Source organism: Scatophagus argus, chromosome 12, assembly GCF_020382885.2.
Source record: "Scatophagus argus isolate fScaArg1 chromosome 12, fScaArg1.pri, whole genome shotgun sequence".
In the NCBI taxonomy this organism is placed as follows: domain Eukaryota; kingdom Metazoa; phylum Chordata; class Actinopteri; family Scatophagidae; genus Scatophagus; species Scatophagus argus.
Genome location: NC_058504.1, coordinates 14,503,989 through 14,785,046, shown reverse-complemented (window position 1 = coordinate 14,785,046; position 281,058 = coordinate 14,503,989). Strand labels below are relative to the sequence as shown.

At 41.0% G+C, this 281,058-nt stretch overlaps 23 protein-coding genes across 42 annotated transcripts; 9 read left to right on the top strand and 14 right to left on the bottom strand.

Moving 5' to 3' along the window:
- The first annotated feature begins 14,084 nt into the window (after nt 1–14,084).
- Nucleotides 14,085–20,916, top strand: fgf16 (fibroblast growth factor 16). The gene is made up of 3 exons (XM_046405988.1): nt 14,085–15,545; nt 17,139–17,242; nt 19,331–20,916. Exons 1-3 carry the CDS (start codon nt 15,242–15,244, stop codon nt 19,574–19,576), a joined length of 654 nt encoding a protein of 217 aa, XP_046261944.1. The 5' UTR covers nt 14,085–15,241; the 3' UTR covers nt 19,577–20,916.
- A 2,331-nt stretch (nt 20,917–23,247) lies between these two features.
- atrx (ATRX chromatin remodeler) lies at nt 23,248–52,210 on the bottom strand. Its single transcript, XM_046405986.1, has 34 exons — nt 51,968–52,210; nt 50,283–50,344; nt 50,086–50,135; nt 49,878–49,996; nt 49,696–49,776; nt 49,398–49,507; nt 49,208–49,275; nt 46,806–48,787; nt 46,429–46,501; nt 45,939–46,075; nt 45,677–45,841; nt 45,414–45,528; nt 45,199–45,298; nt 44,771–44,944; nt 44,090–44,231; nt 43,856–43,965; nt 43,605–43,751; nt 42,370–42,547; nt 41,582–41,719; nt 41,307–41,482; nt 41,103–41,220; nt 39,850–39,980; nt 39,487–39,581; nt 39,216–39,355; nt 38,246–38,396; nt 38,019–38,119; nt 36,884–36,992; nt 36,585–36,762; nt 36,223–36,414; nt 29,320–29,469; nt 26,909–27,025; nt 26,011–26,106; nt 25,773–25,901; nt 23,248–24,898 (listed from the first exon to the last, which is right to left on the bottom strand). Exons 2-34 carry the CDS (start codon nt 50,337–50,339, stop codon nt 24,671–24,673), a joined length of 6,057 nt encoding a protein of 2,018 aa, XP_046261942.1. The 5' UTR covers nt 50,340–50,344; nt 51,968–52,210; the 3' UTR covers nt 23,248–24,670.
- Nucleotides 52,211–55,866: 3,656 nt separating this feature from the next.
- On the bottom strand, nt 55,867–67,329 carry kif3a (kinesin family member 3A). Of its 2 annotated transcripts, XM_046405984.1 has the most exons (18): nt 67,160–67,329; nt 66,392–66,674; nt 66,132–66,276; nt 64,932–65,016; nt 64,633–64,738; nt 64,154–64,293; nt 63,851–64,048; nt 63,460–63,634; nt 63,262–63,360; nt 60,935–60,943; nt 59,834–59,990; nt 59,491–59,671; nt 58,728–58,838; nt 58,367–58,492; nt 58,103–58,156; nt 57,939–58,007; nt 57,677–57,807; nt 55,867–56,974 (listed from the first exon to the last, which is right to left on the bottom strand). In XM_046405984.1, the coding sequence occupies exons 1-18, from the start codon at nt 67,163–67,165 to the stop codon at nt 56,926–56,928; spliced, it is 2,124 nt and encodes a 707-aa protein (XP_046261940.1). In that variant the 5' UTR covers nt 67,166–67,329; the 3' UTR covers nt 55,867–56,925. The 2 variants fall into 2 exon arrangements, with proteins under 2 accessions (XP_046261940.1, XP_046261941.1); XM_046405985.1 differs by lacking the exon at nt 60,935–60,943 and having other exon boundaries at nt 67,160–67,328.
- Nucleotides 67,330–68,308: 979 nt separating this feature from the next.
- On the bottom strand, nt 68,309–83,297 carry sh3rf2 (SH3 domain containing ring finger 2). Of its 3 annotated transcripts, none has more exons than XM_046405979.1 (11): nt 83,204–83,297; nt 82,234–82,681; nt 79,080–79,376; nt 78,241–78,336; nt 76,751–77,152; nt 70,656–70,777; nt 70,325–70,495; nt 69,812–70,086; nt 69,425–69,714; nt 68,987–69,291; nt 68,309–68,851 (listed from the first exon to the last, which is right to left on the bottom strand). In XM_046405979.1, exons 2-11 carry the CDS (start codon nt 82,678–82,680, stop codon nt 68,671–68,673), a joined length of 2,586 nt encoding a protein of 861 aa, XP_046261935.1. In that variant the 5' UTR covers nt 82,681; nt 83,204–83,297; the 3' UTR covers nt 68,309–68,670. The 3 variants fall into 3 exon arrangements, with proteins under 3 accessions (XP_046261935.1, XP_046261934.1, XP_046261937.1); XM_046405978.1 differs by lacking the exon at nt 83,204–83,297 and adding an exon at nt 83,015–83,192; XM_046405981.1 differs by lacking the exon at nt 83,204–83,297 and adding an exon at nt 82,917–82,935.
- A 14,240-nt stretch (nt 83,298–97,537) lies between these two features.
- Nucleotides 97,538–108,672, bottom strand: LOC124068070 (BTB/POZ domain-containing protein KCTD16-like). Its single transcript, XM_046405983.1, has 2 exons — nt 107,157–108,672; nt 97,538–98,833 (listed from the first exon to the last, which is right to left on the bottom strand). Exons 1-2 carry the CDS (start codon nt 107,977–107,979, stop codon nt 98,382–98,384), a joined length of 1,275 nt encoding a protein of 424 aa, XP_046261939.1. The 5' UTR covers nt 107,980–108,672; the 3' UTR covers nt 97,538–98,381.
- Nucleotides 108,673–111,991: 3,319 nt separating this feature from the next.
- nr3c1 (nuclear receptor subfamily 3, group C, member 1 (glucocorticoid receptor)) lies at nt 111,992–133,870 on the top strand. Its single transcript, XM_046405982.1, has 9 exons — nt 111,992–112,375; nt 113,017–114,218; nt 125,584–125,744; nt 125,990–126,106; nt 126,198–126,479; nt 127,215–127,359; nt 128,254–128,384; nt 129,082–129,239; nt 129,963–133,870. The coding sequence occupies exons 2-9, from the start codon at nt 113,017–113,019 to the stop codon at nt 130,113–130,115; spliced, it is 2,349 nt and encodes a 782-aa protein (XP_046261938.1). The 5' UTR covers nt 111,992–112,375; the 3' UTR covers nt 130,116–133,870.
- A 1,099-nt stretch (nt 133,871–134,969) lies between these two features.
- On the top strand, nt 134,970–137,717 carry fgf1a (fibroblast growth factor 1a). Its single transcript, XM_046405977.1, has 3 exons — nt 134,970–135,363; nt 136,778–136,881; nt 137,094–137,717. Exons 1-3 carry the CDS (start codon nt 135,198–135,200, stop codon nt 137,292–137,294), a joined length of 471 nt encoding a protein of 156 aa, XP_046261933.1. The 5' UTR covers nt 134,970–135,197; the 3' UTR covers nt 137,295–137,717.
- Nucleotides 137,718–138,249: 532 nt separating this feature from the next.
- On the bottom strand, nt 138,250–146,646 carry LOC124068065 (NEDD4 family-interacting protein 1-like). 2 transcript variants are annotated; one of them, XM_046405976.1, is made up of 8 exons: nt 146,458–146,646; nt 145,234–145,327; nt 143,748–143,887; nt 143,013–143,100; nt 141,821–141,945; nt 141,617–141,683; nt 141,401–141,514; nt 138,250–139,957 (listed from the first exon to the last, which is right to left on the bottom strand). In XM_046405976.1, the coding sequence occupies exons 1-7, from the start codon at nt 146,485–146,487 to the stop codon at nt 141,408–141,410; spliced, it is 651 nt and encodes a 216-aa protein (XP_046261932.1). In that variant the 5' UTR covers nt 146,488–146,646; the 3' UTR covers nt 138,250–139,957; nt 141,401–141,407. The 2 variants fall into 2 exon arrangements, with proteins under 2 accessions (XP_046261932.1, XP_046261931.1); XM_046405975.1 differs by having other exon boundaries at nt 141,406–141,514; nt 146,458–146,644.
- A 1,572-nt stretch (nt 146,647–148,218) lies between these two features.
- gnpda1 (glucosamine-6-phosphate deaminase 1) lies at nt 148,219–150,783 on the bottom strand. 4 transcript variants are annotated; one of them, XM_046405970.1, is made up of 7 exons: nt 150,625–150,783; nt 150,200–150,327; nt 149,603–149,704; nt 149,317–149,499; nt 148,994–149,178; nt 148,597–148,771; nt 148,219–148,513 (listed from the first exon to the last, which is right to left on the bottom strand). In XM_046405970.1, exons 2-7 carry the CDS (start codon nt 150,321–150,323, stop codon nt 148,455–148,457), a joined length of 828 nt encoding a protein of 275 aa, XP_046261926.1. In that variant the 5' UTR covers nt 150,324–150,327; nt 150,625–150,783; the 3' UTR covers nt 148,219–148,454. The 4 variants fall into 4 exon arrangements, with proteins under 4 accessions (XP_046261926.1, XP_046261928.1, XP_046261927.1 ...); XM_046405972.1 differs by having other exon boundaries at nt 150,629–150,780; XM_046405971.1 differs by lacking the exon at nt 150,625–150,783 and adding an exon at nt 150,412–150,597.
- Nucleotides 150,784–151,481: 698 nt separating this feature from the next.
- hspa4b (heat shock protein 4b) lies at nt 151,482–159,100 on the bottom strand. The gene is made up of 19 exons (XM_046405969.1): nt 158,778–159,100; nt 158,093–158,150; nt 157,726–157,866; nt 156,527–156,649; nt 156,203–156,302; nt 155,954–156,087; nt 155,620–155,864; nt 155,429–155,505; nt 155,159–155,310; nt 154,703–154,809; nt 154,459–154,592; nt 153,961–154,145; nt 153,748–153,843; nt 153,299–153,454; nt 153,081–153,206; nt 152,873–152,980; nt 152,660–152,779; nt 152,348–152,509; nt 151,482–152,032 (listed from the first exon to the last, which is right to left on the bottom strand). Exons 1-19 carry the CDS (start codon nt 158,882–158,884, stop codon nt 151,826–151,828), a joined length of 2,538 nt encoding a protein of 845 aa, XP_046261925.1. The 5' UTR covers nt 158,885–159,100; the 3' UTR covers nt 151,482–151,825.
- Nucleotides 159,101–159,722: 622 nt separating this feature from the next.
- LOC124068064 (cytochrome b-c1 complex subunit 8) lies at nt 159,723–162,183 on the bottom strand. The gene is made up of 3 exons (XM_046405974.1): nt 162,033–162,183; nt 160,906–161,077; nt 159,723–159,925 (listed from the first exon to the last, which is right to left on the bottom strand). Exons 2-3 carry the CDS (start codon nt 161,057–161,059, stop codon nt 159,831–159,833), a joined length of 249 nt encoding a protein of 82 aa, XP_046261930.1. The 5' UTR covers nt 161,060–161,077; nt 162,033–162,183; the 3' UTR covers nt 159,723–159,830.
- A 689-nt stretch (nt 162,184–162,872) lies between these two features.
- gdf9 (growth differentiation factor 9) lies at nt 162,873–166,411 on the bottom strand. The gene is made up of 2 exons (XM_046405963.1): nt 165,838–166,411; nt 162,873–164,692 (listed from the first exon to the last, which is right to left on the bottom strand). The coding sequence occupies exons 1-2, from the start codon at nt 166,211–166,213 to the stop codon at nt 163,752–163,754; spliced, it is 1,317 nt and encodes a 438-aa protein (XP_046261919.1). The 5' UTR covers nt 166,214–166,411; the 3' UTR covers nt 162,873–163,751.
- Nucleotides 166,412–168,895: 2,484 nt separating this feature from the next.
- sowahab (sosondowah ankyrin repeat domain family member Ab) lies at nt 168,896–170,830 on the bottom strand. Its single transcript, XM_046405952.1, has one exon. It carries the CDS (start codon nt 170,673–170,675, stop codon nt 169,302–169,304), a length of 1,374 nt encoding a protein of 457 aa, XP_046261908.1. The 5' UTR covers nt 170,676–170,830; the 3' UTR covers nt 168,896–169,301.
- Nucleotides 170,831–172,051: 1,221 nt separating this feature from the next.
- On the top strand, nt 172,052–181,707 carry LOC124068057 (septin-8-A-like). 8 transcript variants are annotated; one of them, XM_046405959.1, is made up of 11 exons: nt 172,064–172,255; nt 173,648–173,772; nt 174,088–174,202; nt 174,311–174,506; nt 175,069–175,255; nt 175,352–175,513; nt 175,992–176,088; nt 176,298–176,466; nt 177,797–177,929; nt 178,024–178,211; nt 180,954–181,706. In XM_046405959.1, the coding sequence occupies exons 4-11, from the start codon at nt 174,340–174,342 to the stop codon at nt 181,006–181,008; spliced, it is 1,158 nt and encodes a 385-aa protein (XP_046261915.1). In that variant the 5' UTR covers nt 172,064–172,255; nt 173,648–173,772; nt 174,088–174,202; nt 174,311–174,339; the 3' UTR covers nt 181,009–181,706. The 8 variants fall into 8 exon arrangements, with proteins under 8 accessions (XP_046261917.1, XP_046261911.1, XP_046261910.1 ...); XM_046405960.1 differs by lacking the exon at nt 172,064–172,255 and adding an exon at nt 172,510–172,617; XM_046405955.1 differs by lacking the exons at nt 173,648–173,772; nt 180,954–181,706 and adding an exon at nt 179,356–179,847 and having other exon boundaries at nt 172,057–172,255.
- Nucleotides 181,708–182,354: 647 nt separating this feature from the next.
- ccng1 (cyclin G1) lies at nt 182,355–186,720 on the top strand. The gene is made up of 6 exons (XM_046405966.1): nt 182,355–182,574; nt 183,924–184,187; nt 184,289–184,542; nt 184,915–184,993; nt 185,298–185,408; nt 185,613–186,720. Exons 2-6 carry the CDS (start codon nt 183,924–183,926, stop codon nt 185,802–185,804), a joined length of 900 nt encoding a protein of 299 aa, XP_046261922.1. The 5' UTR covers nt 182,355–182,574; the 3' UTR covers nt 185,805–186,720.
- Nucleotides 186,536–189,131, bottom strand: nudcd2 (NudC domain containing 2). The gene is made up of 4 exons (XM_046405968.1): nt 188,943–189,131; nt 187,583–187,631; nt 187,346–187,497; nt 186,536–187,134 (listed from the first exon to the last, which is right to left on the bottom strand). Exons 1-4 carry the CDS (start codon nt 189,129–189,131, stop codon nt 187,051–187,053), a joined length of 474 nt encoding a protein of 157 aa, XP_046261924.1. The 3' UTR covers nt 186,536–187,050.
- gabra6a (gamma-aminobutyric acid type A receptor subunit alpha6a) lies at nt 189,016–196,730 on the top strand. Of its 2 annotated transcripts, none has more exons than XM_046405965.1 (11): nt 189,016–189,148; nt 189,903–190,009; nt 190,137–190,204; nt 190,640–190,860; nt 190,958–191,040; nt 191,135–191,278; nt 192,143–192,295; nt 192,405–192,655; nt 194,147–194,391; nt 195,759–195,828; nt 195,946–196,730. In XM_046405965.1, exons 3-10 carry the CDS (start codon nt 190,202–190,204, stop codon nt 195,778–195,780), a joined length of 1,122 nt encoding a protein of 373 aa, XP_046261921.1. In that variant the 5' UTR covers nt 189,016–189,148; nt 189,903–190,009; nt 190,137–190,201; the 3' UTR covers nt 195,781–195,828; nt 195,946–196,730. The 2 variants fall into 2 exon arrangements, with proteins under 2 accessions (XP_046261921.1, XP_046261920.1); XM_046405964.1 differs by having other exon boundaries at nt 190,118–190,204.
- Nucleotides 196,731–196,784: 54 nt separating this feature from the next.
- On the top strand, nt 196,785–227,107 carry gabrb2a (gamma-aminobutyric acid type A receptor subunit beta2a). 2 transcript variants are annotated; one of them, XM_046405950.1, is made up of 10 exons: nt 196,786–197,048; nt 197,172–197,272; nt 197,698–197,765; nt 208,910–209,130; nt 216,831–216,913; nt 220,374–220,511; nt 220,768–220,920; nt 222,945–223,189; nt 223,652–223,792; nt 225,005–227,106. In XM_046405950.1, exons 1-10 carry the CDS (start codon nt 196,975–196,977, stop codon nt 225,359–225,361), a joined length of 1,581 nt encoding a protein of 526 aa, XP_046261906.1. In that variant the 5' UTR covers nt 196,786–196,974; the 3' UTR covers nt 225,362–227,106. The 2 variants fall into 2 exon arrangements, with proteins under 2 accessions (XP_046261907.1, XP_046261906.1); XM_046405951.1 differs by lacking the exon at nt 223,652–223,792 and having other exon boundaries at nt 196,785–197,048; nt 225,005–227,107.
- Nucleotides 227,108–229,870: 2,763 nt separating this feature from the next.
- atp10b (ATPase phospholipid transporting 10B) lies at nt 229,871–245,197 on the top strand. Its single transcript, XM_046405945.1, has 21 exons — nt 229,871–230,403; nt 233,125–233,329; nt 233,667–233,752; nt 234,053–234,159; nt 234,962–235,093; nt 235,343–235,470; nt 235,759–236,011; nt 236,763–236,962; nt 238,367–238,540; nt 239,233–239,767; nt 239,907–240,007; nt 240,096–240,222; nt 240,344–240,528; nt 242,030–242,297; nt 242,390–242,466; nt 242,552–242,677; nt 242,759–242,959; nt 243,084–243,164; nt 243,296–243,400; nt 243,646–243,833; nt 244,685–245,197. The coding sequence occupies exons 1-21, from the start codon at nt 230,003–230,005 to the stop codon at nt 245,004–245,006; spliced, it is 4,002 nt and encodes a 1,333-aa protein (XP_046261901.1). The 5' UTR covers nt 229,871–230,002; the 3' UTR covers nt 245,007–245,197.
- A 1,378-nt stretch (nt 245,198–246,575) lies between these two features.
- Nucleotides 246,576–251,427, bottom strand: fbxl3l (F-box and leucine-rich repeat protein 3, like). Of its 2 annotated transcripts, none has more exons than XM_046405946.1 (5): nt 250,969–251,427; nt 249,297–249,657; nt 248,893–249,015; nt 248,492–248,663; nt 246,576–247,730 (listed from the first exon to the last, which is right to left on the bottom strand). In XM_046405946.1, the coding sequence occupies exons 2-5, from the start codon at nt 249,654–249,656 to the stop codon at nt 247,087–247,089; spliced, it is 1,299 nt and encodes a 432-aa protein (XP_046261902.1). In that variant the 5' UTR covers nt 249,657; nt 250,969–251,427; the 3' UTR covers nt 246,576–247,086. The 2 variants fall into 2 exon arrangements, with proteins under 2 accessions (XP_046261902.1, XP_046261903.1); XM_046405947.1 differs by lacking the exon at nt 250,969–251,427 and adding an exon at nt 250,354–250,717.
- A 1,797-nt stretch (nt 251,428–253,224) lies between these two features.
- On the top strand, nt 253,225–267,522 carry atp7a (ATPase copper transporting alpha). Its single transcript, XM_046405944.1, has 23 exons — nt 253,225–253,523; nt 254,568–254,698; nt 255,997–256,501; nt 257,065–257,832; nt 257,937–258,149; nt 258,253–258,416; nt 258,578–258,739; nt 258,913–258,989; nt 259,722–259,944; nt 260,104–260,337; nt 260,479–260,570; nt 260,901–261,028; nt 261,652–261,806; nt 261,896–262,030; nt 262,248–262,442; nt 262,668–262,850; nt 262,983–263,196; nt 263,363–263,509; nt 263,643–263,785; nt 264,428–264,631; nt 265,110–265,227; nt 265,334–265,436; nt 265,574–267,522. Exons 2-23 carry the CDS (start codon nt 254,579–254,581, stop codon nt 265,845–265,847), a joined length of 4,557 nt encoding a protein of 1,518 aa, XP_046261900.1. The 5' UTR covers nt 253,225–253,523; nt 254,568–254,578; the 3' UTR covers nt 265,848–267,522.
- A 78-nt stretch (nt 267,523–267,600) lies between these two features.
- sfxn1 (sideroflexin 1) lies at nt 267,601–275,795 on the bottom strand. The gene is made up of 11 exons (XM_046405949.1): nt 275,661–275,795; nt 273,684–273,853; nt 273,410–273,580; nt 272,840–272,938; nt 272,626–272,701; nt 272,159–272,244; nt 271,883–272,010; nt 271,647–271,696; nt 271,312–271,361; nt 270,475–270,522; nt 267,601–270,292 (listed from the first exon to the last, which is right to left on the bottom strand). Exons 2-11 carry the CDS (start codon nt 273,845–273,847, stop codon nt 270,196–270,198), a joined length of 969 nt encoding a protein of 322 aa, XP_046261905.1. The 5' UTR covers nt 273,848–273,853; nt 275,661–275,795; the 3' UTR covers nt 267,601–270,195.
- A 463-nt stretch (nt 275,796–276,258) lies between these two features.
- LOC124068049 (serine/threonine-protein phosphatase 2A catalytic subunit alpha isoform-like) lies at nt 276,259–280,467 on the bottom strand. Of its 3 annotated transcripts, XM_046405942.1 has the most exons (8): nt 280,131–280,467; nt 279,459–279,668; nt 279,137–279,310; nt 278,969–279,058; nt 278,274–278,435; nt 278,042–278,160; nt 277,824–277,905; nt 276,259–276,439 (listed from the first exon to the last, which is right to left on the bottom strand). In XM_046405942.1, exons 1-7 carry the CDS (start codon nt 280,230–280,232, stop codon nt 277,833–277,835), a joined length of 930 nt encoding a protein of 309 aa, XP_046261898.1. In that variant the 5' UTR covers nt 280,233–280,467; the 3' UTR covers nt 276,259–276,439; nt 277,824–277,832. The 3 variants fall into 3 exon arrangements, with proteins under 3 accessions (XP_046261898.1, XP_046261897.1, XP_046261899.1); XM_046405941.1 differs by lacking the exon at nt 276,259–276,439 and having other exon boundaries at nt 276,441–277,905; nt 280,131–280,466; XM_046405943.1 differs by lacking the exons at nt 276,259–276,439; nt 280,131–280,467 and adding an exon at nt 279,841–280,108 and having other exon boundaries at nt 276,441–277,905.
- Between the last annotated feature and the right edge of the window lie 591 nt (nt 280,468–281,058).

Sequence of the window (281,058 nt, the reverse complement as noted above, 5' to 3'; positions counted from 1 at the left end):
TTATGTCTGGACCTCTGGAATGTGTTTATAGATGGCTGTCCACCTGAGAAAACCATCGCTAGATATATGAACTACTGTCACCATTCACTTCAAAGGTTATGCTGATATCTTCCTAAGAAGCTGCCGCTGTGTGTGTTCTGTCTCCATCATCCTAATGATGAATTCAACAGAAGGAAATGTACTTATTAACACAGACCACCAGGTCTCTTTCCTCCCTCTCCCACAACATCTTAAAGTCACCCACTATCAGTACTTTTATTTGTTGCAAGCTGACTGCTCATTAAATCCTACTATGAGCTGCAACTGTCCAACCCTATAGGTTGGCCTCTGTGCACGCATGGCAACCCTGTCTGGTGCGCACAACACCTTCATAAAAGTGATATCTAAAGTGATTTCCTTTTTGTTAGCCTTACCAAAACTAAATGTGTGAGTTGTGTTGAACAGTATGTTTATCTGCTCTATGTAGACTTTCATTAACATTCATAACATGTTCAGTTAACCAACTTAATAACTACAGTAGAACCAATCAGTAACTAATTAGGCAACATTAATTTTGGGGTTATAGGTTATGTAGGTTATTTTTACAAAAATACTACCTGTAATGAGGGAATAGAATATCCTACTCTTTACTGGACTTGGGAAAGATAGACTTTACCTGAGATGCTTGTTAAATTTGTCAGACCCACTGGTTGGTCTTTTGAAAATACAAACAAGTATGCAAGGTAACACTTATGTTATAGTTAGTTAAATAGTCACTATATAACATATTTACTAGCTAGCATTTTGCTGCCTCACAAAAATGTTGTTTCTTTATTCAAATGTCCTCCACACGGCTCATCAGGTAAAGACTCCAACTTTGATTAAATCTTTTTAGCTTGATATCAAGACTTTAAATAGCTATTTGTAATTTCATCAACAAAAATCTTCATTTAGCACCTATAAATGTCTGCTTTGTTTACCCCTGTTTGAAAAAGGATCCATTGTTTTGAAAATTACACTAAATCCTTGGTGGTAAACCTGCTACCGTTATCAGTTTAAACTGCATAATGACAAAGTAAGACAAGTAAAAGTTAATGAATAAGGTGCTCATTGTTTTCCCCTTTTCTTTCATTCATTTCAGCTCTCTGATGACATGACAGTTTGTGAGAAACACATCACTTTCAGACACAAAGGTCTATTTCTGTCTCTCTCTTTATATACAAAGCTGCCTGTGAGTACTCTATGAAATGCAGCTGTTGCTTTTACTAGAGCTGAGAGACTGTGATAATTAATAACCTCACTTGTGCCTCACGTGCAAAAGCCAATAAGAACATGTTTAAAGTCAAAATACACACCATGCCATGACAAATAGTTTCATATTTAATGCATGAAGTTGCTGTTTTGGTACACGATGGTCAGCAGAGCCTCTTATCCAATGTGGTGTGGCTGGCAGTGAATTGACGTTGTGTACTCTGCGTTATTGATTTGTTCTAACTTTTTTGGAAACATCAAATGAAGTTGATGATATCAGAAGTTGATTTAAGAGGGATGTTGTCAGACTTTCATAACATGAAAAGGGTGGAGAGATCGAACCACTTGTGGACTCGGATGTCCGTTTCAAGTTTGGAAAAGCAAATAAAAAACTGAAAACATACGCATGCACTTCATCTCTAAGCCTTAAACTGGAGTGTGACTAGCAAAGGAAATGGCGGCTGCCTTTTCCCACTGAACACTGAACCCCTGAACTCACAAAGGGCAGTCAGAGTGATGGTTTTCCAACTAGCGATTATAAAATAGACTAAAGATATGAACAAGAGTCCACAGAGAAGGGCCAAGAGGACAGTGCTGTTTATTTATTTATAATCCACCTGCCAGTGCCTCTGAATTTCAGTAAGTAACATGCTCACTAATCAATAGTAATTAACACTTATCTGTATCAATCACTCGATCAATAATAAAACAAAATTTTAAAGGGACATGTCCAGCCCATAAGCTAACCTCTTATAAATGCACACATAGAGTTAAACTTATCATCTCTTGGCTGTAGCTTCATATTTAACTGTTAGATACCAAATTTATATCAAACTTCCAGCTCCAGTCTTTGACCTTTGATGCCATCTAACTTTTAGCAAGAAAACTAACCAAACTAAATTTAACGCAAAGCAAGTTCTGCCGGTATCTTCGTCAGACAAAAAAACATAAAATATGCTGTCACACTGAACAATATATTTATAATCATGATCTCACATTGTATTGTATTTACTCAATAACCTTTTGAATTTGCTCAGACTGTAAGTATTTTAATTGTAATTGATTTATTTCTTTTGGGTGAGATTTTGAGCCAATTGGTTTTTTTGCTTTCTTGTATGTTCAGTTATTTTTAATTTTTAATTAACACATGCAAAAACAACAACAAAAACAAAAAAAAAACAAAAAAAACAAAAAACCCTGGTCTCTAACCATACTCCAACTCCAAACAAATAGCATTTCATAAAGACACTGATGTAATCAAAATGGAAAATCAGAACAATGGACAGGTAAACCAAAGACCTTTTGTTCCAGCAGTTTGTCTGATAACTGCTTTTATCTTTGGCCACATTTTTCCCCCACTAATCCCCTGCATGTCAACTCAAACAAGGAAATGAAAACTTCTTTTTGATTCCATAAATCCATTTGGCAAGTAAACAAGGCCTCCTCTCAGTGTGTGATCCCAAAAGAGAGGCAGCGCCTCATCAAATTACCACCGCTATTCATATCTGCCTCCTTTCTACTGGAAAGATTTAGCTAGAAACCAATCCCATTTTTCCCCAACAATCTTCAGTTTCTCTTAATTGTCCAGTGTTAAGTTGCTGGATTAAATAGCCCCAGACACACAGCAAGCAGTAGTGAGATTAGGTTTTCTTATTGTTCACTAAATCTCACAAAAATAACTTAAAATGCAAAATGTTTTATCTTTGACAGAAATGGGGGTGGATATGTGGGGGTAGATTTAGACAAAGTTTACTTATGAATTACAAATGCCTGTTTATTGCGATAAATGCATTGGCGTAGAAGTAGAAGAAGTTTGCTCTTAATAAAAAGCTTAATAGCAATTTTTCAAAAAGACAATTAAAAATTATAGATCTGCTAAGCTCATCACAACTTTTACAAATGTTCCAAACTGATCATCAGTGTGTCCTTCCTGGTGAACGCAACACCTCAGGAACACCTGATTTCATTTCATCTGGCGCACGCATTGACTTAACATTGATCACCCATAATGTTATCATCACTGACAGATGAAGTGAATAACACTGATTACCTTGTTACAATGGCACCTGGCAGTGGATGGGATATATTAGACAGCAAGTGAACATTTTGTCGTTGAAGTTGATGGAAGTAGAAAAAATTGGCTGGCATAAGGATTTGAGCGACTTTGAGAAGGGACAAATTGTGATCACACTGGGTCAGAGCATCTCCAAAACTGCGGCTCATGTGGGAAGCTCTGGGTCTGAAGTGGTCAGGAACTATCAGAGAAGCTCCACGGAAGGAAAAACAGTGTCATGGCCAGCCAAGGCTCATTGATGCAGGTGGGGGGAAAAGCACTTTGTTGCATATGGGGCTGCATAGCTGTATACCCATCAGGGTGCTCATGCTGACCCGTGCCCACAGCCAAAAGCACCTACAGTGAACACATGAGCATCAGAACTGGACCACAGAGCAATGGAGGAAGGTAGCCTGGTCTGATCAGTCTTGTTTTCTTTTCCATCGTGTGGATGGTGAGGTGCATGTGTGTCGCTTATCTGGGGAAGATGTGGCACCAGGACGCACTATGGGAAGAAGCAAATTCTCCGGACCTCAAACCAATTGAGCATCTGTGGGATGTGCCCAGAAAAACAAGTCAGATCCATGGAGGCTCCACCTCACAATTTACAGAACATGAGGGCTCTGCTACTGATGGCTTGGTGCCAGATACCACAGCATACCTTCAGAGGTCTAGTGGAGTCCATGCTTCAATGGGTCAGGGCTGTCTTGGTGGGAAAAGAGGGACCTACTCAATATTAGGTGGGTGGTAATAATGTTATGGCTGATGAGTGTAAAGATTAACTGCTTATAATAAAAATTTGGTGGTCAAAGGTCAAGGTCACTGTGACTCACAAAATACTTTTTTGACTAAAACACGAAGTCTTCACTACATATGTGAGTCTGCACAAACATGGATATTAGCTGCAAACTGAGTGGTCATGTATTCAATGCTGTTTGCTTCTTAAGCCAAACACTATCAAACTTGGGTTTCATTTGGTTGACCTGAATAAGAATTTCATTGCTGGCCTACATTAGCTGATGACGCTTTCTTGCTGCTCCCCAGAGTAGAAACACAATCAACCAGTGCTGTCCAAAGATAATCAATGAAATTCCAGTATGTCATTTCTCATAAAGTAAGAGGGGCAAATAACCATGAACCAGCACCATATTGTCTTTGCAATAGCAGCAAGCAAACATCATCTCAGCTTGGCTTTGCTTGCTGACATGAATCATCCAGTGTGTTACAAGAAAAAATACTTTTCTGACAAATATCGGGGTCAAATGGGGCCTTTTCAGCATAAATCAAAATGTCTGCAAAGGGTGCATTTTTTTCAAGTGGTTATCATTCTTAATTTGGACACATCCTCAGGTTGTTCCATGTGGACCACAGGGACACAGCAACCTGAAGGTTTTGGAAGAATCATTTTCCACGGGAGTTGCGCAAAGTTCCTGAACATCCTGGTGTCCTGCAGCGCTGAAGTTTCTTCTTGCCCAGAAAATTTATCACCTTAGTGCAAGCAACCTAGAGCTTAGCACTGCATTACTGTCCTATTCATGCTGCAGACTTAGACTGAATGGAAAATCGTATCAGGTTAGCTTCATAATATTGTGAGGGCTGAGAACTGTGTGTAATCAGTGGTCTGGCATTGTTATCCAATCAGCACAACTGGCCAAGTCCAAACCTACAAACGAACATTTTCTTTTTTTAATCAGGTGAAACTTATCAAACTGAATACAAGATGGCATTTGTGTTTGTTTGGCTGCAAACACCTAGACTGATTAAACCTTTGTACTAGAGTCGAACAACAGGTGTCTTTGTGCATATGAGGCTGCAGTGAGCAGAGAGCGGCTGGCGCTTAGGGTTTCACTCTTTGAAACCGATATGTGTGAGCTGCTTTTCTCAGGCCTAACCCCAAATCTGCCGTTGATGGACAGACCACCCAACTCTCAGCTCTTAGAGGCACACAGTGGGGCCGCTTGCAGAAAAGGCAGTCCCCTGTCATTCCCTTTTAGGAACGAAATGGATCAGCCGACTGTTTGTCAAGCACACTGTCAAGAGTCTCCTCCACAATCAATGGCCATATTTCCTAAACAAGAGCATTACACTAATGGATACCACTGGAATACATGCAGTGCTTTTCAAACCCAAACCTTTACATGGCTTCAAATGTGACATCAGCAGCACCAACATAAAAAAGGATAAATTCTTTGTTCTTTGTTGGAGTACAGAAAGGTATCTTGTAGGGAAAAAAGGACAGTGTGAACAGTGAAAATAGAGTCCCCAAAGGATAAATGACATTTTTATGGTGATCTGCCCCTTTGCCTCTCCAGCAAAGTCCATGGATTCTCTGTTTCTCTTCATTGTTGCACTTTATAGGAGGTTTCTGGCCTGTATTCTGATCAGTATAAACATTCCCCCTGGACGATGCAGTGCCAGAGCTGAGGATGCCAGAGCCATTGGTCAGAGGCGAAGGGGCTGGGGTTAACCTCACTGGGCTGTTCAACTGTGAGCGCTTTGTCACCGAAAGTGGACTCACGCCGAGACAAAAGATTCACACCCATCCTCTTCTCTCCAGAAGAATCTCGTGCACATAGTCTTGATCAGTCACGGAGCGAATACTTGGTGTCGGTCCAAGTTCCGTTTGCTCCAAAATGATCTCTTGCATTTTTATATTTGCAGCAAATGTTGCACATATACTAGTGAATTTAGTTCTGGTACCCCCCTCTTCTGTCCCTCAATGGGCAAAGTGAGCTGCTCTTCTTGTTCTGGCACATCACACCCACTATCTACTTGGACACAAACCCTGTATCTATCTTTTTCCCAGATCCTTTTTTCTGACAGAAGACATACATGCTTTCACTGTGCACCCAGTTTATAGGATACAAGTTGTGTTTGGCTGGTGAAGGGGGCAAGCATGTATAACTCCAAATTCTTAACATATGTTTCCCCCTTGCTGGATGAGATTTGAGATACTGATCATTACTTTCATGGTTTTTCTGGGGTGAGCTCTTATGAGGGAACCCCTCCCCAATTAAACTAGGGCCCCATGTGTCTCTCCAATCAATAAAATGGGAACCGGATCGAGGCTCAGCCAACAAACAACACTATATAAGCCACACAAAATTAAAACCTACCCTCAAGAGGAATGAACAGAATAGCTGGCCTCTATTTAATGCAGTTCATGTTAATATGAGTATATAATCCATATGCTTATGAAAGCATGAAATATTGCAAATATTTCATTATCTTGAGTTGCGCTTTGAGCTGGTGACTGTCTTTTGGTAATCCAACATTTCTGCTCTAATATAAATCAATCGGTTGCCACATAAGTCATACAGCATATTAAAACATGGGGTTGTGAAGAAATTAAGCCCATGATTAATTTTTCTGTGGACATTTTTGTCAAAGCGCTTACTTCATCCTAGGCTTTGTTCATTACTCAGACACATCTGGCTGACAGGTGCCCCATCTGTTAAATGTTGAGTAATTTCATTCCAGCAAAGAGGAGCAAATGGAGAGGAATGGAGAATAAGGTACTCTATCTTCTATCTGTGATGACATCAGGGCTCTGAGAGCTTGTTAGAGATGGAGAGTTAGAGCGGCGTTGCTCAGTTTCTACAGACAGTAATCCAGCCCACCGCTGTCAGTGCCCTTTCAAGCACTGATTACTCCATTTCCAAGGGCCTAATCTCTGTAAACAATCTCTGTTTTCATTATCTTTTAAACTGATTAGCCCCATGAATATAACTTTCCAGCACTGGACTCAGACAGAAAAAAAAAAAAATCGCCATATTGATGCCAGCTGTAGCTGCATGACCTTACAAGAGAAATAAAGCTGTGATACAAACACAGATAGAGCAGCGGACTGCGCAGGAACATATGTGACTAAGACGAGTTTCAAAAGTATGACAGACGTTGGATAAAACAAAGATTTCCTGAAGGAAAATCCTTAACCTGCTTGTGGTTTTGCACAATTTGCAGCTGGATATTATAGTCAAGACCTGGGAATAAACAAAGTCTCGACCTTTTTTTCTCAGACAGACAGATTGACAGTTAAAACACAAGTACATTAAGAGATTTTTGCAGTTACTCTTACTGCTCTATATTATCTCAAACTGCAGTACTCGGACATTCAAATATTAAAACTAAATCTTGATTTATTTCTCGCTTATCTTTCTGTTGCTTTCCATCTCAATGTCCTTCGTGCCATTGGAAATTAAATGCTGCTCTCTCCACTCCATCCTTTTTCTTTCCCCTCTTTCTGGACAAAGTGAGGTAACGTTTGCCAGCACATGTCTCCATCTGTTAACAAATGCTTCCAACATGCTGAGAACAACATCTTGGCCTCAGTCTCCTCCATCAGGATGTGATGAACTGGTGCACCTGTCTCAGCCTCCAGCCTTGTTTCTGGCAGTGGATAGACTGTCTCAACCCAACAACTATTCACCCCCATAACATCAAAGACAGAGAAGTTGAAGACCTCAGATGAAAACAGTGGGTTTCATTTCCATTTCAGCCTCCTAATACAAATCATCAACAATGAACCCACTGCCCCCCATTAATTAGTTTCACATTTCCACATTTGCCAAAAGTCACTTTTAAGTCAATTAAAACATCTCTCGTAGAGAAACTCTTTTATGTCATTAAGCACGCGAAAGACATGCCTTCTGTTAATTTTGCTCTATTTGTTAATCAAACTTTAAGCATTCACATGCACCTCAAATTCACCCCAAATTGTAGCTCAGTCTAAACACTAAATTACCTTCACTAATATACCAGGTCTGGGTCTTCACTTAAGTCAACAACAGAGAGGAGAGTAACAGTAAAACTACGTCAGAAGCTGAAGCGCCCTTGATTACAGAAACTGAGAAAGAACTCATCCAATCACGCCAGGAGAGTCAGTGAGCTGGACTCAACTCTGCCTTTGCATCATGACACGGAAGAATGTTAAAGAATGAAAGCAAGAAAAGGACGACCTGCGTCACCCCACTCTGCACTCCCCACTTTAATTAACTAATGTTTCTCCATTTGTCATTGCGTGACATTACATGATTCTGAAGCAATCTGAAATGTTGGCTGCGCTTTGAGGGGGGGGAAACATCAGCACCCTCTACTGACAGGCCATCTTCAGGGCCTTAGCGGATTTGCCTTCATTTCCTTTCATTTCCATGAAGGTTGCTTGTCAAATTATCGTCTTGTGATAATTGTGCCACTGAGTTGTCTGCTAATGAGGACCAGATCCATCCTCTGAGCTAGAAAACTGTGTGCTGTTTTGCATCATTTAAATCACTGTGGCCTTGATTAAGCCGTAAGGATTATGAAAATGACAATACTGCACTTAAATGTCAGAATCACACGTGGTTTATACATTTCGGAGTTGTTCCTAAATAGGTTGATAAATGTATTTATGAATATGGTTTGTAGCACCCATAGTTTGGCTCATGTTCTTAGGGACTGTACAAAAATTACTAGGGGGAAAAAGGGGGTCAGGGTTGTTTGTTTGTTTCTTGTCATAATTTTGGCAATTACTGGCTATGTGCAACTTACTATTCCACTATCATATTAAGGTGAATTTTGATTGTCCTAATTTACTAACCCATTTTTAGTTACTTGTGAAAACAACAGACCATTTTTGAAGCCTACTGTTGTGTGAAACCTGTAATGCAAGACTTTTACATAACTCCCGTCAGATGAATTCATGCAATGCTGATTAAAACACATAATTCTCTTGGTGGTTCACAGTATACAGAGTTTTTAAAACTGGGGCCTGTTGTTACTTTTGCATGCTGGCACACTGATAACGTTTTCCGTTAACTAGCAAAGATGGTTGACGTCATAAGCACGGCAACAGCGTTTGTCCAATTAAACTCAATGCCAGAAGGGGGAGACAGAAATTCCACACTGCAGGTTTAAGGAAAGTTTGTAGGGGACGTTCAAAAGAAAAATGCAGTGATGCTGGGGAGGGCCTTTCTTTTTTATGTAGAGAAACATAAGGTTCAGCCACTCTACCTACTCCCTACCTCAGTAATTTTTGTACAGTCCCTTAAATAATCTGAACTTGATAGATGTGTTACATAAAATTAAATAAATGATTTTAACAAATGACTTCATTCTAGGTATGCACATATCAAAGGCCACGCTGGTTAAAATAGAGGGGCAAAGTATTTTATATCACCTCACAAGATTAGTGAGAAAGCAAATATAAACTCTGATTCCAGGAACAGTTATCATTATAAGTCCCACCCTCCCACATCTGCTTATACTCGAGGGGACAATAAGTCAGAGCAGCAGGTAGAAATTTTTGAGATATATTTGGCTTTTCTGTGAATACGAATGACTAAATATAAAGTGTGGGGTAAAAGGTTTGCGTCAGCACCAAGATATTCTGAGATACGGGACGCCTGGCCTTTTTCATCTCTGTGTAACTGAACCTGCATCAGTATGTCACTGTCTTCTCAGCTAAGCAAATTAGTACATTTGATTGATCAAAGTTTATATGAGAGTGGGTATTTGATTTCAAACATTGAAGGGAGAAAAGGAGGGAAGAGGAGAAAGAGGGGGAATGTAAATGTATAGACTCAGACAGAGTAAGGGGGTAAAAGCAAGGGAGGGGTGAAAGAAAGAAAGAGAAGAAGAAAACGAGAGAGGCTGAGCAGCTGGATTGCCATGTAAATAGCTGTGCAGATAGGTAGGGTTGGGCTCTGTGCCAGAGGCTCTACAAAGGGCTTCTAACATCTGTTTGAGGGTAGATTCCTGCTCTGTGTTGTTGTAAGAATAATAGTCTCGCTCTGAGGGCCTGTTCCCTCATCAGACAGGATCATGATCACGCATATACACTTTCTAACGTCAGACCGCAGCCCTGCAGAGCTGACAAACACAAGTCAAGCCGTTATTGATGTTATTGCATTGTACCTTGGCCATCAGCGTGGATGGACAGGTAAAACCTCGCACAGGTAGTGAGGGCTCCTTTCATCCAGTCAGTTATGAAGCAGGAGAGCAGATGAATGTGAGACTGATTAATTAGACTCATTAGCCAGCATCACTGCTTGTGCAAATGTAACAGTGTCCATTCATTGATGATTTAGTGGCTGGGACAAAAAAATGTTTACACCATGAAATATAGCATTTAGCACACATGCACACACACACACACACACATATTTCTATATGTATGTATATATATATATATATACATAGTGGGACATCTCTGTTGGTGTGTCATGACAAGGATCTTTTTCCTTCTCCCAAGAACATATGCAAGCAATTTGTACAACAAATGTTGGTTTTAGACTGTGTTCCTTGCATACTAGTGGCTTTTCAAAACCTGGAGGGCTCCATTCGTTAGTGCTTGAAAGCAATGCAAACAAATTAATTAACACTATCTTTACATGGGGTGGCCAAGGAAAGCAGGGGCTGAAATGTTACACCATTACCTAAATTCGCATGCATCTGTCCACCCCACCCCGCCCCCCCAGCACACACAGCGCCCTTGAACAAGGCCGAAGGACCACCTGTGTGAAAGAGGAGACCCACTCTGTTATGTCTCTGCTCGGGAATGAAATAACACGGAATCCAGCTCTGCAAATAACTCACAGTGAAGATCATTTTCCACATGCTGCTTGACAAAAGGTAAAATAAGAACAGATGATGTCCTTTCTCTCTTTACTCTCTCAATGGGAATTTGTAACTCTGCTCTACAGCTACACACAACAGTCCTTACACTTTATTGTGCTGCTTTTCTAGTAGGGAGACACAGAGGTCTGACCACTTTCGTGGCCTTGTTTACAAGTTGGTATGAGATACGAGGTCTCATTCCTAATAGCCACTGACATTGAGTCAGCCGTTTTTTCATGCCCTCACTTGGCTGAGGTTAAGAGGGATTCGAGGAACCTGATCCCAGATCTGATGATTACGTGTGAGCCATCAGGAGCAGCAGGAGGCCTTCGTCTAAACTGGGCATCCATGACAGGAGAGGAAGGCTGCAGCTGGCTCCACTATAACCAGCATAGGGGTGGGTGGGGGAATACATGCTTAGAAGGAATTGTTGGACATTTTGGCAAATGTGCTTGCCAAGTTTTAGATGAGAAGATCAATACCACAGTCATGTATGTCGTCAAATATGAAGCTATAGCCAGCAGCTGCTTAACTTAGCTCAGGATCAAGGCAAAAAATTACCTAAAAATATAAATAAACTAAAATAAGGAACCGGGGGAAACAGCTGGCTTAAATACAAAATATATTTTGTTTCTTTAATCTGTACAAAAAATGTAAAACAATTTGCTGTTTTACAGGTGGGTTATATGTCAGACCACTTCTAATACTTTCATGGTCTGGCCTTTGAATGGCCTGGCAATTAGCCTCGTCCACAGCAGTTATTTTTTTGTACATGTTAAACAAATTAGAGATGATGTTCTAATTAGTGAGCTTTAAAGGTGCTGGTATGAGGATTTTGTTAGCTTCTGACAGAGCCAGGCCAGCTGTTTCTGCCTGTTTCCAGTCTTTTTGGGAAGCTAAGCTAACCACCTGCCGACTGCTGCTTCAAAATTACCGTACAGACATGAGATTTGTATCGATCTGCTCATCGAACTCAGCAAGAAAATTTCCCAAAATGTTGAGGTTCGTCTTTAGCTTCAACAACAACATGCAGAAAAGCACGTCCAGCGTGCCCTGTAATCAAATCAGAATCAGAATCAGAATCAGAATCAGCTTTATTTGCCAAGTATGTGTGACCATACAAGGAATTTGACTCCGGATTTTTCTCTGTCCTGTGCACCATACAAATACAAAAAAGCAATAATAATAATAAAAAGAAGAATAAAATATTTACAAGAAAAAAAAAAAAAAATATATATATATATATATATACATGTGCATAGCATGTGCAAATGAAACACGTGTCAGTCTGTACAACACACTGGCTTTATTTGTCTTTATTTGACCGACCTTTTCTCACCCCTCTGAGGACACATGTGAAGTTTGTCTTATCTAAATAAACAGGTGAGGCACTTATTAGCCCCCAATCCCTGACACAAGTGTAACTTCATTTTCAATTTCTACTCTCCTGCTGTGACTCATGGGAGAGTGACTTCAAAGCTGCTGCAGCTATGCACTTGAGGTCATTATCTTCATTTCTATATCCTCTGCAGGTTCTCAGCATATGGGAACATTTTAACTCTGGATTTGTGTGTGTGTGTGTGTGTGTGTCTGTAGCCATAAATCTGCCATGTCAACTATAAAATATAGTTGACCAGCAACAGATGTAGCTCTAATAGCTACCAAAAAAATAAAACCAAATTTTACCACCTCTAGATTTTTATTCTAACACTTAATAGCCCTTAAGATTGATTTCAGTTTTGTGCACAGGAGATGGACAGAGAGTAAGACTCAAGAACATGCTCATGAGCAGTGAAGAAAAGGATTTGGGTGTTTCCTTTTAATTTTCTATTACTCTGTTTCACTTGCTCAATCTCTTTTCTTTCTTTCTCCCCTTCTGTCCTTTCTTTAATCCCTCTTCTTCCACCCTTTTAGCTGAGACGAATCCTCCTTTCATCCTCTTCTGCAGCGAGGGCCCTGGTGTCTGTTCGCACAAAGCCTGACCATCCCTGACTCCTGGTCAACCCCTTGCCCAATTTATCAAGCAGAGGCCCATGGGCATTCATCACCCCCACCACCTTTCATATCCTGCACCAGCTGAAAGCCACTGTCCCTCCTCTGGCTTCAATGCAGCCATGACACACCCATAAGATTTATAGTGGCATAATTAGTAGCAGTGAAAAAGGCCTGCATGCTTTGGAGGGTCAATCATACTGTATCCCACTCAGAGAAGCTCTGAAAGCCACTCACATCTGCTTCAAAATGGATTGCGCCGCCACCACAGAAGTTGATGAATTAGCCAAAAACAAGAAGCCAAGAAATTCATCAAAGCCAGACAGTGACATCAAAACAATCATACATACTTTGGGTAATTTTAACATACTATTTGTCACCATTCATGGAAGTTAGACCCCGTCATAAATCCTATTTCTCTACAGGGAGGCTGCTGCTGCTGCTCGAGATGAGTAGCTCTGAGTTGAGAACTCCCCCTCAGGACGGGGGTTTCCGAAAACAGCTCGGAGGAGGTCTAAAATAACATGCCTAATAGTTAAACAGTGTTATTGATGTAATCATGCCCTCCCCTCTCGTCCGTCCCACTGTCACTGATATCTCAAGAACAGTGGACTAATTAAAACACTCCTGAAGTTTGTTTTCATTTCGAGCCTCACACAAAAATAAAGTCTTCACTAAACAGCTGGATTCTTTTTCCTTTTTTACCTGCAAAGCCACAAGTTGGGACCCGTTGCCCCAATGTGCACAGGAGAGATGCAAAATCCCCATTCAATCATAAATTACACCTATTATTCATTATGGCTGTTGTGGCTTTCTCTGTGCTCTCTTTCATGTGCATGAAGGCACAGCTCACAGAGAACCTGCCACATCGAACACGTTGGACATCAGTGGACGTACTTTGGCTTCAGCTGACAGAAGGAGGAGGAGGAGGAGATGTGAAGGTGCTAAGCAGTAGCACATTTACTCAACCGGTGTACTTAAGTGCAGTTTTTGAGGTATTTGTACTTTATACTTTTACTTCACTGCAATTCAAAGGGAAATGTTTTGCTTTTTACTCCACTAGGATATATTTATTTCACATAGTTATGATTTTTCATGCAAACCATGTGATCATCTTCTTAAAAAAATGTTCTAAAAGTTAAAATTATAGCAGTAAAAAACAAAAGTAAATACGCACCTGTATATCTTTATTTTCACAGTGTGTGGTGCTTACTCTCCTTTTAATGTAGTTACATAATTACTAAGCAGCAGTGGTTTGTGGAGAGGCGGCAGCTTATTTGGATCAGCACTGGGAAAACAACATTTTGGAGGATTAATGTTGGAGAGGTTTACAAAAGAAAACATCTAAAACACTTTTATAAAACCACCTCTGATGACCCCAAAAGTTCATACAGTTTCTGTACCAGACGCATTTGATACCACACGTCATCGGCATTAGGATTTTTCTTTCTTTCTTTCTTTTTTTTTTTCCTTCCTTGCCAGTAGTACAAGTGGTTAAGCTGATGGTTTGCTGAAGCACATTGCAAACGTTATGCAGAGGGGCGAGGAAGCACCTGCTTCCAACAAGGAGGTGGAGAAAATGCTCTCATGAAAACGTCCAACTGCAGCGGTTGGCACTGACACTTGTGCAAGAGGTTGGATTGCTCTGAGATTTTGCACAGGTTATTTTTATAATCTTGAAGGGGAAACATTCGCTTGATGCTTTGTGGTTTTCCTTTTTTTTTTTTCCCCAGGAGTGTGTTGTGACCAAAAAACAGTCAGAGCAAATTATGGATTGCCTGTATAATGGAGTGTTTGTTACAGTTTATGATAGATTTTCGCATTTGTGTCAGCTTCCATTAATGTTTGAACAATGATGATCTTTCCTTTTGCATCTGTGTCGCATTTTAATGCACCACAAACTGTTGCCAGAGTTTCCTGTCCCTGGATAGGCGATGTGGTTTTATCAGACAGCCTCGGACCGCAATCAGGAGCGCAGCAGCTCTGAGAAGATCCTTCTAGACCTGGATTTGCTCTGTCGGAAGACAGATACAACTTTCTGAGAGAGAAACGCGTAGACACCGGCATCATCAGTGGTAAAAGTTGGACTGAAAGTACAAATTCAGTAAGGAAACTGATGTGCGTAACAAGGAATGCCAGCCAGGCGTGGCTTGTGTTTGAATATCCAATGTGCGTGGGGAGTATGTATATAATAGAGTCTTTCCATCTGATAAACAGAGATATCAAACTGATGATTATAGCAAAGGACGATCAATAAACTGAAAGGACGTCTCTGATTTGGAGCACGGCGCGCTGGGTACGATTTGTGCGTGCATGGACCGGGCTTAAAACTTTTTTTTTTTCACGCCTTGAATCACTGTAGATTTTTAAATGCAGTCGCTTAATTTGACAGCTGTGCACACAATGGCAGAGGTCGGGAGTTTTCTCGGGACAACTGACTTGGATTTACAAAGCTTTCCTGCACTCGGGAATATGCCCCTACCGGAGTCTCCAGTGGGCTTGAATGAGCGGCTGGGGCAGATTGAAGGGAGGCTGCAGCGGGGATCGCCCACGGATTTCGGGCACCTCAAAGGGATCCTGAGGCGGCGGCAGCTCTACTGCAGGACCGGCTTTCAGCTGGAGATATTCCCTAACGGAACTGTGCATGGGACAAGACAGGACCACAGCAGATTTGGTGAGGGCCTTTCTTTGGAATGTACTTTATTTTGAGACATTGAAGACTTTGTCATATAATTTGCGTCTATTTGTAGACAAAAAAATGGGCATATAGTTTGTTTTACCATCCACAGTTAAACTGACAGGGGAAGTCTAAATGAATAGAGATGTACTGTGGCCTCCGATACGAGAGGTGACTTATTATCAGCATTACAAATTATGCAGTTTTTAGTTATTCATATCAGTCACTGCTGTGTAATATGTACATGTATTGTACTATCAATTTAGATCATTTTCACTGCTGTCAGCTGGGTGAAGTGAGTTTAATTAAGAGGTTTTTTCCTGCCACACATCCCCAGTGAATACCCAGTCGTGCGTCACTGTCACCTGGCGCGCAGGGAAGCAGAGCCACACACCTCTTTCTGGCAATCCCCGCTGCGCGTGGGGGGTGGAGGGGGTTGCAGGTGTTTCTCCTCAGCCGCAAACAAGCAGCGCGTGCACGTCCCGCGGTCACACTAACAACGTGCCCGTACACGTGCGCACGCGCGCCGGCAATTCTGCAGATTTGGTCCCCTTGATGCAAATGGAGCGAGGTGCGGCTCGCGCCAGAACGATAAACAAATGAGGTCAGAGGGCAGATACGCGCGTGTCTCGCGCCTCATACCCACGCAGTAATCTCACAGGTGCTGCAGAAAAGAGCGCCAATAATCCGAAGTTAAAGCATGACCAGTGCGGAATTCAGGGAAGGTTCAGTGTTCAGAATTCAGCCAAAACAAGCCGGTTTACAGGGATGGGTGGTCCGCGTGTTTGTTTCTGGCTTCACTTAGCTTCAAAATGCAAGGTCTTTGTCAGAGCTGCGAGGAAGACATGGCTTTGATTAGAGGGATATGAAACACACTCTTCACCCCGCAAAAATTAGAGGGATGTTCTCTGTCATCCTCTGGCATCAGATGAGGTCAGGGTGATGGGGACCAGGTGCCTGTAAGCTGCCCACTGCCAGTCAGCACAGCCAGCTGGATCCTCTCTGACTAACCTCCGCATCACAACAGCCAATAGCTTTTAATTTTACCGGCTGTTTCCCTGCCTTTGAAGTACATGTTCACTTTACTGTCACTTCCTGTGAGTCAGCAGCCCACTAAACAACTTTACCCACATCTCAGCTTCATAAAAGTGACTTCTCGGACTATTAGAAGCCGGTTGGGAAGTTCCAACGGGAGGAGGAATACATTTATAGATACCACAACCTACTAAGATTAAATGAGTGATGTACTATCTTTAGATCTAAAAAAAAAAAAGAGCGCTAGAAAATCAAAGAAATTCTCATCTGGTGTTCCTCTCATCCAGCCCATATATTCATATATTTGTCTTTTCTGCTATGATGAATGAATAAGTGAGAGTTGTGTAGTGAACTTGGACAATTTGCAGAGCGAATTCAGCAGCAAAAATAAAGCTTGTCGCTCACAAAACTTGTTGACTTGTGCACATTTTGACCGGCTTGCTGTCACAACACAACATTTGCTTCTGTGCGTGTTTGTAGGCTTTCCTGACTGGTTTCTGTGCATTGTGTGTGTGTGTGTGTGTGTGTGTGTGTGTGTACTGTGTTTGACCTCAGGTATCCTGGAGTTCATCAGTCTGGCAGTGGGTCTGGTCAGCATCAGAGGGGTGGATGCTGGACTCTACCTCGGCATGAATGAAAAAGGAGAGCTCTATGGGTCGGTGAGTCAAAAAAAAAAATAATAATATCTTCCTTTCATTCACAAGCTCACTCTCATTCACAATAAGTCTGGCACTTGATACACGTCACTTAGTGAACAGAAGATGCTATTTAGCAGCCACGCTCAGAAATTATGCTCTGTTGTTGTTGTTGTTTTCTTTGTTTTGTCTCTGCAAGAGGACCGAGCTCTCAAAATAAAAGTTTTTTGTTATCAAGGTTCCCGTACGTAGTAGATGGGAAAGTCACAGTGAGACATAACAAGCATGTGTTTCTTCTCTCCTCCTACCTTTCCTTCACTGTGCTAACAGACAGTAGATCCGATAAATGCTGATGAACAGAAAAACAACGCTGGCAGCAGCAAAGAAAATGTGAAGGGATTCAAGTAAAAGCAGATTTTGCAGCTTTACAGAGTGAGGCAACCTCTTCATTTAGTTTTGAGATATGCAGAAATATTTACATTTTTTTCCCAAAGTGGACACAAGAACGTTTGCAGTCGCCCTGGATGCGTGGTGTGGACCTCACTGTGGACAACTGGACTCAAGTTTGGACTGCAGTGTTAAATATAGAAAGAAGAAATATCCGATGTTTTTTCCACAGTTAATGTAATATGTAGAGAATATCTTTTTCATCTTGGCTGACATTGGCACAAGTGTGGTTGCTATGTCGACAGAGAGAGAGAGAGAGAGAGGAAACAGAAGAGATAAAGACAATGAAGAGGAAGTATGTGAGGGTTACCTGTATCAGGTGTCCCAGGGCATTACCTGAGGGCCTCTCGGGGATCAGCCCCCCCCCAACTGAGCATTTTGAACAGAGGCTACTTTTAAGCACAGCCATTATGTTGAAAGTGCAGATATTGTTACTGCGTGCTATCAGAGTCTGGCATCCTGGAGCTTTGACCCTGGGGGGGCTGGGGTGGGTGATGGTGGGAGGCAGTGATTTGTGGGGGTGGGGGTAATTGCACACCTTACTGAGTCACCTGATTGACAGAGAGAGCGATGTAGAAAGGGAGCGATGTAGACACGTCTGTCTGAGGCTGAGAGGCCATGAGGTGGAGGGGGGGAGGGTAACAGGTAGAACTGTGCTTCCGTCCCACAACCGCCAGACCTTGACAAGCTTTTGATCCAGTGAGGTTTGTGTGTGTGTGTGTGTGTGTGTATTAGGATGGAGCTGGCCCAGTCATGTGCCCTCGGGGCTGTGTTTACAGACAACAGCTTCACCACACAGCCACAGCCAAGCAGAGCTTGACAGCCAATCAACAAAATTGCTGCTGGAATAAAAAGCGAGACTCTTGCACAAACACTCGCTAGAACTACATCGTGTGTTATTTAAGACAGAGACTGACTGATCACTGTGTAGAGAAGCCACGTCCTCTGAGCCAAACAAAAAAAAAAAAAAAAACACACTGCAAATGAAAGAGTGTCTGGGAAGGAGAGAGGAAGGGAGAATGGTGGATAACAACTGTTTGGGACACCCCAAAGAGGGTGCATGTTTGCACCCTGGTCCTCGGTGATACCCCCTAACTCGACTGAGGTTCAACACTCTTGCAAAGCTGCTGCATGACTGACAGGCTTTTGGCAGGAAAGCAGCTCTGACTCTGATTCTCCTCTCTCTCTCTCACACACACACACACACACACTCAGCCAGCACACTCTCACCTGCTGAACCCGCAGCCATCGCTCATGCTGCGCTGTCAGTGAAGGCAGAGGCTTGCAGAGCTGCACTGTGTGTGTGTGAAGGGAAGATTGCTTGCCCACTTGCTGTTCTTCTTGCATCACAGGGAGGGAAATGACTCTCCATGCACGACGAGAGGTTAACAGGTCTGAGGAATGAGTGTGGGCTGTGAAGTGAAAAGCTGCTCGTAATGACTTCCCCTCTTATGTCATAATGAGCACCTCCCTAAATGACTTTTCTACTGGTTCGTTTCAGATTCCAAGTGCACTTAATGAAATACACAAACTAGTAGAAGACCAGGAAGAGTGGGATTATCCATCTCAGTCTCAGCTACATTAGTCACTGTTGCAAATTTTCATCTTTTTCTCATTCAGTGCTGTGTGAGCAGCGTATGACTGATGCTGTTTTCTCTCCTGCAGAAGAAGCTGACAGCAGAATGTGTGTTCAGGGAGCAGTTTGAGGAGAACTGGTACAACACCTACGCTTCGACTCTGTACAAGCACACAGACACAGGACGCTTCTACTACGTGGCCTTGAACAAGGACGGCTCGCCCAGGGAGGGTGGCAGGACTAAAAAACACCAGAAGCTCACCCATTTCTTACCCAGGCCGGTGGAGATTGAAAAGATCCCTCAGGCGTACAGGGACTTATTCCAGTACAGGTGACCAGAGCTCACACTTGGAGAACAGGTTACAATCGGAGGAACAGAAATTAAAAAAGAGGAGAAAGAGGGTGTTTCAAACCCGGTACAGAACTGTTTACCCTCAACTCCCTCTGAGGTTGCTGTTTTCGTGCCTAAGCCCACTGCCACGCATGTCACAGCACTGACGTGAACATTGTACACGTTCATGGACCTTGCTCCTTTGCGTCTTGAACTTGTGGACTTGTGCCCTCAGAGAGGAGGGAAAATGTTCTTGTAAAAGCCACTGCAGACGTGGACGGGGGAGGCCCGCATGACCGCCCAGCTGTGGGGCGATCAGGACGATCCAATCAGGTGCCGCGTTTTCCCCAATAACCACTTTTTAGAGGTAAATGCTTAGATACTGAAGCGTCATGGAACAACAAGTGGAGTCGTGGCTCGGAAAAAATGAACGGTTGACTATGAGGACACCAAGAAGAGGCTTTCAGGAGCTTCGAATGACAGGAAGCACTGCAGATGCCATGACTGCGTTTACACAGTCATGGCAAATGTAAGAAAGGGCACATTCCACATATGCAGAGATAGTCAGGAGGAGGAGAAGAAAAGTCTGAAATACACAAACTATGTGCTGCATGCATGTTAAGTGACAGGTTGGGATGGTTGGGTCAGGTACTGATGAGTCAGAAGGGAGAACGTCAGAACTGGAGTTTCATCAAGTTGCATTCGGAATGAAAGATGAAAGAAAAGAGGGGAATAAAATCTCTAAACTGAATGTGTGATTAGATGAAAGAGCGCTTACTGCACATCCCCAGTCCCAGCTGAAGGCTCGCTTGTTCTCCCATATCGCCGGAGTCACAGTAATTATCTCTTCATCGCATTTAAATGAAATATCAAGCAGCATCTTGCAGGCATTGTATGCAAAACAAGTGACTAAGATTGGGACAAAAGCACTTCTCTGACTGTCTTTGCTAAGAATAAGTGATGTTTATTTTTAAAGGTTGGTGACTTGTAATGTTCAGACTTACAGGAACATTATTAAAAATGCAAGCAGCCTAGGTGTACATATGGGTGATCCTATTTATGAGATGTACAATATATTTATTTTCTACATATAAAGTATAAATATAAATCTATATATTTATTTATTTCAAAGACTTTATTTTGTAATGAACTTGAAGTTATCTGGACTGTAGACTCTACTGAAATTACACCAAAAAAATGAAAACAAAACACACACACAAAAAAGAAAAAAATCTGCAATGAACACGACAATAAAATTGTCCTGCTATCAAGAACTCATTGTGAGAGATTATTTTTGCTTGGATAAAATTGTGATGTACCAATTAAAACCAAATATAGAATCTATGTGAATGTTGCATTTCTTTTCTGTTACTTTCAGCCACGCGAGCAGTATTCAGTCGGTCGACCACTTTGGTCCGGTCTAAAATATTTCAGCGACTGTTGGATGGATTGCCATAAAGTTTTGTACAGGCATTCATACTCCTCTGAGGACAGATTATATTGGCATTGTTCATCCCAGTTTTTCCTCTAGCTCCCCCATGAGGCTGATGTCTGTGGTTTTCACCTGACAATGAACACACCCATCATAGCGTTGTTAAAAAGTAGCCTTTTTTTTTGTCTGGACTAAAGTGATTTAGGCTTTGCCGATCAAAGATAACAAAAACGCAAGACCATCAGTATGCAGGACGTGCATTATTATTAAGGTATCTTCACTGTAACAGCTTAGAAGCAATGACCAGAGACACTGTGTCCTACTGTCCATAAAGACAGAGAGAAAATAAGGTAAAACATACAGCAGATTTTTTTTCCCAGAGGAGAAAACCAATACAATACCATGCCAATTTGCCCTCATAAACCCTTTACCAAGTAATATGCACAGGCCCTCTCTGTCTCCACAAGGTCTTAGTCAGCCTACATCCACCGTACAAAATCAGATTCCTTATGCAACTGGATCCAGTCTCCTAATTGGCTTTACACATCAGTGTGGATTTAGAGCAGTGATTGGTTGTTCATTGCAGGGGCCTCACAGACTCCACTGTAGTGCTGTCTGCAGTAGGCCTTTTCAATGGACAGAAACAGCTGCCTGCTGCACAGAGAACCAGCAGGGATGTGCTGCAAACCTGGAGCGATGGTAATCTGGGGCTGAGAGCGGATGGGATCAACATTTCAACATCTGCAATAGTTGTAATGTTTCTCCACTGGCAGATATCTGTAAGCTGTGAGAGCAAGCTCCCCTGGGGGGAGGGAATGGAAAAGTCAAAGACATGCAGGGGAAAACCCTGGCAGACTGAGAAATGAAAACAATACCACGAGAGGGAAAAATAGATGAAAGATTGAAAGAAGAACAGAATGGGACAAAAGGCCCTCAGTACTGTGGGTGTCAAATGCAGGGACAGTGTGTAGAGATGTATTAGCTATATGCTTTCTATTTCTCAACACAATAGTTCTAAGCTTTTGGTAAATATGCTTTACTTACACACCAAGAAGTAGATGCAAAGATTGATAGCATTCTCTCTGGTAGATATGAGGCTGGAGCCAGACACCAGTTAGCTTAGCTTAGCATAAAGAATGAAAAATGGGGGAAAACCGCTTTTCTCCCTGCGTCTGGAGATAAAATAAACCTCAAAAGCTCACAACTAAACACGTTTTCACTTGTTTTAATCTTGTACAAAAACTGAAGTGTTAAAAAAAAAAAAAGTCAAGTCATGGTTTTACAGGGGGTGATGTAGTTCTTGGCTGAGCACAGTGGTCTTTGTGAAATCTTCATTGGTTGTCTGGCAAAGAAGTATGATTTTGTTACAACCCCGATTTCAAATAGAGATGGGATGCTGCGTAAATGGAAATAAAAACAGAATGCAATAAAACATATTACTTTATTTGTTCAATATAATGTCTGTTTTCAATTGAGTGCACATCAGAAAGGATTAGTAAATTACATTGCATTCTGTTTTATTCGTCCCACATACCACACAATTTTTTTTAATTCAGGGTTGGACTTTGGACGGAGTCAGGCTTACTGGTTCCCCATTTCTAGTTTTTATGCTAAATGCTAAGCTCGGCTAACCAGCTGCTGGCTGTAGCTTTATGTTGGCCAGACAGACATTAGAGTGGCGTGAATCTAATCTCATTTAACTCTTGGCAAGAAAGCAAAAAGGTGCATTACGAAAAAACTCTTCATTCAATTTTACACAAAATCACAATTTCCTGTTTTACCCATTGTATGACTCAACAGGGAGCCTGAATAAATTTGTCGGTATTACCTTTACAGCCTCACAGGTGTCAAATATCAGAATTGGTGTGCATGCTGGCCAATAAGTAAATGGAATCCAGAAACACCAAATATAAGTTTGAGCTCACTTAGAAATAATGTTTTATGGACAGTCCTTCAGAGGACTTCAGTCCTTCAGAGGACTGAAACCTGAAATTTTACTGTTCAAATCTGACACAATTCTTTTATATTCAAGTGTCTTAAAAAGGCATAGAATACCCCCTAAATACAGGCAATATTTTGTTAACAGATTTTTTTTACCCAAATATCTATATTGGTATAATAAGTATTATCATATGTTACGTATCTCTTACCAACATCCCCGTTTATAAACTCAGTCAGTGCAAAGGAATGCACTACAAATCATTTCAGTCCCAAAAAACAAATGACTCAAATACAAGAACTGCTCACCCTTTTGGTCACTTTATTAAGTGTTATATTAAATACTTAATCAAGATAATAGCAGATCAGATCCATGGCAAATCATGTCGGTGTATTTGATAACATAAGAACATTCTTAAAAGGAGGGCCAAAAAGTTTTTCTACATTTATGAAATACACCTTGTGCAAACACAGGAGCCAACTAGAGACAACAGGCATCTCTTCAGGAGAAATGTACATATTCCTCATGAACAACAGCTACACCAGTTTAAGCATTTAGAAGCAAAAATGTGCCAAAGTAGATTACAGGTAGTCTGGGGGGCCTGCCTGGTGAGACTACAGTGTCCAGAAGGCATTTCTCACAAAGCAGAAGACACAGATGAGCCAGGCAGTTCTTTCTTTACTCTACCAAATCCAGCATGAAACGCACATTTCAAACTTTGACAGGCAAGTGAATGGAAAAGGTTTGGGCCCTGTGACACCCGGCTGAACTGGCTGTGCTTTGTGAGACCCAGTCGCTCGCCCAACGCTTGGGATCAACACAAGTGGAACATAAACAATGAACAGGACGCACAGTGCTATGCTAGACAACACGTGACAATGAGAATGATGTTACAAAAAGGTCATAGGAAGCGGCAGGCAGTTTTGAACAACACAAGCATTCCTTTATCATGTTCAGCGACAACTAATGTAAACACTTAAAAGCGTAATAGAAAAGAATTTCAACAAATCTCAACTCTGAGAACTTTACAGTGCTCTTTTTTTTTAGGAAATGAATGTAAGGCCATTTTTTTTTCTGTTTTTGTTGACTTATCAATTTCTTCCATCTCCTAAAAAGAGTAGGACTTTGCAGAGCCATCAAGGGTCTGCTTTGCTAAATATTGGTGAAGGAATCTACCGGGGATATTAATCATGTAGAGCTTTACATTATAGAGTCCTGTCACCAATGACACTGGTCCCACTCAGGTTTAGTTAGGCATTTAAAACAGTATAAAAAACTGAGTTTAAATAATGAGGACACCCTCTTTTAAGGGGAGAACAATACAATGCTTAAAAGCATTGGGGTAGAACTTTTTTGTCTTTAAATACAAGTAAAATGAAGATATAGAACTTGAATAACATTAAGGCAGTATATACATTTTTTTTTTTCTGTTGAAATTCCTACTGCACTCCTTTCACACAGTTATTTATACATTATATTCCACCTTCTCTCAGTGAACTACAGAATAAAGAACTGAGAGTCTATCCCACTTGAGGCCCCAGCAGACAGCAGCCTAGACTCAAAACCATTCCACCATCTGATTGGTGTACCAGTTTGCTTCAAGGGGTCTCACAGTGCATTTGTTACAGAGAACTAGGCCTCACTCGCATTGGGCCACTGGGAGCCGGCTAGCTGAGTGGGCGCGGGGATGGGGGGTGTGGGTGGGGGTGGGGGAGAGTCCGTCTGACCTACAGACCCTTGGAGGGCCCACCAGGATTCTTGCCCATGCCTTGATGGGAGCCCAGGCCATGAAGCTGTTGGTAAAGCCCAAGCAACTCCATCTGGCTGAGCCCACTGCCTCCCAGCAAGCCGTTCTGCAGGGCCAGCTGATTCAGGTAGGAAGCCTGGTTAGCCATGGCCAGCTGCTGCTCCTGCATCTTCCTGTTGGTGACCAGCTTCTGCACGAGCATCATCAGCTGGGTGGAAACAAACATAAAGAGACAGTTCAAATAACTACAAGATTACTACTGTAGTCGAGTAAAGACTTGCAGAACAACAAGACTTCACATGTCCAAAGCACATGCAAAGATAACAGACAAGAAAAAAACAAAGTATATACAATGAAAACTGGCCAAACATGAAAAAAACCTTCACTAAGGTGTAATGTCATGACTTATTGAATTACTGAACTCAGTGCAAGACAACAAATGCTATGCGCACAAAAAAAGCAGGTCATTGTAAGAAATCGGGTTAAGGCGGGACATTAAAGAAGAGTTTACACACTCTGCAGTAACCCGATTCTTATCTCATATTTACATGCAGCTGGTAATAAAGTTCTCCCCAGTCCTCTGCCAATATTTTGTGTAAATGTAGTACAGCACATCAGCACTACAGCTTGATGTTAGAGGTCAATTATGGTGCTGCTAAGTGATGTAAGTCAAGGTTTTAAAAAAAAAAAAAAAGGTGCTTTTAAGGGGTCACACTGAGCTTCCTGCTTTAAGTAGTTAAATAGTTAAAGACAGAAAAGAAAAAAAATGATTGTATCAGTGTCACAATCTAATTTTCAATTTCTGTGGGTACATTTACTCAGCCAGGACTGGGCAAGACAACCCTGTGACATGCAACTAGACATTTTAGATGAACAAATACTTCTGCCTGCTTGGTCAGGATGTTCACATTAAATTTTCTAGTGTGTGCATTTCTCCTTTAAGCACTGTTAATAAAATTTTTTCCCCATATGGCCCAGTTGTATCTTTTTTCAAAACAGCCTTGTCTGCTGCTATAATGCTCACAGCAGATACTGTCATTCAGCTAGCATCTATGGTGGCTTGTAGGCTGCAGACTTCTTACCGTCTGCTGCCTGGAGAGGACATCCCTGTAGACGGCTTCCCTGCGCTTGAGCTCCAGCTCCACGCTCGCCTGTCGACCCAGAGCCACAGACTGGACCTGATTCTCTGTGAGTGACGGGTTCTCCTTCCACTGTGGGGAGACAGGACAGCTCACACACACTGACCTCAGCCACCATCACAGCTAGAGGGGTGACTTTGTCAAAAGAACTTCTTTTGACAAATCAAGCTGTGTCACTTACCACTCTGCCGATAGTATCCTCCAGTGACTCCCGTGGCAAAGACTTCAATGCGTTAGTCGCTTCAATGACTTTCTGTCGCCCCTGGTTTATCAGGTCCTGAACGCAAACGAAAGAGACGAAAAGCATGAAACGCAGCGCTAATCTGCCAGTGTTGGGAAAATATTTACAGTACCACAATAGAGTAATGCTTAGCTCCCATCGTTTTTTACGTAAGCCTTTACTTCATAATTGAAAAGGCCAAATTGTGTAATATGATACATACATGATTGTGAAATGTCACTTGCACTGCACTGGGTTGCATTCATATACACAATTAAAGTTAAAAGTTACAGGAGTACAGCTGTTTAACAACCATTTTTTCATGATTAATTCTTCGCTGTATGATATGTGTTTTATACAAATAAAAGCTAATCATGCCCTGTGTACACTGGACATATCGATTAACGCTGTGTGTTCATTAATGCATCTTAAGATTTTAAGATTAAAAACTGTTGACATGGTCCATTTTAATGGAGGATGCAACACTCACTAAGTTATTGAATCAGACTCTGAGTCTGCTCTCAAAGATACAGATCATTTTTCACATAAGAAAGAAGTGAAGGCAGCACATCATTATCACACCAATTTCACTTCTTTATTGATAAACACAAGCTGCCTCTTGGAAATTCTGTCCTCTACCTCAGTCATATGTGGCACCGTGTATAAATAGCTGCTCCCCCAGACATGGAGTATTATGAACTGTTGGGTGGAGGAGTGGGGCAGAGCCGGGCACGTCGGCTACTAGACTTTGTCACAATTAGCAGTGGGGTCTGAGGAATGTGGGGCGCCATGCTGTGGGGGGAAAGAGAGAGGGGGGAGTGAGGGGCAGGAGCGGGGGCATGTGGAGCTCATTACTTACCTCCAGCTGCTGGTTGGACATGGAGGCCAAAGCTGCCACGTTGTAGGAGAAGTAGCCAGAGGAGCCTATGTCCATCTGGGCATAAGGTGACGGGTAGTTGGTCCTCATGGACACACCCTGAATGATAAAAGACAGAGACAGAGGGAGCAGAGTGAGAAACAGGATTAGCACACATCATTTGGGCAGGTGTTAACAGCTACCAAGACCAAGATGGGAGAGATCATCACGCTGAGTTAGTAATCAACTCTTCACACATATAACTTGTCTGACTCTCCAAGAGTCATAAGATGCCTGGTATCAGCCTGCTCCTCTTGCTTTCAATGCGTGTGAGAGAAGTGACCTGAAGTAAACAGTCTTGTCCCAGTAAAGGCAAGCAGGATGCCGATGTTTGTGTGTAATTGAGCCTCTGCTGCAGATGGTTTTCCTGTGCCCTGTAATCTGGCCATCCGGTATGTTGGGGTGTGTGTACATGCGTGCGTGTGTGTGTGTGTGTGTTGGGGCCAGTGCGGGCCTTTGGACCTGGTCAGAGACAGGTGTTCAGGCTTAAACAGTACAAAACCACAAAACAACCACAACACACATGAACGCATGCACGCATGCACGCACACACACACACACACACACACACACACACAAAACACTCTTCACATTTACTGTTAACAAGCAGCCATCCTTTGACTTCAGCTGCATCCTCACATATTCTTCAGTCTTCATACATCAGACAGACAGAGAATCTAGACTCAACTTCACTTCCAAAAGTCAGTGTCTGAAATCTAAATTTATGACATGAGCCTCTCTAAGTTCTGTACCGAGCTGAAGTCATCCCAGAGAGGCTGAAGGCTACTGGGTTCAGTTTGGTTTTGGGCGCCTGATCATGTTCTCACAGTTTTTCCCATTTCCTGAGTTGCAAATCTGATATTCATACACATAGACTTTCCTGGCCACCACCGGTGAACCCTTAAGTTGTGAAGACATTAGCAGAGGCAGTTTTTTACGTTCCAGTTGTTTCTCCTATAAAGCTCAGAGTACACAACGTGGTACTGAACAGCCTCTCGTGGATGAAAGAGGCTACCTGTGCATCTAGCGTGTGGCAGACTGCAACGATGCGAACACAATTGAAATCCTCACATTCGACCTCAGCACTACTGTTTTGCCTGCGAATCGGAACCCTCTGTTCTCTTGAAAAGCAGAGGGGCTCTGAGGGAAAAGCCGCTTAAGGCACACAGAGGGCAGAGGAGGGAGACTGTGCTGGAAAAATAATCATTAGAGAGAATTAGAATCTAGGATTACACAGGGGGGGAAGAAGAGACCTGCTCCCGCTTTCTTACAACAGCAACCCCCCCGCCCCCCTAATACGATTCTCAAAAATCACTAATTCACTAATTGCTCATTGATTTGTCCTCCAAGAAAGAAGAGAAGGAAGAAGAGCAAGAGGAGGGAAAAATGAGAGAAGTGCAGGAAACAGAAAGAGCAAAGTGAAGAGTGTAACACAGACACAGGTAGGGACAGGTATCTTTAAGATATGGCACTACATCTCTTAGTGATCCTGCTCATCAATCCAGGGCTTATGGGTACTCGTATCATTTCTTTTTGTATATTTTAAGAGAAAAACAAAACAAGACATGAATTAATAGTAATTAACATATATTATAATAATGTAATAACCTTCCATCAGTCCAGAGTGAGTGTCCAAAGACTCATCCGAGTTCTCTTTACACTTTGGATGACGCTCCGACCATTTCAGACTCAGTCTATGAACACACCCATATTTATAGCTAAACAATCAGCTGAATAATGGTTACCTTTCATCCCTAACCCATGTTTGTGTAATTCAGCCGACTATGCGCAACCACTAGGCTACTAGCATACATAACATATTTGAGGAGGATGGGACAACAAGAAACAAACTACGAGCTCGGCAGTCAAAAAGTGCACTTCTTTGCCTGCCGGTGTCGTACTTTTGTTCGATGTCGTCAAAGATTCCTCATGTTTCAGTCACTGTGGTCTTAAATAATTAAGTCATGTGGTCCATTTAACACCTGGCTGCAGCACCTATGTACCAATGTGAACACAGTAAGTAGCTTGGACAACCTCTCAGTGATTTGTATAGCAGCTCACTAGCCTGATGATGGGCCAAAATGCCAATCACAGACATGGGGAGGGGGCTGTCATCCGCTTACACTAAGTGATGAAAGGATTGTACAGATCCAGATCCATCACCAACTCACACATCTTGACAAAAAAGCGCAGGGGCCTCTCTTAGCTCACCTTGCACTTTGATGTCAACGATTAGGAAAACGATAAATATAAGGTCTAAGAGTTCTATATGTGTGTGTGCCTTTGATTTTGAAACTAGTAGATATGCCAAGATGTAGGATGCATGTTTGTGTTTTGTATTTCTCTTTGCCTACCTTTTTCTCTGCTTCATACTCGGCCCAGGCAGCCTTACGTTCCTCCTCGCTCAGTTCTTCCTCCTCCTTGTGGTCCAGCAAGGAGTCGTGTTCGTGATAACACACGATTTGGTCCTTACTGTTCTGCAGCATCTCAGCCAAGAAGGGATCCTACAGCAGGTAAGATGACAAAGATACCAAGGTTCACAATGGTTTTAAAAGCCATGATTAGAGGGGAGAATTGACTGATAATGAATTGTATGTTGTGTCACTTTAAATTTTAAACCAAAATAATGAAATAAAACAGTGACCGCAGACCTGTATTGAATACACAGAAAAAATAAACACAAGGCTAGACGGAATGAAACTGGATCCCCAAAAGGAGGAGAGAAGTGAGCAGCAAAAAACTACGCAAAAACCTGTTTTTGAAAGTGACAAATAAAATAGAAGAAACAGGTAAGTGCATACAGACCCACCAACCTCCAACACTTGGGTCCTGGACCTGATTGTGCTCTCCATCAACATGCTTACCAACCATCACAAAATCAGGCCACCCCTGAACAACCAGGCATTTTGAAGTAGCGGCACAGCTTGCAGTTCCACTAGTGCTTTACTCTCTAATTAGGACATAAAAGCACAGAAGAGCCTACTGGCCTGACTCAGATACAAGGCATCCATTGTGGTCTACTATGCCAAAATAGGGGAGAACATGGTCAAATAAAGGTCACAGAAGATACCAGCACAGACACTTATGTTGGCACTGGTATAGACACAACATGGTTAATGACTACACCTTATGCCAAAGCCCAAACTTGATTCAGTGGTGACGTGAAGGGCGGCATCGTAGAGGATCATCTGGGCAAGCTGTTACAGTTCTGTTTTGCTCTCCAGTCTGAAGGAGGAGAAGAGGGGCAGGTACTTCTAACTATAACACAAAAACAAAAGCAACCCCCAGCATCATGGAATTATGAATTCTTACTGTCTGAAAATGACAAATATCGAATTCCTGAAATATTCTGCTATTTGATTCTTAAATAAAAAAAGTTTAGCTGAGTTATTTTTAAGTCACTCACAACGACAGCCAACAGCCATAGACCACAACAAAACTTGCCCAATAGAAACTGTCATACAGTGGGGAAAAAAAGCTTGGCTAAAGGAAAAAAAATGAATTCAGGAATGTTTTTATTTTGCTGTTAATACTGTTTATTATAGTTAACTATACAAGTTTATATGGAGAAAAACACTGCAACAGTAGAAAGTCAGTGCAGGTTTTATTCAAATGCATGAAAGAGGAGCACTTTTGACTATCATCCAGGTAACGAGTCAGTGGAGCTGCAGGTCAAATGACAGTACATGATGCTCCCAGTGGAACCCAGTACATTCTGGGATATCTAAGTAATCCTCACCAGCAATGGCTCCAGGGTGGTCCGGTCCACTGCCAATCCTGGAGCACTCTGTGTGTGCGAGTGTATGTGTCCCAGGCCAGCACTAATGATTGCAGGTAAACTGACCTTGGCTGTTGTGAACCTTAAGGAGTGCATGGTAGAGCCTATCGCTTTACTGCAGGGGAGGAGAGAAAACCAGATACACTGGGTGGGCAGATGCTCAGAGAGGAAGATGTAAATTACCCCACTCAACTATTTTTCTCCCCTCTGACAAAAAAATGTGGGGATCAGGGTGAGCATTTCTAGAGGATGATATTGGGGAAGGAATTTGGACATTTGGCATCACACTGTGTGTTTGTGTGTTCAGATGTAGTAATGGAGGAGGCTGTTCACATCTGAGGATAAGACTGTAAACCAAAGAATCTCAACGGATTCAGCCTCAACGAGGGCCTAATAAGCTGCTGTCGTGATTCTAAACAGCACTTTCGTGCCTTTTATTCAACATAAGGGTCTGCAAAATGTGCCATTCATGTAAGCAAGCTCTAAGCTGGAAGTCTTGGTTTCAGCTCTCTGCTAAACAAAGCAAAGGGTCGGCCGGAGGTGGGGGGGGGGGGGGGTGTAAGAATTGGTATACTAATCGCACAAAGCATCCAACATGCATAACATTTACTACTGTATGAAACTCTTTTCATTATTTCCATTGCTCTGAGAAAACAATTTATGCCTCCTGAAGCCAAGTTCTTGTACATGTATATCTTGTGAAAATGGCTAACCTGCCAGCAGTTCATAAATGATGTAAAGCAGTTTTTAAACTCGGCAGCTCTCACATCAGAAAGATGAAAACTTGGGAGTCGATATAAAGTAGGCCTCATGTAGACTTTACAACTTGGCACAGGCACCAACACGTACCAATAGACTTGAGGTGGCGCTTAACTGTAAAAGGTCTGATGCAATTAAACACCCGCTTGCATTAATAGCTCTGGGTTCTATGCAGGCAGGAGTTTTGGCCACATTATCAGATATTTTCTCAAGCTGAGAACATTTTCAACCATGTTAACCCAATTTCCTGCACCTAAACGGCCACTTAGTGTGTCAAGAATTCTTTGAAATGCTTCCACAGTCATTGTTTTACTTTATTTCTGTCATTGCAGTAACAGTAAACCTCTACTTAACTGTGAAAAACACCACAGAGGAGGACTTGAAAGAAAATGAGGAAAGAAAAAGGAAAAGACATAAATTAAGAGGAAAATAACCCCTTAAAAGTGGCAAAGTTCTGCAGTCCAACTATAGCAAGTAGTTTCTTGAGCTGTCATGTAGTTTTTGAATGTATTAAATGTGGTTGTGTCTGCCATAAACTGCAACGCGCAGGTGCATTAACCACAGCAACAGAGGGAGCCAGGACAGGATCCCAGCAGCAGCAATGAAAGCGGTTGAGAGATTTGTAATACCTAAACAGAGCCAGTCAAAGCTCTCCTCTTTCCTCCAGATGCACGCAAGTGATACACATAACCTTACCGGCCTGCTCTAAACAGCTTCTCTGCAGAAACACACTTAACTACGGGCACTGTGCCTGACATCAGGAGCCCACCCCTGCCCTCAGGACCATGTTGTCCTTACAACCTACAGGGTCTACTCAAGTCAAAGAGTTTTTCTAACCGTCAGTCAATTAACCAAGAAATAAAATCGCATATGTCACAAAGGGCTAAACAAGGACAATAAACATACCACATTCCTATAAAAACAAACCCCAGCCAGAAGCAGTTGGGGGTGTATTTCCACAAGAGCTTGCTACAAGGGCCAGCCAGCTGGACTTGGAGGAGCAGACCAAGATGGATTCACCAGAAGTCAATTAGAGAATGATGGTCGAACTCTACCTGGCAGCAAACAAAACAAAAAATGACAAAATGGTATCTGTATGAATCTATGAGAAGCAGGCTGTGCACCAGTTGTAGCAGCTGACCACAGAGTGTCAGAGTTGCTCATTTTAAATCTGATGTAAAGGGCTGTTCTCCACTGGATTGGCTTTCATTTGCCAGGCTTGGTCGTTTCTCAAGAAATGTCACACATGTGGTTTTGTAAGATGTATTGTCCAACCATGTTGGACATCAAAAGGGTTTAGAGAAAGTGTAAAGAAAGAAAAGAGAAAGCTTGAGAGTGAAGTTCAAATTCTGGCCAATCTCAGCATGAATTGGGAGTTTCAGACTGTCAGTGTCAGACCCCACTTGGACACTGGAAATGTGTGGAGTTTTGAAAAAGTTTGATCTTCTGATCAACAGTTAGACTGGCACCTTGATACCTTCTAGCCAAATTTAGGCTATCTGTGTATGGTCTCAGCTGGCTGAGGCATCAGCAGTATTTTGTGCATATCTCAGTTTTGATTATCATGTCCTGCATTTCCTGCACACTGACAATGAAGCCTAACCAATGAGTAACACAAACAGTAAAAAAATTTACCAGCCATCTTATCGTTGAACTTCAGAAACTCATCACACAAGGCATCAACATCTCCAAACTTTAGTATCAACCAACCAGAGAGCAGCAAATTAAGACTCTTACTTAAGGCTCTTGCTTCTTCTCACCTGCAACAGCTCTGTCTCGTGCTGTTGCTATCATTAGTGTTCTCTCCACCTGCAAGGCAACAAGCATGGGCATGTTTTCTGAAAGCTGGCAAAAAGCATTCTGGAAGTATGAAAAACCACTTAACCGAGTTGATACAGAGGGGGCAAGCTGAGGGCGGGTACATCAAGATTTTTTTTATATATACATGGAAATAATTTACAAAAATTTTATCACCAAGTAATCCCACTGAACATCACTGACTGATATACACTATATACACAATATACACTATACACTTTCAGGGGTTGGGTTAGGCACCTTACTTCCATTGAGGAGAAATCTTAACACTAACAGTTTGGGGAAGGCCCTTTTCTGTTCCTGCATGACTGTGCCCCAGTGCACAAAGCAAAGTCCATAAAGACATGGTTGGATGAGTTTGGAGTGGAAGAGATTGATTGGCCCGCATAGAGTCCTAACCTTAACAACATCAAACACCTTTGGGATAAACTGGAATGAAGACTGCTAGCCAGACCCTTTTGTCCAACATTAGTGCCTCATTTCACAAATGAAGGGCAAAAATTCCCACAGAAACACCACAAAATCTTGTAGAAAGCCTTCCAAGAAGAGTGGAAGCAGTTATAGCTGCAAAGCTGAGTATTTAGAATGCAAAGTCACTGAAGTCTCTGTAGGTGTAATTGGTCAGGTGCCCCAATTCTTTTGTTTATATAGTGTATATTTCTTACAGTGTTCATGGAGGGTTTTCCCCTCAAGGTCAACTTGACATCCTACCCCTAATGAGACAAGCATGGTGTTGCTTATTGCTCCAGTTTGCTCCTGTCTGTACTGATGCTCGAGTGCAACCTCCCCCATGGCCTTTCAGTGTACCTGACAGAGCCTAATGACCACTGCAGCCATCACCTGCTGAGGGCACATACAGTGAGGTACGCCCACAGCCTGCCAGCTTGCCAGACGGTGTACAATGCAGCAGAACTTGCAAAGAATGCTGGAGAGTTGTATAAAAAAAAGACCATGTTCAGTTCCCATTGTACTTGCGGTCACATGCAAGACAGAAAAGATGAGTGTGATGAACAGGAAATAGGTGAGGGTGTCTCATGATGGGTGGGTGGGGAGCCAAAACCTCATGTCTGGGCTGTAAGGATCTTCTTTGTCATTAGGGGGAAGCGCCCCTACTTCCTTTGTCTCCAATTAGTTTCTCTGAAGAGCGCAGACACATCTTTAAGAGAGGGGTTTAAGTAATGACCATTCATCATGTAAGGTAAGCCAGAGGGAGAAGAAGAAAAACAACTTTACTGAGCTTGCTTTGAACATTCGGAGGCAGAGTGGCAAGTCAGGGCAACAGATGGTTGCTATGATGGTGAGGAAAAGACAGGGTGTGGTAATGGTGGACGGGGAAGAGAGTGAGGACATCAATAAGAACAAAGGAGAGGAAAGTGGAAATGAAGGTGGAGGTAGGTGGGAGCGATAGCAGAGACATGACAACTCTGTGATGAACCTTTCCCTACAACAGAGCTTTACACAACTAAAAGATGATGCAAAATTAATACAAACTCAGCTCCTTCAGAATAAATATCAACTACTGCCTCTGTGGTCTGTGTGACCCAAGTGTCTAAGTCTTATGCCCTCTCTGGCTGAGAAAATAACTTTTCCTAGTGTGAACAGTTTAGGAGAATAAGTACAAAACTCCCTCTGCAGTGGCTCAAATCGCTCTCTCTTTCTGTGAAGAGCGTTGTTGGCTGAAAGTGATGGAGGGCGTCTGACTCATCTTCACATCATTCCAGATGGCAAATTCCTTCCGTAATACTGCAAGTCCTGCTGCCACATCACAGTTAGCCCCCTAGCCAAAACAGGTCGGCTTGTTAAAGAGTTTGTCAGCCTCTCCGTCTTTAATACTGTGTCACATAAATGTCACTGGGCTCATTAAAGATCGTACACATCTGAAAGGCCGCAGCTCAATGAACATATATTTCCTTTTCAAATCTCCAACTACGCTCCGCTGCACTGTCAAAGGACTACTCCTAGTTTAGAGAAATATAGAAGGTGAGAGGAATATCATTTGCCGGATGAGTAGATTTCATGCAGTGCTTCCACCTGTTCGTACCCATGAAGGGAACAGCGATAAAGATCTTTCAAATTTTCCATTAATGTGCTCTGAAAGGCCTCTCAACTGTCCAGTGAAAGAGCAAGCAACTTGAATATGCAATGTTTCTTTTATCCATTCTGTTTACAGATTTCTGTGCAGTAACCCAGGTCAAATCAAAACAAAGAGGTAAAACCACTCAAGATGATCTGAATAAACCCAGAGACTGCAAAAGGGAAGGATGGGGGAAAGGATGGGAGCAATTCAAAGATCAACAGAGCAGGAATTAATGAAAAAAGAAAAAAGAGGATTTCAGGTTTATAGCTGGGCAGCAGCAGTGTTGCAATGAGAAGACTATTTAGTAAATAGCAGTAAACAGACAAATTTGTGCAGCTGTGCAGGGTTGGATGGCTCATGTAGGGGCTGTGTTCTTATTAAAACCCCAGGGGGCCCAAATAGTGACACAGCACCTGCATTAAGGAAAGAAGAGGCCAGCACCGGATTATGAAAGGACATGAGAAGAAAAGGATCCCGGAAAGGCCAAGCAGGATAAAAGCTGGAATTGAGTTTAAATATCAGTTTATCACAGAAGTGCTAAACTTCAAAAGGAAAAACATTCAAGTTGTGCAAGTAAGGAAAAACAACCTTGGCATTAAAAATCGTATTCTGTGCCATGTTGAAGAAAAAAAAAACAATTTTACGACTGTTAATTGGTTTCAGCCTGCTTTTCCTTATTTCCTTTGGGGATCCATCCAAAGAAAACCATGAAATCTCAGTCAATGGTTCGCCCAATAACAAGATGATTAATACTGAATTGAAAGAACAAAAGTATATTTGAAAAATCTAAGTACATACATGGCATATATATATATGAATGTTTACCTTAGGGAGCAAGGGCGTGGCTTTCTTGCTCTTCTTCCCTGAAGGATCATCCAGCAAGTCCGGCTCAAAGGTGTAGAGCTCGGCCAGTTCATTTGTCGTAAAGTGCCTTTCAATCTGCTGCTGGTCCACCACACGGAATGACAAAGACTGTTTGGTTACCTGCCGGTCATAAATCTTCTCTTCCATTGTCCCCTGAAAGAAGAGAATTAAGTTGATACTTGATATGGATGTATTAAAAAAAAAAAAAAAAACAACCTCCAACACAAGCAGTCAAAACCTTTTAATACCAAACTGTAGAGGCACCATAATCAAATCACACAGGGCATCCACAGAAATGCCCAAAGCAATTTTCATGAGCTCACCTGGGCCAGGAACCTGTACACATAAACAGTCTTAAGCTGGCCATATCGGTAGACCCTGAAGATGCTCTGAATGTCGTAGGACGGGTTCCAGGAAGCATCAAAGATGATGACCCTGTTGGCAGCCACCAAGTTGATTCCAAGAGAGCCAGCTCGTGTTGAAATGAGGAACAATCGACCTCTGGTAAAGTGTAAGAGAGCCAGAGAGAGGTGAGACGGCGTTGAAAAATGCATTATGGAAGCATTTACATTTTAGGTATCAACAGTGAAAAATGTGTTGCTTGAAAATATGAGTATTGTACCTTGTGTTACTGGTGTCGTTAAACTCTTCAGCCCACTTCTTCCTGGTGGTGGCATTGGTGGAGCCATCCAGGCGATAGTAGTCAATGTTCCTGAACCACTTGCCTTCACCTTCAATGTTACAGTTAAGACATCTGCTATGACTATTCAACATCCACATAACATTCAAAAGGACACACATCACCATCAGCTAAGCCTACACCTCATCAGAAAGACATACTTTGGGTATTAGCAGACAGCAGATAGATGGTTGTGCTGGTCAGAGGCCAGCCGAGTTTAGCCTTCAAGATGGCAACCCCTCCTACCAGTCTTCATGACCAACAATTCAGTATGTTTCCAATTACTGCACTGTGATCTTTTCATTACAAATTACAAACCCTTGAGCAAACATTTTTTTGTAGAATAAAAAGTCAAGGCCTAATCATTTTCAAAACGAAAGTAAAAACAGCTGCTGAAGTTTAATTAGGAACATGACCTTACACCAGCAGCAGTGTGCATGTGTGTCTGTGTGTGTTTAAGGGTAATAAGCACACCAGTGTGTACAAGAATACATGTTGCATGTGTGCTGTCTTATGAGTGTGAACCCTACATCTCCATATGAAAACACATCAACCTTCTCTAATGCTAATGTTAGCATTTTTTATATCTCACACACAAAGTCAGTTCAAACACTACAGCGTAAAACCACAAAAATGAGCCTCGAGACTGCTGGGGCTAGTGAGCTCCTTAAGTTAGTAGCTGGCTTATTCAGATTCAGATTCAGAAAACTTTATGTATCCCATAACGGACAAATTCAGTGTGACAGTTAAAAGTCGTAAGACATTAAAACCAAATACATTAAGCTCATACATAACCATGTAACAGCAGCAATTCACATTCCAACCTGTTAATGAGAGCAGCTCAACATATGGTCCCCAAACCTGTTTACAATATTTACGACATTAAACATTGCTTGCTGAATTTAGCACATCATGAAACCAAGAGCAGCCTTTCAAATCTTAACGCTTGGAGGGAAAGCTCATCATAGACAACTGTGGGATCATTTGGTGAAGTAAGCTTAACACACTGACAAGCATGCTGACTGTGGACAGTAAGAACTTCTTGAATAAATGTCAGTCAGACAGCACTAAAATGTACCTTTGTATGGAGAGAGTTTGTCTTCATCTTTAGCTCTGGAGGACAGCTCCAAGAAATCCTCAATCAGGTCAAGAGAGATGAGAGACTGACTGAAAACCAATCTGAGGACACAAGATACACCAGAGTCACTTTACCACATGTAAAGTGTCACATGTGACTATAAAAAAAGGGGTGGGGGCACTAAGGTTTTATTTGCACATCAAGTCATCAAGTACAGACACACTTACACTTTATCATCTACTTCCTCTGCCATGCGTAGGATCTCAAAGAGCAGCAACATCTTCCCAGAGTGCTCCAGGACCTCAGCATCAGCCTCAGTGACAAACTCCTTGTGCCAGTCAGCAGTGGGACTGCCTGGAGCAGAGCCTGTGGGCTGAGCTATTTGATACCCAGACAACAACAGATTAGTCTTCATGCAGTCTACACAGCCTCACAAGAACAAGCTGTAACTAAAAAAGTTTCGCTATTACGTGTTTCTCTGCGCAGACAGTTGCCAAAGCAAAGATGTCATTACATATTTCCTTACTATTCTGTAATAAACTGAATTAAATATTTCACTTAAGTTCCAAATACTTTTTGTTTCTTTTTTAAATGTACTTTTGTACTAGCTAATTCATGCATTTTAATTAAGATATTTTACTTCTAACACCAGCTTAATGATTGACCCTAACAATAAAATGTAATAATACAATGACATCCATACTATAGGTACCTATAGGTATAGGTAAGCACTGCAATGCCAGCTCAAAGTTGTTGTTTTGTCTTAGCTTTGTTTTTCTTTAAAGCACACTCTTCTGCTTTTTTTCTTTTTTTTGTCTTTAACAGACAGAGACCAAAATGACCTTACAGCTGAGTGGATCACCTTTAACCAGCAAGAAGTACAAAAACTGAGCAGTGGAGTGCATGAAACATCACTGCTTATTGTTGTTATATAAAACTGGTCCACTGAGACTACAAACTTTGTCCAACTTCTAAATGAAAGGCTCAATCAATTCAAATCAAGTAGATATTTTTCAAATCATCTAAGAACAGAGATTTTGTAATAATTAGGCTGGCTACAAAGATACCATCTAGTCTGTGCAGGGCTTTCCACAAGGATATGGAGTAGCTCATCACCCATGTACCACCCAGCACAGCACCTCTAATACCCAGTCAACTCAACTGCCCATCATGCTACCATGCATACAGCAAACTTACATTCCTCTACAGGAGTTTGTCTGTTTCGACCCTCTCCGTTTCTGCCACGAGAGCTGGTGTTCCACTCCTTGATGACCTCTACGTCATCACTGTCCGAGTCATCCGATTCCTTCTTTTTTCCCTTCCCTTGCTTCTTTTTCCTATTAGGAAGGAGGAATGGTGAAAGGGACAGGGTCAGTGAGAGAAACATGTACATGAGAGAACTGCAATTAAACGAGGTTATCTCTTGTAGAAATGTACAATAGAAAATGGAAGTGACATCTTAATTTACTTTTTCGCCTTCTCGTCCTCGGAGGTCAGGCTCATGGAGGATTCTTCAGTTTCTGAAGCGATAAACTCGTCCATACTGTCCTCGTCAAAGAAACCCTGCAAGAGAGTGAACTGGTGTGACTCAACTGTGTGATAATATAGGTCTGTCTGCTCAACATCAAGAACTAGACCGTGGGTAGCAGAAGTGATGCATAAGGGAAAATTTTTGCCGCAGTTGCGATATGTGTGTTGTTCTCCCCTGGTGCATGACCTGTCAGCACTACATTTCTATTGTTTTTCCACAGTGTGTGTGATTTGTGCTCATGCATTCCCAGTTTTTCAGTTGGTGTTTAGTGTGGTTTCATCTCGTCTTCCCCAGCCCTACCCTGTTTTCTTTACTGATGTAGTCCAGCTGAAGGCACCAGGGATGGGTCCAGATTCTGCTGAGCATCTGGAAATCCTGGAAGAGTTTGGTCCCAGCACGGCCCCGGCTCCCCTCCAAAGCATTCCCCACACCTGCACACAAGGGAAGGGGTTTGGAGAGGACGACGGATGTGTGTTTGCACTATGTATTTGACAATGTGCCCTCATCTCTTCATACACACAGGCTAGTGTGGAAAGAATAGTGAAGCCAGAAACACTGATGTACACCTCTAACCACCTGACTATAGACAAGCTGTTTTGTATAAATGATTAAGACTCAACTACACATCATACTTGTCTGGTCTGATCTGTTCAATCAGTGGACTGATGTGAGCAGCAGCTGTTGAATATTAATGTTGTAACTGCTCTTCGTGTTGGCCTGCGTTGACCCAGGGAGGTCAGAAGTTATGGCAGGTTTTACATATGCAACATGCTCAGCCATTCCCCCCTCTTACCGACAGACTTGCGGTCTTGGGTCCAATGACACCACTGTGGAGGTCTAGAGCCACAGTCACAACATCAGCACTGTGCCCTGTCGACAACCCGGCTTAATGAGCCACAGCACATACCACCAAACCCCCCATCACTCCTCTTCTTACATACCGGCTCTCCTGTTCTTTGTTTTCGCTGTTGGTGTAAAACCTCTGGCCCCTCCTTGCTCTAAATTTCTTTCCCTTTCCTTTATGCCCCCACATTCCCTCCTTTTACCCCCACCCCCACCCCCCTCTGTTCCCTCTCTCCCAGAGCTCTTCATTAGGGAGACGTGGGAAACTGGGCTTAAACTCTGCCTGCGGCACTCTGCCAGCTGCCACTCTTACACACACACACACACATCCTGGGCCACATTCTGAGAGGAAAGTCCACTAAACGACTTAACGATGAAGCACGAAAAAGTGAGAGATCAGAAAGGCCTTCCATTTATCTAAAAACCCAGTCTGAGTAAATGACGTCTAGACAGGACAGCACTTTTAAGAGAAACAAGTAGGATTTAGCCTAGTCCAAGACTACACACATTTCTCAATGGAATTCTCAGATGAATTTTGTTTTGGCGTCTGTCTAGACAATCTGACCTGACACTGTAAAAACCAGATTAGCAGGTCCTAGAGGCTCTGCTGCTCCAAACACCAGAAAAGATGAGAATGGTTTAAACCAGAATTGAACACTACATGCTCGTGTGCAACAAAATCTCATGGTTTTCAAGGGCATGGTTCTCACCTGTGAAGTGCTCCAGGTAGTACCTGTAGAGTTTACACTGGATCTGAGTCATTCTCACCGACAACACATACTCATGTTTGGGAGGAAGGAACTTGGTGAGCGCAGAGTAATCTTTCCTCTGTGGGAAGCAAAAGTCAATCATTTTTTTAAGGAGGCAAAGAGAAGGAAGTCAAAGAGAACCTGTTCCAATAGTTTTTTTTTTACCTGGACACAGCCGGCCAGCATCTCATAGAGGATGTGAGCCCTCTTCTTCATGATACGGACATCATGTAATGTGGAGTCGGCACACTGACCATTCTGGATGGGGTTAATGAAGCGGTTCCTGAACTCCTTAATTGACCCCAGCAGGTTCTCCTTGATGAAGTTCACCATGCAGTGGTCTGGGGTAAGGAGACAAAGATAGCAAATTTTAGATACATTCGACCACAAACACACAAAATCTTGGTCTAACGTCATTAGATGTAATGAGGCAGTCTCACATTCAACAAGGTTATTTTGCAGAGGCGTTCCAGTCAGCACAACCCTCCTCTTCGTCCTGATAGAATTCATCGCTTTGGAAACTGCAGATGCCTCATTCTTCAGGATGTGACCTTCATCACAGATCACCAAGTCTGGTCCTGGGTGAAATTAGAGGAAAAAGGCTCATCAGAGGCACATGTACAACTGGAGACATATTTGGAACACAAGAACTGCAGCTAATTAGACAGTTAAGAGCTGGTAACTGGTGTAACAGCAGAGTTAATTACTTTGTCTTACGGACTTCTTTCTTACTTTTTGAAACTTAGATTACTTTGATTACTGCAAAGATTTTAGGTTAATCCTAATGTTTCCTAATTTTGACAACAGTCTGAACACCTCTCACTCCTTACCTACTGGTATGTATGCTCAAAGAGCAATATCAAAACCATTACAACTGGCAAAACGTATCAAATGGAGATCATGAATGTATGGTGGATGCCAGCTGTGAATTTGCATTAACATTAAAATAAAAATGATTTTGAACATTGACTGGTCACTCTTTAATAAATTATCACTTAAGAAATTTTAACTTTTATAAGCACCACCAACACATTGTATGCTGGAACAGAAATCTGTAATCAGCATAATCTCGAAGTGATTAAAAGTTACATCAATTAAAAGATTTGACTGGTCGGACTGAGGCCATATTTGTCATTTTTGAGGAAACGTAAGTGAAAGTTATAAATACTCTCCTGTTCTCTCATACATAAGGGAACCATTTTTAATTGTTAAAAACACAGCACTGTACCTGGATCTACCAGTGTCTTCTGAAAGGTCTCTTTGAGCTTCTTGCTCTTGATGTTCCTGCCCTGCGTCAAGTTTCGGTACATCTCGTAACCGATGATCATAACACCTCCTGTCTCTTGCCATTGCTGGAGGGCATATGCTCGCTCCTGTGGTCTCTTTACGGTGGCCAACTCAGTCACCTGGCAAACACAAGACAGACAGAAGCAAAAGTCATAAATCACAAGTGTGATAAATGCACGTACAAGGCTTAATGATCAGAACTGAGTATCACTTTACAATACCAGTACTAATACAAAAACATTTCAACATTCTTGCAATCTACAACATCAATAGCTTCCAATTATGTGTTTTCATATACAAGATCTATTCAAGGGAAGGAAACATTGCTGTTCAATTTCAGAATTGCTATTAAACTATCTTGATGGTTGATTCTTACTTTACTTGTCAATCCTCAGATCTACATCCACCTAACTTTCTCAGGAGTCAGTTTTCAATAAGATTTAGGGGCACTAAATCATGGAATACCCATTTAGCAAAAAACTGTTCCTCCAAAAAATGTTCTCTTCATTTCTGTTTTGTAATCTTTTTCTTCTATATTTTTTTATGTATGTCTTTCTTTTAAATTTATTTATTTTATTTACAATTAACAATATACTATTATAATCTCCTTATATATTATGTGCTTTGTTTTGATTGTTCTTGTTGTTTCAACTATGCAAACAGATAAATGTGAGGATGAACTGATGAAAAACCTTGTGGGGCTATATTTTCAACTTGGGAGGTAAATTACATGATATTATTAACATTAAAGCGGTTTAACTCTGAATTAAAAAAAAAACCCTGAAATTGATACCAATACCAATATATTATTTCATTTGATACTGGGTAAAAAAACAAAGGATCAAATGCAAATAGACTTGACTGAAAAAGTTTAAAAACCGCTTCTTACTGTGTTATTTCCATCTGTACCTAAAAGGTAATTATTTATGCTACTATTTTTGTCAATACTAAACCCAAGGCTGATGCCCAACAAAAAAGCACTGAATAGAAATGAAGTGAGTGAAGTGGATGTTACATTTACTGACCCAAAGTACATTCAAGTTTCACCCTCACCGCCTGCTACTACCAATGCACATCGGTGACTGGATCACCAAAAACAGAAATCAAACACCCAATGCAAAACAACACCACCATCAAACTGGAACAACCTGAAAAGTTACAAAAGCAACTCCTCACCTCTAAACACTCATCATCCTTCATACCAAGCTGCCACTTTTCAAATTCGTTTACCCAATTAAGGACAGTGTTCAAAGGACAAACCACCAGCGCTGTGGTGAAGTGCAGCTTCTCACAAAGCAGCAAAGTGTGAAGGAATGTCACCACCTACAGGGCAAAAACAGAACAACATTTAAACACACACAGGTCTGATGCATGTACACACATACAGTATAAAATTCAGGTTTTTCATGCTCTTCTCTCCTCCGTACCTGCAGAGTTTTTCCCAGCCCCATACAGTGGGCAAGGATGCAACCAGAGCCAGAAGACTTCTCGATCTTCCTCACAGATTCACAGCAGCAGTCCCACATGAACTGCACCCCTTATGTTGCAAAAAAATAAGGATAAAAAAAAAAAAAAAACACAGAAACTGACATTAGTACAGGGAACCTGCTTGTTGTTTTCACATGCAAAGTATTGCTGTTGCGTTTCTGATTTTTCCTTACCATCAACCTGGTGAGGTTTGAGTTTTGTGACAAGATGCCTGTGCACATGCACCAGTGGCTCCTTGGTCTCTTCATCCTCATCCAGTACCAGTTTAGTGGTGATGGGACAGGCCACTTGGGAAGACTCCTCCACAACAATCACCTGAAGGAGGATCAGAGAAATGTAGGGAGGAGAGGTGAGGGTGAGGGTGAGGGGTAGGGGTAGGGGTAGGGGTGGTGGTGGTGGCGGCGGCGGCAGCAGGTTTCAATCTAATAATACCCGAAAGAAAAATATACTTGACATCCTTAAAATGTGGTGTCTGCTTCGAGTATAGATATACAAAATGCTAGCATTCAATTGTAATTCTGTTAAGTGTGTTACAATGGCCAGCTCTGCATTATCTGTTTATACAAGCGCATGATTATACTGTAAGATTTAATCTCTGTTAATAAACACACAAGAGCATATTTCCTTGTAAACTGGATTTTGATTCAAAAAACAAATGAAAGAGCTGAATGCAGATATGTTACATGACAGTAATCACCCCAAGCAAGCTAGCAGTATAATCTTATATTTAAAAAAAAAAGCAAACATGATAATGAATTTTGAATGAACTTCAAATGCAGGGTTTAGGATGCACATTTAGTGGGATCATTGTTTAGACTGTATGACAGTAGGACTAACTGCCAGCTAATATTTACCTCTCTAAGTTTGTTCCTGAGAGCCTCTCTCTCAGCAATACGTTTCCTCCTCTCCTCCTCCTCTTTTAGAGCGTCTCTCGTCTCTGTCCGCAGCTTGTCGTCCTTAAGGATTTTGCGGAGCTTTTTGCGTCCTTTGCGTTCCTCTCCATCTTGGCCCTCATCTTCCCCTCCGCTCTGTGAAAATGAACATTAGGTTCAGCCCTCTGATCTTCAACCCTTAGGGAGAAAAAAATCACTTTCTATGATTAATTTGTGGCCTCAATAATCCTCACAACATGCTCCAGGGGTAAGTTCAAATAACATTTTTGTGTCATGCATGACTTGACTAGTAAACGCTAACGTGGATCCATCTCCTCCACCTGGCAAATCCTGCCTGGTATAGCGGTGCAGTTCAAGACTACTACCAAGTGCTCTGCATTTTAAAACACCTTCTCATTGCTGGAAGAGGACTCCTGGACTTTGATCCTGCGTCGCTTCTTCTTCTGCTTGTAACTTCTCTGTTTTTCGTCATCTTTTTTCTTTGCAGATCTACAGATCAGACAAATCAGGATTCACACGTAAGCAAGAGCAGCAGGAGATCAACCCAGATACAGCAGCAGTAATGCATTAATGCTACTGATTAGTGGGAGTCTTCTCTTCTCACCTGGTCTTTCGACACTTCCTGTCATTGTCAGATTCACTAAGCTCCTCGCTTATCCCTGACTCTGCGCTGGAATTTGACTTCTGAAAGTCTGAGCCTTCAGAGGCGTCGCTGCCCACTGACAAACAGACAAAGAAAAGACAAAAAAAAAAAAATAAGACAAAACTCACTTGACAATCTCTCTGAGTTAAAAATATTTGTGCCGATGTTATTCAATGCTGTTGTGAGATAAGACATACAGTAAATAAAAACAAATTTGAATCAACCTTTCTGCTTTGACTTCTTCTTGCCCCCTTTGTCCTTCTCTTTACTGGTAGCTTTCTCCTCTCCTGATTCGCCCTCACTCAGCGAGAGCTTATGACGAAGCAATTTATGGCGTCTACCGCGCTTCTTCACTTCAACATCAGAACTTGAATCTTCTGAACCCTCGTCTTCAAAGAGAAAAGCAAATAGTTTGAGACAATACACTATTTAAAAAAAGAGCTTTATTTTACTAAATTTGGGCATGCTGTTTTGGGTATACGCAACCTTGTTGTCCCTCTTCATCCTCTTTTTTAACTTTTTCAGACGATGTGTCTTTATCGGCTCCTTCATTATCAGAGGAGCTCTCTGCTCCAGAAGAGTAGTTAGATTTTATTTGGGCGAGCAGCATTTTCTTTGCAATCCTTGACATGAAAAGGGGGTAAAAAAAGACAAAGTGATGTACACTCACATTTTAAATAATAAGACCTCATTTTTTTTATCCTGCAATTTACAACTAAAACATCAGAGGAATATCAGTTTGTCCTTTGAGCTTATGAATGGAAAAATGAAGGAAACAAGAGCAGCCTTGATAAATATACTGTGACACTGCAAAAACACATACTGGGATAAACCAGTGAGAGAAACAGTGCCCTAAGGACACATTCTCAAGTGTTTAAAATGAAAACACAACTTTCTGCAGCAAGACTCAGACTGTGAGCAGCAGCACTTGCCAAACCTCAGCTATTATCTAAATATATTTTTGATATCTAAATACCTGTTTTCAGGATCATCATCATCATCATCTTCGTCACCAACATGAGGAACTTTCTCTTCATCCACTTCATCTCCTAAACAACAAAATAGCACAGATGAGTTAATGGAAGAGAATGTCAAACCATTTAAGGGAAACCATTTGGGAAACATGCTTATTTACAGGCCAAATCTTTTTACACTTTAGTTTTTGTACACCTTAACCAAATGAGTTACTTTTTGTTGTATTTACCGCACAGCCATGAGATTGGTATCAAGCTTCTCATCTAAATCTCAGCAGGATACAAGTGAGCATAGCTCCCACTGTTTGCCTATGACTCATGGATGTAAAAGTCAGGATGTATAACTTGTGTGACAGACCAATGCTGAGCTGAGCATTACCTGATGATTGATGGAAAGGTCCACCACCTCCCACCATGTTATCTTCAACAATGGGTTTAATCTTTTGCGCGTCGCTGTCCTCTCCAGAGTCACTTTCAGCCTGTGGCTCGTCCTCATCCTCACTGGAGGACGACTGCAGCTTGGACGCCAATTTGGAACTCCTTCCCTTGCGCTTCTTTTCGTAAGATCTTTTCCGCTCGGTTGGCTTCGTCTCAGGTGAGTTTTTGTCTTCCTCTTTTTCTCCGTCTTGTTTCTTCACACGGCTAGATCGCCTCTTTGCTGTGCCCACTTTACTCTTCCCCTTTCTCTCCTGGTCAGAGTCTGAGTTGGAGTCTGACCCCTGTTTGTTCTTCTTGCACACCTTTTTACTTTTGTTTTCGAAGTCTGAATCAGAGCTTTCACACTTCCATTTGCGTTTGGACACTTTATCTGTATTCTGTGTGGATGTGTTGTTTAGTTTAAATAAACACTTTTTAGTACTCATGCTTCCCTGTTCCTCATCTGTGCTCTGGCCCGCTGCAGCTTTTTCAAGCAGTACGCTAGGAACTTCATCCGAGTCAGAATCCACTGTCTTCTCCTGTGAAGCCCTGGTCTGCTTCTCATCCTCTTTTTTAGCATTACCGGATTTCTTGGAGGATTTGTCCATGTTCTTACCATCCTCCTCCGACTCTGACTCAGAGGACTCTTCCTCACCTTTATTCTCTGCTTGCTTCCTCAAAGGAGTGGTCTTCACTCTACTAGAGCGACGGCTGGGTGGTGGACTGTTTGTCCCATCTACTATATCAGCAGCCGCAGCACTCTCATCCTGCTCACATTCTTCTTCTTTAGACTTTTTTTGCACCTCCTCATTTTTTTCTCTGGGTTTGGACCTCAAGGACCTTGATCCACAAGTTGTCACAACTGGCACTGGAGTCAGCTTGACTATGAGGTTCTTCACCTTAGGCTGGGGACATTGAGAGTCCTCACAGTTTACATTTGACTTTGAATTCTTAGTATCTTTTTCAGTGTCTGTGACCAAATCTGCGTCTGTCTGTGAAAGCATGGTGGAGTCTGCAAGACTCTCCACCATCTGAAAGAGCTCTTCAGGAACAGAAGGAGGCACAGACATTATGTCATGATCTAGAGACATTTCACCACCTGACAAAAGCCCATCATCACAGACTTCAGTTTGAACTGTCTTTTTGGTTACATCAGTTTTTGTTTGGTTGTCTTTCAGTTCATCAGACACTTGATCACTTTTGACACCGTGCTCCTCAAGCTGCTCCTCGTCCAGCTTCTCTTCTGTGTCCGTCTTCTGTGCCTCATCAATTGCATCCACCACATTATCCATATGGTCATTTTCTTCAGGGTCCATAACATCAGTGCTCCTTCTCACAATATGTTGCCCTTCGTTACCGTTCTGCACCTCCATGTTTCTGAACTCGGGCACCAAAGCTGCTTCCAAAGCACCGTGGGCTTTTCTCAGATCGGCAAGCACGGCCTTGAAGGCTTTCAAATGCCGATACCTGATAGACTTATCTCCCTGCTCCTCTGCAGCATGCTGGATGAACTTGATGAATGTATTGTTCAGACCAGTTGTTGTTTCAACAAGCTTTTTTGCTTTCTTTATAAGTTCTTTGGGTATCTGCAGTTTTTTGTAGGAGAATGTCATGGTCCCTGAGCCTTCAATGTGTTCCTTTCCATTGACAACTGCTTTGTGCTCTTTGACTGTTTTGTTTTTGTACCTCTTGCTCTCACGTTCCTCTGTTTTATCCATTTTTCGTTGCTTGAGTTGCTCAAGTTCTTGTTTTTTCATGATGTTGTGGCATTTGGAAACCAGATCCTGTAATGGCTCTGACCTGCAGACATAGCAGTGCCACTTTGAGTTCTCATCAGTAATGACAGATAGCTCCTTTCTGCCCAGGTTGCGCAGGATGCACTTCTTGCAGAAGGCGTTGTTGCAGTAGTCACAGCAGATGAGCTTGCCACCTTCAGCACACCACCTGGGGAGGAAAAATTCAACAGGGTTTTAGGGGATGATGCAAATGAGATCTTTATGACCCAAGATCACTTATACTAAGGTTTACAAAATTACTGGCATATAGACTGAGCCTAAATATGTCCAAAAACTAAAAATGTATAAATGATCGTTTTTAAAGAAATGAACAATTAAAAAAAAGGTCAAACATACTTATTTATTGAAAAGTTGCTCTTTCACAGGCGTTAAAAGCGCTAACTGACTACACACACAGTCACAAGTAAAACAACAACAACATAGAAAACAAACAAACACCATCATGGTCGAATCAAAGTAACGTCATGTTCTTGTGGTGCCTAGCCAAGCCCATAATGTTAGAATTTATATCCTCTTACTTCTATCATACATCTTTGTGTAACTCCAGTTTAACAAATGAATATTGTACCTGCACTGCTCATCCATCCCATCAGAGTCTCTGTTGATGTCATCACTTGTGTAATACTTGAAGCATGACTAAAAGAATATTAAGCAATGTGATCAATAATGAACCAAGGATGGAAAACAATAATGTCACAAAGCTCATCACAAAGGAACAGCAATGAAAATATGTGAAATTTATATTTATATTTTCCTACCTTGCAAATAAGTACTTTGAGCACAGGATGCTCATACACAGAGTTGCGCTGAAACTGGTTTACTTGCTTTCCACAGGCAGTGCAGCTTATCTTCTTCTGCAGGGTATCATCTGATCCAGAAAATTGAATCAAAAATTGTCACTTTCTCCCTTTCATTTCTTTCCCCTCTCACTCACTAAATCATTTATTACTTTCAGCTTATCCAGTTTAACTACATTAAGAAATTAAATGCACCCTAACTTGTGAATACCAACATACCAAACACATCTATAGTTTCCACTTAGTTAAATGAAATCACCTGTATGTTTCTGTTTGAAATCCACTCTGAGCTTCATGGCACCTTTATTTTCATTCCCAGCTGGCCTCATCACTAAAGTGCCTAATCAAAGGAAACGGGGAAAAAAGAAAAAAAAAATCAGCATCTCATCCAGCATGAACAATATATTGCTCAAGACCAGCAACTACCTCCATACTTCATACCTTTAGACATGTTACTTGTGTTATTGTCTGAAGGATTGTCAGAAGTGGCACCTTCATTTTCACTCTCATCGGAGTCGGATTCATTCAGTCCAGTGTGCTTAGCTACAGTAGCGCATTTCCTGAAATGGGTTAGCAAACAGTCTGACTAAGTTGCACCATAGCATCACATTAATAAACAATAGCCATATCTCAGACAACTGCTTCTCACCTCTTGTTGCGAGAGGAGGACGGCTTCATAGCTTCTGATGAGCTACCAGGCTGGTGAGAACACAACATTTAATTTAACAGCTTGACAATTAGCACGAGAAACAGTAAAATACATCTATTTTGGATTGGTTTCTTTTTTCAGGATGGCAACATACAGAGGTTAAAAGACACTGACTGCCAATAAGGCTGCATACTTACCTCCTCTGCTTTTCCTGCCATTTGGTCCGGGCTTAATTCAGAAAGGGGTAGACTCATTTTACCTGTAGAGAAATTTGAGGATTAGCTTCCAGATAAAAATACTGGTAATTTAGGATGCTGAGTCTGTAAAAATGGCACATCTCTTATGGTTTTTACTGTTATCATACAAGTAACATCCTGATGGGATTACAATGTTAGTGTTTCTGCACTTCCAAAGTTTGTGTTTACACTTTCACTGTTTGTGCATTTCACTCATATTTAAGCAGCTAGGCTTTACAAATACATTTCTGAGATTCTTTCTTTTCCAGGCTGGCTTGCACAAGGCTGAAGTCTTCCACTAAATAACAAGCAAAAATTACGCACATACGGCACAGGACAGCAAAGCATGCATACAAATGCAGGAGTCCCAGAAAATAAATGAGGAAATAAACTGATGATAGTAGTAGTAGATGTAGTGGATAGTAGATGAAATGACCAAGATCCACAACTTTGCCACTTTTCTTAAAAGGAATATTTTATAATTTTGCAAATTCACATCCCTATTTTTTTAAGTTTTACTATACAAGCCAACTGCAATAACAAAGCAAAGCACAGCTATGTGAGCATTTGTTGTATTCATGTTAAACTGGTAAGTAACTACAATGACACCAAAAAACATTCTTCAGAGTGTGAGAACAAGTGTATTCTCCATACAATTAATGGAAATGTTAAAGGTTAGCGACAATGTTTGGGTTAGCCTATAGGGGAAAAAAGGAAAACAAACTTCAGTGAATGCCGTAGTTAAACAGCACAATTAAAGCGTGTGTGTGGATATGTTACATCGCATTAAATCTGTGCGTTACCTATATGCTTTCACATGGATGTATTGGGAGCACATCACTCCTGAGACAGACTCCTCTGTTTATTTAGCTGGCCCTTTTGCGTCATCATAATGTGCTGATTAGATCGCTATGAGCTGTGGTGAGCTATCACTCAGTCCTGTCAGGGACAACCAAGCCTAAAATGAGTCCAAAATCTTGTGTCACTTAAAGAAAACGAGTCAGTTCGCCGTAAAAGCAGCACACGCTTCTCCATTTTTATCTCTGAGCTTTTTCTTTCTCCTCTACCTTTGTATGTGTTGTCAAGACAGGAACTCCTGACTGTCTGTAATGACAACTTTGGGCTTGCTAACGTTAGCAGGTTTAGCGGTGATGTTAATGCACAACTAAGTTGACCCACGTTGCCCTAGCAACATTGCAATCTCGGCAATGCATGCTAGGTGCAATGCATGAGCATGCAACGAAAAATACACCCACGGGCCTCCCCTATGTCTGACAATATCATGACACGAACCAGAGAGCGATAACCGCAGCCTGGCACTATCTAGTAGCATCCAAAGTAGCAATGCAACGTTTGACTAGCTACTATACAAACCAAGGCATTGCATTGCATTTTTTAAAAACGAGCCCATTTGTTATTTTACATAGGTTGACAAAAAAATCTTCGAATGCGCATACGTACAGCTGAATCTGCGTGTGTGTGGGTTTCAATGTTGCCGGCCGCTCAGCTAATAGCTACAACTCAGCTAGCCTAGCTTGTTAACTAGCAATAGGTACCCATGGCCCCGGCTCGTCGCTAGCCAAGGTAGCACAGCAATCAATGCAAAATTGACTTGTCTAAACAAACAGGCTAAATAGTGCTCCTACCGGCTTTTCACCGTCGTCATTTCTTGACTGTCAGAGGCACGTAATATTTGTGATGCAGGTGACCCAATATGATCCAATTTGCAGATTTTCGATTGTGCGGAAGCAAGAATGGCCACAGAATACCGAAACAACTCCGGTCAGGGTAGACAAAGCAAGGGGACCATCTTGCCGGATGGCTGTAGACGCAGTAAAATGGCGCATCTAGCCTAAATCCTGTGAGCTTCCCTATTGGCTGACTGCTCTCCCGCTCTGAGTGGTCCAGGCTCATCGCCTCCTCGTCGGACTTTATTGGTTCGTTTAGCCGAGGAGAAAGTAGTTTTCTGCGGGAAGTAAAATGCTGCTGGGTGTACTTCCATTACGTTCATTTGCTGATCCAGTGAAAGCGCTGTCATGCTTCTCATACCAAGCTCTGTGTGAGAACATTTAGATAGATAGATATATAATTATTTATTGAAGTAAAAGTTCCAACGAAACAAGCCGCAAATATCCATCACATTCTGGTTTGGAGCAGCCACAGAACATGACAGGAACAGACTGCAATGAACAGTAAGGACAGCAGAAATGACTGGTGGCTCCCCTGTCCTCCCTTCCAGACTTGTACTCCACAAGAGCCAGGAACACCCTGGACACACCGTTTTCCAACTCCTCCCCTCTGGCAGGCGCTATAAGACCCCATAAACCCAAACCACCACACACAAGAACAGCATCTTTCCTCTGGCCATGAACAGTTGCAGTATCATCTTCTGGTCCATACACCTGTTGTTCTCCGTTTCATCTCTGTAATGCACAGGCCGCACAGATACTCACACATTGTTGTTGCACTACTCTCACTGTGCTTGTAATCGTCTCTATCCTGCATGGTTTGTTGCATATTTGTCCTGTCTGTGAATAATGTGCACATTGACTGTATACTGTATATTATATGTGAACAAAGTCTGTACATTGTGTTGTCTGTGCAACAGCCCAAAATAAATTGTGTATGCAAACTGACTTGGCCAACAAAACCCAATTTTATTAAAAAGTCCTGTATGTGACGGAAATATTTTAGATGACATTCTTAAATTGTTCAGATATTTTAATGGATTTTTACACTGATGGTTAGTGTGGTCCAGTGAATCCCAACTTGGCCCCAGGCCAGAAAAAAATACAAAATTCTGCTATCACCTACAAATTTGTATTCATATTTTGGAGTTTGAACAAATTTTTCACTTTCTGTGAAATGTTGCATCGTTTTACCTCTGAGCCTTTCAGGCTGAAATCATGTGAGATGTTTAAAGGGGAAATGTGTCTTCTAGTGGAAGTGATAACAAATCTGCAACTTTACAACAAAACAAAACAAGCCTTTTGTGGGTTTTTTTTTTGTTTTCTTTTTTTTTTTTTTTTTTTTGTGGTCTATTTCAAGGATTCAAGGAGCTTTATTGTCATTTCACACATGTAGGAACATGAGGTGGAATGAAATTAGTTTCCCTGGTCCCGGTATAAGCCCAACAACCTACAAAATACGTAACTGCTATAAATATAAAACAACACTATATAAATATAAAAATAACCAGAATAAAAAATATAAACAGTGTCAGGGATGACAACAGTATTTACAGCTGTATTGTGCAAATGACAGAGTTGTGCAAATGAAAGAGTAGTGTATTTTTTGTAAGCTGTAAAGGTTGGGAACCACTGGTTTAATCTTTGACAGTGGGTTGTATTTCACAACATTATATGCTTTTTCTAAAAGCATATAATTTTTCATTAAATTAAAGAACATTATTAAACCTGTATGACACATCTCTGGCTCTCCTGTGGCTTGGGTGTCTCTTTAGGTAAAATGCACTGGTGTGAATATTGGGACTAAGATGAAAATACTTCCTGAAGATGGGGCTCTTCAAGGGTTACCAGTTAGTGGTGCAATAGTGGAAAATAGTGTGTATGAGATATGAGCTAAAACTTTCATCAGATATAAGTCATCCTTCATCTCTTCTTGTCATCAGTTAGCATTAAATCTGCCCCCTGTTTCCAAGTCATGTACTTCCCCAGTAAACGGTTCCATCAGTCAATTCAATATTAAATATTTATAATTTCATTATTTATTATTTTGCTTAATAGTTAGCTTTTGACCTTCAAATGTTATTTTTTTCTGTCTTTTTGTCTTATGTGAGATAAAGATTAAAAACTTGATTCAAAATATTTCCTGTGTGCCAACTCAGAATAGTCAATTTGCCAGTTCATATCTAGAAAGCCCAGATGTTAACAACGGCAACACGCTGGGTCACTGTGACACACTTTCCTCTTTTGGCTGCTGCGAAAAGATCAAAAGTGGCTTGAAAAAGGTATGCATCTCAGTTTGAAAGTGAAGTCACTGTTTGGTCGTCAGATGCCATGTTATTCTCTGTTGTCTTTTCCAATCTTAAAAATTAGAACAACCTTTGCATGTTAAAACAAGGCAATGGACAGGAATTTTTGACGAAAACTTTGCTGACATGGGTTAATTCCCTAGTAATAGATAACCTAACTAGAAGTCACCACCTAATGGAAAATTTGATAGTAAATAGATACACATCATCCTGTAGCCCTTATTTGGTATCCTCCGCTGACGTATGTGCACTCAGTGTTAACCACAATGACAATATATAAAGTACTTCAGTAGTAAGCGTGGAAGACATTCAACTGTCGTGCTCAACCTGACGGTGCTGGCTAAAGGTCTCCGTAAAAGACATGAAGAACTTTAATATTCAAAATCTTGCACTCATGATGATGTTTGTGGTGGTCTACACAGCAACGATCCATCCATATCACAAGAAAGAACCGAAACTGGTCTTTATTGCTGAAGAAGCGCAAAAAATGTTAGACAGCAATAAGGTAAGAAATCTACGAGACAGAGAGCTGGTTTGTTTGCTTGCCTTATGATATACTGACATTCTTATCTTGTCTTTAAAGACATACAACGAAACTGTTCCAAAGCCATCAAGAAACAAGACAACGTGTGTGGTATGTTGCAAAGATTTTCTTATTATAATGATTATTGTGTACAGTAGTGTTTCATATTTGTCAGACATAACTGACGCAGTGTCCATACTTCGTATCAAAGATAAAGTTTTGCTAGATTTTCTGGACTAATTCAGTCCAAACCGCAGCTTGTTGGATACCATTCATTGTTCCTTTATCTTCACAGAAACAGTTCTTCTGTTTGGCTGAGAAGTCTCTGAAGACAACAAGAGACTTAGCCGATTCAAATCTCACCCGTTACTTGCATCAGTACAATAAGGTAAAGGGGAACTGAACATGCTTTTTATTAATAAACCAGACCTTAGTTCATTAAAAAATATATCAGAATTGCTTACAGTGACTCTATAAGGTAATGGCCCTCATGATGATATGCTCTTCAATGTCACGCATTCTGTATGCAGTTGGATCTTTGTACACTTTATTAAAACTGTCAAAATGATTGTTTCAGATTGACAATGGCACTGTGTGTCACCTGGGGACGAGCTCCACATATACCGTAGAAAGGCTTCTGAAAGACATCAAGGATTGTGCCAATCGCCGAACATTGTGACTTCACTCACTATGAGTGGATATATGTATTATTTAAGTAACGTGTAACATCCATAAGTTATTTTTATTTATTACAAAATGTAATTTATTTTCTTACAGATCTTATTTTTGTATTTGTACATTAATAAATTATAATGGGACAGCAGTTCTTCGACACTTATTTTTCTCAGCACATTTGTTTCTGTATCAGGTATCTGTTCAGTCAAGACTTGTGAACACAAGACTACTTTTTAAAGTTAATTACTTACTGAGTTTATAGATTCTTCCACCGAAGGAATTGTGATTAAAAACAAGCTTTTTATGGCAGCTGCGTGCAGTTATAGTTATTTTTTCAAAGCACGAACAAATCATTAGGAATGTCACCAGTTTATTAATGAAATAAAGAGAATGCAGCAACAATGTGAGATAAAACATGTAAAATAATTTCATAAATAACATATCCAGGGGTCTCGTGGTTGTAAACATTTGACATATGGTACAAAATAAAAGTTCCCCACTACAGAACATCATAAAATAATCTCCACAAAAACGTCATATTAGTGCATTATAAGGCATACAACATGTAAGGGATATTTTCAACGCAACAAAGTGTTCTGACAAAATAAATAAAAAAAAAGGCGATGTGCTTAGACTAGCAACTGGCACTAACATAAGAAGTGGCTTGGATATATGTCCCTATGCTTCAGACCTAAAGGACTAAGTACAAAGCACAATTCTCAATTACATACTTAGTCTTACTTACTCTCCTCTCCTTGTTCCCTCCACACTAGTGTTTAGTTTTGTGCATTTCCATGCTTATGATTTCCTTATTCACTGGGAGGAAACAGAGGCTACAGGTTGCGCAGAGTAAAATAATTTGTTTCAATTAGAATTCTAGTGTATTCTAGTGTAGTGTAGACAAGCTTGGGCCATTTAATATGAATTATTTTATCACATAGCAGGAAATCAGTAATACACAAGCTACAATTTAATCTGTGTGGTGCTCATCGCAAAACACTTTGTGTGTTATATACACTTCACAAATTTAAGTCAATCACAAGTCTATTTTCAACATCCTGTCAATTCCATATCTTCTTTTGGACTACTGGTCATATTCATAACTAATAATGTTGCAAAAGAATTATGTTTATGTTATATTCTTCGTCAAACAAAGGCTGCCACCGCCAAAATATGCTCCAAAGCAATCACCTTGAAATTTGTCTTGGACTATAATACAAATAACAGGCCCTCTTGGCCAAGAGGTCTTAAACCTGTCATAGGTGCAGTTTCTTCACATTTAAAACCAAACCAGCTATACAGTGTATTCAGATAATCGTTTAAATAATGTTCAGCAATACAATTATTCAGACTGCACTAATGACTTCTCTTCCTAAAGTGACAGTGAAACCAAGCGCTCATCTACAACGTGTTCACTGAAGAAGGGATTCGATCACAGCGTCCGGCTTTGTAGATCTCTTCCTGTGTGGAGATATGTACATGATAAGTGTTATCGACAAATTCAGGGAGCTTTCAAGCCTTTTCATTTCTCAGAATAACAGTCTACCATGATAACGGCAAATACCATAATGCTAACACTTCATATCAACATACTATTAATAGATTTCATTATATATCTGATGCTGTCTAACCAAAATGCAGATAAAACATGTGGTATCTCATTGTGGGTGATTGAGATACATTCAGTCCAGATGTCGAAAAAAGGTGTGTATGCTTTTGGTGCATTGGAAGGTCTGTGAAAGCGGACATTTACAAGCGATTTTCCCCTTTGATAATGGCCTCTGAAGCAATACTGAAATTATGCTGCAATCAGCCTTTTCTCTCTATCACATGAAGGCTCTATCACAAAAAGGCTCACACTTTCAACATGCATGGTCAAATAAAAACTGTTAAAACTGCTGTTGTGGCATTTATTCAATCCCTAGTCAGCACAAGCACTGAATGGGCATAGATGAGGGACTGGCATCAAATAGAGGCTGACAGTAAATCCATGTAAGTCATCAGTGTGTTTGTGTTAGTTGATGGATAGTTATTAGCTTGCCCGTAAAACTGTTGCAACTTAACTTCTACGCTGGAAAGCTATGAAGATATGAAGACTGATGAAAGAGACGAGCCATGAAAAACTACAAAGGCTGTTTGTAGCCTCTGCACAAAGCAGATTACCTTCGCCCAGTCTTGGGACGGCCACTCTTGCCACTTTTAGAGGTTCTGGGTCTCTCTAGTTTCATCATTGATTGCCGCATGCTCTCCTCTGTGTAGGCCAGATACACATGGGAGAGATCCACCTCAAATGGCTAAAGGGGGCAGGCCAGCAGATAAGCGAGGTCAGTAATACATTGTCAAGGAGGGAAAAGAGAAAAAGATCAGCCACATCAGCTGTAACACAAAATCTCAGGCAGGAACAAAAAACATACAAAGAACTCACATCTTTTTCTTTTTTGTCTGGAGCAGGGGTCTGTTTTCTCATATTGTTGCCAGTGTATGCCACACATTTCTGGAAGACATGAGATAAACATAAAGACGCACTGAACCCAGACTTCACACTTCTGAATACATGCCAGTGTTTGCAGTTATGTAAAGTGCGCTCACCAGCTGCCATTCTCCAATGTCTTCATTCCAGTGCACGTAATTCTCTATCATCTCCTGCACAAGAAAACATGAGAAAACATAAAACACAGAAAAAAAGTGACAGCTGCTGCAATTTACAAAGCTTCATGTCCAAATAAATTTTTTTACATTTTTTTCTGGTAAGCCTCTTCTTTGTGTACAGATTTGAGGAAACAATTCAAGTCAAAGGCACTGAGCAAAGACAAAATACTGACAATCACACAAAGCTGCAAATGTGAGTGTCACCTGGTATTCCTGAGGAATAAAGTTGTCAATGATAAGCATCTGGAGCCGCAGTTCGCGGCTCAGCTGGCGGATGTTTTCCAGGAGGCCCTCAATCTCTCTGTGATGCTCTTGCTGCAAATCTGCCATCTAAGAGAAAGACCACAGCAGATTTGTTTTGGACCCACCCGATCAATCAAAACCAACTACAACCATGGACTGAGGTTAAGCTGTGTTTGAAAAGTGTTTTATTAATAGGAATTCAGTCTCTCTAAGGGATCTCAGAAGAAAAAAGGACTCACACTGTGTGATTGTCTCTGCACAATACACCACCCTTCTGCCCTGACGTGGGCTGTTAACTGTGATACTTTCATATTATGCTTACTTCAGATTTGGCAGCCATCAGCATGGTCCATACTTTCTTCAGCTTCTTAGTCTTTCCTTGAGCCTCCTCCTGTAGGCTAGTGTACTTCTCTTCTATGTCCAGACGTTCTTGCTGTTTGAAGAGGGAGAGGGTGATTAATTGACAGCAAACTTCTTCTGCAAGAAAGCAAGCCATAGTTTGTGGTCATGACAGTGAAGAAGCTATATAAATAAAAGACAGAGGTTGTTTTCACAAAATGGTGTTGTGAAACGGTTTTTAACCTCACTTCTGCATCTCTTCACACGGAAAGGATGTGGGTCACTTTGATTTTTCTCTCAACAATGCTCATTTACATGAATGCAAAGAAAGTGACAGAGAGTCTAACCATATTTCCCCACAACAGTGATGGAGCAATTTCCATGCAGACAAAGCTAATATTGAGACTGCCACGTCATGCAGACCATGTGGCATCTGATGTCATGTTTTCACACCCACTGTAATGCTTGAACCTGATGATAAAACTTATTTAAAAAGACATCTCAGTAAATAAACAAACACAGCATTATGCATTTAGCACCAGAATGATTGGGAGACATAGCATTATTTATACTTGCTAGTTACGTTAACTTGACTGCAATAGGACAAAACAAATTCGTAATTCACATAATCATTTCCTTTCATACTGACAGCAGGATGAATGACTAAGCACTTGTCTGAGCTGATCCACTTACTGAACTATTTCATTGGATGAGCATGACACTGACTAAATTTCATCTATCCGTACCTCTTTTTCCTCCAGCTCCTTGCGCAGCTGTTCTGCTCTCTTGCGACGTTCTTCCAGTTCATTGTTGGATTCCTGCAAAAGCTTCTCCTGTTCCTCAGCCTTGGCCAGAAGGTCCACCCCACCCACGATCACCTTCTTCTCTAGGGCTGACAATTTCTCCAGAAGAAGTTCATGCTCCTGCCTAAGAGATCAAAGGCAGACGGAGTATTAAAGGAGTAGCTACCACATCACCACATACCCTTACTATTAAAGAAGAGATTACATATTATTGCATTTGTTTCATCATGAATACCACATTTAAAAACTTCAAAAGTACAAATGTCTTTTCCTTTCATCAACTCACTGGGCTTTAAGAAGGTCCTTCTCTCTCTTCTCCAGCTCTGCTCTTGCCTTATTCCTCTCCTCCTCCTCCATGTCCAGCTTGGCCTCCAAGGCCTTTCGTTCCTCCTCAATCTTTGCCTGCATCTCCACCATCTTGTCTGGAGAAACCTTCTTCCTGCCTGAAGGGAGACACAGAGGAAAACATAGTGTTTTTAACTGACAAGTTATTTTAGATGCATCTTCCCATGTATTTGTAATTGTATAAGTTAGAATGGTTTAAATGAAGATTAATTCATTTTATGCTGTGTTTTTTTTAGTCAGCATTAGTATTATATAACATGTGCAGTCTTAGTTCACACATTCATTCTAAAGAAGTTAAATTCATAGGGTTTTCTTTTTTGAACTAACTCATTCCTAACAGTGAGTGCCAGTGATATCCAGCTTCACAAACTTCACAAGGCACAGTGTTAATGAAGAATTCGAGCATTTTTAAACCTAGGCCCTATATTTACATATTTTAATGTCAAAGCGGTTCAAACTTAACAAAAGAAACTTGCTGGTAAACAAAAAGGATTTTATACTTAAAAAAAAACAAAACCTCTCTTTGTAGAGATCCTTTTCATAATGTTGTCAAACAATCAGAGCCACAATGTCAGCATGAGTGGCTAAAATACCCTCTCAGTGGATGTAACCTTGACAGCCAGAGTTGCCCCACAGGATTATGCTGTAGCCACTCCACGTTGCAGCTGCCAGCTGAGGCGATCTACTGAACCAATTCCAAAATTTTTGTAAAGTATAAAGCATTGACACACCAAAACATATACATATAGGGCCCATTTTTAAAAATACTAAATTCCCCTTTAAAAAATGTTTAAGTAAACAAAAATTGAAAGTAAGCGGGACAATGTAAGGTGCAAGATTCTCTTAATGACATGATATCTATGAAGATGAAGAACACAAGACCTATAGGTGGCAGTCGAATATGGACACAAAATGTTAACAGCAATTATACAATATGCCATCTTATCAGTCATAGTTAGTGAGCCATCTGGATAATTCATGTGAGTAGAGACAGCATTGCTAGAGTACGGTACTGTAGGACTACAAAGACTCTTACACCAACCTCTTTCCTCTTGAATTAAGAGGTGTATAGCAAGTCAGACAGGCGGCATTTGCACCAGGAGGAGAGAGAGAGACAAAGAGCCCCACATTACACAGTGATCTCGAAAGTCTCATGATCATGATTCGATAGACTGGAACAATACAAGACATAAAAAAAGACTAAAAAGAGTGGGAGATCAAATGAGAAAGAAGTTTCAGTTATAATAACTAAATACCATGGAAGAAGTTACAGTGAAGAGACATGAGACAAAAAGGAAAAACAAAAAAAAAATATCACTTCACATAATGAAATGGATGAATGACATCTTTGAAACTGTCATGCATAAATAATCAATTATAATAAAAATGTCATTTACATCACGCGTGGAAACCCCCCCCCCTCCCCAAAAAAAGGAAAAAAAAACTGAAAAAGAGTTGAATTTGAGACAGCGTCAATTGTTCTCGAAAAGTTCAATCTGAATTCAAGAATCTGCCCTGACACATTTCTGTCAACCCTACATGCCGGGAACCTCTGCAATCATTTTCACATAAATCTTACAATTTGGGACACAAAACGTGTGTGGTCAGCAGTGATGGGGGGATCCAGAGTGTGAGTCTACAGGATTGGTAGAGACACAGGGAGAGTACAAAGCCCTTCTCACACATTCAGTACATTTTATAAGTGCCCAATCAGGACCTTAATCAGCCTAAGTATCAATTAAATTAACAACACTAACAGATAACTTTTCTGTGAGTTCCTGAATTAAAAATGCAAAGCAAACTAGAAGGAGATCACAAGCTTCCTTCTTCCTTCTACATGGGTTGCGTAAAGCTCTGGTCTAGTGGTTTAAGTGTTGGCCATAAACCACAAAATCCTCAGTTTTTATCTGATTGGGGAATTTTGCAAGTTATACTCCATTTCCTGTCATCTTTCTACTATTGTCTAGCTGATAAAGCCATAAAATATCTTACCAAATAAAACCATTTTTAAAATGAAAATGGTTTATAAAACAATTCCAGATTCTACACTTGGATTTGAGTGCAACTGAAAACCAATCAATGAACCTGACCACTTCAGATAGGACATACCACAAATAACTTAAGTTGTAGATGAAATGTCAAGTCATCAGGAAATCCCCCTACAGAAACCACCTACGTACACACCGCGAAAAACACAAATTCATTTTAAATACCACACTCATTCATCAGTTGAGTCATTCTAAAGTTTCAATTGGAAAAATCGACAATCAAACCGTTTATGTTTTATAAACAATAAAACATAAACAGAAGAACTATTACGCTACAAACAGCAAGCAAATCGAGAATTGAAGAGAGAACAAGAACCAACTTGGAAATCCATTTTTTAACACAAGCAGTCATGTTGGTGTTGGGGATGCTTAACTGAGGGCAAGCTTCCCAAAGTAGTGCTTGTTGTCAACAATCGATTAACAAAAATAAATAGATGATAAGCTGCAAAATATGCTGTCTCATCATCACGACACTGTTCATCCTTAGAGTTATTTTTTACAACTTGATCCAGCAGTGATTTCACCATGGTAGGAAAAATCTGAATTGGTCAGGAGCAACGTGGATTTTTTTTTCTTATACCAGACTTCAGTATAAATATAAATGAATCTGCCTTCTGTTTTTACCGAAGACCAGCCATTTCACTGGTTCTGTGTGTGAAAAGGGCTTAAGTTATTGGGCAGGTGGGTTGGTAGAGCAGAGTGCTGCTCCAACTCACTATTCCGAGGTTTGTCCTCAGTGAACGGAGGTACTGAGGTACTATTGCTGCTGCTGCCACTGTCTGGAAAAGAAGCAGAGGAAGCACTATCCAACCAAAGCCAGCAGTGAGAAACAAGTAGAGGTAGAGATAGGGGGTTCTGGGAGCAATTGGCTTGCAGGATTTAAAGTAAAATATAGGTGTTTTTATGTAGGTCAAACAAGTCATGAGAAAGAACATTGCACCACAGGAATTTTAGCGTCGTCACCGCAAAAAAAAAAAAGTGTGACAACTTAAGCATGCTTATTCATCAGCATTTTCTAATTAAAAGCAGGGCAAAGTAGAAGGTGAGAATACAAGGGAAACTCCTAAATGAGAACAGTGTTGTTTATGGAAGCCTGTTAACAAAAAGCTGAGGCTAAGGACTTGATAATTTTGACTGCTGACTCATATTATAATCAACATACTGATAAGAGGTTAAACTAGATATACACAAAAGATGTCGACGCAACCACATGCAGCCACTGCACCAAAAAAAAGGCTTGTGAAGACAACATCAGCAGATTTTCAGTCATCTGCTCTACTGCACGCTCGAATCTCTGTGTATATAAATTACAAATTCTTACCCCTTCTTCTCCGGTGGCCTTCAGCTGCATCTGCTCCATCTTCATCACCTTCATCCATCTCTTCTGATCCACTGCCTTCTGAGCCAGAGATCTCTTCACCTAGGATCACACAAAGCCATTTGAAAAGATACAAGCCTGTATTTAAATAATACTTGTACACCAAACAGAATGAGGTTTTTCTTGCGCCTGACTCATTACCTTCCACTAGTTTCTTCTTTAGTTCCTCAATCTCCTTCTGAAATTGGCGCAACAGGGCATCTTTGGGGTCCTCGTTGATCCTGGCTTTGTTCTTGATGTTTTTAGCCCTATTAGCATAGCGCAGGGTACTGATGGTCTCATCATAGTTATAGTCTGCAGGGCCTATGTTTGCACACTGGTGGGAAAAGTTTTTCATTTTAAAAAAAGAGGCACAAACTGTTTTGTCAACATCAAATGAAATGCTTAGAATATACAAATGCTCAAATAATGTCAACTTGCACATTTATTGTTTTGTTGAAATTAAGGATTTGTCACTTAGAAGAACACCTCAGTTTTGTGCAACTCAGCATGTGCACATGCTTCTAGTACCGTTTTCAAACTTTCACTTTACCATCATGGTCTTGGAGTTTCCTCCTAGTGAATCCTGCAGCAGACGAGTTAGTTTAGAGTTCCTGTAAGGTACATGTGTGCTCTTGCCATCCACCAACGCAGAAATGACGTTACCCAGTGTAGACAGAGAGAGATTGATCTTTGTTGCTTCCTTTAAACGCTGACCTGTGGCTCCAGTCTTGCCCTGTCTCTCTGAACCCTGTAGGTGTAAAGTTGAAGATTAACTGGCAGTAGCAACTGACTGAGCTCATTTTCTAAGAAGTTGTTTAATTTTACTTGGATGTTTCTGGCCCCTGATACATACTGCAAGATCAACCAGATGAAGCTTTCCCATGCGCACATGCTGGTTTCCATCTACACCTTTCTCACTGCACTCGATGGTGATGGTGAAGATAGCGTGAGAACGAGAGCTGTGCTCATTCATGTTTGTGGCACCGACAGACCCTTAGTACAGCGAAATCACATTTGATCAGACAACATGACTCATAGGTGTGGCTTATTAACGTAAAAATGTTTGCTGAAATAACTTCTTTAAAAATGATTATCTTCATAAAAAAAATATAACTTTGGTGTGTGTTAAACATTTTTGCATACAAGATATTTGTATAATAGCATGCATGCATTGTACCTGAAATAATAAAAGAATTTATTTTAGGTACACCAATTGGCTTTAATCTTTGTCTAGATTTACATTTCTTGCAAGCAAAGATTTCAAACTCAAGATCAGTTTTTGATTTTGTGAGTTTTGATTTCTCTCTTTATGCTGTTGGTTATTCTGCTTACGGTTTTTGTGTCCCAGAGTCATAATCCTGTCCATGTCATCGGCATTGTTCACGACGTAACCAGAAAGGTCTTTTATATACACACCAACATCTGGTCTTTCTTTCACCTGCGATGGGAAAAAAAGTAGAATTTTATCATGGGAAATTGCTGTCATTAATTAGTACAAGGAAATCTATTCAATCTATTCTATAAAGTTTTCCCCTTTGAAAAAAAATACTGATCTTCATGATAGATCCTCCAGCACAGTTTTGTTACTACACTGAACTCCATGTTCAGTGTTGAATTCAGATATCCTTTACCTCTAGTCTCTGCATCTGGTCCTTGCCCAACAAGTCCCGCACTTCCTCATTATAAATCTCCAAGTACGAAACACGAACCAAAAACCTGTAGAAGTAGAATGTTTATTCACAGTCAGATAAATGCTGAAATGGAAACCTGCAAATGGCAAAGCCAGCCATGCAAATAAATGCTTCACTTTCCACACTTGTGCTCCTTGATGAGAGCACTGTATTAATGTAGTCCTTTATTCTGCTCATAAGACCACAATTTAGAAATTGATAAAAATGTGTTCTTTACATGGTTTGTACAAATAATTTGTATTTTCTGAATATGACTGAGCTACACTGTATAGACAAAAGTACTGAGACTGGGGCTGTTTTTCCAGGGGTTGGGCTCGATCCTTACTCCCAGTGAAAGGAAATCTTAATGCTTCAGCATACCAACACATTTTGGACAATGCTATGCTTCAAGCTTTGTGGCAACAGTTTTCAAGCCTGACTGTGTCCCAGTGCAAAAAGCGAATAAAGACATGGTTGGATGAGTTTGGTGTTGAAGAACATGACTGGCCCGCACAGAGTCCTGACCTCAACCCCATCAAATATCTCTGGGATGAACTGGAACAGAGATTGCGAGCCAGGCCTTTTGGTCCAACATCAGTGTCTGACCTCACTATTGGTGTACTGCATGAATGGGCAAAAACTCCCACAGAAACACCCAAAAATTTTGTGGAAAGCCTTCTCAGAAGTGTGGAAGCTGTTATAGCGGCAAAGGTGTGGGGGGGAGGGCAACTCGAATGAAGAATGAAGTGTAATGTTATGTGTCCCAATATGTTTGTCTAGATATAGTGTACATCACTTGAGTAAAATTAGGTCTTCAGATCCTATCCACCATTACTCATATTTACATGCTTGTCTTTGTCAAAGACATCATATTTGAACAGATATTTTACTTAGAGGGTGATTAAGAAAAGGCTACCTATCTGTATATTCAAAATTTCAGTACAAAATAAAGGCATTTCCATCAATATCAGTGTCAAGATCTGTCTACAGATTGTCTGTGGTAAAATGTGCAAAGTAGCAAAAGAAACAAGACAAATAGCTTTTACTTAATTTGGCACTGATGTGGAAACTGAGGATTGTAAACATGAACTAATCATGCATGGAAGGAAAATCAATTTGCTGGGTATAAATAAATGTTTACAAACTGTTTGCTTATCTCACCTTGTGTCACCCTCTGCCTTGGCAATGTGACCAAAAATATGAGCAAAGGAGTTTGGAATTATCCCCCTGAGTTCTGGCACTGCTCTCACACCCTCCATGGTGAACGTTTTTCCAGTGCCAGTTTGTCCATACGCAAAAATGGTGCCTGAAAGGGACAGTACAGACTCAAGCCATCAGTGCCAGTATGTACCGGTAATATGAAAACAGAAAACAAAACAACAACAAAAAAAAAAGTATTGGTGATGTTACATTCATTTTACCATTGTAACCCTCCAGTACTGAGTCAATGATGGGGCGGGCGGTGAGATTGTAGACATCCAGCTGTTTGCTGTCTGGTCCAAACACAGTGTCAAATGTGAAGGTTTTAGGAGGCTCCTGGGGGGAATCCAGTTTGTTCACGGTTATGGTCCCACGGATCTCATCCACACTGACGGACTGCTTGTGGCCCATCATTTTCTCTTTCTGGTTGAGGGGACGACATCTCACCACCACCTTGACATTATCATTGACCTCTTGCTTGTCAGGTTTATCAAGCTTATTGCTCTGAAATCATACACGGAAAAAAGTCAGACGTGCCATGACGAACCGTTATGCCATAATTGTAAGCTAATATGTTTGTGACAATTAAGTAGGAAACCTGCAATTTTAGTTAACCAACATGAACATGAAGGCACACGTCCATCAAAAGACTGCTAGAAGCTAGCTAATATTAGTCATTCAAACGTTATCCGTTAACGTTAGCGTCATGCCGTCTGCTGGGTAGCTATACAGGTAAACGTCTACATCAAAGACGTTAAAGGTAACTGACTGACAACAGCTAATTTGTTAAAATTATTTTCTGTGAGTGCCACACTATTAGCACTTTATGTATCGATTTCTTGTGACACTGGGAACGCGTTTTCCTTGTATCCTGCAGGAAAACTGGTAAGCTAAAGATGCTAATCGCTTAGCATCATATCAGCCAGGATGGAGGAAGGGAGGAACCGCTTTCAAAACAACAAAAAATGCCCACAAGCGTAGGGACTTACCGGCATAGTGAGAATGCAGTCAGACGATTGTATTATATGTGTGTGAGACAATGAAATGTTTGTAAGGCTATGTTCATTAGACTACAGCTCATCCGAAGAATTTAAATGCCAGTACAGCGCCCATACTACCAAAGAGGGTTGTCAGGATTGACTCAGTGCGCATGCGTTATAGAGACAGTCGGGGCGGGGGGGTCTCCCTTAGAGACACAACACCGTATCTGTGCCTCAGGTTGGTAGGTTGCAGTAACTGCTGCATTGTGCAAGGTAGCATGAGTGTGCTCATATGTATCTGGTGCATACATGAGCAGAGGTGGGATGTATCAACATACATTTACTGTAGGTAATAAATATTAATGGCACTGAAACCACATTTTGACTAGCACAAGGCTGATAATAAAATTGACCAGACTAATATTAGCTTATTACAGATATAGTGTGTATGTAAAGCAAAGCGTCAGGTTACTGACAAGCCATGTCTTCATTGACAAGTTGACCTCAAATCAGTTGGCACACATGAAATTAGAGGGTCCTTTGGGGTAATCCAGTTTGGCTGCTGGTGGATGTAGTCTGTAGCCACTAGGTTTTTAGAATATATAATATAAAACTCACTGCACATAATGTGGAGCAGCCAACTCTTCTCTGATATTAAGTCTCTCCTTACACACGCATTTTGAAAATGCTGCACAATCAGGTAGGTTAGTGGTACAATGTCAGTAAATGTACTGCTCTGAAGTACAAATTTTAGGTACTTTTACTTGAGGTACTTGTACTACTTGAGAATTTACTCACCTCTACATCTCAGAGGCAAATATTACACTTTTTACTTAACTACAGTTGTTCCATAACTTAAGTTACCAGCTACTTTTCAGATTACAGTTTTTCCTTTACTTGATGTCCAATTGAAACCATGTATCCTCCATATTTGGCAATTTTGAAACTGATTTATTTTCTGATAAACCCGAAGTACTGAGTGTTCCTGTGTGTGTGAGAAAATCCTCTTACATATCCTCTTACTTTTTATTACATAAATACTGAATTCCTCTTCGACCAGTGTTGTGACTTAAAGGATTAGTTTACGACACCAAACTACTACTGTTCTGGAAGTATAGTTTATTATCACATAAGCAGTACAGATATTTTACCTCAGAATATATATATTTAAATATAGTTGGTCTTTGTGGGTTTTGACAAAGGCACTAACCAATGCGTGTAACATGGGTATTAAACAAGGAACAGTCATTAGATGGGTTTTTGTGCAAAATCTTGTAATAGTACATGTGTAACAAACATCCATATACACCGAGGACACACATTATATTACTGGAGAATTTAAGCACACTCTCATATGCACTCAGGATGAAAATAAACACCTCCCTCACTGGATTGTCATATGGCAGTATTAACCTTTGGACATCGACGCTCATCTTGTTGTTCAGCAGGTCAGTCAAGTCTTTTGGCAGTTTGAACACACGGAATATAGAGATATACAGTATTACAGTAGTACTATACAGTCAGCTGAGCCTCTCAAGGGCCTGAAGAACGCTGGAGTGGAATAGGCCTGTCTGCCCACTGCTCTCCTGAGTAACCAGAATGCGTCCATCAGGTCGAGGTTTGTGGACAAGGACAACTTCTCCCTGAAGCAGACTGAGCTCAGAGTCCATCTGGGCTAAATGCGTCGTGGTTACTCTGTGTCTGGGGAAAAAAAAAAGAATAACAGCCAGAGGGTTTTATCCAGTCTGTCAAATCAACAAACTAATTTCAAGTCTACGGAGTCTGATAATCAATCTGCTTTTTATTTTCAAGGTTAAATACACAAATCCAATGTACCTGATCGGGCTGAACTGAGCTGACACAGCTGATAGAGACGGCTGCAACAGTATTGGCTTTTGAGGATTAGAATTTAGATCTGAAGTGGTTGTTTCGAGGCCTTTCCTGAGAACAGGAACTTTTCCCTCTTTGAGAATGATTCCTGGTCCATCTCTTCCCAGAGTGAGCGACGGGGCCCACACTTCCAACGAAGGGGGGCCAGGGCCGCAGTTGGGGGGAACCTGATTTATTGACGACCAGGAGGATGTCCGAGGTCTTGGAGGAGGGGAGTCTTCATCTGTGAGGAACCGCACTGACTTTGCAGGCTAGGGGAGTAAAACATTTACTGTAAGGCGCACGCAGAACAGTGACAGCGGGAATAGTTTAAGAACAACTGCACACAGAGTACGTTAAAAAAATGCGATGCACGCCTGCAAGAAATATTCTGTATGATGTTACCTTGTCTATGTTGTTCCTATGTGAGTCAGGTTTGACTAGAATTGACTGAGGCCTATTGAAAGGCTGTCTGTCGGGCTGAAATGTTGCCTCATGTGAAGCAAAGAAGTCCCTGTCCTTAAAGACTGCAGCAGCAGAGGGCGCTGGTGGCTCAGTCATCCAGCCCAGTGGCCTGCCAGAGTTGCTGCTGCTGTTTTTCTTCCTCTGCAGGGCAGGTGAGTACCCAGACGCCTGCACTTGTGCAAAATGCTTCGAGTTGGAAGGGATGTTCAAATTGGACGTACGGTTTGAGCCTGAAAATAAAATAATTTTAAAATGTTATTTTGCAACCTGGCAAAATCCCTTATTTACTCCAGCAGTTAGCAGATAGGTGTAGTGTTTAACTCTCACCTCTATGAGGGTTAAAGATGCGTCTCACAGTGTCCCAACCTTGTGTGCATCCATAAAGGGATAGTTTTCCAGCGCCAGTGGATGACAATGCATGCTGTGCTCCATTTGGCACAGATGGGACCTGTCCTGTTGAGTATATCGTTCCATCAGCGTTTACCCTATCAAGAGCAAGGACCACAGCAGGATTCTTGGCAGCTGTGGGCTTCTTTCCAGTTACTGTGTTGTATTGTGAGGACGCATTAGTGGCTTTGGTCTCCAGGAGTCTGGCTGAGGTTCTGCAGTGGGACAACAAAACACTTTAGTACAATCCGAAGTACCTACTATATGACTTATTTAATGTAGCCTTGTAAAAGTCTGTTTGAACCGTTCACCAAATTCAGTGTTTTATCTCTGATTCCTGAGCCTTTTAAATATGTGTATGATGATATGTTGTTCTGCCCACACCAAATTACTGTCTGAATCCAAATGTTGTTTAGCTCCCACTTTCTGCAGTCCGGGATCACAGCCTCTCACCTGAGCACAGGCGAGATGTAGTTGCTGGGCAAAATGCCAACTTTGCCTGTTCTCAAAGATAACCCACGCAGCCAGCCTTCTTTGAACTTTCCATACACTCCCACCATCTCTCCTTTCCTCAGCTCCAGCTCCTCTGGCCGTCGAGGTTTGTAGGAGTACAGGACAGCACACCTGAGGAAACACACGGAAATACTGCAGTGGGCTACATATCCAGATTATGCATCCTCCTTGTGGGTTTTCGAGTGTTTCTCATTTCTTTTTCTATACATATTTTGCACCTGTGATCCAACATTATCATACCATTAATATAACTTTTAAAACAATGACTCACACGCTGATGGAGAGCTGCTGTGTGGAGGAGTTTTTTCCGTCTGCAGAGGCAGAGGACATTTGGGGGTTCACCAGGGCCATAGAGATGGTCGGTGGAGTCTCGCTCGTCATCTTCTTCTCACTCTGTAAAGCGATGAATTCAAACTTGTCTTCATATGGAATGCAAACAACAAGCATTATTTAAGAACACCATATTAAAGGAAGAGTCTACAGCCATGCTAGCAGCAGTTCTGTCTTCCAACAGTCATTCAAGCGCTGAAACTGTTCAGACCTACAAATACCTGGGAAGTGTGTTTTTGTGACAGATTGAAATTCACCTAGTGAATTTAAACTAGTTGCCTAGTTAAACTAAACTCCTCCTGAGGAGATCAGAGAACATTAACAATGTTTCATTCCTCTTCCACTGAAAGTATTTCACTTATTCATTTATTTCATATTTTACATCCCTTTATCAAAAGGACGCAAGTGGTTGTCAACAATTATGTACTGGCAAACAGTGGTGGAAGAATTGAGATTCTCTACTTAAGTACAAGTACTAATACCACTCACACACTAATACACTCCGCCACAAGTACAGTTCCTGTTTTCAAAACCTATATATGCCTGTATATAAAATAGGTATAATTGGCAAACTGTACTTATATAATATCAAAGTAAAAGTACACAATGTGCAGGAAATGTTAGATGTCAGTGTTTTACTATTATATATGATGTTTTAGTATTAATATTATTGCTGCATTAATGTGCATGTTGCATTTTACTGCTGTAGATGATTAAGATCGAGCTCATTTTAACTAATTTATGTACTGTTGGATGGTTTCATCTACAGCAGTGCATGATGTTTTATAAGATCATCAGGTTTGTAAAAAGCTGTCAGACAAATATAGCAGAATAAAAAGTACAATATCTGCCTCTGAGATGTAGAAAGTGGGAGTATAAAAGTGTGCAGAAGAGGAATACTCAAGTAAAGTACCTGAAATTTGTGCTTAAGTACAGTAGTTAAGCAAATGTAAATTACAGCTAAATATTGAAGTCCTGAAGTCCTCAAAAAAGCATGAAACATTTTTTGATATGTGTCTGTGCACACATTGTGTCTGCTATGTCGTTGGATATTGTTGACCAGCAGTGAATTGTTGGTTGCTGTTAATCTTAGTGTATTTCATCTCTTTCAAAAACTGAAATATTTTTATTTTTAGATCGTTTTAATATGTGTGAATTAACTGTCTATGCGAACTTCTGTTTGCAAACTTATTTGGCTCAAATTGTCCCTTGTGGTTTCAGTCGAAAAAGATGGCACGGGATGAAAAATCCCGATCATCAAATCACAGTGTAATGCCTGGGACACTGATTTGTGCGTACCAAATTTCTTGGCAATCCATCTACAACTGTAGTGTAGAAGAAAACTCAAGGGATCGGCAAAGTCATCAGCATTAATCCTGTAAAAAGTTCCATGTTAATCCAGAGATATTTCAGTCTGGACCAAAGGCTGGATTTTTTTTCTTTTGAAATGCTCCAGTCTTAACTCCAAATTTGATTCTAATTTGACTAAGACATAAATTTTAACCTTTGTAAAATACAGTAATAGAGAAAATGTATATAATGGCCTGACAAACTTCTTTTGCATTTATCTTCACAGATCCAAACTCTAACAGACTGGTAGTCAGCAGGCTGTGAGTCAGGCCTGATACAGACAGTGAGCAGGGAGCGGCAGTGAGGTGTGTCTAAAAACCACACAGTGTGAAGACCAATCCTTAATCGCTCAGTTATCAAACTGAGGATGGCCTTTCAGTGAGATCTGTTTTGTATACTTTTTATTTTGTCCTCTGACCAAACAAATCCCTGACACAGAATGTTTTCCTATTGTTACCATTAAAGAAAGGCACTGATAACTTGCCAGTGTCTATCCTCTCTGCAGTGACGTCTACAGGAGCTTGCTGCTATTTAAAGCACTACCTCTCAAATAAAGCATTAATGCTATCCCATTGGCCTAAGGATCCCTCTATATAGCTTCTATGTGCCTGGATCCTGCAGCTCTCCCACCATTAAGCTGCAATGCATTTACACTGTATTTCACAGAAACACAAAAGAAGTCATAATTAAGAGGCAGCCATTGCTATAAGCGACGGTCTCACTTGTCAAAGGCAGTGATGAGGCAGAAGTAAACCAAGATGAAGTTACGCTATAACGTCCTGAAGACATACTGGCCTTCCATCGTGTAGGAGTGAATGGAGGAGTGTTGTCATCACCTATAGGTTTTTGTCTGTGTGTCTTTTTTTTTTTTTTTTTTTTATTAAATTCATATGACAATTACACTACAAACAGCCATGAATGCTGGATTAAAAAGTTGTAAAATGAAACAAGAAAAAAAAAACCCCAATGACTACCCTTTCTTATGTATTCAATTATTTAGTTTTTCATTACTTTGTGTCATGTTTTCTATTCCTGGTTTGTGTTATATCAGATAAAAAAAGCCTGCCTCACTTATGCTGCAGTCACGCAATGGCCAGGTGCAGCGACCCAGAAGAGGCTATATTTACATTGAAAGAGTGATTCGCTTTTGGTCATGTCGTGAATAATACCTGATTTGGATGACGTGCTTCTGCAGCCAGAATCTCTGCTGCTTTTGATAAACAAATTAACAGAATATTAATGCCCACTTTTTGGTCCCAGTGAGAATATCGTAGAATTTCACATAACCAAAGAAAGGCAGCTTTGTATGGAGGCTGAAAGTGCAAAATTAAATATTATAGAATTGTTTCATTACATAAATTTATCTAATCTTGAATACTTCTAGTAGGAAGTGTTTCGCCTAGAGTCACATTACTATTTTTTGTCACTCTTCACAAAGAAACAGCTAGCAATATTTTTAATAATTAATGAAAAATCCCCAACACAGAAGAGAAATAAGAAAAAAGCTATAAAGATGTTCGTAAAGCTCAACACTGTCAACATAATGCGTGCTTACAAGTGTGAGAAAAAGCAAATGGGGTTTAGAGCACATGTGCCAGAATTAATTACTAATGTTAACGCCCTGAGCACATAGACAGGTGTTTTCAGTTACTCTGCATAATTATATCTTTATCAGGTTGAAATTAGGTGGAGGTATGCTGGGAATTACCTGGTGTCACCAAACTGTATTAAGTAGTGGCATTAGACTGTTTTAGATGAATTAGGCTTGCACAGAGTGAGCCACACAAAGCATATTGTTCAGATTTCTGCCTGACTCCATCCTGACTCACAGTGGTATTTTGTATTGTGTATGTTTATGATTTTATTAGAATATATGCGTGGTTGATGACAACTTTTATGAGACCAGATGTGCTAAAGAAATGGCATATGAAGAATTAAAATCTGCACTGACTGATGTGAAACAAGTACAGGCTCCATTTGCCCACACAGGCTTAAGAGGGTCTAATCAGGCAACATAAGGGAAAGCACCCATGAAGGTGGTCAATGAGGCTTTCAAAGTTTCAAAGGTTTGCTACATGGTATAGATGCAACTACCAGTAAATATTATTTTCATTACTGAGTAATGTGATGATTTTTTCTCTTAAGCTTTTAGCCTCTCAGGTCTTCTGATCAAGATTTGGTAGTTGTTCCTGGACTCTGCTTTGAAGTCGAGATCTGCAGACACTGTGCAAAGCCTTAAGAAGCTTCTCAAGAGCCACCTGTTTTGCTTTTAATTGAAAAGCACTTTGTAACTGAATAATTATTAACTGATTAATTTCCTGTTGATGAGCTAATACATCGATCAGCTACTCACTTCAGCTCAGTTTTAGTCAGTTCATGGGCTGCGACATCTCACAAATTACACCAATCAGCCACAACATTAAAACCCTTCAGGTGGGAGGATGGATTCGGGTTATTCCGATGCATCCCGCAGATTCTTGCTCAAGTTGGGATCCGGAGAGTATGCAGTGGTTGTGGTCCTGGTTTTTGAAATGTTGGTCTGCAATGCTTCAGTGGGTGGAATCCCCCCAGCCCAGGGTTTCCCCACATAACATTGCATTGTAAACAGATGAGTAATGTTAATCACATCACATGTCAGTGGTTTTAATGTTGTGGCTGACCGGTTTAGCTTTTTCTATCACTCATCTCAGGTGTTTTGGTTTACCAGTGAAGTATGATATGGAACTAAACTTCCCTGTGTTGCATTTTAAGATGTTTTTGCTTTTGGCTCATTTCCATCTTCTCTTACACAATCATGCCACTTCACACTAATATGCATTATTTCATCCACAGTTGGTGGGAAGCTGCACCTCTGTGTGAAACAGTGGAGCCAGAGGTGAGAGCTGATGGGATGCAGCACTAAGAACAGAATACATGCCGGCTTGGTCAGTGGGGAGCGCAGCCTCGGCTTTAGGGACAGAGTCCTCCGCTCCTTTAAAAAGCAAAGTGCGTGGCTTGTCTGCTATTACTGGCCCACTGATGTGAAAGTGAGTGTTACCTGCTTAGTGAAGAGGAAGGAGTTTGAAGTCAGGGGAGAGAAGGGTCTGTTATGTAACCAGTGACTCATCATCAGCAGCATGAGAGTGATAAGCAGACACACCGAGGGACTCCAGTCCTCCCACTCTCTACATCTAGCGTCTTCCTACGTCTTGTGTTTAGCCTTTTGCGCAGCTTACACATTTTGTTTTCTGTTTCTCTTCCCAGCTCTACGCCATCTTTTATTGCAGTATTTTTTCCTTTCACTTTTTCCTCTTCCTGTCTTGTCTCTCCCATTTCCTGCTCTTTATCAAATTCTCAAGTTCCCTCTCTTCCTTTCCCTTCTTATTTTTATTTGACTTGCATGACTTTTGGTATTTTTATGCTCCGACGTGTAATTGCAGGATAGAGCAGTGAAATCTGAAGTGAGTCAAAGGAAATCATTAGCTTAGCGGGAAGGGCACTTGGCAGCAGGTTACATTAATAAGAGGTGCAAAACATCTATGCAGTTTTCACAGTAGTGTAATGCATTGCATTGTTTGTAGTGTAAAATAAGAGCAACTGTACAAGCTGTTTACATTAAGTTGAGGATATGCAATGTATCCATCAAAACCTTCAAGCCAAGTTCATCTGAATCAATAAGTTCTTTTAGTAGTTTCACAGCACGCTACTTTATAGTGTTTGTGTAATATTGTGTCGATCGTTGAAAAACATATCTCAAAAAAAAAAGCCGCAAAAACAATCCAAAACTGTTTCGTAGAGATGTTCATCAATCATTCTGACACATGATACATATAATATGCAACATGAAAGACGTGACAGAAATAAACATCCTGATTTGAATTTGAGAATCAAATGTTACTACATTATAATCTGAGTTTTACTTCATAGGCAGGCACAAAAGACCCTCAACAAAAGTTGAAAATTGAAAAAGTATTGATGTTGAAAAAAACAAGCATATTTCTAACTTTATGACTCTTGTATGTATTATGAGTAATCAGTGAGTAATACATATATATATAGCAGTCAGGGTAAGCTCAGTGGAATTACACTGAAATTTGTAAGACTCATTACTCAGACGCTCACTCACTCAGACGTCGTTTTATTAAATGTTTGATTCAAAGTAAGAGTGTTGCTCTTTTCTCCACAGCTATGCTGTTTTGCTTTTCAGGAATAAGTCAGTTACACAACTTCCCCCAAGCACTATATCTGAGCTGAAGAAAGAAAACTACACACACCCTGTATGACTCCTATTCTCTAAAGGGAAACCCTGGCTTAGGTCCCAGCACACTTGATTAAAGACCTCTCAAAGTTTTAGTCTACACACCTCCAGTCCCCACTTCTTTCATAACTAGCCTTTTTCAACATCCATGTTGTTTTTATGATAACCACTTAACCATGAGTGGCCAAAATAAGGGCGATGCCTTTCTCTCATTCATTCCTTAAGCTTAGTGTCATGGTTTCCCTCCCTACACCCCTGAGGACACCTTGATCCCTCACTGACTCAGATAAAAACATCAATTATCCCACATGAACCATATGTTTTCTGTTACAACAAATCGCTGTGAACAAAAATGAGGCCAAACGATGATGATGTTGATTGAAAGACAGAATTGGAAAACAAACTTTAACACATCAGTATGGCGTGCATAAAGGCAGCAGATGACTCACCTGTAACAGTTGTCTGTGTGTAGTGTCAGAGTGGCGTTTGATTCGCTGAGAGTTCACTCTGGAGGGGTGAGACAGGCCCCGGGCAGCGGGAGGCACAGAAAGGCGGTGTGACTGACCCTGACGGTTGAAGCTGTTGAAGGTGCTGATGTTAGTCGTCTCTCCTTTGGTAGTCTGATAAAAGTTGGCGCTGCTGGCTGCGGACTGTTTCCGTTGGTTAGAGAGGGGCAAAGCATTGATCATGGGTGTCTTTGCTGCGACTTGAGGGACTCCGTAATGGGTGGTCCTATTGGAGACGTCAGTGGCCTTGTCTTTAACCCCGCTCCCAGTCCGATGGTGAGATTCTGCTGAGTCACTCCCCCTCCGATTCTTTCCCTCTAGCAGTTTGGCAGCCACTGAGTTTGGCTGAAAGAAATGAAAACATAAAAGAGAAACCACTGTGGTTAAATCCCAACACAGAGAACAGTCAAGAAAATCCTCTCCAACTCGCTCCTACCTGGGACTAGCGCCTGTCAACCTCTGCTCCTGCATATCAGCAAAACGGCTGTCTAAATACACCCACTTATCACTACTCCACTCATCCCTACAACTTGTTGGACAGGCAGGCAGGCAGACAGGAGCATAAGTACCAGCCAAAAAGCCAGGAAGGGTTGGCTGGTGCCGAGAGAGGAGCTGCACGGACAGGCTGGCAGACGGACAGATATGGCAGGGTTAATGCTTTCACTCCCCACAGTGATGTGCTGTTATGCCACCCAAGCAGAGAAAGCATTACTGTGTCTTCACGCCTGGCTGCACGACACGAGGAGAGGCAGGCTCAGAAAGGAGAGGGGAGAGGAGAAAAGAAGAGGACGGAACAACTGAGTATGGAGGTAGAAAAAGACGAGGATAACTGCTGAGGCTGAGCTTTGGGAGACGATACAGATGGGCAGAAGACAAAAGGAAGTACAAGAGGAGGAGAGGAATAATGACAAAGTATTAGGGAAAAATTATAGACAAACCAGATGACACATGAGGGAAGTAAACAAGAAGTGAGTGAGGCACCACATTAACCCCGCCGTACGAACAAATAACATTTTACCCGGCACGGATGAAGTTAATTCCTGGAGACAGAAAATACAGAGGAAAACAAATGACAGTCAGCTAGCTAAGCAAGCGCTGCAAACCTGAGTAAGCCACAAAGTCACACACTAATGAGCAGCTGCAGACACAGCAGGGCTCCACAGATTAGCTCCCTGCCTCAGTGCTTTGCAGCACAGGAGTGACATTTATGGATGAATCAAAGATTTGAATGGAAATCAAGGTAGTGCTCTGGCAGTGACCTGGAATTAATGACATCCAGCGACGACATATACGGTTCAATTCATTACAGACAGGAGCTACACGACCAAAGTGCCAAACAGCAGGTGTCAACCTTGATCACGCTGAAAAGGCCATAACCCACATTTCAACAATGAAGGATGGAGGATAGACAGACAGAACTAAGATGATCTCACCTCTGTAAACTGCAGAGGGCAAACTCCAACTTTCTCCCCTAGCTTGGCTTCGATCCAGTCCTCATCCACCCGTCTGATGACAGTAAGTATGTCTCCCTGTAAACCAGGAATAAGTTACAGACACACGTAGAGAACTGAGAACAGAGAAAGTGTAGAATGGCAGAAAGGCAGAAAAAACAAACAGAGGATGCCAGGTGTCAAAGTGCGTCTGTCACGGAGACTAAGCACTCAGCCCAGAAACTCTCAAAGCCCTGAGATTCTCCTGCAACATGTGACATCAACTTCCGCTGTGTCTGCAGGCCCAGTCCTTTCTGTGGCCAGCCCCTGCTCTAAAAACCATCTGACCATCTGCATTAAAACTGAAAAAAAGAAGCAGATAGCAAGTGTGCTTTAATGGAGAGCACAGCAGTACAGAGGTGCTTATATAACTGCCTCAGAAACCCCTCAGGGTAAGTAATAACCGCTGCAGCAGAGGTCTGAGGCTCATGTCCGAAAAGCCACACCAAAGTGATACTTAGTGGGTTAAGTTGCCTTTTTTTCATCCAATAACCAAGCAAACTAATATACTGAACTGGAAAAGACACAGTTATTTTCAGAAGTGAGGAATCTATCCATTATGTTTTCAGTGAGTCAATACATTATTTAGCTACCACAAGACAAAGCAATGTCTTTACATTTCCCAACTGGCTCTGACCAGCAGCCACAAATTAAGAGAAATAAGTTAAGAGTAATAGTCCTCTGTGTGCATTTATTAAAGAGTAGGACACCTGCACTTTTAAAAGATCAAGCATTACAAGCTTTGTTAAAGCTATGTTAAGTCAGTAGTTTGAGAGTCAGACCTTGAGGAAGCTCAGACAACATCTACTGTCTTCCAGATTCATCTCTTCAGGGATAAAGTTGTACAGAGCCCTGCAGAGAGCCGGAGGTTGGGAGTGCTGGAGGGGCTGCACCTGAGGCACCTGGCTGACAGCCTGCAGCGTGTTGGCGGCGGCAGCCACACCGCTGCTGTCGGAGGCGTTTCCGCGTAGCCCATCCACATTCACTTTGGGTTTCAGAGCGATGCTATTAGCAGGTGTGAGCACCAGCTCTCCTGATGATTCGCCTTGCTGGTAATGCATGGGAGCTCGGAGAGCAAGCTGAAAGCCAGCAGAAGAAAGTCACATATCAGCTGCTGTATGTTCAAATGAAGTGGTGAATTTATTTTACATGAAGATGTTGAAATCAATGTACTTAAAGGCATAATATGCAGGAACGTCCACAAGAAAATATAAATACATACAAAAATAATCTCTCTCAATCGTCACTTGTGACCTTCTAGCAGTGGGTGGCATTGTCTGTATCTGCAGAGACCCTCACCTCTGCCTGTACTGTCTTATTTTCTCTTTATTTTTCTCGGTTCAGGACTTTTCTGGGTGTCAAATCACCACCACTGCAAAATGTCAGTATTTGACAAACTGGCAATGAGACTCAGCAATGAACTATCTTTCCGAAGAAATGCTTAACGGTGTGTTTACACAAAGAACTGTCGCATGTAACTTCTCTCCAGGCTGGAGTGAAACAACACCCTGCTTAATCTAAATTTAACTGAGATGAACCAACAAGAGGGAGAACAAGTTAAATATTTATAAACTTCCACAGTCCAGACACATGTGACAGGAGTTCAACACACTCTGGGGTTAGTTCTCATGATATTTGTTAATAACAGATTTTGTGCTGAACAGCCATGGATGTGCGACGCTCTTATCTGGATATTTAGATGTACTCAATATGACACATCCTTTTTCCCTTTTAAGATGTCAAGTACTGACTGAACCTTGACTGTTAGTGGGTTGTTTTGTTTTTTACACTTTTTTCAGTGATGTTGAGGCAAAACAGCACATGACATAATTTTATGCAAGAGTCTTAAAGAATATTTCATAACTTGTATGATTTGACACAAAATGAAACTAACAGAATTGCATTACTGCCAAAATTTTCACAGTCCTTCACAGTTAAAAGAACACTACAGTGATCATAACACACTTTAAAATATTATTTTGCAGTTTACACATTCAAGATTTGGATGATGCTAACTATAAAAACACATTAATACATACTCCATCACACTCTTAGATGACACCAAGGATTCCACACTTTTTAAGTCTCTTTTAGTGTGAATCTTTGCAGTGTTTGTTTTATTAGATTTAGACGTTTCTTTCTGCAGACCACTATATGCTTGTTTCTTTTGAGATAAGCAGACTGAAATGAACTGATGTGATAACTGGCATTAGTGAGAGGGCAACAGTGGAAAAAATTAGAGTAAATTACATCTGCTTGCTATTAAGGTTTCTGAAATATGTAGGATGATCACAAACTCACAGTAATGAATTTGGCAGAGCTGTTTGAACTCTGGCTGAACTCAAACCACGGATTACAAGTAAACTTTTAGGCGTTTTGAACAGTTCATACTGAGGACTATTGAGAAGGCAGGTCTCTGCGTTTCTCTTCACCTCAGAGAGTAAAACGTCTGCAACAATTGACTACCGACTTACTGAGTGTGAAGCACCTTCAGTGTCCTTGAATTAGGTGACAGATGCGTTGCACAGACTGACTTTATGCAGTTAAGTGTTTTTTCAACATGCGCCACTCACTCTTCTATATCATTTTCTTTTAAATTGTATTCTTATACGTCTCCTCAATACCCTTAAAATGTGGTAATAACTAAAATTTAAAGTCTCATTTTATCGTTATCCAGTTTTTTCAGTGCTGTATCAGAGGAGTCCTCTGACAAGTTACTTGTACAACCGTAATACTGAACAATAACAAGCCTTTGCCATGACATGATTCAGTTCAAGGGTATTAAATAAAGTAGACTCCAATGTTTACTCCAATGTTAAAGCTATTATTCAGAGCTATAATTCTGGTATACACCAGGCAATGTGGGTTCTCTTGGACATTGGCTTTAGTCTTGTCCCTCATTAGTTAAACTGTGATCTTAAATATTTGAATCTTTAGATGCTATGCTTTTACTTCTCTGATTTCATCTGTTATACGTGAAAAATTACCATCAGTTCACACCATCCCATACCATTCGATGTCCTCATCAGTCACTGTAACTAAGCCACTCCTACTGTATATGGTTTGAATTAGTTTGAGATTTCCATCTTCTGCATAACTTTGAATTATTATTATTTTACACATAGAATATGGATATAGAAAAGTTGTGCGGCAGCAGTGTCTCAGGGGAGGTTCAGACATAAACTCTGGACATCTCAACTCTGACAGCAATAAATACCATCATGCAAATGCCATTAAACAAATCCGTCATGCCACAGATTTACGATTTATACTTTTATTGTTTACACTGTTGATACTTCTTATACCATTATGGAGGTCATATTGTTCAAATTTTGCAACCCTAGCAGGTCATATTTAAAATCCCAAACAGTTTATGTGCTGAAAAAAATGTTAACCGATGGCTACCCAGAAGGAGGATCAAATGCATTCAGAATTTAAAAATGTTGTACAACATAAATAAAAAGAAACTACAATTATTTGCACGACAACTGTGTTTTCTGACAATGGTTTTAGTGTTCCTGAGCCCTTGTTGTGCTATCCTTTATATGATCACGTGAACCAGATTTTTTTAATAAGAGTATGAATCGCAGGTAGTGCAATGTTTCAAACAAGAAACTTCCCTTGTCCAACTTGTTGAAACATGTTGCTGGCATCAAATACAGAATCGGTCTATAGCTACAAAACTCAAAGACGTTGATGTGGTAAAACATTAAATATTGTTTGCATGCATGTGTTTGCACAGGTTTGAAATTGTTTCGTGTTGAAATTATTTCAAAGGGAATAAGAAAATCATCTAATACGTCTGTGTTTTATACAGGATCCAAACTTTTTGCAGGGGTTGGGAGAGAAAAGAGAGAAAAAAACTTTAAAAATTTAGGCTGTACATTTGTAGTCTGCTGTATGATTTTCTTGCAATGAAAGAATTAGCTCAATTACCTCATAGTGGCCTTGCTTCTTTCTCTCTCTGGGTTGACTCTCCCACTGCTGCTGCTGCTGTTGACCTTCCCTGAATGTGATGCTGCCCCTGGCCAAGGGCACTGAGTAGCGAGCTGTCTGTCTGCTGCTGCTGGGCCCCACTGAACCCTGGAGCCCCTCCAGGAGCCGCATTAACAGGATGTTCGCAGGAAGTTCCTCCACCGTCCTGGCGGGGACAGGAGTGTGACACTCTGGGCAGAACAGCTGGGAGTGGGCTGTCTCCTGCCTCTGCAGACAGGACATACAGAAAGTGTGCTGGCAGGGCAGGACCTTGGCTGATCCATCCAGCTGCTCAAAACACAGAGGACACTCCAGCAAGGCCATCAGAGACAGCTTCTCCATTTTAAAAGGGCCAGCTCTCTCTGAGAGTAGGTCTTCAGTTACACCTGAAACACTGTAATCCACCATACTGGAGGGGGAGAAGAATGAGAAGCTAATTCAATGGCGGTAGTTAATGTCAGACATCCTATAATGAATAAAAGAGTTACAACATTATTGATCAAAGTTCCCCACTTTGTAGCACAACCGATAAGAATCGAAGATAACACCACGGCTTTACATAATAATTCGATAAGGCGCAATGGTGGAGATAAAACGCTTTGCAGTAAACACGCTGCTTGCTCACAGGTGTCATGTCTGCTCACCTGACAGAACAGGTAAGGCAACAGGAAATGCTCGCAGAGGACTAAATATCCCCACTTTTGTCTCAATAACACACAGTCCTTACGCATTAACTACTTACACAGACTATGTGTTGACTGCCAGAGTGATATTCCATAAATTCCGATTAGGAAACGCGTAACTTTCTCGCCTCTGTCGCCATGACGCAGTGCGCTGAAGACGGGACGGTCCGACGCAGGGCGGGCACGTGAGGTCTACTTCAGCTACACCTTCCACCTCCTGCCAAAATTTGTGACAACATGAAACCCACCTGTGGAGATCGGACTTAAAACCGGTGACTGTCTCGACCACAACCAAGCTAATTCATCAAGAGCTGCATTTCCGTGTCATTTCCGACTCATTTTAACCCTTAAAAGGAAATCAGTTCAAAAGTCTGTCATTAACTCCAACGACAGGAAAAGTTTGGCAATGTGATGAATAAAAACGCACATTGAAAAGAATTATAAAAATGCTGTACATCTCAAAATTAACAGTTTCGTAAGTGTTAGACTCGTTTTCAAAGAAGAATTAATTTTAGAAAAAGTTTTTAAGGGCTGTTTTATATTGAGAAAATACGTCAGCTGCTCCATAATTCCGTATTATAATGGGTTGGGATGTTTATTTATGTTTTTATGCTTGATTCCATAATTTTCTGTGAGTGATCCCACTTTTCTTCATTAAAATGTGCGTGGAAAGGGGCAAGCGAAAGCAGAGCACAGCACTGTCATGTGACATGGTCTCCCTCTGCTGGTGCATTCACTGACCAGCTCTGCAGCTTCACCTGCAAAACTCCAGGCTTATCCACGTCACTTCTACTGGAAACAACATGGGATGGGGGCGGGAACGCTACTGGACAGCCATCATCCTCCATCACTTTGTTCAACATTTGTGACAATATAGCATTTGCTGGACATGTAAAGTAATGACGGTTACTTCTGGAGATGGTGGTGGGCTTGCTGCAATCACTGGTTTAGCTTTATAATTGTTTGGATTTCATTTGCACTGTCCAAATTCACATATTCCCTTTCTTGCATCCTAATACTAAATAATTTATCCGCAATGGCTATGTAGTGAAAGTTCAGGACATCTGTTTGAATTTTTTAAACAAGCATGAATCTTTCATCTCCTTCATCACGTCAGCAGAACTCGGGGAATTCTAAAAATGTGCACATGGCTTTTACAGACAGAGTGATAGCAACAGAAAAAGAGAGAAAGAGGGAGATAGATAGATAGAGAGAGAGAGATGAGATTAGCCATGACTTATTTACATGTTCATATCTAAGCTGATAGAGGCCTCTCACAGTTTAATGGCTCTGTGATTATGTTGGTTTGTTTTTCTGGATTGAAACATAACTTTATGTTGATTGTAGCGCTTCGAGTCTGTGAGTGCTGAAGCTTCTGTCTTGCAAACAAAAACACTAAGGGAGGGAGTGTGGTTGTACATAAGTGCTTATCAACTGCTCACAGCCCTGACGGTCAGTCTAGTCTCTACTGAGGAGACTCGGATGTTGTCAGAGAGGGACCATGTTTGATGGTTCTGATATATAGTCTATGTGATGGAGAGGGAAGGGTCTCCCCGGGGATGGCTCGGAGCTCGGTGTGCTGTCTCTCAGAATATCATGGCTTGTCACAAGTTGCTGTATAAGGAGGGGTGCCTTCTTCTCCAGCTTTCATGTTTTATTTAAAATGCTGTCTTACTCTGAGAGTGCTGCTAACTCATTGAATGTGATCTGTCTCAGCATTGCCTTTCCCTCTTTTTTAGGGTCTCTTTCTCCCCCCGCTGTCTGTGGCGATGTTTGATCATTTGACTGTATGTGTATGTGCAGATGCGCTTCACAGTTTATGAGGATGTGTTTCAGCACTTTAATTTGAGCAAGGTGTCAGTCAAGATGCATAATCCTTGTGCTGCCGTCTGATGAGGATTAACCACGAATCCAACAGCACTTTAGGTGCATCAAAGCCTTGTAATTAACTTCTCCCTTTCAGAGGGAACTAATCCTCCGCCCAAAACTTAGTTGCAGTCATAGCTGCAGAAGTTCCCAGGTGCTGATTAGGTGAATCATTTTTGTTGTTTCTCTGTCTTTTCTGAATCATGTATTGACTAACTTTAGCAAAAGCCAGCTTTTTCTTACATAGTTGACTCAGGAAGTGAGGCTGCATCTGTGTTCGGAGGAAAATCACTGAACAGCCAAACTGGTACAACCGGAACATCTGCAGTTTTTTTGGTTACCTGCATGCGTTTGTGTGTATACACAGACACCACACCTTTTATGCAGGTGAGGTGTCTATTCCCATTGTCTGATAGACAAAGTCCAGCTGACAACAGGGTGATATGTTAATGGCCCGCAGTGTGTTGTCACTCCAGGTCAGGGTACTCAGAGACGACTGCCTGAAAGCCTGGGAAAGTAATTTAGGAACGAAAATGTATGCAGAGCAGCAGGCAGCCCAATACCAGCTGCTTTCATTAACATCCACCCATGAAACAACTTTGCAGTTCTTCCACCCACAGTTTGTTCTGCCTGGTCCTCCTCTGCCAGCAGATTGAATCCTATAAATATTTCATATTTGATAAATAAATGAAACAACCTCTTTTCTTAGTTCTGGTTAGAGTTTCTCCCATACCTACATATGCAGAGTCTTACTATCGAAGTTCTGACATTGTTGCCTAATGATGTCTAATTGATGTTTGGGCCTTTTTCCATTTATTTTTCAAATATGCGTCAGATGCACCCATTCAGCTGGCAACAACAAAAGTCTATATTTTAATAATAGGTTCTTCTGTTCACTTTGGAGCTATTATGGAGGTAGATTTTAAGATTTCAAAAAGAATTTCATGAATTAAATATTTTGGATCCAAACCAGTGTTGAAGCATATACTGTTCTCTCTTTTTTTCCATGGCCTAAAAAAGGAAGCTTCATACCAGATACCAGAGTAACATATTATCCTATCATATCATTAATGACCTCCTTTGACTGCTGGGTCCCTCAATACATTACTCACTTGGGACATATGCTATTTACAGCTGCCTTACTTGTCAGACTGCAGGCGGTGTACATCAGCAGCACTCTGGGTCGTGTGTCTTTACACTACAACTCACTTTTACCTAAAAGTAACTCAGCCTCGCTAAAAACACAACCTGAGGGGAAGTGGGGCTGAGTGGTTGGACTAAACCTTTGAGCCAATAAGAGCTGAAACACCTGAGCCAGAGTAAAGTTTAAGCTTTTCTCTTGCGTGTTTTTCTTTGTCTGCAGGAACGATGTTGGAGATGTCTTTTGGTGTGCAAATGCTCTAGCAGCTGTTTGAGTTGGAGATGTGCATGAGGGAAACTAAAAATAGCTAAAAATAGGACGTGCACACCTCTGAGCCAGCTGCCTCTTTACTGCCTGTGGGACTGCCTTTGCATCTCCCCTCTCTAATCTTTCAGTCCTCATACTTGCCTCCCTCTTGCAGAATGGCTGTTGTTACCCCCCCAACCCCTCCCCTCTATTTTCCTCCTTTTTTTTAGTCCCTGAATCAGGCCTTGTATGTCTGGCTTGTGTCCTGTGCTGACACGGAGGACCTGAAACAAGACACCTCTGCCCCTCACTATGGTCCATTGTCCTACCTGATGGGATACTCGAACACTGAAAATGTCTCCATCTCATGAGTCTTGGAGCAAATTATTTGAGAAGCACAAAGAAGTTTATATCCGTTCCAAAAAGAGAGGAGCTGATGGTAAAAAAAAAAAAAGACATTAACATCTGAAACTGTGTGTTTGAAAAGGATGGTAGAGAAAATGCCAAACATTTTTGTATTCCAGGGTTGTATTCCAAGTACACTTTGCTGTATTTAGAGCTTCATCTTTGAACTGCTTTTCCTGTTCTGGACTACCAATTCTCTTTCTCTTTCCATCTCAACAAACAAAGGTTTAGAATTCCATTGGTCCTATTATTTTAATGATTATAAATAACTCCTTAAATAATGGTATTTTTATCCAAAGTGGTTTCAGTTCAGCTTTTAGATTTCATGTGTCAAAATTACCTGTTTGAGAAATTTCAGTCTGGTTTCAGAGCATCACATAGCACAGAGACTGCCCTCCCCAAGGTGACCAATGGCCTTCTTTTGTCAGCTGACAAAGGTGAGAGCTCTATTATCATTCTTTTAGATCTTAGCACGGCCTTTGATACTGTGGATCACAAAATTTTAATTGACCATCTGCAGACCTGGATGGGCATCAGGGACACTGCACTTCAGAGATTTAGCTCTTACCTTTCAAAAGGAACCTTTGCAGTCACTATAGATGAACACACATCTTCCACAGCCCACATTACCTATGGTGTGCCACAGGGCTCAATTTTAGGTCCAATCTTACTCCCCTTATATATGCTTCCAATAGGCCAAATTCTAAAATGCTGTAATGTCTCCTACAATTGCTATCTAGATGACACACAGATATACCTTCCCCAGAGACCCAGTGACCCTTGAAGCCTAGCTGCTGCTGTTGATTGTCTTAGTGATGTAAACTGTTGGATGATTCGAAACTTTGTACAACTCAACATCTCAAAAACAGAAATCTCATTGTTTAATCCCCAACATCCTCAGAACCCTGTAAGTCTTTGGCCTCTGTCAAAAAAAGAACAAATAAACATCCAATTATCTTTCATCCAACTGCTCACTATATCCAGAAACAAACCATTCTTCTCACATTCTGACCTGGAAAAAGTTATCCAAACCTTCATCTTCTCCAGGTTATGACTACTGCAAATCTCTTCTGTCTGGAATCTCCCACAAGTCCCTCTCACGCCTCCAACTAGTTCAGAGTGCAGCAGCTTGGCTGTCCTAGCCTCCCTTCACTAGCTGTCTGTCCATTTTAGAATTGATTTAAAGATCTTACTGGTCACTTTTAAAGCATGTCTGGGTCTGGCCCCATCATACATAACAGAGTTGTTGACCACCTACAAACCTGCTTGCAGCCTGAGATCACCAGTTGGGTAACTATTGGTTGTTCTTTAGTCAAGCTTAAAGACTGAAGGTGAAGGGGCTTTTGCTGTCAGAGCTCCATGACGTTGGAATGATCCTGGCTCGCAAGATCAGTGAGCTCTTTTAAATCACTTCTTAAAACCCACGTTTATAAACAGGCTTTCACGTGAAATCATCTTTTACCGTCTTTTAACCATCCTTTTATTGCACTGTTTTAAATTTTTCAATTTCTTACACTTAATGTTGATTAATTTTCTATATTAGTTTATTTTGCTTGTATGTTGTGCCTGGTTGGAAGTTTTGTTTTTATTTATTTTATTAAACACATTGGGAGCCTGTTTCTTAAAGGGTGCTATATGAATAAAGCCATTATTATTATCATTATTTGTATCTGACAATGGTCTGTTTGGCAAGTTCAAAATACAACGTTTTTGCAGCGTGAGAAGAAAAAAGCCGCTATTACTCCAACAGTTAATTGTTACAGCTAGTTTTGTCTGTGTAGCTAAAGCCTGAGATTTTTCCTGCGTTGACCAAAAACTATTCACCATTGCTGCACCATTGGATTGGTGACGCTTCCAATCATATCAACAGATAACAACATCAGAAATGGAGGCTTCGCATTTGGTAATATTTGCACACGGCAAACTCCAGCATCCTTGGAATTTGCTACACGCCCATCCATCTACGACTTTTGCCACATTAATGGCAAACTACTTCCTGCATAGAATTGTTCAATGTAGACATAACTTCTAGGAATATTTAGCAGGTTCCTTTATCTAAAGGAATAAGACATTAATTTTGTTCATTTTGAGTCAGTTCTTCATAGAATGTCCTGGCAACCAAACCAGCAAACAGACAATTTTCACCTGTTTGAGTGATGTTAGTGAAAACCTACAGTTAAATTTTAAGTCTTTAAAATAGCTTTGTAAACTTTGTAAAAAAAAAAAAAAATGTATCTATACCTTTGTTATCAGTTTTAAAAGATTCAGGAGGAACAAATGAGCTTGGGACTGAGTGGCACAGACAGGATGAAGAGGTGGACTAAAGCATTGCTGTTCCTTTTTTTCTTTTCATGGTAGTCGTTGACAATAAGAAAAATACAGAATCACGCCAGTCTTATCTTTTAAGTAGAGCAACATGTCAAAAGGTTTTTGTACTTCTGCAGAGCACCAATTCAAAGGTTTTCCATGAAGGACAGAAATCAAGCAGGCCTTTATGCATGTATGCCGCATGGCCTATGAATAAGAAAAGATGCAACCTCTATTTACCGTCCCTCAAGACTGGGTGAACAGGAAAATTCTCTTTCACAAAGTAAACGCAGTAACATGATTATTATGGCCTGCCGTATGTTTGCGGATGATGAAAGTAATTCATAGCTGAAATGACTGGCTGAGTTTCTTTCACTCATCTCCTGTGGAACAAACCCCCTCAATCACACCCTTTGATGTGCTTTTGTGTGTGTGTAATTCCCATTCAGTAGGCAGATACATGTGTCACACTGTTTGCTCGGTATCAATTTTGTAGAAAGACTCGGAACACTCAGAATACGTTACGCAACCTCTTCCCTTCTCTCCTCGCCTCATCGGTATTCATGTACATCGAGGGACATCTGTGTACATCTGCGATGCAGCACTCCGGTAAAATTACAGTTAAGGACATTACCTGTTGGGATGTGGGATGACTGGAAAGTTAAGGTTGAAGATGCAAGTAAAGGCAAGTATATAAAGAACGTGAAAAATTTTGAAAATATTAAAATAGTAGGAAAACTCCTCTGTCAGTCACGCTTCACTATCCTATTAGATAAGTGGTGGATGCGGGTCATGGTAGTGATGAAAAGTGTGTCAGAAGTGATTAAGGTGATACCAAATGACATCTGGAGGCCAGATCACGACTCCTGTTAAACCATGGATATAATCTGTATGCTGCACAAAACTGAGAAATGTCACCAGTCCCTTAGAGGGGTTTAAGCATTTGCTCAAAGCCTTCTCACTCCCTCCCTCTCTCTCTCATACACACACACACAGCAGCAGCAGCAGCAGCAACGGAATGCTGTTTTGTCATATCCACTTTCTGTCATGGCGTGAGTGTTTTCCTCCCTGCGATTTAGCAAAACCACAAGTCTAAAATGTGGATTTCTAATCACTGTATGTGTGTTGTTTTCTGAAAGAATGAGGTTCTCTTCTTTCTGCATGTAAGTCTCGTCTCTGTTTCCTCAAGGAGCTCTGATCTTGCCTGGCCAGGCCTGTAGTCTCCTTTATCTAAAGTTAATCACACAGCAGACCTGTCCCTGGATTATGGCTGGCACCCAGACTCTGGATTTATCACACTCACACATACACACACACACACGCACTCTTGTTTCCATCACTTTTGGGGACATTACACAGACGTACATTCATTTCCTGGCGGCATAACCACCACCTAACCATAACAATAAACATTACTTGTCTAATCCTAATCCTTACCATAACTTATCCCTGACCTCAGCCTAGCTTTAAAGCAAGGCTTCATCTGAATATTTAATGATTTATGTTGTGGAGACTTGCATTTTGTCCCCATAAGTAAGGTGGGTCCCCACAATGTGATTGTGCAAACAGATTTTTGTCCTCACAACTACAGGAATATGCATCTCTGTCACACACACACACACACACACACACACACACACACACACACAATACACAGTATCGCTCACCTCCTGCCTATCTCTTAATACACTCATCTTTCCTCCTCTTTCACCTTGACTTTTCTTATTTGGACTCATGTCTTTTGACTTCAAAAATGACTGGCCAGATGCTGATAATTCCCCCTGCAAAATAAGACTTGAGACATAAAACAAATGATGGACAGTGCTATAGTAGAGATTTAATCAGTTTTACTTTTGATGCTAAGCTTTGGTTCAGCTGCATAAGAAGCTTGTAAGTTAAAGCCACACATGTAAGCTCTTTGATTGTGGACTGTGATACACTGTGGGCTGTCTTCACAAGACTAATTAACAGTGCTCTAATTTGGAAAATCAGTCATTCTTTGGTGCTGAAGCTGTGATTTTATACCAGAGTCAAAATCAAACCCAATCACCCAGGCTTTCAGAGTCTGCAGGATTATTTTTGAGTTTGTTGCCATGGCAAGTCCATCCCATCATTTCCAGAGCGTAGTGAAGGATTAGATGGTGATGTCAGACATCTGTGTCAGATCCGTCTCTGGCTCATTTCAGCCATTTGTCATGTTCTTAGATGACAGCCTGACACAAGGAGAAGAAGTGAATGTACTGCAGCTCCATGATGAGTTTCAAACTCTTGTTTATACTCCCACTTCCTTTTCCCATATCTTGGCTTCCTTGCTCCCTATCCCTCCCCCTGAGGTAATATGGCCTTTGAGGTAAATACCATTTGTTTTGTGGCTTTCCTATGATGGCTGAATAATGGCTCAGAGTATGTTGCTAAATGAGACTCTGAGACCGGGCATGGGAGTAATCTTGCCTTTCTCTCTGAGTGGTGACACAGGCCAATAGAGATTAATGAGAAAGCAGGGGTCTTAACACTTTCATTGCTACAAGAGAAACAGCATCTGCTTGGCTCTGTGTTGTTTACTCTCGCAAACTGCCACTTACTGGCCCTACTTTGTAGCACTATATTCAGATCAACAAATCTGGAAAGAACAGTACAGGTCATAATGTAGCCAGGATTTTACTAAATCTAGGATCATGAATTCAGAACCTTATGACATGTCAGAAAATGTTGACCAGGCATTCATGATCTCCAGAAGACAAACACTGACCTTTGAGATCTCCTGATTTTTCTTGTTCTGCCACAAACAAGTTAATGTTTTCAGTCATTTTGTGAATTATCCGTAACTTCTCAAGATTTTGTACAGACATTTATGGTTCCCAGATCATGTGTTCTTAATGACTTTGGCGAACCTCTGACTTTTTATTTTGCGCGATCTGTAGGTTAGCATTTATGTATCCAGTGTGAAATGTATCCATAACTATTGAATGGATTGCCATGGAATTTGGTGAGCACATTCATGTTCCCCTCATGATGAATTTTATACATTTTGGTGATCCATCCCATCCATCCTTCGCTGCTATACCATATTATTTATCAAATACTGGTACTGTCGTGTTAAGCATGCTAACATGCTAAATGACGTCATGCTTGCTAAACATCAGCATGTTAGCCTGGTCATCATGAGCATGTTAGCATGCTGGAATTAGCATTTAGCTTACTTAGCTTAAGCTGTGTACAACCTCGTAAAGCTGCTAGCACAGGTGTATTATCTTGTTTCTGCAAATTATTGCATTTTTGTTGTTATTATTGATTATGATGATATTGTTGTCCTTTTGTTTGCCTCAAATATAAACAGTCTAAACATTTACCACAGTCAGTCTATAAAGAACCCACCGTGCAAGTTTTAGGTCCTTGAATCCCCAAACTGGCATTAACTCAGTTGTTATCAAAAGTCTATGTCAAAAATGTTCTCTTTTTTTCCCTTTACAGACTCATTTTTTAGCCTGAGCACCATATCTTTATTTGGTGATGTTCATTGTTGTTATTGATTTGTCAAAACTGACTGCAGATGCTTTCAGGCCTGATATGGTTTTAAGTAATCTGTGCAGATATGTTAAGTGCTCTGTTGATAATCATGGAGCCCTGGTAGCAGGGTCAGCTGATGTGGATGCAACATGCCCACCATCTGTGTGCAACATCTAATCTCTGGAAGGATTAATCTGCTACTCCACTGGTAATATGAGGGGTTTCTTTTATGCATAATGCACTCGATTTTGTAAAAATAGTCAGTGACACCCCTGAAAAATATATTCTGTCATCTTGCACTGGAGGGTGGCAATAAGATAATTACTTCTCCAGAGAAAAGAATGCTTAATGTGTTTCACTGGAAAATAAATATATTTGGCATTAATGCAGCTTCTGTTGTATTGTCCCCCTCCCCATCCTTGAAAAAGAACAGATTACCACTGAAAATAGACTGGATTACATTCAAAGAATTGTGACAGACTGAGAGAGAAGCTTCCTCAATGTGGCTTTTTGTGCCACATGATAGCTGCCTTCCAGCCAAGACGGCTGATTCACTCCAACTTGAAACTGATTTCAGTTAGAGAAAATTTAGCAGGTTTCTTTAAAAAGATCTCCAACAATTATTTTTGTAGTATGAGTGAGTTTCAGCTAACATCCTACAAGTTGTATGAAGGATTTGTTTTATTAAATGTGAACCCCCTCCGTTGAGTCAAATTGAATGGTTAAATTTAATACTGAGATTATTTTCTTATACAGTATTAGCTCTGTAATGCATTCAGGGCTGGGTTTCTCCCTAGGCCCTCGTTAAAAGGCATGAAAGAAATTAACAGGAAACAGTCTTTATCTTGCTTGTATGCTAAAAATGGGTTACTCTGATTTGAGGATGTTGTATAAAGCAGCAACACCTCAAGGTGTGGTTCAGGAATCCTATCCTAATTGCACAGCAGTGGGAAAATGTTCGGAGGGATTAAGACGATGTATGTCTTCTGTTTATTTAATAGGCCGACACGTTAGCTGAGTACAGCACGTTTTGAATGTGCAGATTCTGGCTCAACAGAAACTCCTCTGATATAACATCCTCAGAAAGTTCATCATAAAATGAAAACTGTAAAAGGTTCTTGCCATAACTTCAGTCTCCTAACAGACTGGCTATGTACCAGAATTTGAGTAAGTTCTCATCCATTCTCCCATAACATCATAACTGTTCACCTGTCCTTCTGTATTCATTGTCTGATATCACAGCTCACAGACAATCTGTGATTATTTTCCAGATTTATAAAAGGATGTCCAACAGTATTTTATCTTCTGCAACATAGTCTGTACACTTCTTTTGATTTATAATAGCCACTGCCCTGCTAAGCAGCCCACACCACTGTGAGCTCTTTTACTCAGCAGTGTAACAGCACTGATCAGTAGCCCTTGGAGGTGATTTATGAGCAATGGGATTTCCGGTCAGAACAGCTTAATTGAGCCTGTATATTCTCCAGAGCAGTCCTTGAGAAAGGGATAAGGTAATGAGGGGGGAAATGACGAGTAGAAGACACTTTGGCTGTAAATCAGTCTCCTTACAGCTGCCAAGAGGAAATGTTTGAGGGAAAAAAAACTTTATGAAGACCTGCGCAAATGCTGTGGAGCTTCAAGTTCACTTGACTGACCTCATAACAAGGCAGTGGAGTGACTTCCCTGTTTGCACCCTCATTTTTCTCTCTTTCTTACACCTGCCGAAGAGCCCCTCTGTCCCACGGGGAGCCCAGGTGAGCATACCTCCTCAATTGGTTCTCCACTCTATTCCACTCGTTGCTCAAGGACCCCTGGATGTTTTGCCCAATTAAGAGTTTTGCACCTGGATTCAGAGCTTTGTTTTTGTACAGAGGAAGGCCCTGAACGGATCCCACAGGAGTCTGGATGAATATCCAAGAATGCATGGATTTGTACAGATAATACAGATCACTAACTGTAATGCTGACTGTGGTTGTCGAAGGAGGAGATGAATTATTGTGTGGTGGCGCCAGAGCAGTGAGCTGAGGGAGAAGATATGGCGCCAAAGGAGTGCAAAAGTAGACTCACTCTGGACTCAGTGCCAGCACTATTGACTGACACCTGTCGTTATATACACGATACGTCCTGCGCCATTTCCTCCTACAAAGGGGACCTACAAAATATTAGGCAGGTGGTTTTAGTGCTGTGGTTGATGAGACAGCCAAAGTACTACATATGCCTCTAAGAGCAATACAGTTAGACAGTAACCAAAATGATCAGACAATTGAATCAACACCAATCCAAAACAGGTTTAACAAAAACTAAAAATTATAACCTTCATAAAGGTAGGGTGTATTGCAGGACTGTTGTATAACATTGCTTACATTAGATTTAGCTAAGCATACACGTTAAACTAACAACTGAGTGTACTGTATATTACCACTTTTGCATATTTGTGAGGTTCTATCCATGTCCACCATCTCCACATAATAGAGGAGAACAGAGTTTTAAAATGCCTAATGGTTAGTGAAAGGCAGAAAAAGGTAAAGTGGGGATGAGATGAAAACAGATGGGGGTCCCACAGACATTTTTTTTTTTTTTTTTGCATTCTAGCAGGGAAATTTTCCATTTGCATTCTAACAGGGAGGTCCCACCATGCAGGATATCGCTCCCACTTTTTTGCAGGGAGTGGTGGTGATGACATTTACCATGATTTTGTCATTTCTCCCCCTGGATTCATTTGTAATCCGTTCCAATGGCATTTCCACACACTGGACTTGGCAGAATCAGGCCAGAGCAAGACCCCAAATGTGCTTCAAGGCTGTAAATTGGCTCCCATTTCTCTAACTATATGTCCCTGCAGGCTCCCTATGAAAGAAAAAACAGTATGTAGGTTTAGCATAACCACAGCTCAGAGCACAATGTGGCTTAAAAGGGAGTGAAAAGGAGAAATTGACCATGTTAACAGTCAAAAAGGTCTATATTATATTTATGTTTTAACAAATAAATAGATTAACTAACACAATGTGACAACTGTGTCCTGGGGTTGTGACAGTAATTAAATACTTCCCATTTTTAAAAAAACAATTCATAAAACTATTTTCCTGGTTTGAACCACTATAAGATTTCCAGTGAGCTAAAAACATTTACACATCTTTTTATAAACTGTGCCCTTTTTACCACCGTGAAAAAATAAATATGCAACTCACAAAGTTATGAACATGAGGAAAAAGATCTTAAGTCTCCCGGTTAGTCAGCCACATTTCCACTCACTTCCCCAGTGTTTATCAAACTCTGAGATGTCAGTCATCTAAAATTAGATGAGTGAGCAGAAAAAATATGTTGTTCTTGGATATTTATGGAGATGTGCTGCAGGCAACACGATCTCTCCCAGTAAGAGTTTGGATTTTTTTTTTTTTTTTTAAAGGAAAGAGATAAATTGCATGCTTCATCTTTCTATTCCAGATGTCAAGCTTAGCAAAAATTATCCTGTGCCTCACAGACATCTTCCACATTGCAACAAAAACATCGGTTATCACCTTGGATTTATAACGTCAGGGAAAGTGAATTACAGTCTCTACAGTCTCTCCAAGCCTTGTGTAAAACAGAATCTAATCCTTAAATTCATTGTATGAAAAATTAAATCCTGTTTGCTTGGTTTTACATCGTGCCTCTATTATTCCATGTGTGAATAACAGTATTTTCTGGTCTTGTAATATCTGATAAGCAGGGTAATTCTCCCACTCTTGGATCCACAGGCTTTGCAGTAATTTTCTAATACAAGGGCTGTAATTATGCTGTCAGACCTGTCTCATGCTAAAGAAAGCTGTTGTGGGAAATGGAAGGCCTGCAGGCAACCCTGCCAGATAATTGAGGGCAGCTAGTGGTGGCAGTGCTGTTTTTTGATTGAAGATTTAATGTTACTTGCATCCAAGAGGAGGATGTTGATTATCGATCGTCTGTAAAGACTGTAAGGCCGGGGCCAGGATCTGAGGCTATTGATCTGTAAGAAAAGCACTGTGTTAAGGTGGTTCTGTGAGATAGGTCAGCAAGGTCACCTGGGTCAGGCCAGGCCAGGCAATGTCGTGACGTTGTGTACATTTGATATGCAAAAACAGATTCATCGATTTTTCATTGGGGTATTAGGATTCAGATTGTGCAAAGTGCGAGGCAAAATGCCATGCAAAGCGGATCTGGTTTTCAAAGACCAGGAAAGGGGCATTGGATTTCAAACCAAGAGATTTCATGCTGTTTTCCTTTTGAATGGAGGCTGAGAGGAAGAGATACAGGTCCTGCTGCTGAGTGAAGGAAGAATGGCCACTTTATCCCTGACAAATTTATTATGTTACAGTCCCTTTCAAGGTTTTTGCTGTGTTATTTTCTGCTAGGGTATTAATAATTTTATGCCCTTTTATATGAGTTTCTCAAAGTACATCATAAGTACACACTTATTGTAACCTACACCTCTCCATAGTTAAATAGCAACTAAATAGGGACATAAAAAGGGATTATTTAAACTTTCTTTTTTGTAACATATGGGTGTTGGATGCCCAGGATTAGAGGTCTCAGTCTGCATTTATGCCTTAGCTGACAAAGGTAATGGGACTATAGTGGTGTTTTATAATCTGGTTATTGTCATATGCATTTCTACATAAAGAGCAAACTATATCACCAAGCAAAGTGTTTTCCCTTTAACTTGTGTTTGAGGACACTCACTGTCCCTAGAGTGAAGGTTTTTCATCCATCACCACATGGACTGTTTTTGGGGTTGCAGCAATCCAGTCCCCAAGCCTCACTCCTTACAGATGCAATGGCAACACTGCACAAATCTGTTCACTAAAAATAGTTGTCTCTCTATAAATGGTGCCTGTGGTACACAGCCATGGTTCTGTTACGTTTCTCTGAGATCCCTTCAAGAGGATGAGCCGCATACTAAAACTGTCAACAAGGAGGGATCATATTCACTTTTTAAATAACACCAGTTTTGTGTGGGGTTGGTCAAGCTATGACTGGACACTCACTGTTCATGGTCATGACAAGTTGAAAAAAAATGTAATTTTCATGTGAATCTAAACATACTGAAGGAAACAAGAACATCCAACATGAGTAAGTACAATTCTGACCCATTTATTAGCTTTTTTTTTGCACACTTACAATCAAGGATTAGTTAAATATCCATTGGCGTTAAATACTCTATCTACACAACATCATCTATTGAACATATAATGACAATATTGGACAAAAAAGTTTTACAATGGCAAAGAGATCTATGGGCAGTGCTTTCCTCATTTAATTTAGTCTCTGTCATAACACACCATTTTTACCCATCACACAAAAGAGTGAATTTAGTTTGGTAGTTTCAGTTTTAGTTTGATATTGCATAATTATTCTAAGAGTGAAATGACATGCAGTGCCGTTATCAATGCCTACAATAAGTATATTTGTTATCTGTGGAGTTAAGTGATATTCCATTGCTAACTCACAGCACCATTTGGGTACATCCATTTTTTAAAAAATAAAAAAACAAAAAACAGCTATTGTGGGCGATTGCACATACAGTATGTGGTAGTTCGATGGACTGAAATGATGTTGCCCCTGAGGTTGCTCTGTTGCTTCAGCTAGTGATATAGTAGCCTTTAGTACGACTGGTTCTCGGCTCTAAAGTGAGAACAGGGTTATTGATGTAAGCCCCAACCTGATGTACGAATGTGCATATCATACACAACACTGTGCATACTTCACAAATCAAGGACTCACACTGCCTTGTACGTTGTGTGCTCAGCTAGTCATGCTGGCGGGAAAGTGGCCATAGTTTGTTTTTGTTTTGTTTTTTCTAATACAGTGTGTGTCTTAGAGGGTGCAGTCTATTGCCTATGCAGTCAATACTCTTCATTGATGTTGGCATAGCACCATCATCATCATCATCATCACCATCATCATCGTCAGCTTCTCTTTCTCCTTCTTCACACTCGTATTTAGAGACGGTACTTTCTCAGAAGCTCTGATTGCCACATGTACTTCCTCTCTGGAAAGCGATCAGGAATCCTAATCCGGCGGAAGTCCTGGATGCATTTCTCCAGCTCTTGTTCTGGGGTCATCTTCTCCTTGTTAGCTTTCCTCTTTGCCGCCTCCCGTTCACGGACCCCAAAGGTTCTCACGCGTAGCATGTCAGTCTTGCGGCGCATCTCTGCTTGCTGCAGCATGTGAACCGGTCCTTTAGGCATGGTACGGTCCAGCGTCTGGACATTGGACCGGTGGCTCACAGGGCCACAGATCACGGTTCCATGAGGGGAGCTGGCTTCCGATTGGGTTTCAGAACAGGAAGTGGAGAGCTCGTTGAAGGAAGTGCCACTCTCTCCCTCACGCTCGCTTTTGTGGCTCTTGCAGCAGCAGTCACAGTGAGAGGACAACCACCTCGAGGGCCCTCCTAGAGAACACATACACAAACACATCTGTCAGTTGTTGCCCACATGCAGTAGATTCTCTGTCTTGCAGAAAGGAAGAAACACACTGTAAATGAATGTCCCTTCTATCTGTGTGGTGACAGATTCATGCTGTAATCAAAAGAAACAGTCGCACTGATCAAGCAAATACTGACAAATGACTATACAGCAGTTCAGCATCATACAAAGTGTGTGTGTGGGCATTGATGTAAGAACATGCAAGTTATTGAATTTGACATTTAATTGCTGAATCTCAAAGAGCTGGTGGGCTGCTCACATTGCTTCCTCTGATAAGGAGAACCCCAGAGCTCAGTGGCACTTCCCAAAAGACCTTTCCCATTTCCAAAAGCCAAGCTTGTCTTGAAGCCAAAGCAATGCTGCCTTGCAGCGGCTTGGTTTCTTATTAGACCTGCAACCTGACTGCCTATTATTAATAAAGTGGTGTATTATTTTTTTTTTATTTTCATAACACTCAGTCAAATAAGTCGACAAGGCACTTTCTACCTTTAGGGAGGCAACACGGTAGAAAAGCAGGTAAACACAGAGTATAATTTATCTTAGATAGTAACAGAATAGGGTCAGTGAAGAGTGTAGTGAACAAATGTACCTGCAGGCGCCCTAACCTCCTGTCATGAAGTTTAGATGGGGAGCTTGTACTTGTTTATTAGTCTTCATTCTTCCTCTTGTACCTACTTCTTGTGCCATCTCACATCCTCCTACACTGCTAATTATGAGCTAGCAATACTGTATTGTATCGCTCGCTGGCTTGTGAAGCGTTAAAGCAAACGCTATAGTTGTCTTTCAGTTCCAAAAATATCTTGAACTATGGTCTCATTTAGATGTACTAACAGATAAACGTGCTGAAAATGCCTGTATTTGCTGTAATATAAACATCAGTGTATGAGAAATAAACTAATGTACAGAGACTTTAAAAACCTCTTAATGGCTTTTTCCAGTGTGATGATACAGACTCAATAGCAATGATATCTCAGAGGGAGCAATAATTTGTCCATTACCTCCTTCCAGTGTATGCACCAATTTATACTGAACAGAGTTCAAGGGGGATTTTAACCTCTGTGTGCGCACTGTAATAATGACCTTATCTCTGGTGCGATGATTGCATTGGGCTGATAGTGAGAGAGTCACTAACAGCTTTTTAATGGCTAATCCATGAGTAAAGAGGCCAATCAGTGCACCAATTTCCCCCCACAGAAAATGAATCAAGCTGAATCCAGCAGATGAGCAGCACCAGGCAAATGGATGCAGGCTCTTTAGTGAGGAGGATAAAGAGGAGGGAAGCTGAGCATTGTTTCTAAATGGATGGATGCTGTAGTCCAGAGGGGCAACCCGTTTAGGAAACTAGCCAACACCCAATAATAGTGTCATAAAAATTTTAGGCTACACAGGAGAATTGTATCAAAGCTGCTGACAGGATGAGAAGCACCTGAGTCTGCATTTTTTATGCAACAATTTCTCTAAATGGTGCATGGACATGGAAATGACTGCTACCATACAACCTTTAATGCAAAAACAAATACGCGTGACAAAGAATCCAGCCTCAAGTTGTATGTTTTGAATAATGAGATGTAGTGTAGTGTCAAACTTTGATGTCCCCTTTGGAACCAAGACAGGAAACAACTAAGAGCCTTGTCAGGAAACACAGTCATTCATGGGTACCACTTAAACAAGTGTATAATACCCGTCGGTACCTTTTCAGGAAAGCCATTGATTGCAGTGTGTTTTTCTCAGATCTATACAGCCTGACTTACAGATCATATTTCAACCACACTGAAAGACTGGGGTTGGTCTTCAGACCAGGCTCAGGCTGTGCACTTCTCATAAATAACAGAGAGAGAGGGAGCCGAGTTCTGTGCAGAGGCATGCGGGCGTGTCACACAGACTATCCTCAAACTCCCCTTCATCTCTAATGAAAGCAGGGATGTTTGTCTTCATGCCTGAGAGAGGTCAGAGCTTTATGGGAATACAGCTGCCTGGATATTAGATTAAAATGACATATTTTCACTCATTATAAGCTTTTAAATGACAGGAAAGTAGGACAAGATGGGGACTGAAGGCAAAGGACTATGACAAACTCAAATCCAAATGTCATTGGGTTTCTTGCCAGACATTAGTGTGTTTGTTTTTATCTGTGCCTCAAAAATGACTCATCAAGGGTGTCCGATGACTATTTCTTTAATGGCAGAGGAGCTCTGTGTCTCAGTCGTGTAATCTATGCTGAAACTTGAGAGGCTAAAAATAAATAATGAGCAAAATAAAAAAAGAAAAGAAAAAGACCAATTTCATGTTGATATTGTGCATGACAGGAGGCTATAATGCAGTTTAATTTGTATTTTGACCCAAAGCCATCTGCTTCTCAAATGTGAATCATAGCAGTTATGTGAACTTTGCCCTCAATCTAAATAAATGAAAATAAGTTTTGAACACAAAATAAATAATATAAAATATAATATATAATAGTACATTATATAATAATATAATGTTATATATTATTATATATAATAATATAATAAAAAAATGAAATTCTGAAATAAATTTGCTTGTTTTCTTTGTCCAAACACAACGAAATCCTGAGGGGGTTAAGTGCTGTGAATCATCTTCAAATGCTTCAGTTGCTGCTTGGTTCTTGTACAATAATATTCTCTGGCCAAGACTTGTGAAGCAAACAAAACAGGGAGAAAAGTTGAGCTTTAGACGAGATTAGTTTAGTGAAAAAAGCCATACGTATTGGGGGTAACACTGTCTGACAGGTTAAATATGCATATTCATGCAGCGAGTCAGGGAGTTAAGCTCATGTGAGTGTAGACGCTCTGATCTTAGACACACTCTTACATTCTCCTACACCCATATCCAGTTACACAAATATTTTTTAGCCTGCCACTGCCTCAGGAAGCTTGTAGTTTACATGCTTGTTAGCTCACAAATTAGGCCAGCGTGTCCTTGCAGCAGAATAAAAGCTTGTCTTGCAAAGGCAACGACTGTCCTTACAGGGTGAGGGAAATCCATTTTACCAAGATAGTCCTATTTGCTGCAAAAATATCAGTTCAGCAGTTTATGTCCAGCCTGATGGCTACAGTCATCATCTTGCCGGATATAATGATGTCTGGAATATCTGCATACAATTGAGTTTGTCAGCATTAATTAGCTCCATCCAGCTAGACTACTCTGCTGAAACAACAGCAGCAATGACGAGAAAGAGCTGTAATCAGGGGTAACCCATGGAGTCCCAGTGTTACATTCAAGGTCACTCTTACTCTCTCATGGTCCCATTACTGCTCCGGCCCAAATGATCTGCCTTCCATGAGGAGAATGACAACTTCATTGGCTGATTGTGAATGAAGAGTGGCTGCTGTTCCCTCTTACGCTTCGAGGTTGGCTGCCTGCTCAGTATCTCTCTGACAGCAATGCAGACAGACTGAGTGTCTATATCAGCTTCTCCCTGTAGGCCTGTCCCCTGACCCAGAGCCACACCTCTTCATGGCACGAGGAAGAAGCAGGATGAAGCAGGGAATAAACGAGAAGATGTTCTGAGTAATCAACAATCTTCTGTCATCACCTAAATGATGCCTCAAGAGGCTTGAGAAAAGATGAGGGGCAGGTCTGACCCCTCGCTCTATCAAGTAGGTGATATTCAAAGAGCGATTTCTAAGGATTTGTAAGTCTCTTTTATGCAACAATTCTCTGGGACAAATGTGACCAGATATGTACAGTGCAGACCCATCTCTAGCATCTCTGTGCCAATAAAACAATCACTACTTTACAAAACTGACCCGTGTGTTCTGTATACCGTCACATGGGATCCCCTGTCTTCAGAAAACTCTAAGTCCAGCCCACAATGGGAGATCTACCATCCCAGTAGCCATTAAGCGCCTCTGCAGGGATAATTATGGTGTTAGATGTCAGACAGTGGAGTGGAGAGTTGCTATACTTGTTCCCCAACAGTTAGCAGAAAACAGAGGACATAGGGGAAAAAAATTACTATTCAGATGAACTAGATTCTAGTTTTAAAGGAACATATTGGAGGTTTGGGTGTCTAATCCGCCTTAGTATCCATCTAAGTTATCCATCTCATCTATGGTGTATTCGAGGGCATTCCCGACATCTGTGATTTGAACAGTCTTACAGCATGTTGTTGGAAAGGCCTACACAAAACAATCAATAAGCAAGAAAGGACAGTGAGAGAGGGTTATGGTGAATTAGCTGATTTCATGCATTAAACCGTTATTATTTAGCAACCCAGTCAGCCACTGCTCGTAACTGAGTTACTGTGCAGCAAAAAGGTGCAAAGGCACAAAAAAAGATTCAATACGACAGAATATCTTCTCATGCATGTGCTGCGTCCATGCAAGTTCATTGTTATACAGTAATGTGGTGAAAGGAAAGAGATGAAATTGCTTCACATAAATAAATATAAAAGCTTGTAGTAATACAAAATATTTAGAAAGATATTGTTTGTGTTATTGACATAAAACATGACAGAATATCAATGCAGTGCTTCGAAATTCAATGCAACCAACTTCAAAGGATGATTGTTTTCAAAAAATATATTTTCCTTTTACATCAGCAGCTTTCCAGTAAACTCAAGCTCCCAAGGTGATCCAATTTGTCTACTTTAGTCGATGTACTGCACACACCCGTGCCTTTTTTCTGACCATCCTTCTTTCACACATGTTTGAGATGTTCAGGGGAGAACCATCTATTTCTTGTAAGCATAACCAATCCATCCAGACACCAAGGAGGTTCCTTGGGAGCTTGGGGACAGTCCAATCTCTGCCTTTATTACACCTAAGCAATTGATTACTTCCTCTGTCTCTTCCCATTGTTCAGGAACCATTATGGCCACACATCATAACATTCACAGCCCAAATGAAGACCTGCATGGTTATATTAACAGCACACCTGGCAAGTATCATTCTCCATCTTTACTGTACACGCCTCCCATTTTGACAAGCCAATTCTGCACAGCCCTTTCAGATGGAAAAGAATGAAAGTGTCTCTGTTCCTACCGTTGGACAAAGATTTCCTTTGTCACTGGAAGCAGCAATATAAAAGCAAGTTATGATACTATTTTGTGCATGACTATGACTAATTTTCCTCTGTGCATTGAGAGAATCTTTTCCTAGTTTAGAATGTGACATATTTTAAATTACCTTTGAATTAGGTTTGCATTTGTCTTTCTAAATTGCATCTCCATCATGGACGGCTCCAGACGAGGAAATATTTTGGGATAACAGATTGCTTTTTAATCAGCCAGCACTTTCCTCTTTCCCCAGAGATAATTAGCAATAAGGAGACTGGTCCCAAACGCCAACTGGAGGGTTAGAGTTGTTAATCACTCCAGCGATAATGACGACACTGCCAATTGAAAAAATTAAATGTTCCTATCACGCTAAATGACCTACATTTCTGCTTGACAAATAACCTGTCAGGATCACTTATGTTTGGAAGACCCTTTCTGCCAGTAAAAGAGAAAATCTGATGGAAAGTTCAATACAAAATTGCTTATGACAATTTTATTTATTTATTTATTTATTTTTAACTTAATTTTTTGTAACTGTAATATTTATTTCATAACTTGGACTTCTTACCTCAAAATGCTGAGTTATCATGTCATAATTTTGTTATTCTCTTGCAAGAGAGAACCAAAATAAAAATATTGACTTCTAGCCTTTTATCTTGTATTTTTTGGCTTTTTATCTCATAATTTTAACATTTTGATTTATAGTTTTGAATTTTTTATTTATTTATTTTGATTTTATTATCTCATAATTTTGACTTCTGATCTAATGTTTTTGACTTCATATTCAGATTTTTTTTCTCAATAATCTCGACTTTCTCTCAAATAATTCTGACTTGAAAAGTCAAACTTTTGACTCGCTATGAGCACTTGTTAAATCATGCCTAATTTTTAAGCAATTTTTGTGCTTCCATACCTAATCTGCCGACTGTGGATGCAATACTGTGCAAGATGCTGCAACCAGCTTCTCTTCTCGGTTTCTATTCGCTCTCAGGCTCAAATGTTTATTTAAAGGCTGAGCAAGTTATAGCTGGTCAAAAACAAATTATTCATCATGGCCATCAGGTGCAAAAAATCTTGTTCATGATTAATGCTCAGACATTGTGACCTCCTGGAGAGAGTGCACTTATACTGAAAGAATCATTTGTTTTGGTCTGTGAATAAACCAGTCGCATAAATCATACTGCACAGGAGTGGCTGTTGATAATTGAGAGTAGAGTGTCTTAATTTTATGAGGGAACAGCTTCCCTGACTGTTTATACAGATGATGCTACGCAGTAAAATGATAAATATCTACGGTGCACATTTTGGAAAGTGGAGTCCAAACTAATACTGAGAGCCAGTGAAGCCTGTAGAAAACAACTGACGCATTGAGCAAGAAGAGCAACATGGATGATGCTAAGGAACTGACAGACTGGAAGAAAGTCTCTCAAGTTGTTTATTGTGCTGGATTGCACTTTTTACACTTTGAACAAGTCCAGCCTCTCTATTTCAGTCCATATGCGTCTGTGATTGGATGGGAAGGGGGTTGAAAAAAGAGCAGCAAAATGTTCTTAAAACAACAAACGATAATAAAGCACATCTGTTTTGTGTCTACCCCAAAGGTCCACTTGTCTACATGCATTCTTAGTTTAGGACTACCTGCCTTGGGCCAGCCAGTGTCCCACATTCAGAATCAGGTTGCAGTAATAGTTTTGAAAGTGGATGCGGGATGCTGTGCTGCTGCGAAACAAGGGCTCTCACGCCTGTCTGCCTTTGATGTGTCTATCCATCATCCTGACTAGGCCTCTATCTTTTGACTCTTATTATATATTTGTGTTTCCTTTCACCCTCACACTATCTTCTCTCTCTTAATGAAAACACCATCTCTCCTTTTTCTTCCGTGTCTTGCCACCAAAGAATGATTTTCCTCTCCTCTCCCTCGTACCCATTGAACTTTCCTGTCTGATATTTCAGTCTATTTTTGCTCCTCGCTCCCTCACTCTTCCTTCTGCCTCAGTTCTTTCTCCCCATGGCCAGGTCTCATGCAACTTTTACTCCCTCGTCCCTCATGCTCAGACGCTCTTTCCTCCATCTGCTCGCCTCCATCTTCTTCACTTCCGTTCAGCTTCCTAAAATCCCCTCTCATTATTCCTTTCCTCTGCGTGCCCTTATTACTCTGCGTCTTCTTTCCTTTCCATGCCGTACTTATTGAAGTTTCTCCCCTGTCTCTTCCATCCTATTTCATCCTCCTCCTACTGTCCCATGTCTTCATCCCATGGCTGTGTCTGTTAATGGAGAAGGGGGTGAACACCTACACCATACGCTGAGCTGCAAAAAGTTGAATGACTCAGGAAAATCCTGCCTGGCTGGATGTTTGTGCGGGTCAAGGCAGAGCTCTCTGTTATAATTAGCTTGCATTAACAACACAATTGGCAAATCATGAGCAAGCCATATGTCACCCTCCCACCCCGCCAACCCCACCCCACGCTGCCATCCTTGACCCACCAAGTGGGTTTTCTTCTGCTCTTCCAAAGGGAGCCATTCAGAATAATGAACATGAAGTGCTTTTTAATTGGCCATATGGTCCAACTCCTCCCTCTGCACAGTGTGGAATGAACCATATTTGCAGCTAATTAGGAACAAACTTTGTCTCCAAATAGAGAGCAAACCTGATTTCAGAGAATGCAGTGGCATTCATGTGAAATTCTGCTGCCAATGGGTGGTATATTATTCATAACCCATCAGAACCGGAGCAGTAACCCATGTTTACTCATGGTGCATGTGTACTTCAATTGAAGCAGCATTGTGATTCAACTCCCTTGAAGCCAGTGGGCAAGTTTGTCTCTTATCTTGGATCCAGAACAGACATTTAAAGGCAGCCACTGCAAGGAATGTGAAGATTCAAGAAGGATGTGTTGTAACCCCACCATGCCTCCTGGTGGTGTGAGCAAACATGCATCAGCTGCAGCAGATCAACTCTAAATCTAAATCATTACAGACTAATTAGATCGTTTATCTTATGGAGAGCAAAGTGGAAAAACATTTTTTTCTTTACATCTTTTAAAGAGAAAGACACCATTTCTAATCATGCCACATCATACTGATGTACCTATAGCCTGGATGTGGTTTTATCGGGGGAGGGAGGGGCTGGTTCCCTTATTTCAGTTCACATTGGGTGTTTGTGTTTAACTTTTCTGTTTTTTGCACACTAATTACTTCTAGACCCATAAACCACTAGTTTATCTCACATCACCTCTGAAAGTGTGGGGTAAGAATAAACCTTCACTCACGGTAGAAGATGTACTGTGCGTAATTGGACCAGACCCTGTCATCCGCGTAATGACCGACGGAGGACGCAGTCAGGGACGAATTGCAGGCCACAATGTGAAAGCCGCTCTCTGACAGCATGTCAAAAGCTCTCTCCAGGTGCCTGAACTTGAGGTAAAACCTGCAGGTGTAACGGTCCGGCGGTCTGTCCGAGTCCCTGTTCTCATTCAGGGCGTCTCCAAATACCTCTTTAGCCAAGCCAATCCTACTGCTGATGAAGATTCTTGGTAACTTTTTGGCCTTGGCATCAGTTTGACTTTCTCTGCCTCCCCCAGCGCAAACGCCTTTGAAAGCGACCGTGATGTAGCCGTACCTCCTGTCCAAGGAGTAAGAGGGATAAAACCTCAGGTCGCTGCCCTGCGACGCATCGTCGAGATCACTGTAGCACAGGTCGTCTTGAAATAGTTTGGAGTCATCCGACGACAAAAGTTTGGCCAATTCTGGCAGCTGGAAGTATTCCGCCTCTCTTTTCAACCGTCCTCTCTCGGGGAAGTGGTCAGGGAGGACAACTTGCTTGTCTCTAAGGTAATCCAATACATACCGAAACAGAAAGCCATCTCTGTCGATAAAATAACGCCCTCTGAGATCCCGGGACAAATCATTTGAAGACCCTTTCTTGTTAGAGAACAGCTTTCCAAGTAAGGAATTTGGAAAGCTCGTCAAGGTGCCATGGCGAGTATAATACACCTGTCCACCCACGTTTAGCTCAATAACATCCGATGGAGGATTTTGCACTGAGCCTTGCTCTTTTGTAGGTTGTGTTTTGCAGTTTTCGCTCAGTGCCATTTTTTGGAAATCTTGCACGAAATCTGAATCTCGTCTCGGAGCGCAAACGTCCCAGAAGTTCAGGGTGTGGGGTGCAGCTGCATGGTGCTGGTACACTCACATCCAAAGCATAGCCTTGATTCAAGCTGCAGTCCTCGCATCCAGTATCTCATGACAAACAATGCCAAGGTGTGCCTACAGGACATCCTTTAACGCCATGCGTAAATGTGCTTGTCCATGGTGCATCCTTTCTTGAACAGAATCGATAATCATAGCCAGTGAGCGCATTATATTTCACTGCGATGGGTCGTTGCTGTGACTTAAAAGAAATATAATACTCACTTGACTGAAATTTTTCGCCGTCAAAAAAGTAAAAACATTTTTTGCTCAAGTTTTCCGTGCAAAGGTTCGCCGTCTTGTGTCTGGCTTCAAGTTCAACCACATCATTCCATGATAAATTGCAGAATGTGCGTGCATCCCATCATTTTTCTGCTAAGCATCACTCCAGACACTTGGGATGCTCCTGAAACACGCTCCGAGCTTGCTCACATAGAGGAGAATGGAAGCGGGACTCCTGCGCGCACCCATCACTCCAAACTGCTGAGTGCGGAAACGTTTGGTCCGATAGAAGGTTTAAGATAATGTTGCTCCAAGCCGTGCAAGAGAGAGAGAGAGAAAAAAAACGTCCCATGAAGTAATGTCTTACATCATCTTAAAGGAAAATGACATTTACAGACGATCGACATAAAGCAGACTGATGTGGGTGCATCTATGCAGTTCTCGTGAAATTCTGATTTAGCCACGAGCGGCGTGCAGCTGGCGGAGAGGATTCGGGTCTAATGCAGTTTTAACATTCAGTGTTGCGGATTTTAATCCCTTCTTCTGAGTCTTCACAGAGGCTTTCGCATTTGCATTTAACGCTTTTAGCTGACGCGCTTATCCCGAGAGACGGGTGAGGGGTTTGGTCCCATGCAGTGTCCTGCTCAGAGACTCATCGGCAGTGACAGCCACGCGTGAACAGAGCTGGTGATCGCACAGGATACTATAGGCTTACTACTACTCTTTAACTCCCTTGTCACTCTAACCGGCCATAAAGACTCAACCTTCAGGCAACAGTGTCAGTTCTTTCATCCAGAACACTGTGACTGAAAATTGATTCCTTCCTCATCGATTTGACCAAGTGAATTCTCAGTTCAGCACCTCGGACAGATCTCGTCCCACTCCAGGTCACAGCTGCTCGATGCTTCATCTACTCGCAAATAACCTGATGGAGTATAATTAAAAATAAAGCTGATTGATACCCCTCCAAGCAGAGAGCAAACCTATCTGTTTTAATGTTAAATGGACAAAATGCCCTCCAAACAAGGTCCATTTTGGCATCAAGTCTTCCCAGAAATGTTCCTTGCGTTTGTTCCAACAATTCTCAGTCAACGGAAAGAAAAATAAACGGAAAATGAACCCTCATTACTGAGATATTTCTTCGTCTGGATTATAGGAGCAGGGGGACAGAGGTTTGGGACTTGTGTATTATTGCTCAGGGCCTGCTCAGTAAATTTGTCATAGAGCCATCAGTATATCCCATAGTGAAGCGAAGTACTGTAGGGTGGAAAATCCAATTTGGAGAAAGTGAGATGCAAGAGTGAATTTAAGGCGTGACAATGCATGTCATCACCCACACATTCAGTCATGTACCGGCTACAAGCTGGTGTTGCACGTAAGGTATATGAAAAGGGATGTATGTGAATGTTTACTTGGAAATATGCATTCCAATATGTATGATCACCTGAATCTGGTAGACTAACAATCAGTTTTATACTTATGGATCTGTTTGTTTCAGGACATTAAGTATAAGGTCTCTTATCACTACTGCCATCAGCAGCACCAACTCTGATCTGGGTACAGACTGTTTTGTATCTCTCATGTTTGCTTTTCAGCTTGTTTGTTTTTTTTTGTGTGTGTGTGTGTGTGTTTTGAAGCCACCTTGTAATAAATCGAAGGCTTTTATTGCTACAGCGCTGAACGAAGGCGTTGATGATGGGAGAGCACCCTTGACTCGTGGTTTTGAGGAGGCAGCGGTCACGCTTTACCCTGTTAATTCAGAGTATATTGTGCTGGAGAGGGGTTGCTAAGCAGCCACAGGGGACTGAGTGGGATTCAAACACTGGGGATTTAGAATCACAGTGAGCATACCACTGATGTCCTTTTTTTTTGTGATGTCAGTATTCGCTGCTCACATTGTGCATAATACTGTAATATTGTGTGGATTGTGTGACCTTAGCAGTGGAGCAAACACCACCGTATACAGGAGAATAAAAAGGTGACAATCTAGATAATTCTCTGGCAGTTTGTTTGCTTTATTTGTTTAATAAATTCTTATATACGATTGTATCTCTGGTGCTGGACTTGTGTAACAGTGAGACAGACAGAGAGTTTGTTCCCTGCACCTTACTTTTCTTCCAATATGTGCTGTTGACCCTGTTTCTTATTCATCTCACTCATCTTCCCATTAGAGCCAATTTCCCTGCCTCCTGTCTATGCTTTATGTCCTGTTCGTGAGCTGCTCCCAGGTTAGAGTCTATCTTTTGGAAGAGGTTGAATTACATGCAACTTCAGCATTAATACTGTAAGACAATATGGGCCCCAGCTGTTAGACCTATACATTAAATTGACAATTGTGGATTTTGCATGTTCCTGTGTTATCATCTGCAGTGTCTCTTGAGGCAGGTTGCAGTTGTCAAATAAGAAATTGTTTAAAAATCAATCTAAATCTCAACGAAGATGCATATGATTTATGATGAAATGTCCATTGGTTAAGGTACACTTCTGGTCTCCAAATGTTGTTCCTGAGCTGAGTAATTTCACAAACAAGCCAGTGAATTTACTCTGTTATAACACTTTATAATGCACTGTTGTGCAGTCTTGAGAGCAAAAATAATAATAATAATAATAATAATGCAGACCCCAACCTCTTGTCTCCCTGCATGTAGTTCTTGCCTGCCTTACCTTACTGTCTCTGCTCCCTGGCCCTTTTGTTTCATTTTTTTCCAGATGAAAGAGAAAGTGTGAACTGGCATGCCTCAAGAAACAAAATGTATTCTTTGAATCAACGATAAATTAAGTAAAAGCACTGCAGTATTAAAGTCAAAAAGCACTTTGAATCACCCCCTTTAAATAAGTGCTTTGTTTCACTATCTCCTAAAATGCACATAAAGATGGTTTCCTTCCTAAAAGTAAGTGGAAAAGTTCACCCGCTTCAGCTTACTGATTAATAATTATCCAACAGTGGTTTACCGTTTGTGGTACAGCCATAAAAAATGTTCTAGCATAAACATTAAGGAGAAGTGTGAGCTCAAATGTCACTGCCTCCACATATAGACCCAATAATCAATTGTGTCAGATTTGAACAATAATCCTGTGACTTATTCAGAATGAATTTATTTATTAGGTATTAACAATCTCGCGTTAGTTTTGTTCTCTGTGGTTGTACACCCTGCAGTATACAGTCAGACCTCATCTAAAGATAGACCTGTCATTACAGGGGTTGTAGGCTAACTAAAAACTCATTTTCACGTGACAGATCTATAGCCATCTACGCTGCATTCAGGTCCATTAATAATTTCTTCCACTCTCGCGTGCCTCAGATGTCTGTCTGTCTCTGTCTCTTTCTCTGTGTCAAAAGGCTCCATTAACAGCTGCAAGATGGTGGAGCCCCGCGCAGGGCAGCTGAATGAGCAGTCAAGGAACAGGAGACAAATGCTGACGGTTTGATGAGCACCATTTGTTCATCACTTACGCTTGTCTGGATTTCCTTTGCACGTCACATTGTGCATTTTTGTGCATTTGTTACGACAGTATTATCACTTTGCATTAAAATGAATACTTGTCAGGTACATTTGCATGTCTGTTGAGCTGTAAAAATTTCTTTGAGTTTGTTCAGAAATTGTGTTACGTTTTTATTTAAAACAAAAAGTCGTCCTGAGAGAGCTTGAGCTTGAACTCCTTGAACATAACAAACTGCAGTTACTCAGTACGACCAGCAGGCAGCGCTGCGTGTTGTAAACAAGCCTGCCAATGGTGGTGGCTCTGCTTAGTTCTCCATTTTGTATGTTTTTCCTGGAGGTTAGCGCCTACTTTCCTAATGGCTAGCTGCGAATCATCATAGCTCAGTCAGTTCAACGCAGTCTGCGTGACAATTTACAGCTCGGTCGAACTGGAGGACTGAAAACTCATACAGCGCGCTCAGCTTGACGTGCTTGTGTCGTTTTATCAAGCCATGTAGGTGGAATAGGACGCGTGGGGAGCACCGTTAACAAACACTGAGTCAGGTTAACGTTACGTGTTGTGGACTACCACTTTCAACCAAAACAATGTTGACAGACGACCTGTGGACACATACCAACAATCAGTCATCTCAAGGGTAATTATGAAGTTTCACTGAGATTTTAGTAGTTAAATATACGTGCTGGCCAAAGACAAATGCCGTAACGAAGCAGATTTAACACGGAGAATGTAGTTTAAAGGGCTAAGGTTACGTTATGTTGGCTAAGCACACTGGCGCAACTGTCAACGTCGTTCGACCGAAATGAGCCACTTTACGTTAGCCACATTGCTACCTAGCCTGCCAACTGTTAGCAGTAAGCTAACGTTAGCATATGTTTGACTCGGGTGAACTGTATTGTAATGTATGTGACTTGCTTTCGAACGCTTGTTATGTGTGTTTACCTTACGTACTGCGTATATACAGTAGACAGGGCGGTCTTTGCGCTCATGCGTACATTTTGCTAATGTGAATAACTAACGCAGTCACCCATCCATTAGCTTCGTTGACTAGCAAGGGCGCGCGGGTGGAGGGGGGCGTGCTTTGCAACTTTCCCTGGTCCATATTGACCTAACGTTCGTGACTTGTTCTCTGCATGTGCTTAACCACAGAAAACCCTTTACATTACTTACTAGTTGTTCAGCACGTCTGATAAAACCCCTTTCTGTGTATGTTTCCTATGCACAATACACCCCTTTATTTTAACGCTCTGTCTGTTTCCCCCCCCCCCAAATAAAAAGATGGATGAAGGTGGAGTGAAGAAAATAACATATAGAAGAGATGACCATTTAAGCAAACTGGTCTACACTGAAAGCCTTGAGGAAGGAGGTCTGTTAAAAGTGGCTCCTCAAAGTGCCATGTCCATCACCTCTGCCACGTCTATCGTTCTTCCATCCAGCCCATTGATGCAGCCAGGACAGGTGCCTAACGGCCTCAGTAACAGCCACCTTCCAGAAGAGCTCACCTCTGTTACTACAACCTTAGGCCCCTTGTTGGAAGACCCAGAGTCCAGGAGCCTGACCAAAGATCAGAAATTTCAGCAGCAGCACCAGACACATTTTTCCACTACATTTGGACATCAAAACTCAAGGGAAATTTTGCCCCAGTTGGAGGCCAATATAGTAGACATTACCCAGTCCTCCATGGATTCACTTATTGGGGGTTCAGATCCCAACTTATTCCCAGTGAAAACAGAGGATTTTTCCATGGATAAAGGAGACCAGGATCCCATTGACCTCGATGCCTTTGATCACATTGGGAAAGATGTGGACGTACACCAGAAATTGTTCAGTGACAATGCTCTGGACTTACTCCAAGACTTTGAGCTTATTGGGTCCCCCTCAGATTTCTGTGTAGGAGATGATGCCTTCCTGTCCTCTCTGGCAGATGACTCTCTGCTTGGGGATGTTAGCTCAGAGAGGGATGCAAAGGCTGCTGTGGTTGAGAGCATTAATGGCAGTGGAGCAATCTCTCTTACTCTCAATGGCAGCAATATGACAAGTCCAGATCAGTCATGCTCTAGCATATCCACAACTGCTTCCCTAACTCCTTTACCCACTTTGCCTGTGTTAGTAAAGAAAGAAAAAGATGCTGGCTTCATTCAGCTTTGCACCTCAGGTGGGATCAAACAGGAGAAGTCCTCTGCAGGTCAGAGTTATTGCCAAATCAGTGGCACGTCCTCCACAGACATGCCCAGCTCTAACCCCATCTCCATCTGTGGGGTCAGCACTTCAGGAGGACAGAGCTACCACTTTGGAGTCAATCCAAGCGGCACTGATGCTCAGCAGCCGAAGGATCAGAAGGCAGTGTCCAGCTTGTATCTCCCTGTAACAACCATTAGTGGCTCCTGGAACAGGGACCAGGGTGTTGGGGACAACTCTGCAATGCACAAGGTCAGGGAGGCTTTCTCAAGCTCTCCCACTTATCCCATCAGCTTTGCAAGGTAAGAAACATTGGAATTTTCATTTGATTGACTAATCTATTTGTTAACTGATGGTTGCAGCTGTACAGCGTGATGCATGACTAGGGCTGCAACCCGAAATTGTTGTCATATCGTATGACAGCTCACAGATGAAATATCACAGATTCATGCTGTCAGAGTATATTATATCACACAACTATTATTATAGTATGACATCATGTCATGTCAGACATAAAACCTCATATAAACATATTCATTTATTTTTACTAACACTGATGTGTAAAATTAAATACCGTGCAAAAGTAAATGTTCTTGGTATGACAACCTGCAATTTTCATACCATGATGTTCTGTGAAGTCTGTAAACTGCTGCAATCCGTGTATGCTGAAAAGCACTACACTAAGAAAATAAATACTGCATCACATACATCACATCATATACTATCTTTATGTATTTTGTATTGTGCCCTTGTAGTGTTTTTTTTTTCTGGAGTTTTATGTTTTTGTTTAGTGTCCATTTATAGTAGAGTTGTCAGAAGTGTCAAAGTATGTATACTTTTTTGAAGTCACAAGTTTATCACAGTACGATATTTGCAGTAGATAAAATCGAAAGTACCAGAGTAAAAAAAAATAAAGAAAAATAAAAGAAAGAAAGATGGATCTCCAGTCAGATTTTCAGATTTAGATTGGCTAAGGGTGGGCAATTGGGCAGCCTTTTTACTTATTGTCTGCATGTTGTTAGATGCAGTCTTTGAGCCACCTGGCAGCAGAGGCATAGTTCACCTGAGAAATGTCACTGTGAAATGTCAGTCTGAGCAGGTTTTCTTGCTTACTAATGCTCACTGACCTTGTTAATTAAAACTCCTGGCTGCTGGTTGTTTCCTGCTTTGGTTCAGCTGTTGTATAACCTTGTGTGTTGGGAAGTGGTGTCATTCATTTAACTGAGGTGTATTTATGAGCTCCTGTTACCTGGGTGTAGTAAACAAAGGATTGCAAAGAGATAAGGGTGTCATGCACCCAAGACCAGCCTTTTTAAAAGATGCGTTGGTCAGCTCCTAATTTAAAGCCATTACTTGGGATTTAGTTACTTGTGATTGCCATTCATCATTATTTTAATGGGCCATTGACAAGCTGTTGCTGTAAATATTAGTTTGTATTTCAGCTCTGTTTGACTTGTTTATTGCTCAACTTGGGCAGGCTCTGTTATCTGGTTTGACAAATGAAACGCTAAATATAGCTAATTCTGGATGACAGCTCTCACAAAGGTGTTAGTCCAGGATTCATCCAGTTTTTGACTGCACACATGTGATGGAGTTGGGATTTGTTAGAAACATTCAAACATGCTGCATCAGTGGATAAGACTCATGATATTTAATACATGTTGAAGAGATTGGTCCCTGTGGGAAAATCAGGGCATTGCTGTTTCAAAAAGTAAAGAGTTATAGCAAAATATGTGTTCTGTCAAGTTAAAACCATCTCTATTTAAAGCAACAGTGATATACTTGGTGGATTTATTTTTAAATATTCACAATCACAACACACACCATAATTCCTATAAATTGAAAAAAATGTATTTCCTAATGGAGAGAGAAATCATTCTGTGGTTTGTAAACAGATTTTTATGTGTTCTTTTGTGCTTGTTACCTAAACATGAGTGTAGTATATTTGTCCATTTTGTGGTTGTATAGGAATGGTAAATGGGAGGGGAGCATTTTATAAGTTTTGGTAAGCTTGAAATGTACTCTTTGCAGTGTTGGTTACCATAGCAATGGAGTCTTAAAATCAAGCCATTGTCCTGAGTAAAAAAAAAGCCTGGTTTAACCCCTAAGTTGGTTAACCCTCTAATCTTGCTTTGTGACACGGACTCATAGACTGCAGGATGTTGCTGCAGTAATAAAAAACAAGATCTGGAGAAAGGATGTGCTGTTAAAAAGCCAGGGGAATTCCACTTTAATCCAAGTCAGACATTTAATTTTTTCCTCTCAGAATGGACAAGCCTGAGCACCAGTTTGTGTGTTTATGACATGTCCCAGTTACAGTGACTTTTCTGCCTACACCAGATAGCGTTTTATTATTTATTTATTTATTATCTTAGTGTCTCCAGCCCGTGGACTCTGCACAGCCACTCACGGAAGTATCTGCTCAATAAGCGTCATAAAGTTGCTTTGGGCAGATTTCTTCATTCTTCCAGTTTCATGATGCCAAAAATAAACCAGAGATTTTCACATAAAGCAGGGCTATGTCAAAGCAGGAGTGGACATGGATCATTCAACAGTGGGGATGAATGAATTGTGGCCCTTACAGAATGATCAGACCTAAACAGTAAGAAAGAAATTCTCTAGTAGAGAAAAGTGAAAAGGGCTGCTTGTTCCACTGACTTAATCACGTGATTTTTCTGAAGCTTAATTTCTGCTGTGATTTCTTTCCAGTCAGTATCAAGTCACAGTGTGTGGAATCCACATGGCCCCACAAAGTGTCTTTTGTACAGTTGTTACTTTGTCGCTCTGTAGAGTTTTATGGATTCAGCTGTGGAAGTGGCCATGAGATTCAGACATGAAGGTGCTCAACAGAAATTATTCACAGAGACTGAGGCAGAGAGACTTAAAGGCTTTTGTTTGTCTCTCTTACATTCATACCTGTCTGATTCACAGTATCTGACAGGGAGTGATCACACGATCAAGTTTGGCACGCAAGAGTGAGTCATTTCAACAAAGGCGCAGCTGTGGTTGTGGGTTTTTTTTTTTGTTGTTGTTTTCTTTTTTTTATTGTTTTTAATTTTTTTTTTCCTTTGTGTAAATAATACCATGTTTGCGAGAACCTGACAGTCAACGTAATGCCTGGTCACCGGGAACAGATGGGTAGAGACACGAGATAAACCTCAGCCACATTTTCACATTTGGCTTTAATTGCCCCGCCTTTGTGTTCTTTAGAGGTGTGTGTGTGTGTGTGTCAGTGTCTGTGTGTGTCTAAGCATAGGATTACATCTGCATGTGGTGTTAGCCAAGATGATTTCGTGCATGTGTGTTTGGGTATTAGCTTATCGGTGTGTAAACTTAGCATTTCAACTGAGTGGGAGTTTGTTTTTTGTGTGGTTTCATTCGCCTCAACTTGTGTGACATTTAGTGGATTGAAATTAGCAGAACGCTGCGGTTGCACTGACTCTGCGGTTGAGGCGCTGTTAGCATCAGGTCACTATCACCTCAAGCTTCTCACGCAATGGTGCTGCTGCTCCTTCCTCCTATGGCGGACTTGCCATAGTCTTACAGTTTGCTGCTGTGCAAGTCCTCTTAGTCAAACCAGCTGGGAATAAAAAACAGTAGTCTCCTACATCACCAGTGCTTTAATTTTCCATGACTTGTCTGATCAGTCTATGTATTACAGTTTTAAAGTCTGACTCACAAGCAACTGGTTCTCAGACAATGAAGACTGCTTAATTTTCAAAAATGCTCCATTCCTGTTTTGAGCAACACACACCCTCAACAAATAATGACAGGTTTGATGTGGCATGACCTGATTTAAATTGAATTGCACTGAAAGGAAACAGCCACATTGACTTTAGAGAAAACAAATGCAGAAATGTCATTCCTCTGGTAGACAATTATGCAGCTCCTTTAGTAGGCTTGTGTTATGCAACTTTTGTGCTTAGCATGGTATTTCCCCTCGCCTGTGATAGGCCCTGCCCATAAAGGGTAGTTCAAGTTGCGTGTCATATGTAATAACTTAGATATACATCCTGCTGCTGACTTAAGCACATTCCCCATTATGTTCCCCGGACTCTCTGACAAAGTAAAAATTGTTGTGAACTGTATCATCTATAAAAACATTTTTTAATGCACACTGTAGGTTACTGGAATTTCTGGGGGCCTTTTAACACAAATGTGTGTAATGGAGGAACATTGTTAGCAGGAGTAGTAAAACTGGCTCACTGAATAGAACTGTTCTCACATCTCACACTCAGACAAAGCAATGTTTAGTTTCAGCCTCTGGTGTTGTCTTTATGTGCATGTTTGAGTAATGAGTGGTTCAGGTTTTTACATGATAGGAGGTTGTTCATTCTGTCTTTCACAGAAATCAGGTCAGTGATGGAATCATCACTTTTTTCAGTTTTCCTTTTATTTCTACATTCTGTCTTATCCAAGAAGTTACTGCTAAATAATAAATAGAGCAGAATCAGTTTTCCGTGAGCACTAAATGAGAACCAAACAATTAATCGTTTCATTGAGAAAATTGATTAATCATGAAAATGTTTGCTAAATGCAGCCCTTATTTTAACTGACTCATGCCAGTGAATTATGTTGGCTGCTGTGCAGTTTGATCTGAGCTGAATGAAGCAGTGCCTGGACAAGTTGAAGGACATGTCCGGCCGTGTCTTCACTAAAGTGGTAAACCTCCAGAGAATTTCACATGTGGGAATATTGAGTCAATGTTGGAAAATGGGTATGACTCACTGCTGGATTATATCAAGGAAGAAAACCACTTGAAAATAGACTGTATGAGGGCAGCTTTCTGACTCCTACTCTCTCACAGCAAATGGTTGTACTATCTTCACATGTTGATTTCCTTAAATCCTTCGCAAACTAACATACTTAACATAAACTAACGTACTTAACATACAAAAGTACATAACTAAGGTAAACCTCTTGCGCTGGACTCAGATTCCATATCAGCCCATTTATAGCCCAATCTGTTAGACGTATGGCATGGGTCAGGAACAACAACAAATGTCTTCTATGTCAATCTATCATTTTATGTAGTGTGTCACTATAATATACCAAAATAACATACCACTATGTCTCAACAGAACGACTAGCATGTTAGAATTTCTTTGCCTTCAACCTGTTGCAAACGTTAACCAATGCAACTGCTAAATGCTCTTGTTCCGTGCACAACTGCAAACATTGCAGAATAGACAAAGCAAAGATGCTGGTGCTGTAAAACTGCAAAATCGTGAAATGAAGGGTCATTGTTGCTTTCGGCTTTTCCAAAAACAGGACAGACCAGTATCATCCACGCCCCTGTTATTTACGTCATTGTGCCTGGGAATCAGTCCTTGGCACTTTTGTCCTGGCGATTGTTGGTCAGTCGTTTCTCTCAGCCAAGTCACTGCAGGAATTTAAAACCGTCCTATCGGAAAAAATGTTATGTAGTCTGAACCCAGCATTAGGCAGCACTCTTTTTATGCATGCTGTTGATCAAACTGTAGTTGTAAATCCTCAAACCACTGTAGTGACCAGGGTGCTAGGCCTTAACTGGAGGGCTATAACTGAAGTCAGAACATGTGGGGATCTGGTGCTGGTGAAGTGAAAATGTTTGTCACAGCTGTCAAATCCTTCAGCTGTGGTTTGACACATGAGCAGTTTATCGTCTTAAGTCAATTTATATATAGCTCTGTGTATTTATATAAAGCTTGTAGTGTATGAATAATTTCAGCTCTCAGTCTTGGCTTTGTGTACTGAGAGTAATCTTTGGTCAGAGGTGCTATTCAGTGCACAGTCTTGCTTCGACACACCTCTTGCTCTGCTTTGCTCACCCGTCCTCCCTCTCTCTCTGTCTGTCCCCTGTTTTAGCTTCTGGCCCTTGGTTGCAGAAGCTTTCAGCTGCTGTAAATCACCTTTTATGATTTTGTTTGTGTGTGTGTGACGTATGTGTCTGTTAGCTTTGTGTATTATACATGAGTGTGTAGGTGTGCACATGTGTGCATGTGGGTGTGTCATGAGTGCTCCGGCGAGCAAGCTGCAGTGAATGTCTCACTCTCCTGACCTACTTTCCCTCCCGCCTCCCCACAGCTGGCGCCTAGTGAATGCACCAGATCAAATGCCAGCCATTCCAGTTGTTTTCGTATTATTACCGCATTCCCCTGTAACCACAGTTTAGCTTTGTCTGTATTTAGTTTCTGTTGTGTTTTGACACTGAATAGGCTTATAGAATTTCCCTATATTGAGGTTAGGTAGATATAGCTTAGTCTGTGCATTGTTTGAGCCCTTCTTCTTACTTTTGTGTACAGGGGCTGAGTCAGCAAAGTTAAACTTTGGGAGTGGGTTCCTCCCACATTCAGCAGTGTCCAGCTAAAGATAATACAGTTATGCACACAGTAGCAGCAGTGAGCTTCCAATTCATTTTACAGGCATGGCAGCCCCCCCTCCCCACCTACACACAAGTCACTAACGGCTCCTATTATGGAAACTCAAATCCTATTGGGTTATTTTTCTTGCGCTCAGCCATGAGTTTGGTTTAGTCCTCTCCTCTGCTGTTTGAAGCCAAGCAATAGCTGTTGCACTGGGCTACAAAATGTTACTGAAGTAGGCTTGTGAGAACATCGTGAAAGGGGAGACAGTGCCTCCTTGCACGCAGTGACAGTGAGGAGTCATTCAAAATATCACGTGTAAGAGTATCTGCTAGTGGTCTGTATCATGAACCAAAAGAATAGCCATAAAAACACTTGATGTTGATGTAAAACTGCTCCAAAAGGTACTATATCTTCGTTGTATTAATTTTCTGAGGCAGTAAGGCACTAATGTCAAGCACTTAAAAAAAGACATATAGTCTGTTTGTGTTGGAGGGTACAGGATGCAGATATTTTAGAGAAGTCCGGCCCAGTCTTTAGCCAAACATAGCCAGCCCCTTCACTCTCTCATAAAAGCTGTGTTGTTGTTCTGAGTGCAAAAATGATTCAGAGCGTGCAGACCAGTTCCCCTTTCTATTTTGGTGGCTCTTACCTCGGGGAAGGAGCACTTCCTTTTGCTGCTTCTTTGCCCTCCTCTTCACGAGATGAAGATGAGGAGATGTTTGTGCTATGTTTTTTACAGCTGCAGCTACGAGTATTAACTAGTAATCTAGTATTCTACTGATTACTCCAACAATTAATCAAGTAGTTGGACAAGAAATGCTTGTGCTTATCAATGGTACATTTACAAAAGAGAAAATAAGATACCCATACCATTAACATCAATAAACATTATGCAGAAATCACATTTTAAGCATGCAGAAACCAAGCCAGATTTTTGTGAAGATCTGAAGATCTTACTCTGCTATTTTTAGCCTTATTTGGGAGCTTGAGCTGGAAACAGCCAGAGGGGCAAAATAGTTGTTCATATTTTTCTGCGAGATGATTTACTATGACTGAGGTGGAAGGAGGTCAAATAGGATGATGCACATGAAGTACTAAATGATCTGTTGCACCTAAAAAGAAATAAGCTGGCATTGCAGTGATGTAGCTCTAATGACTGCTCTTCTAAATTGACAAAGAGGCTGGGGTATATAGAGCAGAAGCCTATCAAGCTACTCGTGACACTCACGGCTAAAGGGAGATTATAAAATGTTAAGCAGGGCACTGGGCCACCAGCATTATCGTAAGTGCGTGAAGTGGCTTGCCTCGTTAAAACTTGGCTGATGGATCACACTCTTACAGTTGCAAGCAACTTTCTCAACACTGTTCTTGTTGAAGCCGAGGCCTAACTTGAGGCGTCTCTGCCTTTGTGCTGTAGCTGCTCTCTGACCGATAGTAAACTCTGAGGGAATGCGAGAACTTCCTGTCGATGTGAGCTCCCACTTCAACAGATGGTTTCAGAAAGAGGAAATTTAGTCTCCGCAGATTGCCGTGCAGCTTTGATTGGTTTGTGTCTGACAATCCACAAAAACAGATTTGTAACATGTCTTTTTGCCTGGTTAAATGTCATCAACTGATTCCAAATGGAGTTTTTAGAAAATGCTGAGAAGCAGTGGCTTCACTTCAGGCCTATTTTGGTATTGAAAAACATGTAGTGGCTGCAGTAATTGGATTTAACCCAGTAGCCTAAAGCCTTTTACTAAAGCTGTCTTACTGACACCATCCCAGTTGGCCAGTGAAGGACAAACTGGTTACCCCTCCACACCCTCTGACATCATCATCATCATCATCACTCTGGAGTCATTAGCCTCCTCCACCCACTCTGTTGGGACATGAAAGGCTTTTGTTTGTGTGTGTCCATATATTTTATGTGTGTGTGTGTGTGTATGTGTGTGTTTTCTTCCGTTAAGGAAACCCCGCATAAATCTGTGTGTGAGACAGATGGTGTACTGGTTACATCGTCATAGCAGCACAGCTTTTATATGAATTGTATTTACCATATGACCCCTCAGACAGGCTACTGCTCTCTGTGTGGACTGTGGTCCAAACAGTAGGTATTCAGACATGCTGGTTGTAGGTCTCTATGTAAGAAGTTTGTGGCATCACAGTAATCTGCCAAGACTACACATTTATTGATTATCCTCAAATGGCTACAGTGAAGCTTTTGTTTAAGATGTTCTCCTTTAACTGATCTCAAAGCAGCATTAATTTACTTTTTTGGCAACTTTCTGCAGTGGATCAAGCTGCAAACACAAAATTGACGTCTTATCACCTCGCCACCTTATACCAAACTGCAGTCACATTTCTGGCCAGTCTCAACAGCAACTTAGTAACTTAAGAACTCCCATCATCTGCGCCAGAAAAAAAAATATAAACATGTGTTTTTACCTCTTGCCTGGTTGGACGGGCTAAATTTACATGCCAACATGGCATTTTACATACCCCAGGCAAGTGGGCAATCTTTATTGCTGAGCCCCAGCAGATAAAAAAAAAAGAAATGCAGCAATTTGACTGTCAAAATGATTTTACTCTTGGGGCTTCTTCACTGATGATTCGATTCATCAACACTTTCCCAGTCTGCTCTAACTCCTGGGGGAAATATCTGGCTCTTTAGCTGCTAAATGGTTCACTGTATTCACTAGTTAGTTGCTGTTTGTTTGTTTTTAATTGTCATTTGGCAATGTGTGGTAGTGTACAGTGGGTTTTTAGAGCTTTTTGTTGGAAACAGCTGGCAGCTGATGAGATCGGTGAGACTGAACCAAGTGGAAAAAAAAAGTTATGGGCTGTAAAACTGAAAGGAAGAGAGCTGAGGGGAACTGCAGAGTTGGGTAATAATTCTCTAGTGGATTATCAGTATTAGCCACCTACTCATTACACATAGTAATTCAATTCAGTGCTTATATTAAAATGTTGACAATTACAGCTTTAAATGCAGTAGGTCGGCCACTGTTGTAAACCACATTTTCTATTTTGGCTCAAGTGTAAATATAGTGTAGTATATCTTACTTGTTTCCATAACTGTGCACAACATGGTGGAATTTTATTAATCAGTTATTCATTTTCTTGGTGCAAACTTTCACCCAAACACATCTATTGCAGAGCCAAAGACAACACTATGCTGGGAAATAGCCATCTATTCTGGCTATGACAAGGCTACTCCACAAAAAAGGACAGTCACAGGTTCTCTTATTGTTCAGGATTGGTTGGATTTGTATATGTGATTGCTAATTTTATGTTTCCTATGTTTAGAAGTGACGATGATTAACACAGCTTTTGTCTGTACAAGTTATGTAATTGTGTCATTTTTATCTCTTAAGTTAGGATGGAGAATCCAGGTTTCAAGTCTAAAAAAAAGAGCTCTTTGATTTTGACTGTAGCTATAAATATTTATAATTGTTCCTTCTGCTCAGGTCATCCACCTCAAACAATGATACATTGTGCACACAGTATGGAGTGTGATTTGTTTAATGCTTCTCTGTGATACATCTTGGCTAAAATCTACTGCACTGAAATTAAAACCTTTTTGTTTTGTTTTTTTGTTTTTTGTTTGTTTTTTTTTTGACAAAACGCCTTAGCAGAATGTGATTTAAATAAAACATTCAGTCAGATGTGCTGAAAATGGTGTTTTTTTTGGGGATTTTCATGGACTGAGTTGGCTGAAAGCACCAGAAAGATTCGAGGATAAACACTCCAGGGTTTGAATTGTAGCTGTATGGAATAATGGAATCAAAAACAATCAGGAAACAGAAAGTCTCAATCTATCGTAGTAAGTGGTAAGTGTAGAGTCATATTGACCACAGTGTATTGTCAGTGGTGCTCAGAAAGCTATCAGCCCTGTCATGGTTTCCTCTGAGGTCTCTCCCTGATAGGCTTTTATTTATCCAGCTGATGAATGCTTCTGGACATGATGCTTTGATGTTTCACTCAGGTTTTCCCATCCTGCTACACACATTGACCGCTGGGGTCTGACCTGCTTTTCATACCAATACCCTCATGTTGTATAAGTGCAAGTGAACTTGACTGCCTGGCTCAATTCTGCCTAAATATGTAAGTTTGTGCAGTGACATTTAAGCTGTTATTAAATAAAACAGTTTGTTTTTATTGCATTGGCAGACCTGTGGACACATTGACAGACAGACACAGTTGTTTGCAACTCTCAAGCTCAATATCCTCATATTGTAGGTGTGGTTGTTGCTGTGGCCACTGGGTTAGAGAGGGGGTGTGGACCGCTGGTGCAGTGACACTGCAAAGCCTGATGTCCTCTAGTGGTCGTCTTGAAAATGTACACTCTAGCCTCTGTTGACTGGGTCTGGAAACATTTGTGGTCCAATCAAAGGAAGAAGGGCTGTTTTATGACAACCACTGGATTTAGACTGTAACCACAAATCTTTGGATAGTCTTGGCTTTAAAGGCCTGAACGAACACAATAGACACACTTTTCCTCTCCTCATGATGTTGTGAATGAAGGCAAGCTTGAGGAAAAGCAAGCACAAGGAATGCATTGTCCCTGAAGGGCAGGTAAATATGTGTGATATATCTGCGTTGTTTATTTAAAGTTCTACTGCAGAGTTGTAAATATGACCTACACCTGAACTCAAAACCAAGAGGATGCTTTCGATAGAGACAGGCGGTGTGTAAATGGCATACTGTAGACATATAGTATTTGTCACATATGGGTTTGACCAAGATATCTTTGCAGCTATTTTGTGATGCTTAAGAGTTATCAAGTCTTTATAAGGGATGTAACATGACATTTCCCGCCGACAGTCGAGGTCAAGAGCCTTACGGTCAGTGGTTTGTCTCTGATGGTAAAGTTTTGACATCTTTTTATAGTTGAAGATGCCCTGCGTGACAGTTTTCAGTGTTACTCACCAAAACGCTTTGTGTGTACCAGTGAGATCTGACAAACTTGTTGAATGCACGGCCCCATAAAGTACTTTCAAAGCCGATTTTTCCTAAACATTTCAAACCTGAATTGTTACATCCATATTTACAAGTAAGCACTTTTTGTCTTCCCTGCCTTTGTTGCCAACGCATTGCTGGTATTCTTGTCATTACTTACTTGTAGATCAGTGGAGAAGTGTAGCACCACTGATAGGAATGTACATCACATCACCTGCATACACATTTGTCTACATGTGCACCCCCAAGCACAAGACATCCAAAATGAGGCCCCAATCATAGACAGACAACTCCATAGCTACTAGGGGCCAAAATTACCCAGGGAACCTTTTAAGAGAGATGCAATAACCCAGACATCTTCTTCACCCTCTCTCTCCAGTCCTACCTCCAGACAGGAAGGGGTCCCTACTTCATCCTCGGCACAGGGAAAGAGCGGGATTCATAAAATCTGCCTGGTGTGCTCTGATGAGGCTTCAGGCTGCCACTACGGCGTTCTCACCTGTGGGAGCTGCAAGGTCTTCTTCAAGAGAGCAGTGGAAGGTACAAAGCCATAAGCCATCACTATTTCCTCACTTACTTATTCATCCCCTGTGACGAGCTTATTTGTCGCTGATCTGTGTTACAAAAGTTTCTCAAATGCTGTTGTTGATATGATTTTAAGTTTGAGACATGATCATTACAAAGTAAAGGACTGTGATACGGCTAATTAGTTTTTCCTCCCTGTAGGGTTTGGAACAGCAGTGAAGGTAAATAACAGATTAATCATCCTGTTCTGTGTGCCTTAGGGCAGCATAATTACCTTTGTGCTGGGAGGAACGACTGCATAATAGACAAGATCAGAAGGAAGAACTGCCCAGCCTGCCGCTTCCGCAAGTGTCTAATGGCAGGAATGAATCTGGAAGGTACTTCTTAACTACATCTATATCGCCTAATTATGTTTCCTTGAGTTGGTTTAATTGCTCCCGCATCCTCTTCACCTTCTCTTTATTTCAGCACGTAAAACCAAAAAGTTGAACCGCTTAAAGGGCACCCAGCAGAGCAACCCACCTGAGGTGACATCTCCTCCGCCAACCGAGACTCGCTCCCTTGTACCCAAGTGCATGCCTCAACTTGTTCCCACGATGTTGTCCCTGCTGAAGGCCATCGAGCCGGACACCATTTATGCCGGCTATGACAGCACCCTTCCCGACACCTCCACCCGCCTCATGACCACCCTCAATAGGCTGGGTGGCCGGCAGGTCATCTCTGCTGTGAAGTGGGCCAAAGCTCTGCCAGGTTAGTAGTGTACAAATTCCAAATAGTAGGCTAACTTTGCAGTAGTTGTAGACAATGCATGATGAGATCAAGGCAGTTGGTATTGGTGAGTTTACAAAGAGAAGATGGGACACAATGAGATTAATCTGTAGTTGCAACAGATTTCAAAAGAAGGTTATTTCATTTGATACTGATATGTCTTATTGCCATTGCTCTTTTTTGTCTGTAATGTATGTAATTGTATGTTTATGGCATGAGCTTTCCTTCATTTTTATGATATTTCAGGCATTGTTAGACGCAAAACCCCTGAATGCAGCCAGTATGTGCAGTCAGTCACCTTTTTTTAACAGCACACAACACATGGCAAGCATGAATATTTAGCAAGTGTTACTAAAAGCAGAAGATGTTGTAATGTATTGTGCAAAACAGGTGTCTTCTGTGTTGTGCTTTGTGTAAAAAAACACACAGGCACTACATCTGGATCTGCTCCGTCTGGGGTGAAGTTGGCATGTAGTCACATTTGGTAAACTGAGTGAAATCTGATGAAGGCGCTAATTTGGAAAAGAAGAAGAAGCACTTGTAAAAGCAAAAAATTCAGATTCTTTTTTTTAGAAAATGTATGAGATATTTTTTTTTCAAGTATCACCAGCTTGAGATTATATTTTTAGTGCACATCTAGATTTTGCACTGCATTTTTCTTTTTTTATATCACCATTACTGGTAGTAGTTGAAATATATCCATGTCCTTCCTATCAGGTTTCAGGAACTTGCACCTGGACGATCAGATGACTCTGCTGCAGTACTCCTGGCTCTTCCTCATGTCATTTGGTCTGGGCTGGAGGTCTTACCAGCAGTGCAATGGCAGCATGCTCTGTTTCGCACCAGACCTTGTCATAAACGAGTATGTACCAGTCCATTTTTTGGCTGTGTTGAAGTCTAACCCTTGTTTGATTTGATACAGAAAGAAGTACCACACTCAGGATTGGATCCTCATTTGCATCTCGCATTAACTGAACAGAGATGTGATATATTTCAGTCTATAATTTACTACGAATACATCTGTTTGTTTATGTATAACAGTGCAGCTCTCTGCTCTGCGCTGTGTGTGTTGTATCTCCTGAGAATCAAACAGCGTCTGTCAGCTGTCATCGGTAATCTGCATTACATCCCCTATATAGACTCAATGACTCTGTTTGTAAACAGAGTTCTCTCTGAATGCAGGCAACAGTCAGCACAACTGTCTGTCTTTAGGCTATAATGCCCCCCCCCTTTTTTTCATATTTACATGCTGAAAATTAATAGGATCAAAATTAACTTCTGATGATGTTCTCTATCAGTCAGCTTTAAACAAAATTTAGCTTCTTTGATTATGATGGGAACTTTGAAGCAGTCTTTCCCTGTCTGGTAAAAGCTGGGAAAGACAGTTACATTCTTTTGACATGGTGTCAGTAATAATGTCTAACAATGTGGTATTTATCTGAATTATCTGTTCACTTTGACTCCAATTAAGGATCTGCCCCCACAATATTTGCTGAAATGACAATCACTCATGTTGTCAACCTTCTTACTCTTACAAACTAACGGACTTTACCTAATATCTGCGAGAAGGATTTAAAATACGATCCATAAATTGTTAGCAGCGAGACCTTGAACATTTAATCTGCAGAGATATTACAGGCAGCCGCTTCACCTTCCTGATGAAGCGGCGTCCTGCACAAGCAGCCCTATAAATCAGCTGTGACTTAAGGTGGAACAAGAATGTGCTTTTCACACGTTTCTCTCTCAACTCTACCAGGGAGCGGATGAAGCTTCCCTACATGGCTGACCAGTTTGAACAGATGCTCAAGATTTCCAGCGAGTTTGTCCGGCTGCAGGTTTCCCACGACGAGTATTTGTGCATGAAGGTCCTGTTGCTGCTCAGCACAGGTTAGCCTTTTTTTCTTTTTTTTCCCTCTCTCTTAAAAGCAGCTGAACCACCCACAGCTTCGCCCACTCTGACATGTAGAATGTGGTGCTGTGTTAATGCAATCATTACAAAAGCCATTACTCCAATCCAGTAGTGTTCACAAATGCTGAAAGTTAATGTTGATGCATGCACAGGACAAAACATCACTTCACAGCACTCTCTAGACTCATCAACAGACATGCGTTTTTTTTAAAATGAGAATTGAATCTTCATATGTGCCTGTCTGGTTTGATAAGGAAAAATATACACAACCAATTTCACCAGCCAGAGTACTTACTGATTACCTGCAGAAGTACCTAAACAAAATTAGTGCAGGAGAATAACAGTTGTTAACAAAGACTCAATAATTATACAACCATGATTGCTGGTGCCTTTAACACAGCACTCCTTAGGGCAGTGATTCCCAACCGCTGTGCAGTGGCAGTTGTCGGTTACGCGGGATGGGGAGCATCCAGCTTCACCCGATCGGCTCTCTGGTTGGGCGGCGTGCGGTCACGGGCGGAGCTGATCCAAACATTTTTGCCCGACAGCACGCCGCGCGATCTTTCTATGCTGCCTTAGGGTGTCCTGATTTTGTTCTGGCAAGTTTGTGCAGTACCATACATCATCTTCATTTCTGTTCCCCGGATGTTGACCTTTAGTTTCCCTCTCCCACAGTGCCAAAGGACGGCCTGAAGAGTCAGGCGGTGTTTGATGATATTCGGATGTCGTACATTAAGGAGTTGGGGAAAGCCATTGTGAAGCGCGAGGAAAACTCCAGCCAGAACTGGCAGCGTTTCTACCAGCTCACCAAGTTGCTCGACTCCATGCATGAGGTACAGAGACAGAAGGCAAAATGCATCCTCAGACAACAGCATTTTAATGTTATCAGCAGGTGGTTATTGACCACCTGCAGGCTGCAGCTTCCCTAATCTGTCTGTGATTGATCTCATTAATCGGTTTAAAGCATTTACCTGCTTCAAGGAAACTTTTGTTCCAATAAGGCAAAGTTACCTTGATATGCAGTATTTGATGGGGTTGTGATCATATTGAAATGTGATCATAATAAAGCTGCTACAAGTCGACACTTCTCACTGTCCACAGAGCACCTTTAACAAACTTTAATTTGAAAAATTAATTTGAAATCCTTTCTCATTTGCTTCTGTTGTGCTTTGATGTCTTTATTTGTTTGTTTTTTAAACATAAGATTGTCCTACCACACATAAATGTGTTCATAAGTAACAGTACAAACAATAAAAGTTTTCTTTAATAAAAGGATCTAAATGAGGCTGTCACACTATCAGATTTTCACTACCTGATTATCGTGACCAAAAGAATTCATGGTAATAGTATTATTCGTTTTTGTATAGAAAATGTGAAAAATAAGTAATAAAATAATCACAGTCATCATCAATATCCATAGTGCTAAAAATGATGACTGTCGTTGATAAGTATGTACCATTTCTCTAGCAACATGACCAAAAGACAGTGTGAAGATTGTTTCAGATGGCACCAAACAACAAATGTGTGCCAACATGTTCCTCTCTGTATGTGTGCAGATGGCCGGCGGACTGCTCAGCTTCTGCTTCTACACCTTTGTGAACAAATCCCTGAGTGTGGAGTTCCCTGAGATGCTGGCAGAGATCATCAGCAACCAGTTACCAAAATTCAAGGCTGGGAGTGTCAAACCTCTCCTCTTCCACCAGAGATGACTGTCCCCCCCTCCCCCCCCAACAGACACAATGCCTTAAAGTCCCACCATGTCATGTCACCATAGCCCACCCAACCCCAGCGAAGAGCGACGACGAAAGGACTGAGGATCTGTGGCGAGTAGTGAATGATGTTTGTGGGAGCTAGTATGCAATTTTGTGTAGTGTGTTACGGGTCTGGAGGGAGCGAGCGAGCGGCCGAAGACGTTTGTGTAGAGACCGGACAGCGAGCACAGAGGTTTTGTTGAGCAGATTAAGATGTAGTATATAACACATAGGAAATGGATAATCGCAAAGAGAAGTAGGCTTAATATCCATGTCGTCTCAGGTTTCTTACCTTCAAATAAAGAATGATATCTAAGATAGATAAAACAAATATCTATGTACAGGTTCTGATAGTATTTTCTACATTTTCAAATTCTAACAGTTTATACAATTTTCCAGGTCGTCGTTATCTGGCAAGGTAACAAAGCTTAAATATTAACGTGTTCTTAAGTAGGCTTTTTGACTGTATGTTCTTCTTTTAGTTTTTATAGGAGGTTGTAACAAAATGTTTATCAGTCACGTGTAAAAAGCTTCCCCCCCCCCCCCCATTTCTTTGATTGATACTTCGGACAGTTGAGCAGTTCTGTTGGGTTGTTAGTTAATCGACGTGCGCCGTGCTAAGGATGATTTCTCCCACAAGCCGACCTCTTCCAGGTTTACACAAATCTGTTATAAAAGGGAAAAAAAAGACATGTGCCTTTTTTGATTCAAATGTTATCTTCAAGTCATTCAAGCCATTTCTTTCGACCAGTTCAGTGCGTGCTTTTCTTTAACCCGTCGTGGTGTACCTTCATCGTACGTCGATTGTACTTTTTTACGTCACATGCAGTTGCAAGTTTTTCCTTTATTTTTTTTTTTTCTTCACTTCATGTTTCGAAGTGGCAGCTCAGCCCATCCTCTGTGTGTAGTAATAATCCTCATCACTAAGAAAGAATATTTGGAGCCTGCTTCCTGTCACGCCATCTCACACACACACACACACACACACACACACACACTCAACTCCTTAAGTGCGATTTGAGCACTTTGTACCATACTAAAGGCTTTAAATGACTGTGAAGAAAGACTGCTGTACCAGTCTTGATTATATGATTTTTAGATAAAAAGTAGAGAACTTTCTATAGGCGGGAATAGCCTGTTTTAATGTTTATTTAACCCCACTCCTGCCCCAATAGTCTAATAATGGAATGTGATAGATACCTGCGTCTACCAATCATCATAGAAGAAAGGGCATATTTTATTGTGTTTTCAAAATTATGTCAGTTCACCAGGCAAACTAATTTCTGTTGTTCTACCATGACTTGGACTGGTCGGAAAATAACCGTCCTCCATTTTTTTTTTTTTTTGTTTTGTTCAGCTGAGGGATGCAGCCGTGATTCTGCCTCTGATGATCCTTTCATCAACAATATCCATGATCTCAATCAGCATCTGATTTGGACACTTAATTGTTGAAACCCTATGCATTGTCACGTAGCTATATTTCTCAAAGGAATAGTTTAACATTTTGAGAAATGTGCTTATTTACAGAGAGATAAGTGCAAGTATAAACTTCTCCTTTAAAATGAACAGTTTGTTTGATAGAGAGCTTGTGTATACAGCACTTTGGATCAGACGCTGGCAGATTGATCACACTGCAAACCTCCCAATAATTTCTGACCCCCTCCCTTTTAAACATTTGTGCTCTTTCAACGCCCTGTAGGCACCTTGTCTTAATGTCCGTGTACCTTTAGTACATTTGCACGTTTATTTGTTTGGTAGGTAGTCAAGCCCCACCCACCCCCAGTGTTTGAAAGCACTTAGCATCAGTCATATCATGGAGTCGTGTCACAGTCAAAGCGTAGCATCACTGACTGAGGAGGCAGGCAAAATGGATGCTTTATTCTCTGGGAACTGTTTCAGTGCCAAACTCCTGTTTTGTCTGTTTTCGGCGGTGCTGAAAGTCAGTAAGTGTTTGTGTGATAAGATGAAAAAAGGTCCCAGTATTGAAGCTTTTAAATTTGACCAGAACTAGACAAAAAGTGAATTAGCGGCGGTTGACTTCAGTCCACTGGATTGATTTGTGTGTTGTGTAAGTAAGTGGGAATTTGAAATGTGCTGCAACACTTTCATCAGTTTCTAAGCACACAGTAATTCAGGTTGATGTGAATGTGAACATTAAAGGTCCAATTTGTAAGATAGTTGACCGTTGAGCCTCATTCCCAGGTCATCAGATTATGACAGTTTGGGTTGTTGGCCAACCTGCCACGCTAACACTAACTGCAAATTGCACCTTTAAAGAGTATTTAATGTGGTTTTGAAAAACAAAATTGCTCTTGACAGGTCAAAGGTGATGCCCTGGCAGTTAATTGGATAAATGTGTCAAGTGAGTGACTACAAAGTGCTCTCTCATTCTTCGGCTGTTGGTCTGTTGCTAAGCTATCCCAACAACAAATGTAAAGCACTCATTATAAATGTTTAACTGCTTCCATGCTCAGGTTGTTGAAGTTTGATGTGTGATGCGCCCACTACGTCCTTGTCCGTGTTTAGTCGTTTATGTCCTGAACTTTAAAAACCAAAAACATTCAGTTTGGATTCCCAAAATGTGTCTGCTTCTGTGATTTATGGAGTATTTTCACATTGTTCACTTTACAAATTATGATAAAGTTTGTGGAGTGTGTTGCCACGGCTGTCATTCATACATCGTGCTCGGAAATAAAAAAAAAAAGCGTACTTGTTGTTTTTCTTTATGATGTTTAATAAATTGTCGGAAATCATCTTCCTCAGCTTCATAGGGGCTTCTCATGGGTTACTTTCACATTCAGTGTATCCAAATCTCTGCTGCTGCTGTTCCTTTAGACAGGTAAATATATCTCTATGAAATCGCACACTTGCCTCTTCTTGCTCAAAAATGTATCCTCGCTTATACTTATTTGTACATTTTTGAGGAGGACACCTGAATATGCAATAGAAATGACAGATAATCTATCACCATCCTATAACAAGATGTGGTTGCATACTATTTTTTTTTTTTTTGTTCCAGGATAAGCTATTTTCATACAGGAGATTTGCATTTAACTTTATCTCTGCAGGCCAGATTTTCAGGAAACAGATTCACTTAGTCAGTAATCAGTTAAAGACTGCACAAGAAAAAGCCTATTTGATGTTTGACTACAAGGTGACCAAAGCAAAGTACAGACAAATTCAACATATGTCCATGTAAACTTAAGTAGTTCTTAAAGGACAAATGTACAGTTCAGTTGTACAGTTTTGTTTTATTTTTTTGTTTTTGTTTTTTTTAAAGAAAAACATTTTTTACTGTTAACATGATGGCTTTGGTCAAATTGTGTAATACTGTGAATAGGATAGGAGTCAGTCTTTTTCACACAAACTGTTTGTGAAAGTAATCAACCAGCTTGAATCTAAAAAGATTTGCACTACCCAAACAATGTTTGAAAATCTATTTTGTATGAAACATATGCAGACATTAACTTTTGAGAATTATCAAGGGCAGATCATATTTCAGCAGTATATGCTTTCTCTAAAAAAACAAAATTAAAAAAAAAACCCATTTGTTTTGCTTATAACGGTTTGAATATGTACATATAATCCGTTGTAAAGAAAATGTGGTGTATTTGTCTTCAATAATAGTTTTTCTATCCACCCTCTGTATTATCTCTGCTCTGTAGTGTGACTCCAGTTGATCTTTTCCCCCACCGATTAAAGGTTGAACTGTATGTCTTTGTGTGGTACTTGTCTAAACAAGGAACTGAATGCTGATGTTTGCCATGATATTAACTCGATGCTGAACAGTGGATACAGTGACATCATTGTAAGACACTTCCCGTAATCACACCAAGCACTTGTTCATCAAATAAATGCGCTTTTCAAAATTCTGACACCTGGTTTATTGGCTGGTGAAGGTTTACTGAAATTCTTTGGGCTTTGGGGAATTCGTTGCATTCAGGGTTTTTGTTTTCGTGACTTTAAATGATGTCAAGTGTGGTTAAAATGGTTTGAATGAGGATCACCCAGCAAGACGTTTGGCAGTAGCTACTGCTCTAGTTCAGATGAGGTCAAACTTTAGGCTCTCCAGAGCCTTCAAAAACTACCACATTTTAATCTATGACAACATGCCATCAATGATCCACAATCTACAAAGTAACTAAAGTTATCAGATAAATGTGAGTAAGAACTATAGAAGAGGTTTGGCATTAACAGTCAAATCCAAGTATCTCAGGAGTGTACGTTTCACCTTTAGAAATCAACATTGACATGTCATTGATAAACTCAGGCTACAGTTTAAGTTACATAACAGCAACGTTTATAACACGTTTGTTAAAAGCCTCGAAATCGAAATCGAAATAACTGTTGTTCAGTTATTTATGAATAATTAGTGTTAATGAGAAACAAGAAGTAAAACAAGTTGCAGGAGCTTTCAAGATACCAGCAGGTTTTCTTTACTCATCTGGTGCTCGAAGTGTCCTGAAATTACCTTTTAAAAGCTTGAAACTGAATATTGAAATCATTTTCTCTCAGCAGGAAGTATATGGTCTCTTTGATCATGTGGCTTTATGGCTTTATGATGGTCTCTGATAAAAACCGGTGCAGTCAATACATGCAGACTTTTGACTCATCAGCTATGTTCATGAACTTCTTCCTGTCGCAACCTAAACCGCGCCTTACCGACTCCTGCCAAATTAAAATTAAATTAAAAAAAATGCTAGAATTATAACTTACAGTGATCGATTATCTAATAATTTTCAACTGAGTTCAACATAATAAGTTAATAATAATACTTACACAACACGATTACCGTTTTGAAAAGTCAGAGGTGAGGCCTAACACGTGTCACATTGCCTCACACTACGCAGCTGAGGAGAGCCAGGTGTCGGGCACGCGCCTCCAGCTGCCTCAGCGCTCGTCCACGAGCGCGTGAACACCTGACCACTGCAGTGGGGTGGGGGTGGAGAGGGGAGGGTGGGGGTGCACACAGCCGGCTGATTGCTCTCATAGACAACTGGGCTCCTCTGCAGACCCTCCTGTTGGTGTCCTTCGGCCGGTATGACGGATGAGGAGGTGTTAGCATCCGAGTCTCAGACGGTTGACAGCGGCCTGCTGCGGGACTACAGGCGGCCGACTCGGCTGTACTGCATGAATGGCGGACATCACCTCCAGATCCTGCCCGATGGGACGGTGCAGGGCCAGAGGGATGACAGGGACGCTTACAGTAAGACAGCAGCGCACTGTGCCTGTTTACATCCCGCTCAGGCCTTGCAACATGATGCGTTCACTTCCCTCACTGCAGGTGTGTCAGGTTCAAAGAGCAGAGACCGCCTGCTGACATTTCCGGCTTGGATAACATGGGATATCTCGGCGGTTTATTTCACTTGATTTCACATGTTTTTTGTTGAACTCGAGGAATAAAACGCAATCGTAGCTACATTAAGTAGCAGAGACTTGTGATAGACTGTGACTAGCTGCACTTAACTTTTCTCTTGAGTGACAGTCATGAAAATGGAGGCTCTCTCAATGATGTCAAATATGAAAGGCCAAGCCATAAATTTGTCTACTTGTTGCCTTTTGTCTAACAGTCTTCATCAGTGTTGTGGAAGTTTTTCTCCTGCTGGTGAAGAATGAAATAGAGACTTCTGCCGGACGACAAGATCTTTTATTCCTTTGCAAAAGAAGGTCAATCGTCACACAGAGTTACAGTCAGAGTGAGGAAAGACCCCAACCATGGGGAGACCTCCCTTTTTATGGACAGAGGCACACACACCAACATATGTTTCACACCTCTTTGTTCTGTTACCACTATTGTCTGCTTCACCCCAGGATGTTCCTGCCGAGTTGTGTATTCTGTAGAAAGGGTTTGGACTTTAAAGACAGAGGTGATAGTTCCCGTCTCAAGGGTTTGGACTTTAGAGACAGAGGTGATGGTTCCCGTCTCAAGGGTTTGGACTTTAGAGACAGAGGTGATGGTTCCCGTCTCACTCTGGGACTGGTGTTGCAGAGTTTGTGTATTCAGTCTAGATGTTAAACAAAGACACGTGAACAAATGGTATCTGGGTGAGAAGACAGTGAGTGGGGGTGTTAATTCAGAGGAGGAAGTCATGGCGGTTTCAAAGAGATTAAAACTGCCACTACAATCAGTCCTCTTATTTGACGTACTACTGTGTGTACTGTGATATTTTGTGAAAGTGTATTAAATGAGATTTGTTATTTATTCTATCAAACATCCACAACGGGTGAAAAGTTTAGGCCCTTTAGGCAGGCGGATCTGTGCAATGAGCACAGTCACTGTCAAATAAACTCATGAAATAAAAATGAAAAAAAAAATGCTTGATTGCAATCTGTCCCTTTCATTTCCTGTAAGATAGGCCCCGTGTTTGACACTTCACATTCTTAACGACTTCAAGGCAACAAATTTTATTCAGTCACGAGAGCAAGCATACGCTGAAATTCCATTTGGCTGCCACTTCATTCAGTTTCATTTCAGGCTTGAAGCTCGTTCAGCTCAAGAGCAAAGAATTTAAAATGTTTAAAATGGCTTCTGTCTATTCATATGTCAGCTGGCTGAAGGAAAACAGCAACAATGTTTGGCGCTGATGCGTTTGTTTTTGCCCTTCTTGTTCTCCCTTCAGCCGTCTTAAAGCTCAAAGCTGTCGACAGAGGAGTGGTGGTCGTCCATGGAACAGAGGCCGGGCGATATCTGGCCATGAGCAATGAGGGGCAACTGTACAGCTCAGTGAGTATCTTCAGTATTCCCACTGATCCATATGATATGAAATCACTACATTAAATGGAAACATCTCCCGTGATATCTGTAAATGATTAATCACTCGCCGCTCCGCAATCTCGATCCAAACATTAGTGACAGGATTTTTAAACTTTTCATCTCAAACCAAACAACTGAAGTGCCGTCACCTGTTGGTGCTTCTTCATCCGTTTATCTCTCAGCTCACGGTGACCGATGAATGTTACTTCCTGGAGAAGTTGGAGGAGAACCACTACAACACGTACCTGTCTCAGAAGCACCAGGAGAGGAACTGGTACGTAGCTCTGAAGAAGAACGGAAAACCTAAACCGGGTCCAAAGACTCACATCGGACAGAAGGCCGTCTTCTTCCTGCCCCGACAGCTGTGTGACTCCGGGCAGTGAACGCACTCGGCACACGGCGATACCTCAACCCTAATGGGTGCAAAGCTGCTCCAGGATGGATCCTTTATTCTCTTCTCACCATTTTAGTTCGTCCCATGGGCCAGAACACGATATGAAGCAGCGGTGTGAGAACGGTTCATGAAAACAAGTCAGTCAGGATCAAATGTGTCTGGGAATTTTTGTTAGGACTAATATTTGCATTAAAAGAGTAGCTGGTCCTTCGCCCGGGGGTTATGCATCAGAGCTTTAGGACTGAGCATGTCGCCGTCTTTTTGTCCGCTAACACAACATCCCGTTTGATTAGGTAGCAGGTCTTCTTATTACACAAAAGAAAACAAGCAGACAGTATCGTCAGCAGACACAGACCCTGAGCCTGTCAGCACTGATTCTCCTGATTTCAGCCCGATTTCTTCTAATTATACAGCAAAAAAAAACTTAGTATAGTAATGGTAACTTTCATGTTATCTAAATTGTTTCCAGATGTCAGTGAGATTTGGTGGAAAGTTTGGCCAGAGGCAGGAGGACCAAGTAATTTCTCATGTGGATCTGGTAAGAAAAGAATGCAGGGATTGATTTAAAGAATCATCGTGACCTCGCAGTAGGAAAAAATGTTATAAATGTCTCATTTTCTCTCAAAGTAAAGCACTTAACTCAAATGCAAACGACACATATAATGCCTTCATTGAGAATTTTGCCGGCTTGGTAGATGTTATGTGACCTTTCTCGTTTGACTACTCCTGAAAGCATGTTTTCCTCTCCAGAAGTAGTGAGATAAGAAGAGCCAGTCGCAGCTCCGCACGTCACGGCGTCACAGGCTGAAAAACAGAACTGACACATTTTCTATTTCCTTATTTCAAACACTTAAGCTGTGACCAAAATTGCACAGTGCGCAGATACTGAACTGTAAACACTGTAATATTGTAGTGGACAGCAGTGAATCAAAAGAGCTCAGCACTGGCGCAGTAAAAGTGACATTTATTTAACATTAGATGGTTTCTGTACAGTTTCATGTCAACAAAACCCCAAGGTTGCAGCTCTACATCACACTGAAGTAAGCATAATGGGTCAGCAACAAAGCCATAGCAGAAGTATGAAGTTCACTGATGAGGCAAACAGTTCAGTTTGCTAATCGAGACTAAAAACCGTTTTCAGCTCTTTCCACTGACACCAGTGGTTAGATCGAACTGCATCATCGTGACACGCCGTTTCCTCGATGATAAAAAACAGAAATGCAATCCTACACCACAGCATCATTCATTCCTTGCTTTATATGTCTGGGACTTAAAATAATCACGGGTACACCCTCCGGGTTTTATTGGTTACGTTTCTAAAAGTGCACATGCATACAACATTCTTTCACACAGTTTTGATACCAACATGATAGCAAACATAAAAAAAAAACCCAAAACAGATATCCCATCCCCCATCTGTCAATTAAATCTTAAGGCAAAAGCCCACCTGAAAATGGAGTTTATTTTTATGCTCATAGATCACCGTTTGAAATGTCAAAGTGAGATCATTAACAGCTGAGATCCAGACAGCCAAGCCTCTTTTCTATAATCACAGAGCTTTTCCACCGACAATGAATGAGACACCGTCTCCGCTGACTCACTGAAGAGTCATGGAAACATCAAACTGTTACGTCTAAATGAGCTTTTCAAAAAAAAAGGAGGTGAACCAGAAAATGTGCTCATGTGCCCATAGAAAGAAAGAAGGAAAAAAATAATAATAATCATGCCACAAAAATCTGGCGGCCCTTCGCTGTCAGCTGAGCTGCTCCAGGGTTTTGTCACTTTGACATCTGTGTTCGTGTTTAAGCACTCAAACTCAATCATACAACTTCATATGTGTAATCTAAATTCTACTTCCAGGTTGGAAAGTTTTACCTGATTTAATGTACAACAAAACATTTCACAGGTTCAGTTCAATTTCTGACATGCGTGGAATTTGGTACACTCTGCTGACATTGCGGTTGAATCACGAGAAGGTACAATGCCCCTGATGAGCAGTTTCGAACGCCTTAAAAGCAGTAGACAACACTGCCCCCTCCTGGCTTTAAAAAGAAAGAAGAAAAAAAAGGCAACACTACTTAAAGCCAACAGGTGAATTCAATATGTGTATAATCCGTGTCAGTATCAGCGCTTGCAGCCTAACGAAAGCTTTTCAGGTGTATGTGGTATCTAAAAACATCTTATAATAGTCACAATAAAACCGTGAAGTGAGATTAGTGCAGACTACAAAGTGTGTTGCATGCTATGGCAAGTCTACATAGTGTTGTAATAATTAATACCTGTTGGCTTCAGGTGTCACCAACATGAGACTCTCCCTACTTATAAACCTTAAGGGCAGACGCATGCTTGTATACTACCATCAAATGATATAAGGCATTACTTATACATTACAGACAAAGATGCAGATAGCACTTCACATTCGCCACTAATGAATACATCAAGGGACTATTACTGTTAACCATTTTCCATTAATAAAGTTTCAAAACAAAGCAAAATGAGTGATATAATTCCTGAATATTTTATCGAGAGTTGTCTTCATCTATGACTCGTCTGGCCGATTTCTTGTTAAAGTGTCTTCACTTGAAATTTGAAATCTTCACAGAGTTGCTGCTGCTTGTGTCAGTCATGTGCAGTTCTTCCACAGCCAACTTCCTGAATTTGAATTAAAGGGAGAAGTGGTTTGTCAGTGGTTATGTTAACATGCATGCAAACAACTTTATTCGAATAATCAGGCTAAGGCAACACTTCAACTGCTTTCAGTATCCTGCATGTATCTATTTATCAACACAGAAATGTCTTGCATAGACCCACCTAATGCGGACTTCTGCTTGGTCCTTCACTACATTACAGTGTGATCTCCCACTGTTTGTAAGACTAGAACTGATGAGATATTTTTTATTTCATGCGTTGTTCTTCACCGACACAGTCTTGACTATGTTACCCACAATGCAAGTGTGGGATAAAATCGCACTTGTTGATGAGAATGCTTTGCTCAGTAAGATATACATTAATTAGAAATTTTTTAATCTGTATAAACCTTATATACCAAAGTAAAACATTGTTTAAAAAAAAAAAAAAAAAAAAGTAATCAGCTGCTAAATATGAATCCAGTTGTTTTTCAGGGTTTCATGGAAAGTTGTCCAAGTGTGTGAAAGAACGGTCAACTGGCATTATGTAATACAACACACTGTTGATTAAGAACAATGCATCTGTATCGGTTACCATTTATAAATGAAGGTGTGCTAATTAGTCCTATAACTGGGAAATTACAGTTATCCTCTGAACTGCTGGGAGATAACAAAAATCATGTATAATTATGATGTTATGAAAACAATGTAAAAAAAAAAACTAAAATCACTCATGTATGGATCTGGTGACAGGTCGTAACTAATGGGAGAGTTTATGTCAGAGGTTCTGGTTTTGTGGTGTCCCATCTGGCAATGATAGTCAGATCTCACATCTGACAACAATGTCCAAACAACGTCAAATAACGCCAGAGGGGTGATCAAACTCGCAGAACACACCAACGGCTATCCTGATGTACCCTGAGTGCGTCAGGTTGTATGCAAAACAATGAGTAAGGTTTACGGAAGTACAAAACCGGCCAGCAAAACTCACTGTCACAAAGACGGAGCCTGAATCAGGGAGGGAGTAGAGGAGCCAGAACAATTAGAAATTAAAAATCTAATCCGTGAAAACCACCTAATAATTTCTGCCAGGCGTTCCCTGCTGCAACGCTCTAATGCCTGCACATAAGACAGGATGTTTTCTTCATCTAGTGTGCTAAACTGAACTGTGAGCTGGGACTGTTGGGTTTACATGTGTCCACATTTTGTCACAAATAAACCAGGAATCGGACAGAAACTCAAAGAGGTGCCAGTCTGCGATGACGACTGTGTGCGGTTTACTTTCTAAAGAAAATGTTTAATGGCATGTAACACTTGGTGGGTGATGAAGTAGTACCAGATATTTATTTTTTTCTGATAAACAGTTCTGTGCCATTGTTGCCTTAATCTCATCACTCACTGTTGGAGTGAATGGAGTCCTGTGTACAAGTGAATGTCTTCCATGATGAGTGTGAGTGGGTTAACACACCTTACCTCTAATAGATGAAGAGAACCCTTGTTCGGGGAAGGGTGGCATAGGTGGGATCAGCCAGTTTACGCACTCTGGAGTAGTTAACAAAGCCTCTGATGAACAGCATGAAGCCTGGAGGGCAAAGAAAATCATGTAATGCAAGAACTTAAATTCATACAACATCAGGACTAACAGGAGAGGCTATTTGTTTGTAAAATAATGTCTCTCACTTACCTAGGGCCAGGAAGACCCACCACAACCAGTACTGCCCATCAAAGTAACCAGGAAAGTAGGTAGAAAACTGGAAGAAATGTAAGACAGGACCTGTGATGAGCTAGAAAGTTATCTTGGATCATTTTCAGAGTTTTAGCATTCCTCAACAGTAATACAGACAAGAACCGGCGTTCAGCGATGAATATTTGTGTTAACAGCTCTTACCCTGACAATAAGAACCCATTTGATGAGGGAAAGGCCAAAGCCAGAGATGGCCCCGTATCGGCCAGCAGCTGACGTAGTCAAACAGAACGACAAGAAGAAGCCGATCCAGTTGAAGAGGAATGCCACTGCAGACAAAAAGAAGTGTCAGTTAGGATTTCATACCTTCACACTTTACTGACGTTTAAGCAGCGCCTACGTACCATGACGGTGTCTTTGCTTAAAACAACAACAGCAAAAACTGTAAAGCTGCGGGTGATAGAAGTCATATTGTCATTGTAGCATGACACCTTCTGGCCTACAATACTGTTCATCCTACCTGTAATTAGTTTTGCGAGTTACAAATTTATGTGGTTGCGTCTGCTCGAGACAGTAACCATGTTAGACATGCCAAACCAGAATCACCACCTTGCCTTTGTAGGCCTCCAGGCTAGACTATTAGGTACCATTAAAAAAAAAAAAAAAAAAAAAAAAAAAAATTTAAAAAAATCATGATACCGTGAGCAACACTAGTAACCTTAAAGTGACACTGATAGCAATAAATTTGTAAAATCGTACGGGTTGCAGCTGCTGCAGTAGGTTTTTTTTCTCTTTCCTAGAACTGGGTACAAAAAGAATCAAGTTTCAATACTACATGGTACTGGGTTATTTCAGTAGATAACAATAAGATACTATGTACTGATACCCAGCCCTACTCTGGGCACTGGTCAAGCGGCAGTCCCCCACTCCCCGACTTAATTAGAGAGACCTCTGCAAATTAATTCCATACACACTTTAATACAAATTGAATCAATGAGGAAACAAAACAATGTATCTGACTTTGTAATACCTTTTATTTCTTTTTTTTACACCAAAATTACGGTGTAATGCATGTTTTTTTTAAATGTGGGTAAACTGAGATTGCCAGTTTTACCATTTCCCATTAATAACAAAAGCCAGATGTTAATGGGTGTCAGAGGGTGTTTTGCCCAGTGTGAAAGTGAGAAGAGAGAGGGATAAACACACGGTTTGTTGAAGAAAACCCACCTGCGAGCATGTTAGGTTCACAGGGTTTGTTGCTACAGTAACTGACCCAAACCTTAAGTTGCCAGTCTTTCTGGAAATGAAAACCCAGAATTTACCTCATCCAAGTTTTCACTATATCCACTTTCTACAATACACCCTTCAGCACTATGCAAGCGAGTGAAGTTCTTACTGAAAAAAGTGAGCATGAAGATGCCATCATTTCCTATTCGCAGCTGGTCAGCATCTTCAAAGTCATCCCTGGCCACGAAGTCGTCCTCCTGCACCAGGAGCAAATAAAAAATAACTTGGGTTTACCTCAGTTTTCTTTTTATGTTTTGTTTGAAACCTCGAACAGAAAAAGTCTTAATGAATACATTAATTTAGAACTATTTCTACACGCTAGCTATAGCTCAGTGCTACTCACAAGCCAGCAGCCTCTCCTATCTTTCCTCGGTATGAGTAGTGAAAAACCAAAGCAATTACGAGCAAAGTGATGGAATTCATGACCCTGTTTGATCAGCTGTTCTCTGTGTCTGAGCACAGTTTTATCACAGTAACATGGCTCCTTTAAGAAACAGAGCAGCATGTATATGAGTGAGTGGTGAAGCGAGAGCGAGAGGAAGTAAAGTAGGTAAAGTAAAATAATGTCAGATTAAGTTGGATGTAAAGCTCATTTTCAATTAACTGCTATTTGTAGCTCTTTCAAATTGCTTTATTTTGAGAGGAAATTGTGAAGTTTAATCACTTCTTTTATTATGAAAGTAAAATTCTGCATTGAAGAAAAGCTGATTTTTGTTTGTATATGCTATCAATTACAGTTCTGAGGGAGAAAATCTATGTCGGCACTTCCAAAAAAAAAAAAATCATAAATCATCCCGGAAAACTGCAATCGGTGCACCTCTATGTGTGAAAATTAGAAACGTACCGTGACTCTTCCAGTGACCAGGGGGATGGCTGCCTCTTCTTTGCTTCTCTCAGCTTCATCATAGGAGGGCAAAGAGGTGGCAACACTGTAGGATGGAGGGTTGGGAAATCTTCCTCCATCCTCCTTGTATTCAAAGAAAGCTGTGAAGGTAATAAGCACATGACTTTCATCCAGGTAGAAAAAATTTACCTCAAAAGACACTCTTCTAAATGATAAAAAAAAATGACTCCCGCTGACATTGCTGTACATTGTACTCAAGTGGTGATATATCATACAGTCTGCTTTGGGTTCTGTCTTATAAGCAAAAATCAATAACTGTCAATAATGAATAAAGTTATTTCACCTTACTGATTACAATATAAAGGTGAAAATGTTATTAACTGACCATGTAATATGAATATAAAGTTCATATTACATGGTCAGTTAATATGTAACATGAATATAAACTTCATTTCCTGGATTTAAAGGGCACCTGCACTACTAACAGTGATATCTGATCACCACCAACAGTTTCACCACCCTCAGTATGAAGCTGGATTACAGATTTCAGCTTTAGAAAAGAAAAGAAAATGATAAAAACATCAGTTGAAATAAATTTACATCCATTTAAACGGGACTATCATTTGTAATTTGGAGCCTCCACCCCACAGAAAAAAAACAAAACTGCCAGATGACGTGCAAATTTGATCGCCGAAAGACAAAAATCTACTTTCAGATACCATTCAGTTATGAAACCAGCCGGGTCTTACAGCAAGACGAAAGACATTACTAATATATGTGTCCATTACTGTTCATGTTATGACCTTTAACTGGGTCATCTGGCAGCTATCCAGAACACTCCTTATTGTTGTTCAAACAAAAACACCACTGAAACGGATCGATGGCGTCCCAGGAAGAGCTCCAGGCTACACCCACTTCTGCACCATGCTAACCTATGCCCTCTTAAGTGAGACTGAAATATCAGACCTCTCTAAAAAGGTTTTTCATGTGAGCTATTCGCCTTCTACATTATTCATTCTAAGGCCTACAGTGCAAGACATGCAGTATTAGAGCAGCACACTGACAGAACTAAAAGTATATACAAGTATATAAAAGTATAGTGAGCATTAGTACTTTTCCATGTATTTAGTGTTTATCCATGGTTTCTAAATTTATCTAAGGCTATAGTTACTTTTCATTTTGTAGAAAGGTTTAAAGCAATGCAGTTTAAAACAAGCAGCCTTGTTAGAGTTTTAAAAAAGTCAGCAGCAGTCGGTTACATGCTAAAACAGCTTCCACGTTAAAATATTCCATACATGTTGAGGCCTTGACCATCAAGGGTGTGACTCCAAATACATAGTTGGCAAAAGAAAAGACATCTTCACAAAGATTATTTTTGCTTCACATTTCACTGCAAGTACTATTACTACTATTACTATTACTTTATGATGCAAGACTTCCACTTTTAATTATCAATTAGTGCGATGGAGCTGTGAACGTCCCTTACCTGCATTTGCTGCAGCAACGCTGCTGTAGGGTGGTGGTGCATCCAGAGCAGGACCCTCCTGGGATGACTGGGCCGGCTCCTCCTCATTCACCAGCTGAGGAAACGTAAATAAACGACAACACAGTCAGAGTCGAACTTAAACTGCATCCTTTACTCGACTTGTTGACTGTGATGAATGAAAACTATTTAAGTACATAAGATTTAGAAAATAAAGGAAACCACACGGTCTCATTCTCCAAGTCAAGCTGGACCAAAGTTCAACAACAGTACTATCACCCTGTTACAGATTGCCTGCAACCAGGTGATACAATAAGTCACTGAGTCCCTGGATTTAAACTGAATTTTTAAATGTGAGGAAGTTCCTTGATTTGACAGCTTTTCATTCTGCCACATACACACCATCCGTTCTTTAATCTGCAAGAACACCATATAATTTTAATTTTTAGTTGGCCGTACAAACAGTATGTTATAGCCTTGATTTCCACACCACACGTTTACTGAGCACAGATATTGAACAAGCGCAATACAGATGGACGGGAGGTGCTTCAGAGCAAAAATCAGAGTAGCTGGGTTAAGTAAAAGCACTGATGTCCCACTCGTTTGATGTACTGTGCAACAAGTGGTTATGATAGACATGTCTGCAATCATCCCTTCCTCCAAACAGCTAGGACTAGCTGCACCCTCACTAACCTCTGATACATCATGAAAACTACTCCGCCCTGATTACACAGTAAACTCAGCACTCGTGATTTAACACATCATCTGCGTTCGTCAATAAATGATCAGGCTGTACCTTCACGTTAATATGTCGGTCCTATGTGTCTCTGGAGTTTACGTTCCCGACAGACTGGACGAGTCACTGAACTGACGGTGTTGGTTCAAGTCTACACAAAGTCACCAAGTTACACAACATACTCAAGCTAACGATACGAGTAAGTTAACCAACTGGTTAGCTGCCAAATGAAGCGGGTCACATAGGTTTCAAGTTACAGCTGACTAAATAATCATCAGTCATTTATTGTTCGGTTCAGAGTGACACAACTGCTCTGATATCGGCTTAAAATATTCGTGGCTCAGGCCCGCCTGTAAACAAATACCGCTGAGCTCGTTGTTTTCCTCCCACTGACAGGCTAATGTTGACTAGTGTTAGCTGACTGGGCAGCAGCTAACGCTAGCTGTTAGCTACGTTTTTTTTATTTAGCCTGTCAGCAAACTGGTGCCTACCTCTTGATATCTGACGTTCTGTTCTGCCATTGTGGAAGAGGAGCGGAATACTGAAAACGTCCTCTTCCCACTTGACTAGCGAAGATGTTTAAAGTAAGTGCAATCTTGCCAACGAAATAGCAAGTGAAACGTTGCCTCCTAGTCGGCCATCTCCCAGTCCTGACGCTCGAACTGGAGCAGGCGCTGATGCTGCCTTAAAGTGCTGTCGTAATTTTTTCTATTAACCGTTCGAAAATGTACTAGATCTTACATATCGGTATCATAGAAAGGAACTGATTCTGCAAATTCCACAGTTTTGTTGTGTATATCACGTTATTGTGTTACCAATGATGATAGACCGCATTCATTAAGGATGCAAAATAATTTATCAGATCATCACGTGATTTATTTAAAATTCTTGGACAAAGCAGAGCAACCACTTGCTACAGCTGTCTGATAAATATAGTGGAGGAAAATCTACAGTAATTGCCTCTGAAACGGAATGGGACAGCAGTAGAAAGTAGTTTTGTCACTCTGAAATGAACAATAAATGGCTGATGTTGGGCGGCACGGTGGTGCAGGTTAGCACTGTCGCCTCATAGCAAGAGGGTTCAAGGTTCGAATCCCGGTCTGCGCCCTTCTATGTGGAGTTTGCATGTTCTCCCTGTGCCTGTGTGGGTTTTCTCCGGGTACTCCGGCTTCCTCCCACAATACCAAAAACATGCACATTAGCAGGGACGTGCAGAGACCTCTGGTGGGGCAGGGGCTCAGTTTATAAAAAAGGGCACAAAACATTTCAAGCAATTGAACTTTATTTAAAACTGAATTTCAATAACAACTTAATTTCTGCCTGTGTGTGTGTGTGTGTGTGTGTGTGTCTGTGTCTGTGTGATGTCCCTCTTTTGATGCTGAATATTGGTCCTCAAAGCAGCAGTTTTCGGCTTGCCATGTTCTTGTAAATGTCTATGACAACACTGTGTTCAATAGGGATATCTTTCTCAATTGCCAGCAGCAGGAGATCCGATAGCCTTTCTTCGTGGCAAAGGCTGCGAAGTTTTGTCTTGACAAGCTTAAGCTTTGAAAAGGGTTCGCTGACCATGTGACGTCATGAATCGTGGCCGCAAGGTATTTAGGTGTAAAACGTTTTTCCCCCCAAATGTATAACTTCGCATATGATTTAGGAGACATTGTGGAGAACTTAGCTGTTGGAACTCATTTATTTATTAAAAAAAATAATGATAAAAAAAAAACAAAAAAAAAAAAACAGCCCTGTCAAAAGGGCACTTTGAATGTCTATCAGGAAAAGGGCAGGTGCCTGAGCCCCTGTAGCCCCCCTTATCTGCACGTGCCTGCACATTAGGTTAATTGGCTACTCTAAATTGCCCCTAGCTGTGAGTGTGAGAGTGTGTGGTTGTTTGTCTTTGTACCCCGCCTCTCGCCCATAGTCACCTGGGATAGGCTCCAGCTCCCCCGCGACCCTGACGGATAAGCGGTATAGAAAATGGATGGATGGATGGCTGATGTTAGCAGTAGAAAATCGTAATGCTCTAGTAAAATAGAAGTATCTTGGAATATTTTTCTGTGAAAATTTTCTTAAATCATGTAGTTTTATTTCACTATTGGCAACAAGGAATCCTCTATTTCACTTGAGCATAAAATAAATGAACAGCTCTTTGACAAGGCCATATTACCACTACTTCCTACACAAAAGTGGAATCAGAAGCTTGCATGGAGCACTTAAAGGCAACATTGGTTGTCAGCACAAAGAAATACAGAAGAAACAACAATTAAATGCACTTTATTAAAAATGAACAAATGAGATGCAGAATTGTATGAACAATCATCTGAAAAACCTGAAAAACAGCCTGTGCAACACCAGCGCCTGATTATTACTAGAAAACTTGAAGTTAACACCAAACGCTGCCTGTTGTCCACCCACGTGTCCTCATCAGAAGATAAAGGAATCACTGGAATGTTCTTGAAAAGGCCTGAAGATCCCACAGAGTTTAAAAATCTCCTCACTTCTGCTTTGGACAAGAGGGTGTCTCCACCAGCTTGTTGTGCACGTGCATCATCCCTAAAGAAAAGACAAAACTCTGACAATTAATTACAAGCGAAATCTAACAAATTAAGCTTTGTAGCTCTGTGATGTAGTCTCACCTTTGAAGTACTTCACAGTTTTGACACGTAATTCCAGGGTGGCGTCTTCGTCACATACAAAAACAGTCCGTGGGTGCTGCTGGAAGGCAGAAACTGTCCACATGTGATTCACCCCCTCCTCAATAGCTTTGTATAAAGCAAATGCCTTATGTGCTCCGGTGATGAGAATCATGACCTTAGGAAAAAAGAAAATTGAAAATGTGACCAATATGACTGAGCAAGAGCAACATGTCATTGGAGTTGACCATTGAGCAATGCACTGTTCTGCGGCTCAAAGCAAGCTTCTGACAGCAAATAATGAACGTATATTTGAGATTTTTTAGAAACATAAAGTAACAAAAGCAAACGCAGATCACAAAAACAGGACAGATGGTCAACATTCATCTGGGCTTCTTACCTCTTTCGCATCCATGACAGTGCCCACTCCCACTGTCAGTGCCATGGTGGGCACCTTTGAGAGATCCCCATCAAAGAATCGTGCATTAGCCATGATAGTGTCTTTGGCCAGGGTCTTCACCCTAGTTCTGGAAACCAGGCTTGAACCAGGTTCATTGAAGGCAATGTGGCCATCTGGTCCAATACCTGACAGGAGGGGGGGTGTAGTTTGAGTTTTACTTGCTTCAAAAATGAGTCCAACAACACTTGATGGAACTGAGCACAAATCTCAACCGTGTAGCTGGTTTTAGTATATTCATTATCAGCACTGAGTGAACTTCTGACCTCCGACAAAGAGCTCGATCCCTCCGGCAGCTGTTATCTTTTCCTCAAAGGCCTCACACTCTGCTTGCAGGTCGGCAGCGTTGCCATCCAGAATGTGGGTGTTCTCTGCTTTTATGTCTATGTGTTTGAAGAAGTGATTCCACATGAAGGAGTGGTAGCTCTCTGGGTGATCTCTGGGAAGCCCTGTACAGGATTTTATTACAGTTTCTCATGTATGTTCAAAGCTTTCAGTAATTCCTCAGTGCATCACCATTTTACATGGGGAGAAAGAATGGTGAGGACTCACCTACATATTCATCCATGTTGAACGTTTTTACATACTGGAATGAGACTTCTCCATTCTTGTAATATTCGATCAGTTTCTTGTAACAGCCCATGGGGGTGCTTCCTGAAGACAAGCAAATGCTTACAAAGCAAAAGTAGAGTCACAGTACTTGAGCCATTCCCAAAATGGAGGCAGAAGAAATTATAGAGTTTCTTTTTCTTCATTCCACTAAATTTGAGCTGATGGTTGTACTGTCCTTTTGCACTAGAAAGTTTACATGCAAAACTTGTTGAAGTATTACGCAAACTGCCAGGATTTTCAAGAATAAAAGTCATTTCACTTTCAATTTAAATTTAAGCTATTTTTAAATAATATTTGTCCTCAATTAAGTATAGCATTTTTTTCATTTTTAGATCACATAATTTTAAAGGATCGATCTCTATTTCCGCCGTCGACACAGAACCAGCAGCTGTAGGGAAAAATATTACTTTTTTACTTCTTCTTTTTAACACGGTGCAATACAGTGGCGCATACATTCAAATATGAAATATGAATAATAATAATGAAGATGATAATAAAATAAACACAAATGTACGGAGGTCATCAACTACCACTCACCCGTGGGGAGCCCCAGGGTGAAATATCTGTCCGGGCCAGGTCTGAACAATAAAATCTTGTTTCTAATGTACTTTGCAGCCCATTCGCTTGCCTGGTCGTAGTCATTAAGGATGATCAGCTTCATCGTCCTGGAGAAAGACAACAGAGACAAGCAAAGAGGCGCAGGTTACTTGTGTGAAGGAGCTCAGCTTCGAACTAAGAACAAAACACACCTCAGTCAGACTTTAGACTCATTAAGGTAACAACATCATCGGGCAACATTAAAAATTAGAGCACTGTAAAAGCATCAGGTTTGCTAAACAAGCTGCCAAAAACAGAGACTGTGATAACGCGACGTGTGCGCAGTGTAGCCAAAACTTTCACTGCGGTATTAGACTCCTAATAAAAACACAGACCAAATAAAAAATAGTTAGGCGAAAGCATACCTACGCCTTGGACTATCTGTGGCTTTTCCTCGCAGCAGACAGGATATCGATGGATCATGTGATGCCTGCTTTTGGATGCAAACAGCGCTCACCGCGGATGGGACGTTTACTGCCGTCAGCTAACGTTAGCAAGCGAGTTCATGTGAGTTGGAAGTGCCCAGATGCTGTTCAGGCGTGTTTAAGGTGCCGACAGCTGTTGCGGTTGTATGTCTAAGTAACAGGACATCACCAGGGGCTGCTATTAAATGACTATATCTTCAGAGTTCATGTTGATGGCTCGTAATGTAACTTTGAACTATTCCTGATTTCACGGGGTTTTCACGCCGCACATTGCTGACTCGGAGTTATTTGAACCCGACCTGCAAACACACATATCGTTATCTCAGGGCTATGCAATCCACACTGCACTTCTCAAAGCCCCGGGTCCCAGGTTTAAGGTTTAAGTCCGGGTTAGACCACTTTGAAATGTGCCAGGATTGTGGCAGCTTTCCTATCTGTATGAAAATCCCATTTACTCAGTTTCGTCACCGTGGTAACTTTATATTTAACCTAAGAAATTACCAAGATGTTCAATTAATTGGATGTTGGAAATTTCATCAACATATTATCATGGTTAATTAAAAAGAAAAACTGATTTAATTTAGCCAGCATAGCTGTAGCAAGTATTTTAGAAATACTGAGGTTAGGAGCACAAAGTTCAGATTCAGTTGTTAATTTTCTATAAATTTTACCAACTCACGTTATGAAGGACATGAAGTGTCTTCAGTGGCAGCTTGCACCCTGACAGCCAGACAGAAGTAATACCTTTGCAAAGCCTTTCCTCGGGTTATCTTTTACCAAAGTAATAAAGATGGTACTTGTGGTTTTCAATAACTTTATTAAAACCATATCGTGACACAGACCAGAACACGTACAGAGCACACAACAGAAATAAATACCATCATGTGTACAGCGCTCATTGTCAAACAGGCTTATTGCGGCTGGCTTTTGCTTTATTTCATCCAGAAAGAGAGAGGGCATGCTATGTCAAAGAGATACCACCAGAAGTTAGGCTCGGTGTGCTAATCACCCTGCCTGCTTTTTGACTGTGGACTGCAGTTCCGGAAACACTTTAGCCTGCACCGATATACACCCAGGCTGCATCTCAACCTGAAACAACCAGCTCCCCATTCAGCTTTGCTAAGGGAGGCATTAGGCTGCTTTAATCAAGGTCCATGTCAGGCTTGTTTTCTGTGGTTTCCGAGGTGGGATTGCCTGTGTTCTCGGTTGTTCCCTTGTCTGCAGTCTCCTCCTGTGGTTTCTCCTGTCCGTTGAGAGGCCCGTTCTGTTCTGCAGGCGTGTCCTCCTTCGGAAGCTCCACCTTGGGTTTAGGCTTGGTCACAATGGGGTTACAAGCGGAGAACAACTCCTGAAAAATTTTCACAAAGAACACAGCATGCAATAATGGTTTTATTAAAAGGAAATAAAGTTGGGTGGGAGATTTTACAAATGGGCCCTGGTCCAACAGATAATTTCAATATAGGTAGCAAATTTAGTTGTTCCTGGAATATGGCTGACCACAGCATCTAATTTCTTGCAAACAGCCCAAATCAATTATCATAAACATCATAATCACCGTACACATTTGTTTTTCACATATGGGGTTCTCTATTCTAAGCTCCTGCATTCAAGTCACTTTTCTCAGTGCTTTGGCATTATGTTGTTTTAATAAGTAGTTACTCACCCTTGTTTTAGCCTGGATTTCTTTTACTTTGACAGACGGATCCACTGACAAGCTCTGTTTGCTTTGCTGGTTCATGGCACTGTTCATCCAGATCATTGCATCGTTGGTCAGTTTGTCCACTTTGGTGACATCGGCCTCATCTAAGTGATCATACTGCTCCTCCTGGAAATCCCATCAAAATAACAAGTGGTGTCACTTACTACCACACGCATTATTACTTCAATTTGTAATGATGCCTTCAGTTTTTTTTTGTTTGTTTTTTAATTTGGTGTGATGATAAAGAAAAATCTCAATTAAGCCATTTAGTTTTACCTTCATTTTGTACGCTTCGATAAATTTCATGTATTGCTGGATTTGTTTTCCCATCTCCTCAAATGCTTTGGGTCTCTCCTCAGCCTCTGTATACCTCTCCTGGATGGGCTGGCCAAGTTTCTACAGGGAACACAGTGCACATGTCAGCTGAAGAAAACGAAATGTCAAGCGATTAATGGAGGCAATAAAGGGAATGACTATAGCAATAATTACCTTCAGCTCTGTCAGTTTGTCAATGTACACCTGTTTGGGTTGGTCCTCTCCATCTTCATACAGCCAGTTTTCAGTATCCTCCAGCTTTAATGACAAAGCATCTCGGTCCTAAAATGATAAAATGAGAATGATGAGAAACAAATATGATTTGCTTGCAGACTGAACAAAGGATTAGATCACAATGGGTCAGACGTGACCGTTTACTCACAGGTTCACTGACAAACTTCTCCAGTATCCCGTGGAGTTTGTCCCTCATGTCGTACACGTACTCTTCTACATTATTCTTAGCGTCATTCCTCTCCTTCTCCAACTTGTCCTGCATAATCATTTTTCCCTGAGGAGAATCAAAACAGACCATTTAATGAAAAGATGATGGATGGGTGGATTTATTTCATGCGTGTATGTGATATCTCAATCTTAAGTTACCTCATTTTCTACAAAAAGGTTGAGCATGTCATCTGCTAGCTGCCACTGTGGACTGTTTTCAATCGGAAGCTCCAGCAACTTTGTTTTGACTTTGGGCTTTTTGGCTTGTGGGGGTTGGTCGGACTTTTTCTCGCCTTTGCCCTCTTCTGTAGTGGTCTGATAAGTAAGAGAATAAGGCATTAAGAAACAAAATATCGAAATGAATCAAGACATGCATCGACATCGACAGCCTATGAAAACATCCAGACAAACTAATGAAATCCAGTGCTTTAGCTCTGCATTAAAACACCCTGGGAAACACATCAAGTTCAGTTTTTGTTTACAGTGTAAACAGACATTCTTGTTTCATTTTTCAGAGTATGAAAAAAAAAACAAAAACATTGCAAGATCTTCAAAGATTGTAAAAGTAAAAACAAATAAACTGGTAACTCTGTAATCGGACATCTTACTTCCATCTCTTCATTCTCATGTGACGTCTTCTCCTCTGTTTCTTTCTGACCGTCGCCCTGTGCCTGGTGCTCATCCTCATCAGTCTGCATCTTCGTCTTCAGAGGAATGATAAAAACCAGATTTGTTTGTTGTTGTGTCAAACAGAAGCACGATTACAGTAATCACTTTATGATGAGGAAAAAAAAAACCAGACACTTATTAGGCTGAAGTACCTCTCCATCTTTGTCATTGGGCTGTTCTGTCTCCATGGGTTCCTCTGTCTCATCGGACTTCTGCACTTCAACCAAGGAGGCGCTGGAAACGCTGAAGATACCGTGGATGTTCACCCGCACTTTGACTTTCACCTTGGAGCTCTCACCAGATGCCTGTGGGACAACCTTCTGAATCAGAAACTGACCTGCAAGGAAGAAAAACAAAAAAAAAAGAATGCAGTAAAAATGAGAATTAAGTAGACAAAACAGCTTCTCATGACGCTATGGCAGATGATCTCAGTAATTTAATTTTATTCATCAATGTGATCAAGTTTATTAACGGAGATATTTTTCTCTGGCAAGTCTCACACAAAACCAGGAGAGTGAATACTGGGACTTGCAGGCAGATTATCATCATCACTGTGCTGTGTGTCTGCTGGATGTGCAGGGTAACACATCACTAGTTCTCTGTCTATCCCCTAGTGGTTAGCAATCATTTAGGAAGCTTGTGTTACTTACCAATGGTAGGATCAGGGTATGGCAGCTCATTAGGGCTGCTGTAGTAGGCCTCCAGAGAAAAAGGCTCTCTCCGGTAGAAGGTCAGCACTTTGGAGAAAGGTGCTGCGTGGTTCCTGGGAAATACCTCGCAATCACTGCAACAAGCAAATATTTCATAGTAATTAATATATTCAATAAATGAAATCAGAGAAAGTAGGAAAAAGTAAGAGAAATGACACAAAACTGTTTTTTTGTTTTTTTTTACCTCACACCTTCCTCTGCAGCAGAATGCCACTTCAAGGAGATGGGATAAGGAGTAACATCTGTGGTGCAGAATTCACGCACTTTGAAGGCAGGTGACAGTATTGCACACTGTGGAGGGAGAAGAGTTTCAACGATGGCTGCAGTCGTGATAATAACTAATAATCAATTAATTATTATTAATAATTAGCACAAATATCTACAGGAACGTGTTCAACACATGCACACCTAAACAAAATGAGCACTCATGACTTGAAGAAGCCTTTGTCATTCAATGTGACGTGTGCTGCAGCCATGCCTGCCTGGTATTGGTCATTGCTCATTCTCAGTGCAATAGGGAAACGCTGGTTCTTTGATCAGTTAGGTTAGCTGTTGCACATCTAGTATCCCATCACTTCCCATTAACAACATCATATCAGAATCAAGTGCTGCTGGCTATAAAAACCAAAGTGTGATATACCTGCAGAGCACATCCTCTGGCCACGGCTTCGTCAGCATTCAGTGTGGTGCTCAACTCCTTCCCAAAGAATTTGCTGATTCTCTCCTTGACAGCTGGGATCCTGGAAGCTCCACCAACTATCTCCACTGCATAGATGTCTTCCTTTTTCAGTTCTTATGGGGAGGGAAAAAACACATTTATATCATCGCACAAAATAAAACTGTTAATAAGTTAATAATAAGAGTTAATAAAAAGGGTGGGTAAATAAAGTCAAGTAAACTCTGTACTCACTGGTTTGTTCCAGGAGACTCTGCAATGGAGGCTCAACTCGGGTCAAAATATCAGCACACATCTCCTCAAACTGAGCCCTTGTGCAAAAGAAAAGATGAGCATGTCTTAAGCTTAAAAACAAAAGTTTAAATAAAATACAGCAGACATAACAATGAATACAGGAAGCAAAAAATGATGCCTTGTTGATCTACCTGTTCAGTTTTCCAGAGACATCAATGTCATTCATGAAGCACTCAATGTTAAGTGGCAGGTCAGAGGAGTTGGCACTCATCAGTTTCTTCAGTTTTTCACACTCCTGGTAGAGCCTGACCAGAGCCCTTGGCTTTGACTTGACATCGAGCTTGTACTTCTTGCCAAACTCCTCACAGAAATACTTCACCAGTACCTCGTCAAAGTCCTTTCCTCCCAGCTCTGGGTCACAAGCTGTGGAAAGAATCTGAGAAACACAGCGAGAGTTGAATGAATGAAATAAAACCTCTTGGGAGGAAAAAAAAAAATGGAGAATATGTAGATTTGTCTACACACCTTCAGTTTGCCCTTATTAAAGGCACACACTGATGTCTGGTATCCAGAGTGACCCAGGTCCACAAACACCACATTTCTGGCCTTCTCCTCAGGAGCCGGAAGATCCTGTTTATAGATCCCATACGCCAATGCAACTGTAAAGCAAAAGGTTAAATAATTTGTGAGTCTGAGAAGCAGTCATAGTCAGCATAATAACCACAAACATGCACAACCTTGTCCAAGCCCTGCACAGAAACGTTTAGTACGGACCTGCAGTTGTCTCATTCATGAGCCTCAGACAGTTCAGACCAGCGATCTGAGCAGCATCCATCACTGATCTCCTCTCAGCATCAGTGTAGTAGCAGGGAACCTGTTTACAACAGAAGAGCATTTAAAATAGATTAACTTTTTCAGCTTGAAGGCCCTGTGCACTCACAGTGGTGCCTTCAATTACCCCGCTTGATTAGAGCTCTGGTCAGGCTGAAGCTGGGTACAGCTCTGCTGGGAATTAACTGATGTCAAATTACAAATTACATATTTTGCCCTTCTGCATTTTGACAGAATTAAAAACTGCAAATAAACTGGAACACTTACAGACACAACACAGTCAGCCACGGGTTTCTTAAGCGCGCTCTCCGCCGTCTCCTTCAGTTTGGTCAGCAGCATGGCAGTGACCTGTTCAATGCTGAACACCTTCTCTTCCTCCATGTACATCACCTTTAGTAACAATCAAATTGTCAGACAAGACAAGATTACTACATTTTCCTCAGGGATCAGGCGATGTAGCTTATTTTGTTTTCTGTTTTAATAGGGACAATACCAATATTCTATCCTCAATAATGGCAATACCATTAATTAGAAAATCTTTGAGCATCATATCTGATAGCTGGCCAACAGACAATCAGTCTATTCCTGTTCATTTTAGATGGTGCTTATTATGTGGGCTCATAATAAAAGTTCTGCACAGCAAGGGACTGCATGATAACAGGCTGACAAAACCTACCTGTCTGGGTTAATCCCTGGTCAAATGTAAACATTTTATGACCATCGTCTCTAACATAAAATAACATTTCCAAACATGTACAGTTTGGCTTATTTCGTCATTTAGCTTGCAGTTGGTGAGTCAGTCTTAACAAAGACCCTTCCCTTTCTACTTCCACTGTATCGCCAAGGCTTCATTTTCAACTTTATCTCAGTTCAGCTTGTGATTACACAGGCAGACATTTCACAACTTCAAGAAGCACACACGGGCCACATGATGCAATAAAGTGCTGTTCATCTTAAAGCGTAGCGCTTGCTGTCATTAAATGTTGATTGGGGGAAAAAAACCTCAATAATCAAAAACAAATAATGCAAAAGAAAAGATAATTAGAGCTATTTAAGTCTGAAAAGATACCGAAAAAGAAACAATAAATGTAATGTTTACTTTGGGTGTCGATTAATAGATTGTAAGGCTTAGGCAATCTGTTTATTATCTTCGCCCTGGTGAATCACCAGTCAGAACCAAGTATCTGTTTAAACCATAAAAATGCCCAGTGAATAAAGAAGCATCAGAGAGCAGCTGATGGAATGTTTCTCTTCTCCGACTAAAACGTAGGTTGTTAATTAACCTGGGCTAGCTGGCCAAATTATAATGACATATGGAAATCATTACAGGTCTCACAGAGTGAACACTGAATTTTACAAGGACAATTAACAGGTGTATCCAGTGTGCTCAGGCTATATTGTTGTGATGTTTATATATAAATACGCACACACACAAACACTGTGAATGTTCCTAGTTCCTGTCTTACCTTGATGCCAGTTGTTCCTGTAGGCATTTGTGAAATGTCATACACTAAGCTGTTTTTGAGGCGCTGCACATAGGGATCTGAAAATGCCCTTCCATGAAACCGCTTGAACCCTTGTACTGTGTTCTTGGAGTTTGTGACAACCTGTGGGGGGAAAAAAAAAGAAAAACTCTGTTCAATACATGCATACATGCATGCCTAAAAAAAACAAACAAACAAACAAACATGCACTCATGATTTGAAGAAGCTTGTTGTGTATGTTTGTTGTTTAATGCAATGTCTGCTGCACCCATGTCTGCCTAGGTCAAGCTCATACTCAATGTGCTATGGAAACACTGGACCCTTGGCCATTTTCCCATTAAAAACATACCTGGCTCTTTGCAGCAGCACCAATCGATCGATTGCGGGGTCCAAAAGAAACACATGCTCTAAAAACAGAAAACACTTTTGAGCTCGCTCTTCAACAATTTTAATCATCGATGCAGCTTCGTGTCACTCGTAATAAACTGGTAATTGACTGTGATGGTTCCACGTAATAACATATTTTGTTTACACATATGCATTTTCTATACTCCTTTTTCTTTTGTTCTGCTATGGACAATAATTTTGGAAAATGAAATAAAGTACAAAGGATTCATGAAGCCGTTTTGACAGCTAGGATCCGGCCTCCTCCTTTCATGCGCTCAATCAGGCCAACAGTAAAAAAAATATATATATCTATACATAAAAAAAAAAACATTACCCGACTGAACAGGTAAGTCAGATTATTAATTTATCTCGACATTATTATTTTAGTAAAACACCACAAATAAGTACTGCATCATGTGACGCGGTACTGAGATTTCTAATGCTCACAATGGTTTTACTCCAGTTAGCATTAGCTTTAAAAATCACATGCTGTTTCCGGCTGTTAGCGTGCTAACTAGCTACGTAGCAACACTAGCTTCATTCAATATTATGATAAACAAAAGTGGATTTGTGTATATTCTGTACCTGCTATCAGCACAGATGATATAACGAAAAACACATACAACACTGTGTACGGCTGTACTTACGGTGTACATCGATCGCTGTATTCATTGGCGACAGTTTCAATACCTCCGGCTCTAGCTACTGCTACATAGCAGTTCATGAACCCGACGTCAAACCCGACAACTGACATCTTTGCTGGCTAACAGAACAGTGAAGAGTGCAGTAATCACAAGGAAGAACAGAAATACAGCTCAGTGCTAAAAGTGACAGGCGCAGCTACAGTGGATTTCAGTCAGCGGACGGTGATACACCCTTGTTCTTGTTCCATGAAGCTGAGCGGCAGCATGCGGTACGCCGGCTGATGCGTGACTGCGTTCCGGAATTTTCTCTGTCCCACTGGCCAATCGCATCCGACTGCAGAGCACTGAACCCTCCTATCGTGCGCCACCCAGAGGCAAGGAAAGTCGCTACAACAGCAGATTTTGACTGGTTCACGTACTCATAGAGCTGCCATTTCAGTTTCTCACCTCTATTAATATACTATAACCACTCTAATGATCTAGATCTGCTGCCGATCACCCGCTACTCTTGTGGCTCCACAACTTCCGGTGTCATTTCAGCGTAAAACCATCGTCCACCACAACCATCATTACTACTACTGCAGCTAAAAGCAAATGCTTGCAATCATTTTCCCCTTTTCTGTTTTAAATAATTTGATAAGCATGTAGCTATCATTGATAAAACAGCATTCAATCATGTAAATATTTTCATCACATCAAAACCAAATCACATTCAATTTATGAAATCAAAAACAGTAAAGTAGTAAATCATCACACTGGAACTACTAATCACAGGCATTTTTGCTTGGTAAATGACCTGAGCATCTCTCAAAACTGTAGATTACTTTTATCTTGATTGCCTAATCACTTCAGAACTAAATTTGTATAGTAACATGTAAACTGCAGCACTGACCCCACACCCACATTAAATGAACCCAAATGACCATTAATCCAAGAACAAAGAGAAGGTTGAATGAAATCAATACTGATTTCACATAAATATCTTTCTTCTTTATTAGTGAAACATACAGAGGTGGAATTAATAACAGAGGGCAGCTTTTAGGAGTTTGAAGGAATTTATTCATCATGTGCATGATCCACAGCACTCTTCCTCTTGCTCTTCTCGTATTCGCTGTTGCCCCAGCTGTATGTCAGGTACAGGACAATCATTGCTGCAAAAACAAGATCACAAAAAATTAGTGCCAGGACAACTACTATATTTCTGTATTTACCTGCACCTTGCTGTTTCTCCCCCATAGCTTTAAGTGAATACATGGCATACAATATTTTAAAAAGGTAAAAGGTTAAACTTTAAAAACTTAATTTGAACCCATGGTGTAAAATGTTTTTTACAAGTGTGTTTTACAGGCAGATTTACAACAGCAATTGTAGCTGCTTCACGGCACTGAGTTGAGATCAAACATTTTCCAGAGAAAGAAGTAGGCGGAAGAGGATGAAAAACAGAATAATACCAAGACAAATGAGAAATACAGGAGGGTATCTGGACCAAAATTATCATAAACCCTTGCAATAATCTCTTTAATTTACACAGCACACTGCCTAAGTAGGTGTAGGATGTTCATTCTGCATCATCAGCATCCTGAATTCACCTTTGCCACCAAGAGCACACTGTGATCACGTTGACCTACTTATAATGTGATTTAAGCTTCCATGAACTATGAAGTGGCCTCCCACGTAGTTATGACAAATATGTGTGGAGGACAGTCTGAAGATGCAGCTTAGCAAGTTCGGTATCGATGTGGGAGAAGACAAATCGGTTTTACAGTTTTTGAGAAAAACAGAGTGATGGACTTCATATTTCCTGCCAACTCAAAGCATCTAAACATTTCTGCTCAATTGGCCAAACATTTTGTTTAAATTTGCAAAGTCATAGCACGTACAACTGATTTGTTATGAATTTTCAAAATGTTCAACAACATGATTGCTGTTGAGTTACTACAGCTGCTACTTGTCTACAGTGCCAGCAGAGGAAGTTTGGAAGGCGCAAAGTTTGGATTATTTTGATGCATGAAAGACAGATTTCACTTCTGATGCTAACTAAGATTTCAATAAATATATAATACTTAAATGTATCATCTATACTGGCTCTAAGGGTAAAATACTGAAATGGTATAGAAATGTAAAAACTCACGGGGGGCAACTTTGAAGAAAGAGGCTGTGAACCGTCTCCACACATTTGGGATTCCTTTGGAGAAGTAGTTGGGGAAAGCCCTCTGCTCAAAGGGGGACAGACTATAGGTGATTATATGCCTGACCTTGGCCAAGTTTCCAAAGTGACGACCCATGTTCACAGGAGAGCTGGCCTGAAATGACAAATTTACAAAAGTGAATTGAGCAGCAGCCACGAGTGTAGTAAATACTGCACTAAATACAACTGGTCCAAGACAAGTGGTTAGAAACACATCTCTTTGTAGTCTCTTCATAGAAGAGGAGCAAAACACCTTTTGGTGCTACTAAACCAGCCTGTGATTTGAGTGTGAGTAATTAATAAATGCCACTTTATTGTCATATGCCATCTGAAATTTAAGGCTACTCAATTTTAGGAAATATCACGTTCACTGCTTGGCCGGTCTGTTTATACGGCGTTGATAAGCAGCTGTAATATTTCGAACATAAGTTAATATATGTGCTGTACCATGGCTTTAAGGGCGACTTTGACAGCGATTTTAAAAATAATCATTAGGGTTAACAAGGGATATTTTACTTTCCAAGAATGACTGGATATTACGTAACCACGTTTTTATGTGTTGTATTAAAACTACATTGGTAACTATAGTAGTTGCTTTAAAGATTATGCTAATTCAAGTAGCTCAGAGATCATTGAACCCCCTCTGACATGTTTTTACATGTTTCCGTTAGCACAAAAACGTATTCTTAAGGTTAACGTTGTTCATAAAAGCTTCCATGTAAAAACTACAACGCCAAAGATTATCGTTACCAGACTGTCCAGATATATAATCGTAAAACTACAAAACAGCCACTCCAAGCAAGACCGAGGATCAACGGGCTAGTCGGACTGGTTAGCCGTGATAGCTAAACCGTTAGCATCGTCTGCTAGCCACAGTAGGCTAGCTGCTAAGGTACAAACAGTCCTTGAAAGGCTACCGTGACTCGTATGCTTAGATAACAATTTAACTGAAAGAGACCAAGAGTAAGTCACTCATATTACACATAAAGCAGATATATCTGAGACAAATCGGTGAAAAAAAGTCTGCAGAACCCAAACTACAAAGGGAAAACCTCGACATTGAGACATACCGTGCTGTAGCTCAACAAGGTTTCCTTAAAAGATCCGGTGTCCTTCCTCCTAATTGAAGCGTGAGTTCCGGTTGGCTACTGAGGCCAGTACCGCCATCTAATGGTATGGAGATCGATCACGCTAGTTGACTGTATACAAACTCGTGTATAGACTTAATATACTACATAGACAAATGTATCCAGACACACCTCTTTATGGGAGAGGTTTGTCAGAGGTTGGGCTAGGCTCCTTACTTCCATTGAAGGGAAATCTTAATGCTTCAGCATACCAAGGTATTTTGAACAATTTTCAAACTTGAACAAACTTCAAACATTGTGGCAACAGTTTGGGGAAGATCCTTTTCTATTCCAACATGACTGTGCCCCAGTGCACAAAGCAAAGTCCATAAAGACATGGTTGGATGAGTTTAGTTTCAAACAACTTGACTGGCCCACAAAAAGCATTGACCCCATCCAACACCTTTGGAACAGAGATTGCGAGCCAGGCCTTTTTATTCAGCATCAGCGCCTGACCTAACAAATGCTCTACTGCACAAATGTGCAAAAAATCCCACAGAAACACTTGTGGAAAGTCTTCCCAGAAGAGTGGAAGTTATTATAACTGCAAAGGGAGGGATCAACTCCATATTCATGTCTTTGTATTTAGAATGAGATGTCATTAAAGTTCCTGTTCTATATACTGTATTTAACAAAGGCATTTGAACAGGGGAGTGCTGACAGTCCATTTCCAGCAGATCACCTCAGGAATTCTCTTCTCTGATGATGATGCACGGTACCATCAAGTAGAGCCTGGGCATTGTGTAGTTAGCAGGGCCATTAGGACTCAGTCAGACCAAATTCTTGCCGCATGAATGAAAATCTTTGCTTTATGTTGTACGAGCATTTTCAGTCAGCTGTATGCAGACAATATTTATGCATGTTTTTTTTTTATTTTCCTATTCAGAGAACATGTCTACATATTTTCATTCTTATATCCCTAAGCTGAGCACAGACACACAGTGAATTCATTCCATTTGCATAAATAGACATGACATGCATTTAGTCACATTCAACCAGTACAAATTCATAAGCATGCAGTCACTCAGTGACCAGAAGAAATAAATACACACTGAAACTTTCACAACTTTCATTCTGGACATTATGAAGACAGCTGCCATTTAGCAGCTATCTGTAATCCCCAGGAATAAAATGATATGTAAAAGGTCTGACAAGTGTTTGTTACTGCTTTTTTTCATTTTTGTCCAGAACAGGGCTACTTAAAACTTTTGTTGTGTTAAATTAAAGGCTAATGACAGACCGCCCACCCAAAATAAGTTAACAAAACAAAATTAACTTAAAAAAAAAATCATACAACACTCATTTTCTCCAAGTGTGTCAGATTCAATACTATATTGCAAACAGTAAGTCGGAGAATGGGATGCATTGGCATCCTTTCTTATCACACCTTAACAGAAAAGGAAATAAATCTCACTTATCCACATTCTTCAATAGGATAAAAATACGTTTTGTTGAAGCAAACACACTCGATTAAGTAAACACACCTGCTCCAGATCAAACTTCTTTCATTCACAACGATTTTATAAATTCATGAAATGACTGAGCCTGGTCAGAGTATCTGATACTTGCATACAGTTCACCTGTGATGACTGTTTCAGAGGATTGTGGTGATGTTCTATTCAGCCTGTAATAAGGAGGAAAAATGTTGTGTTGGTAGCTGGCTTAGCGACATGTGCACCTGGTGGCAATCATGTCTTCAAACTCTTTGTAGACATAGGAGCCATCCTCTTCAAAAATCATGACACTCAGTGGGCTGTAGTGGGAGGGAATGCATGAGGGCCTGGGCACCGAGGAGTCCAGCTTCTCATAGATGATGTTTTGCACCATGGTGTGGACAGGTGAACCGTAGATGAAGCCCATGGTCCTTGGGCAGATGCCTCTGCAGTACCTGGGGTTGTACTTGGGTGGAAAAACAATCCAATGATCCAGTTTGAGCTGGCTGAATCGCACCCTGAAATCATACAAGGCACAGTCACTTGTTGGGAATTCAGAGCTTGGGAGCAGCTCAGGCAGGTGGATATCCAGACTTTTATCACCCCGTTTGTTCTTTGTTGAATCTCTCTTCCATCTCCTCTTTCTACCAATCCTCTGTTCAGGTTTGAGAACCATCTGCTTGTGAAACGTGTTTGTTGCAGTGAATGGCTTTTGACTTGCTTTGCCATTGACCAGTGACCTCTGCTGGGAGATTTTGCTGGTGTCATTGAGATAAAGAAGCAGAGGAGGGGACCTCAGGGTGAACTTCAATACGCCTTTGCTCCCATCAGCACTAGCTCTTTGCTCATCTGAGCAGTTGATGTTGATGAGCAGGTGTAAGTTCTTCTTCTGAAGCTTTAAGAGAGGTTGAAGAAATGAGGTGACGTCAACCTCCACCCAGCTCCTCCCGCTTCTCCCGTCTGTGTTAGCTGTGAAGTTCACAGCGCGGTGGACACCGGGACAGAGCGGACATTGGTTTGAGTGCTCCTGCTCCTTGATACTCAAGTAGCACATGGAGAGGACAGGCGGTGCATGGTCATGGTCAAAACTGTACAGCAGGGTCGACTTCAGAAGCTGTTCTCTTCTTCTTACTTGATCAAGGCTGTACGAAAGATCCTGCATGAAACTCTCTGTAGGAGATTATGAGGAAACAAAAGGCACTGCGTCATCATTACACAAAAGAAGAAAGAGACAAATGTCCATGTACTTGTGATTATACAAAATTTTAATTAGACAGAATTTTGAGCTATCATATTTCTTCCTCCTAACAACTATTGTTTCATAAATTCTACAAAAATAAGATTCAAAAGCTGCATCAAAAAGACAATTCATTTAATACCAAATTAATTAACTTAATGTGGCAATATTGCAATCAAGTTCATGTATTTTTTTAATAGCTTGAGTTTTTAAAATATATTTAATATGAAAACTTGATACAGGAAAATATCATGATAAACAGTACAATTGACATAATTTATCAATAAAGCCATGAATTATTTGGTTACTTACTTGGTTAGCTCAGATTAAATGTGCAATGATGGGACAACGTTTAGAAACATTTTGTCCAATTTCTGTTTGTTAATGAAACAAAAGATGTCAAAACCATAAAACAAATTATGTTCAGACCACGGGATGAAAATAACCCAACTTTTTTAATCTGAGACTGTGCTACATTTAGTTCAATGTGTTAAAAGGACCAAACAATGAGCAGCTTTCCATTTGAGCGATGCCAAGTCATACACAGTTCATAATGAATTTCAGTCTGGCACCTAACCATTATCTGACACACCAGTGTAGGGACCTCCGCCAGAGAGGAGATTCAGATTGTAGTTGAACCCCTGGTGACTCACCCTTCACCCTCTGTGCATTGTGTATGCTGTCTGTAGCCTCCGGGTTTAGGTACAACGAAAATAATGGACTACACATTGCAGCTTTGTTATACACCCAAAGGCCCACCAGAACTCGTATGCTGAAATACAGTAACTCTGCCCAAGGATTTCTGTGAGTCAGGACAAGTCTGTGGAAATTTGACTAAAAACAGCAGCACATTGTAAAGTAACATGATTGTGGTCTTCAAGCCAAACTTGGACACAGGGTCCTAATTCAGAACAGAGCCACATCTTTGCCAGAAGTGCAAGACTCGGTTTGTTTTGTTCTTCATTCTTCATTTGTTCGTCATTTAATCATTTAAGTTTCCATCGATCCTCAGCTTTACGAATGTCATGTTATGCATTACAGTGTACGTGCAGTCAGCTTGGCTGTTTCACTTGCTCACCTTTATTACTCTGTGCAAGACATTCATCTTGTGGCTTGATCAGTCGGACTGTGTTGTAGATTTTATTCCCGTCCAAACTCCTCTGCACTCTCGAGGATCTCTTGTAAACCTCAGTCAGATATTTCAAGTACTTGTGCTCGGGTTTCATCTTTCTCTTCAGGCCTGGGTTCCACCTCGGCCCCCCGTGCTCTGACAGGGCTTTGAGGAGCGGGGAAAAGATGCTGTCGTAAGGGTACGTGAAATCGTACATGTTGTGCAGCGCACCTGAGGCAGGCATGGAAGATCCAACCAGGGGGCAACTGCAGGCGACCAGCAGCAGTAAGACAGCCGTGCGAAAATAACGAAGGGCAGCTGACATCAGCATTTGATTATCCATTATAAACAACGAAACCGGTCAAAACTTAGAGAGACTCTCCACCGAGAGCTCGAGATCAACAGGACCGCGCACGTGTCGCCGCTGATCAACACGCACAGGTGTTGGCAATCAGCTCCACCTCTTACCGAAAAATTTCTGACTCAGTTCAGTTTCAGTTCTGATATCACAACGAGTCACCAGAAACAGCATGAGGCTGTTTTTTTTGATGACAGCACCGTTAAGTGGAATTAGACAACACGGTATCCCGAATCCATCAGATATGGGAATCACTTTGGCGACCTTAACGTAAATTTAAAAGTAATAACAGCGAAAATTTCATTCGATATTCACAATATGATTAAAGTCAAGATTTAAAGAGAGGAATCACAAAAGTAAATTAAAGCACGTTTTCCAAATAACCAATCATCGACCATGATGCACAGCAGGGCGCAGGGTATTCTACCTTCAGCTTTCAAAAATCAGGGCCTTTATGACGACGTATTTTGCGCTTTTATTTTGAAGACAAATCCTCTCGATGTCCGGCGCCCCATCAAGGCAGTGTAACGTGACTGACTGCATGTGTTTCATTGAAGGACTGTAGTTTACAAAATGTATCCACTTAGTCATAGTCATGAATGAATGGTCTTCATCGGGGCATGTTGTTTACAGATACTAAGGCTGATGTCAGCTGCCAGGCATTCAGATAAGCACTATTTGAAAATGGGTGTTGTACATACTTATGTGACTTCTAACAAGAAATCACACATTAGCAAATTCATCATAGTCAACAACAACATACATTGAAATACACAGATACAGTACTCACGAGCCAGTCTACTGATATTTGTTCTCTCTGCGGTAACAGAGCGCTAATAAAGTGTGTTTGCGTGACACTTTGTACTGTATTGCGAAATGTGCTGAAAATTCCCAATGTACTAACTACTTGAACGTGACATGAGACATTTTGCCTATTTTTGGCAGTTTAAAGTGTGTGTAAGGGCACATACTGCTACAGTTTTGAACTTGGTTGGTCCAGTTAAAGGATTTTAAGACAGTTCTACTTAAAAATGAACAAAGTACACAGTGAAATTATTACAAGCGCTCAAAAAAATGCAAAAACTTTGTCTGATGTTGATGCAGTGTTTGCTGCAGTTTGATGTAGTGAATTTTTTAAGCAATTTGATGTTCATTCATTCAGCTCAATATCACTTGAAAAAAATACTCTTACTAATCATCATGTCATTGATTTCAACAATCTCAGCCAGTTTAAGATTGTTTTGTTTTGCAAACTTTGCACGTATAAAACCACTACATTAGCGTGTCGCGCCCTCTGCTGGCCTGAAGCATGAAAAGCAGACAGAGCGAAACGACCAGCCCACCATCTGAAGAAATCATCTTGGATAAAGTTGGCCTGTTTTGCTGTAATTGACCCTCATGTTAAACAGCGTCCTCATGGAGAACAAATTAGAGTTTAATATGCAGTTACAAATCTTTTAGTGTCAGTATAAATGTTTGTAATAGAAGCTATTAGTATTAAAAAAATGAGGTCCTTCCATTTTGTTCTGAAAGGAAATGATACAAAACCTGGACCAGGTTCAACAATGCACCACAGCATTGTTGGCCAATCTTTGATGTTTCCAAATGTTGTCCGAACCACCACAGAAGAGACACAGGAAGTCGTTCTGTGGTAGATCTCCTGTGATGATGATTTCGTTTTCTTGCAGCATGTGTTGAGGCAGGTTTTAGCAGCCTACTGTGTTGAATAGTTCCTGTGCGTGCAGCTGTCCCGATCATTATGCAGGCAGCTTCTTTCCCAGATAACGACACAAAGGACATTGTTCTGGCACTGTTTTGCTTATGGCTTCATTGTCTTAGCTCCAGCCCTCTGTATGTCATCAGGGATTTGTTTTTCTTCTCTGGGTCAGTGAAGGATAAAACTTCTGTTTTTGTACTGCATAAAAAAAGGCAGAATGCTGTTTTCAAGTATGATGATGATGGGAAAAGAACAACATTGATTCATTCAGGACCAAATGAATTTTAAAATGTTTTCAATAGGTTGTTAGTTTTCCCCTTTAGGTTTATTTATTTTTTCCCCAATTTAAACTAGCCCCTACTTTATAATTTAATTTAATATTTGCTTGCCTGTTTTGTATGAATAATTTCATATCAACACTGAAATTATTGCTTGCTGTGGGGTATTGGGAGCTTTCCATGACCTGCTTATGAGACTTTGTTTTTTTTGTTGTTGTTGTTGTTTTTTGTTTTTTTAAACCCCATCAGTCCAAAGAGAGGAGCCCACGTTGCCACAAAAGGAGGCCTTTCTCATCCATTAAAGCTCAAGGTCACAAAGAGATTTATAAAGCAGACATTCCCCCACTCTGTCTAGTTGCCTGCTTTGCATAACTGGCCCCACAAAGACCTGCTTTGCATTTACTGAAGTTAAGAGGCAGCTCTTTCAGAATGTTGAAACCTACCGCATTTCTTTTCTACAACAATATTCAAGGATTTTTCTGCTTTAAAGGAACTTCACCTGATTGAATTTCTATGGTTAAAATTAGATATCATCGTATATATTCTGCTGTTCACAAAAGAAATAAATATCCTACACTGACAACACAATTGCATGATTCATGCCAGTGTTGAAAGCAGCTGTTTTTTATTGGCGGCCTGTTTAAATATTCGATCATATTATGAAGTCAAGAATCAGTAGGTGACTCCTAAAGGTTTATTATACATTGAGTGAGGAAAATGTATGAGTGTAGCTGGTTGTGTTGTTAGTAAGGAAAATAAATTGAGTAGATTCAAAATAACATAGTCATCGTTCATACATGGAGTTGAGCTAAATAAAATGAGATGATTAAACTATAAATACCGTTCATAAATATTCCACCCAACAGTGATACACTGTGCAAGAGAGCTAAAGCCTGCAATAAGCAGACCACTAACAGACTTCACATTTGTAATTCAGTTACAGACTTTCAGTGATTTAAAGGAGAAGCTACTTTTCCTGAAGTTATTCGATATTAACATAATATACAAACTTAGACGACCTCATCTCCTATGGTTTTAACCTTCTCCATCTCACAGCTTCTTTTGTGGTCTTCTATTCTCACCAGTCATGGGCATACTTCGTATTTGTCTTTGGTTTCCTGCCTATGTGGGGCTGGAACAGTTTACTAATGGTGTTGAAGCCTTTCGAGTGCTCTGTGTATTCTTGATCTTCGGTCTTCTCCCTGTTGCTCTGTTGCAGTCCCCCCAAAAGTGCTCTGAGCTCACCTGGCACACCTTTGCCCAGGTAGTGGTAGGCCTTCTTGCCATCGTTATCTCTCTCATTTACATTGGCTCCATAACTTTTCACAAGCAACACCATTACCTCAGCATGGCCATGTATGGCTGCGATGTGCAAAGGCGTGTATCCTCCGTGTGTTTTGCTGTTGATGTTAACACAAGTGCCTCTTTTCCTGGAGATGTCCATGATCTTACGTATCATCTCGCTGTTGTCGTCCTTGGCAGCCCAGTGCAGCGCCGTGAAACCTGACATGAAGTCTTTCTTCTGTGCTAACCGTGTGTCCTGCAGCAGCAGACCATAGATCTGTCCCCACAGTCCAGCAGCACACTTTACCAACCACTCATGAGCTAATGGGTCCAGAGGCACAGACTCTGAGTACTTTGCATCATCTCCTTGTCTTTGGGTCTTGTTTTGGGGCCTCACCTGAGGAAAGGCTGATGACTGCATTTCTGTCTGTCTGTGTTTCCAACATTGGGAGTCACTCAAAACAGCCTTCTTGCCAGCTGGCACTGATGGTGTAGAAACTTTGGTTATGAACGTGATAGGCTGGTCTGAAGTGTTATTTTGATGCATCTGGGATTGTAATCCACCCTGTTTTACTGGTGCAGCGTCTCTCGGTGGGGATTTTACAGCTATGACAGCAAACACAGCTCCAGATTTCCTTGCACTGCTCGCCTGATCCGCGGAGATATTCAGGACTTTGACAGTGGTTGTGTCCGCACTACTCATGCTTCTTGATAACCTCCTCTCCTGCATAGGCATACTCCCCACAGACGTGTGTTTATCATTACTATAACACTTGTCATTCACATTTGAGGGATAGCACATATTATTGTTCTCAATGTCGGAGTAAATCATCCTGGCTGACTCGGCTCGATGAGGAGACGAGTACGAAAAACTCGTGTTTGGGCTTGAGAAAGTTTCATCCACGCGCATTTTCTGCGAAGCGCCAAGCACGGCCTCTCTGGCAAAGTCCTGATACCTTTTCTTCACAACTACAAACTTCACGTCGTCGATCTGTTTGACCACAGCGACGCTGTTCACCAGCTTCTTGAAAAGATCCCTATTGTGCTGCCTTTCCGCGGGATCGCTGCAGCTGATCCGACTCTTGAAATTGTTCAGCAGCTCCGAGTTCTTCACTTTGCCTCCGTGCTCCAGTAAAAAAGACAAAATCGATTCTTGCGTCAAAGCCATTTTGGATCAGAATTTTAACAGATGCAACAATATCATAAACAAAGCCCGAAGTATGGACCTCTTCGTCCTCCGTGCTCCCCTCTCTGTTGTTGTCCTCCTCCAACCTGCTGCTTCCGGCGCCTCTTCTAATATAATCAGCCGTGGTTTTCTATGACGGATCTGCCCGTTAGAGACCGTCTGCGGACAGACTGCACGGTGATCTCAGTGTGGGTGCATTTTGAGTCGAGATTAATAGGTTGCATCAACTTAATTTTCTCTATAAACCTTTGTTTATTATTATTTATTTTTTTTACATGTGATAGGGTATGTTTTGTTATCTACTCAATGTTGTGTGACATTACGAATTGATGCTCTCATACTAATTAAATCTTTACAAATCTCTTGTGACCTATGACATTAAATAAGATGCCCAAATTAAAAAAAAGTTTTTCCAAGGCTAGAAAAGGAAAAAAAAGCCCAAAAACTTGAATAACTTTTTGAAAAGTGGTTTATTCGAAAATCATTATTCCGTAGCAGGTAAGCATTATTTAAACATAACACCACAGCAGTATGAATGATATGAAACCAATCTCAACAAAAACTTTTTGTGTGAAACCATGTACGCCCAATTTGGTTTATTCAGTGCTTTTGTAACCTGTTCAAAAATCTTTCTCTTGAGCAAAACTAGCAAAACCTCACTGTCACAATACTCTGTTCACTCAGTTATAGGAGATTGACAATAACATGCATGAAACATCAAAAGAGTTCACAGACCTTCTCAAGCAGCAGAATTACTCATTAATTACTCATGCAGTAGGCCTACTTTATGCTACATGTTATGGCTGATAGAGTGAAGCTAAGCTAGAGGAACATTTGACTTTGGGTAGCTCTACATTTTATATGTTGCTTATTTTCCTTTACATGTAAAACCTAAAATGTAAAATACACAATATTAACTGGTAATTTAACTAGCGCTTAATGGAAGTAACGCTATAAAGTACAAGTGTGTACCAGGCTAGGCTAAAGTGAGGCCTACTTCCCGCCACAGCGAGGCTACACAGTCACCTGAGCAGAATGAACTTGGAAACACTTGAAATGTGAAATAAAATTATTTAATGGGCTACTGTGGTTGTTGGAAGCCTGACACCTAAAACCTGTCATGGACAATAAAACGGTTTCAAAGTTGATTAAAGGAGAAAAGCTGAAAAGGAAGAAGAACTCAAAGAGTTAAAGCAAGGCATCTGGACTTGTGAAGATTTGGCTTGAAGACGTTTCGCTGCTAATCCAAGCAGCTTCATCAGTTCTGAGGAAGAAGAACTGTTTCCATGATAGCTTGTAAAAAGCAGTTATCTGTACATAACTGCTGAGGAAATAAATGAATAAAGGAGTGTGTGCTAAGCTCCTTCAGAGTCAGAATGAGGGCTGAGGTTTGGAGCTGCTGTAATGTCGCCCTCCAGCACAGAGGGGGTGCAGCCTCCAAGTGGCCATATTGAGAGGAGTTACTCTGCCCCTGTGAGATGTGCTGAGCAGGTCTGGCTGATAATTCCCCACACACAGCCACTATACTGACGATGGCGGCCAATGAGATAGATGTCTTCGCAGTAAGTACAATGATTTACTGTCTGCGGGCCTGTAGTGACTATGATTTTGTCTCTTCGGAGCAGAAATAGGTATTAAACCAGGAGGCATTCAGGTGTATGCATGACAGCAAGGTGATTGTAATGAGAGGTACAGTATGTCGAGAATGCTGCCCGGTGGTTGTGATGATGACATGGCTTATTATGTCTAATGAACTGCGGTAAAAAAAAAGAAAAAAGGATTGTCTGTTTCAGTCGAAGTGATACGTCGTCGCGCTTGAGCATCCAAACCGAAACAGCACGACGTGTTTACTGTGTCAACTCTCACAGGTGTAGCGTACACACGACTGCTGAAGTGGCAGGACGAGAGGAGCAAGCAGCGGGCAGTAAGAGACTAAAGCTAAGAGGATAAACATAAGTAGCATCCTCTTCCAAGTGGTTAGCTAGCTCCACTGGATCGCTCAGTGAAAACCTAAGTATGGATCAGCCAGACGTGTAATTCGTGGCAATGGTTTTAAAGCCATCATAACTTGCGGTGGCCTACGTGCCAGGTATATTTACGTTGACTCACTGCAGGTAGCGCTGCAAATGATGGAAGACTTTGTTAAGTAACGGTAGTGCGTGGTTTTGTCTCATTGTGGACGGGAGTTTTGGGTACCAGGGAAGCCAGCAGCTTGGATATCCTCCCACCCTGTGAAATAACATCTAAATAAAGAGCTCTTTGTGTGTGTGTGTGAAAAGAAATGGGCTGAAACGGATGATTGTTGTATTGAACACATCCTGGTCCTCATGTTGAGCCTTTTGCAAGATGCCAGTATCCCAGGGTGAGTCTGGAGGACTGGATCACTTCCCAGCTTAGGCATTCTGGCCAAAATCCATTTTATATAGCAGTAGTATGCACGTAGAGATTCAGATGCTTCAGTGTTTTTTCACTGCCATATTAATGCGCATGGAAAGTATGTCCACGTGCGTCTCAGTATCCAACATGAGTAAAAGTACTGCTTAAATGATTGTCAGTCTTCAGCTATTCTGATAGCTAATTTACTGAAGTCCAACTTTCTCATATATTATTCTGTTTTTATTATTGTAAATGAAGTCTTTTTTTTCTTTTGGTTGAGAAAAACAAGCGTTTTGAAGGAGTAACTTTGGGCTCTGAAGAAATGGTGACTATTTCCTGACATAAGTGTAAATGATTAATCTATTAGTCAAAAAATTAAATTACTAGTAGATGATGACAGTATTAGCTAGGTCCTGTTCCAGATAAAGGCACACTTCTAATCAAAAGACCAATAATGTCTGCAGCATTAAAGCTGTTAAAACTGCTAGTTAGGCTACATTTTTGTTACCATCACATCATTATTATTGCTGCAAAACTCAAATGAATCTTTTATCTTTTTTTTTTTGTTTTCTTGTCAGATTGGTGTGTCTTTACTGGAGGAATTTGGTTTGTGACATAGAAACAGAAGCTTTTTATAGGACGGCCTGTTCAGTGTGTTAAGTGGAGGAGAGACATGACCTCATTAGCGAAGAATGCTTGAAAGGTGAATGTGGGGATGAGATCTGACAGGACGGGGGGGGGTTTGTTAAAGTATGTGGAGTTCAGTAAAGGCAACTGGACTTAGATTCAGTTCAGTCTGAAGGAGCCTCTGGATGAGAGGTGGAAGATTTACTCAACTCTTGGATGTGGATGACACATCCAAGACCTGGATAACTGAGAATCTTCACAGAGGTCTTTTAAACCTTACCAATTATTTTGTTCGTTTGTTTAGATGGTCGGCATTACGAAGATATGATGAAATATTATACTATTCTAATATAGTCTTTATGCCACTGTCTTGTGTTTTCAAATACCTCAGAATGAAGAAAAGCGAAACCTTGAGCTTGGAGGCCATGTGGGGTTTGACAGTCTTCCAGATCAGTTGGTCAGCAGATCAGTCGCTCAGGGTTTCTGCTTCAACATCCTCTGTGTGGGTACGTCTGACCCCTGGAGGGGTTCAAAACCCAGAAAACTTGGTGCTGTGAATGTCACATGATGTAATGCTGAATTAGTCTGTCCCTCACTTTTTTTTTTCTTTAAAGGTGAGACCGGGATAGGCAAGTCAACGCTAATGAACACTCTTTTCAATACAATATTTGAAAATGAGGAAGCCAGTCACTATGAGAGTGAGGTAAAGCTGCGCCCACAAACGTACGATCTGCAGGAGAGCAATGTCAACCTCAAGCTGACCATCGTGCACACTGTGGGGTATGGAGACCAGATCAACAAAGAGGACAGGTACAGAGTCTCGGAGATGTCTGTGACTTTCAGTTAAGACCGTGTGCTGAAGAAAAGGATCAAAAAAGGAAGAGGCTGTCCAGCACAAAGAAGGAAAAACAGGGAATGTTATTAAAATGTTGAAGAAAACTTTACAGAAAATTTCAGTGCTGTTTCAGTATTGATCTTTAAGAATTAACAGAGCTAACAATGGAAGTTTCTCTTGGTTATATCAGCACCAGATATTAATCATTGCCCCTCTCTCGCTTTGGTATTTTACAGAGTATGGAACTCAGAAGGAGATCGGGCCTGTTTCTGGCATGTGAATTGGGAGGGAAAAAAAGAGATTATGGGAATGACTGATAGAACTAATGCAATCTCAATAGACAGCTGAGTGCTCCAACAGCAGGGAGTTAAAAAAGAGGGCATTCTTTGGCCTCAAGACTGAAGTGGCAGAGTTTGTAACTGCGATACTAACATGTCTCTCTGACAGCTTGGAAAAGCATGTAAACTTTAATGTTAATACGTGTGAAGGTTGAATAATGATGCTTCTGTTTTATGTCTGTGCTGTCTTTCTGTGCAGCTATAAACCCGTTGTTGAGTATATCGATGCCCAGTTTGAAAGGTACCTTGAAGAGGAGCTAAAAATAAAACGCTCCTTGTTTAACTGCCATGACACAAGAATCCACATCTGCCTGTATTTTATTGCTCCCACCGGACACTCCCTGAAGTCCCTCGACCTTGTCACAATGAAGAAACTGGACAGCAAAGTAAAGTCAGAATCTGGCGATGTTTATTTCAGCAGTTAATGTTCCCTGTTCCTCAGTCTGTCACCTTCTTATGTTCTTCTTATTTTTTCCATGCAGGTGAACATCATCCCTGTTATTGCAAAGGCAGACACGGTATCCAAGAGTGAATTGGACAAGTTAAAGATTAAGATTATGAGTGAGCTGGTCAGTAATGGTGTGCAGATTTATCAGTTCCCTACAGAAGATGAAGCCGTTGCAGAGATCAACTCCTCCATGAACGTGAGTCCTAGAAACATGCAGACAAACATACATAATGCAAGACATGTTACCTTTGTATTTCACAAGACAACATTCATTGTCATTATCTCCACCATTGTAATCTTACTGAGTCTCCTCCTGTCTTTTAGTATTCTAGGACCTATTGGGGAATTTCATTGAGCCATTTTGTTGGTCTGGTTCTAGACCTTTCATATGTTTTCAGCAATTCAAGCAAAATTGAAATAGTACTAATATAGTGGTATAGAAGTATTAACAGCAGTAGCATAGAAATAAAAGAGTAAATAAACCATTTCATATTTGAGTTTTCTAATAAAGTAGGTAGTAGTAGTAGTAGTAGTACAATTTGAATCCATAGTTGACTTACATTTAAAAGCATGTTGTACCAGCACAATAAAATTCTGGATATGACAACAGAAGTATTATTTTTACCATATTTTTTCAAACATATAGTAAACAGTATGAGTGCTATATGTTGCAGACTCATCTTCCCTTTGCTGTGGTTGGAAGTGTAGAAGATGTTAAAGTAGGAAATAAGATGGTGAAAGCAAGGCTGTACCCCTGGGGATCAGTCCAGGGTGAGTGTGCTCAATTGATTTGACATGCACTTAAAAGTACCCCAAACAGTACAGCTGTTTAGCCAGCTGTCTGCTGTTGAACTATTATTGTTTTATAGTTGAGAAATAAACATGATGACCTCAGTAACCTTTAAGTTCTCCTTTAAAATTTTCAGCGAGTACAAAAGGTGAAATGACTGAGCTGTTTTGTTTTTTTTTTTCTCCCCCAGTCGAGAATGAAAATCATTGTGATTTTGTGAAGCTGAGGGAGATGCTACTGCGTGTGAACATGGAGGATCTCAGAGAGCAAACACACTCTCGGCACTATGAGCTCTACCGTCGCTGCAAGCTAGAAGAGATGGGCTTCAAGGACACCGACCCTGACAGCCAGTCATTCAGGTGAAATTAGGGATAGCGGTGATGTGATGCATCTGGGCAACTTACTTCACTGGAACAGCTCACTTATGCTGCTAAGCGGCGCTGCTAAATTATGTCATTCAGAAAGACCTCATTCAAATCTGCGTTTATATGATTTGGTGAGATGTAAACAAATGAATTCGCTATATTCAGGTGTAATTTCTCCAGAGTAGGTTAGGCCACTTTGTGTGTCGGGGATCCAAGAGCACACAAAATGCTCTGACAGAATTCTGTGTTTTGTGGACTTTTTAAATCTGTCTTTCATCAACTTCACCAAGTATCTTCAAAGACACAAACCAGAAAAGTAAGAAAACTAAGGATTTGAAAAATAAAAATAAACAAGTGAATGGCAAATTGAAGAGTAAAATTAAGTTTTGTTTTACTTACTTAAGGAAATAATAAAGCTTTCCTCTTTTTACCAGCCAATTTGAGTTTAAATGAGACATGTAAAGCTTCATGTGTCTACTTAGACTCTAGTGTAAATATGCAACTAATAGTGTAATTAATTGATGTCTTTGGTTATATTTTTGATGCATCTGAACCTTTTAGTGCCTTCATATCTTGAGTAAAGCCCCTGTCATGCCCTAATATTGGCGAGAAACTGAAGTAAATCCAGCTCCTGTATTCATAATACGACAGACAATATGTTAGTCTCACAATATCCCAGAGGGAGTTCAGATTAGGCTGAATCAGCTATTTTTAAATCCATTTTTGTAGAGTAGCTAACTACTAGCTAACTTCAGACGAGAGATTCGCTGGATCAGGCTGCATCGTTTAGACTTGTGGATTGTCTCAGTTAACACGTTAGTAATGTTTAAATCAGTTGCTAGGAAACATCTGTCCAATCATAAGTAATCACTTATGTAAACGGAAAGTCACCGTAGAATCACAGACTCTGAAATTAACTCGTTTAGTGACCAAGGGATGCATATAAGCTCGTCAACAATCAGTTAATTAATTAATGTTAAAAGTCATAATATATTGAATTTCAGGTGCATTTTATTTTTTTGATGTCTAACTCATAATATTCCCAGTTTTCATCACTATTAAGTCGTATTTTTGCTGGGTTTCAGGTCAAGTGTCAACACTGCTGCCTCTTTTGCTCTTCTTTATAAATGGGTCACACCTTAACAAGCCAGTTTCGTCGCAGCAGTTATGCCTGGCAGTTCCTGTTTGTAACTAGTATATACTAAGCTCTGCATAAGAACTGGTTTCTGTGGTACAATCCATTCTAATTTTGTGATACATTAATCTCCGCTTTGTAAACATTTATATTACAACCAAGCTAAGTTTGAACTTATATGATCTTCAGTCTTCAGGAGACATACGAAGCCAAGAGGAAGGAATTCCTTGTGGATCTGCAACGCAAAGAGGAAGAGATGAGACAAATGTTTGTCAACAAAGTCAAGGAAACAGAAGCAGAGCTGAAGGAAAAGGAAAAAGAGGTACTGAGACCATCATAAAAAAAAACTACGCATTGAAACATACCATGTTTGACTTGTCTCACACTGAACCCTGTCCCACCATCATCATCATAAGCTCCATGACAGGTTTGAGCAGCTTAAGCGGATGCACCAGGAAGAAAAGAAAAATCTGGAGGAGAAAAGACGGGAACTGGAGGAAGAGATGAATGCCTTCAACAGAAGAAAGGTTGCAGCTGAGACACTGATGGGACAGGCTCTCCAAGGCTGCTCACAACCATTCAAGAAGGACAAGGACAAGAAGAAGTAAGTCGCCTTTTCTCAATGTATTTGATTTGTACTGCTGCTCAAATGGCTTTCCTCATACACCGTGGTTTTCAGAGCAAGCATTAATAAAACACACAAGAATAATTGAAAAGCTTGTCAGATACACATTATACTCAAATATGTGTCACATGTGCATTATATTCACAAGCAATGATGTGCATTCTCTCAGCCAGTCTGTGTGGGCTTGATTGTGCATGGCGGAGGGTGGGGGGGGGGTTACAATGGGATTAATGACATAGTGTTATCTTCCCGGAAGCCAAATTGGCTCAGAAACTGATACAGGAACAGATTCGGACTGACGCTGTGCGCCCAGACATAGTAGGAACGGTCGCAGCTTGCATGACACAGCCTGATGCTTACTTGTCTGCGGGCTGACCTGCCAGACTGCATCTCAGGCAGGGGCACTTTTGTTTACATGTGAATGGTCTGGGTGATGCCCATGCTGTGTGCAACACAGATGATAAGTCAGATGTGCCACATAAAACCTTAATCATTTCCGCAGGTGGAAACATCACATGTCATGAATGGTTATGTGCGCTCAAAATCTTACATACATACTTTGATTCTCAAGACTGAAAAGCCACAATTACAAAGTTGTCTTAATGATTAGAAAAAAACCAAAACAAGCAAAACAAATGTGATGAAATTAAAATAGTTCCTTCTAATATGTTCACTATTAATGGCGGCTTCTACTGGTTTTAATGCCATGTGGGTGAAAATTTTAAGAGTGAAAGCCACACATCGCCAAAGATGGGATATCAACAGGTTTCTACTACATGTTTTACCGCTGCAATGCTGCAGCTGATGATGCCTCCTACCTATGCTTTATAATCCCGTTTTAGAAAAATTAGTAAATACATATTAGTAAATCATTACAGCAGCACAAAAGTATGTAGAAGAAGATTTCACCTAAAATGTGTCATATAGAAGACGCTGTTGAAGATGAGGAATGTATGTTAAAAACAATGTTGAAAATGCATGTGGGTAAGTTAAACATTTAAAGCAAGCCTGATTCGTTTTTCAAACTGCAGATAGTAGCTGGATTAATCTATCTGCTTTAGGATCAAGGATCAAGGAAATTTAGTTGCTATGGTTCAAATAAAGCAACGGTTTGTTTTTCCAGGAAGCAACCAAAACAGTGAACTGAGGTCTCCATGAATGGAGAATCTCTGAATGTGTCTGTCTCACCAGCATTAGCGAGAGAAAGAGCTGACTTTCATATGCAGCCATTTTTGGAGGCACAGTCATGGTTGGTTAGCTGTGCTCTTGACATGGTGTCAGTGTTATGTGTCTTGCTGAAAATGACCTTACAGACAAGTGAATACCTTGATTTCAGATTGACAGACATCTCTGAAAATTGAGTTTTAATCTGATTTCAGCCCATCTATGGATGGGGTTTAAATCTGACTTGGACAAATGGGTTTCCATGAGGATTTTTTTTTAAAAACAACCCCAAAATGTATGCCTTTAGAAAAGAAGCGGATGCTTAAAGAAGTCACACCCCAAACACTGTTGCATTCCCATTTCATTCATTTATTCCTTTGGTTTCTACCATGCCTCAAATCCTTCATTATTCTTTCCTTATTTTTGTCCATATTTTGTCCAATTTCTTTTCCCCTTTCAGTTGAATTATGGATGAAACATCCAGGGAAACCAAGAATGTGTCTGCCATCAGCATGGGAAAAGAGACTGTCAATCTGACATTACTTCCTTGCACTGTATGTGTGGACATAGTGTCACAGTGCACATATGTCAGCCTGAATAATGTGATGGCCATAAAGCCACTGTGTACTTATGGATCACAGAGGTAGCTTTGCTCTGTGTATTTAATTTGTCCCCAATGCTGACTCTGCTAGACACACAGTCCATGGACTGTTTTCATAATGTGTGGCTTGTGTTGTTTTATGTTCTTGTCATGAATGTGTGTTCATCTCCTGTCGTATATTTAAGTCTCTGCTTCTCATTGAAACAAACGTAGTGGAAATAGAACAGGAGTCTTTCAGTTACTGACCGAGTTGAACTGATGGTTTTGAGTTATGTTATGTATTAACATGCAGTAAGCATTTGTGTATTTATACATGCAGTTATTTACAAGTTGACTGGTCTCCAGTAGGGCTTTTTAAGTCAGAATGTCTAATAATGCACATAAAAGCACTGAAAAAATGGTTTTTGCATTAGTGGTAGTTGGAAGTAAGACAATTTAACTATTTAATGCCATTATATGCAAAGTTGTTAAGAATATAACTGAATTATTTTACAGTGAGTCTGGAATGAGTCAAATATTTTTGCCTTTGTTTACATTCAAATAAATAATGACAATGAAAAACCCAACTTGACATCATTCATTCGTTCATTTGTTGGTCGGTTTAACTCATTCAGTTTTGTGGGAATTCTCATCATAACTCTCATTTGCATGATTCAAAGCATTTCGCTGTGCAGTTGTTGTCATCATTGTATGACAAAATGTGGTTCTCTGATTTGAAATGATTCACAGTGCTGACTGTTCCTGTGAAAGCATCCATTTAATGCAAGGGTCAGGTTTTTTTTGCCTTCAGACAGTGGCAGCAAATAGGACAAATAACAGAATGTTTATTAAACTTTATTATCCTTTGTAATACATTTTTGTATTTCATATCTTGTTGAGGTTTGACTAATGACTTTAATGAATATGTAGAGCTGCTTGTTCAGATGAATGACCTGGTTTTTCTTTCCTTTTTGTAGCTTCTTTAGTCTTCCATCTGCGTGCTCCCTAACCTCAGGAAGGAATTTGAATTAGAAGACTTTCTACCACATCATAAGATCACAGACTAACAATGGAGTGTATTATTTTTTACATTGTGAGACAACAATTTTATAGAAATGCACTTAATATCCTTGGAAGTAAGTCAGTCTTAAGTCTTCCATGTCTACTAAACTCTCCCTTGAGCTTTTAAGCAGCGCTCTGTAGCATGGTCTCTGCATGGCTCCTAACCTTCATTCCTGAAAGTATTAAAAAATCTTCATTGCCAAAATCCCCCCACCCCACTTTTCTAAATTGTTGTGCAAAAATGTTCTTTCATTTGCCATGTTATGCTTGTAGTTTTTGATCGATGACAATTTACACTGTGAAACATACATCATAAAGCTACATTATATTGCTGGTAAATGTTGTACAGACAGTACATTATGTTATGATTTAATAGCACTTTAATAGTACAAATACTGTCTTTAGGCATTGTAAAAGTTGTCATATCATATTCACGTGTCGGCCCTTATGTTGTGTACAAAAGATCTGGTTAGGAATATTTTATAGTTTAAAAAAATATATATATACATATATATATAGATATATATGTGTGGTTAAGCCTGGTTGTAGGCCTATGTAAATTCTGGATCAAATCTCTGAATGTTAGTAACACGGTGGGTGTGTGTGGGCCCACTTGCAGATTTGTGTATCCTGATGCAATAAAGAGTTACTTTATTGTACATGTGGCTTGTTCTCTCCATAACTGCACTTTTAGGCAGAAAACTCAGAAAATGTCGACAGAAAACAAATTGTGGTAATCTGTGGTCTCAGCATGATCCTTCCAGACTGTTCCAGAAACCTGCCAGTAGGTGTCCATTTATAAAGAAGAAGAGATAGCCTAATGTGATGACGCGTGGCCTATAAAAGCAGTCGTTATATAAAAGTTGAAGAAATTATTTATGTATGTAAAGAAAGTTGATTGCATTTTTCCAGACTATTCACTTATGGTTTTACTATTTTTACCCTTTTGCGTCGTTTTCCGGTTTACTCTTTCTTAGTCTCTATTTTATTTAACGTATAAACCAAGTCAAGTAATGTTTATTGTGGCACTGCATTTTTTTTTTATTATTATTATTTTTTAGTTTAAGTGATTTTAGTGTATTGATTTGATATAATGTGTCACCATAATAAGACAAGAGACGCAGTAGGCCGCAGTTTTCAGTCTTGTACCGCCTCTCCCCAACTGCGATTGGCTCTCCAACTTGAAAAGGGCGGACCTTAATGGTGAATGGCTTGAAATATATCCAATCGAAGCGTAGAATTACGAGCGTCATTAGTCGATGGCCAATGAAAGCTCCCCATGTTAGGGCATGGGCTTGGTTTTATGCCTGCATTAAAACCCAAACTGTCCTTTTCCCCATCGCCTTACACCAAGGGTAGGGGGGTGTGCATAGGCAGAAATTAACCTATGCTTAAAACTTTCTTTAGTGAAAGTTCATACTTACACTCTTTGAGTTTTAAACGTTTTTTTTTTCACTCGCTTATTTCAAGAGCGGGGAGACTTCTTTCCATTTCTGTTTTTTTCACATTATCAAAGGCAACGGAACATAAGCCAAGGTAAGTTAACGTCAACCAACCTTACACAGCATGTTAACTAACCGTATGTTTAACTTAAAGTAGTATTTACGGATTATAAATCTCAAAACATGTCCGTGGCTTTAAAGAAACTAAGAACACGAACGCTGTGAGCTTTGGAAATAGATGTTATGTTAGCGTTAGCGGTTGTAGCAAACGTTTACGAGGTTAACGTTAACCCAGTTTGTTATTTCCACTTTATCTTCAGAAAGCATATCAAAATTACTTGTCTGATGCCCGTTCTTTTGCATCCGAAAGATTTAGTCAACATTTTGCGGTGTAAACCGAGTTTTATCACTTGGGTTTGTTGTTGTCATGAGGCTCTGCGTTAGCTCTGGTTGGTGTGTATGGCAGGGACATGTCCTGACATGACGCAGGTCCTGCCCTGACAAAGAAAGGGCCTGTTCAACTGATTTAAAGCCTAATTTTGTTGTATGTTTCCAAGCAGTTTGAGTCGTATATTTTAGGAAACATGAATATATATGTATGTATATTTTAGAAATCTGAGTGATATAATATTGTTAAGTTAAGACATGTCCCTGTTATGTACTCCCGTCTAGTCCAGTTGAGTCCAGTTTAATGACAGCTGTTTAGGGGACGGGTTGTTACTTGATAACTTACTGCCATGTCTCTGAGACTCCTGAGCATTGCTCTTAATCCAGATCCGTTCAGTTTAGTAATCTCAATTAATGTTATATTCGGAATTGAATTGTCATATTGGAGTAAAATGAACTAACTGGAGAATTTGATATTAACTCTAAGCATATAATTGCTATTAGATCGGTACTGTATCCTAGGTCCATAAGATGTAGTGGCATATTAACATCTGTTAGATGTCATTCAGTGCAATTTTTGTATGATTATATTATTTATGTTTTCATGATTATGTTTTTGCCTTGGTCCTAAATGGTGTCAATTACGTCAGAGAGTTATATATCAGGCTAAAATGTAGTGGCTGGGATTTGATTATCTTGAAATTGTGTGAATGTGTCCTTTTGTGGTCTTAGTTCACATAGGCAAATATTTAGTTTATCTCAGTCATAGCAGAATTAAACTGTTGGTGTCTCAACATGCTGGGTCATCATGTCCACATACATATGGCCATTCACAGTGTCTCATTTTAGCATCTATATAAGACATATAAGGTGATTAACCAAATAATATTTTCAGCTCTGGTATATGTAGATATAGCCATTCCTGTGGTTATAAAGTATTACATAACTATTTTATAGAAAAACAGTCTGATCATATTATCAGTATAAAGACTTGAGGTCAAAATATTGTTTTAGTTTGATTTACCATTATTCAGTTCTATTTCCATATTTACACAGATGATTGACACAGTGACGGGACTTGGAGCACAGCCATTTGCAGATCAGCTGAAGGCCCTGACGGATCTGGAGGGCCGATACCAACCCAAGTTAAGTGGCTTGAGGCTTATTGAAGGCTCTCAGGACAATGGCCTCAGGATGACCGCCAGATTGAGGGAGCTGGAGGTGAAGGACCTGCTCTCTCTTACCAGGTTCTTTGGTTTCAACTCGGACACCTTCTCTCTGGCCATCAGCCTGCTAGATCGATTCCTCTCTGTAATGAAGGTATGTAAATGTATGGATGCCTTGAAAATACATCTTCTTGACTGTCTAGAAATAAAAATGTAAAGTTTTATAATTTAATTTTTCCGTCCTGTCCTCCACAGATTCAGCCAAAGCACCTGTCCTGTGTGGGCCTGTGTTGCTTCTACATTGCCGTGAAGTCCTCAGAAGAGGAGAAGAACGTGCCTCTGGCCAACGACCTGATCCGCATCAGTCAGAATCGCTTTACAGTGTCTGACATGATAAGGATGGAGAAGATCATCATGGAGAAGCTCTATTGGAAGGTGAAGGCCCCCACAGCCCTTCGCTTTCTCCGGCTCTTTCACAGTCACATTCAGGAGCAGCTCGACACTGAGAGGTAAGGACAGACGGTCACATTGACCTGCAGGGCTGAACCATGACTCAACAAGATTATATTTACTCTGCTAAAATATGTCTTTTCATATATGACTTTATCGGGGAATATTAGCCAGAAATATTTTCAAGGCCAACAGGCACAGCCCAGTTTGAAATGATGTAGGTTTTTAGACATGTGACATCTGAGAAAACTCTTTAAAATCCTCTGTTTAATCCTTTGTTGTACTTGAATTAAAATCTGAAAATAAAGTGATTTTTTTTTTTTTTTGTCACTAATTGACTGAAGTAGATTGATGTCTAATCTAAATAGCTCTGCCTTACATCCATCTTGAGTTACAGTCTTGACACTGAAAGCACTTTTTTCTTTTTACAGCAAGAAGATATTGAGTCTTGAGAGACTCGAAGCTCAGCTGAAAGCCTGTCACTGTTCATTTGTCTTCTCCAAAATCAAGGTAGGCCAAAATAACTGGTCTGCTAATATTTTCAAAGATGACCTATTTTCGGATGGCATTATATTGTATTAGACTAATTCATAAGATCAAAGGTATCCAGCCGTTCCACTTTGGTAATTATTTGATTGAAAATCAATCAGCTTTAATTTTGCACCATAATAATGGGTAGTGGTAGTCCAGGTATAATGAAGGCCATCTATGTTGAGCCTATTCTTTTTTAAAATGCTTTCTCTGCCATTTCTTTAAAGCATATGTACTGTTGGCAGTCTTTTTGTGATTAAGAATCAATACTGTTTCTTTGCAGCCATCTCTGCTTGCCATGGCTCTCCTGTGTTACGAGGCACAGGAACAACATGACCCTGAGCACAGTGACAACATAGTAGAGGCCCTGAAAAGTCTGCAGCTGCAGCTGAATGTAAGTACAACAATCTTTAATATGTGTTCCGAACTAATCAACCCCTCAGTAATTTTTTTTTTCTTTTAAGTATTTCAGGTGTTGCTTTGTTTGGTTAGAGCCCAAAGGTTTCTTAATGTAATGTGGAAAGTGGTTAACATTAAGATATGATACAGATGCTCTGTTTTGTTGCCACATCTAACATTGCATGTTGTTTCTATGCAGATCAGAGATGGGGACCTGGTTTGTGTGCGGGAGGTGGTTGGAAAATGCCTGGTTGAGTATGCCTCCACCAAGTGCTCCAGGCCTAACAGCCAGAGGCTGCGCTGGACTATTTCGGGAAGAACTGCACGTCAGCTGAAGCACAGCTACTACAAGATAGCTCATCTTCCCACCATACCCGAGTCAGCCTGTTAAACCTAGAGGTACAAACGGGTGACCTTATATGCAGAGAAAACTGACAACTGCCCCTGGATCTTTGCTCTGATTGGATGTAAATTGTGGGTAACTTTCTTGCAGTATGGTCACCCGTGTACAACTCTTGATTATTTTCCTTACAGATCTTCATCTGTGATGATGGGTTTCTTTAAGGAAAAACTCAAAATCTCATGCTTTTCCTCAAATTTTTTTGTCATGCGTTGATCAAGCACACTGCATTTCATCTGCCCCAATGACAAGGAGTAATGCTTTGTGAGAGGTTTATCTGCTACCATCCTGCTAAGTTTTACTTTCCTGGTTGAGTTGCTTGCACAAGTGTACAGTATGTACTTGTTCAAATCCGTACCGAGGTGTTTGGTATTTCCTGGAACGGGTTGCTGGTTTTAAGCAAATAAGTATAGAACCACCTAGGTCCTCAGTCCACCATGTGGAAGAGGAGGGAGAAGGATTTTGTGAACAGCAAAAATGGAACCAAGAAATCGGACCCAAAGTCCTTAACTCCCACCCTAGGTTGCTAAACTGTCTTGAATGCACACTCCTACCCAAGGTGATGATTTCTTTTTCTTTTTGTATTTTGAAATGGCGAGGGAGCTCTGGAGTTCTTGGTGAGCCCAGGCTAGTGACCATCCTGTCAGGTATGGCTAATCATACTGTTCGGGCTGATGTCATCAACGGCTACAGATGAGTTGTTTTCACAGATTCTTGATGTGTTAAAAAAAACAATTTGTCATTGCAGTGGAAATGTGGATTGAAATATGTATTGCATTTTCTTTGCCAGTTTCCCTGTCTAGTTTAAATATCTGTTAGCGACGAAAAATTCAAAATGTCTGATTGAACGCGCCATCTGGTTAACCTACACACTTGTACCTTTCAATAAAATTTTATTGAAAAGCTATTTCTGTGCACACTCTTCTTCTTATTAAAAAACAACAACATATCAAAGTCCTCTTACAACCAGACAGATAAGTTTGCATTGGCTGTTTTTTTCAGCAACTTGGCCAAATCGGGCTGAAACAATAGCAGTCCTTCACAACCAAAACAAGCCAGACCAAAGGGCTGCTACGAAAAGCATCTCTGTCAAACAATCAAGTCATTCAGTATTTGAGTTCTTCTGAAGGCCTCTAAAAAAAGACAGTGTCCCTCTGCTCGTCATGGATGTCCTTAGTAATGTTCAATGAACGGGCATCTCCAGCTCATAGCAGGTTTTTGGCATCGTGGCAAGCAGTCACTTCTGTAAACTGGAAAAGTCTGGCCCACCACCAGCAAAATTTCCAGAGATCTCTGCCCCGCTGAAGTCAAATCCAGGATTCTAGAAAAAAGCAAGTCCAGTTAATTCATATTTGAGAAGCCTGTTGCCACTCACACATACAGTTTTCAGTCATTTTACAATTCACCATTAATAAAGCCATTATAATTTACAACTCTGAAAAAGCAGTCACGTGTAGAGGGAGACGAGCACGTATCTGATAACCAGTAATAACATTCTGGCTACATTCACTATGACACTTAATCAAACTAACCTCGCGCTGGAACCTCTCCAGTGTGAGCTTTCTCTGCATCTGGTCCTGGACCCAGGCATTCGCACAGTACTCCCCCTCCAGCAGGGAGGACCAGCAGTTCCCTGCCTCTCTGTTAGTCTTCATCAGAATGATACGAATGAGACACTTGTCCTCTAAGCAGAGAAAGAGGTCAACAGGAGTGAGATATGGGTGGTTTTGTACACTGAAATCTAAGTTACTTAGATGTGTGCAACCTACCTAGAGTCCATGTAGCCTCATCAGACATGGTTGTGTCAAACAACTTTCCCTGACAGAATGTAAAAAAGAGAGAGATTGATTGTGAGTCTAATATATGTCCACATAGCAAGTCATGATGAGTCATGATGATTTTATGATTTCAAGTCACAATACATAGAAGTACAACTGTGAGTTGTGTTGAACTCAAGTCTTACTGAGGAGACTGAGTAGGCCTAGATGAAGACAGGTGGGTGAAATCCTGTTTTTAGCCGATTTTGGCAGCAGAAAAGACAATGAAGTGTGTGGAACCTTTAGTTTTGCATACTTACAGTGGTTATTTTCAAGGTGGTATTGGTACTTTTGGGTGGCACGGTGGTGCAGTGGTTAGCACTGTCGCCTCACAAGAGGGTTGTTGTGGTATTTTTACTGACATAAGGAGGATCTAAATACTTACTCCGCCACTGTCAAGAACACTTGGACTATGATTATCATGTGAATATTTGTGTGCAATCAAAATGTATAATTAAACTCACATACAACAATGTATAATATTAACAAATGACCAAGTTGTTTTTAGGCAGAAAAGACTGAGAGAAACAATAACAGTGTCTGAGAAGAGGCTGTTCGAGGGTAATGTGTGCCTTTTCGTAATGTCTCTGATAAGACGGTTTGGGGGAAATAATGGAACACGACTGAAACTAATGAATAGACTGATTGCATTGCGGAGATAAGAAAATGGCGTGATGTGACACAGGTGGAGTGGCTGGAGCAGTTGCGTATGTTGAGAGAAAGAAAGGAAACAGTCTGTAAGGTAATATAAGTATTAATTTCTTTTATTTTTTTAAAAAAAATAGCTGCTGTCCGGATGCCATCTTGGTTTTGTTGTTCTTTGCGCCAGTAATAAAACAAAATCTACAATGAACTCTGGGAATAGTTCTCATCTTTTGTATTGTACAGAAGATCATATGTGGAAGAAGATCTGGGCTGTCTGGTCCAAACAAAGGGTTTTTTGTTTAATCTTCCATGGTCACTATTTTATTGATTCCGTCTATGTTTCTCCTGCTCGGAGTTATCATAAAACTGCTCCTACTTTCAGTATACTCTGTAGTATATTGCTGTATATTGATCTGTATAAATGACAAATGCGTTTTTCTCTACCAGATTTACTTTGTTGGTATTTTTGGCACAGAGTAACAAACGTACAGTGGCTAGATTCAATGAATAGTCGACCAAAGAGCAGACAAAACCGTTTCAGAAAATTTCAACAGAGTGTCATCAGACTAGATCCCACGTCCTCTTTGTTTATGCTCACTTTCTCTCTTAAATAAAGTAATGTTGATCCAACAAGAGAAAAATCCCCAAAATCACTTCAGGAGCTCACCTTGAATATTTCCTCCCCTCTGACATGCAGCTCTATGTCTCTGGAGCCCAAACGGCACTTGACCTCTTTGGCTGACGTCCCGTGAGGCACATTGACCTCGATGAAGACCTCCTCCATAGTCTGGTACCAGGAGCCCCACGGTGTCTTGCAGGGGACGACGCCGCTCTTCTCCTCGAAATGCACTGACATGCTGCGGCTTTTGACAGGTCTGCTAACGTCAGCTAACTAACGCACACTGTATCTGACAAACAGAGACGTTATGCTAACAGCGGTCAGCCTTCACCACTCTTATCAGCTGCTTTCCAGGACCGTTGTTATGAACATATTAAGTTATACTAGTTTCAGTATTTCTTAATTAGGGCAGCGCTCTCCCTCAACACGTCCACCAACCCCTCGCTTAGTCTCGAAACTTCTTCTTCTCTCAATGGATTTCAGTTCCGGATGTGAATAACGTTCTGGATGCAGTGCCATCTACCGCCTGGTGAAATAAACTACAACATGAAAAACAAAGTTCCTGTGGTAATTCCGTCAGTGATTTATTGTCATTATCTTAGCCTGAATTCATGAGTTGCGCTGACTTTAGTTTTTTTTATTTTATTTTGGCTTTAAAAGAAACTAATAGAATCCCTTGTTTGTCTAAAAATAAGGTGGATTTACTAATCTGTTAATTAGATTACAGTTCATGCCTTAGTGCCTCCTGCCCCCCCTATATATACGTACCGGCGACACGACACCAGTAAAGTCAGTAAAGTCTGTAGTCCTATTCTCTTTACTTTCCTTGTAAGTATGTGCTGTTCAGAGAGTGGACTGCAAATTTGTTGATAAATGCTGTCCAGGATGGCCTTCTTGATATTAACTTTAGTTACATTTATCTGCTGGATAAGGTAAGTCTTCTTTCACCGCTTGAACATAGGTCAAAGTGTAATGAGCCTGGGAGTTTAACCTTGTGTTTTTCTGCAGTCTTGGTCATGTGAGTGGAAATGATAAAATTAATTCAGACAACATCACTCGTATTTTGGATCAACTTTTGGATGGTTATGACAACAGACTGCGACCTGGATCTGGAGGTAAATCAGACTTTAAATCTTCTTGATTCTTGATTAATTCTTGTTTCTAAAGAGTTTTATGCAGTGTATTTAAGATAAATCTTGTGTTGCCCCCCGTGCATTGTACAGTTGTTAATTACTGTTGCAGGTAGTGTCACAGAGGTGAAAACAGACATCTTTGTCACTAGCTTTGGACCTGTTTCAGACGTTGAGATGGTAAGATACCACTGCTGTAAGGAGATGTAGTGTATGTGAGCTGACTGTGGGAGATAACAGTGCTTCAGTGACCACTGAATGCCTGCCTTACGGGCAGTCTACCATGAGACCATCTAATGAGCTTTAATCTGTTTGACCAACCCTATAACTCTATTGCTGATGGCCTCTAAATCAATATGACAACATGTCAGACACAGGCAATGGCTGAATGGATTGATTAATGATTATCGGAGATGAGTGGCATCCATCATTGCCTTGTCATCTTTGCACACCTTCCACAGCAAGTTGAAAAGCCTGTTTAGTGTTATACATGCTGACGAATGATGATGGGACTTGTATTTGACAAATTTCTAACTTCAAACTTAAAATTTAGGGTAGTATCGGTCATAGAACCCAAAGTCTTACATCCACTAACTTCTTATGTTCATGCATCAGGAGTACACCATGGACATGTTCTTCCGTCAGACGTGGGTTGATGAGAGGCTGAAATTTGAGGGCCCAACTGAAATCCTGCGGCTGAATAACCGCATGGTAGACAAGATCTGGACGCCAGACACATTCTTCCGAAACTCAAAGAAGTCTATTTCTCACAACATGACCACACCAAACAAACTCTTCCGCATCATGCAGGATGGGACTGTCCTCTACACCATGAGGTGATCTTACATTGTATAATTAAGGCAGGGTTGATGAGATCTTTTGTGGACATGGGTTCATAGGAAAAAATAACTCAGGCTTGTGTGTTGCTGTTAGATTGACAATCGGCGCCGAATGTCCAATGAGGCTGATTGACTTCCCCATGGATGGACATGCCTGTCCTCTCAGATTTGGAAGCTGTAAGTATAACAGATGTGTTCGTAAACTTTAAGACTATTGCTGCCCAGATTCACTAATTTGTCAAATTTTCCCTAATTGTCTGTGCCTTTTTAGATGCCTACACAAGCAATGAAATTGTGTATACTTGGAAGAAGGGACCAGTAGCATCTGTTGAGTGTCCCAAGGAGTCCATAAGTCTTTTGCAGTACGATCTGGTGGGACAGACATTGTCCAGTGAGATATTCAAATCAAACACAGGTCAGTTATCACATTACTCTTCTCATAAGGACACCGTTGCAATCACACCTGCACCTAAATGTTTAACTTAAAAAAATACTTCTGAGCTGATAAATCTGACAGTTGAAAGAGGTCATAAGTGTCTCTTCAAACTCTAGTGTCCATTGCTCTAGTGATATTAGAGTTGATCGAAAAGCAAAGCTTTCTTGAGCAGTCATCTACTGTAAGATTCTTAAGTGATCAGACCTAATGCATATGTTGTGCCTTTAAAAAGAACTATGGGATTTAAAGCCCAGTGAATGCACTGACAGAAAGGAGGACAGACGCAGTAGTGTGTTTGTGTGTGTGTGTGTGTGTGTTTTCTCTTCACCAGGAGAAAGAGAGTGCTCCCCTGCTGTGAATCCAGCAGATTCCTGGAATAGTGAGGAAAGGGATGAGGCAGGCACCAAAATGTTGAGATGATACAGAGAGAGAGAGAGAATCTGTGTGTGTGTGTGTGTGTGCTACATGTTTTTGGTCTGTGAATGTCTGCATGCATGTGCTTAGACAGAACAGGGCAGTGTTACACATATCTGACACTGTATACACTCCTCCTCCTCCCCCCACCTCACTTGCTCCTTCCTCTTGACTTTATCCCATTTCCAAATGTCTACTGTGTCTCTCTCTTCCTTCCGTCCTCCTTTCCGTCCTTCCTCTCTTCCTTACCCTTGTCTCTCACATGCTGTGTTACCGTTTGCAGACTACTCCAGTGCCAACAGCAGCCATATATCAATATGATTCTCTCAGCAGCTATGCAGTTTCAAGGGCAGACAAGGGCATCCGTTCTGTCCTACCCTGCTCTGTCCCTCATGGTTGCTCTCTTTACATGTGCTGTTTGTCTTGCAGGTCACTACTCTGTGCAGGTGGTCCATTTCCACCTCCAGAGGAAGCTGGGCTACTACCTCATACAGACTTACATCCCTCTTATAATGGTCGTTGTGCTGTCACAAGTCTCTTTTTGGATCAACAAAGAGTCTGTCCCTGCTCGCACAGTTGCTGGTATGTCCTTCTTCCTACCAATGTTGGGCATTAATATGCATGTATGTAACCATGTTTGATTTTACAATTCATTTTCATGTGTGTTTTATAAATGCTTGTCTTTCTCCAGGCATCACCACTGTGCTGACCATGACCACCTTGAGCATTAGTGCCCGTCAGTCACTTCCCAAAGTAGCCTATGCCACTGCGATGGACTGGTTCATTGCTGTGTGTTTTGCCTTTGTGGCCTCAGCTCTCATTGAGTTTGCAGCCGTAAACTACTTTGCTACCCTGCAGGCCCACCGTCTGAAGAAGCAGAAAGCTAGACAGGACAAGCTTGAGGTGTTGGCTACCAGCAGCGAGGATGGAGACACAGTTTCGGTAAGCAACTGGATTCAAGCTGAACTGTCATAGTTAAAACCTGGTGTTTACTTGTAGAACCAGAAAAACACGTAAAAGAGTTTTGTTGGTTAAGTTTGCACATACAAAATGATTAGAAACACATGAAATATTCACAACAAAATAAACATCAGTTAGAACATCCTCAAGTTACTTGGTATCTGCTGGAGTTTAACAGTTAAAATTGCAACAAATTTCCTTCTTCCATCTCTGCTGTTAATGTTTCATCCCATTTGACTGATAATGCTGGCAACATTAGCAATCGACAACCGTCTTTACATTTTCACTCAAATGTCGCAAACTCTGATTGGCGCACAGAAATATCTGTCATCACATTTTCCCACAAAACCCACCCACTTCATGCCTGGTAGCTTACTGTGGCATAGCTTAGCTAGCTGCTCCCCCGGTTCCAGTCTTAATGCTAAGCCAAGCTAATCAACTGCAGGCTCGAGCAACATATTTAACGTACAGACATAAGAGCACTATCTTATCGTCTTAACTCCACACTTTCTTTTAGCCCTGTGCCAGCAATTGCAAATCCAATTATCAAATTCTTGGCAAGAAAGCAACTAAGCTCATATCCCAAAACTCTTTTAAATGCTAAAGACAAATGTTAGAAATAGGTCTTAACCACAAACATCTTAACTGCCAGCTTTGCTGCCATGAGAACTGATTATTATTGAGCAGGTTTTGTTCCTAAGCTCGGTATGAAAGCGACTGCTCTGCAGCATCAGCTTATGAAGAAGGGATGTGAGTTGCATCACGTGGCATCTCACATACATTTACATAGCTAATAATGATGACTGGAGGTACAGAGTCTCCTCACTGTCGCAGAGTTTGATGCAGTGATTTTGATAACTGACAGGAAGCAGCTGCAGATTCAGATACAGAGACAAAAGAAATCATGTCACGGATAGGAGGTCTTTCTGTGCATTTCCAAGTAGTCACACTGCATCTTGCATTCTTCCCATTCAGGGCACACTGCACATTAAATAGTAATGTGTGCTATTGTAGTGCTCTCATCTCTAGCTATATGCTTTATGCTAATACAGTAAGCCACTGCAGCTCCCTCCTGGGATCTGTCTCATGTGTAAGGCTCATAGTTAGATGCTTTAAAAATAGCCTCAGTGTGAGAACAGAGAAGAACTCGAGCACTCCTCCCCGCATAATCTTCTAACTATCCTATGGGCATCCAACAAACTACCTGCTGCGTTGTATAGGGATTTTAGCATTCTATTGAGAGAAGGCTCCTGTGGGAACAAACATTACTCCCAGGCTTATATACAGGACCCCAGCATGTTAAAATCACCATATATGTACTTGCTGGCTAGAAATTCCGCATTTTTTTAAATTATTATTACATTATCTATCTTTTTTCCCACACTGTGCAGAAAACTCACAATAACTCACACTAACCCCGTCTCACCTTTTTGTGCGATCTCTCCAAATCACCCCCTCCCCACTTCCCACCAGTTGGACAGCAGCCCTCAGGAAGGCCTAAAGAAGAGAAACCACTCGGTGTGCCGCAGTGAGCCAGGAGATGTTCCTCCGATGCCGATTTTCCTCCAGCAGGGCTCAGCTTTTCCTCAAATCCCACAGCTGGCTGGCACCAGCCCGATTGACAAGTATGCCCGTGTCCTCTTCCCCCTGGCCTTCGCCCTCTTCAACCTGGTCTACTGGTACATCTACCTGGTCAAGGACACCATGGAGAGTGCCAGGTACATTTGTCAAATTTCAGTTATCTTGGTATGGTTTCAAGGGTCTGATGATATCCTATATTTTTTTATAACAACAAATCAAAATCCAACAATGTATTGATGGCACGTAGGTGAAGCAAAACCCTGACGATGTAGCTGTTGTAGGGTATTACTAGGACTGTGCATTTGGCCTATTTATAAAGAATTGAAATACGTGAGTTTGGAGTTGAGCACCACAGCAGGGTAAGCTAAGCATGGTTGGTCTAAAACATGGTCTGTTTTGGTCTTTTCGCATGTTTTTTGACAAGAGCAAAAATATAAAATATCATCAACCATCTCCTTCAATTACTCTTCCCACAACCTAATACAACAGGTGAATGAATTGAATGTGTTAACCAGTTATAAAAGGGTGGTTATCTCTTCTCATACTGTTTTATCTGAATAATATTTGGATATCTGAGGTGGGAAAGTTGTCCATAATTTAAAAGAAAAAAAAAGGAAAATTTAAGTCTCTTTTTTTTCTGCAAACCTAAAGATTTAGGGAAGGTCTGAGCCCTACCATGTCGAGCCACTGACAGAAATGTACAAACTAATACTATTTTTAACCATGGATAAGACTTTAGAGTTTCATCTTTAACCTTTTGAGTCAAGGCAGTAGATCCGAAAGGCCTTTCATGTAAAACAGTATAAACAGCAGAGACACTTGGAGGGCATCCAGCATTCTTGTACAAACGAAGTTGAAAAAGATCAAACCATGGATATTTATGTGTATACTCATAAAGCCACAAATCTCAATCTAATTATGATAGTTTTAGAGGAACAATAACTGCTCTCCTCTTTTATATGAGGCTTACCTGAAGGCTGGCAGCCTTTTTAACAACAACTCTGGTTCTCCTAGGGGAGTAGGTCTCACAGGCTATAAAACCAGAGCTTACTTTGTACATTTAGTACATGAAAAAGAACTATTCAGTCTCCTGTTTATAAGTGAGCCACTTATAGAACACAAAGCTCCATGTCCAAGAAAGAAAAGGAGAGATACAGTGCGAGAGAGAGAGAGAGAGAGAGAGAAAGATGTGTGTTATGTAACACTGGAGAGTGCAAATATGCTCATCATGCTTCTCATGTTCCTGTCAGAGAATTTTTATGGTTGTTTTGTTCATAATGTGGAGAGTAAAGAGAGAGTCAAGATGGAGAGCATGAAAACAGCCGCACCACATCTCCTCTTTTAACATATTTTGGCTGCGTCTCTCACTTGGTGCGTTTGAAGAAGGCACTGAGAGGACAGGGAGCACAGCACAGTATACTGCAGACTGAGAATGTGGAAAGAGACAAAAGGTTTCTGTAAGCCCCTCTCACATTTTGCACTCTGCTGTATTCTGCTCTTGCAGGGACGTGGAGCTTGAAAACTAAGAGGACCTGCAAAAGGGCATGTGCAGCCGGAGAGACCTTCAGCACCCAGTGAGCCTCACCTCACACTCCTCTCTCTCTCTCTCTCTCTCTCTCAACAAGCTCTCAGCAGTCACAATGAATCAGAAACTCATTTATTCTCCTGCCACACATCTATTCATTTCACAGGCTGTGACCACTGCCCACCTGTGTTCTGATCAGTAGGTGAAGAGCCGTCCTTCATTGGCCTCAAACAGCAACTTCTCGAGGCCCCATGGAGCAAGACAGACACCAATCAGACACACACATGGACGCACATACACACACACACACAAACCAAGAAACACATCAAAAAGAAGTGGATGATATAATCTATGATGGCTGTAACTGGTGGTGATGCAACAGTGAACCAATGCTTTCAGAAGCCTGCCCTCTACAGAAGCACCGCTCCCACTACAACAAGATCAAAGGCAATTTAGTGGAGGCTCGCATTCCCTCTGCGTGGCTTCAAAAATGTTCAAGCCACGCAGAGAAAATGAATTGTGGGGTTGGGGTTGACCCCCCCCCCCGACACACACACACACACCTCGCCTTTCTGCTCTGGCACTCTGGTGCTCCCCTTGCATTTTCAGATCCACTGCAGACCCTCTGAAAACATCATTGCAGGGAAGAGGAGTACAATGCAATCCGCATGAGTGTTGATGACACGAGAGTTTTCTTTGTTGGTATGGATGGTGTTGATTGTTTGGCGCAGGTATTTGTGTATAAAGCGTCTACCTATGATGGATGGAATGGTGTTCTCTCTTTTTGCCACTTAACACGTCCTGTGACATAAAAATCTGAAAGAATAAACTTGATCTTAAGTTGACATGTTAACCCCTTTAACCCTTCATCCCATTGTTTGACCTTGTCAGAGTATGGACAGACTTATCTGCCGTGTAATAAACGTAAAAATAAAAGGAGCCTAAAATGAACGCCGTTGTTGTTAATTTCACTCCTGGCGTAAATGCTTGTTTCTTCATTATACGCACAACCACTTGTCCCTTTAATATTTTTCTCTGCAATGGAAACTGCTCATCCACCATCATCAGTCTCCACTCTTTGATCTTGGGCTGGCTGCACGCATGCGCCTCTCATTGGCTCCTCTGCGCTGTCTGGAGTAAGTTGGATGTGCGCTCTCCTCACTCGCATCGGGAAACCACCTCAAAAACTGTTGCGATGGGGAGGTTCAGGAAAAACCACTTTGGGATTTTGACTTTTTCCTTACTTGTGACTTCTGTCTGGGCTCAAAGGTAATCTCGTTTGCATCTTTCATCCTCTGTCTTGTATGTCACATACGCTCTGTTAAAGCGTGCTCTGCGTGTGATATTAATAAGCTATTCTGCATTACACCACCTTTTTTTTCTCCTTCCCAGCGTCAAGGATATCAAGGATCCGAGCAATATGCCTCTGGTAAAAGAAACAGTGGACAGACTGATGAAAGGATACGACATTCGGTTGAGGCCAGATTTCGGAGGTAACGAGCAAATTGAAAACTGAATGTCATGTTTTCACGCCCTCCTGACGTGCAATACATGTTTAATGAATCGCAAAATCTGCCTTAATTTACATAATCACCACTTCACAGCGAAACAGGCCTTTCTAATTAGGATATGAAAAATGGTGTGCATATTCCATTTGATTGGGAGATAAGACAGGCTTTTAACGTAACCCATCCTGCCCATCAATGTTTGATCATTCCTCTAAAAACATGAAATTAACAGCATTTTAAGCTCATCTGCGTGTTTAAAGCCGATTTGTTTTGCTCGGGCTGGTGATGCACCTCCTGTAGGTGGAGGGAAGCAGAGAGGAACCTGAGCGCGCGTCACGAATTTGTTCAATTTAATATGATGAGAGAATTATTCATATGCATGTTGTACTGACGCCTCCTTTCCTTCACAGGTGCGCCGGTGGCTGTGGGAATGAATATAGACATAGCCAGCATAGACATGGTCTCTGAAGTCAATATGGTAGGTGCATCTTTATGTTTATTACCCCGCTTAATGTTGCCAATTGTGCCTGACACGGCTGGAATACCTCTGAAGTGGGCTGCTTGTCACCGGTCAGTGTGCGTGATTGCATGCGAGAGAGTCGGGAGAATCTGAGCCAGGTTGAGGCATCTTGTGAATATATTTTACTCAGGTTTTTAAAAAAAAAATGTGGAGGCTTCCGTTCCCAAGCGCATCAACGCCATCCTCCTCTCAGTCTCCGCATTTGCAGCTCTGGTGTGTTGCTGCATTTGAATTCAAAACACACACTCACTGGCGCACTCGGACGCACGGCCCCGGCTGCGCGCGCGGAGCACTGCATGTCAGTGTGTGTGTTTGTGTGTGTGTGTGTGTGTGTGTGTGTGTGTGTGTGCTCCTGACTGCTTCACTTTGTCAAGTCAAGTGTAATTTTGTTGACACCCCTCACCCCCGACCACCACCACCACCACTCTTATGCAGCTGATGAATAAAAACATCATCTTCTGATGAAGATTTTGTCCTTTTGAGGCTTTTTAATTCGGCGACCAATCACATCATCACCCTCTACGTAAACGATCTTCCCTCTAATTCTGGGATGACGTAAGCATTTTTTTTTAAATAATACATGTGTGGTCGCACAGCATTAAAAAAGAGAGAAAGGTTTGAGCTCTGGTGCGCACAGATGAACGTCATGTGTGACTCTGAGAGGACAGGGGGAAAAAGTTCAGCAGCTCATGCAAGAGCACCACCTATTGATCCGTGCGACAGACAGACAGGCAGGCAGGCAGACAGACAGACAGACCGCAACCCACAAGAAACTGACGGCAGTTTTAACTACTTCAGTGTTGCTCTGCTGCATCACATCTGCTCTGTTTCTAGAGTGGGATAACTGGTTGTGCTCGTGTGATGTTTGATGCACTGAGGAAAAAACACTAAGAGCAGTCTTTACTGAGAATCCAGATTGTGGGGAAAGATGATTTTCTAAAGCAGCCTATCTCCATGGAGCAACATAATAGAGGTGTTATATAAGAGCATGAAAAACAAATTAGGCAGTAAGAAATGGAAGGAGATGTGAGTCGTTTGAAGTTGATGTCCTGTTAATTTTGCCTGTCAGATTTTTGATTTTGGCAGATTTAGCCAATCTGTGTATATGGTGACCATTTCAAAATTGAGTTTTTAGCATGTAAATGCATCAGAGAATTAGAGTTTGCTTCGGATGACGAAAGGCACTGAATGGTCAGAGCTTTTCCTTTGATGGAAATGATTTATTTTGGTGGAGGATGCAGCCAGAACGGAAGTGCCTTGGGGGTCCGGGGAGATTTGAAATAGAAACCCCTCACTTGCTTTCGCCCCCCCACCCCCGTCTCTCTCTCTCATACACACACACACACACACACACTCTTACTCTCTTTTTCTGTCTTTTTCTCTCTCTCATCCCTCCTCCATCCTTTCCTCCCACCACACCACTTTGACTGGATCCCTGGCTGTGACTCTGGGCTCAGCAGCCATGTAATCCACCTCTGCCTTGCTCCAAAGGGTTATCTTACTTAAGAACTAGGAATCTATGCAAGCATTCGTCTGGAAAAAAACACTGCTTCATACATCTGGGTGTGTGTGTGTGCGTGTGTGTGTTCAAGAAAACACAAAACTGTGCACAAATAGTGAATGGCGACTGACGTCATGCAACTCCCTGTGGCTATAAGAGAGTTCATCTCGCTCAATTCTCAGAAAAGCTCTCCCTGCCAGCTCTGCTCAGGCGTCCCTCTGACACGACAGGCAAATTTTAGACAAAAAGTTAAAAGAAAAACCCAAAACATCTGAGACCTCGGTGGACTTGTGTTCCACACGGTGTTGTTGCCTAGTGAAAAATCCTTTCTGCGTCTTACATAACATGTCGGAATCTCCTCTCTGTCCTGTCTTCACATCCAGTTCTCTTTGAGATTGAGAGCGCGGAATCGACGCCGATCTCAGAGAAATCTATAAAATCACAGTGTAGCGTGACCACGAGGATGGAGTTGGTGACCTGTGATCGGCACAGGGCCCCTTTGATCTTCCTCATCAGGGGCAGCCCAGTTTAAGAATAAAAGTGATGAGAAGGAAAACAACACGAAGGAAAGTGACGATGAAACTGGTGAAGGCACCGAAGAACAGTGTTGCTGTGACGGTTTCTGTGATCAGTTGCAGTGTCTCCTCTGATATTATTCTGCATCTCGGTGGAGGCTGAAAGTTACTATGGACCCGCTGCTTCATTAACCCTTTAACATACAATTTCCATTTTTCTCCTTTTAAATGGCTGTAAGGTAGGAAAAATCATTCCACAGTGCTCCTCATCCAAGCTGCGTGATGCTAAAACCCAAGATGGCTGCACAATTCGCTCAGATGGTTCTTTTAGATCTTTTTGTGTTGCTTTATACAAACATTATTCAAGCCTGAAATATAGATTGGTATCTGGGAAAATATTGTGACCTTCACAGTGATTTAAAACAGTCTTTGTGTTTGAAAAGTATTTGGCTACACAAATTATCACTGGCCCAGTAGTTCTTCAGCCAGGACTGAGGAGCTAAAAACGAGGCTCTACATGCAGCTAGTTTTATGAATCTCCAGGCTAAGGCTGCAGCTAATGAACTAATTTGAGCCCAGACAAAAGTCACTAAGATTTCCTAAATCAATTGTTTCGTCAACTCAAAAATGTTCATTGTTTTCTCAAAGTCTTGTTGATATCTTCAAGTGTTCATCCAAATTCCAACCACCCTTGATTTTTAGTTTACTATCACAAAACACTCTAATAACTAATCATAAAAAAGACCCACACAAAAATTACATTTGAAAAGCTGTAAGCTGAGTTGTTTTTTTTTTTGTTGTTGCTATTTTTGGTTTTAAAATTGATCTAATTGTTGATCTAATAATTTCCATATGTAGCAAGTCCAGGGTACCTGAAGGTGCTCTTGAAGATGAAAAAAAAAACTGGCCATAGAAACAAAAATGTTCTTTAGGCACTCGTAGGCAGAGCTGGAAGAGAAATATGAAGAAGAAGAAGAGCATATGAACCTAAAGGAAAATGTAGTGATTTGTAGTCAGAAGTGAAAGAATATGATCTGGATTTGAAATCAGTGCTTGTGACCAGGTCTGCCGTCATGGCGTCGAGCAGATTTTGTGTTGTGGACAGCTGCTCGCTTCTCTAATTAAAGACAAAAGTGCCTCTGGTAGAGAATGAACTCTGCATTTCAGTCAGGCCTGACTGAAACCATTCTGGCATTTTTCTTCTGCTTTGACATGAAGGGCATGATGGTTGTTGAGGTGGAGGTTGGGTACAAAATGGGATTTTGTTGCTTCTCTCTGCATTCGATGTGCACATGTACGAGGTACGTTTGCCATGTGTACATGCCATGGTGGAGTCACTTTTCTTTCTCCTCATCCCTGTGTGATCCACCACGATGGCCCATTGAGGCTCAAAGGTCAGCCATGTTGTCAGGCAATAAAAATGTGCAGGTCAGTCAGTGCCGAGGTAGCAGCCTCGGCTGCATGACATTACAAATGTGCTATTTTGAGAGGGAAGTGTCCTCCGAGTACGAGGTGTGACCACACATCCTCGTTGGATGGGCTGTGCTGACTCACTGGGGTTAGAGCAAAATATGGCACAGATATGATATCATGACCGAGACCCCCCCCCCCCCCTTCATCACACCCTCCCCTTTATCTCTGTCTGTTCAGCCCTGGCATCTCGCTCCATCACTCATCTCCCTCACTTAGCAGCTGAAATTGCATTTGCATAATGCTGTTTGTTTTTGCTGAACTCACAGATCCAGGAACCGAACCCTGGTTACGATGCATTAAAAAGAGTTCTGCACACAGCCATTGCAGCTGATTAAATACAGTTCGAGTCTGTTGTCTCAGCAATGCATCAGTGCTGCATAATAACATCTTCAGCATACATCCTGACGTTGAGTGCAGCTACAATATGCACTCTGAGGCAGGATTGAGGAGGGAAGTAAATGAATATTTTCACTCCCTGTCTTTTCTCCATTGCGCTTGTTAATTACATGTAAAATACCTGAGGTTAGTGGTTGTTAAGAGGCACTGCCTGTACTATGATACTGTTCTCTGAATGTTAATTAGCTGGCTGTGAATTAAAAGATTTAAACAAACCAGCTGTGGTGGCTTCTGGGATGGAGGAATTAGTGGGGCGTGAGCGTTCCCTTTATTACGATCATTATCCTGACAAGTGCTGGTTTCTTTACATGAGTAAAGGGATCTGGCCGTCAGATAACGGGGGTTGGGGGGTTGGGGGGTTGGGGGGGGGATTTGGAGGGGGCGATGACCAGAGGGAACGTGTCCCGGGCCTTAACGTTACACCACATCTGCAAGAGACATGCAGCTTCTTGTGCCTATGAATTAGCAGCAACCATTTTGATCTTGTTTGTCCAAACTGATCCTGTTCCATTTTATTTTCAGCTTGTGGAAAATAAGCTTGTGTTATTTTTGCTCAGTGTTGCCATGACAACGACAGCCTTTTTTGGTGGATCTCAGGAAGTCAAGGAAAAGCAAATAAAGCCTCTTTCTTGAGGGACTTTTTCCAAGATTTTGAACATTTATGACGTCGGTGCAGGTTGTTGTTTTTGAAGAGAGGTCAGATTTTTGTTGCTTTTGCATTTTATTGATATTTTGCCTTATATATTTGAATACATGAAATTACCCGAAATGTCAATGGTTGTAGTATCTTAAACACAGTTGCAACAAAATAACAATGCTAATGGGTTTCTTTTTTCAATCAATGTATTCACCTTTATTTCTGTAAAATGTAAAATTCACAGTTCACTAGAGCCGCTTTTCCGTTGCTTCTTTTGTCCAACCAAACATCTAAAACGCAAGGATATTCAGTTTACATGTATTTAACACAGAGGAAAGCAGGAAATTCTCACACTTTATAAGCTGGATTCAACGAATGTTACTTTTTTTTGCATAATAAAAAACTAATCTGAAATGAATCTTAATTCTTTGCCACTCACTCAGGTTGTTACAGAAATGGTAATCAAAACCACCATTTGTGCACATTTTTATATCTCACCTCAATTGTATATTTTTCAAGACACAACCTTTTTTAACTTTTTAACTCTGTTTTTTTTATTATTATTATTATTGTTATGTGGCACTGTTACACCAGGTCAAATTCCTGTGTACGTTGTACATTTGGCGAATAAAGAGATTCTGATTCTGATTATACAGACACATTCACTAATTTTTCACGTTTAAATACAAGACAGATTTTGAGTGGTTGTTTCTCTGGTGGAGTTTGGATTTGGTTTGCTCTGTTTGCTTTGCTGAGCTTTCCAAAAAGCTTAAGACAAGGATGCAGCTTGTCCAGAACAATGTCATTAGTTGTGCTGAGTGGACACAGGGAGTAACAGATTAATATGGTCAGCAGCATAATTACAGCACTAGAACAACACTTAATCCTGCAGCTTTCTTACATGCACCCCTGGGTTCTCTGTGCAACATTTTGACCGTGGAGACGAGGTTAATTTGAAGATAAAACGATGTCAGGAGAGACCCTGAGCTTTAAAAACAACATAATCACACTAGATTTAAAAGTGAAACCTGGTTAAAAAAGTTTTTACCCTGTACATTTGTACTAGTTTATAAATTCCTTATTGTCAAAGACAGTGTCATATTTTTTTAACACTTAAGTGTAATGTTGTTGAATTCTAATCAATTTGCTTTTAACATTTGTAAATATAATGGTGGCTTTTTGAAATACTGTTCCTCTGATGCAATTAATTCACCTATCAAAATGAATCGGTCTGATTTAAGATAATGAAAGAGCATATTTTTTACCTGGATGATTTGTCATTTGCTTTAATTATCAACGCTTAGCTTGTGCCAAGTTTAAGTTGGTCATAATATTCTTTCATATTGGCCTCTACAGGGAACAAAGGAGCTGTATTTCTTAAAACACCGACCAAGTTAGCCCTCTCCAGTAAAAGCCTTTAATGTGTTGATGAATCCCTTAATGATTCTGTCAGGCACTTTCTCCACTGAAGCTAAGTAGCTGAAAAATGATCCATTGGAAAAAGAGCAATAAAGGCGTCCATGTTGTCACGTCCCTCAGGATGTGTATGGCTGACAACTCATTCAGAATGTGCTAACCCTCCTTTACCCCTAACAGTTAAATTGAACGTAGCTGCACACAGAGTGCAAACAAATGAACAAACTCAGATTGACCATTTGATGTGCTGTGGTGTGTCCCCCAGCTTGCAGATGGGAGGCAAACAGACAAGAGGCTGAGATGTCTGCAGATGATGTCTCGTTATCGCCCAGAGTGTCGGGTCGTCTCCTCTTCTGCACATTAGATATTGTAATTATCAGCAGATTCTTCTCTGCTTCTTACACAGCACTCTGTAGCAGGACACAGCAGATGAAAGCGTGAGCAATATGGTGGACGTCCGTCTTGTCCGTCATACCAGCTGTCACATGTAGCAGCAGTTCATGGATGGAACTTGCGTTTTTAACCATAACCATTTTGTTATCAGCTTGACTTTCACATTGTTCTGGGTGGTTTTCTTTATGTGCAAAACCTTTTCTCATTTCAAGTATTTATTTTTTTCTTTCAGCCTCATTAAAACCCAGAATGAAGAACAGTGCTGCGTTAGTCTCCGCCGCAAACTGCACATTTGAGGACAGTGAAAAAATATAGAAAATACAATTAACAACAAATATTTCATTGATATAGATTTAAAGATTTTTTTTAGAGATAATTGCTTTCTAAAATGCTGGAAAAATACTATGAATACATTTCTTCCTAGGATTTGTATGAGCTGACAGTGAAATCATCCTGACATTTCTTATGTTTGAGGTCAGTGAGACCCTGAATAGATCTAACTCACTGGTACACCTCTTATGAATAATTTGTTACAAAGCTACAACAACACAGTAAATAAATCAATCATTACATTTCATGCAGCACACGTCTGAAAATATCATCAATCAAAATCATGTTTATGATCAATTTTCACAAAATAAGCATCGAGCTCCTAAACGATGCTTGAAGAGGAGACCAAGTGTGCGCATCAAGCTTATTTTTCAGGTACAGAAAATAAGAAATGATAAAAAATGCAAATATTACCGGATGGTATATCTTTTCATTAAAAAAAAAAAATCAAAACGGGCAGGTTGGTCACATTAGAGAGAAAACGTTTTACATCTTTTACATCAGCTGTTTCTTCAGATCTAAACTACATACAGAGCAGCGTGTATTGTGTTAAGCTCACCCATTGGCTGCTCCCTCCCGTGTTGCTAGTGACAGCTGATGTAGTTGTAATGGAGGTCTTGTAACAACTGTATCCTGTCAGATTTCTCAGGGAAACACAAATGTGGTCCTTGTCACTCTGTCAGATTCTTAATGGGGGTTTGTTAGCCCAGAAACATATCTGTAGTGAGACACTGTCAATGTGCAGCCAGCCTTGATGTTTTTTAAGTTAGCCGAGTCTTGTTTATATCTTCATCCTGTTTATATATTCAGTGCTGTCACCTCCCCCCCCCCATATTTTAAGTGTTGGTGCTCTCCACAAGATGTCTCCCTCACTGATGCTCAGTGTGTGATGTTAATAGGGTTTCTGAGGAGTGTTTGTGACAAGGAGACTGAAGGTCGCCTAGGAGACTGATTCTCCAGCATAGGAGTCTCTCACTTATCTCTCGCTGTGCCTTCTTTTATTTCTTTCTTGCTTTTTTGCTGCTTCCTCTAAATTCATCTTCCTCACCTGACCTTCATTCTCTATATTTTGCGTATGGAGGCTCAACACATAATACATTTTAATATCTTGATTAATTTTAGTCCAGCAGACAAGACTCTAAAATTAAAATTAAAAGTTGCTTTCATTCTAGTGTTTTGCACCAGAGCTGCACTATATTGCACCACAAAAACTGCTGTGAAATGAATATCATACATGTAGATTATTTTTTGTTTGAAAAAAAAAAAGATTTTAAAAAACAGCTGTTAAGGATTCACTTTACTTTTTACATGAAAACAATATCCTCTTCCTCTTTTGTGCTTCTGTACACCGTCAGAACAGTGCGACACCCATCCCGTGTCACAAAACAAAACGTACTCCATGACAGAACAGTAGTTTAGCTGCAGATTTCCTCTGAACAATAACTTTGTCTGAGAGAGTGATGGCAGCTCTATTTTGTATCCCTCAATGAGCTCAAGTGAAGTCCTAGCAGAGGTAAGCAGCACCATCTGTGAGGCCATAATTGCGCTGCCATTTTACAGCACAGCCAGGAGGCAGCGTGCAGGCCCAGGTGTTGTCTGTGCATCTCTATAAGCTTAAACTCCTTAACGCACACAATGAGGCTCCGCGCACACACATGGATAAGCACACACAAATAGACGAGAGACACCTTGCGTCCGAGCCAAGTTAACTTCGAAAGAGGCATATCTCAGAAGAGGTTCGTATTCAACAGCTCTTTTTCACGGAAGACTCACAGGTGTAAATAATAAAATGAAATATGGCTGAATTCCATTTAGCAGCTTCAGTTTCAGGGTCCTGATATTGTGCATGTTGGCTCACTGTTGTGGCTTACTGGGACACTTTTAAAGTCATCATTAATAACACCTGAACGTTTCCTACCGTGACTTATCAAAACGTCTGCTGTGAAAAGGCGCATCACTGTGTCTGAAGTCACGCCCTCTTTATTACTCTCCACAGTTTTATTTGAATGTCTGAGTGTGAATTTTAAAGTTTTACAGTTGTAGTTGTTCATGACTGACTGAGTGACTGAAGTGTGATGAAGTTACCCAGTGGCTCCCGACGGCTTAATGTTGATGTTTTTCTCCATTGTCCACTGCAACAAAATCAAAATCAAACGCAACACAAAGCGATCAACTTTATTTTCTTATGCTTTGCCGTTATTGTAATTATTTGGTGACACACTTAGTCTATTAGCTTGATGCTAACATGTTATGGGAATTATCATTAGATGGAAATTAGTATCACTGCAGCAATAATATCTTAAGACATAATAAATTAACTTTCACATGCTTAACATAGAAAGACATGTGTGCTCATACTTGCAGGCTAATAATAAATAAGAAAATAAATCAAACTAATAGCTGCTGACTTCACTTTGCCAACTCAGTCTGTTGCTGTACTGACCAGCTACTCCAAATCTCCAGTGGGTTTAGAAACACAGCCACTACAAATTGGCAGACTGTTATTTGGCTGATAACTCCAAATCTCAAACCAAAACAATGTAGATGGATAAATAGCACAGGTAAGAGGAAAAATGTGTATTTTTGATTTTGGGGTGAACTGTCCCTTTGAAGCATTCCAAATACCAGTTGCTCAGACATTCAAAACAGACTGACTCTAGAAACAGACAAAAGAGCAGTATTGGTCAACAGATGATAAAACACGTTCTCTTTCAAATCAGACATCCCAAGTCAGTATTGTTCTTGCAACTGCACTTATAACCTTTTTAACTCAAAAGTAGCATAACTAAGTCATGTGTGCTACTTAACAACAAATATTATTAGTAGTATTTTGCTGCTTTTCTTTGTTTTAAATCCTTGCAAACTGAAAAACAAACATCCATAATGTGTGTGTGACACACACCAGACACACTCACACTTCTTACTGAATCAACCGAAAAATAAACGTTTCACTCCAGTTATATCAAAAACACTGTGTGGAGCAAGGAGAAAAATACAGAGAGACCGCTGCTGAAATAATTTCTGCTTCAAAACAATCATGCTGCTTAGATTGTTACCACAGGGCTCTGCTTAATATTGTTTGCTTCAGTTATTCTAATTTAGTCAGCGAGAGTGACAGTGTGTTCTCCTCAGATGGATTTTACCTCCTTATGTTGTTCCTTCATCACCATTAGCAAAGGATGGTACTAAAAGGGACGTAATGCAGGAGATGCTACTTAAGTGGGCAAGGTATACCAAGTCTGCAGGCACCAGCTAATGATCCCAAAGGTGACAGAGACATCCGATCGACAGGCTGATAATGAGACAGAGAGGGAGAGCATGTGAGAGGAAAGTTCAAGGGGGAGCTCTTGTAAAACAGGATAAGGATGCGGCTGTTCTCGCTTGACTTTTCACTCCTGAAAAAATCAACATGGCAGCCGCTCATGTATTTTTAGATGCCCTTTTTACGCAGTGCTTTGGTCATGCACAGTGCATGCAATGAGTGGTATGAGCTCAGGAGTGAAAGTGCCGATTGCTTTGCCTTGTCACACCATTGTGGCTTGGAAACAGAAATATGGTGACGAGTAACGATTCCTGCCTAAAGTCAAAGCTCAAGGGCCTTGTTTCACGGGCAGTATTTTGTTTTTGTACTCGTCTATTTCACTGCAACACACTGCAACAGAGCAGATCCAACTGCAGTGCTGTGTTTTACTGTGGCTGTGTGGGTGTAAGTCTTTTTTAAAGAGTGAGAAGCAGAGAAAAGAGACAGCGAGAGAGAGAGAGAAGGGAGGAGATGCAGTTTACTGCCACATGTCTGAGCATGTGTGGAAACAACCTGTAACGGTCAGGTACAGTTTTCCCACCGAGGTTAAATATGGAAGTCAGAAAACTCAGTAGTTTGGTTGTCTGTTAGACAGAATTAGAAGCAAACTACTGACCATTTGCATAAGAAGAAGAAGTCTTGTCTCTATAAAGCAGAAAGTGGCTTTATTCATTCAAGCAGAAGCAGATATTTTTAGTGTGAGACAATAGTCAGCCAGCTGAGAAAGCTCCCCTCTGGTTACAGTCTCAAAATTAAGTGAGGATAGCTGAATATTAACCCCCCAACCTCAGCCATCATGGCCTCTGGTACAGGCCATGGCCTTTCAGACCACCAAGGACCTTTTGGCTGACCTTCTCACTATGCAGAGTCCATACAGTGTGCTGTGACACATCTTTGGAGTCAGATGACAGCATGGGATGACATGCTGTCAGTGCTTGACATGTTTCCCAGTTGAGAAGATACTGGAGATAAAAACATTTGTGTACTTAGGGTACAACCTGAAAGACGTTGTGCCAAAGTATTTGTTTATTGGCTAATAATATAATTAACATTAGCATTACTGATTCTCTCTGTAAGTTTGTTTGTTGTTTAAGTCGGACACTAGATTCACTAAATGGACATCCCCCGTCTGTCCTCCAGGATTACACCTTGACGATGTACTTCCAGCAAGCTTGGCGAGACAAGCGTCTGTCCTACTCGGAGATCGCTTACAACCTGACTCTGGATAACCGAGTGGCAGATCAGCTGTGGGTCCCTGACACCTACTTCCTCAACGACAAGAAGTCCTTCGTTCATGGCGTCACTGTCAAGAACAGGATGATCCGTCTCCATCCCGATGGCACGGTGCTTTACGGACTCAGGTGAGCCTTTTACAGATGCACTTCCCATCGTGTAGCGACTGTCAGTGGATTATCGCGATGCATACTGATTGCATAATTGTATCAAACTCCAACTTCTTTGATCTATGATTTTTTTTTAAACAGCTGAGATCTTGATGCAGCTGTAACGCTAAACATAACAAAGAACCAGAAATAGTACAATCAAGATAAACCAAATCCGCAGGTTAGCTTAACTTATCTGGAAGAAAACACAAAGAGGAAAATGCAAAGATATTAACCAAATGGATCGTGGCAAACATCCATCACAGTCAAGTTTGACCAGCTGTTCTTACATTATTTTGGAGGTTTGGACTGCCCAATTGTGAGATGATTAACATGAAGTGGAAAGAAAGATAGCTTAGGACACAAAAATACAAAGTACAAACAACATGGCAATATAAAAAGACACCTATGAGAAAGATTTAAAGAGTAAAAAAAACATTAGTTAAAAATGAAATAGAACAAGATTAAACAGATTAAACAGATTAAAACTAGATCCTGGTAAAGATAAAAGCTATTCATAAAGCATCCTAACCCACAGGAGAGCCCCTAAGACTACAAAATATACCAGCATGGTAAATAAACTGAAGCAAATTAATATAACAGCTGTCAGCATGTGAACATTTTGTAGGCTGAAGTATGAAGATTCATTGCATAAAATATTATTCAGAATTAATGTCTTAATACAGACTAAATTATAAGAATAAGTCTTTGGACATCACTGTCCATAGTAACATGGAGGGGGGAGGGGTTTATGACCTGTGCTGAAGCCTGACACCAGGGGGCGATCGAGATGTTTCGGCTTCACTTTTGGGAAACTCCCATGTCGTCCATCTTTATACACAGTTAGAGGTCTTATCTAGCACCTGGGTCAACCATACCGCCTCACCAAGATAAAAGTTTCTGTGCCTTCCTTGCCCATAGTTACTCTGAGTATTCTCCAAAGTTTCCCCTAGGCTATGAGGAGGTCTCTAAGAGGAGCTCCAGTGGTTTAGATAATCTGGTTAAACTCTTATCTTGTTTACAACCTGCCAGATTGTCACCACATTCACACCTCTCAGCGTTTACTTTGGTGAATGCAGCGTTATCACATCTTGCAGAAATTATGGCCAGACTCATGAAAAGACTCAACTTGTAATGAAGTGGAATTATCCTTTAACAGATAGGTATGGCCAATGGTATATGAATTTGTGTTTTAGCCTTTCATATCCCCTGATGATCATCAGTATCAATAATTGATTGGTTGCGATCAATAATAAAGCAGAATGCCACAAACAGCCAAACTGAGTCACTGTGCAGGATGGTTCAACCCCTCTACAAGGCAGCTCTTTGTGGTGTTGGACTGTAATGCCTCTGAGGAGACCTTCATCCATAATTGATGACTCATAATCAATAATGTAACAGTTCAATACAAACACTGAATCTGTATTTGTACTGATGCTGAGTATTTGACTTCACAGGCTAGCATAGCCTGTCCATCATTGTGCCGCTGCAGCCTCTGATCTGTAGCTCTTTGTGTGTGTGTGTGTGTGTGTGTGTGTGTGTATACGATCTCAGATTAGCGTCTGTGCTTAAAAGATGACATTATTGTTGCTAATTCAAGATGTTGCAGCGTTCAGTCATTCTCTCTCTCTCTCTCTCTAGACTGAGATGCCCTTCTTGTGCAAAGACTGCTTAAAAAATTTAAGTATCTGCACTGCACCAGATTATTCATCACTAGATTTTGTTTCAACAGTTAAGAAATGTAATTCATAACGCTGTTATATGTCATATCTTATGTGTTACATAAGCATAACACATATTTTTGCGTAACAGCCAAAAAAGCAACAGAGGCAAGGAGAGGGTTGTTGCAAATTTGAGGGTTCGTGCAGCAGCGAGATGTGGTTGTTACCTCAGATATGTTGTCCTTGTCAGTGCCGGTGCCTCCCGGCTCCTCTATTATTTGGTTCGTGGGTTTGGTCCAGGTTTTATTTGACGCTAGCAAATCCAGACACAAGCTTCTGTCAGAGTCAGGCTGGCCAGATGCCTGCACGCTCTGAACTCACTGACACATACCTGTAGAGACGGGTCGGCTGGTTGCAACAGCAGGGCTTTAGTGGAGGTGGAAGAGATGGCTAACTGAGAGGAGGCTCAGAGTCTGCAGCGGGAGAACAGGTTTAATGTGAACGCGTGTCCTGCCGGCGTGTCTGAGTGCGTGACAGTTTGGCTTTGAACTCATTTGAGTCTGTGCCATCAGAGTAGAGTTCAGTAGTGGTGGAATAAGTATTAAAATCCTTTAGTTGAGTAAAAGTAGGAATACCACAGAGAAATACAGGGGCAAGAATCTGGGGATATGATAAGTATCGCAATATAGGGGCAGCGATTCAGTATATTGCAATTTATTGTATATTTTGTTTCACTGGCCTGAATTCTTTTTCTTTATGCTAGTGTTCACGTTCAGCTCATGTCTTCCTGTCTCAGCTGAGGTTGGAGTGGAAGAGTCAAATGGTTGAAGAACAACACAAAATGAACCACTGCCATGAATACTCGAGTGTATCAGTATTTTCTCACACCCCGCGTTCAAAATGCATTTCAAATAGTAGTCATTACGCTGCAGAATTAGAGTAAGAGTATTATTATATGCAATATAATTGTGGTTATTGAAGCATGAATGTGTAAACAGCCTTTTTAAAGTCCATGTCCGATGTGTCCATGATTCTTTACCTATTGTACCTATAAAATGCATCATATTTTATACATCATAATTTATTTGTATTTTTGTTTCCCTCTGAAATGTAGTGGAGTATGAAGTAGTACAAAATAAAAGTGCTGAGGTTAAGTATAAGTAACTCAAAATTGCAGTGAAGTACAGTACCTGACTACATGTCCTCAGTTACCTTCCCGAGGTCAATTGAAAACACAGACGTTAACATGGCATGTATTTCTCCCTGAAGCATTACGAAATCTCAGGGTTTTTTTTTAATCTTATGAAGTGTATTCGTCCAGAACAGATTCTACATGTCGAAGTAACTTTATTTCTCGTGCAAAGCGCTACTCAGCCTGTGAAAACCGATGTGCAAAAGCTTTGTGTCAAATCTAAGAAAATAAGCTTGAAGATGTAATAGTGATGACGCTGGTATTTGGAGACAACATATTTATGAAAAAAAGCAAAGGCAAAAAGCCTTCTGTTGCACACTCAAAGCATGGGATTTGAAAACGGGTGTATTTTTGCAGTAGGAAGAGCCTGAGGAAAAGCTGCTGTTCAGAATGTACGACACAGAGATCACAAGTCAGGAATGATCGACCACCACTACTTCAGTTTTAATGATTATTTTTATTTATTTTAATCTAAAATAAAGAGTAGAGATGCTATGTAGCATATTTAACCACAAGCTGCAATTTCATATCCATTGAAAAACACAGTAAATAGGCCTGCTAACCTTACCGTTACAATGACTCCAACCCTACACAGTATAAACAGTCTGTGCACCACAAAACACAACCAATAACATTAACAATGTGCACACAATTCTGCTGAATTATTTCATTTCTTGTTTGCCTTCTTTTAAACCTCAAACACTAGTTTGATATGTTGCGCTATATGATATGATGTCTCACAAAGGTGAGCGTGGATTTGTGCTGATCTAAGTGAAATTAGCGAACACTGTACCTGGGGCCACCAATAGATTAAAGTGTTTCATTTAATGTTTGTGTGTGTGTGTGTGTGTGTGTATGCAGGATCTGTGGGTGTGTGCAGTTATTTTTGGGGTCGCACGCGCAGGAGGAAGGGTGAGGGTGCTGTTTACTCCTTGGATACATAGTGCATCCCAATCCTGGCAAATCCTGGTCTTCAATTACCGGGAGGAGCATTGCAGCAGCGCTCCCGACTGTCACTGTAGAGCCCGGCTTGACTCTTGGGGAGAGGTAGTCTAATCTAATTACCCAGTCCCTAAAAAGACCCGTCCAATAACTCAGATACCACCCAAGCTGCAAGAAAACACACACACACACACACACACACACACACACAGCTCAGGGGCAAAAAAAAAAAAAAAAAAAAAAAAAAATCACAAACTCCACATAGATGTTTATTTTCTGCAGGAAAGGAGGAAACCACAGACATTCATGTCACTCAGAATTCACAGAGAGGTACTGAGAAAAAAGGCAGAGACAGAGAGAAAGGAAAAGACATGAAGGTGAGACTTGATTTAAAATGGAGAAATTGTTAGATTTCTCCCTCCTCCCCCTCTTCACCCCTGTCTTCTCTCTCTCTCTCTCTCTCTCTCTCTCTGAGTATTGTAACTGCTTTTGTGAGAGGACATATCCTTGTGCTGTGGAGAGTGACGTCCTCTTTTGTCAGGCTTCAACTGTGCAGCTCAATAGATGACATCGCATGGCCAGGAGGAGAAAGCTGCTGAGTGGAGGGAGAGGGAGATTTAAATAAGTCTTTTTTTTCTGTCAATACAGTCAATACAGGCTTAGCATCACCTTCAGAGTTATTTACGTCTTTGTCTCAAACTACTGATCAGGCAGGGATGGACTGTATGTAGTCCAGATGTGCCTGTACTTTGAAATTAAGAAATGAATTAAGAAAACTCTTTTTTGTCACAGCAGACATTTTATTTTCAAATTTGGCAACAGTGCCTGAGCTGGGAGAGAATCCTGCGTGCCATGTTTCCACAGCTCGACACAGGCTCTCTATCCAAAATGGAGGAAGCTTCTCCATCTTAATTTAACTCCTAACTCCATTACAATGTCCATGAAATAATACGTTCAGTTTAATTAAAGGATGCCTCTAGTTTGTAGCCCACTTGCAAAAATCTCTCTCTCTCTCTCTCTCTCTCTCTCTCTGCATTCGATTCTCTGCCCCTCGAAATGAGATTCTGTCTGGGAATTTGTGGTGGTTGTGTTATGTCCGTAAACAAGGTCATTTGGAATAAAGGTGCACAGGCTGCCTTAGGGGTGAACACACACACACACACACACACACAGCCTGGGCTGAACTGTGAGGAAACATACACAGGAGAAAAAAAACAGCCTTTTTTTAGAGCTCCATGTCCTATTAGCTCCGACGCAGAGCAAATGTAGCGTGTTTGAATCTGCGTGATCTGTTAGAGCGTAGCCTCTCCTCCGGCAGGTTGGGAGGAGAGAGAGAGGGAGAGAGAGAGAGAGAGAGAGAGAGAGAGAGAGAGAGACAGAGAGACCGGCCCTGATGTTGATGAAGAGCAAACAAGCCTGTGCTTCATGATCACTGCTGCTACTGCTGCTGCTGCTGCTGCTGCAGAGGTCCATGGCAGACTCTCACTGCAGTGACGATGATGATGAGGAGGAGTAGCAGAATGCAAAGAGGGAATCCTGCAGAGACATCCTCATCAATCACTCCTCCTCCACGTTATTAGCTGTTTGTCATTAATTGCTAGCATGGCCATACTGGCAAGGCCAGGGGATGCAGAAACAGCTCTTGTTCAGCAATGTTGAGTCTCAGACAAAAAAGCTTTGAGACTTCCGCTGATGATGTAGGTGGGCTATAAATAGGCTGTTATTTTTACCCCTGCCATTTTGGCCTCGTTTCTGTTTTTCCCTTGTGCTTCCTCTGCCGCTGTGGTGATTTGGTAGTGGTGATGGTGTTGATGGTGAGTGATGAGCAACTGGCTGGTGACTGGCACGATCCAGTAAGAGGTGGTCATAAAAGGGGTAAACTAGGACAGAAAGAAGACTCCTGTGTTAATCCCACAGTGCACCATGGCCCTGCTAACTGGCTCTTATATAAGAGCCCAGAGAGGAAGAAAAAAAAGCAGCAGAGGGAGAAAGACAGAGACAGAGAGAGAGTCTGAGTGTGAGAAAGAGAAAGACTGTGTGTCTCCGTGTCTCAAAAAATGAAATCCCAAACTTGCCAGGTTGAGCCCAGGTGAGCTGCAAGTCCTATGGAAGCATATACTGCTTTGTTAAAGACGAAGCACTACTTAAGCTAAGTTTGGAATTCCAATAGAGTTAAGAGAAATATTGTGATTTAGTCTTTACTGCTATATATAATATATACACATAGATAGTTAGATCTATTTAATGTCTGAGGTAGCAAAAACAGACATTCCTGTCAACATTCCTGCTCAGTTATTTTTTGAACCGTAAGGCAACATGCATTTTGTAGAGTAAAGTATTTTGTTTAATTAATGTAGAATCATTTTTTGTTTGCTAAACAAGTTGATATTTAGATACATTAGAAACATGTTAAAATTATCAGATTTCTTTTAATTGACTGTTTTAAATTTTTCAGTTTCTTTCACTTTTTGTTCTATATTACTTTACTTTGCTCTTCTGTTGTGCCTGATTTTACCTGGTTGTTAAGCAGCTTGGGAAGCTGTTTCATAAAATGCGCTATATAAATAAAGTTATTATTATTGTAACTCAATTAAATTAAAAAACACATTTAGGAATTCAAAATTGACCTGGAAAAATGATTTTTTGTAGTACAATATCTCACAACTAATGACTTCCGCTACAACCTTGATTCCAAAACAGTCGTGACGCTGCAGGCTTGGGTGACAGCTTTAATTGTCAACTATGAATGAATGGATCACTAAAGCAATAAATTGATGGACTGATAATAACTAGCCATGACAAGTAAAACCCAAGGTCATGAGAAATACTTCAACCTATGCTAGGAATTCTCCCACAGGCAGTTGCTGGTGATGTGTGTGTGTAGGTTTGTCTTACGACTCTAGATATGCTAGCTTCAGTCCTTGTAGTTAAACTGTAGTTAAATTCTCTCGCAGACGGCCTCAGGGGTTTGGCACAGCCGGGTCCCAGTCCGTCTCAGCTCTGGCCAAACTGTCGTGTGTGTCTAACAGGAAGTGCATCACTCTGAGCGAACCTGTCGAACTCGGCTGGCTCACACTTGGTGGTTCTTCAGTTGAAGATTGCGTGACCTGAGGTTGAACCCTCTTGTTGTTACACCTACTTATGTCCCTGTTCCATACTACTTACAGCCCTCATTTTATGCAGTAGGTATTAATCATTATACCATTCTTGCAAACATATGAATTAAAATTCATTTACATGTTGTACTAATAACAAAGTATGCACTGATGGAGGACAATAAAATGTAATAGTGTTTTTCCTTTTCCTTTTTTTTTTTTAGACAAGATAAAACATTTTTTCCTGACGGACATTGCATTAATATTTACAAATAAATAAGGATAAAATGGTGTAAGGATCACCAGACAAACAACAAATACAGAAGAAGATTGATTTTTTTTTAAATTGCACCAAAGGTTGGGACCCCGAAAGAGCGCAGAAGAGCAGAAGTGCGGTGTTAGAACATACAAGGGTGGAAATGTAGGAAAAAAGCTTTGAGTTTGTGTCAGGAATCAGCAAAATGTTTCTTTTGGGTGTCTAAAGAGCAAACATATGTTTGTATGATAATAACAAGCAGACAGAGAAAGATTATTGGTCCATCATTTTATTTACTTACATATTTTTTCAACTTGGTCTTGGCAAACAAATTGGTGATATTTTCCTTTTGAACCTGTTGTTTTTCGAGGAATGGCCCCATATCAGGTGCTTCTACAAATCTGTCATCATCTGTCTTTGACGTGCACATCGTCCTCTGTGGCGAAGGTCAAATGAAATGAATCGGGATGGTCGTGGCTGCTTTGGCCGGCTGTTTAATGAATCCTTTATTTTCCATCCCACTCTGTGTGTAGGATCACCACTACTGCTGCCTGTATGATGGACTTGCGCCGCTACCCTCTAGATGAGCAAAACTGCACCCTGGAGATCGAAAGCTGTAAGTACTGTTGCCCCTGACCACCGGCTCTCACGCCCACACATAGACGGTGAATTAAACAGATCCCGCATACACGAGCAGCTCTGAAATCTGGCTTGAAAAACAGTCTGCTGGCAGAGTGGCAGCAAGGTAGAAGGAAGGTTGACGAGACTGCATGTAAAATGCTGAGAAAGGCTGATGAGATATCAGGAGATACGCATCAAGAATAGGAACATCACTAATGGCTCACTGACTGATAACATCCAGCTTAATTAAGTCAACTCCAGCTGCAGTGGTTTCCCAAAGCGTGGAGGAGCCTGATTAGGTCCACTGTTTCAGGGATGTGCTGATAGTGGATGTTATGTGCAGCTTCCTCCTGAAACTGCCTCCATGTTTGTACAGTACAAAGAGCTCATTGCACATGGAGTTTGTAATTGTGCGTGATCCATCCGGCATTTTCGAGTGAAGGGAGGGAGGGAGTGTGGAGGAACATGAGAGGGAAAGACAAGGTCCTCTGCGTGTTTTATCTGGGTCCCCAGAGAAAAGGATTATAGGGCTGGGATGTGGTGTAGGGTTCAGTCTTTCCGGGTTTGATCACACCATTACCAGCAGCATTAAGCAGCACAAAAACAGCACGGGTCAGAACTGCCTCTTGCTGCTCCTCTCCCATTATGCCTGCCATCTCTCCCCTCATCACTCCCTCTTTCCGTTTCTCGTGTCCTTTCTTAGCACAGTCTCATCCTCTTCTTTTTTCTCTCACAGCCTTTTTATCTCTCTCTCCATCACTCATCATGCTCTCTTTTTCTCCTCCTCCTCCTCCTCTCAAGCAGCCCAATTCAAAAACGCACACACACACACATACACACATACACACACAGCTCCAGTTTTGATCACCAGGCAGTATCTGCTCTCATATGGATTAACTGGCAATGGTTTTAACGTTGGAATCGCTTCATGCCAGAGCATGCTATTTTATTCAGACTAATGAGCCCAGAGAACTCTCACTTCCCTTGATAAACCTGATGCATTTTTAACAGACACAAGTTTTAAAATCCCAGATCCCCTGATACATCAGCTGCTCACTACTGCGACTCAGGCCACTGGTCTCGGGCTGTGTTGAGCAATAACTGATTTCTACACCTCCACTAAAGATTTGTTGGATTTATTGTAAACATGCAAATACACAACCTCATATGTGACATTTTAAATGTAAAAAAAAAAAGAAATAATTGTAATGTAGAAACAATACTCCAGAAATATGGGAGTCGCAACCAGACTGACCAGTTATGTAAAAGCCATAAAAAAACTCCCTCATGATGCCCAAACTCCTCGGCACCATCCTGATCCTAGCCCGCCATGGCTGATCACAACTGAACTGAGTTGCATATCCATCCAAACAGCAGCATGGTGGCCTTGGCTCTAATTGGGGCGATGCAGGGTTGCACGAGGCTGGGATGATAATAATGCATATGTGGAAAGTGGGCTTACTGCACCTGCTGGTAAGACAACTTGTGATGCATTTAGTTTCTGTGTTCATTTTACTCAGTCAAGAAATGCAACAACTGAAGAATGAGACTGATGATAGCCTATAAATTTCATACTGTCATCACATGAAAAGACCAAAACCAACAATTAACTCATTCCGCTAACTAACAAGTATCATCCAGCTAATTCCTCTGTGCCATAGAGCTCTTTTATTGTACAAAAACTATTAAAAACATAAATGAGCCATGACAGTGTCACAGCAGACAGAAAAACACAGGCTTAAATGGTAAAAATTAATGTTGGCTGCAGCCTCAGAATGAAGCCTTTGTCAGTATTATTGTCAACATCTGCGCTTTTCCAACTATGACGAGTCAAAATGTCCACTGTGAAAAAGGCCTATGGGTGAAGTTAGCTGCCAGTCCAACCAGTAGCAGCACAACCATGAGCGTGACAGCTAGCTTAGCTTTGTTTGTCAGAACTGTGTGTTAATTTTTAAAAATCAAATCCTTGGAGTTTAATTATTCATCACATCTGAATAGGTCACTACCTCTATTTTGAGTGTGAGGCAGACAAAGTAGAACTCAGGCCTGGCAGATGGCTGCTGCTCCCTGTTTGCCTGTGACGCTGTTCATGTCAGAGACAGTCTGCAACCTGCGGTGATTACAGTCTGTGAGCAGCAAAAATATCCAAGATGTTTTTAACATAGAGACCTAACGTTTTGCTTCCCACATTAGTCTTTTATATGTATTGGAGTTGTTGTCTTTTTCTCTATTACAAACGTCCTTCATATACTGTATGTAGTTTTTAGGGATCATTCTTGAGTTTACTGCCAGTCATTTTAAAACGCTTTGTACCTGTGCTTGCTATCCCAACTTTTGTTTGACTGAAAAAGTCATTTTTTGCATTAAAAGATTGCTCTTTGGTGGTTGACAGCCAATCAAAATGTGACGTTTCCAGAGCTTCCAGCAAGCACTTGAACACATCATCAAGAAAGCATTTTGAAGGTATGAGGGTTGCGCAGGAATGAGATGACAAGCAGTAGTAATGAGGAAACTTCTGAAGTTTTTATACTCCATACGGATTTCTCCTCAAAGCCCCTCAAAGTTTTCCATTTTCTCCACCCAGTTTAAAAGTTGGATGTGCACAGACAGGCAAAAATAAATGTAATTAAACACAGCTGAAATATTTTTCCCTAATCACATTGTGGCAGGAATCTCCATGAACTATGATGTTTGCGGACAACATTGTGATAGTGAGAGCAGGGAGCAGGTGGAGAAAAATCTGAAGAGGTGGAGGTTTGCTCTGGAAAGAAGAGGAATGAAGGTTAGCCGGAGCATGACTGAATACATGTGCATGAGCGAGAGGGACCCGAGTGGAACGGTAAGGTTACAGAGAGCAGAGGATCAGAAGGTGCAGAACTTTAAGTCCTTAGGGTCAACAGTCCAGAGCAACAGGAACTGTGGAAAAGAGAAGAAGAGCCATGTGCAGGCAGGATGGAATGAGTAGAGAAAGGTGTCAGGTGTGTTGTGTGTACCAGCAAGAATGAAAGGAAGGGTTGACTTGACGGTGATGAGACCAGTGATGTTGTATGGTCTAGAAACTGTGGTTTTGAGGAAAAGACATGAGAAAGAGCTGGAGGTAGCAGAGCTGAAGATGTTGACATTTTCTTTGGGCACAGGCAAGATGGATAGGATCAGGAATGAGTACATTAGAGGGACAGCTCATGTGAGATGTTTCGGAGATAAAGTTCAAGAGGCCAGGTTGAGATGATTTGGACATGTTCAGAGGAGGGATAGTGAATATATTTGTTGAAGGATGCTGATGTCAGAGCTGCCAGGCAGGAGGTCTAGAGGAAGACCAAAGAGGAGGTTTATGGATGTAGTGAAGGAAGACGTGAACATGAACACTACTGCACTGCACTATGACATATTCCAGACTTTTAATGGAAGATGATCATGTGTCTCTAAGTGTTTGAGCTCTCGCTTCTCCTCTGCAGATGGCTACACCACAGATGATATCGAGTTTTACTGGAGAGGTGGAGACGGCGCGGTGTCTGGGGTCGACAGAATAGAGCTACCACAGTTCTCTATTGTTGACTATAAACTCATCTCCAAAAATGTGGTCTTCTCAACAGGTACACGACACAACAGTCAGCTTGGTCTTTGCTCCTTTTCCTTTGTCCTTTTCATGTGCACTGGTGACTTTTTGCTAAACCAAAGATGAATTAATGGAAATAGAAATATAACTGTAAATGAAAAACATTAAAATCTTGGCACACACAAAAAAGTTGTGGCAGGCTCCTAAGTGTCAAGGAAAATACAGTGTTTAGTTGGTGTCATTGAGGAAAATCTATTTCTATCCCACTTCTTCACTCACTGTGCCCATTTCAGGTTCCTACCCCCGCTTGTCCCTCAGCTTCAAACTGAAGAGGAACATTGGTTACTTCATCCTGCAGACGTACATGCCCTCCATCCTGATTACCATCCTCTCCTGGGTCTCCTTCTGGATCAACTATGACGCCTCTGCTGCCAGAGTGGCCCTGGGTAGGATTGCCTCGCCACTGCTGAACAGTGACCGTGGGAAATAACCTAAAGCTGAAAGATCACAGACCAAGAAAAGAACATACACATGTAGATTTGCTTTAGATCTATAGATTACTGTCTGTTATTAATGTCTGCATTTGCTTTTCTTCCCTTTAGCTTTAAGCATGTGAGTGATAACAGTGTGTGATAGACTGCCTGGTTAAATGTCTGTTGTTCAGAGATGACTACATGCATGACTCATGCCGAGCGAAAAGCGCTGCAGCTCGACCTTGAAGTGTGCTGTCTTTCTGTCTGCCTGTCTGTTTATCGGAGACTCTCACTGGCCGTGTAGATCTGAGTCAGATCATGGCTAAATTACAGCCAAGCGAAAGGTGACACAACCCTCGTTCGAATGCACTCAATTAATGCCAGTTATATTATATATATACAGTATATATATCTTTGCATCAGTGTCAAACTAGCACTCATACTAAAATGAAAGCTCCCTTCAGTGTTACACTTATGTATGATGGGTCAGAGCAGCAGAGGAAATGGCTCTGAGCTGTATGTGTGTTGTTCTTGTCACACACCATTTGTTTTCTGGAGTGGGACACATGCGGTTTGGAGCCCCAAACGGTGCGGTCAGAGGGTAACATGATTTAAAGATTTGCCTCCTCCCAGCATCCTGCAAACATGCAGCGAGTGAGTGCAGCCAATGAGAGACGAGGCTCCATGCTACTGCGATACTGCTGGCTGCTGGGTTATTTATAATACGTGTGAATTTGACCAAATGCAGATTGTGCATGCAGATGACTAATGTATCAAGCACAGCCCATGTATGTCACAAAAACAGGTGAATCGTTCTGTGACTAATAGCAGATGTTTACAGCGACCATGCTGTGCTTTTTACATAGCCTACAGTTTTGTTCCGTGTCCAGTCGGACACATGATTGGATAGAAAACTAGAAAAACCCGCATGAAACACATACACAGTTTCATTCTCAGGAGGATTCATGGGATCTTTTTATCCATATGGGTGCACATGCTTTTATGCCCATCTGCTTGATATAAATACTATGGTATGTACGTGATAATCATGAATGCTTATGTTCACCAGCACATACACGCATCCTTTGAAGATGAGCACCTGATCTCAGTTATTTTGATGCAGGGAAATGCAAGTGACACCTGACATCCTTGTTCAATCATTTGTTACTCCCTTTATAACAGATGCTTGATAGTTTACTGAACTGTGAGCAGTGAATTAGATTTTGGACACACGCGTCGAGTTGCTTTACTGCAATCTTTGTACCCTTAAGAAGTGGAGAAGAAGTGGCATTGTGGGATTGGGGATTGTTAGCAGGGCGTGATCTACATGCCATGGACGCTGCTTTGTTTGTTCAATTGTGATTTTTATTTTTTTTTATTCACAATATGGAGAGTGAAATGAAATGGGAGATAGTAAATACAGTGCACAGTCTTGTAAATGAAGGCTGATTTGACACACAGCCGGAGCCTACAGCCATGCTAACTGCTCTGTGAGGTGGGACTTAGGCTCACAGCAGTGCTTTGAGCTAAATGCTAATATCACTCACAGTCACAATGCAGATATGTTGATTTTAGCAGGTATGTGCAGCATCTCACTTTCATATGTTAACATTAGCTAATTACCACTGAACAGTCACCACAAAGCACAGCTTAGGCTCATGGAAATTTGTTTTTCAGGTGGTCGGTTTGAAAAACTGGACAAATTGATATTTTGTCCTAATGATGGTACTATACAAAAAGTTATTGAAATTAATATGATTCATCCTGAATGTCTGTACAGAATTTTATTTTAATGCACCCAGTACAGTAGGTGTTGAGATTTTTAAATCTGGAGCAAATTAACATAATCACATTTAGTGATTTGCTGCTGGCATGGAAAGACATCTTATTTTTGATCAAACTGACAAACTTTTATTTGTACTTTTACTGTACAGATGATAGTAAATATGTCTTACAGCAGACATTTTCTTTCTAAACATGTGACCTGTGGTATCCAGGGATCACTACGGTGCTGACCATGACCACCATCAACACCCACTTGCGAGAGACCCTCCCAAAGATCCCCTACGTGAAGGCTATTGACATGTATCTGATGGGCTGCTTTGTATTTGTCTTCCTGGCACTGCTGGAGTATGCCTTCGTCAACTACATCTTCTTCGGCCAGGGCCCTCAGCGGCAGAAGAAGGCGGCTGAGAAAGCAGCCACGGCCAACAACGAGAAGCTGAGACCTGACCCCAACAAGGTACATGTACAGGCAAACTTCTTGTAGAGGTATCTGTGCTGTCGGTTAATGTGTGTGTTTGTTTCTGTGGGAGCAAATGACTTCTCCTCTCAAAGTCAATTCGATGCTGTGATCAATGCTTGATGTCCTTTACCAGCACTCTTTACTCCTGCTCTAGCTCTCCATTTTCTCACTGGTTTAGCCTTGTGTATCAACTTTATTACCCAGACTAGGATCTGAAAGAGTGAATGCAGAAGCAATAATTGGTTTATACTTTATCTCCATATTTCTGTGTCTCTCAAAGGGCGAGGCGCCTTGGAAAAATCACTGGCTGTGGTGCCAAAGCCTTCCTTTTAAATTTAATTCAACTGCTAAAGTTATCAGAAACAACAGCAGCATAAAAAAATAAAAACACTCTTTCCTTCTGAGTGTGGCAAGCTACGATTTCCCCTAAGTAACAGTGCTGATTTTGTATGCTTGCAGTGGCTGGTGGGAAATGTAGTTCAGAGAGATGATGCTCTGTATGCCAGAATGAAACAGAGGGAAATTGACGCATATGACTCGATGTGGGATCCCATCTTTGTGGACGATGCCGCATTAGGACTAGGCGAGCAAAGAAATAAGGTACTGGAGGTTTTGAAAGTCAAAACTAACAATGTCATCAATCTGAATCAACCCAGATCAGAGGAAAATGCTGTAGTTTTTGTGCATTTCTTTGATTTCTATAGATTTTTAAGGCAACTTTGATCATCACTCCCACCATTGTGTTTTTTCCCTCTCTTGGTTTGCTCTTCATGCATTTTCCTGACAAACATAGCTCAGCAGCTTGATTTCTGCAGGCATTAATTTAATCTTAACTTGAGCTGAACATCTAAATTGAAGGGAAATAACAAATATGGCAAGAGAGAAGAAAACATCAGTAGCTTTTCTTAAGATAAAATCATTTAGACACAAATACTGCACAGTCTCAAAGCCAATTGATAACTCTCTTACGACTAAGTAAAGCAATTGTAAAAAAAAAAACAAACAAACAAACAAAAAAACCCCAAAAACAGATAGTCAGATAAGAGAAAAAAAAGGAAAACATCATTTGCAGTTTGATGAGTAGTGCCAACTAAGTGGCTTCGCTTCAAAGTGAGTTATACCAGAACAACAAAATACAACAAGCTTCATTTACAGCAAGACAGGATTGGATTATAGGGACTTTTTTCCTCAGAAGTCAGGCTATGGATGAAGAAATGTTGATCCGAATTCACTTCCCACAACGTCTTTCCTGACCTGCCCCAAACCTTTTTAGCCTACCTCTCCTCCATCTTTGCAAAGTCCTTACTATTTCTCTCAACCTTCTCCTGTCACATTTTTTTTCCCTTTTGCTTTCTCTCTCTCTTTCTTTTTGTTTTTTGTTTAATTCAGTTTGTCTTGTGAATCGACAGAATTTTAACCACACTCTGGTTGAAATTCTGAGATGACAATGAAGATTTCTCCATGAGAATTAGTTTGTGGAGTGCGTTGTGCTCTTCTAGGAATGTTACCTCATAGTCTTGTGGTGGTATTATCACTCAGATATTGATTGACAGATGATCAATAATTTATTTAGTGCTTTAAAAGTGCTTAAATATTTCTTCACTGTAAGTAGTGCACTTTTTGACTCATTTGCATTACCCATTCTAGCACCTCATCAGTATTTTTTACACAGTTAATTACTTAGTGACCATTGTAGCTGCACTTGCTTTCAATAATAATTTTACTAGACTTATTTTGAAGTTAAAAACACTTTCAGATTTCCCTTTGGCAGTAACTTCTCATGGCTCCTCCTGTTTATAAACCCTTACACAGATGACTCCCGATGACAACATCCTTTTCAGCACACTGGAGATGAAGAATGAGATGGGTGGTGCTGGGGATCTGTCCCGGGGCCTGGGAGCACCTGGAGACCCCCGCAACACCATGCTGGCCTATGATAGCTCGACACTGCAGTACCGCAGGGCCGCCATGGCCCGCCAGAACTATGGCCATAGCGCCTTGGAGCGCCACGCCCAGAAGAAGTCACGCCTAAGGAGACGAGCCTCCCAGCTCAAGGTGAATATCCCAGACCTGTCCGACGTGAACTCTATCGATAAGTGGTCCAGGATGATCTTCCCCACCGTCTTCTCCTTCTTCAACGTCGTCTACTGGCTCTACTATGTCCATTAAACCCGGTGGCGTCTGGTGGCGTCCGGTTGCCAGCTTGTAGGGAGGGAGATTTAGGGAAGGTGAGAGAGATCAAGAGAGAGTTGACGTGTGAGAGAGAGAGAAAGAGAGAGAGAGAGAGAGAGAGAGAGAGATAAACAGTGCACCAACTTTTTCCAGCTGGTTCAATTTAGAAGAAGGGTGGAGAATGCAAAGACTTTTGGATGGACTGCAGCAGCACCCAACACTACAGTCAGCAGTGACTCTTTTAGGATCTGGGAAACACCTTAAAACGACTGACAAACACTCAAAAAAAGAAGAGCGAGTTTTAAAAAGACTGAAATGGTGCCTGTTCCAGAATTTCAATATATCACTAATATTTGTCATTCTTAGCTTACTCTCTGTGGATCAAATATTTATGCTTGTGTTTGCATATACTTTAAGGATTTGTTTTGTTTAGTATCTATTTACTTCGTAGCTGAGCTGTCTGCATCCAGGAAAGCTTTATAAATGATTTTAAAGGAGTCATCCTTGATAGTCTATTTTCCTATAATTACTGTATATCAAAAACATCCTTTAAAAGCATGCTTACGTTTGGTTTCATTTGCACCTCAGTCACGATGATGATGGAGCGCAAAGCATTTTAGTTTTACTAGGTGAAGTTAAACTGTCAGTTACCATTTTGCAGCTTTGGCTTAGTATGGCCCACTTGGGTGGGTGGTTTGAGCATCGCTGGATGACAACAGGTGGCCAGCAGGAAGTCAGGAAGTTCTTTTTTTGTTTTTTCTGACCATCCCTGTGAGGCCTTAATGGTGCCAATGCTAAACAGAAGAAGCTTCTTCAGTTGTCTCATGTTATGCGATGAAAGAAATGAACTGTCGGACACTGACGCTTTGACCAAGTTTTTGTTTTGCTTTTGCTGCGCTGACAGAATCAAGTCCATTTACCATCACCACATTTTATTCATTTATTTAATTATTTATTTTTTAAAGAGAACTTTTGACTCCTCTGTACTTTCTGCCATAGTGTGAGGTGCTTCAGAAGTGGAGAATGGCTTTAACACAACTTAAGCTGGTGTAAGAACTTTGCTGATGGATGAGCTGAGTTTCATTGCAACCAGAGTTGCTGCATAAATATGGCAATCCACAATCATCATTATCAGTAGATTTGAATGATAGAAGTATGATGCGTTTCATTGTGATTAGGTTTCTGTTTTGAAAAACTGTAGATAAACATAAATCATGTTTAAAGAAAAAGAGATGATTCATTTTTATAAATCAATACTCACATTACTGTGTAAATATTATGGATTTATTCTATTTAAATGGGTCTCTGTTGTTGTTTTTGCAGTTGAATTACAGATCAAATGTTCCATTCAGTCAAAAAAAGGAAAAAAAGAGCAATTTAACTGAGGAAAAAGAAAAACACAATTCACAACTTTGCTGACTCTGTACTTTTTGGACTTTTCTCTCTTTTCTTTCTTTTTAATGGACTCTAAAAGCATCTACTTGCTGAAACTAAAGCACTTCCAGACACCAGTGACTTTTGGGTCAATGTTTTGTTCTCCAGAAATGACTAAACAAGGACCCCACTATCCAGGCATTGAAGTCAGGCATATTTTGTACAAAGTTTCTGTAAATTCTAATTGTAATATTTCATAATGACTGTAAATATATTGTGTAATGATTGTCAGCTATTATGAATATGTATCTAAATTCAATTAAAATTCAATTCAGTCTATCACTTCAATAACATAGTAAACGGGTGGCATTTTCCTGTGTCCTGTATGAATGTGTGGCTGTTCATGATTACTGTCGGCCTTACGGCTGATTGACTGTCTGAATGAGTGAGTGAACAACTAAACCTGACAAAGTGAGTGGGAAAGCGAAGCAAACGAAGGGGTGAACAGAGAGATGTGAAGGCTGCAGCTGGGGACTACTGGCTACATGGAGAGACAGAGAAGTTGGAGCGAGAGGCTGCAGTGGTGGTGGTCCGGGCTGAGACGGGCTTGGCTGGGGTCTCAGCACGGCTGAGCTCCAGCCCCAGCCTCAGGGGACATTAATGCAGAGAGCCATAGATATGGAGGCACTCTCTGTAATCAACTGTGGCCTGCTGGCTGAAGGGGCAAGAGTGCCTTCTACAAAAAATATAAAGGACTAGATAGAGAGCCATCCACCCATCTATCCATCCATCCATGCCTCGACCTCTCCCTGCATCCTCCCCTCACTCAGCAAATCGACTGCACTCTGCAGTGCACTGCACTTTCTTCCTGATCTGACCACTGTTACAGCCCTTAAATGGAGGCTATTGAATATTTGATAGTGCAAAACACTGAATATTTAATATTTAAAAGGGGATTTTGTTCTAGCAGGGACTAATGTGCAACTAATGTTTGATTTTGAACTTAGAGGACCAGAAGAACACAATAAAATACCAACAGATGGAGGATGTTTTAATTGAGGAAATATCTGATAAACATTCTGAATAAGAAATATTTAGGAATATTCAATATGCAGGAAATGAGGATTTGTTAAATGGCTCAGCCCAACTTCAGATGCATAGAGAACCTAAAATATGCAGGAATGGACCTTTCTCATTCAGCTCAGGTAAATGGAGGCCAAATTAATATGTAATGCAGAGAAAGTGCTCATGTCTGGGGATCATATAGCTGTTTGTTTTTTAGATAAAAGAAGACATCCAACACAGCTTTGATTAACATTGCACATGCACTGTGTATGTGTGTGTGTGTGAGAGAGAGAGATGCTCCTGGGAATAAAAACATTTAAGTGTAAAACTACCAAAAAAGGCAAAGAGTTGTAAAAAGTGATGTAATGCAACATGTAACCTTGTTCCAGCCTCCTCCATGCATTGGTAAAGATCAGCTCCACACTATAGTTCCCACTTTGTATCAGAGATGTGTTATCTCACTACAGTAGACAGATGGTTTGTGCTGCATTGGGCCTCTCTCTCTCTCTCTCTCTCTCTCTCACACACACACACACACACACACACACACACACATAATCTTTTCAAAAAGGACGTTAGTGTTAACATGTGAGAGTGTGGGGAAAAGGCAGATGCTTACTACTTTTTAGTGTTTCCATGTCACTGGAGTAATTAGAAATGTGCAGCCCTCTGCTCTGTGGAAACATTTGTTTTTTTGTTTGTGTGTGTGTGTGTGCGTGCATGTGTGTGTTTTGTTTTCAAGAGTGTCATTTGTTTCTGTGCATGTGCATGCAGTGTGGACTCACAGCTGTGTCACTGTGCAGTCGGTGTGCCAGCCAAGCCAAACCCACCCAGAGCTGACTGTGAACGGTGAGAGGGAGTGTCTGGCTCATTCGCCACACACTCCCCTGCTGTACACATAGTTGGGTCAAAAAAAGACACTGAGCTACCCAGGAGAGATGAACCCGCCCATGTCAGCTGCTGAAGGACAAAACAGGAAATCATGAGTCACCTGGCATATTTTTATATATATATATTTAAAAAAAAAACAATGTAGGTTCATCTATCTCCATTTGAGGGAACTTATCCAGTAATGTTTCTGTATGTTCTGTCTCAAATACTAACCAGGCACATATTATCATTATCATTATTATGTCTATAACTGTGTCACAATAAATGAGTGACTCGTTGCACATCCAAAAAGGCTCTGCAACCTCCTCTGGAAAAGACAACATATGTCAACATGAGGAAGTAGAAGGCTTCCTACATGCATACCATCTGTGCAAGAAGCTGTTTCGTTGAGTCTCTTAGTTGACTCTCATACACATGCACGTAAGCTTATTCATTCACCCCATGCTGTATAATTGACGTGATTCAACCCTCAACATAAACATCTGAAACTTCCATAAGCCTCTGCTTGTGTCTGTCAGCAAGGAATCTTTCAAGTCCACCTTTCAGGCTTCCATAGCTGACCTCCGATTTCAGTGAGTGAGGGAAAAGTTCTATTATGAACAACAAAGAGGTTCTCTGCGTCACGGAACATTGTGTCTGTATACTTCTGAATGGGCTCTGTAGGTTCTCACTCATGTATTCGTTCACACTCTGCAGACTCTTCGTACATGTTTGCCCCTAGCAGTCGCTGCGCTCTGCTCGGTGTTGTGCTGTCAGTTCAGATTTCCTTATGACCCACTGCACCAATTTTCTGCTCTGCCAATATTAGCTCAGTTTAGGGCTTTGCTTTGTGTGCTCCATTAAGTGTTTTTTACTTGTATTTCTTTTTGCAGTTTAATTTTCAACAACAACACCAATGTGTATCATATTAATGACAGTAAAAATGACTCATTGACAATTTCAAAGAGTTGAGAACATACCACTGGTTCAGTGATTCTGCTGAAGATTTCTGATGACAAAATTAAAATCAGCTGAGTCATTGCAGCACTCAGCTAAATCTCTGCTACCTTATTTGTCAACTCTCTGTGAGATTTGAACAGCTCCAGGAATGTAAAACACACCTGCCAACGTAAGGGGCGGACTCAGAGGAGAAATAGGTGTGCTGTCACTTATTTTAACCTTACGGGCCCCACACACATTCACTGAGAATCATTTGAGGAGAGGATGGCCCCAGGAAGAGTTTCTTTACTAAAGAAGAGCTCTAAATACTTGAAAGGATGGGAATAAAAAGTTGGTAAGAAGAGGAGAAGAAAAACAGACAGAGCAACCATGAGCCCACTGGGTGTGCTGAGAGAGGCTCTGAGGGGTCAGAGGGCGAGGGAGAAGGACCTCCGCAACTTGGTGTCCAATCTGCCTTATGAGGGCCTGGAGAAGGGGAAGCAGCCCAACCGCTACTTCCCTGGCAACGCCATCAAGACCACCAAATACACCCTCCTCCTCTTCATCCCCATGAACCTTTTTGAGCAGTTTCACCGCCTGGCCAACCTTTACTTTGTGGGCCTTGCCATTCTAAATTTTGTCCCTGTGGTGAATGCCTTCCAGCCAGAGGTAGCTCTAATTCCCATCTGTGTCATCCTGTGTCTGACGGCCCTAAAGGACGCCTGGGAAGACTTCAGGAGGTACCAGTCGGACAGGAAGCTCAACAACATGCCATGTTTAATCTACAGCAGGTAAATGACTCAAAGACCTTCTGAACATGGTAACATTCATTGTGTTGTACTGTTCATGCATGATGTGGCAGGCGTAAACGCTCATGGTGCTTTCGCAGCACCTCCGCATCTGTGTTTATCATTCTTATCAAACAGCATGCTGATATCTGTGAGAACATGTAGATGTGTGTGTGTGTGTGTGTGTGTGTCTCTGTGTGTGTGTTTTGCTTCCCCTGTGTTTCAGCACCCTGTGAGAATTGAGAATTTTTAACTTAGAAATAGAAAACGTGTGGGAGACTATTCCGTTTTTGAAGGGCCTCACAACAATATCTCTCACCATCGCATTGTGCACATTGGATGAAATCCTCATCTGGTTGTTGCGTCAGTTAAGATACCCAAGGTTAGCGGTGATCTATTTTTAAATTACTGATGAAAAATACATCATTCTCATAGGAGAATAAACACTGTCATTTTCAACCCTTTCACTGCTGTGATTGTGGAGGAGGAGGGGATATGGATTTCCTGTGATGAGAGACTGGAGAATCCTCATAGATTTATCATTAACCAGCAGCCGTTTGCTTTCAAATACCCAAGAGGAAGTGCAGGCTCAGCTGGGTTAAAATCATGCCATTGTGTGTGTGTTTGTATTTGTGTGTGTTGTGATGAGGTTCAGGTGGTCTTTAAGTACAGTTCAGACTCCGAATGCAACATTTCGAAGAACACGGCAACCTGTTGGTGGCCACTAGTCATCTTTGCCTCACGCAGGCAGTTGAATCACGGTGAGCAGGCTCTCGTGGGTCCCCCATGGCTCGCTGGGTGGGGGATGCTAAAGCTCCATTTTGGGCTTGTAAAGATTAGAACAGCATCGATTAGCTGGGATTTCTTTGAAGTATACAAATGTTTCCAGAAGTAGCTCACGAATAAATTTAAGACTTTCACACGCTGCCTTTTCTCTCTGTCTCGGTAAGCTGCCATTCATCCTTGCACTGCACGTAAAGGCCCGCATGGAATGCAGTCAGATGAGAGAATTAATTCATCAGACCTTTGCAGATGCACGTCCTTATTTCCCATCACCCTTCACCTGCATGTTGTTTTCACAGAGGTGTGAAGTATGTGTGTGTTTTTGAGCATGCCTTGCTTTATCTTCAGGTTCATCCTGTCTATCTCATCCCTGCCTACACTCACTCAAACAAACATGAAAGACAGCAGCTGCCAACGTAATCAAGCTGACTGAATGAGTGCCAAACTCAAGTTATTATATTGTTAAATATGTCTAGAGTTGTTGTCATTAGAACCAGTCACCACACCTCACAGGCTGTTCCTGTTTCTTATTCTTTTATTGGACGTATGAATGTGACTCATATCACCTCTATCAGCAAACCAAACAGGTTATCTGAAGAGTTGTTTCCTCCACAAAATGTTTTGTGAGGCTTTATCACAAAGAAAACATCAGGTGGTAAACAAAAAAAAAAAAAAAAAAAAAATAGTGACACAATTTTCCTTTCATCTCTTTATACATCAGAAGTGTGTTCAACTTGGATGATTAGACAGATGAAGACATTGTTTGGCAAGACATGTACCTCAAAAGTCTGTAGGTAAAAGTCTGACATTTTTGGAAAAACACATAAATGTTTTCTCGCAAAGAGCTGGATGAAAAGATCAGTGTCTGTTAAATATGAAGCTGTAGCCAGCAGCCCATTAGCTTAGCTCAGCACAAAGTCTGGTACAGGGTAAAGGTAAGAAATTCCTCTAAACCTCACACGTCAATTTAATTGATATAAAAACCAGTGTGTAAGGAAAAAGTGCTGCACAACAACTCCACTAAAACTAACAATTGTTGTTTTTACAACTTTTGTTGATTGAGCCAGGCACCCTGTTTCCCTGTTTCTAACTGGCTATGCTAAACTAAGCTTCTGGATTTAGTTTCATATTTACTGTATAGGCATGGGAGTGCCTGTACTACTCTCATATCACACTCAGCAAATAAGTGCATTTTCCCAGATGTCCGATAATTTTTTCAGAACAGTAAGATATTTATTCTCATCATGTCTCGGATGCAATGTACTCGATGCTGCAATGTGAGAACACACCTTTGAGAAATGGGCCTCCTATAACTGGAAACTGTTAGTAAGTCTTCCTGACATACACAAAGCTTGCCTGACGGGAGAGAATATTTGTACAACTTGGTAATTGTAATGGAAACACGTTGCACTAAAAATACATATTCCGCCAACCCCATCCCCCCACCCCCTTTGTCGGGATGAGGTGTGGTGTTAAACGGCAGCCACCTGATCAGGTCCTACATGCAGGGCAGCATACCTACAGCCCTCTGTCACTGGTGGTTTGTCAGCTTGACGTGCAGGTTCAAACCATAAAACATGTGGCTCTCTGGGAAGCCTCACACCCTGTGAAAAGCCTCAGCTTGTACTGTGTTTCTACCCCTTATAAATCTCCTGTAAAAGTTCCCTAATTCTAAAACACACAAAACACGTCTGGGCCACTTTCCAAAAATAACAGCATTGATTTTTCATTTGGTCCTGTTGTTTACTCCCTAACTTTAACAGCTGCTGTGATTTTTTTATTTATTTTTTTTTTTTTTAATCCGTGAGGAGTGAGACAGTATTTCATTTGATTTCTTAAACAGACAAAATACACCCACTATGTCAATATTGTATTTGTAGTTGTGTCTCTTCATAAAAATAATCTGTAATGATTGTTGGTATCTGACATGTCTGATTTCAGGAAAGCAAAACAGTTTATGGAGAGGCATTGGAAAGATGTCCGAGTGGGCGATTTTGTGAAGGTGGTTTGTAATGAGATTGTTCCTGCAGACCTCCTCCTCATCCACACATCAGACCCCAGTGGTGTATGTCACATAGAGACAGCCAACCTGGATGGGGAGAGCAACCTGAAGCAGAGGAGGGCGATGTCTGGCCTCTGTATCTCGGTGAGGATTACCTACCTCTTTTCAGCTTCATTTTTCTTTATTCACTGGCTTCTGTTCCACTTCATCTTTCTCGTCTTTCTGATTTCTGATTTTGCACTATATAAATAAATAAATTGAATTGAATTGGAAGTACACACTAACTACAATATGTACTTACAGGGGTTAATGACAATCAGTAAAGACATACCTGCTGGATGACATACCTTAGGTGCAAATACATCGATCACAGTTGTTTCTTGCATTTATTAATCTTTCTATCAGTTTGGAAGTACAGGTTAAGTTACTGTACATTAAAAAGCTTCCAGTTACACTGTTTCAACCTCCTCTCATTTCCCAGGATCCTGAATTTGAACCAGAAAGTTTCAACAGCATTGTGGTGTGCGAAAGACCCAACAATAATCTGAATCATTTCAAGTGCTATGTGTGAGTATCAAGTATATAGATCACATGGACTCCCAAAACAGTTTCTTTGAACCTTTCAGATCACCCGAGCAAAACTAATTCCAACCCACTCACTGCACTTTCTGATGCCCCCAGAGGCATTTTTGGGGCTGTAATAGACTATAATCGATTTCCTTGGGCACTGCAGCGCTCGGTCTACCTATGCAGTCCAACTATGGCCATAAAGCAGGAGAATTGCTAATGGGAAATATATAAGCATTAATGAATATCTAACAAGATCTCACAAGTACAAAGGAGGTTTCTCACTTTCTCCTGCTGCAGAGAGAAACCTGATAAGGAGAAGGTGGGCGCTGGAATTGAGAGTCTGCTGCTGCGAGGCTGCACAGTGAGAAACACGGACTACGCTGTTGGTTTTGTGGTGTATGCAGGTATATTCTCCATTTTCTCAACTGCCTCACTGCTGTAACCTTGAACTTTTACTGTGTTTGTTCTGGGCCGTAGCCAGGATCTCAGAAATGCTGAGGTCAAAACTGACATGAAGTGACCCATTTGAACAGTGGCTGAGAGAGCCCAATGGACCTCAAGTAGACACATGTAAATGGACAAAACACAAGTAAATTAGGAAAACGTCCACACCAATCAAAACAAACGCAATAAATTGATGGAGTGAAATTGATGAAGATGTGTTCATAATTTGGTTGTGTTTTGTCTATTTACACATTTGTCTTGGCCACATCTGTCTTTACGATTGTGATGCCAACGGCAATAACACATGGAGCCAGCTTCGTAAAGGAAGCCAGCTGTCTGTTTTCACTTTCAGTACTTTTCACTTTTAGTCATAAAACAAAGTACTGGAGGACTTACAATTTTGAGAAAGGCAATATATAAAAAGTAATCACAATGATACACCATCTGGGAATCATGAATGTCTATACTATTAGATTACTATTTTGTGTCAAGTCAGGGGCATCATCAAAGTCAATAGTATACAAATAATCGGTACGGTCTGACATGGCATTGTCTATGTACACTGCTAGCATGGTTAAAACATGTATAACGTGTGTAATGACAAAGTAAATTTCTCTTAATATAATACCCCAGTGTCCTCAGTGAAGGTTACAGCCCTGTTTTCCAACCTTGCACATGTTTTAGGATACAATATCCCATTTCCCTTTACTTACCGCAATGTCTGCTCTAACTGAATAAATATCTTCTCATCCCAACTTTAAGGCCATGAAACCAAGTCCATGCTCAACAACAATGGACCAAGATACAAGCGCAGCAGGCTAGAGCGGAAGCTGAACATGGACGTCATCTTCTGCTTCGTTCTCCTCTTCACCATGTGTCTTGTTGGGGCACTGGGTCAGTGATAAATTACATAACTTGAGCGTAAAATCACTATGGAGACTGATTCATGATTAAAGCTTTTACATTTATAAAGTGATTTTTAATTTGAAAAACAAACAAAAGAAAAAAACCCTCACTTTGGCCACAGGCCCAAACACGTACTAGGGGATGAGGGAGGAGAAGGGGGAAGGTGTGGTGCCAAAAATAGCTCTCTTCCCTGTGCGACAGTCGGTGTGATTAATCCCCCTGTCCTCACGCATGCAGGTCATTTCTTATGGCTAAAGGCACTGCCTGGTGTGCCCCCTTACTTGGTCCCCAACAGCAACGGTCTCCTGGACAGTCCCAGTCTGTCTGGCTTCTACATGTTCTTCACTATGATCATCCTGCTGCAGGTGGAGGAGACTGGTTGTGTGTATGACAGAGAACATTTAGTGTTTTTCTTGATTTCTTAAACGTTCTGAAACTTAAACTCTCTTCTTCTCTTTTTTTTCCTGATTTCCTCCATCATCTTCTCTTTCCATTGTCTCTTTTCCACTTTACTCTCATTTTTCATTTTTTCATCACTTCTCTTGTCACTTGTTATCCCGTCTCCTCCTTTTCTCTTCCCTTCTGCGCTCACCTCTTTCTTGCTTACTTTCATCTCTCTTCTCTGCGTTTTCGTTTTTTCTCCTCCCCTTCAGATCCTGATTCCAATCTCCCTGTACGTGTCCATTGAGTTGGTGAAGATAGGTCAGATCTTCTTCATCACTAATGACATCGATCTGTACGATGAGGAGACAGACAGCCGCGTGCAGTGTAAGGCTCTGAACATCACAGAGGACCTGGGACAGATCGAATATATCTTCTCAGACAAAACAGGCACCCTCACTGAGAACAAGATGGTATTTCGCAGATGCTCCATCATGGGCACAGAGTACCCACACAAAGAAAACGGTAATCCTTCAAACTGTGCAATTTTATTTAACCAAAAATGAGCTGTTGTAGCACCTTTCACTGCTTTTCACAGTTTTTTGCAGGACATGTGGGGAACTTATTGCTGAAAGATAGGAGCGCTGCATTAGAGTGCAGATCTCTGCCAGCTGTTGTCGATCGCTTATGGCCCCTATTGGCTAGTTAAGAGGAGTGAGGAGCCAGCAGTCAATGGCAGTATAAAGCAGAGAAGTCAATAAAATAGGTCTTTAAAAAATTATGAACCACCACAACCATGAGAGGTCCTTGAGCATACAGTCACAGATATCTCCAAAAACTTTTCGGCTGATGGGTTCACCATTATTTGAGATTAGCTGCAGACACATACCACAAACCCACACATACACACACACACACCCAAATGTTTGATTACCTCCAGACATGTACTTTTATTTACAATACATCACAAGATGACACTGGTATATCCAGTGTTATCTAGCACAGGCTATCATCAGTGTATGAATATATGCCTGCTAATCTTAGCAAAGCTGACAGTATTTAGCCGACAACAACTTGATTAAAAAAAAAAAAAAAAAACTTTCAGCAGGGAGCCACAGAAGATGGGCAGAAATGCAAAAAATGTATCCTGCACTGAACAGACCATCAAAATTACAGAATATACAGACTACAATGAAGAAATGTCTGATACATGTATTATGAAATCTATGCTGGCCTGGTTATATATGTATTAACGTATTTTGGGGGATTTTTGCAGCCATCCGCCTAGCTGTCCTTGAAGATCCAGAGTCAGAGGAGAACATCATCTTCAACCAGCAGCCACAACCCCCAAAGACTGGTTGGTCCCTGGATACTGAGGACACCAACCCCGAGGACACGCAACATAGCCACAGCCATCAACGCAAGAGCAAGATCACAGGAAGAGCCCAGAGTGATGTGGCCTTCAGCAGTCCACTGGTAGGATTCAGCCAGGAGGAAAATGCAGATACTTCATTCTTAGTGTGGCGGGATTGTGTGTTTCCCTTTTCTTAATTTTATAGTGCAGTCAGCTTAAATGGTCATCACCATTTCACTTGCTGCTCATACAGGAGGTGAAGTCAGGTAGTTTAGTCAAGGCAACTCAGATGGGCCCACAAATTAAACTCATACCTTTTGACTGAATGTCCATACAGTCATAATCATGACTTAGTAGCTTAAAAGAAAACATGACAGTGCATTTTTATATTATAAACTGGCATACAACAATCAACCCCAGTGTAATGAGATGGAACCACGACTGAGACATGTCTTACCACTATGAATTAGGGAAATTACTTATAATTTCCTTATTGAGTTTAAAATAATCTTTTGCCAGTGTACACCATTATTAAAGATATGTTTATCAGTATGGAAATGTCAGCTTTATCTGTCTATTCATTTATTCAACTGGTTATCTTGCTCATGGTCATGAGGGAATTGAGCTTATCCACCTTAGATACATACAGAGAGGTTGCGATTCTGTCACAGGGCTGACAAGATTATGATGATAAAAATAATAGTAATTTGGTGGATTCAAATAAGGCTATTGTATAAGAAGGCAAATGAATCTATTAGATTAGATTTTATGGAGCAGGTATGTAATTATGTATATACATGCATAGAGCCAAATTGTACAAGTTTCTAAAACCTATAAATGTGAAATTTTAACCTATGACCAGAACTAAAAAAGGATGTGCTTTCAAATATGTTCTCTGACTACATACGCACTCAAAAGACCGCAAACTGTCATTTGTCTCGCCAAATCTAAGCCATACTTATGTCTAAAGGCCACATGGTCCCAGTCCCTGCTGCAGATGGCCGAGGTGCTAGCTGTCAGTGATGAGCACATCCATTTTGGCTCAAAGTTGCCCCTGTGTCTGTGATGGGACATATGGTCACGCTGGGCATTGCTCGGCACAGGCCATGGATGTCACATAAACTATAAATGTGCACTATATATTAGTCATTGTCGTCTTGACATACAGTAGAGTAGCTCTGTGTCTATTTTTGTCCACAGCGCAAAGAGCAGAGGCCTGGAGATACAGGCTGAGGCAGAAAAAGTCTTGTGTTTATTCCAGCAAGGCAGTGCAGAGCCCATCTTTCTCATGCTGTGTCTCTAACAGAGCAAAATATTTCCATGAATGAAAACATCCCGTCACCCTACCTTCTGTACTTATCGTAATCTTTCCTTGTACATGGGAAAAACCAAATTGTATGAGGCTGTTTAAAGCTCAAAACTTTCCAATCCTGCCATGTCAAATCAGTGAAAGCTGAATAGAAACAAGAAACAGTTTATCAACATGAGCTTTTAATTAAAAAAGTGATTAACTTTTACTCCAACAGGAAACAGAGGTGATTCCAGACAGGAAGCTGTTTCAGGAGATTAGCAGGGCAGAGAGCAGCCTTAGCAGCAGCAGCAGCGACAGCCGGAAGATAGATCCTTACCTGGACTTTTTTCTGGCTCTCGCCATTTGCAACACGGTGGTGGTTTCCATGGCAACAGCTCAAAGACGGAGGGTGAGTGCTGCAACTGTGGATGATAAGTAGAGATGGAGGGCGCAGTCGGGAGAGGAAACACGGACGCAGGATTTGCTCTCCTGGAACTCCCATTTTGCATAATTATAAGACAAAGGCAAACTTTTCTTTCAGTAAACATTGTGTAGAATCTACTGATGGCCGTTATGACTGTCTTTGATTTTTACAGATCCAGTATTTTATAATCCAGTGTTTGGCTGCAATATTTTGGTGAACTCTTCATAATTTAGTCAATCAGTAACACTCTCAACCAAAGACAACAAAGTTTACATTCTTCTTATTAACCTCAAAGATCTAATTTAATTTTAAAAGTTTTCTCAAATTGTTTAGCTTGAAGTTTCTGTTCTTTTATCAGTGGTCAGTACTAATTTTCTTTCATCTTTAAAGCCCCAGTTGTAAAGTCCTCACACTAAATTAACCACATAGTAAAGGGAGATTTGCAGGGGCAATCAAGGTTGCCTTTATTAATTTTACTGCTCGCTCTTGACTGTGCTGTTCTGAGGTCTGGCAGATGGGAGAAATATGTGGATTTTCCCTTGAGTTTGTAATTAAAGGCAGGAGCTCTAAAAGAAACAGAGTGGAAATGGATGACGAGTTTTTTGTGTTTTCGCCATATGGGTTTTTGGGCAAAATGTTGATCTAAAAATTTCTGTTTCCTTTGCTTCATTTTTCAGGTGAGTGGGTTTCCATGCTCCCATCAGACCAATAACCCACTGGATACTTTGTCCAGCCTGGCAAAAACGTCTGGCTCTCTTTGCCGTATTTTTACTTCTTGGCAGCACAAGCCCAAGAGAAAGCGTACCGTCTCAGAGGACTCAGTTACACAGGACCATTTTAACCCTCCTGTAAAAGTCAATGGAGAAGTCAGTGGCCTCCAGACATGTTCACTATATGCTCCAAACCAATGCAAGAAGTCTGCAACTGCCTCAGATAATCTGAGCTATGAGGCAGAGAGCCCAGATGAAGCAGCTCTGGTGTATGCAGCCAAGGCATATGGCTTCACTCTGCTGGCCCGCACCCCTGACAGCGTGACGGTGAGGCTACCGTCTGGGGAGGACCTTGTGTTTGAGGTGCTGGACACCTTGACCTTTGACTCCATCAGGAAGAGGATGTCTATTTTGGTGCGACACCCAATCACCAAAGAGTATGTGCTGTATACTAAAGGTGCAGACTACGCCATAATGGAGCTACTTGGCACACCATATGCAGGTATGTGCAGGTGAAAGCACATTTACATCCATTTATTGCACATTTATTAGATCATTTACATTTATTAGTCAGACGATACCCTGGGCCATTTCATAATTAAAATGAATCCACATATATGTCTTTGTCAAATAATCTTCAGAACATCTGCCGGGGTATCAGAAGAAAATAGCAGCAGATACGCAGCATCACCTGGACTGTTATGCCAAAGAGGGACTGCGTACACTTTGCTTTACAAAGAAGGTGCATAAACTGACATATTAATATTTCCAAGTGTAATTTTCATGTACTAGATGAGGTTCGTTTAATTTTTTTCTTGTGTGTGCTGCAGGTTGTGAGTATAAGGGAGTATGAGAGCTGGTTAGTGAACAGACAAAGAGCTCTGGCTGCTATAGACAACAGAGAGGAGCTTGTTATGGAAACAGCTGTGCAACTTGAGACAAACCTCTCGCTGCTAGGTAACACACATCAGCTCAGCATCCATCACTCATAATAAACAGTTTTAAAACATACTGTACGTGAAGTTTCAGTTAAGAATCATGCCTGAATGAACTGTGCACGATATGTGTCCTCCTACAGGAGCGACGGGCATCGAGGACCGTCTGCAGGAGAGCGTCCCAGACACCATCGTGGCACTGAGGGAGGCAGGGATCCAGGTGTGGGTGCTGACTGGTGACAAGCCGGAGACAGCTGTCAACATTGGCTATGCCTGCAGGCTACTGGAAGAAGAAGACCTGGTGATTAACATGAGCTGCAGAAACAAGGTGAGGAGGCTGCTGCCAGCCTCACTGAGGTTCGCTGATTCAGAGCTGCTTTCCTTTATTGCTTCATGTGATATTATAAATAGCAGTACATCTCTGATTAATTTCTTAGACCAACAATGGGAATTTCTTACAGTAAATCAAACATGATATGAAAATGCAGCCGCACTTAAAGCGACATTTTGAAAATAATTTTATTTGCTTATTTTCATGCTTTATCTAGAAATGTTCACGTCACATACAGCTTGTTTCAGAGGATGTTTTTGTTTTTTCTTTTTTTTGACTGTCATCCAGGAAAAGTCATGTGTTTTCCAAGCAGTAAGTTAAGTAGATTTTTCCTCTGAGTGCACACCGCCTTCCAATTTAAATGACCAAACCTTTTTTGACCACTTTTACATTTTACCTAAAGGTCAAACCTTCACATTTTGGTCAGAGAAAGATAAGTTGTCAGGTGAGGGCCCTGCTTCTCTCATTAAAGATCTGGTAGCACAGAAATGAGTCCTTCATAACAATCTCACTATGTCTTATCATCCCCGGCTTCAAATACACTGACATTACCTTTCGGCTCTCACTCTAACATTGGGAGTTTTCTGGAACAAAGGCGCTGCTGCATGCCTCTCAGACGGGGCTAGTGTGATGATGAATGTAGTGAGGTAGCCCCAATATAATATCCACTGATTTCATATCTAATTACCAGTCTAATATTCAATCCTCAGAGGAAATACCTCTTTGCTCATGATCCAGAGTGGAGGCGTTTTGGTAATGAACTGTTTTTACCATCCTGTAACTCAATGACCACCTGAGGGATGCATTCCCACAGTCATCACCCCACCACACCTAATGAAATTTAGCCAGCATTTGATTGTTCATAACAGAATGTGACCCAGTTTTGTTTTGTTTTTTTTTGCATCATGTCAGTTTTCCTTTCGGCTAAGGCTGAGGCTGTGGTTATTTAAACACAGCAGTGATGAGTGTGATGGGACCAGAACTTTGTAACTGCTTATCGTCAGGCGCCTTAAACGTGACTCTTAAACTACAGTTTCTTTTACCAGCACATATCATACGTCCTGCCTTCATTGTTGTGCCTTGATTATTTGAGATGTCACATCAAAGTTGCAACATAAAGCATATGTCATTATGTATTTTCTTTAGGTCACCACAAGACTACCTACAGGCTAAATTTGTATTTCACTTTGTATTTGTGCTGCAACTAACAATTACATTTAATGATCAAATGATCAATTCGAAAATGCCTGTCATGTTTCCTATAGCTAACGATCACATCTTCAGATTGTTTCTTTTGTCTGACCAACTATCCAAATCCCAAAGTTATTTAGTTTACCGTCTCATTTGAGAAGCTGCCGCTAGCACAAACAAATGACTTAAATAATCCATTGTTGCCAAATTGTTAAATTTAACTTTCTACAACTAACTCTACTTTGGAAACCTTCATAAAAACGATGCAACTTTGTGATCAGCAAAATGAGCAGTTGTTGTTTTCCAGCTCACATGCACGTCCATTTTGGACTGCACACTGGAAGAGGTGAGGAGGTACAGTGAAGATCCTCGTAATGTGGATACAACCCCAAACATCTCTCTGGTGATTGACGGACGCACCCTGACCATGGCTCTGTCTTCAGACCTGCAGGACCGCTTTGTGGACCTGGCGAAACGCTGCCGCTCTGTGCTCTGCTGTAGAGTCACGCCCTTACAGAAGAGCGGAGTGGTGAGGGTGGTCAGGGAGAAACTGAAGGTCATGACCCTCGCTGTTGGTAAGAAACTTTTGTGGAGCTATTTGCAAAGCCTTTTATCTGACTTATATGTAAAACACTGTTGTTAAACTTGACCTTCTCTGGGGCTTCAGGTGATGGTGCGAACGATGTCAACATGATCCAAGCAGCTGATATCGGCATCGGGATATCCGGTCAGGAGGGCATGCAGGTCACAACTGAGTTCTTAATCCTCAAAAATATTGATTCTTCCACTACAAGTACTGTCACTGTCTAAAAAACTCTGTTGTCTGCAGGCGGTGATGGCGAGTGATTTCGCTATATCTCGCTTTAAACACCTCAGAAAGCTTCTTCTCGTTCACGGACACTGGTGCTACACTCGACTGGCCAACATGATCATTTACTTTTTCTATAAGAATGCGGTAAGTCTTCGATCTGCTGTCTGAATTAACATAACAGTTGAATTACTGATCTAATCATCTACAATTTAATGTGTCTCCCAGGCCTATGTGAATCTCCTGTTCTGGTATCAGTTCTTCTGTGGCTTCTCCGGCGCTGCCATGATCGACTACTGGCTGATGATTTTCTTCAACCTCTTCTTCACTTCTGCACCACCCATTATGTTTGGGATAATGGACAAAGATGTTTCTGCAGAGATGCTGCTAGGTGTTCCTGAGCTGTACAGGACCGGACAAGGCGCAGGGGTCAGTGGCACTAACAGACAATAGCGCAAAATCTAATCAGTAACCATGTGTTTATATTAGTAAAATCCATAGAATCTTTGTTTAATTTATATATGGGTGTGTATTTAAACTTGTCTTTGTTTAGGAATACAAGTTTTCGACTTTCTGGCTTTCCATGCTCGATGCCTTCTATCAGAGTCTGGTGTGCTTCTTTATTCCATACTTGGTAAGAGAAACATTTCTTTTCTTCGTCTTTGATTCCATATTTCTTGCTAAGTTGCATGTGTTGTGGTGCATCCTCTGAGTTGTCAGTTATTCTACTGGTTTACTAAAACGCCTAAATGTTTTCTTCCTCAGGCCTACCAGGATTCAGACATTGATGTTTTTACATTTGGAACTCCTCTGAACACAGTCTCGTTATTTACCATCCTGCTGCATCTGTCAATAGAGATCAAAGCCTGGGTGAGTTGAGCTGATGGATATCTATTTCAAGATAGAATCACGGACTTCCAGCGAGCCAAAACTCTTATCATTAGATTGTTTCAGTTTGTATGCACTTTAAACTAATATACCAAACAATTATTTGTATATTATAGCATTAAAAACTGGAAATGTGTGATTTTAGCATAAATTAGAATAATGTTTTTTTTTTATTATTGCTGTCATTATAAATAATCTACTTGTTGTTTTATGTTTCTGTCTTGCAGACGGTGGTTCACTGGGTAATCATTGTGGGCAGTGTGGCTCTGTACTTCATTGTGACGCTTGCCTACAGTGCCATCTGTGTCACCTGTAACCCTCCATCCAACCCGTACTGGATCCTTCAGAGCCAGATGGCCGACCCCATGTTCTACCTTATCTGCATCATCACCACTGTGGTGGCTCTGCTGCCCAGGTACCGTCAGTGTTATCCTCCCTGTCTCTCACTCCACAGGGGGGGATAGTAATTTAATGTGCCCTTGTCATTGTGACAGAGTAGCTTCTTTATGTACGTTCTGTAATTATTTTGCTCTACTAAAAAATAGACAAATATAGACTTTTTTTTAAATTAGATACTTTACTTTTGGAGGAATCAAAGAGCAACCCCTACAGCTGTGCTGATAATTCACAGTCAGGAGGGTGTTGAATTTAAGTTTGCTCTGAACCTGTTTTTCCATAATCTTCTTTTCTCCTGAAGGCTTCCACAATAAAAAGTGAATGGGAAACTGCAAAATTTGGTTGAAAAAATTCTATTTAATTTTTTTTTACTCATATTTAATTTGCTTTAAACCACCTAGACCTAAAAAGCCTTCAATTAAAACAATAAGAAAGCAGAAAAATCACTTCACACTGATGATGATAAGTAACTACAATTTTAATTGTACTCAGCTGATCCTTAAGTAGTTGTAAAGCTCTTTCCATCCCTGTTTAAAGCCAGTCAGGCTCGTAATTATATAATTTATTTGTTATATAAATATAAATAATTATAAATTGTTATATATAATTTTTATCTCATTTTGGAGTATGTATTTGACTTAAGCAGATCTTTAACTGTTGTGTAATCGTGAGGTTGTTATGGTGCACAGACAGTCTTTCTAATTAAACAATTTTGTGAAGTTCAGGAATGACCGAACCACGACTCGGTCTTCCTCTCGGTTGCCAATGTGTCTGAATGTGGTGTTATTTGGAAGAAATGCTCTGATTAACATCAAAGGGCTGCATATTTTTCACTGGCCTACTTTCTCTCCACCACACTCATTCCCCCAGGTACATGTTTCACGTGCTGAGGAACTCTATCAGCCCCTCCCCGCTAGTGCAAGCCAGGCATCTGGACCGGCTGGAGCCCTCCACCAAGAGCCAGTGGATCAAGGAGTGGAGGAGCTTCAGGGGCGGAGGGGAGGTCAAGCGCTCAAGGCTGTCTACCCCACCCTCTCCCACCCTGGAGGATCCTGAGAACATTTATTCCTGGTCTCCCACTGCCCCTGGTGTCATGGGGGATGAATTCACACTGAACGTTATTACTGGAAACTACGCAAACACAACAACTATCTCTACGAGTATAAGAAACAGAGACTTGTTGGCAACTTGAAGGATTATTTATTCTGAAATTTGTAAATATTTTGAACGGACTCATATCCCAGTATAGAGTCGTTTCATATTTGTGTGGGGTGATCTTACATAAATGCAATCAGGGAGAAACTCGCTTCCTCTCTGACTTGTGACAAATCATCAGTTGGGCTGATGAGTTCATTTTGTAATAAACTGCTTGACAAAAAAGCACATAGGTTCTCCTCTCCTTACTCTCCTCATAATAAGCTGCCATAGCAAACACATAAGCCTGTTAATTTCCTGATGGGTTTTCAGAGCACAGTGGTAACCCAATTACTCATGCCACCCACCCCTCCAAAATGTGGCACTTTTCCAGAACAAAATGCTTAGTTAGTTTAATATATTCCTCTCACCTAGATACATTAACAGTCACAATGCATCCTGGCACTGAGGCTAACACATGTGCTGTTTACAGATTTTTCATTTAATTGTGTGTGTGCACGCACATGTGTGAAAAATGTAAATTCAGTAGAATCAGAACAAGAAGCTTCTAAGTTAACAAAGTCTGATGCTTTTCTTAAGGAAATGCAGTGTGCACAAGCTGAATCCACTTGTCAAACAGCATACTTCATTCTACCTTAACAGCTCTGGTTATATAAGACCCTGCAGCCTCCAGTTGGAGCATTGCTGCCCCCTAGTGTTGCAAATGAAGAGCTGCAGAAAGGTCAAATGGGACAAAGTGAAAATTGATAAATAAAGAAAGAAGGAGACAGTACAACAGCCAAAATGAGGCTTGACTGTATTAGAGTCACGGGAATGTGTCACATGCAGGTTAATTTAACACCTTTTGTTTATTGAGAATAAATACAACACCAAACAGCAGTTACAGTGATGCACAGATCTGGGCAAGCCTACCAGTGCACATACATGAAAACCATGTAACCATGTTTGAGAAGTAATTTACATTTAACTGACAAATCCACAAATACAAAAGCAAAACAGTGTTTTCATATGTCACATAAAAATAATAAGAATAATTTTTTTTTAAAAAAATGTAAATTTATTTAAAATGTTATATGTTAATGTTGGGTGGTTGGTTGTCATTTTGTTGTTTACATGGGGATAATCTAAAGTGGAGCAAGAATAAAGTTTGATAAGTTAAAATAACTATTAAAAAATAAATAAAATAACTATTTTCATCAACTTAGACTTCAGACTATAAGCATAGAAGATAAGCTTTAAATATCAATTCAAATGAAACCAAAAAAAAACCCCTTCAATTTCAGCATTAGAGAAGAGGAGGACAAAAACAGCTGATGAAGAAAATGAAGAATATCCAGACATTTTCACTGACTTTAAGCGATGGTCAGTAACTGAAAAGCAGAATTAAATCTTACACTTTGGGATACTTTAGGATTTAGAATACTCAAAGTATTTTTTAAAGAAAACTGTTGTGTTTCCTGTGAAGATGGGACACTTGCTCTGACTCTTGTTCCGGAATAGACGGGGCAACATGAGACCATGCAAAAAGGTAAAGAACAACATTTCACCATAAAATAAAACCTGAACCTGAACAACATACACTGATGATATATGACAGCACAAAAGCACATGAAAGTGCAACTGTCCTTCACAAAGTCAGTTCTGTGTGTCAGATGGTGGAGTCCAGATAAATAATGAAGTGGGATGCTTTTAACAGAAGCAACCAGCAGATGGCAGATCAGCATCCTTTGCACACAATGGTTAAAAGGCTGCAGTTAGTGTCTGGAAATGCATCCTTCACAGAACAACTTCATCAAAAACATCATGTCACAACATGTACTGTATATGCTATCAAAGAAAGCAGGTAGTTCACAAGGAAGGCAGACAGAAATCCATCTGCCAACGTTTTTAAGTGAGAAAAACATTTTCATTAAAAAAACATCACAGCTTGAGAAATGACCTAGTAAGCCGGCCAACAACATGCTGACAGAGCAGCTGTATCTCACCTACTCTGTGTCCAAAAAGAGCACATCACACTGCAGTCTGATACTGTAGTTAAACGTTACATTGTCTGACAGTGTGGACACTCTATCAAAATGACTTTTAAGTGTCATTCTCCACTCTGGCTTCATGTCAGCCTACCAGGTGGGCATCATATCAGGGAACCACATGCGGCCCAAGTGTTTGGACACCTCATTGTGGATCTGCTCCATGTTGTAGCTGCTGTCTGGGATCAACACCTCCTCCATGATTGAAAGCTGTGTCAGCCTGCCCCCGCACATCTTTACGAACTCCACAAAGCCACTGCAGGTCACCTCGCACTCACCAAGCCCGATGGCTGTCAAGCTTTTGCAACGTTCAGCGATACGGATCAGCTCCTCATCCAGGGGCTCAAGGCCGTTGGCGCACACTACCAGCTCCACCAACCGAGGGCAATTAAGTCCGATGCGGCCCAGCACCTCTTTGCTGACTGCCCGGCCAAAGTAGAGGTGGGTGACAGGAGTCTCCTCACAGAAGAAGGGCTGAAACTCCTCCTCATAGAGGAAGAAGTACATAACAATGTTGACCTTGGGTGAGTGTCGAACCAAAGCCTCCCAGCTGCTTCTTTTGATGGTGTGAAAGTGTGTCTGGCCAGGGTTTTCGCTCACCACGTCAATGCGCAAGTGCTCCAAGTGGACGTGTTTTTCAGAGGACAGGGCAAGCAGGAGCTCATCGCTCAAGAGATGGTAGTTCAGTGCCAGCTCCCTGAGTCCATGGCACTGATCTGCAACACACAGGATACCTGAGGACAGAAAGAGAAGGCAGAACATTTGAATGGGAACAGATCCTTTTTATTAAAAAACAATCAGGTTGGCTCTAGTGATGGAGCTTTTGGTCAGTTGGTTGGTCTACCACTTTGGTCCAGATTTAGCAGGAATGTGTTAACACCAAGTTGTGAAAAGACATTCATGGTCTCCTGAGGAAGAATCCTACTAATTTTGGTGATCCTGTGACTTTTTCTCTAGCACCACCATTAGGTTCATATTTTTGTTTGAGTTTTGAACAGACTGTAATCTCTTTGGTCATCCCTTCACTTTGCAAGCGACATAATCATCATGTCAGAGTTTATATATGTTGAGTACTTTGGTTTATGATCAAATATCTGCAACATATTGACATCCTCAGTCGGGCTTTGTGGTCAGTGCTCACACTGACAATGTCAGCATGCTGATGTTTAGAGGGTATAATGTTTATCATGTCCACGAGAATGTTAGCATGCTGACATTAGCCTTCAGCTCAAAGCACTGCTGTCATTAAGTACAGTTTCACTCTTAGTCCTGTGTAAATCTTATTTGGCTTGCATGTCCTGTAAAATGTTCACAAAGTAAAGCAACATTTGAGTATCCTGGTATCGGAGTTTAAGAAACTGACCATGTGCTTGAAATATCCTGATTCAAGCCCAACCAGAGACATTTGTTGCATACCTTCTCTGTGTCTTCTAATTTCTGATCCAACTATTACCATACTAAACTCGAAAATCCCCTTTACAAAAAGTACAGTGACCTGCTGGGGAAACATGAGGACAGCTGCTCATCTTCAGCAACTTCAGGGTGTCACTGTTGTTGGCAACCAACACCTTCAGGGATGGGTCGTCCACTGGTGTATCATCAATTTTGATAGAGGACAGGGACTTGGAGTTGACAAACACCACTGTCAGTGCAGACACAAAGTGGGCCTGAGGAGGGACAAACACTGCTGGTTAAATCAGATAGTTGTCTTTATGTATTTTTACCAAATAAATGTGCAGAATCTTTGCAAAAGGTGAAAGAATTAGAGATCTTGCAGTAGAGGAACTCATTATGAGGGATGAAGTACAGGTATATGATTGTGTTATAGTGTATAACAAATAGCATAGCAGTGAAAGTGCTCAGGCTGAGGCATATGAAGCAGAGAAAGTCTCTTACCTGAGACACGTCCATGAAGCTGGGCCGTGCTGTGGAAATCAGCCCCAGGGTCTTAATGGTACAGTTCACCAGCTGGGAGAGAATGTCACAGGCTGCCTCTGCAGATTCTGTGCAGCTGTCCACCTGATTTATCAGCAGTGATTCACAATTTAGTCAAAAAATAAATACATTAAAAAAACACTGAAAAACTGAAGAATGGAAAGATGAAGATGTAACAACAATCTCAGCCTCAATGTGTTAAGCCTACTAATGCCAAGATAGCTGACGCATCATGAACAGTTCAGCAGCAGATCGTTTGGATCCGGGAAGGTTTTTAAGACAGCTGTGTTGTGAAAAAGGAGGAGGAGGAAGGAGTAGGAGGTGAAAGGAGAGGAAAAATAGGAGACAGCAGGGGAGGCTCTTACCTTGAAGCTGACATACTGCAGGTGCTGGGCGTGCCGCTTGATGATCTGCTGAATGAGGTCAGGGTGAGTAGAGCGCAGATAAGACGTAGCCGGCTGATTGAGCTCAAACTCAAACCTCCTCCACAAGTCAGGGGTGTGAAAGACGTCATTCCAGCAGCGGCACACAGACGAGGCCCTGGCCCGGTCTACGAGGGACAGATGCTGGAAGATCTGCAGGACGATGTGGTGGGGCAGATTACCCCAGTCCTCTGCTGGAGTCAGGGTGAAGCTGGACGCACCCCGCTTCTGTCTCTTAGCCCTCTCCTCATGGCAGGGGAAGGTCTGGCACTTTGATTTTAAACCTGTCCTTCCTCGTTTCATGCTGAAACAAAGGGGCACATTGTGGGATCATGTGATTAGGTATTGTTCAAAGTTTGAATACAAACAGTAAAATGATCTGTGCACACTATGCATAAGCATATCTATGCTATTCTTTGATTTTTAATAGTGCATTACAACCGGAGAGTCACAATGCAACAGTTGGTAACATTTCTTCAAGAGTAGTTTTCAGAACAGCCACATTTTTAAATGCTGGGTCCCAGTTGTACAGCAGTTACATATCAATTTGTGTCCATTTGATACTGTTTCAGATTTTAACGCACAGGTTGGCATTGATTCCAATAAATCAGTAATAACTGTCATTGAAGTAACTGCTCATTTTGTAACACAGCCTACACTTTGTATATACAGTATATAAAGCTAATTTCACTTCAGTTGCAAAGCGAACGGACAGCTGCTCATGTTCTTCCACTGTTCACAGCAAAAAAACTGCCACTCATTTGCATAGTTGTTATATTATATCTTCAGTTGATTTTTCATTGTGTGCACTGTGTCATGCTTGAACCCAATGCTGATGCTCTTCTATACTGAACAACCAGAGTCCTGTTTAAACAAAGCATTTTTAACACTGACAAACAACATTTTGCTCAACATGAAAACTCAGAACATGCACTGAAGTGTCTATAAACAATCAAACACATGATACTGTACCGGACCCTGAATATTAATGCAAACTCACCTCAAAAATCAACAACAAAACAGCTCCTCAGAGGAAAAAAGAGTGATGCTGAAGTCTTTTTCCCCCCCCAAGATATTCTCCTGGTCTCGAGGAAGCAATCTTTCACTCAGTCCAACCATGAACTGATGTATTCGACACACGACCCACCAATCTAAAACCTTCACCTCATGTGTGTCCTCCACTCAGCGATTGCAGTCTTTATTTGAATGTGAGCTGACTTTCTCTCTCTTTTTTTTTAAGCCTCATCATTGGCTCTGACTCACCTTCTAAATGAATTGCCTAACACATTTATGGATTCAAAAGCCTGTTCTGCATCTTTAACTGCATCTTCTACCAGTAAATACGGAGATTTAATTGATGTCTGCTTACAATAGTCTAGTAATTAATCTAGTAATAATCTAGTGTTGTTCCTCTCAAATGCACTACCTCAAAGGAAAGCGCGTTATTACTATCATATTATTAATGTGAAATGAGCCTAGCTGAAGCGAATAGAAAAACACCACATGTGGCGCTGGTTACACATGTTGACAGAAATCTGAACGCTTTACGAGCGCACAATGAAACACATGTGAGTAAACGCCAGGAGTGAGGAAAAAAAACACACACTTTACTTACACGAGCGGCTTAAAAACACTTTCCTCTCAGTTTGGTGTTGTGAAGACAGCGGTCACTCGGAGCCATGGCTGGAGATGAGTGGAGACGTACTGCTTGGCTGTAGCTGATAATAGGACAGCAGGAGCAGTTCCCATAATGAGCTCTCCTCTCGGCTTTAGCGACAGCTTGACGCGCGCTGCAGAGCAGCCGCTACACGTGAGCGGAGGAAAACATGGATCTGCTCGGCAGCTGCTAACCGCCATCATGCATGCAGGAACACAAGAGGGTCAAGACCGCATGATCGGGGCGCATACATGTTTCTGGGTGTTCTTGTTAAAGAACACAGTCTGCACTTGATTTATGGACACCAGTGTGTGTGTGTGTGTGTGTGTGTGTGTGTTTGCGTGCATCAATCCTTTGTTAGTGTGGTGTTGTGACCTATGAGAAGAGTGCGCAAGCTATAGGCCTTCATCATGTGCACGCTGCTCAGAAAGTAGGTCAGTGTGTTAAAGTGAGTCTGTGTGTGTGTGTGTCTGTGTGTGTGTGTGTGTGTGAGAGAGAGAGAGAGACGTAAAAATCAGTCATGAAAGCCAATATTCCTCACTGAAATGTCATACTTTTGCTTGTTATATAGAGTATGAAATACACAATACAAAAAAATATGTTAAATACATTTATCAAAAGTTATAAGTTATATAATACAATAATAACTCAATTTAACAGCAGCAGAAGTGGGATGTTCAGGAAAACAAAATAACAGAAAAGGTTAAGATGAGGTCAAGGCAAGAAGGCAGCACCTGCATAATGCAAAACACAGAATATCAAAATGATACATATGAACAAGAAGGAATAAAACCTGAAAAAGGACAACATGATATAAAAGCAAATAAATATGTAAATAAGCTTCGGAGACTGAGAGTAATTAACAGATAAAAAGAATAGGAGCAATAAAGGCAATAAAAATAAGGGTAAGAGTAATACTAAAATAAATAAATATAGAGTGGAAAGAATAAAAATACATAAAAATGTAATAGCCTACATAGCAAAAGTAAGTAACTTTTCAAAATGTATTAAAATGAGCAATATATCTGACACCCAGTGTTGTGTTTCCATTCAACTTTAAGATGAGTGACATGACAACACCTCATCTTATTGCTGCAAAGTTTTACATGTATTTGAAAAGTAAAACTGGTCGCCACATGCAGTTTTAGCAAATGTGAAATTTTTTTTTCCCAGATAATCTCTTGAGCACTGATTTTGAGCTCACACGGCAACCTTACCTTGTTCATACACAACACCTTTATTGATGTTGCCTGTTTTTGTCTTTGCACACTGACTTGAAGAATGATGAAGGAGTTAATCAGCTACCAACTAACCGCCATCATTAAACTTCATACAGGCCTGTTGCAGTTAAGATACTTCCTCTTGTTGGCTCTGATTTTGACAGCAGGCTACCATAATGTGGGACAGTGGTCTTCTCTCATGATTCATCAGTGGTAAAGACTACTTTATTATTATACTACGAACATATATACTTTTGCTGACCTGTTGTTTTTGTGTGCTTTCCATGTTGCATACTTGTGTGTCTGGCCACTGAGCCAAAAGTTTCAAATGTAGTTTGCTATTTGTCATGTCATGATTACTAAATAAAACTTAATAAATGGCATTTTAAACACTGTTGAACAGTGTTATATAATTTAGGATGTAATAATCAATGATACATGATGCATAGTGACGGAAAAGCCATTGGTATTCCGCAAGTCATAATCAGGATTTTTGAAGGGTGAGTAAGAACGGAAAACAAAAACAAAGTTTGCCAGTGTTTAAAGCGCCCCCTAGAGGACAAACATGTCTTTCTTTTTCAAGCTGAAACACAGTGTGAGGTGCCTTGAAGTTAAATTAAACTACAAGATGATCGGTGATTTAACACTTTTTTCAAACCATGCAGAGGCAGACGGACAATAGGCCTAACCAGTCAGGTGACAAGGAGCAAAGAAGTCAGGGAGTCGAGGCCGCTTAAGAAACGCAGACTACGCTATAACTCAAATTCCCTGACTTTATTCTTATAGGCTCGCAATTCATCTCACCTTGATAGACTCATGACAAAAAAACTAAGAAAAGTCCTAATTAATATAAGTCTAACATAATAAAATCTTAAGACTGTTGATATAAAAGATTATTGCTGGAGTGATGATAGCGAGTGTATCGCTATAGCGCTAGCCTGAGAGATTTTTCTCAGGGCAACATTTACCCTCAAGTGTTACCATGGATTTCACTGCTCAGCCTCCGCCTCTACTGACGCAGAGCTGTGGTGCCGTCAGTCACGTCGGCATGAGAAGAACTAACAAAAACAGTTTCACGGCGCTTAGTTTTAACATCACTGGGGAAGAAAACTATTCCTTCAGCACCCCTTGCTATTCTTCGCAGGCAAGACGATGCCACTACTTGTCCGTTTTGTTTCTTGTAACGTAGGGTGAACGGAAGAAGCTAATTAGCTTGCTAGCTGTATTGAGCTACACAGTCTGACAGCCAACGTCCGCAGTTTGTAGCCAGCTAGTCACTTCCCTTTGAATAAGGTATGAGTTATGCATTTTTTTCTCATGCTAACATTAACGCTAGCTGTGTTTTAAGAGACGGCAAATTTTGTCTGTTGGATTAAGATAAAAATACATTTTCTTATTCATACCTCGGTTGACCAACGTTGTATTGAGTTTTAAGTTAAGCTACAAACAGGCGACGCTAACGTTTAGTTTAGGTTGAGCTAACATTACTTAGCTTAGTCTCACTATAAGCTGCTTTAACTTTAGATAAATGAAATGCAAACGCATGGGCATCTTACTTTTGTCATCAGAAATCACAAATCTAACGTTACAGATTTTACGTAGATACCATTATGTCTGTCTTGAGCTAGTTATATGTGATGATTAATTATCTCATTCTGTAAGAGCACCAAAAACAAGCCTATATTGACTTGATTTTATTGTGTTAATCGTGACTGAGTTGCATGTGGCTTTTCTGGGATCGATATTTGATTTAATCATTAGTAAGAATTGTGTTGATCAGTTAGCTCATATGACCAATTTTGAGATCTTCAGTGAGACGTCCCTGTAGCGCGGCAGGTGTCAATTATAATTCAAGAAGAGCTGACAATTGTCTTTACCATTTCAGATGAACTTGAATTGAACTGAATCGATAGCAAAGTGATAGGACAGTAACGTTATCTGGTTTTCATTTTCCTGAAATTCTCTGTTCTCGCCATCAGTGCATTACTGAAATGAAGGTGTTTTCTACTTTATATATATATATATATATATATATATATATATATATATAAATATATATTTTACAGAAAGTTATTTAATATTTTAAGGTTTAAACACAGAATAATAACCTTTTCTTTTACATTCTTACAAGGTGGAAATAGTGGTTATAGGTTATATAAAGTGGGGTAATTTGATAACATTGGTGCAATTGTAAGATTTGTCCTTTCTTTGTATCTGCGTTCTTTTAAATAAGTAATGTTGTGAAGTGTTTTCTTTGTAATTATTGCCTAATCATGATTTGAGTACAAAACTGCTTATATTTTGCTTTTAATTTTATTGCTTTTCATGTCTTTTTAGGCTAAGCAATCATGACACAAAAAGTCAATCTGTGTTCAGTTTCCCTTGGAGTGGAGGGTATGACTTGTGGCTCCTGCGTCCAGTCCATAGAGCAGCGCATTGGGACTCTTCCTGGAGTGATAAATATAAAGGTAAATGCGGTCTTTGTAAAGATATAAGAACATTGCGATTAGTGTCCTTCAGACATTTCAGTGTCATTCTTAAAATTTGTTGACTTAAAATTTCTTGCATGGCACTTACATGGATGCTATGACAGTGCAGTCTGTTTTTTAAAATAGAGTATTAAGGTCTTGTGGAGAAGACAGATATGTTTACGTGATCATATTAACTAAAGGTTCTTCCCCATTTTAGGATAAGGCAGTTTGAGTAATCTCAGTCTTAATCCCTCAATACTAGCTGGTCTGATTTTCAACCATGTAACATCAATGAAGCCATGAGAGATCGCTAAATGGCAATAGTCGTGGCCTGCTATTTGGTTTATTGTGTGTTTACCCCTCAGGCTGAGGTTAAATGAGAAGATAATGCAATACTATGTTCCGGACAGATCTCTGTCCTTTGCAGGACTGTGACAGCAGGTCGATATGCAGCCTGTACCCACAGGAAATGTCATTTGAGTCTTAAGAGAATTTAGTTCCTACGTCATTTTAAGTTAATCTATATAGACCAGATCTAGGAAGAGTGAACTGATGTTTCTTGGTACGGTGTCCCATTTCTGGCCCTCCTAAGTCTTTAATTTTTAGAAAGAAAGATTAACCCAGGACACACTCACTTACTACTAAACCCCCACTGTAGACTGTAACTTATGGCCGGTCAAGTGATCCCTTCAGTGTATCACATGTTTCCCTCTTGTTGAAGAGGAAGTGCTATGGGTGAGCATGCTGACGGAAAGTGCTATAAGCTTACCAAGGCCATAAACTCTTTTTTAACGTCTTTTTTTAAATAAAGTAACGTTGCTTTGTTGATTTGAGACACATTCACAGTATGACTGTAAAAATATCATTTAATGGAAATAGAATTGACATGTTGGATGACACAGGTCAGTTTTCTTTGAGCAGTATCCAAATGACACTAATTATAATGACAACTCCACAAGATGTTTTTTAAATAAGCATTCTGATCTAAATAACAAGCTGCATCAATAATAACTGCATGAAGTACTTGTCAGTACATTTGGTATTGTTGGTTTACAAATATGTTTTCTGCAGTTTGATCAGAAAATTTTCTATATATATATATATATATATATATATATATGTATATATAACCTTTATTTTGATAGTTATTAACTCAATTTTTAATATAATAAAAGGTTCAAGTCTGTCAGTCAGTGATCTTTTAGTCTGATTTTTTTCACATTTGCTTTGATTTTATGAATATACTCTCTGTTATATTTAGTTGTTTACCCCACATCTTGACTTTTTTTTTGTAGGTGTCTCTAGAGCAGAAGAATGCCACTGTCATATTTGACTCCAGCCAACAGAGCCCAGAGTCTTTATCAGAGGCCATTGAGGACATGGGCTTTGAATCAAGTCTGTCACAGTCCAGCACAGTCACACCCATCTCTACAGACACCCAGCTCATTCCCACCTCAGGCCTGACACCTGCAGCCCATCAGGAGGCTTTGGAGAAGTTATCCCAGGTTCAGGGAGTGCTGGATGTCAGGGAGAGTCTTGAGCAGATGGGTATCACTGTCACCTTTGTCCCTTCTGTGACCACTTCTCAACAGCTGAATGAGATGGTGGCTAGTTTAACACCTTTGGAGATCCCCACGCCCAGCAGCCCTATGCAAAAAAGCCCAGCCTTATCCCCATCTCACACCACGGGAGAAGGGGTGTCGCTCCTGAAGTTACGCATTGAAGGAATGACTTGTCATTCCTGCATCACCACCGTTGAAGGGAAGATTGGAAAACTGAAAGGAGTAGAAAGGATCAAAGGTGATGTACTTGACTGGTTCACAAGCTTGTAGTCATGCATTACCTTACTGTCTCAGCTAGAAGTAATATTGTAACACAGTTGATGCACATCTCACAGATAACAAGTGTTGTGTCATTGTCTATGACTTACACAATCACTGTGAAGTCTATTGCTGCTAAAAGACTGCTGAGTGGCATTTAACTGTGACTCATGAAATCCTTCCACTGGTATTGTTGTAATGAGTGACATGTAGGCCGATAGGATTATCTTTGCTGAGTACTAAATTGTCAGCTGTATGCTGTATATAGATGTATTGTTCTAAAAGGAATTTAACATTTACAATTTACAAAGACACAAAATTAAAATCACTGTTTTAAAATCATAAAAGCATGTGCAGAAATTTCATGTATGCAAATATGTACCTGCTTCTTTTGGTGGCTTCCAAGTTAGATTTTTTTGCCTCATGCCTTATTTTTCATGCACAGTCACTTCCTGTTCTTGTGAAATAATTGCTTTCTTTTTAAAGTCCTTTTTTGTGTTGTGCTTGTATTTTTAACTTTATCATGTTTTCTATGATCCACAGTTGTTTTAGAGACTCAGGAAGCTACAATTGTGTACCTGCCTTACCTCATCACTGTCCAAACCATCATTGACCAGATTGCTGTGGCTGGCTTCAAGTCGTTTGTCAAGTCCAAGCCTCGCCCCCTGCAGCTGTCACCCAGTGAAATTGAACGCTTTGTTGATTCTCACAAACAAAACCTTTCTTCACCATCAGAGGACACAGAAATCTTCGTAGATCTGACACTTGTCATTCTCAGGGTGAAAGGCATGCACTGCCGTTCATGTGTGATCAATATCGAAGAGAATATCTCTAAGCTGCCTGGTGTGTCCTCTGTTGAAGTGTCTCTGGAGAAGGAGAAGTCCTCCATTTGCTATGATCCTCTAAAGATCACAGTGACTCAGTTGCAGCAGGCAATTGAGGCTCTGCCCCCAGGAAACTTCAAAACTCAACCCTGGGACTCCTCTGGCCCTCTCAGTACTATATCTACATCACCCAAGCCTGCCTTGTTGTCACCTCAGCCAGCAGGAGCAACTCAGATCAAACTGGCTGCCTCACAGCCTTGTTTTATCCAGCCTTTGGCATCTGTAGTCAATATTCACATCGAGGGTATGACGTGCAACTCCTGCGTGCAGTCCATTGAAGGCATGATCTCTCAAATGAAGGGGGTGATGTCTGCGCATGTCTCTCTGGCTGATCACCAGGGGATTTTTGAGTATGATCCTCTCCTGACCACACCAGAGGAGCTGAGGGAGGCCATAGAGGACATGGGTTTTGATGCCTTCCTACCTGGTGAGAGGATAGTTGTTGTCTTTGTTGAGTCAGCTAATTTATGCCTCTGTTTTTCATAGCCAACTGCAGATTACCTTTTAAAAACATTAATGTGTTGTTCACAGAGACCAATTCTCTGCTGCCTGAGCCGGTCTGCAGTTTCTCAAAGTCTTCAAGTCTAGCACCTGTGAAAGATATGGACCTGGATCGTGACCTCCACAAAGAAACTCCCCAGGGACGCAACGGAGGCACACACTCTAAATGTTACATCCAGATCGGAGGGATGACCTGTGCTTCCTGTGTGGCAAACATTGAGCGAAACCTCAAGAACGAAACTGGTCTGTGCAAACATAGAAATATTCAAGTTTTGTTTCAGTGAGTAATAATCAGATGTTATTGCTTTGACTCTGAGCTAAAGAGAAGATCTTCAATGTTGTGCAGGTATCTACTCGGTTCTGGTAGCACTAATGGCCAGTAAAGCAGAGGTGCGTTACAACCCTGAACTCGTCGACCCTGTGAAGATAGCCGAGTGTGTGAAAGAGCTGGGCTTCACCGCCTCCGTTATGGAGAACTACGAAGGTTCAGATGGAAACTTAGAGCTAGTGGTGAGTCGGCATCAGGTGTATTGACATCATGTTGTATAAGAAGACAAGATATTTTCAAAACAGTTATTTCCGTAATTTGAAATCAATGAATAAACATTTCATAAGCTGAAAAAGTTTTTGTCTCTTTCTCTACTTTACTGTTCCTTTTCACCTGCTTTCAGGTCAGGGGAATGACTTGTGCCTCTTGTGTTCACAAAATCGAATCCAGCCTCATGAAAGAGAAGGGGATTATATATGCCTCTGTTGCCTTGGCAACCAACAAAGCACACATTAAATACGACTCGGAAATTATAGGGCCGCGAGACATCATGAAGCTAATTGAGGTATCCTTCTTGTCCCATTTTGTTATTTATGCCTTTGTTCAGTTATTTTTAGCAGCGATTCTTTTTGGATGTTGTTCATGCAAAACAGAAATTGTGACAATTTTAATATATTTTCTTATGATGTGCTTAATAAGGGTGTGAAATTTGATCAGTAGTTTGACTCTTATTTTTAGAATCTGGGATTTGAATCATCTTTGGTAAAGAGAGACCGCACTGCCACTCACCTGGATCACAGCAAAGAGATACGACAGTAAGTGGCAAGAGCCATCGTTGATACTTTCATCTCACTAACTTTGTACAGTGGATTCTCTTATTACAACGCCCAGTTCCTCTGGATGTCCATATAGGACTGTTAGTGCTAGGGAACATATAAATAGAACTATGTTTAAGGCTGTGAAGAGGTTTAATGTCAACTTAGAGAACTGAAATATGTGTGTGTGTTTGCGATATGAAGGTCAGGAGGGCCATCGTTATGATTTCATTTCTGTTGTCTTCTTACATTATGCTATATAACAAAACTAGGGATACAATTTAAGATAATTTTTATTATTGATTAATCTGCAGATTATTTTTAAGATGATTTTTTTTTAGTCTATAAAATGTATAAGTGCTCATCACAATTTCCAAAATTGATGCAATCATTTGTTCGGTTTGTCCATCCCAACAGTCCAGAACCCAAATACTCTTTATTTACTATCATAAACGACAAAGAAAAGTAGCAAATGTTTGACATTTTTGTTTGAAAAATCACTGAAGCAGTGAATCAATTATCAAAATAGTTGCTAATTAATTTTTTTTACGCCTACTGATAAATTAATCAATTAAATGTTCCAGCTTTGCTTGGCATTATGTACACATGGATGGTAAAGTGATGAAGAAGCTCCATGTACATTTGTCCAGAAAAAGGTTAATTAAAGGGTAATTAAAACCACAAAATAAAATGAAATAAATTCTTACACAGAGTCTGTCTCTACTCTCTTAGGTGGAGGAAATCTTTCCTGGTGAGCTTGATTTTCTGCGTGCCTGTGATGGGCATGATGATGTACATGATTATAATGGACCACCAAATGAAGGTTTCACACAAGCATGACACCTCAGCAGAGGGCCAGAAACACAATGCCTCCACCATGTTTCTGGAGAGACAGCTGCTCCCAGGCCTCTCCATCATGAACCTCCTCTCCTTCCTCTTTTGTGTACCTGTACAGGTAAATCAGAGGGATGAACTGCACTTCCAGAAGACATGATATGGAAATTTCAGCAGCACACAAATTTAGATTTTAAAAGAGCCTCATGTTTCATCTTGAATTTGAATGGAATGTTGGTGGTTTAGTGAATACAGGTTTTTCTGTTTTTCCTCCTTTCAGTTTATTGGAGGTCGCTACTTCTACATTCAAGCCTACAAAGCACTCAAACACCGATCTGCCAACATGGATGTGCTGATTGTTCTGGCCACCACCATAGCCTTCACCTACTCACTGATTGTCCTATTGGTGGCCATGGGAGAGAGGGCGTCAATCAACCCCATCACCTTCTTCGACACTCCGCCGATGCTCTTTGTCTTCATCTCCCTGGGACGCTGGCTGGAACAGATAGCCAAGGTTGATATCATTGTCATTATTTGTGGCCTTTCATTGTTTATTAATGCCCATTTTTGAATGTTGAAATGTTGAAGTGCAGCACCTCAATGAGATTCACTAGTCACCCGGAAATCGCTTTGTGTGTTGTCTTCTTTAATCCAGAGCAAGACATCTGAGGCTTTGTCCAAGCTGATGTCTCTGCAAGCAACGGAGGCCACGGTGGTCACTCTCGGCAGCGGAAAGACTATTCTCAGGTACACATTGTTCTCTTTTTGTCTACCAGAAACTTTCATATCTCTGGTTAGTTTTAGATTACACCATATCTAAATGTTTGCACTTGAAATGTCGCTGGTAAGGTCGAACATGGCATATCAAAGACTGCATAGTCAAGCTGCAGTTGATTTTCCACAGCAAGATTAACGCAAATATTTTTGCCAGAAGTCCCGATAAAAGAAATCTTGCTTAGTAAAATCCCAGAATTGCTTGCTGTATTGAAACATAGAGTTACAGTATTGTAGTAACAGTGTTGCGCTGTGTTGTTCATTTCTAACATTTACAATGTTTGACATCTCGGTGTGTTCCAGTGAGGAGCAGGTGGATGTTGAGCTAGTGCAGAGGGGTGATGTGGTCAAAGTTGTTCCTGGAGGGAAGTTTCCAGTAGATGGCAGGGTCATTGAGGGGCACTCCATGGCCGACGAGTCTCTCATCACAGGTTGGTCATCTGTTAGTATAGATTAAGAAATCCATATCAGTATTGGTGACATTAATATGCTAAAGAGTATGAGTAAGTTGTAATAGTAATTAGAGATACCTGATTTGCACTCAGACTTCTGCTCTGATTGGTCCCTGAAATGTGTGCCTTGTAGTTTTTTGTTTGTTTTTTTTTTTAATATTTGAAACAGTGTGAGCAATTTGTCTGTGAGAGGAGGCGAGAACCTGAGAATGTTCAACACTAGCATCCCACATATCTAATATCGATGGATGCTTAAAATAAACACTCAGCGCTTTAGTTTACAACATGCTTTTTATCATAACAGTCTTCCTTGTTGGAATCTTCAGTCTTGTGTGTCGTCTGTTGCGGTGGTAACACAGTTAAACACAACAACTCTAAGTCTTAATATTTCACATCAGAGTTTTCAAACAGAAAATAATTTTAAAATGTGACGGGATGGATATCCAGAGCTAGCTTCAACAATTTCCTGGGGGATCAATAAAGTTCTTATCTTATCTTAGCTAAGAATATTGGCTGTTACTTGAGTTGTATCAAGCCGTATTTGCTACAGGTGACCTGCTCCTGTTCTATCCTGCTGACCAGCTGTTGCTCTCTGACTGTAGGTGAGGCCATGCCAGTTACTAAGAAGCCCGGGAGCTCTGTGATAGCAGGCTCCATTAACCAGAATGGCTCTCTGCTTGTCAGTGCCACGCATGTTGGCATGGAAACCACGCTGTGTCAGATTGTCAAACTAGTGGAGGAGGCTCAGACCTCAAAGGTGAATGAATGTGGCTTGAGATTTGCACTGTATCTACTTGCTGCTATGGTAATTGCACAGGTGTTTAATTCCTGACATTTTATTTTTAGGCTCCCATCCAGCAGTATGCAGATAAGATCAGTGGCTACTTTGTACCCTTCATTGTTGGCATATCCGTCCTTACACTAATCGCCTGGATCATCATTGGGTTTTTGGACTTCTCATTAGTGGAAAAGTACTTTCCTGTGAGTCTTCTTTTCAGTCTTGACATCTGACTGTCCTCTCAGTACAACATCAGGAAATGACACGCATTCATCTCTATTGCTTCTTCACTGATTTAAAAAATTTGACACGACTAAATATCACTGATTCTGATGTAGTTCCTTATTTTTTAATTCAGCTTCATTTTCCTAAGTGAAGGGAAAAGAAGGAAAGAAAAGCTAACACACTTGCTCCATGCAGGGTTACGACAAGAGCATTTCCAGGGCCGAAGCAGTGATTCGCTTCGCCTTCCAGGCCTCCATAACCGTATTATGCATCGCCTGTCCCTGTTCCCTTGGCTTGGCAACCCCAACAGCTGTCATGGTGGGCACAGGGGTTGGAGCCCAAAATGGCATCCTGATAAAGGGAGGAGAGCCACTTGAGATGGCGCATAAGGTGTGTTGATGATATTCTGACACCCCTGTGTAGTCAACCAATTATGTAACAGACCAACTGTCAGTTTAAACACATTATAAAATGGCTCTGGTTTCTTTGGTTACACAACGACATTAGTTTCGATATTACTCTGATTAAATAGTTTAAAGACATTTAAAATTCAGCCTGATAGTATTTTTCATTTTTATCATTTTAATTTTTAGAATTTCTTCTTTTTATGGGCAGGTCCAGTCAGTGGTGTTTGATAAGACTGGGACCATCACATATGGTGCTCCGAAAGTTATCCAGGTCAAGATAGTTGTGGAGGGGAACAAGATGCCTCGTTCACGACTGCTGGCCATCGTGGGCACAGCTGAGAACAACAGTGAACACCCTCTGGGAGCAGCGATCACCAAATACTGCAAACAGGTTGCTCTACTACCTCCATTTTAAATCCTCGCATGGCTTCCAGCAAGGCCAGGTGTCTCAGATTGCGAGCCCGCTGTTTCATCTAGATTTGTAAAATGTTATATTAAACACCCATTTGCCATCTGTTCGCAGGAGCTCGGCACAGAGTCTCTTGGAACGTGCACAGACTTTCAGGCAGTGCCGGGCTGCGGCATCCGATGTCAGGTCAGCAACACAGAGACGCTGCTGAAACAGGCGGACAGCGACAGTGAGGATAACAACCAGCGCAACAGCGTCCTTGTTCAAATCAGCGACACCCGGATGTCCACCAGCTCCCATCCACTCATCATGGATCCACAGCCACTAAGTAATAATGAGAAATGCACTCCTAACATTTTGCTGTAGTTATGTATTCAGCGGAAAAAATTAAACGTTTTTAATTAGGGTATTTAGGTAGTGACAGAGTTGTTGTTATTGTCATTCACCTTTTTGTTTCCTTGCTGTTATCTAACCCAAGTGATCTCTGCGTGCAGGCCTCGTCCAGACAGCCACCTATGTCGTCCTGATTGGCAATAGAGAGTGGATGAGGAGGAACTGCCTGCAGATCAGACCAGATATAGATGAGGCCATGACAGACCATGAGCGCAGAGGACGCACCGCTGTCCTGGTTGCTGTAGACAGTGAGTAGTACTGTTCAATGTGAAATTTAATCTGTTTCTGATCATTTTCTGACTAACTGCTATGTTCTTCTCAAAAAATTCAGCAGAGAAAATACTTGTTTTCTTATTGTTACGCATTTTAATGTGCGCATAGATCTGCTGTGTGCGATGATAGCCATCGCAGACACAGTGAAACCAGAGGCTGAGCTGGCAGTTCACACTTTGACCAACATGGGTCTGGAAGTTGTGCTGATGACCGGAGACAACAGCAAAACAGCACGGGCCATAGCTGCTCAGGTATGAACAGCTGGATATAGAGCTAGGAGATATGACAAAGATTAATTATTGGTGTAATATTTTGAGCTCGTGTTTTCATACAAATGTCACATGTATTTAAATTGGGAAGAGGGATATGATTTGAGACAAAAGTGGGAGCATTGTTCACATGAAGCTACAATGTTGCATTTAAAACTATTTTTTTTCATCAACTTTATCGGCAGTATATATATTTTTACATACAAACACTGAATTTGTCCTCTGCATTTAACCCATCCTTGGCTGAACACACATACAACACCCAGCAAATTGCTTATGGTGAAAGACACAGGAGCAGTGGGGCATTTTCTCATTAATCACTCCACCACACTCCACCACATCACTCCTGCCCATCCGGTGGGGGATCTGAACTGGCAACCATCCGGTCACAAGCCACTTCTCCAACCTCTAAGCCACGGCTGACTCCCACACATACCAAAATATTATCACAAAATTAAATGAGCTATAACTAAAAACATTATTATATAAATATAATATCCGGTCTCATTTGCTTTTTAAAGCCACTTTAGTATCGCGCAGAAATATCAAAAAGTAGTTTTTGAACATATGGCAAAATATTTGTTGTGGTTTGCATTTTTCTGAGCTTGTTGGTCCCTGCCACAGGTTGGTATCAGAAGGGTGTTTGCTGAGGTGCTGCCCTCCCACAAGGTGGCCAAGGTGGAACAGTTGCAGCAGGCAGGAAAGAGAGTAGCCATGGTGGGTGATGGTGTCAATGACTCACCTGCCCTGGCCATGGCTGATGTGGGCATCGCTATAGGAACCGGGACAGATGTGGCCATAGAGGCAGCAGATGTGGTGTTGATCAAGGTGAGAATTTGAGGAGGATATTATATTCAGATGTCTGGTCTGCAGATCAGCGTTAAAACTCAGGATAAGCAACAACACAGTATCACATAAGACATTCCTATAGTAGAAGCACCGTTACTACAGTTATTATATAATTATTCACTGCTTTGTAAGGTTTTTTTTTTATATGGATTGTTGTTTAATTTTAGTTGTCTAAAAATGAGAATGTGTAACAAATGACAGTTTTTCAGTTGATAGTACTGCTGTCAGCATACAGTGTCAGAATAATGTGGTCAGACTGAAGGTAAGTTTTTTTTTTACCTCTGATTTCAAATGTCGACCTATAAAAACCTGATTAAAGCTTTTCGCCAGATTAGCCTGATTAACCTTTTTGTAGAGGGTCTTTTATTTGTGCTTTTAATTTTATTGTTGTGCACAGTTTATCTGTTGTAACACACATACCCTTTTCACTGACCCTCTTATTATGTCGTGCCTGCAGAACGACCTCCTGGATGTGGTGGGCAGCATTGACCTCTCTAAAAAGACGGTCAGGAGGATCAGGATCAACTTTGTATTTGCTCTGATCTACAACCTGGTTGGCATTCCTATTGCTGCTGGTAGGTGACTGTTAAAGGTTTATTTAAATGACATTCTCATTACATTGAGAGTGGTCTCTGCAGTAATCTTAATGACTGCGGTAATATGAGTTGTGTCTGTCTACAGGTGTGTTCCTTCCCATTGGTCTGGTGTTACAGCCGTGGATGGGCTCTGCTGCGATGGCGCTCTCATCTGTCTCTGTTGTTTTGTCCTCCCTTCTTCTCAAATGGTAATAAGATATTTAACACTTTGTTGAGGCCTTTTCGTCTCTGTGCTTTGTTTTTCTCCCTTTTGATTGTATTAGTTTGAGTATAAACTTTTTGTATATTTGTCTCTCTCTCACTTTCTTCCCATATGTTTGGTTAGTTACACGAAGCCCACTGCTGAGAAGTTGGAGGCCAGCCTGGGGAACAGCAGGCGGCAGGGCAGCCTGTCCGAAGTCAGCGTCCATATTGGCATGGGGGAGATGCGTCGTTCTTCCCCAAAACTCAGCCTGTTAGACCGCATTATCAACTACAGCCGTGCTTCTATCAACTCGTTGCGTTCTGACAAACACTCACTCAACAGCTTGGTGCTCAGCGAGCCCGACAAACACTCACTGCTGGTGGGGGAGGCGCAGTGTGAGGAGGAGTTCTGCTGAATTCATAAGGATCACATGGGCCAGCAACAACTTTGTATACTAAAGTAGGCAGTAACTGCTTTTAATGAAGGCTGGGCCATGTCAAGCTGAAAGGCTAACCCTTAATGGCCCATCTATCTGCTGTAGGTGCCTCAGGGCAGCACTGTTGACTTACAGAAAGCTGACATGCCCCTTGTTTTCTTGTAGCTGAACCAGTGGATCACATGTACTTCAGAACACCTTCTCTTTTGTTGAGGTCACTGCCCTCAGGCTCACTATTTGGCCAACCCTTTAATCTTCTGACACAGTCTCTTTACAGGGGCGTGAACCTTGAAGATGGTGTCCACGTCCAATATGCAGAGTGATGCTCTGAGCTCTGCTAGTGTGGTCATTTGCCAATGCAAACTTTTAACATCTATCCAAAGACATTTTTACAGTGTTGGCCATAAGAGTGGACACTACAAACTTATATTTTAACTTGTTTTCCTTAAGTGGGCACTGTTGTATAATTATATTCCAGAATATTTATATTACCCTTATTTATCTTTCTCATTATATCTTTTGTGAAAATGAAGTTATTGAATCCAAATGCACATTTTCATTTCTCTCTGATGATGTGTGAGGAAGGTAAGGCAGAAAACCCAATCAAAGAAGACTTTTAACTTGCTACAAAGTGATTTTTGTGCAAACACTAATGGATTGAATTGTAAATGTAAGTGTTACATAAGTGCCAATTGAAATGCCACGTTGGCAAAGTACAACACATTCCAAAGATAGCGCTGTGTGGACGTTACCTTGGACTTTGTGTGTGTTGAGTGTGACCAGAGATGAGTTCTATAACTTAAAACAGGAAAAAAAAAAGAAGCAGACTCTGAAAGAACTCTAGGACTCACTCTAGTTGAGTTGAAAATCTGTGTCGTCTGTGAATAACGCCAGATGCCTGCCTATGAATGTGAACGTTAACTCGCTGTTAAATGTAAACAAGCTGTTACATGGATGACGTTTGTCATCCAGAGAAGGTATCTTGCTGTGATGCAATTTGTTGTGAAAAGGCCAAATTGTACAGGCATGTGTGTTCTCTCTGTCATCACACTAGACAAGATGTTGTTACTGTTTTTCAGATTCCTATCAGTGATGTAACTTTTCATGTGATTTACACTGTTGCACTTGTCAAAGAAATATCTTTAAAGCCAGGAGAGCAGAGGACACAGCAGGATCAGAAGGCTGAACATGGCTGTGTCTCTGCAGCTATGTTGCTGAATTGTGAAATTTGTAAGGTTGAAATCAAGGAAATTACATCTGTCAATTACAGATGGCTACTATTAAACTCTATGCTTTATTTTTCCTCCTGTAAAATTTAACTACAGAGATTTTTTTTACATTACTACATGCTGTCAGGAAATAATTACTGGAGTCTGGCTGTTCCCTCAAGGTTTGTGTGCGAAGCTTTGGCATTTCTTGATGACGACAAAGAGCCATCACTTTGTCCTGCCACTTTCCTATGATGCAATATATTCTGCATTTGCTGCAGCTTGTTGAGTGCAGTTATGCCAATCTGTTGTTTTTGTGTATTGCTTTGTGCAGACGTCCATAGAGCTTCAGATCTGTATGCAGTCAAATGAAGCAAGTCCATGTTTGCTTTCATCCATAGTTCTTCTGAACATTGTGTGCCTTGGAATAAAACACCTTTGTAACATCACTTGACTCTGTCTGGTTTAAACCAGACGATGGTGCTGTGGATCAGCTGCACCAACACACGACTGGACACCAGACACAAGATTTCATCAGCTTTATTTTTTCCAGTTAGTCTAAACATCACATCACCCCAGTGTACTGCAAAACAATCAATAAAGATTTCTGTCATAATATTCTTTTTAAAAAATATTCATTGTTAGTGACTGATTGCTTTGGCTGTAGTGACATTTCATTGGATTTCATAGATTGAAGCTTGGGAAGATTTTCATTTTATTTATTAGGGAGTTAATATTTTTGTTAGCTATCATTACATACAGTCAGAGGTTAAGGAAGTAATCAGGAATAATGTTTACCAATGGACAAGTTTAGTACTTCTCATCTTTTCTTACTGAAAAGCATTGTGATCAGGAAACTGAGCGGGTTAAACAAGTTTTAAAAATGTGCAGCTTTTAAAATCTGTTACATTGTGCTTTTCAGAACTAACACACCGCAAACAGCTGTAGGTGGCAAATGATACATTCAGTTACCTTGAACACTTGAAAACTTCAAACCAGCCAGGGAACAATTCCAACTCAAACAAATCTCTCTGAAAACACAGACGATTTAAAATAAAGTTACTTATACAGCAATAGGTCGTTAAATTTACAGTATATTAAACATTAAACACCTTACAGAAATTACACACGATGGTGAGCAAAAAATTGCACTGAAATCAAATCAATGGTCCTAAATGTTTATGAAGTATTTAAATTTGTAATGGAAGCATTTCCATTTAAGTGGACCAAATAATTCAAACCCACACTGGATCCTGAAATCATTTTTATCCTTTTTAAATCTGGCAAGTAGCTGTACAATCTCTCCGATTAATTCACTGATTCACACGTTAAAATACAGCCGCTGTGAATGTGGCACACAAATGCCAACAACTCTATATGCCAGCAGAACAACATGGCAGCCTCCTGAATGAACGCCATCTGGTGTCGGGCCCACATTACACAGTTTACACTGACTGTGTGACCAAATATACCAGAAAGGCATCATCATGTGAATAGTGATTACCACAGGACAGGAACACAAAAAATGTTACAACATCAGACTGCACCTACTTTATCGGCTCAGAAAAGAGCTCTGTGATAGCGTGTGCTGATGTAATGATGTGTGTTAACAACTAAGGTGTATGGCCATCACTTTAATGGCAATACATAGCAAAATACTAAGCAGGGAATTGTTAATGACACAAGATTTTATCAGGGAACTGTCCTCAAACAGACCAGGTTGAGGTCAAATTAATTCTGTATGTTAGCTTTTTGTTAGTGAGTCCACGGCGCAGGTTTAAATGTTGCAAAGGTCTTATTTAAAACACATACTGACCGGATGGATCCTTCTGAAAATCATCCTTGCCTTGAAAAACACTATCTTGAGAGTGTTTATGTATTTTTTTTCCCCAACACAGACATGTCTAAAATAGACTCTAAATGTATATGTAAATGCACTCTAATAATGCACAAAAAAACCCCCAATGTGATAAAATTGGCACATCAAAATAAAATGTGTCACTTTGTGCGGTAATGATCGAACCTCTTTAGGATGCTGCATTACGATAACGAAGACAGATTCCACACAATTCTGTGGAAGCCATGAATGACTTGTTGTATTTTGGTTGTATCAAATACTGCAATCACAAAATCCTGGATTAACCACTAGAGATTAGGAACTAGGTAAATGAGTGTGTTTTGCTGATATTATCATTAATAACACTGTCACCATGGTTCTGTTCTCCTGAGTGTAGCCTCGGTGTGATTAAATATACAGTAAAGGTTGTTTTCTGTAAATGGGTTACGCATTAAATCCCATGATGCTCGTATGAGGAGTGGCTTTGTTCATGTTCATGTTTGGTAAGCAGAATAAATAGTATGATAAATAGTGACATTTAAGACATCAAATAGCACCGTGTTGGCCCATCAAATGGTTGCCACCATCATAGCATCACATTTTATAGGGAGTATCCCTGGAGAACTATTGTCAAATTAATGATTAGATGTCAAGAGGCCTCACTGAACATCACTCATTTGGCAAAATGAACTGAATTAATATAAAGTGAATGCCATTCTTTGAAATAATACTGTCAAGAGTAGGAGGTTGTAGTCGTTGATGAGGTCTAACAAGATCTGAGAATAATTTTGGCAAATACAGATGTCTTTGACTAATCAATGTCAAAATGTGACTATAATCAGTTATAATGCAGGTGAGAAATAAGATGACTGCCAACCTCACAGGTAAGAGTGAATGAAGACCGTATGGTGGCGACACATGATCAACAAGTCACCAACTTAAAAAACAGTACTGCACAGAAAAAAATGTCCACTTAAAACGACCTTACACGAGCCACTATATAGTATCATGATAAACATCATACTATCTTCTTCATTTGAAGAAAATCTTCTCGAGAGCAGTTACAATAAAAATCAACTAATCACACTGACAAAAGCAAACATCTCGTTACGAAGAGACTGACTGAGAAGGGGTGTCCTCGCACAATCCATCTTGAGTGGCGGAAATGTGGAGATGCGAACTTAACTTTGGCACACTGAATGAGGAGGGCTGGCAGAGAGGCGAGGACTGAGCCTGCAGCTGTGTTATGGCAGTGTTTGGATGTGATGAGGGGGTTACACACTCATAGCCCTTTGTTGAAGTAGACCCTCTCCACTCCTGGGTGGTTGGCCCGGATTTTCTCCTGCAGCTCCGGCTCCAAGCGGCTCACTGACATAGAGCTGGATTGGGATTGGGGGAGACATGCGGGTGTTAACGGCTCAAACACATACACTGCAGATGTATTATGCAACTTTTCAAAAGAATGGTGCAAACTCAGCATATACAAAACTAGGGGGAAGCCAAGAGTCTACGACGGACTGATTACTACTACCTCAGTTTCATGTGTGAACGTTTCACTCACCTCTTCTGAGGGAACAATGCGCAGCACAGTGGTGTGGCAAACACCAAGCTGAAAAAGATATGCAGATCTGTGAAACACACAAGCTTACAGCCCAGAATTCTTATCAAATTATCTTAATCACACTGATGCAAAAAAATCACATTAAAATCCAATTTTACCCTTTCCTGCTTGCACACAATGGCCTAAAACAAACCAGATAATAAAACTACTTTAATGTTAAAAGTTAAGGCAAAATCTCTGACGGATGACGGATTTAGATTGTCTCATTCATTTATATCGGCATACCGCCCACCTCAACCACCGCTTTTGCGTGTGTGGGTGTGCTAGTTGCCAGGATGTGCTGCTCAAATCACTGCTAAACTAAAGGAATGTTACACGTGATTTTAATTGGTCGTTCTGGGGTCACAGGACGTTTGGCGGCGCCAGGAAACACCAGCGAGACACGTGGGATGATACATGGATCGTTTTTTTAGGGAAAGACAAAACAGGAGCTTTGATGTGCTTGTTTAAATTAATAAGTGTGTTGTGATCTATGCCTACTGACTACGTCTTGACTGTTAATAAAAATTACTTAGGGAGACACTGAATTCACATAAAACCTGGCACCAAATTACAGAGAGATGGGCTGAAAGAGCTTCATGACATTATCAAATCATTATGCCTAATGATGACGTTCCTGCTGCTGAGATACTTCACAGTGACTCAAACATCAGCTTTTAAAGTGACATAAATCTTGCGATTACTGACATTTAATATCCCTTTAGTAAAGAATTAGGTTGAAATTTCAAAGAAATTCCACATGGCTGCTTATCAGGTGGACCATCTTTGACGACTCACCAGAATCCCACCAGGCTGACTTGAATAGGTGCACTCATCCATGGGAACTTCTGAAAAGACCAGGCAGAAAAACGAATGAGGGGCACAAAAGCAGTGGCAAATTCCCATACTAGAGTGGCCTCATGTCCTCAGAGCTTTTCATGCCTCTGATGTGTGATTACTAAACGAAAGCCGAATGGCAGATGCAACATGGGACATGAGGTTCCCACCATGAAACAACCTTGTTGGTATTTCAAATCTGTGATGAAGAAGTTGAGACTGAGGATGTTCCTCAGCAGCTCCATACTATACTTTCCGTTTTTCTTTCCATGCAACCAAGCCAGAGATATGCCTACCTTCAGAAAGGCCTTCTTCTCCAAATGGTTCATTAAAAACGGAGGGATGGCTGAAAAGACACGTAAAATATCACTACAAAATGCATTTTCAAGTAAAATTGTAAAAATATAACACAGCTAGCGTCTTTAAACTTCTATTTCTTTTAATTTAACAATGCCAGCGACTGCCAGAGTGGACGTAACAAATCTCATATGTAAGGTGTCTAACTGGACTTCTGATACAAAGATGTTCATACCCATTCCTGGAGAGGCCATGAGGATTCTGGAGACCACAACCTGAGAGATAGCCTGCTGTGCAGCTTTGGTCGACTCTCCTAGCCTGTTGTCATTGTCATCTGTTATGGGAATGCCGTGTTTAAGTTCTCTGAAGACAAAGAGGTAAAACAAATTCAATCAGAGGGATCCATCAAGTGTTAAGATGTTTCAAGGAACACTTTCGCTAGCGTCGTGTCTTCTCAAGGTTGACGCCACTGTGTATTGTGGACACGCTGAGTGCCACTTGTCCTCCTTACCTTTGTCTCATCAGAGGGATGTTGATACAGTTAGCAGCGGCTACAGCAGCAAAAGGGACAAATCGTCCAATCAGGGGTGAGATGTGCTACAGCAGAAGGAGGACATATATGAGCAGGAGGGAAGACATTAATCACTTGGCTCTGCTGTACGTTGATAACACAACCAATGCCGAGACCAGTTGAAGTCTAAGGTTACTGCATATTTACAATTGCTATACATGATCATATGTATGGACAGGCGCTTCTACCATAAAGCAGGATGTATAAACAAGAAGGACGTGTACGGATCCCGATGAAAGCTGGCGAGACAACATGCCATGACAACAAAACATGACCCTGTAAACAAACACAGCTCGTCTACGATAAAAGAGGCTATTTGTGCGTGGCTAACTTCATGTCAGCACCCCCATGCGGGTGAGGTCAATACATTAAAATGAGATGTAGAGAAGGGTTAGATGAACTGATACCTTTGTTAGTGCATTAAGTCCTAGAGCGGTGGCGACCGCCCCTGTGGTGGCAGACACATAAGCTGTGCCGAGCTGACTGTAAACAAAAGAGTCATCAGTCACATCACACACACACACAAAAAGAAAGAAAAATAAACTACAAGCAAAAAAAAATAATTGTTGAATTAAAGGGTTAATGTGAGCCAGTGCCACTGCCAAGGTGACTGTTTCTCACCTGACTGTGATTGGAGCATCGCCACTCCTGTTGGTATAGTTGACTATTGCGTTGAAAGACTGATTGATCCACTGCCAGAACAACACGGCTGGAGTTGTTCTGTGTGATTGCAAACAGCAGAGTCGTAAACAAGGCAAATACAAATACTGTATTTTATCACCTTAACAGGTACAACTGAAGGTTGAATTTTCCGGTTTGGTTTAGCAAGTATGAAAACTTGTGAAAAGATTCTAAGTTTAAAGAATACTATTAACCACAGAGCACTAACAGACGTTAGGAAAAGCACAGGTGTTACCGGTATTAACAATGGCTCTGTTCTATTCGGGTGTTCCAGTAAATGTGACAACAAACCAACCCACACAATATATCCACCCTGAAACCGAAACAGCTAAATGGAATCCTGCCATCATTAATTTCATTATTTGCGTCTTTTTTTTAATTTCTCAGACAAAATTACTATCCTCTAAAGTTCCTATACTGGTAATAGTTTCATTACCATTACAGCATTTAAAGAGTTAGACCAAAAGCTTGAGTGTACGAGTCTCAAAACAAAATCCTACAAGTTCTTACTTGTAAAACGTCATCATGCATCCGGTGATCGTCATGTTCATTGGAACTTGTGCTGACATGCGGCCAATCAGGATCATCTTCTCCCCGGTGTCAGGATGGAAAGCTGAGTCAAAAATATACTTGGCTTTCCACAGTTCATCTTCTGTCAGTCCTGGGGAGACTATACCTTGCCTATGAGACAGTAAAGGTAACATTTAAAGCAAATTCATATCAGCACTGAAAGCAGTTCCTGATACTGGTGGACTGCTGTCCTTCTGGCTGTAGCCTGGTTTACCTGTAGTCAGTGATGATTTTGTGTGCGTGAGCTAGTTGTTCGTCGGTGAGGAGGATGTTCCTGGGGTCTGTGACAGTGAAGAAATGTTTAGCCCGGCCCACAAATGTGCTCTGTTCCCACCGGGGCTCCTTGATGTTTATGGAAGTGGATAGCTCTGCTGCCATATTTATCTGGACAAAGAAAAATGTTACATCAGCGATTTGTCAAATTCAAGGTTGCCTTCATCCACAGGGAGCAGGAACAGTAATCTGAGACAAACACGCGGAATTAAAGATGTACTGGACCATCTGAGTCTGATTAGTTAGTTATCAGGAATAACTGTATTGTGTCGTATTGGGCTGATATTGTTGCAGGACTCCAGAGTCCTGCTCCAGCACTCACCCGAGGAATTACACCCCTTCACTTCTTGTTGTCTTTTGCAGACACGAGTCAGTGAAGGAGGTCTGATGAAAATAAAGCCTCTTTCTGGTTTGCCATTCTGCTTATTCAGCATAATGTTGCTATGGCGATGGCTGACCTGACACAAGGGTTGTGAAGCACTAAATTGCAAAGCCCTATTAAGATTAATAGGCAAACCACCAAACTGTGGCTGAAAAGTTGCTTTTGAAAAGTGGCAAAGCTCCCTGCATGTACACTGTGAACAACTGGCAATCTGGCTATTGTGAAAAAATGAACAAAGTATTTCTTATTTTTAGCAATTCACCACAAAATGTGTCGGGATAAAGTGAGAAAAATACAGCTGGTTATGCAATATTTGGGTTTTACTTTCATTCATTATCTCCAGCCCAAATGAGTATTTCATTCAAACTATGCATTTATCATTTCGCAGCACAAAACCAGACAGGACTGGCTGGCAATGAATGGACGCTGCACTATTAACCACATCTGCTTTGTGGATGTGCATGCAGCTTGCTCATTCCTTCCTGTGCGTGGCTCCATGTAACCCAGTCTGATCTGGTTTTTAACCATTTGTTCCAACTACTGGGAGACACCAAAGTGCAGCAAGTCAGTGCAAGGTCTGCAGCAGCATGATGAAACTCCTCCTGGAATTGCACCAAAGATGGCTGCTGGACTGACCAGAAAACAAGAAAAGTCTTGTTTTCTTGCGGTTTTGACGAGCAGGATCCATGCTGCGCCTTTAAACCGAATTAAAACTCCATGGGGTTCTCACGAGATGACAACAAAACAACCCCCCCCACCTCCTCCACACCCCCCCAAGCTTCTGTAATGAAACACAAAATCACAGTATGGACTGGTTTGAACCGTGGCTGCAACTCACTTCACGCTGTCTTAGCTCTGTTAACAGCATTAATATAATAATAAATGAAAGTAATATCAGAGGAGTGAACTTTGGATTGACGCGGCCTTTGATCTACAAACCCTCAACTGTTTCTGCCCTCGCTCTGAACCAATCAAAGGTGGCCTGCGTGGCTACACATTAACCTGCAATTCACAATATTTTCCTTACGGTCAAATCAATCGAATACGAAGCGCAGCATGTCAGAGCAGACATATTAACCTTCCTTTCTTGCGTGTATCGGACATCTATTACACTGCAGAGAAAAGGCCACTTTCTATCAGTGGTCGCATGGTAAACATGCTCCATGACTGGATACGGTTAATTGTTCAACCCGACGTAGACCAGTCAAATCTGGACAGGAACTGGAGGTGTTTCAGCATCTGGACAAGGGGAATAAATCCTCACCAAACAACAGAAACCAAAGTGTTATCATTTCAAAACGACTAATTAGGAACATCTGTCCGTCCCGATAATTGTCCAGCTGTGCGCCCCAGATTCAACTAGTATCAGCCTGCCACATCTACAGGCAGGCTTCCTCAAGGAGCCAAACGCGTCTTGACAGCAGACGCACTCCCGAACTCAGACACAAAGTGCACGCTGTTCATGTCCGCGTCGATGTCTCCATGTATGCAAGAGGAATAAAAAAGAAAAAGAAAAAATACGGCCGGGTTACTTACTGCACTGTGGGCTCCGGTGGTCCACAAGAGGTGTCCCTGAAAGGCTGCAGCCAGCTAATTTTACGTGCAACAGCGTCAGCGCAGCCACACAATGCACATAGGCTCACCGCCACCCCCTCTTCCCATCGTCAGGAATCTTACTTACAAAATAAAAGTCCTGTATCAAAGCAGCAATCCACGCTGCGAAAAAATTAAGAGTTGGGATGGTAAGTGACTGGTACGGGAAAAAAAATAATAAAGTTCTGAAAATGCCTGATGGGTTTATTTTTTTGACTTTTCTATTGAATAGTTAATCTCAGCTAAACATCTGAGGTGACAACTGAAGTTTCATTTCACTACGTTCTTGAACCGAAGCTTTTATTTTCATCAGGGAGCTGCGCACTACATCCGTTGATTTTATGACATGTTCGCCGCATTGATTCACCGGCAGTAAATCATTAATAACGGGTAAAACCTTGAATTTTCACTCTCTCGCACCCACACACACATGCGCGTCTCTGTGTGTCCTACTCTAACATTAATAGGTAACACAGCATATAAGGAATTCTTAGGTTTATATATAACACAAAAAACAACAAAACACCCTCCACGGCTTGGCTTCAACTCAACAATCTTACCCCTTTAATGTTCCAAAACCATCTAACCCAAATAACAAAAAATAAAAACATTAATAAATTTGCTGCACACCTTCGCAGTAAGACTGATCATCAGCGCTCTTTTTGTGTTTCTGTTTCCATCTAGTGGTGACCAGTGAGAGGGAAGAACGCCACAGCCTGTACCTTAAGGAAATACACGATGAAGCAACTTCAGTCTTTATTTCATATAGCTGTGGCTGCAAAACATAAAGTTATTATTATTATTTTTTTTACAACTGTTGTCATTTATACCAATACTGACTGCTTAAATGAACTACATTAACTCCCATAAGAGACAGCAGAGCAGAAAAGAGAAAGATACTTACACTATGACAGAGTATAAAAAAGAACACAGTCTGTTAGTGCCATGTGATAAAAATCAAATACAAAAGTGCAAAGAGAACAGGCTCATAAATGCGACATCTAACCCTATCATCTCACTTCAGAAAATAAACTGCTGTGCGTCAATTGCAAAAAGAAAAGAGTTCACATTAGATTTACTGGAACCTTTGACTTAAGGTCATGCCAAGTAAAAGATGCAGTTGTATACGCCGACACACTCTGGTCATCATTAAACACCCTAACACAAAGATTCCTTACACTTAGTTGTTATTCTCAGAATCAGTTCATTCACGTTTCCTGACAAACCAGCAGGTATTGTGATAGTTTTGTTCATAGTAGCAATCATTTCTAGCAATAAAAAACATCATGCAGAGAGGAAAAAGTTGAAAGGGGTAAGTCACCACAAAATCAAAAACAAATGTTTCCTCTTACTTGTAGTGTTATTCATCCATTTGGATTGTTTTGATGTGAGTTGAAGAGTTTTGAAGATATCGGCCATAAAGATGCCTGTCTTCTCTCACATATAATGGAACCAACAACAATGTCGCTTTCCAGAGGTCATGGTCTGGTTGCTCAAGCTGATCCACACAGAATCGGCGTGAGCAGTTTCATGCTGGAACGATTTTCTTTCTGCCAAACTACACCGTAACACTGCGCAGAATGACACACACATCTGCCAGAGAGGTTGTTCGTTTACATCCCAACCTGTCACAAGCACCATCTTTAATGTTACCTAGCTTAGTCAGCTTAGTTAGCTAGCATCTCGTCCCTCCTTTTGTGCTGTGATACGGACAGAAAATAGTTCCTACACGAAACTGTCAAAACAAGGTCTGTGGATGACTATCTTGAGTAACCAGGTCATGATTTTTGGCACTTTGAGCACCACGAGCCAGAGTGCCACGCAGTTCTATTACACTGAGAGAAGGCAGACATTTCAGAGGCAGATATCTTCAAAACTTAACACGAAAACAATTTAGATGAACAAACAGCGCTACAGGTCAGAGGAAAAATAAACATTTTGATTGGGGGGGGGGGGTGTAGGGGCTGTACCTTTAAAAAGATGGTGGACGTTTAGCTTGGTGTGACAGTTTCCATTTCATTGTGATTATGGCACACATGTTTTTGGTCCATGGCATTATGAATACTTATTTTCGCAAGCCTCTAGACAGCCTCTCACCATCCTCACCAATGATCTTTAAAGGAAGTAGTCTGGCGTACGTCGCGTCACGTGGGGCTCTCCTCTGCGCGGTGCAGGGTCAAACTGTAGGCTAAAGCAAAAAAAAGGGAGGACTCCTCATCAACTCTCATTCTGATAATTATTCTTAAAATAAAATGCCACAATCCATACAAAAAAAAGACACTTTATATCAATGTAAAAACAACAACAACAACAACTGGACTTACAAGGAGTATTTCAATGTGTCGTCAAGTTCCATGATTGCTGCCTGGTTTCCACAACGATAACAATAGTTTGGTGCACTGAAGATTGTCACTACATTGCGATCATGGCACCAATTGTAACCCTAGATCAAGACATTATCCGCAATGTTACCTGTTTTAAATTCACAACATGTTATGCCAAATCTGTCTCTGACTAACAAAATTAGTGCCAGTGGACTAAGAAAGGTCAAAGTACCTCCATCACCAGCTGGTGGGCTCTGGAAACCAAAGTTAGGCCGTTTGCGTGGTTGAAAGTCTCGGAAATATCCTGCCCGAAGGTGTAACCAGCACCACGGGGTGAGATGCCCCAGCCACCACGGTCATCTGGGTCTGACCATAACAAGTCACACATTGGACCCTAAAACAGGGAGGAAATATCAGCATTGCAGATCTACAGTTTTGGGATATTGTAAGACTTTGTCAGGACTGGAACTAAAAATTATTTTCAGTATCTCTCAATCTGCTTATTATTATCGTATTTTATCTCTTGATTGATAAACTGTCCAAAAACTGCGAAAAATGTATCATAATTTCACAAAAGTGGACATGTTGAACAGTTCAGCATCATAGAAGAAGAAAAAAGAAAATGTTCACATTTTAAAAGCTAGAACCAGTGGATTTTTGCTCAAAATTTTTCCAACAAATTGACCGCTGGATTATTCAACTAACCATTTCAGCTCCACTTTATAGAGAAATCTCACATATGTGCATGTATAGCAAATTATGATGTGAAAAATGTAAAATCTTTGGTAGAATCCTTGCAGCTACGTGCACCATCATAAATGCTTTAAGATCCAAACAATATGACAGTATACTGCAAAATAATTAATCATCTAGAAGGTCCATTAACAGAGGTCCCTCAAATGTCAAATTTACATGAACTGAATTTACCTCATGAGGAACCTCCTGCAGGCGATCCAGCGCTCTGATGTGTTCCAGTGTGTCTATTGAAGGGGACAAACCTCCATGGAGGCAGAAAATCTGACAGAAGAAAGAGATAATAAATGACAGTCCCTCTTTCTTTTTGTCATATGCTACAAGTGAATACAGACCCCGTACCTGATTATCTACCAGTGCAGTAAGGGGCAGATAGTCAAACAGATCTGTGAAGTACTTCCAAACATTGGCATTTCCATATTTCCTTAAACACTCATCGTAGAAGCCGTACACTTGTGTGATCTGTCTGCTCTCGTGGTTTCCTCTGAGAATTGTGATTCGTTCACGAAACCTTACCTACAGAGAAAAACGTATTCATGAACAAAAAGGTAGGAACAATCAGCAGTGAACTTCATCCTTCACACAACTCCAAATTCATATCCCAGTTTTAGCTCATGTTTAACAACATCAGTGGCAATCTTGTTTTTTTGTCTGTTTGTTTTACCTTAAGTGAAACCAGGAGAGTAACTGTCTCCACAGAATAGTAGCCTCTGTCAACATAGTCTCCCATGAAGAGATAGTTAGTGTCTGGAGACTTCCCCCCAATCTTAAACAGCTCCATTAGGTCATGAAACTGACCATGTACATCTCCGCAGACTGTCACCGGACATCTCACCTCCTGCACATTGGACTCCTTTGTCAGGATCTCCTTGGCCTTAAATAAAGCAACAAGAAAAACACAGGGTGATTAACAGGTAACACTAACTGTGGTGCAGTGCAGGAGTGCACAATGGGCATGTTGTCTCTCAAGCCCCATTAAAGCCCAGACACACTGAATATTCATGCTTTCTTATTTTAGAAAAAAATACATCAGACTGATATAAAACCTGCTCTGGCAGTGCCAGTGCGCTGAGGTACCCTGAGTGGGTGTAGCTAGTGAAAACACATTTGCAGCCATGCTCCTCCATCTTCTTGGAGAGTGGTCTCCCATAACAATGTGCTGCATGCAGCAGCAGTCAAATGGTGTGCTCCATAGCAAGGCCACATGCTTTAGCTAACGCTGGTCCAGGTGATACTGCTAAGCCTGGCTGTTCAGGAGACGTAACACCTAACGGTCTGCTAGCGCCGTAGAAAGCTAATGACAAACAGCCCGCCTCTCTCCCTGCGCAAACCTTACCTTTTCGCATAGGACTTTGACCTGATTCTCTGACAGCTGTTTACACTCATTCAGTTGTTCAATCCATCCGTCCAACTCCTTAGTAAATGACTTGTCGTCCATGCCTGGTTTGCCGCCAGCTAGCAAGCCGACCAGCTTTAAAATAAACCTCTCGCTATTTCGTTACGTTTTGGTGGCCCGGCTACGCTACGTCCTAGCAAGCTCTCTGGTCACTCGCAGCGTGTGTGCGTGTGTGTGTGTGTGTGTGTGTGCGCGCTCCGCGAAAACGAATGCGCCAATTGCCCTGCGTCTCCACAATATGGTGGGACAAAGTGTTTATTTCAGCTGATACAGAAATGATGTACTTTGTCAAAAGATCAAGGTCATACACTTTCTCTGTCGCAAAGACTGTGAAATTAGCTGAGAGAAAAATTGCAGACCCAACCGGTTCAAAGCGAGGCTGATCAACAAATAATATACAGCTAATGGTATCCCTGGTGGGCTCTTCAGTATAGATTTAATATAATTTTGTTTCATGTATTTGTCCCGTGGGTTTTTTAGCTTGTGAGTGTTATTTTCTGAGTGCAGGTTATTTAAAAAAGTGAAACTGTAGGTTGGGCTGCCCCCTGCTGGACGAAACGAGGAACAGTCAGAACAGGCAGTCGAAAAGTAACGTCATCAAAAGTAGCTTTGTATACTTAATAAGAGTCTAGCTGGTGAGCATAGATAATATATATATATATCACAGTGGTGTCCGAATTTTGGTCAGAATATTTACATATCCTAGCTTATTTACAAAACAAGATAGACTATTGTAAGTGTAATTACAGTATTGAGCCCATAAGGTAGCCACCCTTTGAAGATAAGAGGAAAGGCGACGTATAGCAGAAACAGATTGTAATAGTTATTTGTTTTTCTTTCTTTCAACCTCAACAATAAGTGTTTTATG

Coding starts and splice junctions, on each gene's coding strand:
- atp7a (XM_046405944.1), top strand. CDS start 254,579: ATGACACAAAAAGTCAATCTGTGTTCAGTTTCCCTTGGAGTGGAGGGT. Junction 258,417..258,577: donor ATGGAAACTTAGAGCTAGTG/GTGAGTCGGCAT, acceptor ACCTGCTTTCAG/GTCAGGGGAATGACTTGTGC. Junction 260,338..260,478: donor GGCTGGAACAGATAGCCAAG/GTTGATATCATT, acceptor TCTTTAATCCAG/AGCAAGACATCTGAGGCTTT.
- nudcd2 (XM_046405968.1), bottom strand. CDS start 189,131: ATGTCAGTGCATTTCGAGGAGAAGAGCGGCGTCGTCCCCTGCAAGACA. Junction 187,632..188,942: donor GAGGGGAGGAAATATTCAAG/GTGAGCTCCTGA, acceptor ACATTCTGTCAG/GGAAAGTTGTTTGACACAAC. Junction 187,498..187,582: donor TGAGGCTACATGGACTCTAG/GTAGGTTGCACA, acceptor TTCTCTGCTTAG/AGGACAAGTGTCTCATTCGT.
- LOC124068049 (XM_046405942.1), bottom strand. CDS start 280,232: ATGGACGACAAGTCATTTACTAAGGAGTTGGACGGATGGATTGAACAA. Junction 279,059..279,136: donor CTGCACTGGTAGATAATCAG/GTACGGGGTCTG, acceptor TTCTTCTGTCAG/ATTTTCTGCCTCCATGGAGG. Junction 278,436..278,968: donor TGCAGGAGGTTCCTCATGAG/GTAAATTCAGTT, acceptor TCCCTGTTTTAG/GGTCCAATGTGTGACTTGTT.
- LOC124068065 (XM_046405976.1), bottom strand. CDS start 146,487: ATGGCAGAACAGAACGTCAGATATCAAGAG. Junction 145,328..146,457: donor AGAACGTCAGATATCAAGAG/GTAGGCACCAGT, acceptor ACGTTTCCTCAG/CTGGTGAATGAGGAGGAGCC. Junction 143,888..145,233: donor CGTTGCTGCAGCAAATGCAG/GTAAGGGACGTT, acceptor TTACCTTCACAG/CTTTCTTTGAATACAAGGAG.
- sowahab (XM_046405952.1), bottom strand. CDS start 170,675: ATGGCTTTGACGCAAGAATCGATTTTGTCTTTTTTACTGGAGCACGGA.
- sfxn1 (XM_046405949.1), bottom strand. CDS start 273,847: ATGGCAGCAGAGCTATCCACTTCCATAAACATCAAGGAGCCCCGGTGG. Junction 273,581..273,683: donor AAAATCATCACTGACTACAG/GTAAACCAGGCT, acceptor ACTGTCTCATAG/GCAAGGTATAGTCTCCCCAG. Junction 272,011..272,158: donor ATCCCTCTGATGAGACAAAG/GTAAGGAGGACA, acceptor CTTTGTCTTCAG/AGAACTTAAACACGGCATTC.
- fgf1a (XM_046405977.1), top strand. CDS start 135,198: ATGACGGATGAGGAGGTGTTAGCATCCGAGTCTCAGACGGTTGACAGC. Junction 135,364..136,777: donor GGATGACAGGGACGCTTACA/GTAAGACAGCAG, acceptor TTCTCCCTTCAG/CCGTCTTAAAGCTCAAAGCT. Junction 136,882..137,093: donor AGGGGCAACTGTACAGCTCA/GTGAGTATCTTC, acceptor TTTATCTCTCAG/CTCACGGTGACCGATGAATG.
- atrx (XM_046405986.1), bottom strand. CDS start 50,339: ATGAGTCTACCCCTTTCTGAATTAAGCCCGGACCAAATGGCAGGAAAA. Junction 46,076..46,428: donor GATGATGATCCTGAAAACAG/GTATTTAGATAT, acceptor TTTCATGTCAAG/GATTGCAAAGAAAATGCTGC. Junction 24,899..25,772: donor TCCTCTCCAGGCAGCAGACG/GTAAGAAGTCTG, acceptor GTTTCCACCCAG/CTGATGATGCTCGTGCAGAA.
- gabra6a (XM_046405964.1), top strand. CDS start 189,923: ATGATAAAATTAATTCAGACAACATCACTCGTATTTTGGATCAACTTT. Junction 190,010..190,117: donor ACTGCGACCTGGATCTGGAG/GTAAATCAGACT, acceptor TGCATTGTACAG/TTGTTAATTACTGTTGCAGG. Junction 192,656..194,146: donor AGGATGGAGACACAGTTTCG/GTAAGCAACTGG, acceptor ACTTCCCACCAG/TTGGACAGCAGCCCTCAGGA.
- ccng1 (XM_046405966.1), top strand. CDS start 183,924: ATGATTGACACAGTGACGGGACTTGGAGCACAGCCATTTGCAGATCAG. Junction 184,188..184,288: donor GATTCCTCTCTGTAATGAAG/GTATGTAAATGT, acceptor TGTCCTCCACAG/ATTCAGCCAAAGCACCTGTC. Junction 185,409..185,612: donor GTCTGCAGCTGCAGCTGAAT/GTAAGTACAACA, acceptor GTTTCTATGCAG/ATCAGAGATGGGGACCTGGT.
- atp10b (XM_046405945.1), top strand. CDS start 230,003: ATGAGCCCACTGGGTGTGCTGAGAGAGGCTCTGAGGGGTCAGAGGGCG. Junction 243,165..243,295: donor GCTTCTTTATTCCATACTTG/GTAAGAGAAACA, acceptor TTTCTTCCTCAG/GCCTACCAGGATTCAGACAT. Junction 243,834..244,684: donor GTGGTGGCTCTGCTGCCCAG/GTACCGTCAGTG, acceptor TCATTCCCCCAG/GTACATGTTTCACGTGCTGA.
- LOC124068070 (XM_046405983.1), bottom strand. CDS start 107,979: ATGGCACTGAGCGAAAACTGCAAAACACAACCTACAAAAGAGCAAGGC. Junction 98,834..107,156: donor CGCACAGTACATCTTCTACC/GTGAGTGAAGGT, acceptor TGTGTTCTCTAG/GAGGGCCCTCGAGGTGGTTG.
- gabrb2a (XM_046405950.1), top strand. CDS start 196,975: ATGGGGAGGTTCAGGAAAAACCACTTTGGGATTTTGACTTTTTCCTTA. Junction 197,766..208,909: donor TGGTCTCTGAAGTCAATATG/GTAGGTGCATCT, acceptor TCTGTCCTCCAG/GATTACACCTTGACGATGTA. Junction 220,921..222,944: donor TGCTGCCAGAGTGGCCCTGG/GTAGGATTGCCT, acceptor TGTGGTATCCAG/GGATCACTACGGTGCTGACC.
- fgf16 (XM_046405988.1), top strand. CDS start 15,242: ATGCAGTCGCTTAATTTGACAGCTGTGCACACAATGGCAGAGGTCGGG. Junction 15,546..17,138: donor ACAGGACCACAGCAGATTTG/GTGAGGGCCTTT, acceptor GTTTGACCTCAG/GTATCCTGGAGTTCATCAGT. Junction 17,243..19,330: donor AAGGAGAGCTCTATGGGTCG/GTGAGTCAAAAA, acceptor TCTCTCCTGCAG/AAGAAGCTGACAGCAGAATG.
- LOC124068057 (XM_046405954.1), top strand. CDS start 172,226: ATGGCGGCCAATGAGATAGATGTCTTCGCA. Junction 175,514..175,991: donor AGATCAACTCCTCCATGAAC/GTGAGTCCTAGA, acceptor TATATGTTGCAG/ACTCATCTTCCCTTTGCTGT. Junction 176,089..176,297: donor CCCCTGGGGATCAGTCCAGG/GTGAGTGTGCTC, acceptor TTTCTCCCCCAG/TCGAGAATGAAAATCATTGT.
- hspa4b (XM_046405969.1), bottom strand. CDS start 158,884: ATGTCAGTTGTCGGGTTTGACGTCGGGTTCATGAACTGCTATGTAGCA. Junction 156,650..157,725: donor CAGGAACAACTGGCATCAAG/GTAAGACAGGAA, acceptor TTGTTACTAAAG/GTGATGTACATGGAGGAAGA. Junction 156,303..156,526: donor TGGCTGACTGTGTTGTGTCT/GTAAGTGTTCCA, acceptor TGTTGTAAACAG/GTTCCCTGCTACTACACTGA.
- kif3a (XM_046405984.1), bottom strand. Junction 64,049..64,153: donor TTCATCTGGTTGATCTTGCA/GTATGTATCAGG, acceptor TTACACCTACAG/GGTTCAGAGAGACAGGGCAA. Junction 63,361..63,459: donor AAAGAAGAAACTAGTGGAAG/GTAATGAGTCAG, acceptor GTGTGATCCTAG/GTGAAGAGATCTCTGGCTCA.
- nr3c1 (XM_046405982.1), top strand. CDS start 113,017: ATGGATGAAGGTGGAGTGAAGAAAATAACATATAGAAGAGATGACCAT. Junction 127,360..128,253: donor CCAGACCTTGTCATAAACGA/GTATGTACCAGT, acceptor CAACTCTACCAG/GGAGCGGATGAAGCTTCCCT. Junction 129,240..129,962: donor TGCTCGACTCCATGCATGAG/GTACAGAGACAG, acceptor GTATGTGTGCAG/ATGGCCGGCGGACTGCTCAG.
- sh3rf2 (XM_046405979.1), bottom strand. CDS start 82,680: ATGGTGGATTACAGTGTTTCAGGTGTAACTGAAGACCTACTCTCAGAG. Junction 78,337..79,079: donor GTTGTCTGAGCTTCCTCAAG/GTCTGACTCTCA, acceptor CCTGGTTTACAG/GGAGACATACTTACTGTCAT. Junction 77,153..78,240: donor GCCCTCTGCAGTTTACAGAG/GTGAGATCATCT, acceptor CATTTCTTTCAG/CCAAACTCAGTGGCTGCCAA.
- LOC124068064 (XM_046405974.1), bottom strand. CDS start 161,059: ATGGGTCGTCACTTTGGAAACTTGGCCAAGGTCAGGCATATAATCACC. Junction 159,926..160,905: donor TTTCTTCAAAGTTGCCCCCC/GTGAGTTTTTAC, acceptor TTGTTTTTGCAG/CAATGATTGTCCTGTACCTG.
- fbxl3l (XM_046405946.1), bottom strand. CDS start 249,656: ATGAAACGAGGAAGGACAGGTTTAAAATCAAAGTGCCAGACCTTCCCC. Junction 249,016..249,296: donor TGCAGTATGTCAGCTTCAAG/GTAAGAGCCTCC, acceptor CTGATAAATCAG/GTGGACAGCTGCACAGAATC. Junction 247,731..248,491: donor TCCTCATGTTTCCCCAGCAG/GTCACTGTACTT, acceptor TTCTGTCCTCAG/GTATCCTGTGTGTTGCAGAT.
- gdf9 (XM_046405963.1), bottom strand. CDS start 166,213: ATGGATAATCAAATGCTGATGTCAGCTGCCCTTCGTTATTTTCGCACG. Junction 164,693..165,837: donor TCTTGCACAGAGTAATAAAG/GTGAGCAAGTGA, acceptor AATCTCCTACAG/AGAGTTTCATGCAGGATCTT.
- gnpda1 (XM_046405970.1), bottom strand. CDS start 150,323: ATGAAGCTGATCATCCTTAATGACTACGACCAGGCAAGCGAATGGGCT. Junction 149,500..149,602: donor CAACATGGATGAATATGTAG/GTGAGTCCTCAC, acceptor AATCCTGTACAG/GGCTTCCCAGAGATCACCCA. Junction 148,772..148,993: donor CTGTCATGGATGCGAAAGAG/GTAAGAAGCCCA, acceptor TTTTTTCCTAAG/GTCATGATTCTCATCACCGG.